Source organism: Ambystoma mexicanum, chromosome 6q (assembly GCF_040938575.1).
Source record: "Ambystoma mexicanum isolate Mex_15411 chromosome 6q, UKY_AmexF1_1, whole genome shotgun sequence".
Lineage (NCBI taxonomy): Eukaryota > Metazoa > Chordata > Amphibia > Caudata > Ambystomatidae > Ambystoma > Ambystoma mexicanum.
The window spans coordinates 908,458,463-908,746,820 of NC_090937.1; the positions used below are offsets into that span (position 1 = coordinate 908,458,463).

The 288,358-nt window shown below is 45.8% G+C and overlaps 1 protein-coding gene across 1 annotated transcript; it reads right to left on the reverse strand.

The window, feature by feature from the left end:
* Positions 1 to 80,537: 80,537 nt before the first annotated feature.
* SCRG1 (stimulator of chondrogenesis 1) lies at positions 80,538 to 198,439 on the reverse strand. Its single transcript, XM_069631421.1, has 2 exons — positions 198,313 to 198,439; positions 80,538 to 80,805 (listed from the first exon to the last, which is right to left on the reverse strand). The coding sequence occupies exon 2, from the start codon at positions 80,775 to 80,777 to the stop codon at positions 80,538 to 80,540; it is 240 nt and encodes a 79-aa protein (XP_069487522.1). The 5' UTR covers positions 80,778 to 80,805; positions 198,313 to 198,439.
* Positions 198,440 to 288,358: the final 89,919 nt, after the last annotated feature.

The following is a 288,358-nucleotide window of genomic DNA, read 5'->3' on the forward strand; positions in this document are numbered from 1 at the left end:
TCTGGAAACTGAAGCAGATTCACGATGAACGGACATGTGACCAAGACAGGTGCAAAGAATGACCAACGTCTGATGTCACCCAGATCCAAGGGTGCCATAACTTCTCCAGATAAGAGGCTTCAGTTTCGAGACCATGCCCAGCCAACTAATTGACACATAGCCCCAAGATACTGATTGATGGAGGGGAGGCAGGGTGAAACTTGGGACACCAGGCACCTGGGTGTTCATTCTGCATGCTGCTAATTAAAAGTGGACATTTATGTCTAGGGGTGTAACCTGCCTAATCACAATGGACCAAGTTATCTAGGTTCCTATATATCGTAGAACCAATGAGACGTCGTACTTGTAGTGACGTCTATCACATGTGATGTAGAGGGATGGGCGTAGACTCCCACCCGATAAGAATTATCCAATCCGCATGCTCTATTATCATATACAGATATAGCACTTAAGTTACCTTTCCTAACCAATTATATTGCATGTCGAGTTTTTTTAGAATTATACATCAATGATCACGTGTTTCATGCATAAAGGTTGCTGTTCAACTGAAGTCCGAGGAAGTCGGAGCGAGACGGGTGGGCACAACAATGCTGATTCCTAACTGCTTCCCTGTTTGATGTACTTGTCATTAAACAGACTTCCCTTTGAAAACTACTGAGTCCTCATTATTGAGTCGTATTGGAGTAAGTGAATCCTGCACCCCCATCCCTCACGTGGTGCAGCTATCTTGTCTTACAAGTACTAGCGGGTGAGAACCGACCTATGGGCCCGTTGGTGGTCATCTCACCCTCCTGTACACTTGATAGCAGAGGATGGTTTCGGCCATCGATTATGGATTATTGATTAGTATAGTTATAAGACACCTATAGACCGACTGCACGAAGTAACTCTAGGCCTTCGGCAATATCACGAGTCCTTTCACCATTCCGGCTGAGTAGGCTGATAAGCTTCCTGTGGACAATGATAGAGTAAGTCAATAAAAATCTGCAGTGGGTCTGAAGGAACCCGCCTTTCCAAGCATAACCCTTCTCATTCCCACGGGCAGCCAATCGGACGAAAAACCGCAAGAGGCTGAAGAGAAAGGGGCGGTGATTCCAAAGCTCCAGAGAGGAAAAAGATGCGATCGGTGAGTGAAACAACAAACTCGTTACTTTGGCAAATGTCTTGTAGGCATTAGAACAAGCAAGGGAAAGGTAACGGAGGGTGGCAGAGAAAAATAAAATAGTCAAAACTGGAGAAGACTATATATATATAGGGTTAATGACTCGAGTATAATAGAGAAAAACATAAGGTTACCGGGGCGGCACCTGAGAGAAAAACGTAAGGCTACCGGGGGGGGGGCACCCAAGAGAAAAACGTAAGGTTACCGGGGGGGGGGGCACCCAAGAGAAAAACGTAAGGTTACCGGGGGGGGGGCACCCGAGAGAAAAACGTAAGGTTAGCGGGGGGGGGGGGGGCACCCGAGAGAAAAACGTAAGGATACCGGGGGGCACCCGAGAGAAAAACGTAAGGATTCACCTTGTTCCTGCGCTTTTATACAGCGGTCAGAAGAAACGTGAACTCATAGCCCATATAATAAGGGACAATTAGACTACGATGACGTTTAAAGACGCATTAAAGGAGTTGGTTTAAACTCCATGATGGGGTATTGATTAGAAGGCAGGTATATGTATGACCAGCTGGTGTCAGACTAGTCCATGGCTGCACAACATACGGCTGCCAGTTGCGGCTCGCCATGCCGTCTTGTCCGGCCAGCGAGGCACAAAGACTTTCCTAATGGAGGGCGGCCCGCAAGCAGCATCGGCCACCCTCCATTAAGAAATTCTTTGTTGTCTTACGGGCCGGACAAAACACTGGCCCTCATTGGTTCAGTGCACACGAACCACGCAGCTCCTACGAGCCACGTAGTGCGTGTGTGCTGCACCAATGGAGTGCCAGCACTACGGCTGGCGTGGCCAGTAAGGCTTGATGCCGGAAGGCATTTCAGCCTTGCTTGCCATGCCAGCCGTAGTGCCAGAAGCCTCGCCAGCGTTCCAGCACGTCTGGGTAAGTACATGGTGGGGGGCACTGTATGTTTGTGTGTGTGTGTGTCTGTCTCGGGTCCGTCCTGACTGTGTTTTTTGTTTTTCTATGTATGTTGAGATGCGGAGGTGGGGGGGGTGTGTCAGGTGTGTATGGGTGTGTTTGTATTTGTATGTCTGCAGTGTATGTTGAGATGCGGGGGTGGGGGGTGTGTCGGGTCTGCTTGAATGTGTTTGTGTGCAAGTGCAGTTGTGTTGAGATGCGGAGGATGTGTGTGTGTCGGGTCTGCCTGAATGTGTTTGTGTGCAAGTTCAGTGTATGTTGAGATGCGGGGGTGGGGTGTGTGTCGGGTCTGCTTGAATGTGTTTGTGTGCAAGTGCAGTGTGTGTTGAGATGCAGAGGGGGTGTGGGGGTCTGGTCTGCCTGAATGTTTTTGTGTGCAAGTTCAATGTATGTTGAGATGCGAGGGTGGGGTGTGTGTCGGGTCTGCCTGAATGTGTTTGTGTGCAAGTTCAGTGTATGTTGCGATGCGGGGGTGGGGTGTGTGTCGGGGCTGCTTGAATGTGTTTGTCTGCAAGTGCAGTGTATGTTGAGATGCGGAGGGTGTGTGTGTGTCGGGTCTGCCTGAATGTGTTTGTGTGCAAGTTCAGTGTATGCTAAGATGCGGGGGTGGGGTGTGTGTAGGGTCTGCTTGAATGTGTTTGTGTGCAAGTGCAGTGTGTGTTGAGATGCGGAGGAGGTGTGGGGGTCGGGTCTGCCTGAATGTGTTTGTGTGCAAGTTCAGTGTATGTTGAGATGCGGGGGTGATGTGTGTGTTGGGTCTGCTTGAATGTGTTTGTATGCAAGTGCAGTGTGTGTTGGGATGCAGGGGTGGGGTGTGTGTCGGGTCTGCCTGAATGTGTTTGTGTGCAAGTTCAGTGTATGTTGAGATGCCGGGGTGGGGTGTGTGTCGGGTCTGCTTGAATGTGTTTGTGTGCAAGTGCAGTGTGTGTTGAGATGCGGAGGGGGTGTGTGTGTCGGGTCTGCCTGAATGTGTTTGTGTGCAAGTTCAGTGTATGTTGAGATGCGGGAGTGGGGTGTGTGTGGGTCTGCTTGAATGTGTTTGTGTGCAAGTGCAGTGTGTGTTGAGATGCGGAGGTGGTGTGGGGGTCGGGTCTGCCTGAATTTGTCTGCAAGTTCAGTGTATGTTGAGATGCAGGGGTGGGGTGTGTGTCGGGTCTGCTTGAATGTGTTGGTGTGCAAGTGCAGTGTGTGTTGAGATGCGGGGGTGGGGTGTGTGTCGGGTCTGCCTGAATGTGTTTCTGTGCAAGTGAAGTGTATGTTGAGATGCTGGGGGGGAGGTTGGAGGGGTCGGGTCTGCCTGAATGTTTGTTGTTGTTGTGTGCACGTTCAGTGTATGTTGAGATGTGGGGGTGGGGGGTCCGGGTCTGTATGCGTGCATGCTTGTGAGTTTGTTTGGTGAGTTGGGGGTGGGTTCGAGTCTGTATGGGTACATGGTGTATGCTTGTGGGTTTGTGTGCTGAGTTGGGGGTGGGGGGTTCGGGTCTGTATGGGTGCATGGTGTATGCTTGTGGGTTTGTGTGCTGAGTTGGGGGTGGAGGTTCAGGTCTGTATGGGTGCATGGTGTATGCTTGTGGGTTTGTGTGCTGAGTTGGGGTGGGGGGTTCGGGTCTGTATGGGTGCATGGTGTATGCTTGTGGGTTTGTGAGCTGAGTCGGGGGTGGGTTCTGTATGGGTGCATGGTGTATGCTTGTGATTTTGTGTGCTGAGTTGGGGGTGGGGGGTTCGGGTCTGTATGGGTGCATGGTGTATGCTTGTGGGTTTGTGTGCTGAGTTGGGGGTTCGGGTCTGTATGGGTGCATGGTGTATGCTTGTGGGTTTGTGTGCTGAGTTGGGGGTGGGGGGTTCGGGTCTGTATGGGTGCATGGTGTATGCTTGTGGGTTTGTGTGCTGAGTTGGGGGTGGGGGGTTCGGGTCTCTATGGTTGCATGGTGTATGCTTGTTAGTTTGTATGCAGGGGTGGGGGGGTTGGGGTCTGTATGAGTATGTATGCATGGTGCATGCTTGGTGGCATGGGGCATAGTGTTTGCTTGAGGGGTGGGTGTCTTGGGGCATAGTGTTTGCATGAGGGGTGGGTGTCTTGGGGCATAGTGTTTGCATGAGGAGTGGGTGTCTTGGGGCATAGTGTTTGCATGAGGGGTGGGTGTCATGGGGCATAGTGTTTGGTCAGGGAGTGGGGGCTATGGGGAATAGTGTTTGCATGAGGGGTGGGTGTCATGGGGCATAGTGTTTGCATGAGGGGTGGGGGCCATGGGGCATAGTGTTTGGTTGGGGAGTGGGGGCCATGGGGCATAGTGTTTGCTTGAGGGGTGGGAGCCTTGGGGCAAGGTGTTTTCATGAGGGGTGGGAGCCATGGGGCATAGTGTTTGCTTGAGGGGTGGGGGCTATGGGGCATAGTGTTTAATAAAAATTAGGGGTTGAAAAAGCCTCCCGCCACGCCACGCCTACCGCCCCACCCACATTTACTTTTCAGCCCACTATAGCCATCATGTAGGGTACTTTCGCCCCACTGTCAAAATCAGTTGTCCACCCCTGGTCTAGTCTGTCAAGTGTCTGTCATATGTGTTCTGTTGTATGCGGGATGTAAGAGAACTGTATCGTTGATTGTGTGAGATGAAATTTGATTTTACGCGATTCTGTGAAGAAGAGGGAATATCCAATGAATTGATGGTTTTGAGTTAATTGATAGTATAAATTTTGGCAGGAAAAGATTGGTTTGGAGCTTGCGTATCTGGTGCTCGCTCACACTAGTAGAAGGATAGCAAACTGTATAAATATTGTTGCTAACGGAATTGAAATGGAGGAGGTCACCCCACTTGCGCATCTATGCAAGCAACTACGTAAGCATGCACCTAAATTAAAAAAGTATAGCACAGAGTGGGTTAAGGGTACCGCCCACAAGATGTTTATGCCTTAGCCACAGAATGGGTCCCTATCAAAAGCCGTCTTACAACACATGACAACTTATCTACATGCCACATATACTGGCAAGAAACTAGAGAAACGTCTTGCTGTTCTAGAACTATGGAAGATGTTTGAGCAGACGAAGGAGGAAGAGCCTCCTGCAGATTGGATATTAAACATATGCACAGAGGGGGGTGACACGCCTACCGCGCCGCTGGCCGCGCCTGAGCCAGCCATCGAGGGAAGTAAGACAGAGGGGCTCTACCCGCTAAGAGAACTCAAGGCAGCCACAGAGTATAGCAACCCCGCATATGAGTCGCCTACGTACAGTAAAGACTTCAATAAAGGAAAATACCAGGAAATTAATCTTGCCTCCGCAGTCCTGAGGGACAAGGAGAGACGCAATGACGAAGGAAAGGAACGAAAGGGAAACAAAGGTAGAACTGATGAGATAACATTTGCAAAAGACGAATGGATGGCAGGGCAGATATTGCTAAAACTAGATGGACAAGGAAGTGATGATGAAAGGCAAAGAGAGAGGTCTGATGAGACGCCAAGGAGAGAGAGAGAGAAAAGGAAAAGGAAATAAGGGATGAAAGGGCAGGAAGGAAGGATAGGCTGAAGCAAGAACAACTATATCGCGAAGAGCAAGAGAAATAGCTTGATCGCAAACAGAAGGCAGCCTACGGCCAGTACAAACAGGATAAGCAAAGGTTGGAAGAAGAGCAAAGGGTACGAAAGAGGAGAGTGAAAAGAAGATGAGGAAATCAGAAGGGCAAAGGAACGTAGAAACGAAAGGATGAGGGAAGTAGACAAGGCTAGAGAAGAAGCGAGGAAGCGCAAGGGAATAGACGAGGAAGCAGAACGTAAGCGCAGACAGAGGGCACGAGATCTTGAATATTTGGAGCGGGAAGTTAAAAAACCCTATCCTGTTGTAGAATGGGAAGAAATAGAAGAATTCTTTCCTGCACATGATTCGGTACCAGGTACAAGTGGGACAAATATTGAGGATGACTTCGACACCAGAAGCATCGAGGAAACGATTGATAAGATATACGATGAGATGGGGCTAGAACAGGGATCCCATGGGGGAAGAGAAGACGAGCGCCTGGAGAGCACTCAACTACATGACACAGAGGATGTCACCCAAAGTAGTGAGAACAGGGGCCTGTCCCTAGACAGACTAGAGATTGGGTAGGACGAAGAAGATGCATGGAGTTGGGTAAACTGGGAGTATTCAGAATCTGACTCCGGTGGGGAAACGGAGTATGAGGCACACGAAGAAGGGAGACGGTGCGAAAAACGGCTCCCAGGGGATCGAGAGATACGATGGTCAGACGCTAGCGAGTCCGCAAGAAGGACACCGAAGTCTGCCGCGCAGTCCGGCCGACATGAAGGAACACCCCACGGTCAGAGGGGGGCGTCAGCACCTGCCTATGCAGATAGATTAAGGGCATTGCCAGGGAGACGGCAAGGCGGAAATGCCACCTCAGTGGTAGACAGGAGAGCAATGGAGAAAGAAAAGGAAGACTGTTCATTCCAATTCCCGCTGCCAGAAAAAGGGGGAGCAAGACCACAATATATTCCATGGCCACACATGGACCGAGAGAACCTAAAAAACAAGCTTCCAATGCTGACATCGGGAGCTGGGAAGTGGATACGTGAGTTAGAGAAAATGACGGGGGTGTCACCTTAGCTATAGGGGACATTAAGGGCCTCCTAATTGCCATACTTGGTGAAAGAGCAGACGATGTATGGAAACGGGCAGGTTACCCTAGGGCAACCCTAATTAACACCTCCCATGATGGAGTGGCATTTAATAATTGTAGAGCAGCAGTATGGAAAGGACTGCAAACGCTATATCCAGACACTTCTGATATGGGGGCTATAATGACTCGGAAAATGAAAGAGTCAGAGGATCCGTTGATTTATATCCAGAATTTTCAAGACGCGTGGGTGCTCGAAACGTATGAGTCTTGGGCGAAATCTATCCCTGTATTCTACCATATATTATGCCTGGGGTTGCCCGAGCCAGTGCAAAAACAACTTACGAAATTGGTAGGAATAGAAGCCAAACCGTGGGCTGAAATACAGTTGACAATTGCACATTACTGTAGATTGTTGCAAGAAAAGAATCAGAAAAAGGAGGCAACTCGTAAGGGTGAGGAGGCGAATCTGGTGCAAAAGAAACTCTCAAAGTATGCTCTCAAGGGAGCCATGCTGACAAGCCCAGCTGAACCACACGCACAGCAAGCCACTAACCCGTCGCTGAATAATCAGGGTAGCGCAGGATTTTACCCAAGGGGAAGGGGTTTTGGAGGAAGAGGATGGCAGAGTAATCGGGGTGGGTTTCGAGGCAACCAAGGAGGCTTTCAGAATAGTCAAGGTGGCTTTCAGAACACACAGATGGGCAGTCCAGCTACGCCAGATGGACAGATGGCCTGACCACGCCAGTGTGTTGGCTGTGTGGAATGACAGGACATGTGGCGCGCATGTGCGGAAGCCAAGGCATGTGGCAAAACGGCCAAGGGATGGGAACAGGCATGGTGAATCAGCCTGCTGTCCCACCCCAGGGCAGTGCCCAAAATCACACAGTGCAGCAGGAGGTGTCAGGCTCGCAGCAAGGTGCGCAGCAAGTGGTTCAACCCTCGCACATGGGGAACGTACCGCAAGGACAATCCCAGCAGCCACCACCGCAAATGTCGCAGGGCACAAGCTCCGGAGGGGGAGTCAACCCTGGAAATGGGGGAAATCAGCACATATATAGTGGGCCGAACATATATATGAAATAGGACAGCTCACGGGGGACTCTGATGTGCTCTATCCTATCAGTGACACCAGATCCTAATAGGGAACCTAGGGTAAATGTCATCATAGGGGGTAAAGAATATTCCTTCTTAGTTGACACGGATGCGACGCGCTTGTGCATACGAGAAGGCAAGTTTTCCTTGTCCGGCGAGGCCATAGATACTCCGAGTTTCACGGGAGCTCACAGTAGAGTTCCCTTTACAGACGCGCTCGCAATCTCTGTGGGAGAGCGCAAGATGAATGTACCCTTATTATATTCACTTCAGACCCCAGTAAACATCCTGGGTCGGGACTTAATGACTAAGCTGAATATGACAATCTCGTTTACCGAGAATGGTATAGTATGCTCCACTCCAGGAATGCATTATTCGAAGGTGTGCGAAATGATCAGAGCATACTCTGGACGTATAGCCATGAGAGCTATACCATTAGAGCCAGAAGTCTTCACATATGGCGTGCGGGTGCTCATGGCAGGATTGTCAGGCCTTGCTGATAGAACTATGAGGACACCTGATGAGTTCCTATTCAGACCAAGAATACCTACGCATGAAGAAGAGGGACAAGTATGTCCCTTAATGATACAATCTACCGCAGTGCGAGGGAAAGTGGCGTTGGTCGAAGGATATGACGACAAAGGCAGACAATGGTGTGCGATTATCGCCATCGAAGAAGGGTATCGAGTGACTGAAGTCACCGATGACGACCTGTTCGAAGAACACCCTGACCTAGAAGAGACAAGGGTGGAAGTGAGTCTCATATTTTGGGTCAAAATGATCAAACGGGAGGTGCCACAGAGAATGATGCTGGCACTAATACGTCCAGAATACTTCGAAGATGACATGGCCCAAGTGCCTGTCACAGTATGGACTACAGGGCCCTATGACGTAGGCCTCCTGAAGGGGGCGGGTGAAGTGAAGATTAAAATGAAACCAGGAGCAATTTTACCAAGAGCACGACAATATCCTATGTCCAGAGAGGCAGATGAAGGGATCGCGAAGACAATTTCCGCCATGATGGAGCAGGGCATCCTAGTGATGTCAGAATCACCTTGAAACACAATGATTTACCCTGTCAAGAAATCAAAAGGAGGGTCTTGGCGTTTAATCCAAGATTTAAGAGCATTAAACTATATAGTTGAAGCCGAGTTCCCTCTAGTCCCGAATCCATCCACAATTCTATGCAACATGCCCGCTGAGGCAAAATATTTCACGGTGTTTGACTTGAAAAATGCGTTTTTCTCTATCCCGTTGCACCGTGACTCACAAGACCTGACGTCATTCACTTTCAGGCAAATGTGGCTGAAAAGCACAAAGCTGTCACAGGGATACTGTGAGTCTCCATCCATTTTCAACAGAGTCCTGCAGATGGACCTAAGCAATATTGCAGTGTACAGTGTTGTTTTGCAGTATGTGGATGACATTCTGATCTGCAGCGTCACTGAGGAACAATGCAGGCCCGACTCTGTCCAGCTATTGACTATCCTGGCTGAGAAAGGATATAAAGTTGACAAGGAAAAGCTACAATACTGTCAGCGAGAGGTGCTGTACATAGGACAGATAATCTCACCCGAAGGGAAAAAGGTAACCCCAGAAAGGGCTGAAGCTATCATGAACACGGCTAAACCGCTCACGATAAAACAAATGCAAAGCTTCTTAGGCCTGTGCAATTATGTCAGAGCATGGGTCTTCGACTATAGCTCGTATACCAAGCCCTTGCTTCGGGCCCTAAAGAAGGCCCAGGCGACAAGGGAAAAAATCGAATGGACTGAGGCAATGGAAAAGGGGTTTGCAGAACTCAAGGGGGCGACCTGTATGGCCCCATTTCTCGGGATTCCTAATTATGCAGAGGAATTCTACCTGTTCTCACACACCGATGGCAATTTTATGACGGCAGTGCTTGCGCAGCGAACCTCCCTGGGGTACAAGCCCCTAGCATATTACAGCTAAAGTCTGGAACCGGTCATGAAGGGCCACTTCCCATGCAAACAAAATCTAGCTGCTGCCACGTTCGCCATTGAAAAGGTGTCATCCATTGTGATGGGGTGCTCCATGACACTGTATGTCGAGCACTCGTTGTTTGCCATACTAGAGAATCCAAAGGGCACGCTGACATCTCAGAGAGCATCAGCATATGAAGTGATTATTTCTAACCCATCGATCAAAATAGTGCGATGTAAAACTGTGAATCCAGCTACGTTCATGGCTGAGCCGGTCACAGAGGGAGAAACCCGTACATGACTGCGCGAATTATGAGGAATTCTATGATAAAATCCCCAGGGTAAAGGAAACCACCCTGGCAGGTGGTGAGATCGTGTTTATTGACGGCTCATCAAGAATCGACCAAGAAGATGGACAAAGATACACAGGCGTGGCCATGATAAAACACCTAGCGAATGGAGAGTTCCAGGTACTCGTCAGTGCACGAATACCATCTCACTATTCTGCGCAAGCTGCAGAACTATTGGCGCTGGTACTCGCCATTGAGAATCATGGAGACTAGGAAGTAACGGTGTACAGTGACTCTGCCTATGTGACATCTACCGTGCACGCAGGCTTAGCACACTGGAAAAGGAGGTGATACCTCCGAGCGGATGGCACGCCAGTGCAACATGCAGCCTTATTGGACAGGCTGATAAAAGCACTACAGCTCCCAGTGGGCATAGCGGTCGTGAAATGCGCAGCCCACACCAAAGGGACAGATTTCGTGTCACGTGGAAATCATGAAGCGGACACGGAAGCCAAGCGCATGGCATCCAAGAATGAAACAATCATGGAGGTGGAACGTACCCATGAGCGTATGATGGTAGCGCGAGCCACACCCGAAGCCTATAGCAACATGGGGCAGACTCAGCTAATGGAAATACAAGGGGAGGCACCTCAGGAGGAGAACAATTTGTGGAAGCATCAAGGGTGTTCCTTAAACCCCACTGACGGGTTGTGGAGGCAAAACAGCACTGGTAAACCAGTAATGCCTCGCGCCCTACTGAAAGTAGCATAACCTCGGCACTTGCAGACAAGATCCATGGTGAGGAAGAAGGACGCATGAGCAGCAAAACAATGACAAAAGAACTCTGTTTCAATTTCTGACTTTTTAAATAAGAACATTTCCCCAAACCAGAGAAAGATGATAACGACAAATAATACAGACACTCTGTGCACCACAGGTGCAGGATAAAGAAGAGAACTACATACACCAAGCCACACCAATGGTGACAAAAAGAACTTTTGAAATAACGTCATGCTCAAGTAATATAAAGAATCAAGACTCTGATAGACTGTAAGAAAAAAAAAGGAAAGACATTTCTTGAGAGCATAACAAAGCGTCCTGAAAGCAACCAGTGTCGAGACTTTGTTCACAGAACTTATGGTATCTCCCAGCAGAAACCTCAAGTGGGATGTGTTAACCTACTTTCAACTGGTGGTAATATCATACCCGTCACTCACAGGGAGAGAAACCAGTGTCACAGACTTTATTCAAGACACTGTGAACAAGAAAATAATCTGGCAACTACTGATTCTCATCGCGGAAGCCTTCGCCGAGCTGCCTGAGCACAGTGAAAGAGACACAAATGCTTCCACCGCCAGTAGACATTGACAAACTCACATTTACTTTGTTCTTTCAAATAATCGAAAAATGCCCAGGACTCATCGGGAGAACAACTGACACATGTACTTTCATCAGAGACCCAAGAAACCTAACTTAGTTGAACCAACTGTGCACTAAGCTAAATCACTTTGTGATAGTCCATGCACCAGGAAGGTGCAGAGACTGTGCGAATCAAAAGAAAAGCTCATGACAAGGACCCTGCCAAACAGGACAAATGTCCCTATCACTCGAGGACACCCGGCTGGCGCACAACATCCTGCTTAGAGTAGTCACAGACTATCCGGAAAGGGTAGGGAGGCCTGCAGATGTTGACGTTGTCACCTTCCTTAGAGATCCAGCCAACACCACACACATGGACACACTCCTCCACAGCATAATGCTCCAGGTGGAGCTATCTAACTTCCAGCGAGAATACCTTAGGAGGTTTCAGTGAGACTTTCCGCCGTGGGACAGATCGTGGAGACAGAGGGACAGTGTTTTATCTTTTCGTCGTGGAATAAATCGAGGACATAGATACAGTTCTTCAACTTTCCGCCGTGGGACAGATCGAGGAGAGCAGAGACAAGAACTACACCATCCTATTTTTCTGTTTAGCTTTTTCCTCTATTTTTCCTTATTTTTATTTTTTATTTTTTCATATTCATTTTTATTTTTACTTTTACTACGTTTTATTTTTGAGTGATTTGTTAGCAGATCTATCTTTTCATTCCTTCGCATTGAACAGATTCCACATGTCCTCAGGACCAAGGCAAATTCGAGGAATGCACTGGGTCTTTACCTGCAGTAAATATGCATTATGAATGTGATGTATCAAAGTTGCTAGTCTAACTCTTTTCCATAGTCTAGCACAGGAACTGTACTACATATCCAGAGATTACCGACAGCACCCGCAAGAGGGGGGACACACGAAAAACACTTGTCACTTTAGTAGTAATAAACACATGAGCTACGAGATCAGAGCAAAAAGAAGAAGAAATAACTGACTATGGACTTGTTTGAAATGGGGGCACAGAACAGTAACCTGGTTTTACCACCAGCACAGGGGCGCCCCCGCTTCCCTGGAAGGAAATGCTGCCAGATGTCCTACAAGTCTATTATGTGTATATGGGTAGTAATTATCATTGTCTTTCTATCGTTGACTATCAGAACTGCTTTCTTTATTGGTGTGCAAAGTGTCCCAATCTCAGTGCACCCACCAGATTATGAACATCTGGGGCCTACGAAAGCACCCAGACCATATATAGTCATCCCAGTCCCAAGAAAACCTGATGGTTAAGTTAACGAACTAAAATGAAATATAATTAGCAGTGATTCAGACACACTCGAGGTAACGAATGACGAGAAAAGCTGGAGACAGGGTCAGCACGGAATGAATGAAAACGGAGCATTGACCACTGCACGCACCCACATATAGAATGTACACAAACAGGGGCAAGTGTCTATGGCTACAGGGCATCCAATGAAGGCAGCAGAGAAGGGGAGACTGCCTGCCGAACAATCAGTTCCAGAAAATAGCAGAAGGGACCGAGGAGAACCAAGTGAGACACCAATGAAAGAGGGCATAGCAAAATTCCTCAAAAGGACTGAAGTAGCCACATAAGAACTCACAGAGAAAACACAAACACTGATAGACTATTTGTTCCCATTCATATTCAAAGCAAGGAAACTGCACGAGGAGCTGAAAAATAGAACTACAGAGACGAGAACAGTAAGCATGCCAGCTCAGACGCAAGGAACAAGCACCAGACATACGACACTGCCAAGCATTGGGGAGTTGGTGAGCCAACGGCGGCTAGAGAACATCGACGAAAAATTACAAAAGAAAAGGAACAGAAACGCAAAAACTTCTCCTACCACAGCGATACAGGTAATGAAACCCGCTCCGCTAACAAGCATGCCCAAGAATCCTCCAACAAGAAAGAGTCTATAGACGCATTTAGAGACGTGGTTATAGCTAACTACAAAAGGACATTGAGGATTAAGAGAAACCCACATGAAGAAAACAATGAACTCAATGATTACCTGGACAGCACAGCCAACCTCGGAAACAACATATGGTACCAGCACATGAAGGAAGTAGGACGAAGCCAGTCAGAAGGAGAATGCTTCGTCTGTGCACTCCTACCATATAGCATGGGAAAATCCAAGATCTTCGTGGCTGTAGAAATTGATGTACCCACAGCACACTGTATATCACATGTAGCAATGTGCAACACCAGAGGACAATTTATGGGAAGAGACGCCTCGTTGGTATGGGCCAACGAAAAGGATTACCCGGATGAAGATCGCTACGTCCAGCACATTAAGACAAGAAACAGGGTGCACACAAGAAATCACGTGATCAGATACGAGAATCCAGGAATCAAAGGATCAGGAACACGTTGGGTAATAAACCCAAGATTGATCGTTCAAGGAAAAGCTACAGAAGAGGCGCGGACCTAGAATAACAGAGGCCAAATGCAGATTTGCGGAACAGTGGTCTCCCCAGATGGATGGGAAGAAGGAGTAGTAATCTGCCGAGCTTGGATGGTCTTTGGAGCCTGCCGAGAAGCAATAGAGAATTCGCAGAGGTTGTGCAAACCTTTATGGCCAAAACTGGTAAAGCTGCTAACATGGGTCGAAGATAGAGGAGGACCCCTGCAGATAGTACGACTGGAAAGCCCAAAACTATGCTTCCGAAATAATGGCACAAGGAAGATTGGAGAGAATGTAAACTGCGAAAGAGTCTTTGAAGCCCCAGGAATGACATAATTACATTACTGGGCGTGTGGATCCAAGGCATACATAAGGCTGCCGAAAAACTGGGGAGACATATGCACACTGGTGAATGTCCACGTTCCCGCGCTAGTGATCTCTAAGAATGACTTGAAGTTGGACAGTTTCCCGAAAGCAGATGCTCATCTAAGAAGAAGGAGATCTGTGGAAATGGTATACAGAATGAAGAGAGAAAATTACTTTTCTACCAAATCAGAAGAGGCATTCCATGCAATACCATATGAACACAGGCTTTTCAGCCTCACCTCAACAGTATTCACCACGATGCTCTTGCCACACATCAAAATTGGAGTGAATGCTAAATGGTTGCAGATAACCAGATGGGAGTTAATGCAGACCATCAATACCACTATAAAAGGATTTAACACGATCAAAGAAGAGCTGAGAGCAATCAGACTGATGACCCTCCAGAACAGATATGTGCTTGACATGATCACAGCAATGGATGGAGGTGTTTGTGCAAAAATCGGAGAATCATGTTGCACAGTTGTACCATCACACGATGAAGAAAACGGAACCCTAACAGAGGCCATAAGTGTGTTGACAAACTTGAAAAACCAGATGATCGATGAAAGTGATTAAGTGGACGATGACAGCTGGTTTGGAGCCCTGTTCTCATGGGTCACACAATGGATGGCAGATATATTCAAGGTTCTGGGAGCTTTACTAGCAATGGTACTGCTAGGATTCTGTGTTATCAAGATAATCATTACACAGTGCCAGAAAACTGCAAAGAAAGCCATAGGGATGAAAATAATGGTTGATGTTGAACTAGGATGGAAACCCAGAGACCTGACTGATGAAGAAATAAGAGACTTTGTGAAGGCCAGCATATTTGCGCCAGAAGGAACGAAGTTCACATATCCTAAGAAACGGAGAAGGTATGAAGGAAAATGGATCTACTGCAGCCCAAATGGACAATGTCAGCTAAGGACCTGGAGCAAAGATGAGCATGTGAGAGCAGCAGGGAGTTTGCAAGGGGTGATAAAAATATGGACTCCAAAGATTCACACATTCACACCATCATGTACAAACCCTCAAGACGATGAACAGTGTACATCAGAAGATCCATACCTGTTGAAGCGCCCATAACCAGACAACACTGGGCAGCACGGTACCCTATCAGACAGCCGTACCAGCTGCTGATACGAAACGAAGAGTACCTACAGACGGTCCATGAAGAGACCCAAAGAGCCTTAATGGAAGGCCAGTGGAAATGACACAAGGGCCTGGACAGACTTGCGAATGAACCAAAATAGCCATCGAAGATAGCACACCAGTGCGAGTAGCTACGAAAATAAATGTAATGGACACAGAGAAGAGACAATGTTAAAACGTGAGGAAACGTTGCTACGAGACAAGATGGAAGGAACCGACCAGTTAAACGTGCGTAAATAGGCTTCGAACGCAAGAAGCTAAAGAAATCGATACTGCTTGCAATGCTTCGTAGAAGAATACAGCGGCAAGCGCCAACTATATCTACCTCAATAAGGCACGCTATACACGTGCGACTCCAATTTGTAAAGCAGAAATATACCCAGGCTGCCAGAGGCCTAACAGGCCAAGTTTCATAAACCCAGCCAGAGTCAAGAGAATGACTGGAATCGAAACTCAACAAATAGCGGCTCATGCCTAGGAAATGGAGGTCATCCAGAGAAAGAGAGGAGAGTGTCAGCTAACAAGACTCAAACTTCAGAACATACCAGCCTGCCCTGTGAAGGTCAAGATAAGGGAGGCCCATGCAGGTTGCGAGGCCGAAAACAGAATTAAATACACCAAAAGCTGGAAACTGAAGCAGATTCACGGTGAACGGACATGTGACCACGACAGGCGCAAAGAATTACCAACATCTGATGTCACCTGCCATAACTTCTCCAGATAAGAGGCTGCAGTTTCGAGACCATGCCCAGGCAACTAATTGACACATAGCCCCAAGATACTGATTGATGGAAGGGAGGCAGGGTGAAACTTGGGACACCAGGCACCTGGGTGTTCATTCTACATGCTGCTAATTAAAAGTGGAAATTTATGTCTAGGGGTGTAACCTGCCCAATCACAATGGACCGAGTTATCTAGGGTCCTATATATTATAGAACCAATGAGACGTTGTACTTGTATTGACGTCTATCACGTGTGATGTAGAGGGAGGGGCGTAGACGCCCACCCGATAAGAATTATCCAATCTGCATGCTCTATTATCATATACAGATATAGCACCTATACTTATGTTACCTTTCCTAACCAATTATCTTGCATGCCGAGTTTTTTGTAGAATTAGACGTCAATGATGACGTGTTTTATGCATAAAGGTTGCTGTTCAACTGAAGTTCGAGGAAGTCGGAGCGAGACGGGTGGTCGCAACAATGCTGATTCCTAACTGCTTCCCTGTTTGATGTACTTGTCATTAAACGAACTTCCCTTTGCCAAACTAGTCCTCATTATTGAGTCGTGTTGGAGTAAGTGAATCGTGCACCCCCATCCCTCACATGGTGCAGCTATCTTGTCTTACAAGTACTAGAGGGTGAGCACCGACCTATGGGCCCGTTGGTGGTCATCTCGCCCTCCTGTACAACAGTAGAGGCCAGTATTCTGCCAATTGTTCTAACCAACTGCTTTCCTCCTATGTCTATTGTTGGTTGCCTTTATTAAGTGATCTGTGTGACATTTAACCAGAGTATAGTTGATGCTCTTTAATGAGATCTGATAATAATTGTGGTACCACTTTAGAACTGTATATATTTGCCATTGTAGATTTTCTAAGCACAAAGTGAGTTATTGTGATAGTGTACATAACCTTGAATATTAATTATATAAAGACTGTGTTTTCAGTAATACAATGTGTGGACATTCCTTTGTGGGGGCTTGGGGACTACACTGTACTTAAGAACCAGCCTGCATCACCTCCTGAGAAGCTAGGCCTTGATTGCTCGACCACATACCAATAATAGAGAATCTTGGTTGGGGGCCTCTGTGCCTCTCCTGTACAATATAGAGAGCAGAAGTACAGACCCCCCTCCCGTCTTTACACTAACATTTTCACAATGCCACAGAAGTGGCAGTAGTTTTCTTGCAATGAAATTAGCCTGCGTTTCATTAACAGTGCTCTAGTAGCCCAAATATTAAAGCGCAATTGTAAAATTGCTGATCGATATTTTACTGAGGGTGCTCTATCAAGATAGTTTGGCAAGCATCGCATTTTCTTTGGGGGAAAGCACTGTGCATCCCCATCCACATAAGACAAGCATAATTCACATGTTTGGATCCAGTCAGTGGTATACATCTGGGCTTTTGCCTTGTCTGGGTTGTTGATTAGGGTGTCAATTGACACATCCGCATTGAACAAGACAGCATACACAGAATTAAGCCAGAGCAGAATAAATTTATGTCTGGTAGTGAACATGTATGCCGTTAGCTCTTTTAGGATGACATTATGTCAAGTAGATATTAGGCATTTCCTAAATAATGAACACAGACTCCAATTATACAAAGCTTGCAGTGAGACTAGACCCAGCTCATAGTGAATCCAGGAACCAGGAAGAGATAACGGTAAGACTAGAATCTTTTTCCAAAATGTACCTTTCCATTTGTCGAATGTAAAATTAGCATTTACAGGCAAGGTTTCCAGACCAGACAAATGACCTGGAACTGCTTTCTGGTTCCAGTAAGACCAGGCTGGTGTAATTGAAAATTTCCCGTATCTATGCATAATTATCCTGGCTTGCGATATGGCTGTGTCCAGTTTCTTCTCCACCTTGTCCAAATGTGCTTTTGGTTGAGTTGTCGATTCAAATAAGATACCCAAATATGTGTACTGTGAGACCATGGGTAACTTTGTCTGGTTTATGGACCACAAACGACCATTTCTTTTAGGCGAGTACAGAACTATTTGAGTTTTGTTGGTATTTTCCTTTAGTTCATTGGACACTATATAATTATTAAGTGTTGTTAGGAGGTTCTGCAGGCCGCTCTGGGTTTTTGAGATAAGTACCATGTTGTCTGCATACATCACACTATTAACTTGCTGGTTATTGATTTTAGGGGAATCGGAAATCACGTTTTGAAAAATTTGTTTCATGTCATGCATAAAGTAGTTGAAAATGGAGGATGCTAATATGCAACCTTGTTTTAACCCACAAGCTGTTGGTATGGGAGCTGATAGAACCCCGTCCAGAGACAGACGAACATGAATGGAGGTGTCAGAGTGGAAAGCGAGAATAATCTCAAATAGTGTTGACTGGCAGCAATCACGTATCAATTTATTAAATAGGAGCACTCGAGAGATGGAATCAAATGCAGAGTGCAAATCAATAAAAGCTAAAAATAATGCTTGGTTAGTATCTTGGCATTGTGCTTTAATGGCGTTTAGATTTCTTAAATTGATCTGTGTGCCCAACCCCGCAATAAACCCTGTTTGATGAGGATCTCGCAAGGTGTTAGCCAGTGTCCATTTATTAAAGTCATTTAGTATAATTTTCAAGAAGATCTTTCGAGGGGAATCTAAGAGAGCAATAGGGTGATAGTTCTGCACCATGTTTCTGTCCCCCTTCTTGAAAATTGGAATAATAACTGATGATTGCCACGATGTAGGAATGTAACGAGTAGTGAGGACTGCCTGGAAAATGTGATACAGAATGCGAGCCCATTCAACACAGCTTTAAACATGGCATTTGAGATGCTATCCGGGCCTGCTGCCCTTGAAGAGCTAGCTTTTTAAATCATTTCTTCAATGTCAGCTATGGTAAAGTTGAGGTGCCACCTATTGGCTTGCGTTTGTAGATATTTCATTTTGTCAAATTTAATATCGGCTCAAAGGTCGGAATAGTATGTAACCCATTGCTGTTCATTTACCACATTTAACTGTGCATCCACTTCTTTGTTACTCAAGTGATTTCCAAAAAGATGACACATTTGAGCAGAATTCTTGTCAATCATTGCCTTTGCCAGTACTTCACTAGCTCTTTGAAACAAGATCGATTTATGACTCTGTAACCAGTTTTTATATCGTGTTTTAGCAGATTTTAAAAGTAGCCAGCGATTACTACTATCTGATGCAAGAATTATACGTGTTGTTTGTCTAAATTCTGTATTTTTATCTCTAATAGCCTGATCATAATCATGACTATGCTTTATATATGTTTTGCTTGGGATGGAAATCGTGTGGGCAAATGGAGCAAGGATCTCTGTGTAATGTACACCAACGTTGATCATATCACACATTATTAAACGCTCAAACTCCAAAACTCTGGCATTAGACCATATCAATCTTGTCCTTGCGCTATTAACCCCAAAACCACTTTCCAGTGTTGTATATCTTGGTTTTGGTATCTTCCATGCAATCGAGAGGGCAAGCAGCCTATGGTCACTGCAAGGTTGGGCGGAGATGACTAGCTCTTGGGTCTGTCTAAACAGACTCTGATCAACATAAATATAATCGAAGGTACTCGCACTGTTATTGCGAAACCACGTTGTTTGTGCTGGAGTATCCCCCTTAACTGCACCATTGACCATTATAAAATTCCTTTCCGCCATGAAATTTTGCCAGCTATCAACTTCTTGAGATTTGCGCTTTGGGTTACAACAATCTAGATTCAGGTCTCCCATAATGATGGTGTGAGAAGTGGAGGCTGAGATATTGATCAACTCTAATAATCTAGTTAAGCCATTGTAAAAAGCTTCATCTGGCCAAGCAGTTGGATTTCTGTATATATCCAGGACAGCCAAAGACTGTGCTGCAATTGTAACTTTGACCAGTTGAAGATGAATATTTTCCGATGCCCAAGGTGTAATGGGTAAGCCCAATTTGCAGTTGGCAACAACAAGGAGTCTTGAGGAAGGTCTACCTCTACTGAGTAATGTGGGTAGGAGTACAACATCATATCCATCCAATATTGGAGGCGTAATTAACCATGTTTCTTGTAAGGCTAATATATGAAAGAGGGATGGCAAATTCTTAATGGAGACTTGCAGATGTGTGTGCCCTCTCGTGTTCCAACTAGCTATTTCTAGGGCATTTAGATTTTCTGTCGTTAGTGGTTAATTCCTCGAGCTAAATTGCAATCCTTGTGTTCTTGCATTAGCGATGTTAGGGGTCTGAAAGCTCTGATATATAATGGGTTTAGCAATTTGTTCCTTGTGCTGCTTAGGATTACATTTCGGATCCTGTGCCAGCAAGAAACCCATCTCGAACAATGACATTTTCGCCTGCCAAATTGTGTTTTCCACCACCCTGATGGAATCCATAATCTGACAATAGAGCTTGAAGAGTCAGAGATAAACTCAATCTGATCAATATCTCTTGAAGTAACAATCCTGTAGCTCAACGACATCTCTAAAATTGTTTAAAACACTACTTCTGTTAAGGTCGTATGTTGGATATGGCACTTCTCTGCATTTTAAAATAAAGAAAAGAGAGGGGTTTTTGACCCCTGCAATGAGGGTTGTGATGAGCTGAGAGGTCGTTCATTGGAAAAACTGTTCTTTCTTGTCTGACCTAGTTCAATGTGTTGAGATTTGTGAAGTCTTCCCGTAATCATTGAAGTCTAATGTGTTTGATATACAGATCTAGTGGATTTACCTTCAGCCTGAGTGTGGATGCTATCTGCCGTTTGAACCTGTGATGTCATACTCATATTTTGATCAATAGTGCGAGAAAGCCTTTCCAGCAGGTAAGCATCTACCGCCTGTTTCAATTGGGTTATAGCAACTTGGTTCGGTTCTTTTAGAGGCAAAGAAGACAAATGTTGTATAGGTTTGAAGGAAACAGTTTTTTCACAAGGGGCAGTATTTGCGGACGCATGGAGGTCAGAGTCCAACGGTAAGTATGCTAGAGTTTGATTTTGTGTTGGTGTATGGTGTATTGGTGGAATCATATCAAGAGAAGGCAATATATCTTTTGTGGGTAGGTTCACATCATCAGCTGTGCTGTTGCAGACTGGAACCTGATTACTTTCTTTTTGAGCCATGGGGACAGAACCTCCTATTGCTTTAAAGAAAGCATTAAGAGTGTTTTTTGACCCCTCTGCGGGCTAGCTGGTTCTTGGTTTTTTTCATAATTCACAGTTGTCTTTGAGGCTGTTGTTGAAAAGGTCTTTTGCCCCTAGTTCCCAGAACGTGCTAACAGTGGTAACAGGGGCATTAGTCTCGCCTTCTTCGACAAGTAAATCTTCAGAATTTTCTTTGGGAAGACTCGCCATCGGACCATGAGTGTTCAAATCACCCTCAATTGCACAAATAACATTAGGGAACTGTGGTAGTTGCATAGCTACTCCAGAGTTATCAGGACAAGAGAAATCAGTATCTTGGGGTCGAGCCAAGAGTATGCAGTGTGTTTGCTCAGACATGTTGCCACGAATAATAATCGAATCTTCCAAGTCATGGGGTTGACTGGAGGATAAGGAACAATCACCTTTGAAGACTGGGATTGATGTTGTGTCCACAGCACAAGCTCCTCCAATTGGAGAGCTTGTTTGCTCAGTTTATCATGCATCACTTCATACAATTTCTGTAGACCCAGATCCGAGGTATTAACAGCAGTAAGGGCCAGTTCTATCATATTAGAAGTTGTAGATGTTGGAACGCATAGGGATAACTTCAGAGCTCTAGGTGTAGGAAGAGCAAAAGACGCGATTGCAGAATCCAATGGTGTTGAGAAGGAATCGTGAGATGCTTCTTCAACTGGTATACAATGTCGTTCACTACGAATGGGTATGGGAGATTCGCACTGACTTGCATGTATTGATATGCTAGTGCTATCAACCGCCATAGGTGAAATTGGAGATGTGCTTGCTAGAATCTTATCACTGAATTTTCTTTTAACATTTCTCGCTTTTAAGGAGGCTAGAATAGGTTTATCTGAGATAATATGTTTAGTGTAAGAGCCCAATATGGGCACACTGGGGATCATCTGTGCCAGAGATACAGGTGGTGTGGAAAACACAGCAAGACTCCCACTTGAAACGTTGTGTGTTGGAGTACACAGATTTAGCTCAAAATTAGCTTTCTGAGATACCGCCACAGTGTGCAAATTAGAAGAAGGAGTGCCTGAAAACCTTGGTGACAAAGTAAACGGCGGGAGTTGAGAATTAAACATTTGGGGGATGGTGCATGTTGCAAGTAATGTCGCAATATTATCAGGCATTTTTGTTTTTAAGGAATAGGGAATGAATACCATGAGCAATAACTCAGGCAAGATCAACCAAAGCAGTATTCCAAACACAAAACGTTACCCTTGATCCTATGGACTGTTGAAGCAACAATGATAGCAAGATTGAAGATGCCCAGGCACCGCTCGCCGTGTTTTAGAAGCCTCCCTAAGGAGAGGCAGAGCCACAGCTGCTACATCACGGCAAAGCGGAACTTATCCACGAACTTGCTTGTGCGCCGTAATGGAAATCCCCCAGTTTCGTGCCCCCCTTGCTGTACCCTTGGTTCCAACTGCACGCTTTCAGTATCCGCTACTTGATTTAGCAAGTCCAGGGATGCAGGGTATCCCAATATTAGTGGAGGACAATGTTACTTCATCCGCCCCTGCTGGTGGCTCTCCCCTTAGTGCCCAGGGGAGGCGAACATATCAAAATCCACTCTTGTGAACATCTTCTTGGCCATTGATCCCACGCTCGTCCCTGGCCCCACTACTGACTATATTCCACCCACCCTTGGGTAATGCTCCATGGACTTGATGGACCCAATGGATATGGAGGCTCATGAAGCAACTGAAGGTAAGCCCTCTCCCAGCTCCACCTGCAGTGCCTGGAGTGAGACTTTGTTGGTAATGTTTTCAGGTACCAGTTCTTTCCTTTGCCTAACTCCACTTAGGGCCACTAGGCCTATAAATCAACCAAGTAATCAAGGTCCCAAATCATGCTTCGAAATACCTGCCAAGGAGACCCACGCAGTTCAGGGATGTACATGTAATCAAGGTCTAGTTGAGTTGGTAGCCATAAAAAACTGTTACCAATTCTGATAGAGACACAGGGGGTGCCCCTCATTGCTCCACCTGTCGCTACTAAACACGATAACCCATCTCTTGAACGCTCCCCCTGAGCGGGTTACATTTTCCCCAGTGTCCTTGAAACGGAATACTGCCTGCCACAACCCTGACTTGGTGAGATCTCCCCTGGGCGCAGTCCCTTGTAAGCCCAGTGGTCCCCATAATACGATGAATAATATGATGAAACCCCAGGACGAGCAGCCTCTGCAGCACAATAAAACCAGGGAGCTTAGCAAAACCCATACTTCCCACGGAAAGATTGTTACACCAGAAGACTGAGTTTCAAGCAAAATGGGAGCCCAAAGCTCCAAGGCATGGGAAACTGGAGCACGCAGATCCTGCTTTAGAGGGAGCAGGACCAAAAAGTATGATAAAGGGGGGTCAAATAGTGCCACATTATTTCTCCTTGGGGTACCCAAACTGTCTGTGAACAAGCGAGAACCAAGGGATGCCCTTATGAACAAATGCCTACATTGGCTGCATACTGTTGGAGGCTGTGCTTTTGTGTACAGGGAAGCTATGGTGGGCAGTCATAGAATGTCCAATGAGGGCGATACTCCCTATGACTCTGTTAAATTGGAATTCCCGGATCATAGAGTGGCCAGGGGAGGCCTGAGTGGGTTTGGGTCTGATGGGTGCTCGCCAAGTCCAGGATCTCAATCAGCTCGCATCTACACCCTAGATCTGTTGGCTATTTGGGAACTACTTCAATTAACCATTCTTTATCTGGTGCAAACCTCACTCCACTGGGGACAAGGCCAATCAGGAACCATCATGATTAGGCCGACGGAGCATGTGGCGTCCTGAACTGGGCTGAATTCTTTTGATATGATGTATTATGGAAATTATGCAAAAGTTTTCTTTTTGTTAGGATGTACTTTGATGGCCTGATGGCCGAATAAAGTTATGATGATGATGATGATGTTGTTACATCTTTCTGTGTGTGCTTTTCAACTGTGCCCAAAAGTGAGTACCACAAACAATCCAATAGACATTTCTATAATCACAATATATTAAGATTTATGGGTTCTCCTCAGGGTGCTGGGTGCTATTAAACTCTTTTGTAATGAACTCACTTGTGATCAAACATTCATCAGAACATAGGGGAAGGTTTCTTAAAGAATTAAACTGGTGAGAAACTCTAATAATATATGGACCCTTACTTCCTTGGCAAATTACAGTCGTGATTGGCTGCCGTGAATTGTAATAGACCAATTGTGCATGGGGCACAGTAGTGCAAGCATTACCATCCAGGTTTACAAAACCTGCCGTTTAAATGTGCACATTGCTGTTGGGCAGTTTGAACATGCTCCTGCAGTTTAGCCTCTTCTCCCTCACTCATGTGTGGGAGACACCCAGGCACACCCACAACATTGTTGAAATCAAGAGGAGTGCCTCGTCCCTTCTACACACAAGTCAAGTAGACCTTGCAGCACTTCTGTCCTTTGAGGATGGCTGGATTCAGAAGGATTTTGTCTTTTTCAGTTATTTCTTTTATATTTTGCAGCTCTGGCCGAGGGAGCACCAGCACAGCCAGTCAGGGGGCATTCACCCCCTTACTCCCTTCCCAGTCTGCCCCTAAGCGGCCCCCAATCCGAGCCCACTGGCATTCACTGTATTTTATTTAATTTTAAGAAAATCTGTCTAATGTGAGGAAACTTGTTTACAACATCCTAAATTCCTTCAAATGCATGCTCGAAATTATTTGACTGTTCATAACTTATAATGTATAAGGAAAAACAGATCTAATTATCATTTAGCGAAAACATGGTGATATCACACAATGGCTAGTTCATTTGAAAAAGCATTTTTTATTTTAGAAAAAAAAGAGACATCATTCTCGTAAAAACTGTTTTAAAAAGATACACAGGCTAAGAAAACCCTTAAACCAGGTTTTTTGGCAGGACGATTGCATACAGCACATAAATCTAAAGTGAAAACCAAACATAACACATTCAAAATTGAAACAAACAATGTTTAACATACAAACATTGATAAAACATTAATTTGTTGCATTTTATATGTGACCCAACATGTTTCTGTCTAGTGACTCATAAGTGTCTGACATTCAGCAGGGTTAGCTCTTCTCAATGTCAACAAAAGTCCCCTCTAGTCCTTGTAAGAGTGGATCTTGACTCGATCTTTAATGAAATCTATAAAAACGGTTACCAGACATTTGGTCGAAAAAAATTGGTCGACTGGACAAATGGTCGAGCCAATTTGATCGAAAACCAAATGGTCGAATTTTTTATTTTTTTTATTTTCACCCCTTTTTTTGGGGGGGGGAGTCCCCCCCAGCCCCCTTTTTTTTCTAAAAAACCCTTTTTTTAAAAAACGAAAATCCGAAAAATAAATATATAAATAAAAAAAAAATCGACCATTTGGTTTGACCAAATTGCGTCGACCAAATGTCTCTCGACCAGTTTTCAGTCGACCAAATGTCTGGACACCATAAAAACATATAGCCATATTAGAAATTGTGTGTACACCGATTTTTCAGAACTGATTCTACTAATGATGTAATACATCAACATTTCACAAAAGGGCATCCTTAATTAATAAAGCACCTCACATTTCGTTCCCTTCGGGAACATCATAGCACCATAAAGTCTGCTGAAAAAATACCTTGAATTCAACGTATTCCAAGGTTCCAATGTAAACATATACAACATCACAACCAGCCGTATTTCAGCCACCTTTTCATTATTCCCTCTGAATCGGTATTATGTAAACATACTGTGTAGGAAAAGAAACCAGACAGAACATACTGTATCGCAAACTTTTATTATCAAGATTGGAGACCACGTTTCTTAAAACACAACCCCTGGATAACACTGCACATACCTCAATATGAACATCTGACCAGGTATATTTAAAAAACCAGAAGATTCTTGGTATATGTCCCAAGTCTTTCCAATATTTGCCAAGGTGCCGTATTCTTTCTTTCTCTTTCCACGTTCAATCTATAAAACAGGTGAAAACACGCTATACTAGCACGAAATCCAAGTTCCCTCCAATGGCCACAACGATACACTCCTAAGTGACACACAAAACACCAAGGGATTCTCGTATGGCATTAGTGCAACGTAAGAAATACTCCCTGTATTATAGTCTTATTGCCACCACGTTGCGTTACAAGATACGTTTCCAAATCACATCTAGCACTAATGTGTTTAAACACATCCTACCACCAAAAGTGCCATGCTTAGCATTTGCGGGCTCTAAAAACCTCTATAGACTTACCGATGCAAAAAAGTAATTCTGTGTGCTTCCAAACAAGCCTGGTCCCCTAGTTCACACCACGCTGTGCAGCGCTCCGAGCGACTTTGTTCACAGTGAGGGAATACCAACTTACCCGGCATCGTATTGTTTACCCATAATGATGTTGAATCTGAATCAACACAGAAAAGGGACTGCCGACTTATTCCAAAAGCACAATTCATCATGGCCGAACCACACCAGTTCACCGCGCACCAGGTTCCTTACGTTCCCAGTGCTAAAAGAACTGACGTGTTTGTAAAGACAGAAAAGCGACTGCCAATAAGTCTAACAGATGAAGAGAGGTAAACAACAGACAAACGTCCGCCGAGGCGCTTGTAAAACTAGCCCCACACCCACATCAAGGAAAAACCTGGGCGTCACATGGCGCACAGAAACCACTTCACTAGTCAAAATGATGCGCACACAAAACACCAAATGCACCTCAATTGCACTGATAAACAGCAAAAATGCACAGGTCAAACCCACATACGTGGTATTACCTCCTCCAAAGACTCTCATAACTCCAACCCATAACCGATGCTGTCACAATGTATAAACAGAAGGCACTCATGATTTCCAAAGGGGGTACCTAGCCCTTCATAAAGGTTAAAATGGTGGAAATTAACCATACCAAGCTAATATCGAATACCTCATTGAATATCTGCACAATTCAAAGATGGAGAGAAAAGAAACAAATGTATTTCCCATATACAGTTACATTTTTATGACATAGGGAACAAACAGAAGGTAAGAGAGAAAAACACAAACATTGTGCAAAACAGCCAAATGTCCATTTTTGACTAGAATGATTTTGTAACATAGGAGCTGTATACTAGGTCAAACGGAAGGGGCAAAAGATGGAAAACAGATCCCCCAATGCTAGGTCCTTCTGACGTTATGCCACTCCCCATCTTCATTTAACCCGCGCATATAGCTACGGGTTTTGAAAATAAGTTTTTGTTCAAGGGTAACTAGTTTTTGGGCTGTAATTTCTTTGTTGGTCCCATTTACCCGTTTTAGAATCACCCATCTTGAATCTTCATGCGTATGGCCCTTTTCAATAAAGTGTTTTACCATAGGTGCCGGTAAAACCTTGGCCTTGATAAACCTTGGTATTATCCTTTTTAAACTCCATCATCTCCTTGAGCAGAGCGTCTAACTTATTTTTAAACACATCTAAGGATAACTCTTTTTTGAGATCATCTTGTATCTTGTTTAAATAGTGACCAATGGGATGAATTATCTCAATTGAAGAAAAGAGCCATAAGAACAGAATTACATGGCATTATTATGATGGAATATCTAAAAAATCAGGCGTTACCTCAGGGTTTGGTAGTCAAAAATGAACCCCGCCTATTTCTTGACAATAAGAATTTCAGAATAAAATGGCGCTATATCGTAAAGAAGTGCAGTCGTGATTGGTTAGTACTAATCATTGATACTGCACAAGAAATGTCCAAACAGATTGAGATTGATCTAAACAAGATACAAGACGATCTCAAAAACAAGTGATCCTTAGATGTGTTTAAACATAAGTTACACTCTGCTCAAGGAGATGATGGAGTTTAAAAAGGATAATACCCTTGAAAGGATAAAAAGGATGAAAAAGGACTTAGAGAATTTTAGTCATGAAAAGATTTTCCCATACACCGTGGAAAACCATACATTTTGTAATAATTACAATTCCAACAATAATCAAAGAAGAGTACGTTTCAGAGACACTTCTTACAGTTCAAGTGATGATGGGAGTGGTGCAAACAGAGGGAGAGGTTTCCGAGGACAGACTCGTCGGAGACAGGGCAGGCTTTTTTTAGATCAGGGCCCACGAAGAAACGATTGGAATCCCGATCAAGTAAACACTCAAAGCAAAACACAGAAACAATGGTAGTTAATCTATCCGACTACATCCTCAATGATTCAGAAGAGTGCACTTTAAACACAGGTTTGAATTATGTGATTACCAAATACCATGATCCCTTTGAATTTAGGATGGAATTTCAACAGTTTATGCGCAAGTTACATCTTGAAGAATTTTTTAAAGGTTAAGAATACTCAGACAGTATTAATTCTAGTGGTTTACGTAATCCTTCCACTTTTTGCGCTCCAGTGCACAGTTTCTCACATGAGTCTATTGCATTTGAAAAAAATATTCTCGAAGAAATTTCCAAATTGGAAAATATGGACAGAGGGGTTAACTCCAATTGTAGTAAAGAACAAAGATCCGTTATGCAAAATTTGGCTAATAATCATCAGATCAATATACGATAGGCTGATAAAGGAGGAGCTAGTGTTGTCCTAAGTAGGTCTGACTACATATGAGAGTGCAATAACTTGCTTCAAGATAGGAATAGCTACCGGGTCCTACAAAAAGATCCCACTGAGGAAATGGTTAAAACTATCAATGATAAGGTTTCTGCAGCTTTGGAAAATGATATGATTGGAAAACAGGAAGCGGAATATTTAAGAAGAAAGAATGGTAGAGTACCTGTCTTCTATATTCTGCTTAAAATTCATAAGGATCAAACCAAACCCCCAGGGTGCCCAATAGTTTCGGAAGTGAATTCCATTCTGGAGCCCCTATCTAAATGTGCAGATGTCTATTTGAGACCTTTTGCCGGGAGATGAAAAGTTATCTAAAAGATATGACCTGTGCCATTAACAAAATTGAAGGGGTGAGGTTTATACCAGGTGTTCATTTGTTAATCTGTTTGGACATCCAAACTTTATATACTGTCATCCCATGAAATGCTACCCTTGAGGTGGTAGAGGAAACACTTTTGGGCAGCAGAGACAACCATCCGGTGAGCAACAGTTTTATCTTGTGGTGTACCAGATATGCACTTACCATGAACTTTTTTCAGTTCGAAGGGACTTTTTATCAACAAGTGGTGGGTACGGCCATGGGGGCAGCTATGGCTCCCAATTTGGCAAAACTATACGTTGAAATGTTCGAAAACGTGACCATCTATGCGGACACCAACCCATATAAAAATAAACTGCGACAATGGTCGCGTTGCATTGATGATATTTTCCTCATTTGGGAAGGTGAAAGAGCAACGGCGGAAGATTTTGTGGTCTGGCTAAACCAACAAAATAGATTCTTGAAATTCATTCAAGAAATAAAAGATTTTGAAATAAATTTTCTTGAGATCACCGTTTTCCATCAAGCAAGAGTGTTGCGAGTTAAACCCTACAGCAAAGCTACAGATCGTAATTGGCTTCTTCATTTTTCAAGTCATCATGCTCAACACATTAGATGTAATTTACCTTTTGGTCATTTTTTGAGACTGAAACGCAATCGTAGTCTCAAAGAACACTATGTGAGAGTGCCAATATCCTCCATAACAAACTTGTGAAACGAGGGTATCCTGAAAGACTTGTTAAACAATCCGCAAAGAGGGCATACAATAATAATCGTGAAGCATTGTTGTAACAAACACTTAAGGAAAATAAAAGAGAAAGTCATTTGGTCTTTGTCAATAATTTCTCTGACCTTTCCTATAAGATCAAGAATGTGTTCCACAAAAACTGGAAGAAGGTGTACAGTAAAGAAAATTGCACTCCCCTTGTGGCTTTCAAGAGAAGTCAGAATTTGAGAAACATTCTCATTAAGAATGACATAAAAGAAAAAGCAACTTCCTGTAAAACAAACCACTCTATGGGGTCTGCCTTCAGTTGTGGGGAATTACCCATGCGGAAGCTGTATAATGTGTCAATTCACAATTGTCAAGGAGGTGGATGTAGACTTGGCAAACACATGGAGCATTACTGAATTTTCTAATTGCAACAGCATAAACGTGGTATATATGATAACATGTCCGTGCGGTTTGCATTACATAGGCAAGACAAACCGGAAATGTAAGACCTGCATGATTGAACATAGGAGCTGTGTCAAGTCCAAGGTTTTACAGGCACCTATAATAAAACACTTTATTGAAAAGGGCCATACGCATGAAGATTTAAGATGGGTGATTCTAAAACGGGTAAATGAGACCAACAAAGAAATTACAGACCAAAAACTAGTTACCCTGGAACATAAACTTATTTTCGAAACCCGTAGCTATATGCTCGGGTTAAATGAAGACGTGGAGTGGCATAACGTCAGAAGGATCTAGCTTTTGCCCCTCCCGTATGACCTAGTATACGGCTCCTATGTTACAAAATCATTCTAGTCAAAAATTGACATTTGGCTGTTTTGCACAATGGTTGTGTTTTTCTCTCTTACCTTCTGTTTGTTCCCTATGTCGGAAAGATTTAACTGTATATGGGAAGTGCATTTGTTTCTTTTCCCTTCATCTTTGAATTGGGCGGATATCCAATGAGTTATTCGATATTAGCTCGGTATGGTTAATTTCCACCATTTTAACCTTTATGAAGGGCTAGGTATCCACTATTGAATTCATGAGTGCCTTCTTTTTATACATTGTGACAGCATTGGTGATGGGCTGGAGTTATGAGAGTCTTTGGAGGAGGTAACACCACGTATGTGGGTTTGACCTGTGCATTTTTTCTGTTTACCAGTGCAATGGAGGTGCATTTGGTGTTTTGTGTGTGCATCTTTTCGACTAGTGAAGTGGTTTCTGTGCGCCATGTGACGCCCAGGTTTTTCCTTGATGTGGGTGTGGGGCTAGTTTTACATGCGCCTCGGCGGACGTTTGTCTGTTGTTTACCTCTCTTCATCTGTTAGACTTATTGGCAGTCCCTTTTCTGTGTTTACGAACACGTAGGTTCTGTTAGCACTGGGGGTGTAAGAAACCTGGTGCGCGGTGAACAGGTGTGGTTCGGCCATGATGAATTGTGCTTTTGGAATAAGTTGGCAGTCCTTTTTCTGTGTTGATTCAGATTCAACAGCATTATGGGTAAAAACAATACGATGCCGGGTAAGTTGGTATTGCCTCACTGTGAACAATGGCGCTCAGAGCGCTGCACAGCGTGGTGTGAACTAGGGGACCAGGCTTGTTTGGAAACACACGGAATTACTTTTTCTGCATCGGTAAGTCTATAGAGATTTTAAGAGCCCGCAAATGCTAAGCATGGCACTTTTGGTGGTAGGATGTGTTTCTACACATTAGTTCTAGATGTAATTTGGAAACTTATCTTGTAATGCAACATGGTGGCAATAAGACTATAATACAGAGGGTGTTTCTTACGTTGCACTAATGCCACACAAGAATCCCTTGGTGTTTTGTGTCACTTAGGAGTGTACGCTTGTGGGAACTTGGATTTCGTGCTAGTATAGCGTGTTTTCACCTGTTTTATAGATTGAATGTGGAAAGAGAAAGAAAGAATACGGCACCTTGGCAAATATTGGAAAGACTTGGGACATATGCCAAGAACCACCTGGTTTTTGAAATATACCTGTTCAGATATTCATATTGAGGTATGTGCAGTGTCATCCAAGGGTTGTGTTGTAAGAAACGTGGTCTCCAATCTTGGAAATAAAAGTGTGTGATACAGTATGTTCTGTCTGGTTTATTTTCCTACACAGTGTGTTTACCTAATACCCACTCAAAGGGAATAACGAAAAGGTGGCTGAAATACGGCTGGTTGTGATGTTGTATATGTTTACATTGGAACCTTGAAATACGTTGAATTCAAGGTATTTGTTCAGCAGACTTTATGGTGCTATGATGTTCCCGAAGGAACTAGATGTGAGGTGCTTTATTAACTAAGGATGACCTTTTGTGAAATGTTGATGTATTACATCATTAGTAGAATCATTTATGAAAAATCGGTGTACACACAATTCCTAATATGGCTATATGTTTTTATAGATTTCATTAAAGATTGAGTCAAGATCCACTCCTACCAGGACTAGAGGAGACGTTTGTTGTATAACATTGAGAAGAGGTACCCCTGATGAATGTCAGACACTTATGAGGCACTGGACAGAAATATGTTGGGTCACATATAAAATGCAACAAATGAATTTTGTATTATTTGTATGTTAATCATTGTTTTTTTCAATTTTGAATGTGTTATGTTTGTTTTTCACTTTACATTTATGTGCTGTACGTAATCGTCCTGTCAAAAAACCTGGTTTTAGGGTTTTCTTAGCCTGTGTATCTTTTAAACACAGTTTTTATGAGAATGATGTCTCTTTTTTCTAAAATACAAAAATGCTTTTTCTAATGAACTAGCCATTGTGTGATATCACAATGTTTTAGCTAAATGATAATTAGATCTGTTTTTCCTTATATATTATAAAATATTGTCGTGGTGTCCCCAGGCAGTGGGAAACAGTAGGTTCATGCAATAGACCTTTCTGTGGGGTCCTTTGTGATTTGTTTGCCTCATGTGTACTGCTACTGTTCATAACTTACCATACATGCCAAACCTCCCGATGTATGCCGGAGACCCCTGATTTTTTTTCTCCAAAAGGATGCTATTTTTTACTTTCGCCCCTCTTAAAATAATTCCAAACCCAATACAATTCAATGGGAAAATTCAGTTCTCCGGCTTTCTCTGACAAACCTCTCTCTTAGGTGCCTCAAAATGTTTGTATGTATGTATGTCTTACTTCCTTCTTAAATTAGGATCTGTGGGGCGTAGTTTTGGCTGCAAATCCCTTGACAAATGATAATATTCCACCAGTCCAAAAAAGGAGTGTAAGAGGTATTTATCATTAGCTTACTGGGCCAGCATAATGGCATCAACCAGGCAAGGTTATTTTGTAGTGGATGATGGCTCAAGTAATTATTAAAATCCACATCTGATTTGTAACACTCCAGTGTCAACTCTCTGAGCTCAGACTATCTGTGAGAGGCAATGCATATTCCAGGTACCTTCCTGTTGGCATTCCAGTGAATGGGGCAAAAGGCAGGATGTTGTTGACTCTCTGGGAAAAAAGGTAACTTCTCCCTTGCCAGGGATGGGACCTCTCAGCTGGAGATGTCCTGAGACACTGGCTTCAAAGGTACAGTTCCATAACAAAGACCTCTCTCACAACATAGGGGTTCACACCAAAGGCATTTGAAGTGCAGGGCTGGGGAAGTGAGTGAGTTTAGACAGACAGGCAGATCGGAGCACAAGGGAGAAAGGGTTGCTCCATCTTGACTTTCTGTTGGCTTCCAAGCACTTTGGATATGATGCAACATGACAGTTGTTATTTTACCAAGGATTAGACAACGTTAAGCATGATTGCTTTTAACCACTCCCACTTGACTTATTGCCTTTATAAGGAAGGCCTCCTTTCAAGACTTCAAGAAGAACACATTTGGACCTCTTTTAAAAGACTGCATCCTTCCAAAGTCCTCAGTGAGGTGGAGGAGTGCTCCAAGGCAGAGGCAAGCAATGCTCCTTATCCACTCCCATGGCACATTGGGGGTAAATTGCTGCTGGAGTAAGACCTGTCTCTCTGTCAGCTACACTGGTAACCATGATATCAGTGAAGGTGAAGGGCCACTACAGATGTTAGCCAGCACCCCCGGGTTGGGAGAATGAGAACACACACTCATCTTGTGCCTGAGCCCCTGGATTGGCCCTCACAGCAACTGAAGAAGCAAAGCGGCTAGTTTCCTGCACTCTACTGCGTAGAACAACCATCGACTATTGACTGTGTTCCAGTGGATACAAACCAATGGTACCCACAGTTCTGCCTTTGCCACTTTTCAAAACTCTTTGAATTGCTATTGCTGTTCCTCGAATCAGTTCGCCACTGCACCATTCCAGCCGAGCGCATCTATTGCCTCAGTTCGTACATGAAGCCTGCTGCTGCGGAAACATTTGAACAGCGACATCTTGAACCGCTCTTTGAGCCACTAGTATCTACATCGCCAACCTCTGCTCGAACACCGAATTGATCCTGGTGGCATTATTGACCCACATTGTTAAAACTCTGCATCAAACCACAGCAAGTTTTCATCTCAAACACGATTTGATGTCTGCGCCCTGTCTGGATCACTGCGACTCAGATCTTTCGAACCTGGTTCGATAGGCTGACACAATGAGAAGTAGCTGGTTTGACACTGTCAAACCACCAATAAATGATTTAAGGTACTGTTTGTTGAAAGGCCCCAAGGCCAAGGTCAATTTATTGGGACCCCAGAGACTGGCTAAGCCCCCTTTTACACCCTTTTTTCAAAATGCTTATCCTTTTTTTTTAACCAACATTTAAGTTATTTATTGCCTTTTCCTGCCTGCTAAGTATCAGAGTGCTTGCATCATTACATTCTGCATTTCACTGTCTTTCTTTACACATTTTTCTTTTCTGCCTTCACTGTGAATCATGCTTTGGAGGCCAATATTTCTGTACCTCATAGCGTAGTCAAAATGGCTTGTGAGCTATAGATTTCTACTGCTAGGTTATCTGCGCAGCCACCAAACTATTTTGGAAACACATTAATCCCCCTACTCTCCAAGGCGGAATCTAGGCACTTTTTCCTACCTGATTACATCAGTTCAAGTCGCGGTTTAACCATATAGGCAGATAATCAAAGCTATCTACGGCTTTCATTTTTTCACCGGCTAACACTAGTTCAACGTTTAATTGTCATTGGTGTAACAAAACATGCAGGTGGTCTTTCTTGACAGACAGTCCTTTAGCGGTGGAGTGGAGCTCTTACATAAAAAGATCTTGTTGTTTGGCAAACTGCTAGGTGTTTCAGATAGTGTTGTATGCAATGCCTGTATTGGTCCTGACTGTTGTTGGGGCGTCGGCTTCTAGTTGCATTACTTCCAAAGCTATGTCATTTATGTATATGGAAAAAAGTAAGGGTGTTAGCATGCAACATTGCTTTGACTACTGGGAATGAATGCGCTATTTCGTCCCCCGTGCCGAAATTAACAATGGCACAGTTAGCTGAGTAGAGAGGATCAAATGCTATTTTGAAAGCAGGGGGAACAGCCAGCTTTTTAAGTTGGTTCAATTGTTGCTGTTGGGGTACCGTGACAAATGTTGATTTAAGGTTAACGAAGGCCAAGTAAATCGTTTTTTAAATTTCTTTTATTCTGCATATTTTAATAGGATTAGATAGTTGGAACACCTTTTCCATGGCCGAAGCCTGCCTGTTGGAGTACGAGGATCTTGTTATCTGATATAAATGCCCAAGACTTGACATGAAGATTTCCCCATTTATTGCAAATAGGGCGTGTAGGATGGAGATAGGGCGGTGTGTAGGATGGAGATAGGGCGATAGTTGGACGCATTACTTCTAGAGCCATTCTTGAATATCATAACAATGATGGCTTCCCTACAGGTCAAGAGGAAATAAAAAATCCTGTTCATCTCGTTAAAGAGCAGAGTTAAAAAGAGCACACAGATTTCTGCTTGAATCTTGAAAAGTTCTATTTGCATATTGTACAGCCCTCAAGCTTTGTGTGACTTCTGAGAGCTAAGGGCCAGCTAAACATGTTTCGTAGTGAAGACCCTAGGGCTTCTACATCTCAGTGCAGAATGTCCTTGTTCTGCTGTATATAGAGCACCTGCAAATTCCTCCAAATTAACATTTGGAAAATGAGTGAACCAGCTATCTTCATCTATGCTCGTCGGGATACAATTCACCACATAGGCCTGGGAAGAGCCGCTGGGTACGATATCCCAGAATTCTTTCTGGTTGTTTGCATTTACTATGTTGCGTAACCGTGTCTACTTATGTGCATGCTCTTCCTTTTCTTTGGTGCTTTTTTTGGCTCCTGGCCACCTTCAATTCACCAGATGTCTGATCTCTTGGCTGCTTTATTAACTTTAACACAGCGGCTTTCTGATTCCAGCATTCTTCGTCAAACCAAGTTGTAACTTAGGTCAATCTTCTTTTGATTGCCTTATAGTTCCTTGTCACAAAGGGTACTGCTTTACTGGCAAGGAGAGCATATACATCGCTTGCTGAGGGGGCATGAAGCATATTCTGCATTCGTGGGCATATTCCTCCTATCAAGAGGTATTATTGCTTTGTGCAATGTTCGAATAACCTTTTCATGATTTTGCTTAGAGCATCTGACTTTTCCCCTGTTCAGATGCTTAGTAATAATAGCACTTTTGAAAGGGGGTTTATTTGTCATGGCATTTTGATTTATGCTGCCCATAGATGAAGACCGAGAGTCTTGATCACATTCGACTTATATGACCACTTCAAAATGCTCCCTCTCATACCAACAGGGAAGGCCAAACAGAATATAATCTATATGAGAGGTTCTATTTGCAGCTCTAAACCTAGGTCTAGCTGGGATGTCTCTGTCAATTCTTGTGGTACAGTCCCTGTAGTGATAAGCTGCTAGGCGCTTGCAGTAACCTGCATTTGCACTAACCCACTGAGCTATCTTGTGTGTATTAGAGCCTATTCGAAGCGTGGAGGAAAATGCTGACATCAACCAGGACTCTCAAACTGGGTGAGCCTGCATGCTTGCAAGGGGTTAATTGCAAAGGCCTTTTTTTGAAGACATAAAACATCGTGCTTTAGCAAGAGGCTCCATGCAGTTCGTGGGAGCCAGGCATTGCTTTGCCCGTCTTCGCTCTGCAAGTCAGGTGCACTGATAAGACAAGAATGCAAAGAAACAGTGCCCGAAGCCTGGGAGCCAAGACTGGCTGTTTCCAGTCTTGTAACTTTCCAAGCAAAAAACATGTTTACTGCCAGGAGGGAAGAGCCTAGAAGCTTCTCGAAGAGCTGACACGTCATGATGATTGACGTGCAGCTCCTAATAAGAGAACTATACTTGGACCAGGGAGGGGGGACTCATCCTGGACTGTTGGAAAGACGTGCGTATCAAGGACAGTGCCTGGACGACCAGCTGTGCGCTATCAGGGCCGAGGCTCCTAACATCACATCCCTGCTCTGGTGTAGGACTGTGGGGGCTTGGCCAGTCCTCCCCTCCTCTGCTGAGGAGTGCCGGGCACCAGATAGCGGCGAGGGTCCTGGATGTGATCAGATCGTATCTTCATCTACATTTCATTAGGAGCGTAAGACCAAATAATTGCATATTCATCTGTGATTGATAATTGGCATTATATAGCTTGCACTCTCTATTTCCACATTATTATAAATTGCTGCTTAGTTTTCATTAGTCATTGTAGATAATAAATGCAAGCATCATATTCTGTGTGATTGGCTTTTTTCCAGACTGAGTTCATCGTGCTTCTTAAACCTTATTTGTGTGGGAAGGTAATTAGGAGTGATTTACTTTGCACAAAGGGCTGGATCCCAGGGAGGTGCGGGTACTGTTTATCACTACATTTGGCGCTGTGAGTTTGGGTTTTCGAGCACGATGCCCTTCTGGAAAAGAAATACAAAAGATGAATGCAATGGGGAAGATAGTGCACTCTGTCACATTCCAGGATGGCCGGCATCAAATGCTTGGTCGGGTGTGGCAGATATTTTGCATCGGTACTCGGCACCGATGGCATGGGACATGCTTGAAAATGATGTTTCCCCGGCGGTAATTAGTAAGTGCTTGGAGAGTTTACCGCTTGAGAAATGCAGAAAGGAGCTCAAGGCAGCAGGAAATATAGGCTGGTTATTCCTGCAGGCGCTCAGAAAGGTGCATGAGAATGAATTGCTTAAAGATGCTAAAATTAGTAAATTAACAGACGAGATATCCCTGCTCCAAGAGCAACAAATTATTATGAGAGAGACCCTTGAATCGTCCGTTAAACGGGCTGATCAGATGGAGGACAGGTGTGCCTCTTTAGCTGTGCGTGTAGCCACGCACAAGCGCAGACAGCAGCGGGGCAATCCATCAAAGATAAGGATTCGCGCGCTAATTAGGAAAGATAACTGGGACCCAAATTTATGGTCGGGTGAAGTCAGTGATAGTGAAACTGAGCAAGCACATGACTGGAATGAGTCTGTTGAGATTAGACTTGCTGAATTAAATTGGTCTGATGGAGAAGAGCTGGAATGTGTTCCAGAGAAATGTGTTTATCCAGCACGGCCATTAATCACTAACAAATCAAAGGGCCAAGCTGGCGGTGCAAATATTCAAAATACAAGGATTGTCCGTGATTATACACAGACAGAGCTTTTAGAGATTGCTAAGTTATTTAGACAGAAGCTAGGTGAAGCACTTTTGACTTGGTTCCTTCGCATCTGGGACACGGGTGCCGATAGTATCTTCTTAACCCCAGAGGAACTGTTAAAGATGGGTTCACTCACTACTAATGTGATGTTGGGACAGATAGTGCGCGGTGCGCTCGGACAGCAAGGTTCTCATTCCTTGTTTAATTGGCTTCAGACTGCCCTAATGAATCTGTATGGGAGTCCAATGGATATGGAAGAGAGTTGGGGCTGTTGGCAGTCACTAACTGAAGCAACAAACCAGCTTAGAGAGATGGGTTTGCAGTGTGCACTGTACAGTGCAAATTTTGCAGGGCCTGACATGGAGTTGTTTACAGCTGGCATGCGCGCACGTTTGTTAAGAAATGCACCGAGTCACATGAAGGGCGCATTGCTTTCATTGCTGGGTCCAGCGCAGGGCAAAGCCATTGGTGAAGTGGCACTTCTGTTAGGGCAACTAGAAGGGCTGGATGTACGCAAAGCAGCACGTCTAGTGGCTGCAAACAATGATTCAGAAAAAAAGCGTGGTAAAAATGTAAAGTATAAAGAGAAAGCTGATACTGTTGAGATCACACGCAAACAAATGTGGGTGGACCTGCTAAAGGCAGGAATTCCAAGAGATGAGATAGATGGTAAACCCACATCTGAGCTGCTTGAGAAATGGAAAAAAATTAAAAGACAGGGACGGGAAAAAACTAAGCCCTCTGCACCCTCTGAAGAGGAGGTGTTAAAGCCCAAAGTGCGAGCAAAGGGTTACCCTGATTTGGCAAAGAACAAGTGGGAGGTCCCAGACCCCATTTTTGATTGAAGGGCTGGCTCTGTCTTTGAGGTACGGTTAATAAAGAGAACTAGCCCCAGAGACAGACGCCCTTTTGTGCCACTTACCTTGTACTTGGATGAGAAAGTAAAACATGTTTTGGCTCTATTAGACACAGGAGCTGAGGTAACCATTCTGAATGGCAATCCCAGTAAATTGTCTGGTCCCAGAGTTTTGGTCAATGGTTATGGGGGAGCAGAAACTGTTGCAAAAGCCTTTAATGTAAAAATGTCAATTGGTGAGGGATTGCCTTTCACAGCAAATGTTTTGATTGCAGATATACCAGAGTACATCCTTGGCATGGATGTGTTGTTGGGCAAAAGTGTGACTACAGATTTAGGCGAATTTGTTTTTGGCAATCGAAAAATCCATGTGAGAGTTGTTAACCCTGTTGTGGTTGGGCATGCCAAATGGTCCCCCTTGCATTTACCTCCTCCTGCTGACCCAGTGTGTGTGAAACAGTACCGGTTGCCAGGAGGACATAAAGAGATTGGTGAAACTATTGAGTCATTGGTGAAAGCTGGCATAATGAGGCCGGCAGTCAGTCCATTCAACTCGCCGATCTGGCCTGTCCGCCGCCCGGATGGGGCATGGCGTCTGACAATTGATTACCGCATTTTGAACAAGAAGGTGCCGCCCTTAGCTACGGCGGTGCCAGACATCATTACCCTGATTGAAAACCTTACGAGAGAAGTGGGTGAATGGCATGTGGTCCTTGACCTGGCCAATGCATTTTTCTCCATTGATATTGACACTGAATCACAAGACCAATTTGCTATCACTTGGGGAGACAGACAATTTACCTTTACTAAATTGCCCCAGGGGTATGTGCATAGTCCCACTCTGTGTCATGGATTGATTGCCAGAGACTTAAAGATGGTGCAATTGGATAATGTATTTATTGCTCATTACATTGATGACATCATGCTGACTAGTGTTGAGAAAGAACATGTAGAAAATGCTGCTGAAAAGTTGATCACACACATGCAAAATCGGGGGTGGGCCATAAATCCCAAAAAGGTACAGGGGCCTGCTCAAGAGGTGAAATTTCTAGGTGCAATCTGGTCTGGGTCAGTTAAGAAAATTCCCGACCCGGTAATTGATATGGTTCAGCAGATGGCTCCACCAGCAGATAAAAAAGAGGCACAAAGATTCATTGGGTTAATGGGGTTTTGGAGAAATCACATACCTCATTTAAGCCTGATACTGAAACCCATTTACAAAGTCACCAGAAAGAAACATGACTTTACATGGGGCCTAGAGCAACAGACTTCCTTCCAACAGGCTAAAGATGCATTGCAAAATTACATCACGCTGGGGCCCCTGACAAAAACTGATCCTTTTGAATTGGAAATTCTTGTCTACAATGACGTGGCTGTGTGGAGCTTGTGGCAAAAGCAAGGACATAAAAGAGTGCCACAGGGGTTCTGGTCAAGGAAACTCACAGATCCTATGACAAGATACACTCCTCTTGAGAAACAAGTTGCTGCAGTGTACTGGGCTCTAGTTGAAACTGAAAGAATCACAGGCGAGCAACCAGTGACAATTTGCACAGAAATTCCAATCATGGGCTGGGTGCGTGACACTGCTGCAAATGGGAAAAGTGGCAGAGCACAAGACGCCACTCATGTCAAATGGAAATGGTATTTACAGCAACGTGCGAAAGCTGGCCGCACAGGGGTTTCCAGACTGCAAGAACAAATGCTGGAGGCAGTAGATCTGGATGCGATGCCTGAACCAAACACCCATGTGGCGTTGCCAGAATCTCCCTTCAAAGTCGCACCAGCCTATGATACATTGACAGAAGAAGAACAAAAGTCTGCATGGTTCACGGACGGCACGGCAAAGTATGATAAAGGGCAAAGACACTGGCAAGCTGTCGCATTCCAGCCCCATCGAGAAACACTGCTAATGAGAGAAGGTGTGGGAGGATCAAGTCAGTATGCTGAACTGCAAGCAGTGGCCTCCGTGATTGAACAGGTGAAGGAAACAGAGACTGCATACATATACACAGACAGTTGGGCCACATATCAAGGCCTGACACATTGGGCACCGGCATGGAGAAGAGATGGTTGGCAAATCAAGAACACGCCGATCTGGGGAGGGCCAGACATCTGGGAAGAGATGTGGTGCAAAGGTGAGAGGTGCAAAATCTGCATTGGGCATGTCGATGCACACATGCCCCCTGACACCTCACTGGCTGCCCTGTTCAACAATGAAGTGGATCAAATGGCAAAGATTCGCCCAGTGACAACACCGCAAGAAGCTGAGGTGCTGCAAGGGATGGCGGATTGGGCACACCAAACCTCAGGGCATCTAGGGCAAACAGGAACTTATCAATGGGCAAAAAAGAGACAATTGCCCATTACCATGGATCAAGCCAGACAAGCTGCCTCCCAATGTTCCGTGTGCAGTGAAGTGAAGCACTACCCTCTGGAGAGGAAGCCACAAGGCCCTTTGAGAAGAGGTGAAAGAGCTGCTAGCGTATGGCAAGTTGACTACATTGGCCCTTTACCGCCCGAGAATGGAAAGCATTATGTGTTGACCATGGTAGACACATACTCTGGACTGTTATTAGCTTATCCAGCCGCCCATGCAGATCAAAGGGCTACCTTGCAAGGCATGGAATACCTCATCAGACACTATGGCATCCCGGATGAAATCCAATCAGACCAAGGCAGCCATTTTGCTGGACACAATGTGCAAGACTGGGCACTAGAGCAAGGCATAAAGTGGACACTGCACATCAGCCGATACCCAGAATCCTCTGCTCTGGTGGAACGTAGCAATGGGCTGCTCAAGCAACAAATAAAGAAGCTGACTAAGACTCACACTCTCAAGGGGTGGTCCAAACATCTGGCACATGCACTGTTTGAACTGAACAATCGTCCACTGGGAAATCGCCAGACACCCTTTGTGAGACTGACAAGTGAGAAAGTGGAATCTACAAAGACTCTTGTTGTGTGGAAAACTGACAAAGAAGCTAAGCTGCCTGTACAAGCCACTGCAGGCAGCATTGGACTTGATCTATCTACCTGTGAAGATGGTGTTATACCGGCGGGGCAAACCAAATCCATCTCGCTGGGTATTGGCATCAAATTGCCGGCTGGCACTTATGGACGCATTGCTGCACGATCCAGCCTGGCAAAACAAGGCATTGACATATTAGGAGGTGTGATTGATCCTGATTATAGAGGGACTGTTTCGGTACTTTTACATAATGCTGGTGCATCTGCAGTACCATTAACCAAATATGACCGAATTGCACAATTGATTTGTGAACAAGCAGTTGTCCCCCTAGTAGTAGAAAGCAAGCAATCTCCAGACACTACATTGAGGGGGGAAGGAGGCTTCGGTAGCACAGGAAAAAAGGTGTGGGTGCACCATCCTAACAAAAAGCCTGAGGCTGGGGAAGTGTTAAGTCAAGGTGTTGGAAGTACTTATGTTGTACTTTTGCATAATTCTGATGTGCCTGTTTATATTCCCGCTACTAGGCTCACACCACGAACGTAGAGCAGTATGAAGGGGATGGGACTTGCCTTGCTGTGGGTGCTCCTGGCCTGCCAAACCAACGCTTTCTCTGTAAAGAGTGGGTTATTGCAAGACACTACATGGACTCTGAGAATCGCATGCACTACACCTGATGCTCCAGTCCTGCGTGATAACTACAACCGCACCGTAACCTGTGAGAAAAGTGTTACAAATGAGTATCCACATGGAACTGCAAGAGTTCTAGATTGGCACATTGTTGGACACCTTTTATCACTAACTCATATGACTGGCGCCTACGAGATTTTAGGTCCAAAAGTTTCAGTGAATGGATCAAATAATTTGTTTGATGTTTCATGTTTCTTTTGTCCCAAGAACTGCAACGAGTGTACTCGCCAAGATTTTCTGGACTATAACTTAGCCACATGTTCTTCATATAATTGTACGTTGAAACAGCCTATACCAGATGGTAGTATGGTGTTTGTATCAAAAACCAATATTGTACTTGGTAGGCATCCCACTTGGAGGATGGTGTTTTTCAAATCTCACAAAGAGGAGTTGGTAAAACTGCTAGATTTTCCAATAGTAAGACAACATTTAAATTGCAGACATGTGATGCACGCTTCCATTATTTCAGAGGTACACTTAGACATAGACTTGTCACGGGGCAATGTCTCCTTAGTACTACCAAGCTGCTATAAATGGAGTCAATTTCTATGGCCCATCACCAAATTGCGCGTAGCTAGGGGTTTAGATTCCTTGATTGCGGGTGCAGCGGGAGTGGGAACGGGGGCTTTAAATGCTTTTGACATAGAAACTGTGCGCAACAAGTTAGCCACTATGGGTTCTGATGCCAGCGGCGCTATAAAACTTCTGGCTCAGTGGGGCCCATTGATAAGTCCTACCCTGCGCAACACTGCTACAAGTATTGGCAACCATTGGAAGTGGCAGAATTTCAGCTATGAAGACATTTTCTCTGCCATAGGACAGGTCAACAAAACTGCTAAAGACACACGATGTATTTTATGGCAAACTTTGCTAAATCAGCAGGTGTTAGCTTTCCGCTCCGAATGGGGGCGACTATCTTCAACCCACTGGCACACAGAGCTACAGTTACCAGCAGACATATGGATTAAGCCGCTTGCTTTTGATTGCATGAATAACACCTGCCATGCGTTAATGCAAGTGAGTAGGACCGCTTATGCTCTAGAAATATGGTGCCCTTTTATAGTACTGCCTATGAAAATCAATGGTTCCTGGTGGGTTCCGCAAATATGAGGGGAATGGTTAGACAGCCAAAACTACACCATCCACAGTCACACCTGCATGCCCTGGGATCAGGGGTGGGTGTGTCCCCTAACTGGGAGGGTTCCGGACCCATGTATACATCCCGTAGCAGGGGAGTGCACCTGGATGCAATACCACATAAATGGGACTGACATCTTTCAGATAGATCAGCATACAGCTTGCGTAGTTACTAATCATTCCTTGCTTATTAACAATTATAGGTTATTAGGGAATCCTCAAGTATTTTGTGTAGATCAAGTTGTGACTATCCTAGACATTGTTACTCATACCCTATATTCTCTAACCCAGTGGTCTCACACTACTCTGCATGCTGAGCTCACGCATTTGCTTAACTGGACTCTATCCTATGGAGTGATTACTGCCCGGCTTCAAGCTATTAGACAATTTGCTCAAACTGCTTGGAAAGATTTCCAGACGCTAGCTACCTCAGTTATTTCTGCAGAGTACAAGCTAATAATAGACAGAAACCAATTAATCAAAACTGCTGACCATCTGCAATCTGTTGCTACTCACCACTGGTGGGATATATTCACTGGATGGTCTCCCTCCTCCACTAAACTGCTTAATATAATACTGCACCCATTGCTGTGGTTGCTGATTTCCCTAATATTCATACTTATCGTCTTCATTGGACTCTTGCGCAGAATGTCTTTCCTTTATACTAGAATGTCTGCGCTAGAGAAACGCTTAATTGGCCTACAGCACACTGTGCATGCTTCCAGATCATGGAACTGAGTCAGCATTTTCAGGCCTCACTTCGAAAGGGGTGGAATGTAGTGATAAGCTGCTAGGCGCTTGCAGTAACCTGCATTTGCACTAACCCACTGAGCTATCTTGTGTGTATTAGAGCCTATTCGAAGCGTGGAGGAAAATGCTGACATCAACCAGGACTCTCAAACTGGGTGAGCCTGCATGCTTGCAAGGGGTTAATTGCAAAGGCCTTTTTTTGAAGACATAAAACATCGTGCTTTAGCAAGAGGCTCCATGCAGTTCGTGGGAGCCAGGCATTGCTTTGCCCGTCTTCGCTCTGCAAGTCAGGTGCACTGATAAGACAAGAATGCAAAGAAACAGTGCCCGAAGCCTGGGAGCCAAGACTGGCTGTTTCCAGTCTTGTAACTTTCCAAGCAAAAAACATGTTTACTGCCAGGAGGGAAGAGCCTAGAAGCTTCTCGAAGAGCTGACACGTCATGATGATTGACGTGCAGCTCCTAATAAGAGAACTATACTTGGACCAGGGAGGGGGGACTCATCCTGGACTGTTGGAAAGACGTGCGTATCAAGGACAGTGCCTGGACGACCAGCTGTGCGCTATCAGGGCCGAGGCTCCTAACATCACATCCCTGCTCTGGTGTAGGACTGTGGGGGCTTGGCCAGTCCTCCCCTCCTCTGCTGAGGAGTGCCGGGCACCAGATAGCGGCGAGGGTCCTGGATGTGATCAGATCGTATCTTCATCTACATTTCATTAGGAGCGTAAGACCAAATAATTGCATATTCATCTGTGATTGATAATTGGCATTATATAGCTTGCACTCTCTATTTCCACATTATTATAAATTGCTGCTTAGTTTTCATTAGTCATTGTAGATAATAAATGCAAGCATCATATTCTGTGTGATTGGCTTTTTTCCAGACTGAGTTCATCGTGCTTCTTAAACCTTATTTGTGTGGGAAGGTAATTAGGAGTGATTTACTTTGCACAAAGGGCTGGATCCCAGGGAGGTGCGGGTACTGTTTATCACTACAGTCCCAGAGACCAACTCTGTTAAAAAATTCTGCTAGGGCCATGGCAGACACATTCTGTTACTCTTGTTTATTGGACTGAAACAACGGGATTCCCTGCACATCATCTTCATCAATTTGCACATTAAGGTAATCCTCAACAACAATATGCTCCCGTCTTGAGTTATCACATTGATCCCTAAGATTGCCAAGTAAGGAAGCCAAAACTGAAACCGGTGATCCTTCACGTCTAACATACACATTTACCAAAAGAACCTCACACTGAATTGTCAAAGCAAATTTTCAAAACTAAAATATGAAGAGAGTCAACAGTTAATTCCCCTTAATACATTGATGGATTGGCCATTATCTATGTTATTAGTGCCCCAAAAAGTCTTCTTCATGGTCCCTTTAGTTGCAGGTTTGCTCTAGACAGGTTTCAAAATTGCTGGGAGCTTTTTAGCTCCTGCTTCTAGCCTAGTTAGCTTGACACCAACACCAAGATTCTTTTCGCTCCTCGGGCCAACTGGTGTCATAAAAACAGAGCTATGTGACATTAAGTTTGTGTACTTGGGAAAGCTTATAAAGAAGCTTCAGGACACTTCTAGAAAACGTTTTAAGGTCAATAGATCATACATAAATGACAAAAAGTTTACATTTGCATCTACTGGGACACTTAGATTTATGGCATGCCTTACACTAGCTCCTAGTACTCAAGAGGTAGTTCCTTCCTACTGGCTGATGCCCGATACCCAGGATCTGGTTTTAGCTCCTTCTCATCAAATCTCCGTTTTAACACTGTCTAGATGGTGTGCAATTTTATGGATTGGGTTAAGGGAGCAGGTCTCCTGAAAACAAATTATTTGTGCAGCACTAATAAATTTCTGCTGATTTCTGTCATCAACTTTGTTCGGAAGTCCATCAATGTCCCATATAATTGTTTACAGGGGAATTTCCTCATAGTAATTGTCCTTATAGCCGGGCAGCACACTGGGAGGCTTCATAGGGGAGGCTCAATGCGTCAGTGAAGTAGGAATAAGTCTGTTGCCATGTCTTTCAAACTTGACAGGGATTTTCTTTGACCGATACTGCCCCTCTGCTGATTCCTACCCTGGCCTGTGCTAGTTGAATGTACAGTTTTGGCCTCTGGTGCTTTCCTCATCTGGATATTTGAAGACATTAGCTGCACAGTTCTGTTTGCAATGCTTTCCAGTTGTTCAGCTAGCCATGGATGCTCCATCCTACATCTAATGTTATCAACCTCATGGCTACCTGGGTCACTTTGACGCTGAATATCCCTGAGATATTCCTTAATCATGCAGATGCAACATCTTCTATGTCAGATCCAGTAGATGTGCTTGTTGAGTAAGGATTTGTAATTTTCAAAAGCTCCTCTGTCTAATGTTTGGAACACTGCCATTAAAACAACTGATGGGTCAAGGGTAGGAAGGCTATCGATAGTCCTATTATCCATTGGCACCCTTGAATTGCTCTTTCCAATTCCGTATGAGCCACCTAATTATTTTGGCAGAGGGTGCTGGACAGCATATCTGACAATTGTGGTTAGACCTTCTGTGTTTTTCATGTGCCGTGCAGTCAGTGCCCATTTGTTGTTCTGGCATAGTCTTGGGAGTATTACCGTCCAGATGCACCACATTTTGATTTCTGTTTGTTGGTCTATTTTTCATATTAGGGGCTCTCTTACATTCTTTGTCAATAATTGTTGTCATAACCCTGCGAGACTAGTCTCTTTTTATAGTTTATTTATTTGGCATTTGTAAAGCGCGCCTAGCCCAGGGGCATCAAGGCGCTAGAGATTAAGAATATGGTTACAGTGAAGTGTTGGTACATCTTAGATGTTACTTGTTGCATGTTACAGATTGCAATTTCATTCATAAATCAGGTACGTACTTGCTACTTGTTACAGTTTGTATTTACATATTTACTTCATGGGACAGGTACAGGCAGGAAAACAGGCAGGATAGTAATGACAATTTGATTTTAGCATATGTCCTAGAAGAGGGCATAATCAGTATGTCGTCTATCGTCTGTCGCGGGTATGTCTTTGTTGTGAGTCTAGACTGAATAGTCTAGTTGTTTTTTTTTTAACCAACTTTATTTTCATTTTTAACTTAAGACAATGGTTAAGCTTTTGTTACAACATGTGTTAAGAACATTGTTATCAACATGTACCTTTTATTCAACACCCTTGAACTTTCTTGTAGGGTCTAGTATTGTCTTCATACTTTTCCCCACCCCTCCCCCCCCTCTACCCTCCCGCCTGCCCCCCTTTCGTTTTATTAATTGAACCAATCAAAACCGTGGTTGTGACCAGAACAATTCCAAGAGGCAACCCCTCACCATATCTTCTGCTGCCTTTATCTGATATGGATGTTTCTAAGAGCCCGGGGTTTAAAGTATTGATGCTCCCGCTCCCCCACATAGTCCTGGAGTGGGTCCCATATGGCCAAGAATTTCAGATATGACCCTGATTTTGTGGCACAGATGTTTTCCATTGCCATTGAATAGTCTAGTTGTAAGACTTTTTCGGAATGACCACAGGAATGGGTCATTTCTTAATTGTGGCTGTAGGGAATTCCATAGATTAGCTGCGACTGCGGGGAAGCTGGACCCTCCTGCTTTTACTCTCTTATATCTTGGGATGGTGATACGGTTGGAGTAGGAGGAGCAAGTAGGTCTGATGGATTGGGCTCTGGTGATTTGGTTACTGAGATATGTCAGAGCATTGTTGGCCAGGCATTTGTGGGTAAGAGTAAAACATTTTAATTTGATCCGGTCGTGGACGGGTACCCAGTGTATGAGTCATCAGTGAAGACATTTCATTATGTAAAATCACACATCCACTGCACATTTTGATGTTACTGGTTGGTGCTGCATATTTACTTGCAATGCCTTCCCCCAATTGGGATGACTGCATATTGGGTGATAAAGTGGGAGATGCTAGTCCAGATCTCTTTAAATTTCCAGTCATCTAAGAGGGCTAGGGGTGCATACCTATTGCCTTGTAGTTACCAATGTAATTGATATTACCGGCAATTCCATCAGGGTGGCTTCAGCTTTGCTGTTAGATGGTATAGTAGGAGTCGAATAGAAGTGAGTTTCAACTGTAGCCAGCAGATTCCTACTGGCTTCCTGATCTGGTCATCGTGGAAGTACCTCAGGAGGTGCTTCCATGGTGTCAGGTGGAGAATTTGCATATTTATATGATAAGGCTTTTCTTTCCATTTCAACCCTATGGTTTAATTGATGAATTAGATCGTTTTCACAAATTAGACAGTAGGGTCTCAATTTCATGAAATAAAGCATTTGCCTCACTTGGGGGAGAGGGTACTAATTGTGGCTGCTTTACTCCCTCTTTCTGCAGAAGAAAGCTGTGCCATCGCCTTTCTCTTAGTCATGTTGGAATACCGATGGTCAAACAAGTAACTCACTAAGTGAACACATTGCAGGGGGAGAAGGAGACCACCCGACTCTGGTGACCTCTGCCTATCCTCACAATGTAGCTTCATTAATGGCAGTAAAGAAGATACCAGGCAGTAAAAGGAACAATATAAAATAAAGCCACGGGGGGCAAACTAAGGTGATGGATGATGGTGAACAGTGGAGGTTCTCACTCTGCCGGTGTGTTGCAAAAGAGAGTATCCAGGAGCTCCAAGAAGTTGACCTAAGTCTGCAATATCAATCAGCCTTTCACCCTTATTGAGAATGTATCTCTACCTAACAGGATGGCTCCTGATGGTAAAATGGCAGTACAAACCATGGACAAAGTGTTTATGGCAGTTTTTTAAATATACCTACAGGAAGGGAGAACAGCATGTAACAATCAAAAAGGACATCCCGCAGTGCACACCACTGCTAGAAATCACCCATTGGCTTTAGGCTTTAGGATCCTTGGACTTTAGTTTTGGGCCTTAGAGTCTCGGCTATAGAATTCTAATAAGTTATTGTCTCACAGAGCTGCCTGGGTGCAGGACCCATCCCCAATAACTGGCTGTCAAGATTATGGAAGTGATTATGGCAATGCTAGGGAAATGCAGGGGAACCTGAGGAACTACGTGCTAATGAGTATTTGCGGCTCCTTGCTTTAGCACCCCCATTTCTGCACACGGGCATACCTACTGATGAAATGGCTCCTGAGCTAGCTGTAGTCCTGTCGCTCAGCTTCAGCCCCAGCCCTCAGATCAGTGTCCGGCTCCTAACAGTCAAAAGCAGTCACGTATGTCCGAAGCATCACAAGCCTCACTGCCCGGAAACTGCACCCACGTCTGTGACCTTCCCAAGTGCCCGCTGCAGCTCCTACTGCTCTTAAACCTTTATTCCTGATCCTTTGTTGTTGTGTATGCCTGATCTATGGATTTTATCTGAAAAAAGACTGAATTGAAATGTTCTTGTAGTTCACTCTAAGTTCCATGGTTCGGAAAACAAAGCAGAAAGCATGACTGTTTGTTGAGGACCAGTCAGAAATTCGGAACAGTGTCTCTGCAACCAAGATCAGGTAGTCTAGTAAATAGAAATGTATGAGACACAGTAGCGCACAGATCCACAAGCACACATGCTGATGTGCCATAATGGTAGGCCCTTCTTCTTAGATCATTAACAATAGATGCTATAAATGACTCTGTACTGTGCACGAATCTGAACCCTGACCGAATGGGGTCCAGGATATTAAAGGTCTCAATGTAATTATGAAGCTTCAGAGTTACTTCTCTTTCCAAACATTTAGCCATGCGAGGAAGATTACAAATGGGTCCTAGATTTGGAAAGTCAGTGGGATCTGCTGATGGCTTTTTCAGGAGGGCAGTAACTATTGGCAACTTTATACAGTTGTAACTTCAACCTAGATTCTGCTAAAATGTCATTAGAGAAGAGGTTTTTAAATAGTTTTGGGAGCAAGGATCTTTAGGGGAAACAGCAGTTTTGGTTGAGTGCACCAGCCTGAGATGGACAGCAAGGAAATATGCTTATAATTAATGAGGGTTCCTTTGTTGAGCAATTATTCAATTTGGTAATGAGGAGTTAGTTTGCGAATTGTCTGTCTTTGAATTGTCTCATGAAAATAAAAGAGCAATATCATCATAGAGTCATGGGCCTCATTACAAGTCTGGCGGTCTGGAAATAAGGGTGCCAGTAGCAACATACCAGCAATCTTTCTGGACAGCCAGATTACAAGAATGCCTGCAGGGGCCGTCTCTCCCGGCAGATCGGACCTGCCGGGGTCACCGGCCCCTGCAGGCATGGTTTTTACACAACCACTGGCACTGTTAGCAATGGTGCCGGTGCTGCCATGCCCCCATTCCCGTGGAGTCCTTTGGGACTCAGCGGGAATGGGGACTTACAGTTTCCAGCACCTGACATCCTAGGCCACCAGGACTTGTAATATCCCGGTGGCACCAGGATATCAGGCGCCAGACAGTGTTACGAGGTCAGCGGCAACCCGCCGGCAGAACTGACAGGCTTCCTCCGACCTTGTAATGAGGCCCAATTATGATGGAACAATCTCATTTTTTTCAAGTGTAGGGTCTAGGAGTTCCTAGATGCTACGGACCAATTCTTTCTGACAGAGACCAGCTTCTGATAATAACCTGATGGAAAAAAAAGCCAGATCCTAAATGCTGAGGGTTAGGAATCTTTCCTACTTACTGGGTATCACTGTATTGAATCCAAGATCAGATATACATGTGATTGATGTCTTGGAATAAAGTTTTGAATGTGTAATTGGTACTGGGCTGCTGAGAATACAGATAACTGAGTGTATTTGAAGAACAAATATACACGTGATTAACATTTTTGGAAATAAGCAGCACATCTATGAAGATGGGATGGCACTTCCTACATTATTAATTTTTAAACCTTTTTTGAAATGTTGTCTAGCACATGATTGTATGAATTTTAATGTTTGTATAATAAAGAGTGTATCAGTTTTAATTCATTTTAAGTAGATAATTTTTTTCAGGACTCCTTAAAAGTGTACGAGAAAGAACACCTTGAAATATTGGAATTTAATCAATTCTTCCTTTGTTTTATTGATTTAAAGACCGGCTTCGCCCAGTTGATTCTGATAGTAGGATTTCTCTGATTCAAATAGAGATTTCTTATAATGTTGGTTAAAAGCAAGAAGATTATTTTTTGAGTTTTTTTCTCTCTCTCACGTCTTACTTATCCAGCATGAACATGTTGAGTTTGCTGTCTTTTGAATTATTTCAAATGCATGTGAGGGTCTGTCCCCGTGCTGATCTAACCAATAATTTCTAGATATTTGATGTCCAGGTTAGAATCATTTTGTTGGTCAGTTAATGTCAGATTAAACATAGGGAGTGCTTCAAGAAACTAGGAAGGTTCTAAAGCCTTGCAGGCTCAACCGTTTTTATTCAGCTGTGGGAAAGGGAACTATTTGCTGAGTTGCCTTTAGAAATATAGAACACACCTGCTAAGTGGTCGGAGGAGATCAGAGGCATTTGGATAGATAAGTAAATGAATCATATGAACAGACTGCGGAATCCAGGGTATGCCTGGAATGATTTGCAGGGGCAGTAATTCACTGGTACAAATGCATGTCAGCCAGTCTTTGGATAGGAAATCATATTTTAAAAGGGGGCATAAACAGCATCAAAATAAATAGTGAACATAAAGGCTTACTTCTTAAATATGTCATATGAAATATGGGCTAGTGAGTGCATAGTTTCAAGCACACTTTAAAAATAATTTTAGGGTGCCCCAATTTAAATGATAATATAAATGGAATCTGAGGAATTATTATGGCCAGATAAATCGGTGCAGCTCGAAGTGAGCTGCCAGTTGCTGTAACCTTAAACAGTTGGCAACTCAAAACTAATGCTGAAATTCAGGAGCGATAAACCACGTAGACTGGTTTGGCCTCTGAGGCGGTAAAGCAGTCTTTCTGTCTTCCCCAAACAATTTGAGATTCTAGACATGCCTCCAATTTTAATGGGGCCATCTCCTGAATCGTAGGAGCCTCTGTGTATTAATGTAAACAAATCTGTGTTTTCCTGAATTAACGTTGTAACAACAAAGGTGTGTGGAAGCACAGGTGTTGGGTGAGGGCTATAAATCAGTAAATCATTAGCATAGAACACTCCCCACTACTGACCTCCCGGTGAACAAAATGGTACAATTGGGTCTACTGTTGGATCGCTTTGGGCTGTATGCTCCATTTGTAGAGCATACAACAGAGGAGACAAGGGGGACACTTGCTCATTCCCATTTATATCGTGACTTTTCCTGATGGACTTCCCATAGGCAGAATCTTTGCAGATGGATTGTGGTACAGGACCTGTATGGGGCACTGAGATTCTGCCGGCTGCTGGAATAACAAAACTGAACAAAGCCACCCAGGGGTACTCTCGTACTACACGAACAAGTGCTTTCTTCACTTCTGCATATGCCAGCAGAGACCTATTCTCAGGTGTCAATCGTGGAGCAAACTCCAAGAAGATGAGTTGACAGAAGCCTACCCGGAAAAAATCACTGTTGTTCAGCACGATCAATCTTGCTTATAAAAATAGCTAAACTTTGACAAGATTTTAGAATCCACATTAGGTAGAGAGTTGGGTTTACAGGTCCCACAGAACTTGAATGGCTTGTTTGTTTGAGGGAAAGCAGATGTATATTTGCAACCTCCCACAATGGAGCCATAGCAGCCATAATTCCAGGTTGTCCACGATTTAAACCACTCAGAAATGTCAGAGGGAGAAAAAAACAAAAGTAATTTGAACGAAAATGGCTTTTGGTTTTCTCTCCCCGGGGCATTTCTGGTAACCCGCACCCCTTACTTACCTTTTGGTGGCACACTTCGCTGTGTGTCGCCGACTCCTCCATTCCTCTGTGATGTTGGTTCCCTTCACTTACGTGCATGGGAAACGGTGTTGCAGGGTCCTTTTTTTAAAAACTTTATTTTGACTGAGCAGTGGGATACCCCCGCAACCCCTAATACCATTTTAACCAACAAGAGTGCGGGGGACAACTCCGATCCCCTTGTTCGCTACAATGGTTCCGAGTGGTAGATGTGTTCAAAATTTTAGGCTGTACGTATGTTTCGTACAACCGAAATTCTAACAAATCTACCATTCGTTTTTTTGTTTTTGTTTTTATATACAGATTCCATAATTACAATTTATAAAACTTTGAAGGAAGCTACCAGGCTAGAAAACCAACAATGTATTTGGTAAAACCGTTACAGCAGGCCATCTGTGCTTGCCAATTTAGAGCGCTGCATACTGTTTACATCATCATAATATAGAACGTTTATTTCGGAAGTAACTTCCATACAATTGTGCAAGTTACATTTAGATACAATGGGCCTCATTACAACTCAGGCGGTAAGGGGTTTACGGCGCCGTAAACGGCGCCGACCTTTACCGCCTGAGTACGAGGTCCCTTAGCGCCATGGCGGATTTAACACCTGCTTTTAGCAGGTGTTAAAATCCATGGCGCTAAGGGACCATGGAGTTAATTACGCCACCGTAATTTACGGTGGCGTAATTAACGCCTTCTCCACTCCCATTATGCCCTATGGGGCAAACATGGGAATGGGGAAGGGTAAATGGGGATTGGGGACTTACCGCCCCGACAAACTCGGAATGGGGCGGTAAGTCCGCCAACCACCATGGCGTAAACATAGTTTACGCCATGGTGGTAAAGTCACGGCCCAGGCGGTAACTTACCGCCTGGGTCGTAATGAGGCCCAATATCTAAAAAGACAAACATTAACTTTTACTTTAAACAATAAATACTAATCATCGTCCTCCATGCTAAATTGCAAATGTGCTAATAAGTTGATGTGAAAAAAAAGTGTCCTTGTGGTTTAATAGCACGCAGCAACAAACTCATAAAAAAGAAAAACATCACAAGCATTTAGCAATGCAATTCTTTTATACTTCAATGCTATCGTAAAACGCATAAAAGCGCCCAGCCTACCAATGACCTAGTAGCCAGTAACAAGCAATAACATGGCAGCATGTCAGTGATTGAAGCCAAACTACAGCAAAATAGGTAGCAAAGTTCTCCTCCTGATATATACATAGGCATGGCAAAAAAACAGGAAACAAAGTAAATCCTCAGACAGATCATTGCATAGTTGGCAAGACGATTTTGTTTGTCCTCTAGACCATATATGTGTCTTGGCCCGCACGGGTAACATATTGAATCTTTCCTTAGTAATTCATACTCGATTGAGTTTGAGGTTACTCCATTGTAAATATTCCTGCACATTTGTTGTTGTCAAAATGTTGTGTTGTTATTAGCTGGTTTCTGTAACTCCCTGGATTCTCTAGCCAGCAGAAGCTAATTAGCCAGATTATTTTTGATATAGCTTAATACGTGTTATCAATTGTTGGCCTACCTATAAAATATCTAACTTCATTAATCATCTCAAGGGACTGGTTAACAGTCTTCAGCCAGGGAATTGATATATTTCCTGGTCTTGACATAATATGATTGAGAATCTCATGGGTTACACTAGCCTTGGAATTCATTCATATTCTTAACCATAGGAAGACCAGTTCTAAAGTCAAATCACCTGCAAGATGGGGCCTTCCTAATTCAGTATGAACTGAATAGGTAGAGGCAGCTTGTGGTAAGTCTAACAGGTTTCTTAAGAACATATTTTCTTGACCCGGTATTGCGGAAACATTATTGATAGCCCTTATTTATACTCTAGAGCACCATATTTGACCATTGCTTTCACTTTGATGTCACTGTTTGTCACTTCCAGGATCTCCACTAAGGGAAAGTGTGCAACTAACAATGCACAATCGCCCTGTGGTAGTTGAGGCAATTTTAGAGAAGCAAAAATGTCATGTGCAAGTTCAAAGACCAGTCCAATTGTGGCATGGTACACATTTAAATAATATTGCTAAATATGTTCCCTTTCGTCCAAATAGATATATCGCCATACAGTATGGAACACATATCTACGTCTGAGACATTGATAGCAGTGATGTTTGATAAGGATATTCCCACACACACATTCTATTAATTGTATTTGTACTTATTTTTATTTGTACAGCGCTTCACCAAAGTACTTTGACATTTAAAAATACTGCTCTGCAGGAGTACAGGGATGAGTAGTGGCTAAACCGCCTACTCAGCCCCGCAAAACACCACTAAACCAGCAGTGATCCTACTCATAAAGGTAAAACAGACACAGCCCAATGGGTATTCCTCCTTCACCTTTTGTGGTAACATGGGCAGAGTGCATGCTCTACTCTCAGTAAGGGTGCGCTGCATACTGTTTACATCATCATTGTAGAGTACGTTTATTTCGGAAGTAACTTCCGTAAAACTGTACAGGTTACATTTAGATACAATATCTAAACAGAAATATTGGGCCTCATTATAACGTTGCCAGTATCCACCAGGTTACCAGCAAATGTTGCTACCGTTTCCGGTCCCTGGACGGGCAGCATTGCCACCAGATTTTGGGTGCCGGAGTGATGGTGTTAATCCCCAATCACGGAGTCCCATAGGACTCCATGAGGGGATTTTCCATCATTACAGGCACCGGCAATACCGGTGCCGGTAATTATGGCTTTTTTGCTGGTAGGGTGCCTGCCTTACCTCCAGCTCGCAGCTGGAGGTAACACGGGTCCCCGACTGGCAAACCTGTAGTCAGCCGGTCCGGTAACATGCCTGTATCCGTGAATACCGGCACTTTTATACCAGACCGGCCGACACAGAATGAGGCCCATTATCTTTTACTTCAATCAGTAACAACCCAGAACAATGACTCCAAAATAAAAGAATGTCCAATCAAGGTTCTATAAAAATATAGACTTCTAATTAAACAGTAAAAATGCAAATAACTAGAAAACACAACAGCAGTGCCACAGTTCAAAAGATATATCTTTCAAGAAAAAGAATTGAAAAGGGGGCTTATGGATCACCATGGCCCCAAAAGTGTACCAGGAGGACAGGAACCCTCAAATGTACATTGTTCTTGGGTTGGTGTAAAATCTGGCTTCTGTGCGCTTTCCTTGCAATGAACCGGCTCCGAGATGTGGCGAGTCTCGTTGATCCAGGCAGCACATTGCTTGGAGTCAGGCCCTGTGAAGTTCAATGCCACACTCAATGCATTGGGCACGAAGAGTCCAACAAGTTTGGATCAGCGATTCAAATTGATGGTTGAGTTGGGTTGAGGTAAGGACCTGTTGGTTTGATGCAGGACTTGAAGCGGCGAGGTGAAGGCATCTGCAACGGTGAACTGGTGTTCAAGCTGAGGTGGCAATGAGCACTGCTGGTTTAATGCGGCGTCAAACTGGTTCAAAGGTTGTGAGTAGTGGTTTTGAAGAAGCAGACGAGTGCCAAAAACAGAACCACGAGTCCTGGATCAGGTGGAAGGCGTTGAGCACGGTTGAATCAGTTTGAAGGTGTCTCAAAGTGGCAAAACAGATGTCCAGGCTGGGTTGGACTTCTGAGGGTGCTGCGAGTCCCACTTTAGGCCAAGATGTGTCCTTCTTGCTCTGCCTTCCTAGTCCAGGGAGTTTGGCAGGCACCTGCTGGGGTTCATTCCCCACCAGTGACGAGTCTAGTTCCAGTGCAGCTGGCAGAGTGGCAGGCCTTTGTCCGCAGCGGTTGACCCCCAATGTTTTCTGGGTATGGTTAGGGGACAGACCTCTGCTCTTCCTTGGATGCACGCATCTTCACCTCTATGGCAGAGGACTTTGGAATGGCCTGCACTTCTAACACGAATATACTCAAAAGAAGATATCGTCCTGGCTATTTTCACTGGGAGCTGAGCGGCCAGCCAGGCTAGCATGAATATACATTTCCCCCAATTTAGCTGCTCGAAGCTGAAACTTATATGATATGACATGGGTGTGACTTCAATACGTGTGTGCTCTTATCAGACACCATACCATAACCAGATATGGCTTATTATTTGAGTTTACCATGCCACCAGACCAATAAGGTGACAATTATTAGGTTTAAGTCTGGAGGTGCAGGATTTAAAATGTCACCTTTGGTTGCAGTGATTTTAAGTCACAGCTGTCAGGAATACACCTGTGACCTTTCAACCTGCCATGTGCCATTAAAGAACAGGTGCTGCAGTTGCCAGGTGTCTTGTACAGCATGAGCACATGTATGCACCGTGCTTTTGGTATGGGGCTTCATGAAAATGGGGTCTAATTAGCAGACTCCCCTTTCAGATACCGAATTACTCAAATCATTTTATATTAATAAAAGTCTAGCGGTCTCCCACCCCGGCAGATGGCACGCTGTCACAATTATTGGGAACATTTTTCAGAACATTTGAAAAATAATCAAAGTTGAGAAGAAGTTCTGAATGCATATTTCCTGCTCGCTTGTCCCGTAAAATAAGATTGGACAATTAGAAATATAGGCAGGATGATGTAATATGGCCCAATGATATGGAAGACGTGTATGCCACCCTCCTTCCAGGGGGCAGCAGACCCAAGGATATATGGGCTGATCTCCATGAAATATCTACAGACCCTAGCGAGTGAAGATGTGATTCAAATTCTGGACATGCTGAAACGGTGTACATATTTTTAAGTAATTTTACTGATGTTGTGTTCATCTTACAATTTGCTATTATGCAAAGTACACCATTATTGTATCAAACCTCTGAGAGTTCAAATGAATACAATAATAATTAATACAATAATTATTTAAAAAAGACTATAGGACGGGAGGGCCTAGTTCCGCCTATTTATGCTTTTATAATTTTCAATTAATAACTACTCTTAACATCTATTTTAGCCTTGTGAAAAATATTATGGGGAGATTCAAAAGTAGAAATGATCCCGGGCTGAAGTGCTTTCGGAAGTGTAGTAATGTCATCAGAGCGATAAGGGGAGCCAAACAGACAAAGTGGCCAAAAAAAGAAGGACAGATGCAAGGGAGATAATTAGTTAATAAGGGAAACAAGTAATAGCCAAGATAAGGGAAGAAATGCCTAACAGGATGGTGGTCAAACTGGGTTGTGATAGGGTGAATAAGGAAATGAGGCCAGAGGGCAAAGAATTAAAATGGAGTTGACGGGAAGGGGATCATCAACCACCGAAATAAGGAGAAAAGAAACAAATATCAATAGGCGTGGAAGAGAGGATTTGGTCCAGTTAAGTGCAAGAGTTGTGGAAAAGGGAGTACACTTCAATGAGTTAATACAAGGGATCCAAGATGGATGATGGCTAATTCTGCTGCCACCGTTAACACCACAAAAATGGAAGAGTCAAAAAGGTGACTTTGGGCCATTTGCAATAAGATTTGTTCACTTAGGGCATACTCAAGTTGGGAAAAACAGGCACTTTGCATATGAGCAGACCAACAAAAGTGAAATGATGTGCGCAGATACTTTTTGCATGTTAAGTTTCTGTCAGCATGCACAATCTCACTGTGAGGGAGGTGCCATGGGGAGTGACGGGTTCATTCTGAAGTGCAACAAAGGAATGTACTGCTAGAACACGGTTGTCCAACTCCAGCCGTCGAGGGCAGGAAACATGCCAGATTTTCTGGAAATCCTCATTAAAATTCATGAGATAAATGTGCTTGCAATGATTCCAATGCATGCAAATGTATCTCATGGAAATTAAAAAGGATATGCTAAAAATGTAAGGAGGCATATGCTGAAAATCCAACAGGTTTGCGGCCCTCGAGGCCTGGAGTTGGACACCCCTGTGCTAGATGCTCTTCCTCTGCATCTGCCTCTGACCAGCCATGTACTGGTCTATCACAGAGGAAAGTGCAGTGCACTCAGGGCTCTTTTAAAACCCCTCGGTGTATTGCTGTGCTGCTGTGCCTGAAAACGCCCATGCATAGGATATTTCCATTGCTTTCCTGCTTTTGCACCTATGAAAAAAGGGTGTAAATGCAAAATATGCCTTGCAAGTGACAGGCTATTTAAAGCGTGCCACTTGCAATGCGAACACAATTAAAAATACAACAGCTGTACATATCCCAATGAAGGGTATATGGAAGATGTGAACCACAGAGATTAGGCATGAGTAAGCGATTGGAGCATGAGTTTTAACGTGAGTCCGGAAGATATGGAAAGTGGAGGAGTAGCAAATAAGTAAAGGATGGGCGTTCCAGTGTTTAGGCGCACAAAGTTCGAAAGAACGAAAGCGAAAGAGGCGCAGGGTGGTTTAGGGACTGAAAGAAGAAAGAGGGACTGAGAGCTAATGGAACGAGCCAGGGTGAACAAGGAGACCAGAGAACAGAGGTAGGGGGAGCAAGAGCATGGGTGGTGATTTGTTTGCTGTGCTATATGCATGTGGGTACTGGTGGAAAAGGCATAATTAGATTTCGGCTGCACGCCCAACACTTACTTATGTAACGGTCTGGATGGAGAGGCGCTTGTGCTTGAAACCTGTCTCTCCTGTTGCATGCAGATTCCCACTGTGAATCAGGGTGCCTGCCTGTAGGCCAGTGGTATTCAAACATTTTTACAGTGAGGCCCCCTTGAGTAAAAATATTGGTTCTTTCTAAATCTTCCTGCTTCCACTCTCGGCCCTCTGAAACTCATCCAGAACAGGACTGCGAGACTCCCTCAGGGTCAGTCGCTTCTCCAAGCAACGAGTTGGGGGTAGATAGCTTTCCTCGGCTGGTGCTTCCCTCTGGAACAGTTTCCCTGCTTCTCTGAAACTTGAGGAGAACCATCTTTGGTTCCAGAAGCACCTCAAGACCTTCCTCTTTGCTTCTGCCTTTGCTCTTCCTCTCCCCTGCTGATCTGTCTGCTTTGGCACTGTGCACCTGGTTACCCTCTGATTTCCGGACTAGGTCCCTGTCCACCCAGCCACACACCCGCTTGCCTTGCTCTTGGGTCTGTATCTGTAACCCTACAGTCCCCTTTCTTGCACTTATAGGATACCCCTTTTCTGCACTTTAAACCTTGCACTTGCCACCCTGCTGGCTGCACTACCAGTTGTTGCTGTTTTTATCCCTTGCTCAGCACTTTCCACCTCTTCCCCTCTCCCCTGCACTTGCACATTCTCAATGTCACTGGGCCTAGTAAGATCATTGTTTTTGTCCTCCCTTGCTCCCCTCCCTTGCCTCGTTGTGCTCTGAAACACTTGTGTATGAGCGCAATGCAAATAAAATATCATCTGTCATATCATTTCTGCCCTTCCCCAGCAATAACTGCTTGTATTTTCTATTAAAGCATTCACCGTAATCCCTTTTTAAAGAGCTTTGTGCCCCAACTAGACATTTGTCGAGCCCCTCGGGGGAGGGGTGCCTCACACTTTGAGGACTGCGACTTGTTAGACCCTTCTGGTAGTAGGATGCAACAGTATTTAGCTCATTGCATCTGATCACCAGTAGGCTTTGCCAAACTGTACCATTGCAATGATAACAATGCAACTGTGTTGTTGTTATTCATGGGGGTCATTCAGGCCTTCATCAGATACAAAAAGTACAGATGATTGTCTTAGCAAGAATACAAGATTCAAGACGGTTCTGTTGCCAAACAGTCGGCAGTCATAATGAAGCAGGTACGGTGTGAGTCGCTTAAGAAGAAGTAGAAGGGACAGATAAGATTATCTAGAAGGCAGGACCCAGAAGAAAGCGAGGGCTGATGTAACGTACAACAAAGGGGAATGCAGCCAGTCATAGGGCCTCATTACGAGTCCAGCGGTAACCCTGCCGTTACTAGCAGCGGGTTGCCGCCGGACTCGTAACATTTTACTGGTCGCCTGACTTCCCGGTGCCACCGGGAGATTCCAAGTCCGGCAGCCTGGGAAGTCAGGCGCTGGTCAAATGTAAGTCCCCATTCCCATAGAGTCCAATTGTTAACGGTGCCGGTGCTTCCGGGACCGGTCTGCCTACCATACCCGCTGCGACCGGCAGGGTCAGACCTGTCGGGCACAGTGGCTCCGGCAGGCAGACTCAGAGTTTGCCGATCCGGAAAAAAGGGTGCCGGTGAGCTTACCGGCACCCTTGTGTCCGGACCGGCAAACTTACAATGAGGCCCATAGATTTTGAGAATACAGTTTAAAGTAGAATTGACTATGATGCTTCTAGAACTGTCAGCTTCAGGGATGGCTGCCTGAAGGCTGAGCTCCTGCACCTGGACTGAATCCTTACTCTACACTGTGATGGCTGAACCAACTTCACCTGATACAAAACAACCAGCAAAGAGACAGAAGGGGACTGGTGAGAAATCTTCAGATGAGAGAGTTGATAAAATTCTGGACATGCTCACAAAGCTGACTTTGGATGTAAATGAGATCAAGGATAAGATGTCCAGTGCGGAGGAGAGATACTTTGAACTCACTTCAAATTTTAACAGAGGGGAGTCTCATTTGACTGATGTGGATAGCACAGTGGAAAGGATGGGAAACCAAATCAAAGATTTACAATCAAAAAATGAGAGATTGTTTCTGAAGCTCTCTGAGCAGGAAAATTTTTCTAGGCGGAACAATGTGAGGGTGGCTGGCCTTCCTGAGGACTTGGAGAGGGGCAAACCCCTTGAATTTATTGAGAGAGTTTTGGTTTCTGTCCTCAAACTGGATCCCAAGATGCACCTAGAATTGGAGAGGGCCCACAGGAGTTTAGGACCTAAGCCAGCTCAAGGCCAGCGATCCAGACATTTTGTGGTTAAGTTCCTGCGCTTTCCAAACAAAGAAATGGTGTTGAGGAAAGCCCGTGAATTACGTGACCTGACTTGGAATGGCCACAGAGTGATGATATTTGGGGACCTCAGTCGGGATGTCTTGGATAAAAGGAGAGAATTCAATGCAGCCAAAGACCAAGCAAGACTGAAGAACCTCAAATACTACATGGTTTACCCTGCCATCTTCAGGGTAATCAAGGATGGCAGGTTATTCTCCTTCAATGATAGCAAGGGGGCTGAGGCTTTTTTGAGTGACCTGGAAGGGACTGAAAACAGGAATGATTCTGAGCAACCTATGGAGGCCATGGAGGCTACTGTGTCTGCTTCACAGAGAATAATGCCAGCCAAAAAGAAGATATAGACAAACTGGATGCTTAGAAAAGCAGTGGAGTTTTTATGTGTTAATGTTTAAACATTGGTTCATTTATTTTTTTTATTTTTATCCAATTGTCACCCACTTGCCATTATTTGGATGTAATGATCGTTAAATCAGTTGAAATGGATGTTTTCGTTTGAGAATGCAGTCACGGGCCATTAGAGGAAAGGCCATAGTACTGTTGACGCTCCCACGCGTCGTTCCATGTCACGGAGACGTGATTAATGCATGCCGGCGATTGTCATGGAGGATACGCGTGTGAATGGAGGACACTGTGCTAGGAGGGTAGGCTGGTGGTAGGTGTAACAGTTAGCACTAATGAGCTTTTAGTGCTCTGAATGTCCTCGTGCTCTGACTGGGCGGGACCGAGTTTCTTCCCTCTTCTTCCTCCCCTATCCTGCCTCCGGAGACGCCCGCCCGTACGCGGCTCTCTGGCTGCAACCGTGTCTCCCGCCTGCACGCATCTACGGTTTTGGGATTGCGTAACCGGCTTCCTTGATCCCTGCCTACAATTGTTCTGTCCTGACAGCTTGCTCTGCCCACTATGGTCTGCAGTCACTGCCCAGATGTTTGGCATTTGGAGCGGTCGTTGAAGCTTGCCTGGGATATCGCTCGAAAATCGCTTTTCTTCATTTTGTGGTTACTTTTGCCTAACAATAAGAAGCTAGGATCTGAGACCAAATTCAGTGCAAGCTGTTAAGTGGACTGTGGTGGCTGGGGCTGAGATTAACAGCACGCTCATGGAGACTTGCAGCATCTCCCCCTTTAACGCTGCATTAATTATAACATAAACAGTGACCATATCTGACTTTGATTGCTTTTATCTTGTATAATTACCTTTTGGGTCAGGTTTGAACATTGGAAACTTGGTGACTGCGGTCTTGAAGGATCATATTGGAGGGCAAGGAATGAGATGTGTTAAAAGCATGAACAGGGGAAGTGCAAACTTTGCTGGCGTACAGTATTGGCCTCAGTTACATGCGGGTGTTTTCTTCTGTGGCTGTGCACCTGCCTGGATCAAAAATTGGACATAGATATCATCCTGCCTTGTGTGGTTCATGCACGGTATCACTTCTCTTAGTGTACACAGTGCTGGAAATTCCATAACCGGCTGATTGTTCATATGTTCACAGCACGCGAAATGCATATCTGAAATGGAGTGTTTAAAACTGTTATGGCTTCGGGAGAACATGGTGGGTCATGGGAATCCCTTTATTCTGATGGCAGCTGGGTGGGTAATGGTATGGTAGATTAATTTGTTTCGGGTTCACTTCATGGTTGTGTGTTCATGGAACTGCATTTATGGTGGACACTGTAATATCGTATACCCTTCATGAGGTGTACTGGCCTGTGTACCGACTGGGGGTGGAGGAGGGTAACCATGGTTGTACATAGTTGTTAGGGAAGGTGGGGTGGGGGTTATGGGTGTCTTGTGACTTCAATGGTTTAGTTGACTCTCTGTGGACCATGCTATGTCTGGGCTGGGAATATTCTTCAGTTGTGGATTCTGAGATGACACTTGGTCTGACGTGGGTATTAAGCCTGACGGTATACAGTGTCTCTCACTGATTTGTACTAGTGGATGTCTGGCATCATAAGCGTGGTTATTTATCTATTGTCTATTATTTAATTTGGGTAGTTGGGTTAATGGGATTGCAAGGACGAATTCTATCTGTTCTATGCTATTGGGGTGGTTACTGGGCCACGCACTTTGGAATTGATGTAGCGGGTTTTGCTTGGGTTAGTACTTTTAATGGGATGTTGGTGGGTTACTATGATCTCCAAGCTATTCTGGGGCTCTTGTGGATAGTGTTAGGGGTGATAGGGGTGGAATATTTGGTATGAATGTCACTGTATATGCATTGGGTGTGGATTTTGGGGTGGTTTCCAGTTCGAGGCTTTGATGTTTTTTGTAAATAACTGCACTCAACATCACCTTACAGTTTTGCAGGGTGTGTCATTTGTTTTGCTATTGTGTGTTCATGGGTTTGCTATGTCTGTGTTTGTTTTGTATTGTTTTGTGTTGTTCTGTAGTGTTTGCATACTTCTGTTTGCTTGCTCCCCTTTAGTTTTCTGGTTTGGATCTGTCCTAGATCAATATGGTGGGTTTTGGTTTGAGTTCACATGTCGTTGGGTGATTTGAGAATATGTACCTGGAATGTTAAGGGCCTGAATATTCCGAGGAAGAGGAAGCAAGTGCTGAACAAACTGAGGAGGGAAAAGACGGATATTGCCCTCATCCAGGAAACTCATTTTTTGAATGAGTCAGTGCATTTACTCCGAAATAGATGGTTTACCAAGACCTTTTTTAACTGCTATGGTTCTAAATCAAGGGGGGGTGGGTGTACTGCTGCGCAAAGGCCTAATGTTTCAGGTGGAAAAAGTTGTGATGGATGATGAGGGGAGGATACTTCTTATTGATGTCACATATGAGGGTATGTTGGTCACAATTGGTTCTGTTTATGGTCCGTGTAGTAGTAGTGGCCCTTTTTTTAGGATACTGTCAACGCTATTGAGGGAGATGAGAGGGGAACATGTAATTTTAGGAGGTGATTTCAATAGTGTGATTGACGGAAAAATGGACCGTTCGGCGCAATGTAGATTTACTGCTGGGAACACTAGTAGATCCTTTAAAGAATTTGTGGATAATCAGGATTTAATTGACGCTTGGAGATTTTTTAACCCTGAAGTGAGAGAGTTCTCCTTTTACTCACCGGTACATGACTCTCATTCAAGGATTGATTATTTTCTTATTTCTGATCGGTTGGCTGAGGGTTTGCGAGAGGTATCTATAAAAGAGAGGAGTATTTCAGATCATTCACTAATTATGATGCAGTTGAGTATGGGACAGGAAAGGTCGGGGTTTACTAGGTGGAGACTTAAAACTCAAATTTTACAAGAACAGGGGCTTGCTGATTCTCTGGACAATTTCACGAGGAATTACTTTGATATTAATGTTGGGTCTGCATCTGATGTCATGGTCTGGGAAAGCTTTAAGGCGACTGTGAGGGGGGAACTGATGAATATTACATCCCGGGTGCGAAAAAAACCCTTGGCGGAGATTCAGAAGCTAGAAAGGAAACTGGAGAAAGTGCAGAAGGATTTTGAGGTGTCCAAGCGACTTGAAGATAAGTTGTTGGTTGGGCGGTTCAAGGACTTACTTAAACAAAAAATGGATGCCCAATATGAGAAGGGTATGTTTTTTATGAAGCAAAAGTTTTGGGAACAAGGTGACAAAAGTGGGAAACTGTTGGCGAATAGGTTACGGGGTCTATCGGATGCTTCTTTTATCCAAAAACTGGTCGATGACAATGGTGTTCATATTAGTAAGAAGGATGAGATATGTAGTGGTTTTCGGACGTTTTATGAAACTTTGTATTGCAAAGACCAGTTTCCGAGCCAGGTAGACATGGACTCCTTTTTTCATAAAATTATTATGCCAAATTTGAGTGCGGACCAAGCTGTGATGATGGATAGCCCTATTGAGGAAGAGGAAGTGTCAGTGGCTATTGGTCAGCTCAATAAGGGTAAATCACCGGGGATAGATGGTCTTCCGGTAGAGTTTTACCAGACACTGAGTGGGGTTCTTGTACCGTTCCTGTGCAATCTATATAATGGTTTTATGCGGGATGGTTTGCTTTGTCCCACTATGAAGGAAGCTTGTGTAATTGTTATCCCGAAGCCGGGGAAAGATGGTAAGAGATGCGAGAATTATAGGCCGATCTCGCTCCTGAATGTGGATCTAAACATTTTCAGCAGGATTCTGACTAATAGACTGAATATGTGCATAGGCAAACTGATCAGTGGATCACAGGTTGGTTTCATGAGAGGCCGATACGGTTATGACCATATTAGGACGTTGATAGATTTGATGGGTCTACCGAAGACAAAGACCAGGGACACCTTGTTGTTATTTATGGATGCGGAAAAGGCTTTTGACAGGGTCAATTGGTCCTTCCTTTACCACACCCTTAAGAGGATGGGATTTGGGGACGCGTTTATTAGGACCATCAGGGCATTGAATTCTAATATTAGATCGAAGGTGTGGGTCAATGGGGTTATGTCCTCCTCGTTCTTGTTATCTAGGGGAACTAGGCAGGGTTGTCCGTTGTCCCCGTATCTGTTCAATCTGGCCTTGGAACCTCTCATCCTATACTTAAAACAAGAGCAGGACCTTCGGGGGCTTAGATTTGGAGATAAGGAGATGAAAGTGCTATGCTACGCTGATGACATGACAGTTATATTGTCTAACCCGGCTGAGGGATGTGTACTACTTAAACAGATGTTTGATGAGGTGGGACGTTTATCGGGCCATAGAATCAATTGGGGGAAGACTGTAGCCTTTCCTTTGGATGTTAGTGTCCCGCGTGATGTCTTGGATTCTTGGGACTGTCGCTGGGAGGTTGGAACAATGAAATACTTGGGTATACATTTAGTTTGGGATTTGAAAAGGATGACTGCTTTCAACGTGTCAAGGATACTGGAGGTAATTAAAAGGGATATATTGAAATGGGGCCGACTGCAGTTGGGAATTTGGGCCAAGGTTAATGCTGTTTAAATGGTACTTTTGCCGAAGGTTCTTTACATCATACAGTCCATCCCCTTGAAGTTTACGAGAAAAGTTGTTGCTCCTGTTGATAAAGTCTTTCGGGATTTTCTTTGGGGAGAAGACAAGCAGCCTAAAATTCCTGAATTTATTTTGAATGGTCCAGTAAAAGATGGAGGATTTGGATTCCCGAATTTGATGAATTATTGCACAGGTTTTCTCTTGAAAAAATCGACACCATATTTTTCTGAGGTTCATGAATATGTTCCCAATTGGTATATAATTGAGAGTTACCAGTTTTCGCCTTATGCGCTGAGAGACCTCTATTCAATGTCTAAATTGCCTGCCTCAGTACAGAAGCTGCCCACAATGGGTGCGACTAGGGAAGCGGTGCTGCGCTTTCTGGACTTTGGAGGTGGGAATGATGGGTTGCACTATGATGCGTCTTTATGGCAAAATGCATGTTTGCAATTAGGGAATAGGCCCTTATGATGGAAGAGTTGGATAGGTAAGGGCATACTTAGGGTCCGTGATGTGTGGCATAATGGTGACATGATCTCCTTTGAACAGCTGAGAACATCCTTTGGTATTGGAGCTAGAGAAAGAAATCGTTATGAGGCCTTAAAGATGCTCTTGACTGAAAGGACAGGGATGTTAGATGGGGGCATGAATGAGAGACCTGCATTGTGTGAACTTATCCGTTCTGCATCGTATGGAGTTTCAACTTATCTGAAGTTGATGCCGGCGGATGAGGTTGATGTGAGAGCATGGGATAAGCTTCGTCAAACCTGGGCGGATGATCTTGAGGCGGATATCTCGGTTCGGGAATGGACGTATTTGCTTCATGTAGGAATGCAGGCAAAGATGGACTTGCAGCTGCGTTATATTAGGCAAAGGGTCCTCTTTAGACTATATTGGACTCCGTCCAAGATGGCCAGATTGGGTCTTTCGGACACTGATTCATGTTGGGGTTGTGGATGTGGTGTGGGCTCTTTGATACATATGTTGTGGACGTGCCCGAGAGTTTCCGACTTCTGGACTGGGGTATTGGATAGACTGGACCTTGTATTGGAAGAGAAACTTCCTCGCTCCTTCCTTTCAATCATTTTGTTATCCAACAGGGGTAGAGGAGACAGAGCTAGGGACTGTACGGAATGGATTAATAAAGGGTTGATTTTGGCAATGAAACAAATCCTACGGGTCTGGAAGTCAAGGAAGAAACCGGGTGTGGATAGGTGGTTATCAGATATGCAGGTCTTGTCGAACTTTGATAAAGTTATGCTCCTTGGGCAAGGTAGAGAAGGGCGTTATTCTCGACTTTGGGGACCCTTTAATGACCTATTTGGCTGAAGGTTGGGTTCCAAACCTGGATGGGTAATCCCTTACTTGGGTTGGGGATACTTTGATACTTCTGGTGATGGGGGGCTGTTTTGTTGTGTGTTTTTGTTTCTTGTTGTTTTGACTTATTGGTTGAGTGTCAGGGATTTTTGTTCAAATTGTATTTGTTTTTTACAAATATTATTGATGTCCATGTGTTCAGTATTATTTTGTTTATTTCTGAGGTTCTTTTAGACATTGCAATCTGAACACGATGCGATGTACTGGAGACTGTTTTTCTTTGTTGTTTGTTGTTAAAAATTTTAAATAAAGTGATTTTTAAAAAAAGAATTGACTATGATATGAAATGATAAGATGTGACATTTATAATGCGCCTATGCACAAGTGTTTCAAGGCGCGACAAGGCAAGGGAGGGGGAACAGAGGGAAGACAGAGACAACGATCCTACTAGGCCAGGTGTCATTCAGATCACGTGAGAGGCCAGATGATATATTAAAAAGGGATTATTATAATCAGACAATTAAGAAACCACGTCTGGTCATGACAAGTCCAGATAGAAATTGCCCTTGTCTTGTCACCCTTTGCGAGTAATAGCGGACAACTATTAAAAAAGGGGTGAGGCTCGGTGAGCCTACGTTGACTGCATTTTCTTGGAGCACCTTCTGATTCTGCCACAAGGGAACACTGAGTGCAAAGGGACTGACTGTGATGCGGCTCAAGAACACCTGGTAAGAATGGCCTTCAGTTGTAGAGCAGGCATCACAACCCACAAAAGTAGTCTGTGGATGGAAGCATTATTACTAAATTCCTGCAGAGGAAATCCACTGTCATAAGAGGAGAAGTATTAGGAGGGTAGTGATAGCATACAGGCTCAATAACAAAGGTCGGGAGGGCAACTCTAAAGAAAGGGTATGATTGGTAGCTACTCTTTGAAAACTAGAAAACTGTGGTGCTTGCCATAGCAGACCGAAGTAAGCAAATACTTGACAAGGAGCCTATTTCAGGCTGGCAGCAGAAAGAACACCAAGTGGTTGTAACAGACCTAAATGACAGTGTGAGGAGGATTGTGTTAATGAGCACAACTTTTACCATGGAAGGGGTTGAATACAACTTTCAGACTCCTGGACAATGGGTCATCCGCCCCTGCCATACTTAGGCAAATGGCCTGGGCCGAGAGATGTTTGAAGAAAATAAAATGTTTGCAGAGAAGGACCAAGATGTGGAGAGGTTTACTGCCAATGTTGATGGTTCCCTCAGAGCTGGGAGCCATTTTCCAGCCTTAGACAATGAGCCCACCTATGGGTGGTGGCCAGCAGTATCCTGGGCACAATTACATGGAGCCCCTAAGGAGGCAAAGCCACGAGGAACAGAGGGGAAGGGTCCATTGGGACCTGCTGAGTAGGCATTGTTCTTTTACTGACATTAGAGGAAGGAACTGCGAAGCCCTGTGATCGACCGGGTAGCACAGAGCACTACCATCCATCCACAGGAAGGAGGTGTCGCTGCAGAGAGTAAGAGAAGAGCTGGCAGCTCAGGGAGGCGACAGCCGCCCTGCTCAAATTCCTATGTGTGCAAATTGAGGAAAGTGACGCACATCTTTGAGATATGCATGCATGAGCGAAGGACCACAGCTGACAGCGAGGGGCCACGCGGGACAGTGGCAACAGTATCATCAAGACACACATAGGGAATGCTATCAGAAATAAGTTATCAGGGGCCAGGATCCCAACAGAGCAGCATGGAGAGGCCTAATCTGAATATACCGTGTAAAGTAATCTGCAGCATGGCAATGTGTCCAAAGGTGGAAATCTCACAGGTAGGTGCACTGCAACTTGTCTGCATGCTGCAAGCGAAGGTGGAAATCTCACAGGTAGGTGCACTGCAACTTGTCTGCATGCTGCAAGCGAAGGTGGAAATCTCACAGGTAGGTGCACTGCAACTTGTCTGCATGCTGCAAGCGAAGGTGGAAATCTCACAGGTAGGTGCACTGCAACTTGTCTGCATGCTGCAAGCGAAGGTGGAAATCTCACAGGTAGGTGCACGGAAACTGGTCTGCATGCTGCAAATGGATCCTGTGGACAGTGTGAAAGTGGGACTGGGGCGCTTCAGGGTTCTCTATTAGCTTGATTTTAGGGTATAGAATAGCCATGACAGACTGCAACTGCCTGTAGCATGTGCTGTGTTGCTCTCTCACTCACAAGGTCTCACATGTCATGTCATTCACATTTCCATCATGTACTATTAGTATCACAGTCCTCTCCAGCTTTCTGTGTTCTCTTCAAAGCTACCATGATTGAATTGATTACTAGGTGCACGGTCGACCATTAAGTGCATTTTAAATGAGGCAAATGCATAAAGATGTCCATCTGTGAACACACAACCTTGGAATACATTAGACTTTAGAACGGCAGAATAGATTACCAATTTGTGCTTTTGTCAAGTTAAATTACATTTTACAAGAAAATATGATTTCTAATGAGAGCAGTCTAGCCCACATAGATGAGGAACATCTGATGTATTGTATTGTATTCATCATTTATATAGCGCCCTTTCCCCATTTGTATCGCCTTAATGCGCTTTGTGGTTGGAACGCCCTTGATGACCGTAGTCAATGTGTGGGAGATTCTAAGAGTTAATTTAAAGATGCAGGTGTGCATTTTGCCAGGTTAGGATTTAGGTGGGCTGGCTAAACTCCAGTAAGTAGCTGATGATTGGCGCTTGGATGGAGAAGGAGGATCCGCCCAGTCTGGTGGAGTTGTAGTGTGGAACAACTAAGTGAGATGCTGTGCCTGATCTGAGTGTCTTTGAGGGGTGGTAGTGAATGATTGTGTTTTGGAGGAATTCCGGGCCGGTGTTGTGGATGGCACGATCAGTGATGCACATGACTTTAAAGATAGTGCATCGACCAACAGGGAGCCAATGGAGGACTCTTAGTGTAGGGATGTGTTTTCTCGGAGCAAGGCTAATGAGCAGGCGGGTCACAGCATTTTCAATTGTTTGCAGTTTCCTTAGCTGAAACGCTGATGGGGCCAGATAAAGGCAGTTTGCATAGTCTAGGCGGGAGAGGATGATCGAGATGATGGCAAAGAAACGGTTGGGATAGGTGAGGTACAGGAAGATATGCCTGAGGATGCATAGATGGAAGAAACAGGTTCTGGATATGAAGTTGATGGGCTGGGAGAATGATAAATCCATGCCCAGGGTGCATCCAAGGTTTTTCACTGACGTGGAGGTTGGCAGGGGGCAGGGGTCTAGGGACTGAGGCCAGGGAATAGGATGGGGAAGGAGTGGTGTTTTCCCGCAGACTAGGATTTCCGTTTTCCTTGGATTGAGGATGTGGGGGTTGGTCAACATCCAGTGGTCAATATCCGAGAGGCTTGATGACAGGACTGGAGGGTTGTAGACTGGCGATTTTTGTATTTTAAGGATGATCTGGGTGTCATCTGCATAGTTGTAGCAGGTGAGATGTGGGAGAGGATGAGTGTGGGGAGTGGGTTCAGATAGATGTTGAAGAGGAGGGGAGATAGGGATGCTCCTTGTAGGACCCCTTTTGGTACTGGTTGTTAAGTAGAGGTGAAAGGGTGGAGGAGGATGATTTGTGAGCGATTCGGGATGAAAGAGGAGATCCAAGTCAGGGCAGTGTCTTTGATTCCTAAAGAGTGTAGCCGGTCTAGGAGAATGGTGTGGTTGGTGGTATCAAAGGCGGCAGAGAGGTCAAGGAGAATGAGTACAGTGCACCCTTCTGCATCCGTTGTTCTTTTTAGCCTGTCCGAGACCGATACTAGGGAGGACTTAATTCCTCAGAGGGGTCTGAAGCGAGATTGGGAAGGGTCCAGGAGTTTCATGGCTTCAGTGAAATGGCTGAGCTGCTTGTATGCTGTGCGGTCCATGAGTTAGGCCATGAAGCAGTGTTGGAGATGAGCCGGTAGTTCTGGGGGAGGAGTGGGTCGAGCATAGGTTTTTTTTTTTTAGGAGGCCTTTGATGTAGGAGGTTTTCAAGGCTTACGGGAAGGTTCCCGATGTTAGGGAGTGGTTGAGGATTGAGCTTGCGATACTGCATGCACAGGTTGAGGCTAGGTTGTTTTTGAGGAGGGTGGACGAGCAGGGAACCTTGGGGGATCCTAATGGGCGGCTTTGTGCTAGTAGCGAGAGGAACTCCTGGTGTGAGATTGGAGAGAAAGAAGCAAATGTTTTTATCTGGAGGGGTTTTTGGCGAGGGGTGGGCTGTGAATGGGTAATGGTCGGGGGCATTGTTTCTAATTTAGAGATGATGACACGGAGTGTCTGTTGATAGCAACGTTGTGGAAGAGTTCAGATAAAGCATCACATAGGGATTGGGAGTTGGGTGGGGGGGCCGGGGGTAGTGCAGCCCAGAGAGTTGAATTCAGAAATAATTGTATGCAGTTCCTTGCTCGCGTTTCAAGAGTTTAAGATTCTGTTACCATAGAATGCTTACTTGGTTTTTATGATTTCCAGTCTGTATACCCTTGTTAGTCTTGCTATGGTGGTTTCGTTCTAGACAGTCGGGTTGGTTCTCCAGGTCCGGTCCAGACAGTGCTTAAAGTTATTTAACAATTTGAGGTTGGCTGTGTACCACCTGGGTGTGGAGTCTGATCTCTGAGGGGTCCATTTTGTTGGAGTGAGTGGTTTAATGGCGTTCGAGAGCAAAAGGTCAAAGAGTTTAATGGGTGGGGGGCCTTCATGGAGGAAGAGTTCTGGGAGTGAGGAGGGAGTTGGCTAGATCCGGGGTGATAACGACTTTATTCCAGAGTGGAGTGGGAGGTGAGAGGTTGGTGGTGGTCAGGCATGGCCTTGGGCACAAGCCGCTGTTGGGAGAGGTGTGGAGAAGATTGATGAGTGATCTGTCCATGTTAGTGGGCATGGAGGCAGTGTGGATGTGATGTTTGTGGTGCTAAAGACCGCATCGAGGGTGTGGCCTCCAGTGTGGGTGGGCGTGGTGATACGTTGTGACAGGTTGACGGCTTCTAGGTTGTCTGTGAAAGATCCAGCCATAGGGTTTGAAGGGGAGTCAAACCAAATGTTGAAATCACATAGGATGGTAATTGTTGGATGCAGGTTGAATATAAATGTCAGAGCATCGCAGATGGTGTCTGCAAAGTTTTTTTGTAGCCAGGGGGTCTGTAAATGAGTAGGAAGCTGTGCGAGGTGGAGGGTGAGAGTGGAGTATTACAAGAAGGGAGTCATAGTCTGTGCGAGGTGTCCTTAATAAGTAGTGGATATGGGTGTTTGTGTAGTATTGCAAGTCCCCCACCCTTTCTTGATCTGTTCCGAACAACAAGGTTGTAGGCGGGTGGGAAGGCCTCAAATGCAATGGGCCCATAATCGTCATCAAACCAGGTCTCTGTGATGAAAAGGATGTCTGGGTTTTCATCTGAAATAAGGTCAGAGGAGCTGAATTTGTTTTTAGAGAATGACCTGACTTTGATGAGGATGCAAGAGATTTGGTGGGGCTTGTTTGCAAGTGCTGGATGTTTTGGTTTGGGGATTGTAGGAGGAGAGGGAGTGGAGGCGGGAGGGGGTTCAGGGAGGGAGTGGCCGTGGGAGAACAATGGGGGGGATGGGTGTTGGTCATAGTGGATTGGAGGATAGGGGTGGATGGAGGAGGGCGTCGGGTTAGGGTGTGCAGCGGTGGAGGTGGTCTGGGGGGATAAGGGAGGTAGGCAATAGGGCTAAGACTTGGTTGGGTGCAGGTGGGGATACTTAGGTCCTATAGGAGGTAGCATGGATTGGGATCTGGTTAGGAGCATGGGTGATGCTAATAGGAGCCTGAGGTGGCCCTGGTCTGGGCCTTTCCTTAACTTTCAGGCGGTCCATGGGGTGTGGGTGAGAGTGGGGGAGGGGCGGTGGAGGTTGGGGTTTTGGCCACGGCTCCTCTTGCTGCACTAATAGAAGGGAAGTTTGAGTTGGGGGAGGGGTGCTATGTTGTTCGAGAGAAGTGTGGGGTGAGGGTGCAGGTGAGAAGGTAGCAGGGGGATGGAGTGGGGAGGTTGGCTTACCTTGGTCACTGGGTGTGTGGTATGCTCAGGTGGTCAATGTTTTCAACTCCTGCTCTCCATCGTGCCGCTCTCGCTTTTGCGGAGTGAGATCTATGTGGAGGATCTAGCAGAGGGGGAAAGCAGGGTTGAGCAAGGGTGGAGGAGGAGTGTATGCCTTGATGTTTTGGAGGGTGAAGGGGGCTGTGAGACGAGGTGGAGGGTTGGGAGGTTGGAGTGTGCGTTGGAGAAGGTTGGGTTAGGGTGTGGTGGGTCTCGTTAGGCATACTGGTGCCCCAGCGTGCAGCTCTGATTTGGGCAGTGTGTGGGATGGTGTCTATCCTGTGGGTAGGATGCATTCATTAACTGGGAGGTCACACGTATGGATGGTGCAATTGGGGTCAGGTGTGGGAATAGGGGTGGTGGGTCTGGCCAGTAGGTGTAGGAACACAAACACCTAGATTAGAGATAACTGGATGGAGGAGGTGTAGAGACAGGAACACCTAGATTTGGGACACTTGAATAGCGGGAAGCATGTCCACAACAGAAGATGTAGACTCACAAAGCCCTGCGACACCTGGATAGAGGGAGAAATGCGTAAAAGGGGGCACAACAGAAAATGCAATAACACTGAGACATGGTAGCGTGACTTTGCGGCCTGTCCCGAGGAGCAACTCCCCATCCTCACTCCTAGCATACCACAGGATCTCTGGTATCCTCTGCACCCTCTCCACCACTAGGTCACTCTACATTTCTCTTCACAGCCTTCACAAGGCACACTTGGTCACCATTTTCAAATCATGGCATTGCAAGCGCTACAAGAGTTTCTAAATGGAAAGGCACCTTGCTCATACCTCACTGGGGAAATAAGGATGTAATGTCAGAGACAATGCATTCCATTTGAAGATTTGGAGGGTTTAGTTTGGCAGCATCCTCAGAGAAGTATGTTACAGTTGGGGCTGGAGAGGGAGATTGCAGGGTGCATATCTACATGGGCACGTTCCTAAATAGACAGGTTTAAACAGATTTTCGGATAGTGAAGCGGTTAAAAAGGTAGTGGATCTGAAGTTGTGATTTCCAGAAAACCTTCTCTCATGATAACTGTACAGTTTGGAATGTAGGAACTTGGAGCTGATGCCCAAAAGTGCCTGGTGAAACAAAGGATAGGGTCTTGAACAGGGGTTGACTGGGAACCAAAAGAAGCCTGGAAATAATGTTCTAAGGGGCCCCATATTACACTTTTCAGCAAGCCAACCCTTTTCCTATGGGAAAATCTCTAAATACCACACAAAAGAGACCCAGGGTGCAGAGGCCTACCAGGAAATCTCCAGAGTTCCCTATAGACTAGTACTTCTGTGGTCTTGAAGAAGATGTGATGGTTGACTGATTGCCAGTGAACCACATTTTAATCCCAACAGATGTGATCCCAGGGGTCAGGATGAATAGAGAGTGTGGATGCAGTATTCTGGACCCACTGGATTTACCAAGCAGGTAAGTGTAGATAAAAGCTGTTTGCATAGTAATGGATGGAGATGATACATGTATTAGTGGCCTTAACTGAATAGGACACGCCTAAGAATGTGAAAATGCCTAAGAATGTGAAAATGCATCTCCAGGCAGGCTTCCAGATACCAAGGTCCAGTAGCCACAGCTGAGAGAGCCAGTTGCCAAAGATCATCATTTTATTCTTCTCTGTATTATCTTTGTCTGGAAATCATCAGCCAAATGTTAGCGTGAAATTCTGCAGGCGTGACTCAAGCGGGGAAGAGGGTGTAAGTAGAGCTTGAATAGACTAGCACAGAGAGGGAGGAGCCATAGGTAACACATGATGTGGATGGAAGATGAACAGATAAAAAAAATAGAACATGATATTAGTTGGATCTGGTCTGGTTGTACTTGGTAGATACAGTCTCTAGCTTGGTTGATAACGGTTGTATGATCTAATGTGGCAGAGGTGACTGTATATGTATGTTTATGGGTATTCCACCAATTCACTGGATCTCGGCCATTGCACATTTAGTTTCCATAAAACTGTTTGATGCTTTGAGACTTTTCAGCTCTTGGCTGAACCACTGGGGGTTCTGGGTTTTCTAAGCTGGAAGATGTACCAAGAACCAGTGTGTTAAAGGCATTATGGTCCAAGGAGGTAGTCAGGTTGATGGAGAGGAGAGGGCACACAGAGGATGTCAAGTGGATTGCATAATTGCATTGTATGCAACTGAATGTGCCTCAAGGCTTGTGAGTGGACAGAATGAAGGAGCACAGCATGGGGCCTGAGGTACCTCCTGATAGTGTATCTGCCCGCAGAGTGAGTTGTTGTCTCTAAATCATCTTCAGCCAGAGTGAGAGCGTGCAACCCTCTAATTTGCACAGCACCATCCCACCTGCTCTTTCTCCAGGGTTTGTGAAGTTAATTACTTATCCACCCCTGATTGTGAGCTCTCCCCATGCAAATTCTGGGGCAGGCAGGGAAGGAGTTGGACAGGAAATAGGCCCATGCACCAAAGAAAGTGGTACGTATTCGGGAAATGCAACTTTATGCATCCTGCTGTTTGGGAACTGCTTCTGGCAAACAGACCAAATAAAAGCACACTTAATCAGTACTGTTCCTCCTAACAACTACATATTCTTTATTTTATTGTTCAAAGTGTGGCCGTAGCTCGAGAGCAGTGGAGCTCTGTACAGAGTGTGGGTAGCCAGCATTTGGACTGGCATCTTTTAACAGTAGCGCAGCACTGTGAGTTGAAGTCTATACATTAGTATGTGCGTGCAGTGGAATTAGTCCTTGGTCAGGTGTTGAAAAATCCATGTTTTACCAGATTTGCGAAACTGGATAATTATGGGGGCATTCCGAACCGACACAGGGATCAAGTTCCATAGGGTGAGTGCGTGACAAGAGAAGGATTATTTGCGGGTCCTCTCCTTGCAAACGAGTTGTGATTCAAGCTGGTTGGTCAATTTGCTGCGCTAGGAGTCTGTATAACCAGATATGTGGAACTTAGCCGCAGGTACGCTGCTGTGCTACTCTTGACTGCTTTGTAGATGATACATGCAGTCTTGAACAGTATCCTGGCCTTGAGAGGAAACCAATGTAGTTTGTATAGGGCGGGAGTGATTTGGTAAAATTTACATTCACATGTTATAAGATGTGCTGCATCATGGTGTACTGCCTTTAGGGTGGCCAAGCAAGCAGCTGGGAACCTCATCAGGAGGTGCAAGACCACAAGGGCTTGCACTACGGTCGAGAAGTCCTGCAGCATGATGAAGGGTTTGATTTTGCAAAGGATAGAGCTTCAGACCAAGGCTGTTTGGGAGGGATATATGTGTTTCTGGAGGGCTTAGGCTGCTGCCAATGAGAGTGTTGTGAATCAAATCGTTTTAGGCGCATATCATTGGGCCATTATTGGACAAGTTGTTCTTTAGCGGGTGGACCGATGAGGAAGAATTCAGTCTGGTATCGGTTTAGTTTGAAGTAGGCAGTTGACATCCAGGACTGAATGATGGCGGTAATCGTGGGGACAAATTATGTCCTGCACCCCATTTACTCACATGCTCAACTGAGTACCATCCGCGTATTGGTGGATGGCTATATTGGGATCTTTGAGGAGAGTGCCCAGAGGCTCAATGTAAAGGTTAAAAAGGATTGGTGAGAGGATGGAGCCTTGGGAGACTCCACAGGAGACCTGGAGTCGGTTATAATGAAACGAGTTCATCTGGTCTTGAGGGTGTACAGGAAATTCCCTTCTGTGAGGGAGGCATTAATGGTGTGCAGGAGCGTATTGAGGGCCGGGCCCATCAGTTTGTTTAATGATGGAAGCCAGGATGGGATTGTCAGAGTAAGAAGTAGGTTTTAGGAGGCAATCTTTATTAGAAGATCTGAGGGGCGAAAGAGGAGAGAATTCAGTGCAGATTGGCAATGTTGGTGCAGGGGTCGGTAATGCTGTGGGAGGTTGACTCAATGATCTCTTGGATTTTGTCTATTTTCTCGATCAAATATTTGTTGATTCGGTCGCAATTTTCCTGAGTTGTTGGTACCTCAGGGTCGGTAGATGGTTTGGTACATATAATTTAAAGGTTATTCAGCAAGAGGATCCGGGGGTGTGGAGGTTGGGGCTCTTCCCTATACATTTTATGGAATCGAAAGTTGTGGAAATGTGGGCACTTTAAAGTACACTGAGTGAGCAACAATTCTCATGAATCGATCGGTTGCATAGGTTATTTGGGGATTATCCCCCCAAGTAAGTGTTTGGAAAGGTTGTGGTAAATTATGTGTTTTAAAGCACACTAGACGAGTGACATTGGTCAATCTAGGAGATAACATCATACAACTAAACAAGGGAAATTTTCAGACCCATATGTTTAAAGAATATATAAGAGGGGCGTTTTGAAGCAGTTTTAACCTATCGTTTCAATGGCAATTTGATGTGGTGCTAAAAGGGGCTTGAGCTGGATAACAAATTGTTCGCAATTGGTTCACATCAGAGGATTTGCTCACAGTAGGCCATAGAATTGGGGCTAGCCCATTCAGTGGCACTCCTCGAGTACCCCCTATTCACTGCAGATTCTCATCAGTTACTGTTTCCTTTATGAATAAGCAATAGCTCCCAGTCTCCAAATTGTTCCAATGCACATAATCACTGGTTCTTTTTAAGAAAATGATTTTAGAAAGGATTTATTTAATACAATTAGGTTTTCAACCTCTCTCTGCAATATTCTTTGATGGACTTTGTTCTGCTAGAAGGAGAATTTGCAGAACGTGTAGATACATGCTATGGAGGCCCGGGTGTGCTGCAGTAATTCCTTTTGGATGTAATGCCTAAATACATTTCAGTGCGTATTTTGGCTACACAGTTTGTACATAAACTGGGCCAGCAAACATAAACCATAGACACATGAACACGAGGCTATCCATCGATCCACTCCCCGGTACTCAAAAGTAAGCAACCCAGTATGAGGCATTAGTCCCCTCCTAGTGGACAGCTGTTACATCTCAGTGTAAGATTGCCCTGCATCTTATAGCCGGATGGAAGATGTATTGTTATCATGCCTTACCCTGCATCTGTGGCCGGTTGCTAACACCATCTTGGGGATGCAAAGAGCTTGATGCCCTCTAGTGTGTGCTCGATAGGGGAGCCCGGAGCTGTAAAACCCCCTTCCCCATCCTCCTGCTGGCCTACCATCCAAACAGACCTAGCTGGCATAAAAGGTTTAGTGCCTAATCTTTTAGGGTCCTGTGATGGTGCCACTGTGATGACAATGCGGCTGTGATATCAATGGGTCTCACGACTCATTGAGAGACACCACAAATGTGGTGGTAAGTGGGCAACAACATGCCCTTAAGCAAGCGGCATGCCACAGATACCTTCCTCCCTACTGCACTTTTCACTATATAGACTGTCCTTTTTCAAAGGTCTATAGGCCGCCAGAACCCAGGTCAGCATATACCGCTCTACACCCATGCCCAAAGTCCTTACTTCCCCACACACCCTCCAGACTGCCATACCAGGGAGGGATTGGCCAGCCGCACCAAAGTCTCCTGGATTGGTCCCTCGCTGGCTTAGGACTGCCTCTGTGCATGCATTACTACCCTCCTCCCTGCCGCCTTAAGGCGAGTGCTGCCTCACAAGGGACAAATCAGTAACATCAACCGTTATTAGCATAAGTTAAGTACCCCACTCGGGCCATTTCTGCGCCCTAGAAATCTCTCAAATCAAAATCAGATAACCGACGGCTGAGCCATTATAAAAAGGAAAACGACATAAAACAAAGAACCAGCGCCCCTGACAGGTTAACAAAAATGTGATAATTACCCTGTAGTTATTGATTTATGGGGAAATAATGGACATCCGCTATGTGCTCATTATTATTAATGAAATTAGGGTAATTCGACTGTAAATGGGGAAAACATTTCTGATAAACGAGAACTCTTACTTCGGACAGCAGAGCAATTCACTGAAATTGCAGTAGCACACCATCTCACATCCCTGCCCCTCCCAGAAGTGGTCCTGGAGGTTCCCGCTCATGGGCCTGAGGTCGTCCACCCCCTCCGGAATGTTGTGGCAGTTGCGGTCCTTGAGGATCTTCTTGTAGCAGGAGAGGCGGCCAGCGGGCGTGGCACTGGCCCCAAGCAGCACGCTGAGCAGCACGACGGCAAGTTGGAGTTTCATTTTCACAGACGAGGATTTCGTGTGGGCACTGAAGGAGGAAACAGACCGTGAGACAAGCTAGCACGCCCATGACACTCTATTGAGAACTGGCACGCACTTGAGGAGTTCTTTTGGAATTTGTACTGCCACATAATTATTTTTTACTGAATGTGCCAAAAGTAGATACTTTCCACTCTTTCGTTGCCATTTCTTACTCCCATTAGTAGGAGGATATCGGACACACTCAACTTTGTGTACTTTATATGGTGTTAAGGGTACTCCAATCTGATGGGACAATTACTAAACACTTGATTATGACAGTAGGCAAGCACCCACTCGATTCATTCACATTTTAATTTGTATATTTGCAACTTTGTTACAGGTAGCAGGCAAAATAATAAATGGGTTGAGAAAGCAGAGGAAGGGAATAGTAAGGTTAGAACCCAGCTAATAGGTAAAGAAAAGTCTCTTTCACATCCAACTCAACAAAGCAAAAGAAAGGTTCAGCATTTCAATAGTCTCAAATGTCCGGGCTCTTTCACAGCATTCCTTGGGGGTTTTCACTCACTCAAAGTTTGATATTCTTAAGTGTCCCCTCCAGTTATTTATAAACTGTCCAATAGCCAATGCAAGCTCCTCTGCAGTAAGATCCCTTTTCAGGCACCTTATGCTAACAATGTCAAGGTCTGGGTAACCATGGGAATGAGACTAGTGGTTACCAAGCTTAACCGCCAAGGTCACCTGCTGATCAATGGCTAGTTGGCGCGCTGCCTAGGCGAGATAGACCGCTTCCTGGTCTGACACCTTCGCCTCCAGCTGAAATCCCTTCCCCCTCCTCTGGTTCCCTCTCCCATCTCCTCCATGTCTCTTATCACTCTCTTACTTGTACCTCTTGTTGTTTCACCATGATGCCCTCTCTCCACCTCCACCTGTTCTTTCACTACCTCCTCCTGTTTTTTCACCTCCTCCTTTTGTTGTTTCACCATCTTCTCCTCTTGTTGTCTTCCCGCGTCCTCTTGTTCTCTTACCACTTCCTTTTTGTTTTCTCGTCGCCTCCTGTTTTCTCGCCCCCTCCTGTTCTCGCTACACCTCCTCCTGTTCTCTACATCTCCTCCTCTTCCCTTACTATCTCTCCCTGTTCCCACACCACTTTCTCCTGTTCTTTGACTACCCCTTCCTGATGCCTTTCCTACTCCACTCACTTTGTCTTCACCTCCATCTTCCTTTTTGATCCAAACCTCTTTCTTCTACTCTCCTATTCACCTCCTACTCTCTACCCTGAATCACTTTCTCTTCCACACTCCCAACAGCCTCCTTGCCTCCCCTCCAGCCTCTGCCAAACCAGCCTCTTGTCTGCTCCTATCACAACCAACATGCTCATTATCTGCACCTTTGCACTCTCAAGACTCCCACATCCTTCTGGTCCGCGCTGTGCTGTATATAAGGCTCTGGGCCCACCCCTGGCACTCACCCTCAATTCGCCCTCCATAGTTGAATGTGATCTTGAATGCTCCTCAGGGATTACTGTGTTTGGTTGAACACACTGTTTCCTTGCTGCCTCAGCTGCCCCAACACCTCCAGTCCTGGCTCTGCAGGCTGAGCCTTTGTGGAGGTCTGCTACCATCTTGAATTTACACGAGATGAAGGCAAGAGGGAGGGTTGCTGCTGATGCTGCTGCTCTCCCCTGAAGTCTTAGATAAGTGACAACTGTCGGTATGTTCTTGGGTCCACTGGGACTTCTTTCTGATCTTCCACACAGCTCTGCACACTGTGGAGCTGCAGTCCTGGGTCCACTGAAATTCGGCTGAGCGAATACCAGATGTAACTTGTCATGCCAAGGATATTGGCCTGAGTCTAGGGTTCGGAGATGGGAGATGGGATACCTAGCAAGAGCAGATTTCGGGGAACTAGCCTATCTGTAAGGCTAGTGACTTCGGATTGCAATTTGTGCAAAGTTCCTGTCATGCAGAGATGGAAAGGTGAGGTATAACAGGGGATCCCCACCATGCAGGTGTGTTTCTAGGGGCGGGAAAACTGGGGGATGGGCACAGTTGGGAATGAGCAGCACAGAAGGCTGCCTGCTAATTTCCCTCCTGGGAGTGCAGGAAGACATCAATTTTAAGACTGTTGAGCACTAAAGGCACAAAGGCAGGGGACAACAGCTGCCCATTCCATATCCATCTACCTTCCATAATGCAGCCATTAGCAAGCTGCTCAGAGATCTTTTAAAGCTCCCACATCCCAAATTACCATTTCTTTGTGAAATTGATCCTGCATAAACAGTGTGATATCTTTTGTAGCACGGGTATGCTTTAATGGAGGATTGGCCATTTATGGTGGACTGAAAGGGATTTTCTGTTGTTACTGGCTTTATTGTGGGTGTAGGAGTGGGAGACCAAAGTAAATGGCGAATGCAAGGTGTAATATGAGGAGGGGAGGAATTGGCATTCATTTATGGTCTTTTGGCAGGTGTGAGAAACCTGAGGGCGTCCTCACATTTCCTCCCCTTGGATCCTCTGCTAAGCTATCCAGGTAAGGATCTTCGTTCTTGCGTTCCAATCCTGAGGGTAGAGAAGTAGGGGAGGATCACCTGGGTGGAGGGTTCTTAGGGACTGGAAGGGATATACACCTAGATGAGACGCAACATTCTACCTTTTCCTTCCAGACAAAAACCCATATACCAGAGGTGATTATGGGATATTGTTTCTCATATTCCATTGACCCTGAGAAGGATGCAAGAAATTATCAACCCAGATGGACTGGAAAGAGGAGGAACAGGATTGAGGGTGGGATGCCTTCAAGTGAGATAGGGCGGTGTCCAGTCAACTGGTCGACAACAAACTGGTCGACTGCAATTTGGTCGACACCATTTGGTCGAATGCCAAATGGTCGAATTTTTTTTTTTTTATATATATATATGTGTTTTGTGGGTTTTCGTGTGGGGGAAAAAAAAAGAAGAAAAAGGGGGTTGGGGGGGGGGGGGGCCCAAAAAAAACCAAAAAATGGGTAAAAAAAAAAAAAAAAAAAATTCGACCATTTGGCATTCGACCGAATGTTTTCGACCATTTGACTGGTAACCAGATAGGGCATCCCCCATATTGCAATAACAACCCACTTAACCCTCCCCTGACCTTTATAAGTTATTATCGGTCAACTTCCCTTGTTTCCCCTCTTGGGACATTTAACAGTACTGTGATGAGGAAGAGACAGCTGAGAGTAAATAACACCATATACTCTCAAAACTCTAGTACTGAGAAGAGGAAGAAGTAACCAAGAGCAATGAACACCATACACTTCCACCACTTAGGTACGGGGATAAAGAAGATGTCTGCAAAGTATGAAGGTCAGGCATGTCCTCTTACTGAGAGTCGGGCAGAATTGAATAATGGAATACACCTGCAGCCCATTAAGGAACCACAGGTGTATAAAAGACAAGGCTGTGAAGCAGGGAGTGAGAGAGACCTGGGAAATTTGGTCCGAAATCATTATAATACCCAGGAAATCCAGAGGCAGCCGTGGTGGGACCCGAGGACAACACGGGATGCTGGCTGACATCCCCAGACCAAGGGAAGCCCCCTGTGTGCAGAGGGAATCCTCCCCTGCGAAGTGGGAGGAAAAGGAGCTGCGGTGAGGCACGAACCACGAGGACACTGCGCCAGGCCTAGCTGAGGCATTGAAGGTGCCTATGCAAGCAGAGCTCCTGTTCCCATGTGAGCGGGGCTCACGAAAAAAAACTGAAGCAGCCACCAGAAGGAAGGAAGCGAGCAGCAAGTACCGCTGGAGGAAGACGCCTACAACCGTTGAGTGCTGGGGAAGAGACCCAGCGTCCCGGGGAGCTCCGTGTGGGCTGTGAAAGTTGTGCACAGCGCCAAGGGAGTCAAAGCTTCCGATATCAATGGAAATATGAAATTAGATGAATGAATGAAAGAGGAGCAAAAACCTACAAGCTTGCTGATATTGAATACCAAACGGAATGAACGCACAACTGTGCTAATATTGAATAACAAACTGAATAAAAGCAGCAAAACTTGCTAATTTTCAATAACAAATTGAATTAAACTTTCAATTTGCTAATATTGAATAACAAATTGAATGAAAACAGCAAGACTGCTAACATTGAATAACAAGCTGAATGAAAACAGCAAGATTACTAATATTGAATAATGAACTGAATGCAAAAAGCAAACCTCCTAATGTTGAATCATACATTGAAATCAAGTGATAAACTAAATCAATGTAAAGGTTCTGACTGCAGAGTTGAAGTTAAGGCTGATAAACTGTTTCTTTTGGAAATGCCTTTGAAAGACCACTTGTTTGTTGAATACCAAGCTGCCAAAGGAGAACTAAATGTTCCTGGTTGCGTGACCTGGAATGGGTGGATTGCGTGGTCCGACAACTGCGCCAAGACCAGTGAACCCCTATATGCTGACAAGGAAATCTGCTATTGTGTCAAAAGGGAAACCACTATTGATGCTTGTAAGGCTTGCGGAAGAGAACCCAGAGCTGTGAAGATTTGATGGGACTTAGCTTAAAGGCAAAGCTTCAAGATACTTCCTTTTGCGCCATCTTTGATATTTGAACTTGAGGAAGGGAACCCTGAGACTTGCTTCAATCAAACTGTATTGACTTTGGGGGAGGGTATCCTGACATATAGTTCCAGAACTTTTTATAATACCTTAAATCCAAGAGAACGTAACTTGAACACTGTGGGTGAACCTGCTGATATTGAGGGAGGAGAAGCTGAAGAATAATCATGAGATGGAAATAACTCAGAACTTTACTTTTGGAACACTGTTTGACTTTTGGTTTATATCCCTACAGATTGGGCCTCATTCCGAGTTGGGCGCAAAGGGATTACCGGCACCGGTAAGGACACCAGTGCCGGTAATCCCTTTGTGCCCTGTTCCGAGGACCAAACGTACCTTACGGGTCCAGTTAGGGACCAGGGCGCTAAGAACGGCCTTGGCATACGCCGGGCCGTTATTTGCGCCCTTCCCATTCAGCCTTATGGGGGCTCGAATGGGGAATGGTTTGGTAAATGGGGACTTACCGGTCCCTCCAAGGTCTGAATGGACCGGTAAATCCCCATCTCACCAAACCGGAGTCGGTACCGGTATGGGAGGCAGTAATGGCACAAATGGCACCATGACTACCTCCATACTCGGAATGAGGCCCATTGGTTTTGATGTTAGTTGTGAGGGTGAGCATAGGTTTGGACACAGACAGGCATTTAATTTGAACTTTCAGACACAGACTATGCTTAGTTTATGTAAGTAGGGAAATCCCAACTTATCATAGGGCAGGTTAGGCTGTATACCATCCTGACATTTAAGTTAATAAAGGCATTTTTGTTACATTGAATCTGTTGTCTGTGTCTCCTTCCATGATGCTGACCTCACAGTGATCAGGCCCATTCTCTTATTTAAGGGATGTTTTAGGACAATCATATGAGTGACTCCATGTCATCTGAAAACCACTGGGGTTTCTTTGTCAAATCTCATTGTTTTTTGGTATGTTAATCCAGTTGAGACAAAAGATTACAACTCCCATAATGCATTCATCTGTTACACGAAAACCCAGGATTGGAAACAAGTTCTTAAGTGACATGGTGTCATCTTGCCAAACTATTGTCTTTATGGGGAGGCAAAACAGTTTGACTATGCAGGGAAAAAAGCAATATTGTTACCGATCATATTTGTTGAAGCCCTTTACGGTTTAGCAAAGGGTCCAGGGGTTCGTAAAATTGAAGTTGGATGACTCAGGGGATTGGCAGAGGATTATTTCCTTTGTTTGGTTTTGCTTCAGTGTTTCTGGTGATCTATTAAAAGGACTCAGACTTCATGGGTCATGGTACAGATTGGTTATTCAAAATAAAAGAAAAAAGCCTAACTGGTCCTATCGCTATGAGGGAGATACCCTTCCTTCTAAAACAAAAACTAAGAGTGCTTGTTGTTGTCCAAAATAAAGAGTCTTGAGTCCAAATTCCTACTCACTAACTGACTTTTCCACTTTAGAAAACCTAAATAAAAAGAGAAGGAGGCTTCCACAACAGCCTCGATGCCAGTAATATTGGTGATTTTTGCCAGTAAGGCGCCTGACGTAAATCAGGTGCCCCTCCGGCCAACATGCAGTTGGCCGGTGTGATAATGTGCTGGTAAACGTTATTACCAGAACGTTATTACAGCACCGTCCAACTTATAATGAGGCCCAGTGTCAGTCTCAAAGTTCAGTTCAAAAGTCTTTCCATGGTGCACAGTCCTTGTGTGTAGTTTGTTGATTTAAAATAAAATTATAAAACCCCTCTAGACGGTTCGCTCTTTCCCCCTCTCTGGGAAAAGACCAATTTTCTTTCTGTATTTAGTCCTGCTGTTTACCACTGGTTACATTCCTCAAGGATCTCTTCAGTTCTTTACCAGTAGTAAAAATCCTTCTAGAAATACTTTAGATATATTTTCCAGTATTTCACCTTTGTATCATTGGGACTCCCCAGTCCTGTGGCTTTTAGGTAAGATTATTCGTTTTCTATCTAATTATTCTTATACTTAGTTGGCTTCCCCAGTTTTGATATGAAACACATGTGTACCTTCCACTCTCTGGTTCACAGGACGGGTGTCCATAGGTCTAAGTAGCTCTGCCACTCTCGGACGTGTCTGCGTATCAGGGATTCTCCTCCCTCTGTAGAAGTCACACACAATGACTTCCACTCCCAAGGTCTCTCCCCATTCACAGTTCCTATTGGGTGTTTATACATCATCACAATCAAGAAAGGTGTGTCCCTCTTCCTTTACAGTGGCCTTCAGATGAAAGTCAGCATTGCCTGAAGCTGACAGGGTGGAAGGAGGAGTACTGGTCTTTGTTGTTGAAATGTGAGAACAAACCGTTTTTTCAAGACCCATATAGGTGGGCATGGCAGTCCTTTCAGGAGGCCCTCACCAGACTGGGAGTCCATGTCCCTCAGAGAGGAGTCACTCCCGTGGAGGTCCTGCTTACCCAGACCACTAGGGAGGGTCTTGCGGAGCGGGGTCCCCTCGCTTGCCTTACAGGGAGTGTCTCCCCTCTGGGAAAAAGGGACGAATTGTCTAGATTTGTCACACAAAGCAAACAGTTTTCACATGTGTAGTGAAAACCTTTCTTTCTTGCTACTGTAGGGATTGCCATCACATGCCCATGTACATTCACAATTTGCCTATTGTTAAAATTGCATGTCTAAGTTCCCATCATTTGACAGGTTTTGCCAGGATATGTTAACATAAAACCTATTATTGCTTTTGTCGTACTATCATCATTCTCATGTATTCACACAAATGCCATCAGACAACAGCAGCTATCACAATTAACTAGGCATTGCAATATCTTGGCATTGTACTTGCATCATTTACTTATAATTTGATTTCTATAGAGATTCATGTAGATAAACCACAGCTAAGCTCTGTATTAATGTGCATACTTATTACCTACCAATGGTACTGGATTCATCAACCTCAGAATGAATAAGGGTCTAGTCGGAGTCTATAGAGTTTCAAACTTGTCGCATCTCATTTTCCCATTCCAAAAACCAGCACATTTCACAATAGCTATCCATTGCACATGTGACTATTTGCCATAAGTTAACATTATAGGTCCAGCAACTCGCATCATTAGGCACTTATTGCCATCATATGCCTAAATATTCATGCCATTTTCTAGATATTGCAATCCTATACTCATGTACTCACAACGTATACAAGGTGTTCCCATTGATGCTCGTGCACACAGATCATTTGGCAGGTATTGTTATACTTTGTTTAGGTTCTCAGACCATATGGCAACATGACTGCGTCAGCTCATAGTCTACCTGCTTCTTTGGTCTTCGTGTATAGCGCTTTGAAGTTGCTTCAAGGAACCAAACTCTTTGTCACCTAATCCTACTTATTGTATCTGTTAACTGCCTTCTTTTTCACCACCGCCTCTTTCCATATATTCCACATCAATCTTCCATTCTTCGGGTGGAGCATTTGGAACGGTCTCTGAATTGTTGAAAAAATAGATTACTATAGACACTTTAGTGACAACAACATCCAGGAAAGTTTCCTTCATATTCAAGCATGGCGCTCGGCCAATGATCTCTGCCTTAATGACAGAAAGACAGAGCTCCTACTCATTGGGATGACTGCTCCTTGTTTCCCCCCTCTCTGTGGCCATACTCCTTGGGTCCCCTCCCCTCATCCACCTGTGAGGCAAAAAACCTTGGGATCATCTTTGACTCCTCTCTCTCTTTCTCTCCACACATCACAGACCTTGCCAAGAAGTCCAATTTTCAGCTCCACCTTCTCAGGGGCATTGTACCTTTCCTCACCTTCCCCCAGAAGCTCAAGGTCTCTAGAACACTGGTTCTCTCTAGGCTAGACTACTACAATAGCCTCTTCCCCAATCTGCCTCTTTCCTCCCTTTGCCCCCTCCAACTAATCCAGAATAGGACTGCGAGACTTATCCTTAGCCTCAAGCACAGGTACCACATCTCTCCAGCCCTAAAATCTCTCAAATGGCTCACGGGGAGCACAAGGATCAGATTCAAGACCCTCTGCACCGTCCACAAGGCTGTCTGGTGCCTGGGTCCTCTTTACATCCTGCTTTGCCTCCCTAAATATCCCTGGCCAGAGTCCTTCGGTCCACTTGCTCCAACTCTCTGCAGGTCAAATGTTTCTCCAAACAGAGAGTGGGCAGTAGATCTGTTTCCTCGGCTGGCTACTCCCTCTGGAATGGTTCCCTACCCCCTCTGACTTGAGCCGGATGTTCTAAAGTTCCAGGAACTTCTCAAGACTTTCCTTTTCTCCTCTTCCTTCCCTCTCCCCCTCCCGTGCTAACTCTCCCTCTGCCTTTGCGACTAGGGACTGGTCCCTTTAGAGTCATACAACGGCCATACTGTTAGGAAGAATTCTCAAAATGAGAATTCCTCTCTACCTTAGAGACCCCCAGCTCTTTTGCTTAACTTTGGGACTCTGTACTTTTTAATTCTGTTTGTTTTCTGTGTTTATTTCTTTTGATTGTGGAGTTTTAAACAACTCCATAGGCATTATCCTTTTTATTTGTGTCACACAGGACCCTCAGTGCAGTGACACAGGGATGTCTTCTAGACTTCCCAAAGGTTTAAAAACCTCCTCTGGGATAAACTACTGTTTCCCAAAGAATATAAAGTGAAATTGACTTTACTAGTCTTTCTAAATGTATAGACCCAGCACACACCATCTTACAATGGAGTGCTGGAGGGGTTACATAGTATCCCCTGTGTCTAACTACTCATGTAGCAGTCAAATGCTACCCTTTCCTATTGAAAAGGCTGGTGGCAGTGGTTTTACAATGAACTGCCATGATTTTCCCCGACCGTGAACACTGGTAGCTAAAAAACACGGCAGCCATGTTTTTCAAGATGGCGCCTTAAGCCCCTTTGTTTAAACAGGTCACGGTCTTCTTTTTTTGCCATTTCTTTTTGGAAAGGTCCTAGTGTTTGTCTCTGCGTGCCAAACCAGGTTTGGTCCCTTTGTCCGTATGCTATTGGCGGGCTTCAGGACTGAAGACCGCCTCTGGTGTCTGAGTGTCTGGGGTGGGCAGGAAGTGAGGGAGGTGCCCGAAACTCATTGTGCTTAGTATCCTAGGAGACCCAAATGCACTCTGGCGTGACTGGCTGGATGACTGTCCAGCAAGGGCAGCCACCCTGCTGGGTGAGTGACAGCTAGGCTGGAATGAAAGGGAGAGAACTGTTTAAAAGGCGAGTCTCTTTAGACTGGAAAGCAGAGTCGACCACTAGAACGAAAGAACCGAAGACGAGCTGGAAGAGGACGGCTGCTGCAACTCCTGGACGGTTGGTTTGCCCGGTGAAGCCCTGCTGCAGGTCCGAATTGCCAAGTTCATCTTGACAGAGAAGCCCCTTTAAGGATGACTTCTTCCTTTGAGTTGGTAGCACCAATCAACTCGTAAGCCACCTGGATACCATTCTCGAAGCTGGTTACGATTAAACAGGGGGAAGGACACCAGCCTGTGTGCTTGAAGAACAGCTACTCGAACTGAAGTGACTCCATTATGTTTGTGTTTTCCAACGATCCTGTGCAGTGCAGGAGTCCCCCAATGTCCTCCCTCTTGTCCCCATGACTGAGGCTCAGGAACAGTGAGATCTGCAGGAACTGCCAGGAACCAAAGACTTCAGCTGCATTTGTTTCTCCATACTAAGGTACTGTGCCAACCCAATTGAGAGAACGCCACTCTTGCGGTGAAAGTTCGTGAAACGTTCCACACTTGCAGGCTAATCAGCTTGTGACCCAACAAATTATTCTTTTTCGCCTAAACTACTATGAGAACTTTCGCAAAGACTTTACCATTTGATACCAGAACTGCTCTTTCCTATCCAGAACACTAGCCCATTGACTTTGGCATAGGCCTATTGACTTGAATTGAACTCTTCTGGTGAACTGAAACTATTTGCACTGTTTAATAAGTATATGTGATCTATTCTACACACCTTGTGCATTTTTGCTCCCTTCTAAGTAACTGAACTGCCATTTGGCTCCTATTCCAGGGGAGCTCAAACTGTCTAAAAATCTTAATGAAGTGTATTGGTTTATAATATTAAGTTGCCTCCTTCTAGTGACATGTTTTCTAAATGACTGTGTAATAAATTAATAAGTGTTTTACCAAGAAACCTTGAGTATAAGTGTCTATTTGAACCACTGTGATTGAAAGTCCTCTGTGAAGTTACTTGTACTGCTCACATTCCCTCTTGAGTTAAGCCTGGCTGCTCAGCTCGCTACCAAAAACTGTGTGGTACAGACTTATACCAAAAGTTGGTTTGGCTTACACCTGTAGTCCTAATTGCGTGTGGTGGTCCCTGAGGGTACTGCATGCAATTCTGCCTAACACAGACCAGCCCCCACCAGTCCCCCATGCATCCTTTGCCAGCACTTGCCCTCGGGCGCCCTTTCCCAGACTAGCTCAACTTGGCCCGCCCTGCCTACCGCACTCATCCGCCTTTCCCCCCTTTTTTCCCCTATTACTTTCCACCTTGGCCCACCCAGCACTTTCCTGCCCCTTTCCCTGTTCCCTCTACACCCCCTGCACTTATCACCTTCTCAAGCACTTGCACCGTAGGATTGTCACAAGACCAATATAACCGTTTTTGTTGTTCTACTTTCTTTCTTCCCCTGCCCCCCCCCCCCTCCCACCCCACAATCTTGTCTTGTGGCGCCTGTAACACTTGTGTATAGGTGCCATAGAAATGTCCAATAAATAAAATAAAATGTAGACAACAAATAAAAACATGAGGTAGAAAATGAATCCCTGTTCAAAATATTGTTGTACATGATGTCTACTCATTAATTTAAAGTACAAGTTAATAAAACAGTATTTAAATTGCAATGATTTAATGAGTTTGGAGAGGGAGTGCAGTGCAGGGTAGCAGTAGAGGAGCAATGTGGGGAGTGCATATTCTGGTATTTCGCTCTGGACGCATTATTGTCTAGAAAATGCCCTGCCAGCACGCTGCCCCCTGGGCTCTGCAACATGTAGCAGATGGTGGTACCCAGCCCCTGTGGTCACCCAATCTCTAAACCTTAGAGCCAAGCAGGGCACCTCATCAGAGTACTCATATCATATTCCAGGTACTGACATCAAATAACCAGGCATTCACATATTGCCGGTATTGTCATCATGTGACCATGGACTCACATGATATGGCAGATATTGCTATCAAATTCTAGGTACTAGCATCATAAAAGCCCGAGGAGGAGGAAGGTAAGGGGGAGCATAAAACTCCTGTGGTGTTCTCCTGCGCGTGTCACCATCAGAAGATACGTAGAGCAGTCCAAGGCTCCAACCTATCTCCCTCACTAGTCCTGCTATAAAGGCAGTGGGAGGTGGGTCGGTCAAGGGGGAGCACTCCTTTTTGCCTGCATTCGGAAAAGAGCCACTCTGGCCTACTGGCTCTGCGGCAAAGGCAGAGGAACTGTGAAGGCAACTGGGCCATGGAGAACGTAGTTCTGCAGCAGCGGGGAAGGGGACATTGCAGAGGGACGGCAGTGGAAAACTGCTCTTCTCGGTTATTGGGGGATAGGAGGTGGCCAGAAAAAACTGCGATTTATGATGATTCATGTCTCAGCTATCTCCAGGTTGGCTTAAGTTTTAGGGTGTATGAATCAGGTGCACATCTGAGATGCTCAAGAGCAGATCCTGATTTGGAACATTGCAAATCTTTGAGTCAAGGCGCCTGTTCAAGATATTCTCATCAAAAGGCTGGTAAATGTATGTGTGGAAAATTTGACTTAAAATGAAATATTTGGACATTAAGTCTTGGGGGAGCATGGTTGAAAGAAACAATTTCCTACCGGAAGGTGTCTTTGTACTTGCATTGAAATCCCTCTCAGAAACAGCAATATGAGGTCTCCTCCAACACATTCACAACCAGACAACATCTTAAACAAGACAGCTTTTAACATCCAAGCATTGGCAAAGTCAACTGTTTTGACTTTAGCAGTGGTTTATTGCATTTTACATGTATAGGAGTTAATGCAGGAAACGCATGGGCCGTACATGCTCAGTAATCACTTTTAAGGTCCCCAAAATGTCTCCAAGTAAGTGTTTGAAGACCCTGAACATTAGCAATTGACACTGTATACAAGAATTCTGTTCACAGTGGTGTACGGAGTCTTTTCTATTGTGCATTTTGCCTTGATCAATGCTTGTTTTTTATGTATGTCTAAAAATTTACTCAGAGTTGTGCAACTTTACTTTTAAAACGTATGCACACAGAATAACAAAATACTTGTACTCAGCATGTCAAGCAAATAAGCAAAAAAGAAAAGGGTAGGAGTGTTTCCTGTTCCCGGATTAAGGCTGCAAGTAGCAGAATTCAAAATAAGAACAGCCTACAGAACCTACTTCAGATTTTGCAATGATACATTCACAATTAAAGGCAACAAAAACTGTTTAGCATGGGCACCAGTTCAACACGGCCTACGAGAGCCTGGTAGGCCTGGGCCAGAGTCAGTCATATATGTAAGCGTGAGAGCTAGGGTGTGTGCAAGAGTGAGGGTTAGCGTATGAGTAAGAGTGAGATCTAGGGTTTAAGGAAGAGTGCTATGGTGTGATAGAGCGAGAAAGAGAGCGCTAAGGTGCAAGCAAGGTATATAGGGGGAGAGGTGGTACGAGCAAGAGAATTGGGGTGCAAACAAGAGATCGAGGGTTGAAGCAAGAGATCTATGGTTCAAGCAGTAGAGGTAGGGTGTGAGAGTGAGGGAGCCAAGCTGCGAGAGACAGGGTGTATGAAAAGTTGCAAGCGAGGATATGTGCGTGATTCAGAACAAGTGTGTGTGCAAGAGTGCATGGGTGCTGGGTGAGAGTGTGCATGCATGAGGACTCCTGGAAAGGGGAGAATAAGTCCATGTCAGTTGATGACATCCTGCTGATAAGGGTGAGAGAAAGGTAAGGAGGGCACAGGAGAGAGGGGACCGTGGGGAGAGAGGGCTGTGTGTTTGTTTTGGAGTAAGGGGTGCGCGTTTAGGAAAGAGTTTGTGTGGGAGTGAAAGAAAGTGTGTGATAGAGTGTGTGGTAGAGAGCGAGTGTATGTGGTAGAAATCAAGTGTGTGGTGAGAGAGAGACAGAGAGCGCACACATGGGTTATGTTCAATATAAAAGCAAAATTGGCTCCAACTGGAGAAAAATATATTCTTTTGTAAGTGTGGTGGCGTACAATGCTGCTATCTTTGTGTGTTCGCCTAGTTTCCCTTAGTGGCGGCTGGTTAAATATGGAGTGGGAGGCGGGGGGGGAGGGGCAGCTCAGAAGTTCCTCCCACCGAGAAATTATTTAAAACATTGGGTTAAAAACGTGGATTTTCAGCACACTTTCTGTAAAACAAATGGGTAAAAAGCGACAGTTTGTAGGGTAACATATGAAAACAAGCATTGGCAAAGCCAACAGTTTTGGTGTTTGCAGTTGTTTATTGCATTTTACATTTGTAGGTAAGAAGGCAGTTTGGGGACCAAAAACATTAGTATTAGACAAAGTGGAAAGATGCTTTTTCATATGGTGTTGAGAAGTCTTCTTACTTTGCGTATTACTAATGTTGCGAGTTAGAAAACACCAACTTGCAGACATGTTTATGGTGGGGCAGAGGGAGGAGGGGTAGGTTGGGGGTGAGGGAGGTGGGGTAGGGCGGGCAAGATTTGAAAGGGAGGTGGTATAGGGTGCGTGGGGGGAGAATGAGGTGGGGTAGGATGGTTGGGGAGAGGGAGGTGGGGTAGGGCTGGGGTAGGGTGGCTGGGGTGGGGGAGAGGGTGTAGGACGGCTGACGGGGAGACGGAAGTGGGGTAGGATGGCGGAAAGAGGAGTGGGAAAGAAAGGCATGTGGGTGGTCGGAGAGGGAGGTGGTGGCAAAGAGGGAGGTGGGGGAAGGGTGGGTGGGAGTGAGAGGGGCGTGGGGTGAGAGGGAGGTGTGGTCTGGATGGTGGGGGGAGAGGGTGGTGGTGTAGGGTGGGTGTGGTTAGAGGGGGTGGGATAGGGCGGGTGGTGGTAAGAGGGAGGTGGGTGGGGACAGAGGGAGGTGTGGTACGATGAGTAGGGAGAGAGGAGGTGGGGTATGGTGTGGGATATTTTAACCCAGCTAAATGTGCCCAACTGCCTCAATTTACAAATGGGGAAAGAAACAGCCAAAAATGGATGCTCTAACCACTGTGCGTGGAAAAATCTGCAAAAACTACGCATGTGTCACACTCATCAAAGGCTGCACCCCACTGCCACACAGTCAAAGTGGGGGTGCCAACATAATTCTCCCTGCAGGCGAATGCCATTGGGTGCTGTTACATTTAACATGAAGCAGGACCACAGAATTGGGCTAAAAACCGAAAATGCCTTTTAACATGCAGCTTTTGCAACATTCACAGTGCCGTTTTGGTGCTAGATCCATTCATTTTTCAGTGAATCATTGAAAGTAAAAGAAGTATAGATCATCCAGTGTGGCCAGAGAAGCCGGGCCTCATTGACTGACAGCAGCTAAGAAATGTATCGTATGAAAAACCAGCTCAATAACATTTGGTTCCATGTCCACGGGGGGAAAAATGTGGCTAAAAAGGGCAACATGTAACAAATTCAGCTGTGCTGAGAGAACTCCAAGCAAAGGCTGGATACGTACATCCAGATTGCAGACAAATCCCAGCACTCAAGGACAGAATATTGCTGAGTTAAATGAAAGAAAATTGGATGTAAAGGACTCAGTTTAAAGGTGTTTTTCCCTGAAGAAAGTGCACAATCGCCTACTTTAAAAGTATGTTTATGTGGAAAGGCTTAATTCTCTAAATGTCCAAATCCCTCATAAACTGTTTCCATTTTTATATGTTTTAAATGAAAGACCTTAAAGAGAATCTCAAAGTCAAAAACCCAGTTTGGAGTTAACTATTTAATTCTGAGTTGACAGTGCCCAGCCTGAGAAAGCTGACACTTCCAAGTGACAGTCCACTGCTAGCAGGAAGGCTAAATTGATGCTGGATGTTCTTGTATATTGACAACAATGAACTGATTAGACATTCTTCTGGGGCCCAGCCAAGGGCAACGGCTGACTGCATATTGATCCCCACAGGGGAGGGACAGGGAACGTCCTCCCTCTCAAGGGCAGAGGACTCCCCCCCTGATCAAAGGAATGTGACAGCTGTTGCCTGTTGAAAGGAAAGTTACAAAGAAAAAAACAACTGCTAAAAGACATTTGTTGTTGAAAATGCCTATTTGTGATTAAGCTTTGAAAACCTTTAACTTTACCCCATGAAGAAGGACAAATCTAAAAATTGGTAATAGTAAATCTAATTTTATGCTTTTTCTGTGAAGACGTGAGTGAACCCTGTACTACATAAGGGACCAAAGTTACACAAAAAGAATAATTGTGGCAAAACTGTCATGATCTCTGCTTCCAAAGGGTCAGGACTTACCCAACTCCCTTGGAAGCAGACCCATAACCCCGGTTCCGGTTGCCGGCCAGTCCCAATTGGGACCTTTTGGACCCTGTCCTGGCGCCAGTGGCACCAGGCTCATAAATATGCCCAGTCCCAGCGCTGGAAGCGCCGGGCTCATAATGCTTGGGTGGACTTACCTGCAGCAGACCATGCTGCTTACTTACCTGCCAGTTGAGCCCCTGATCCTCTTCTGTTTGGGACTACTTTTCCTGTTGGGTGGGGCAGGAGCCACTCCCTAGATTCAGAACACTGGAACTCTTTTGGAAAGCAGGAACTCTTTTCTTACCTAGGCGAGGCCGTGGAAGGAGACACCTAAGCACTACAGGAGGCTATTTAAACCACACCCGATGGATGAATCTTGCTTTGCGTTATTCTGCATTCTCTGCAGCAGAACGCTCACCGAGTCTTCTGATCCTGTGCCTAAGGGAACAAAGGCTTACCATCCTGGAATCCAGTCTTCAGCAGCCCCTATAAAGACAAAGAAGGAACAGGTTAGCACTACGGTCTTCAGTGGCAGCGCATCTCTTACCTGGTCCAGCGGCTGTCACCAACGCCTCGCGCTGCATTCCGGCATCTGAAAGACAAAGGCTTACCGACTCTTCGCACGCTCCGGAGGTCTTCGCGCTGCATTCCGGCATCTGAAAGACAAAAGCTTACCGGCTCTTCGCACGCTCCGGAGGCCTTCAACGCTGCATCCGGCATCTGAAAGACAAAAGAAGGTGCGTTTAGAGACATTGGGCAACTTTACTACTCACGTGCCATCACTCCTTCCCACGCCGAAATCAGCGGGTATCCCAGCACCCTTCAGCTTCTCTAAAGCTCTGAACTTGTACCTGCAAGGTAAAAGAGACAGTTAGTGCGCATCGTGAAGCAGGCAACAAGCGCTCACTTACGTGCTTCCAAGCGCTTCTATTCCTCACGCGGGTTCGATCCTCAACTCTCTTCAGCCCGCCATCCGCCATCGCCGGAACCCTGCAAAACAAGAGGTATCATTACAAAAGAACCTTACATAAGTCAAAAGCCATACTCACGTGCTCCTCGGCACCGCTCCACAGCAGCCACGCCTTACACACTTAAAGACTTTTAAGACATTTGAAGTGCCCAGAACTTACCGTTCGTGCAGTAAACGACGGACAGCAGTCCTCTGAGGTCAAGAGGCCTGCACCCTTATCCAGTGAAGAAACTGGTTACGGCACCCTGCCCCCGAGGCAGATTGAGAGCTCGGCGTTCAACTACCTAAGGTGAGATCGTTAACCTTTGGGGTCCTACAGGAGAAGAGAAAGGGAAGAGGAGAGAGGCACCCAATAACCCCAGTTCACTAATCCCATATTTTCTATCTGCAGACATCTTACTCTCCGAGTCAGACACACAGTGCACAGAGGTCCAGCCCGAGGAACCAACCGTGTGTTACACATCACCTTTGAAGACACGGCATTCACCCAGTCAAGACCGGCGCCTCTGCGGGAATCAGGTGAGCGTTACAGAACGCAAAGCCCACCGCAAAACTCCCACCCAGGCGCTATGGAAACCTCGGATACCGACCAGCTAGCCCAGTTACTTGGGGAACCCATGCAAATAGGGGGCCTGAAAGGACCACTAACCCAAAAGGAGCGGGAAAGGAGAAAACAGCTGCAATTATGCCTCTATTGCGGAAACTCGGGGCACTTTCTTCGAGACTGTCCGGTGAAACCAGCCAAGAAGGCAGTAGGAGCTGCAGTTACCAGGGTCGCAAACTCTGAGCAGGGAAACAACCTCGCCCGACAAGAATAGAGGTCCTCTTGCCGAGCGTTAAAACCAGTTCCGTGACCTCGCATTTCGTGATACCTATGGTCCTCATTAGCCCTGAACGTCCAGATCGATTACATGCGATTGAAGCTTACGTCGACAGCGGTGCCATCGGCATTTATGTGGATCATGAAATGGTATTGAGGATGAATCTGACTCTTTGTCCAAAGGCTGTAAAGGACGTCATTACTACGGTGGATGGTACGGAGATAGCTTCCGGACCAGTAACGCATACCACCCAAGAAGTGACGTTAGTAAGTCAAGATGGACACTATGAGAAGATCGTGTTCGATGTGATCAAGGCCCCTCAGTTCCAGATTATTCTAGGAATTCCTTGGTTAGAGAAGCACAATCCTCAGATCGATTGGCGAGCAAGAACGGTTCAGTTTCCAGAATGTGTCTCCATTTGTTACCCTCGACCTGATGTTGCACTGGCAGCAATTTCTTCGGAGGTTCCCCAGTTACCTCCCGAATACCTAGAATTCCAAGATGTCTTCCGGAAGGATAAAGCTAACTCTCTACCTCCTCAAAGGTCTTATGACTGTCAGATAGACCTGATACCTGGATCTACCCCTCCTTGTAGTAGAATTTATGCCCTCACCGAGCCTGAGAATCTTCACCTCCGACAATACCTGGATCAATACCTAGCGAATGGGTTTATCCGTCCTTCTAAGTCCCCTGCTTCCTCAGCTTTGTTCTTCGTTCCAAAAAAAGAAGGGGACCTTAGAACTTGTATAGGTTATCGCGCCCTGAACCAGATCACCATTAAGAATAGATATCCGTTACCTTTGATCCCTGAACTCCTGGACCAAGTCAGAAAAGCATGCATATATACAAAGCTGGATCTTAGAGGAGCCTACCACTTGGTACGAGTAAAAGAGGGCGATGAATGGAAGACGGCCTTCCGCACCAAGTATGGGCTATTTGAATATCAGGTCATGCCCTTCGGACTTTGCAATGCCCCGGCCGCCTTTCAATATTTTATGAACGACGTCCTCAGAGAGCTCATAGATGTGTGTGTCGTTGTCTATATTGACGACATCCTCGTTTATTCTTCATCGGAAACTGAACATCGGAAACACGTGAAAATGGTCCTCGAGAGGTTGCGTCAACACAAACTTTTCGCTAAGTTGGAAAAATGTGTTTTCAACGTAACTGAAGTTGAATTCTTGGGATTCATATTATCACCTAGCGGAGTGCGTATGGATTCAAAGAAGGTCGATGCAATTCTCAAGTGGCCTTCGCCATCCTCCCTAAAAGGTGTTCAAAGCATGTTAGGCTTCGCTAACTTTTACTGCAGGTTTATCCCCGAATTCTCTCGAATAGTCCAGCCCATCACCGCCCTGTTAAAGAAAAACAAACGTTTTGAATGGTCTACCGAGGCGGAACAAGCTTTCCAGAATTTGAAGACTAAATTTATCTCTGCACCGATCTTAAAACATCCTCGCCCAGAACTCCCCTACATTGTTGAAACTGATGCTTCGAGCCTTGCCATGGGAGCAGTTTTATCACAAAAGGACCCAGTAACCAATCAGTTGCATCCCGTGGCATTTTGGTCCCGCAAATTCTCATCTCCTGAAATCAATTACACTATTACTGATAAGGAACTTCTGGCTATCAAGTCCACCTTTAAGGCTTGGCGGCATTATCTTCTGGGGGCCCGACACACCGTTACTGTGATCACAGATCACTGTAACCTGCAATATTTGAAAACCGCGAAAGCTCAATCCTCTAGGCAACTCCGTTGAGCACTATTCTTTGCCGAGTTTGACTTCATAATTACCTACCGACCTGGTACGAAAAACGGTAAAGCTGACGCCCTTTCTCGGATGAGAGTGGAAGAACACTTGATCAATCCTAAACCTGTACCTATCATTCCCGAACAAAGAATTCTGGGTGTAATCGCCACACAATCCACTGAAGAAGTTAAGGATAAAGCCAGGCAACTGGTAACTCCAGCAGACATACAGAATTGGCATCTGCAGGGAAAGGACTTTACGGTGAAGGACAATCTATTGTATTTCCAAGGACGGTTATACCTGCCCAGCACAGATTTACAGAAAAAGGTAATCTCCTGTTATCACGATTCTTTAATGGAAGGACATCCCGGTATGGCCAAAACCTCGGAAAAGATCAAGCGCTACTTCTGGTGGCCGTATGGAAAAAAGATATCAGAGACTTTATAATGTCCTGTGGAGTATGCGCCCAAAACAAGAGTCAAAAGGAAAAACCAGCCGGCCTCTTACGCCCTATTGACATCCCACCTCGCCCTTGGCATACGCTTTCTATGGACTTCATCACCGATCTACCTCCATGCTCCGGATACAATACGATCTTAGTAATCGTGGACCTATTCTCCAAGATGGCGCACTTCATTCCACTCAAAGGCTTACCATCAGCAGCAACTCTGGCCCGAGAATTTCTCGAAAACATCGTCCGACTGCACGGTTTTCCTTCGGTTCTAATTTCGGATCGAGGAAGTCAATTTATTTCTCATTTTTGGCGAAGTTGCTGTCGGTCGGCTCAAATTGATGTGAGACTTTCGACCAGCCACCACCCCCAAACCGACGGACAAACCGAGAGGACCAATCAAACTCTGGAACAGTATTTACGCTGCATGCTGCAACAAACTGAAAAAACTTGGAAAGATATCCTTTGGATAGCCGATTATGCCTACAATAACTCTGTCCACTCGGGAACCGGGAAGACCCCGTTCTTTCTTTTATACGGTAGTCACCCTCGAACCTCGGATTTGATCCACTCCAAGATCTTGGAACACCAGCAGTAGACCACCTGCATTCTACAATCACCCAAGCCTTTAAGGAAGCCGTTTCTCACCTTCAAAGGGCTAAAGAACAATACAAGAAAGGAGCAGACCAACATCGGAAGGAAGCCCCCCAATATCAAGTAGGAGATCAAGTCTGGTTATCCACCAAATATCTACCTCTAAAAGGACCACGCACATTCAACCCAAGATACCTTGGTCCCTATTCAATCACTACCATAGTAAATCCGGTAGCGGTCAAGTTGGACTTGCCCCCTCACATGAAGATACACCCGGTCTTCCAAGTCTCTCTACTAAAACCCGTGCAACCTAAAACCCGACTAACTAAATCTCCAAAACCTATCCTAGTTGATGGAGAACTCGAGTTTGAAGTCAAAAGTATCCTGGATTCTAAGATCTCCAAATCTAAACTATTTTACCTGATTGACTGGAAAGGTTACGGCCCCCAAGAAAGGTCCTGGGAACCTGCAGAATATGTCCACGCGCCTCGTCTAATCAAAAGATTTCATCGAACATTTCCTAACAAGCCCAAACCCCCGGAGAAGCCCGGTTTGGGAGGGGCCTTGAGGGGGGGTGCTGTCATGATCTCTGCTTCCAAAGGGTCAGGAGGTACCCAACTCCCTTGGAAGCAGACCCATAACCCCGGTTCTGGGTGCCGGCCAGTCCCAATTGGGACCTTTTGGACCCTGTCCTGGCGCCAGTGGCACCAGGCTCATAAATATGCCCAGTCCCAGCGCTGAAAGCGCCGGGCTCATAATGCTTGGGTGGACTTACCTGCAGCAGACCATGCTGCTTACTTACCTGCCAGTTGAGCCCCTGATCCTCTTCTGTTTGGGACTACTTTTCCTGTTGGGTGGGGCAGGAGCCACTCCCTAGGTTCAGAACACTGGAACTCTTTTGGAAAGCAGGAACTCTTTTCTTACCTAGGCGAGGCCGTGGAAGGAGACACCTAAGCACTACAGGAGGCTATTTAAACCACACCCGATGGATGAATCTTGCTTTGCGTTATTCTGCATTCTCTGCAGCAGAACGCTCACCGTGTCTTCTGATCCTGTGCCTAAGGGAACAGAGGCTTACCATCCTGGAATCCAGTCTTCAGCAGCACCTATAAAGACAAAGAAAGAACAGGTTAGCACTACGGTCTTCAGTGGCAGCGCATCTCTTACCTGGTCCAGCGGCTGTCACCAACGCCTCGCGCTGCATTCCGGCATCTGAAAGACAAAGGCTTACCGACTCTTCGCACGCTCCGGAGGTCTTCGCGCTGCATTCCGGCATCTGAAAGACAAAAGCTTACCGGCTCTTCGCACGCTCCGGAGGACTTCAACGCTGCATCCGGCATCTGAAAGACAAAAGAAGGTGCGTTTAGAGACATTGGGCAACTTTACTACTCACGTGCCATCACTCCTTCCCACGCCGAAATCAGCGGGTATCCCAGCACCCTTCAGCTTCTCTAAAGCTCCGAACTTGTACCTGCAAGGTAAAAGAGACAGTTAGTGCGCATCGTGAAGCAGGCAACAAGCGCTCACTTACGTGCTTCCAAGCGCTTCTATTCCTCACGCGGGTTCGATCCTCAACTCTCTTCAGCCCGCCATCCGCCATCGCCAGAACCCTGCAAAACAAGAGGTATCATTACAAAAGAACTTTACATAAGTCAAAAGCCATACTCACGTGCTCCTTGGCACCGCTCCACAGCAGCCACGCCTTACGCACTTAAAGACTTTTAAGACATTTGAAGTGCCCAGAACTTACCGTTCGTGCAGTAAACGACGGACAGCAGTCCTCTGAGGTCAAGAGGCCTGCACCCTTATCCAGTGAAGAAACTGGTTACGGCACCCTGCCCCCGAGGCAGATGGAGAGCTCGGCGTTCACCTACCTAAGGTGAGATCGTTAACCTTTGGGGTCCTACAGGAGAAGAGAAAGGGAAGAGGAGAGAGGCACCCAATAACCCCAGTTCACTAATCCCATATTTTCTATCTACAGACATCTTACTCTCCGAGTCAGACACACAGTGCACAGAGGTCCAGCCCGAGGAACCAACCGTGTGTTACACATCACCTTTGAAGACACGGCATTCACACAGTCAAGACCGGCGCCTCTGCGGGAATCAGGTGAGCGTTACAAAAACTATTGATGCTGCAAATATCATATTGTATACCCATGTTCTAGGGGTAATTGTCCAGCTATGTACTGAATTAGGAATTGTTAGGCCAAACCGTTATGATTAAAATTGACAAAATTCCACAGAACGACAAAGACAGCTCTTACTGAGATGGGAGTTAATGTAAGGATAACCCACAAAATATGTAATATATGTGTCCGATTTTATTAGTGGCCAAAATTATAGAAATGTGCAATTGTGGGAAAGTTAAATTGTGGTTCAAATCAATGTGGGAGTTCCCAAATCACATCATAAAATTTGACAGCTCTTTCTGACTTCCCACCAGAAGAAGGCAAGTGCCTTTGACCACTCACAGCCGTGGGGGTGGGGTGTGGAATTCTGCCTCTACTATAAACTGAGTGATGTCACTTGGCATGATAAATATAGGAATTTCACCACACACAGACACACACTGATTCCTGACTACATCCTGATTTCCGCTCAGCGTCTTGCTGCTGACGTCTCCATCCTGTCCCAGAACTTTTCATCTTGTCCTGATCCAGAATACTTTGCAAACCAAGGCCCAGCAATTGCTGAACTCTTTTCAGCTAGGCCCAAAACTTGAACCATCCCAAACTTAAGGGAAATTAATTCTGATCCAGTCTGGCTCGCTACCATCCAGGCTTGCCTGCTGAAACTCGCTATTCCGCTAACCTACAGTGTCCAGTGACCAGAAGGGCCAATCCAAATCCAGTCTGAGGTGCCAGTCCAATTGACCAGAACCGCCCAGGTGACCATCCTTCCAGAAGTGCCCTGCTGCCTGTAAACCCGTGATGACCAGAACCCTGACGGTCCAATCTTAATTTACAGTGGACTGTAAGTATCAATAGGAATCATAGTAACCCATAGTATATTTGCCTTATCCTATCCCAATCTCAACCCATCCTCTCTTTACTTAAGAATTTATAATAGTGTCACATCAGTCTTGAAACCTTGCTTTGATTTCTTGTGCTAGTGATCATTTCTTGAAAATCCTTTTGTCTTGTGAAAATCCCAAACCCTTAAAAATCATCCCACGGGTAATCCGACTGAGTCCTCCAAGGCGGACACGGAGGTACTGGGGTTCGTTTCTGCAGACCTCTCTGGGGTTTACTGTGTTTCAAACTGGTAACCAGCCTGAATACCCTAGTTTAGAGCATAGTTGTCATTGTAAAAACTGATTTCTGTTTTCATTTTTGCATCTTTATTTTCAAAAACACATCTCATTCAAACTTGCATAACTTCTTCAATTTTATAGCTAGAGACCTAATTTCAACTCTCGGTTAAACCTAAGACCTGTAGCTACATCCACAACTAAACACTGCATTGCGGTACAGTATATTTGACCTATTGATTATGAAAAATCGCATAGTGAAAATTAGGTGCAAATTCGCCTTTTGCAAAAGTTTCACACGTGTCTTTTTCTCATTCAAAGTATTTCCACACTCCCATTCTGATTTAAAGTGTGTTCTGTTGCTCATCTTGTAGCTCATATTTGTTAGGACCTGTTCAGTGTGGCTCTCATCAGAATTTCTATCAATTTAAGGATTTTTGCACACTTTTCATTGTTTCACGAAGCCATTTTCAACTGTCGGTTTAAAAAGTGTAAATTTTCCAAAACGCTTTTCTCTCTTGTTTGGGGAGGGAAGATTATATTCAAAGACTGTATTCTGTTTTCATTCCTAAATACCTGCTGCTTATTTACATCTGTGTAAAATTGCTCAATTGTGAATTAAGAACTTTGCAGGAGGAAATCTTAACCTAATCACTATCTTTTCACAAACCAAAACTGTCTTTTCCCTGTGTTTTATCTTCTGTGCTGCTCCAAAGTGAATTCAATTGCCTTACTTATTTCTGATTTGTACTTGTCACCACATTGGCGATTGCTGCCCCATATATATTAAAACTTATATTTGATTTGAAATTGAAATAAATAAATAAATATTTACTTTTACCAACCAGCCTGATTCCTGGTCCACTGTGACCTGGGGGGTATTTTGAGACAGGTGCGATATGAGTAGTATATCACACAGAATATTGAACCTATAGACATAATAAATAAGTATCTCATCTGTGCATTACATGCTAGGCGAGACCTGGGTGTGTGCCTGATTGAAATCCTTAACAATGGTGGGCCAGAGTGAAATGGTGGAAGGTTGGTGGTTGTTCGGCGAATGAAGTGAGGGGTGGAAAGGTAGCTGGGGGAAGGGTGGAAGTTAGAGAGGGAGCTGGGGGTGGGTAGGTGGACTTGGTAGAGAGAGATGGGGGAAGATGGGTGGGTTGTGGTAGAGGGAGGTTGGGTATGGTGGGTAAGCTGAGGTAGAGGTGGTAGGGTTGGTAGGGGTAGAGGCCGGTGGGGCAGGGTTGGAGATATACAGAGGTGGGGTATGGTGGGAGGTAGAGGAGGTGGGTAGGGTGGGTGGTGTAGCGTGGGTCCGAGCTACCAGCATTGACTTTTTCTAATGCAGTACCTTTTCCTGACCACTAACTGGGTACACTCTCTCCGTTTTGGACAAATAAAGAAATCTCATTTTGTGAGAACCACCAAGCACTTCTAGGGTAATTCAACAGTGCCAAAACTCCTTACATCCCATCAAGTTGTGTTCTTCTGATAGATAAGAGGATAATGGAATCTTTAGATCTGGCCCTCATTGCTGGAGTGAAGAGGCTGTGGAACGGCAGCTTTAAGGTAGAAGAAAAGAGTAGAGTGAATTCTGTCGGATGTATAATGTATCAATATTATCCAATTAAAATTCTGCAAACTGAAAGATACTGAAATAGAGTTAGAGGCCCACTGTGTTGTTTCATACTTATTACTTGCCAACATTTCAAAGGCACCAACAAAGAACTGTTTGGAACACTAGAGGCCCAATCATTCCACGAAAAAGAATGAAAAAATACAACTCAGTTTTCCAATAAGCTTGATGGATTTCTGAACTTTGTTTATTGTTTGTTTTCATGTCACCATCATGCAGGCATGTGGCCACTTTAGAAAGTAAAGCGACCTTGGGAGCTCAAGCAGCATTCTCCCTTGTTTCTTATGCTTGCCACTGTTTTTTTCTCTATCGGTTTCATATTGTCAGGAAGTGATCACACCTTTGCCACTTTCTTGGTGCTCTCAAACTCCCCTGTCCGTGTGTGCGCATAGCTACTGACAATGTGGGCACTTATTTTATTGCATTGAAAATGCCCGTCTATGCGTGTTCTGTCTATGGCAGGCTGTTCTGTGTATGGGAGGCTCGCTAACACTGGTGCTGGAGGGGTGTGTGTGCTGGCGACCCATCGTGGCTGAGGGTCTTTTGAAACAAGCTAAGGTTGAACTGCTGGCCTACGCATTACATCCAACCATGCTGACCGTGCCGAACAGCAAAAAAAGCACAAAGCCTTTGTTGTTGGTGATCGGATGTATACTTCAAGTGCTGCTAGCAATGGTATGCACGATTTAGCAAATGAGAGATTTTGCAAATGACGAGGCTGCAGCGCACACACATGCCTGTCAGCCTGTTCACAGCACAATTATTATTATTATTATTATTATTATTATTATTATTATTATGGTATTTATTGAGCATGGACCTAGCTTCGAGAAGCAACGAGTGCTTAACAGAGGTATACACCAATACAGATACATAACGGAGAGCTTTTCAGTGGTAACAACAGAACAGATATACAGCGGGGGTAGGATCCAGAGGGGGACAGAGGAAGGAGGGGTACAGCTTTTGGCGAGGCATCTAGTGAGTCAGGTGAGGTGAGGGGTGACATGATGGCTAAGTGTTGAGGAGGAGTGATTCCTTGAAAAAGTGGGTCTTGAGTTATTTTCTGAATTGTAGGAGCATGGGGGGGGAGTATGATGCAACCGTTGAGGAGGTTCCATAGTCTGTGGGTGTAGGGAAAGAAGGCTTGTTTTCTGGTCCTTTTTGCAGTGGCAGATTTCAAGAATGCATGTGTCCTGGCTTCTGGTGGTCCGCTGTCCGCCAGAGTTTCTCTGTGAGCTAGATGGGTGACTTGAATGCGACTGCCTTATAGATGATGCAGCAGGACTTGAAGGTGATTTGGGCGTACAGTGGGAGCCAGTGAAGGACGATGAGGGCCGGGGTGATGTGGTCGTATCTGTGTAGACCTTTGATGAGGCATGCAGCCGCGTGTAGGACACTTCTCAGGAGCACAAGGGAGGATGACAGGGGGCCTTCGAGGAGTGCTTTGCTCCCATTCAGGTGGGATAGGACTAGTGCTTGAACGGTGAATCTAAAGCTGCCCGGAGGGAGGAAGGGCTTGACTTTTTGCAGGCGGGAGAGCTGGTACTAAGCTGTCTGAGTTTTCTCAGATCTGTGTCTTGAAGAAGAGGTGTTTGTCGATGTTGAACCCAAGGGACTTGGCGCAGGAGGTAAGCTCCGGTAGGAAGCCCTCAGAGTTCATGGTTGATAGCCAGGTCTCTATGTCTGGGTGTTCGGTGTTGGTGTGCATTAGGAATTCAGCCTTGGAGGGGTCGAGCCTAAAGTATGCACTGGACATCCAAGAGGCCGGGTTTGAGCCTATGGATGTCCTTGATGGAGTTGATCTTGAGATATAGCTGTGTGTCGTAGGCGTATTGGTGGATGTGGATGTTGTGTGTGGCTAGGAGGGCTTCCAGAGGCTCCATGTTTAGATCGAAGATCCCTGGCGAGAGGATGGAACCCTTTGGGACTACACAGGTGACGGGTAGTATTGGCGATCTATAGGAGTCCATTTAAAAAAACTGATTGCGGTTGGCGAGGTACAACTTGAATCCGCATAGGACAAGGTTGCTGATCCCATGCGCCGATCTAGGGTGTCTGTAAGCGCCTGGTGTTCTACTGTGTCGAAAGTGGCCGATAGGTCGAGTAGAATCAAGAGGCAGGGTTGGCTGTCATTAAAAATGTTGAGGGCGTTGTTTGACCACCTGCATGGTTGCTGTCTCTGGGCTGCATCTGGGTCTGAATATGGATTGGTAGGTTTGGAGGAGATTGTTGGTGTCAATGTGTTTGATATGATTTTTGGATTTTCGTTCATTTATAACGTGCACATAACAGAATAAATCGTATAGAGGCGCACATTTAACAATCATTCATGCGAGGGATAATCTAAATCCGAGAAGTGAGGCAGCCTAGAATGAAAAGAAAGCAACACCAACGGGCCTATCTTCAATGCCCTCCGAAATTGAGGCAGTGATTTAGGAGTCCTTATTCCCAATGGAAGGGAATTCCATAGTTTCGGATCGAAAACAGCAAATCTTCTGTCTCCCCTTGAGGTGTACACAGAACAGGGGATGACCAGAAGATGCTGATCGCTAGCTCGTAGGCATCTTGAAGACTGATACCGTTGAATTAGATCTCTTAGGTATGCTGGAGCAAGACCATTGATGCACTTAAAGATGAGACAAGCCACCTTGAATCTGATCCGGTCTTTTACTGCCAGCCAGTGTAAAGCATGCAGCGATGGTGAAACATGTGCAGTTCTGCCTAGGCCAAAGATAGTTCTTACTGCTGCATTCAGAGCTTTTTGAAGTCGTTGCATTTGTTTAAGCAGGATGCCGAGAAGCTGACGGTTACAGTAGTCCAAGTGTGCATTGGCTAAGGTGCCTACCACCACAGTATGATAGTATGATACTCCCTGGGGATTTAAGGTAACACCTGTCGAAGGAGTCTCAAAACATAGTGCACCGCCTGAACCTTTGCTCCAACTTGGCCTTCGCTGCCCAGATCATCCTGCCAAATGCAGCCTAAATTCTTGGCCTTAGAGACAAATTTCATATTCGTCCCCTGCAGCATTGGAGTGGGTAGTCTCTTGGCCGCAGTCTCGTGTTGCTGCAGTTGTGCAGCTACCGCTTTCTCGATGATCTTACCTAGGAAGGGAAGATGGGTGATGGGGCGATAGTTACCTAGGTTGTTGGGATTCAGTGTGGGTTTCTTTAGCAGAGGGATGATTTGTCCTGTTTCTAGGGTCGATGGGAAGGTGCCTTGAGTTAGGGAGCTGTTGATGATCTCCAGGTAGGGAAGGAAAGCTTCTGCGGGAAGGGTCTTGAGGATGGATGCTGGGAGGATGTCATCTGTATACAATGTGGCTTTGAGGGCAGCCAGGGTTTCTACAAGGTTCTCTGCCGAGAGTGTCTTGAATGTTGTCCAGTGTGTGGAGATTGTTTGCGAGGAGTGACGTGAGGTGGGTCTGTGCGTGCAGAGCTGGCATCTATGTGCTGGCGATTCTTGCTGATTTTGAAGATGTTGATGGCAGTGGATTTGTCAATGGAGTTTGGTATAGCAGGGTTGGGTAATGGGTTCCAGCACTGCTTGACTGCTTTGAAGAGGGCTCTGCTTTCGTTGTCGGCTTCTGCTATGGTATTCTGACAGTAAGAGGCCATGGCTGTGTTGATTAGTTGTCAGTTGGTTGCTCTGAGTTTCTTGAGGAGAGCCAGGCCAGATACAGTCCTGGAGCGGCGCCAGGTTTTCTCTTGTTTCCTGATGATTCTTTTGCTGAGGTTGAGTTCTTGCATGTACCAGGGTGCTAAGCGTTTCAGTTTGCAAGTGCGTTGTTTCATAGGCGTGTGTTGTTCGATGGAGACTGAGAGTGTGGCGTTGACTGCTTCCAGTAGAGAGTCACAGTTCTTCTCTGAGGGCTTCCACTGGGAAGTTCATGAAGAACCTGAAGGTTTGTCTGCTGGGTTTCTGCTGGGAGTGCTTGACTGGGGTGGTGTGCATGATGTTGAAAGGCACGGCTAGGTGATCAGACCAGTCAAGCAGGAGAGGAGAGCTGTAGTTTAGGGAAGACAGTGCAGTGATGATTAGGTCAAGGATGTTACCTTTCTCGTGTGTTGGGTCTTTTGTGTGCTGTGTGAGGCTGAGGGTTTCGAGAAGGCTGACGACAGCGTGTTGCCTGGGAGGTTGAAGTCGCCTAGGAAGATGTTGTTGGCGTTCGTGAGGGACATGGTGGTGACCAGATTGTTGAAGTCTCTGATGAAGGCAGTGTTGGATTTGGGTGGTCTGTAGATGAGATGGAAGGTGACTGTGTCTGCCGGGGAGAGCGGAAAGTGGCAGTAGAGGACTTCAAAGGAGCCAATGTTGTTGATGTCAAGTCTGGTGCAGGGCTACACAGTCTTGTGTATGACTGCATGGCCTCCGCCTGTCTTGTTCGGCCAGTCTCTGTGTTGGATGCTGTAGCCGTCGAGGACAAAGACATCTAGGATGTAGCTGGAGGTGAGTGCCAACCAGGTCTTGTGATGAAGATGGTGTCAAGGTCGTGTGTAGTGATGAGGTCAGCAATGTCTGCTGCATGGGTAATAGCTGAGCGGACACTGGCGAACATCAACTTCTGTGTTGTGGACGGTGAGGGGGTTTTGATGGGCTTGAGACTGATGTGGGTGAAGTTGCTGCATTGTACAGTCCATGCCTTAGAGGAGGGGCAATGCCGTTGATGTGGCCGCTGGCTGGTGGGGATGGCCTGTGGGGACAGATGGAGGAAACACATGTCGGAGAGTGCTTAACTGTTGTCTGAGCAGAGGTTCGGGCCCTGGGTACTGCCAGGCCGAACAGGTCCAAACAGGAATTGCCCTTTTCTTCGTCTGCCCTTCAATTCGGACACCCAGGCGAGAAACACCGTTGATTAAAGAGTTAAGAGCAGAAAAGAAGAGGCGTGGGCAGGGTTTAGGCCAAGTGACCTAGATCCACTTGCTCACCAACTGCAAAGGAAAGAGGCTGGAGGGCTGCTTAAGTAGGGAAAAATGGCATGAAAACAGGAAGGCGCCAACAGTTTAAGGTGATTGACAGGTGGGAGGTGCTGAGGCCAGGTCACCTAGATCCACTTGCACCTGCTCATCATCTGCAAAGGAAGGAGTGCTGCTTAAGTAGCTAAAAAGGGTTCCATGTGTTAATGTCCCTGCAAAAATGTCGCCATACAAAAATGTTGCTGTTTTTTGCGGCAACATTAACACATGGAACCTGCGGGGGACACACCCGCAACCCCTTCGCTCATTTACCTCATATTTTGTCCCCTTATATATTGTTGCCTATGCCGTTTCCCGGCAACTATATGTATGGCAACATTATATAAGGGGACAATATTACCTGATACCGGAAAAAGGGGCGGAAAACAGGAAGGTGCCAACAGTATAAGGTGATTGAGAGGAGGGTGGAGCTTAGGCCTAGATCCACTTGCACCTGCTCACCAAGAATTGCTTTCGCTGTACATTGTCAGGCTATATTTATTGTATTAAAATTAGACAAATGCGACACACTTCTTTCATCTAAATGTTTTAATCTGCTGGCTGTGTGCGGACTGCCAGCAGATGAAAACAATTCAATGAAGAAAGTATGTGGCACTTGTTTTGTTTTAATGCAATTTAATAATTGCGGTATAGCAGTGTCAATGGACAGTTAATCATTCATTTGCAACAATCAGTACTCACTTTCTTTATAGCCTCTATGAAGCTACTCTCCCATGTTCCAGCATGCAGAGTTTTTATGGACCCTGTAAATATCCCTGTTCAGCTCTAAGAGGAACTTTAGGGGAGTGGGCACCTTAGTCCATGTCAGAGATTGTGGAAAGGTCTACATGAGACCTGTTTATAAAAAGGCAGCAGATGCACTGGGCTTCTTTTGCAATCTACATTTCCTGAAACAACAGCCATGTGAAATACACACACATGGAAGCCTTAGGAAGGAGAGTTGGGGGTTCATGGTCAGGGAGTCTTTTGGTCCCTGTGCCCACAGTGCATAAGCATAGCTGCAGGTGGCCTTGTTTGCCCCACAGCCCTTACCAATTTTCTTGACAGATCGCTTCCTTTCTGTCTCCATGTAGCCTACACAGATACCTCATTTGGCAGGTCTACGCAGCAGCATGCAATTTATCAGGGAGGCTAAACATTTGGGTTTCATCATGGCTTTTTGTTTATGCGAGGCATACTGACAGAAGGGGGCGGGGGTGGACGTTTCCAGAGGACAATGCTTGTGAGCTCAAACCCACCATGTGAATGTGCTTGGTATCCATTGATTATCAGCTTTCTCCGCTAGGATCTTTTCTCGCAATGAAATGAATTGCTGGGTGGTGGCGAAACTCGGACATCTAGAAATGTGACTCACATGCTTGTGCTGTCCTCAATAAAAGTGCATGCTGGATTATAGCTCCCTCTTGATTTCCTGCTAGAGGGCCTGGAGGGGTAGGAGGCTGTAATGTTTCAGGCTGCGAGTAGATGAGGAAAGTTTAGAGGGGCGAGCAAGGTTTAGACAAACATTTTTAAGACTGTGCAATGCACAAGCAACTTTACCCACACAAAGCAACCAGCTGCTGAAAGATTTGGTGAAAACAAATGTCTGCCTTGTGGAAAAAAGCACATACTCTACACCCAATCACATCATACTGACATCACTAACATCCATCTAATCAGGTACTGCTTACATTACAACACACTTGACCAACATCCACAAATAAGTACATGTACAGAGCCATTTTACAACAAAACATTTTTATTGACAGTTGCAGCAAAGCAAAATAAGGCATAACAAGATCATATCAATGACATGTCCATAACTGTATTTTGTAATGTTTCCATCCCCAGCAATACCCGTGCTGCCCTCCCCTCCCCCACAGAACCCCCCACCTTTCCCTTTTCCTCCCCTCTCCCACCTCTCTCCCGGGTATCAGAGTTATGCGCTGTAAAGGTCCAATGTACAGCACATCATTGCAACGTGACCTTTTACAGCAGTGGAGGCTTGCCACTAACTGTTGGGCCATGGGTCAGCTCAATGATTCCTCCCACTTCTTCCAGGTTGCAGTGGGCATACCCTTCACCCACCTCCCCGGCAGATATATTGATGACATTATCATGATTTGGAACGGCACAGAAAAGGAATTGAAACAATACCATGAATTTTTGAACTCCAATAACTACAATTTGAAATTGACCATACAATACAGCCAAAGTAGTATCAACTTCCTGGATATGAACTTCTTCATTGAAAACACCAAAATCCATACAACTATCTTCATAAAGGAAACAGCAGTTAATAGCATTTTACATGATGCAAGCAATCATCCAAGCCACATAACTAAAAATATACCATATGGGGAAATGTTAAGGATTAAACGCAACTGTACAAAGACACAAGATTTTGAAAAACATGTAAGAGAAAGCATTAGAAAATTCCAAAATAGAGGTTACAACTATAAACATCTAATTAAGAAAACCAGAAACCCAACCTCAAAACAAGAACAGACCTTCTTAGAAACAATCCCAAGAAAACACAAACAGGAGAAACCATAAGATTCATCACAACATACAACAGCAAAAATAAAACTTTGAACAATATTCTTAAGAAGAATTGGAATATACTACAAACTGACAAAAACTTGGAAGAACTACTAGACCAGCAACCTAGTATTACCTATCGGAGGGCTAAACATTTTAAAAACATACTCAGTCCATATCACTTTGTTTCAGAGAAAACTTATATCACCCCATCACAACAAATGTGGTTAAGAAATCCAATGACAGGACATTACAAGTGTGGATCCTGCAACCAATGTCAATTTTCAGACAACAAGAAAACAGAAATCTCATTGCCCAATGGACAAACTAAGAAAATAAAACAGTTCATCAACTGTAACAGTAAATTGGTAGTATATGCAATACAATGCATCTGCACGAAATTGTATATTGGAAGCACTAAACGCATGCTCAGGACCAGAATCAGAGCACACATTAGGTCAAAAAGAAGTGAAATACCCGAAACACCTCTGGCATACCATTTTAAGCAATATCATTCATTAACTGGCATTGGAAAGCTCAAATATTTTGGCATTGAAAAAATTGCAATTCCACCCAGAGGTGGAAATGTTGAAAAAATGCTAAGGAAAAGAGAGGCATTTTGGATTTGTCATCTTGATGCATGCCCCACAGGACTCAACAAAGACCAGGAAATGCACCATTTCCTCTGAAGCAACATCAATGAATAAAGCATGCCATTGGGCTAACAAACAACACATATACAATTATATGACAACATTAGAAGTCTGGCAAGCAAAAAAGACGAAATGTAAGAAAAGTAAGAATCTACTCAATAACATAGAAATAATTGCCTGTAAAAAAGAAAATATAACAAATACAACATTCGCAACAAGGAAATGTTTTTTTCAAAATGCGAGGTACCAATGAAATGCAAAATAAGAAGGAAAACCACAAGTTCGAATTGAAATAAGGAAGCAATAACAAACATAGTTTCAAAACGTGTAAAATAAGAGAGAATAACATGCCCAAACCAAAATGGCGATCGTCACTAATAAACGTCACGTGATCGCAAACTTGACAGACACGTGATGCGAAACATCGGCATCAATATGTAACTAACACAGCCGCGAGAATCGAATCCGACAAACAGAAGAAACGAAGGCGGACCATCGCACACGGGGGAAGCATGGAGATCATACAAACAACGGTAAGGCAACAAGGATGTTAGAGATTCGGACATATTAGGACCGCATGATTGTGCTTTATGTGAAAGTAGATGTTAAATATCTCTACGAAGTCAGTTACTACTAAGGGTTAAAACATTATTATTTTCACATTTCCCATGTAGACGTTTCGTAAAGACATTGGAATCCAGCGAAGGAGCACATAAATGACGAACATAACATTTGATATTCCGAAAGAAATAAGAAGGTAATAATATGTTTGAATTTAAAAACGGATATACAATTGTTTAAAAGCTTAATACGTAAATAAGAAAATCGGAGAGACAAAAAGGCTTTTTTCAGAAAACAAGGCATTTTTTAGAAACAGTGTAAACCGAAAAGAATTATTGTCTCATATATATTGGATAATAACCATGTTTTCATGTTGGACTAAATGATCAGTATTAGTTTAAACAACAGAGCGACAGAAAGCAAATTAAACAGTGGCGCAGGTTTTTCTTTTACAGGCAATTTGAAACACAGATGCAATGGAACAGTTACATATTTCAGTGATTTCTGAACCATCAATACAAGGATAAAAAACCACAGCAAACAAATATCAAACCTAACAAGGAACAAGGAAAGGCAACTGAGTAAAGTAAACTCGAAGCAAAGCAATTGTGTAGAACAGATAAACATAAAGATCCTCCTGAAGAACCGTCAGATAAGTAGACGGGGAAACACGTGTCGAGGACACAATATAAATCAAAAGAGGACAAGTATTAAGAGGACATAAGAGGAACAAGCAAAAAGCAAGCAGATAAAGGACCTAAACAAAGTGTAAATAATGAGCACATCAACAGACTGTAAGATACTTATTACAGTGAAAAGAGAATACAATTCAAAAAGAGGACAAGTATAAAGAGGACACAAGAGGAACAAGCAAAAAGCAAGAGGATAAAGGACTTAAACAAAGAGAAAATAACGAACACACCAACAGACTGTAAGACATTTATTACAGTGATAAACTAAGTGCATAACTGCAAGACACTTATTGCAGTAATTAGTAACATGTATGCTTAATAGAAAGGCACCATTTCAATCAATACAGTATTGTTCTGTTGTTTTTTTCAATTTTTCAACCCTTGGACAGCCTGAGGGAAACTGCATTTTGAATTAGAGCTGCCAGTTAAACTACAAAAAGGAAGAATCTTTAACTAAACAACCTACACACATCAACAACATCGGGCGCCAGTAGCTGTTTTAAGGCTGATTTTCTACAAATTTAATTAGGAGTACCAGGCAGCAAAGGCAGACCATTTCTCACCTTAATATCACTAAATTTACTATCATGTTGAAGAATTTTGCAAATAGAGATAAGGAAGCGGAACGTCTTTTTTCAAGTCAGACTATTAAAGCGACAGCCAATGATGAGACTCATACCAAGTCACTCAGACAACTCTTCATTGAACAAGAACGATTACTAAAAAAAGAGATGTCAAGATGGTGGGACATTAAAACCTTAGAAAAATATTTAGAAGTAGGCAGAATTCCGAGAGGCCTTAGAATATGTATCTTCCCTTCATTTGAGGAAGACGACATAGACAGCCTAAAAGATTGGGAAGAACTCTTGACAAATACGTCCAAAGAAATGATACATAAACTAATAATAAATGCAAAGAAAACACATGAAAAATTATTGAAGGAAATCGAAACTATTAAAGGACAAATAGAAGCACTAAATATCCCAGAGAAAACTTTTAAGAACTATGAGATCCTGGATCAAATCATAGAACAACATATGGAAGCAACAAAACTTAAAAAGCAACGACAATTTATAAGAGATGAAATGGACTATAAATTCAAGAGAGTATACACCTTCCAGAAACCTATCACCAAACCAGTGCAAAAACCAATGCCTCACAAGTCTAGAAAACCAAGTATGTAACAAATACCGTCCTCGTCAGACACGGACTCAATAAGTGACAAAGATTTAGACCCAACACAAGCACCAGCAGAGGCAACAGGCACCCAAGATTCCAGTTTATCCACACCATCGACAACTTTTTTAGAAGAATACCAACAATACAAGAAGATGAGAAGTTACCTAAGTTGGGCCAAAATACCCAACAGACAACCAAATATCGGCGCAGGGGGTCAAGAGGACATAGATCATATGTACAGAAGAAGCGAAACACAGAACCCAGATGGAATGTTAACGAGATCAAAAAATCTAAAATTACAGAGGAAAACTTAACTGTGAATCTTACCAACACTGATCTTCCACCGGAATTGATTCAAGTATTAAACAAGGGTTTATCATTCGGCCCTTCCAGTAATTGGGATTGCTTCGATGTGAATAAAGATCTTTTCCTGTTTTGCAGAAAGCTCAAATTAAAATTGCACTTTCTCAACTGCATTAGTGAAAATCGGACGCCTTCTAATCAACCAGCATCTGAATTGTCAGTGGATCATGTTCTGAAAACTTTAGAACTTTTAAACTTACCGGAATCAGAAGATATACACACAGTAGAATCATTTTCAGAAGAACAAAACCTTATTTTAGGATTATCAGCCAGTACAAAATTAAAACCTCGATCCTCCTTCATTCCAATTTTACCAGAAGGCAACGTGGTAGACAGATTCTACAAAGCGGTACAAAAAGATCTCAGATTCATATATTTGAAAAACAGTCAACCAAGAATAAGACAAAACTTAACCTTGAAAGAAAAACAAGCTATCAACAACCTTAGAAACAATCCAGACATCACGGTCAAAAGGGCAGACAAGGGAGGCAACATAGTTCTCTTAAACACCATGGATTATATTACAATAGCTAACCAACATTTGGGTAATATCCAATGCTATACAAAATTAACCACAAATCCTATTCCAAAATTGAAAGAAGACTGGAAACTGATGAGCGAGCATTGGAATAACATGGGCTTACTCACTGATGAAGAATATCAATACATGAACTGTACCCATCCTATCATGCCAACTATCTACTTCACACCGAAGATACATAAAGAATTTCAAGGACTACCACAGTGCAGACCAATAATTAACAGCATAGGGTCCTTAACAGAAAGGATCTCAGAATATATATATCACCAATTGCAACCTCTGGCAGCAGGACACACATCCTATATAAAGGACACCAAACACGTAATCCAGCAATTAGAAAACATCAACTGGGAACCCAGCTTCTGGTTAGTTACCTTAGATGTATCGAGTCTTTATACTAGTATCTTACATGAAAAGGGCATAACAACCACAGAATATTTCTTAAAAACAAGATCAATATCATTTCTAGAACAAAATCGGATGCTATTAGAGATGCTTGACTTCACATTACGCAATAAAATATTTTCCTTCAACAAAGAAATATATAAACAAATTCAAGGAACAGCAATGGGGGCAAAATATGCCCCATTTTATGCCAACCTCTATATGGGACATTTTGAGACAGAACATTCTTGGACCCATCCTTTTTTCAACATAACTAACCAGGTGACATATTGGGGCAGATATATTGATGACATTATCATGATTTGGAACGGCACAGGAAATGAATTGAAACAATACCATGAATTTTTGAACTCCATTAACTACAATTTGAAATTGACCATACAATACAGCCAAAGTAGTATCAACTTCCTGGATATGAACCTCTTCATTGTAAACAACAAAATCCATACAACTCTCTTCATAAAGGAAACAGCAGTTAATAGCATTTTACATGCTGCAAGCAATCATCCAAGCCACATAACTAAAAATATACCATATGGGGAAATGTTAAGGATTAAACGAAACTGTACAAAGACACAAGATTTTGAAAAACATGTAAGAGAAAGCATTAGAAAATTCCAAAATAGAGGTTACAACTATAAACATCTAATTAAGAGTTACCAGAAAACCAACCTCAAAACAAGAACATACCTTCTTAGAAACAATCCCAAGAAAACACAAACAGGAGAAACCATAAGATTCATCACAACATACAACAGCAAAAATAAAACTTTGAACAATATTCTTAAGAAGAATTGGAACATACTACAAACCGACAAAAACTTGGAAGAACTACTAGACCAGCAACCTAGTATTACTTATCGGAGGGCTAAAAATTTTAAAAACATACTCAGTCCATCTCACTTTGTTTCAGAGAAAGCTTATATCACCCCATCACAACAAATGTGGTTAAGAAATCCAATGACAGCACATTAAAAGTGTGGATCCTGCAACCAATGCCAATTTTCAGACAACAAGAAAACAGAAATCCCATTGCCCAATGGACAAACTAAGAAAATAAAACAGTTCATTAACTGTAACAGTAAATTGGTAGTATATGCAATACAATGCATCTGCACGAAATTGTATATTGGAAGCACTAAACGCATGCTCAGGACCAGAATCAGAGAACACATTAGGTCAATAAGAAGTGAAATACCCGAAACACCTCTGGCATACCATTTTAAGCAATATCATTCATTAACTGACATTGGAAAGCTCAAATATTTTAGCATTGAAAAAATTGCAATTCCACCCAGAGGTGGAAATGTTGAAAAAATGCTAAGGAAAAGAGAGGCATTTTGGATTTGTCATCTTGATACATGCCACACAGGACTCAACAAAGACCAGGAAATGCACCATTTCCTCTGAAGCAACATCAATGAATAAAGCATGCCATTGGGCTAACTAACAACACATATACAAGTATATGGCAACATTAGAAGTCTGGCAAGCAAAAAAGACGAAATGTAAGAAAAGTAAGAATCTACTCAATAACATAGAAATAATTGCCTGTACAAAAGAAAATATAACAAATACAACATTCGCAACAAGGACATGTTTTTTTCAAAATGCGAGGTACCAATGAAATGCAAAATAAGAAGGAAAACCACAAGTTCGAATTGAAATAAGGAAGCAATAACAAACATAGTTTCAAAACGTGTAAGATAAGAGAGAATAACATGCCCAAACCAAAATGGCGATCGTCACTAATAAACGTCACGTGATCGCAAACTTGACAGACACGTGATGCGAAACATCGGCATCAATATGTAACTAACACAGGCGCGAGAATCGAATACGACAAACAGAAGAAACAAAGGCAGACCATCGCACACGGGGGAAGCACGGACATCATACAAACAACGGTAAGGCAACAAGGATGTTAGAGATTCGGACATATTAGGACCGCATGATTGTGCTTTATGTGAAAGTAGATGTTAAATATCTCTACGAAGTCAGTTACTACTAAGGGTTAAAACATTATTATTTTCACATTTCCCATGTAGACGTTTCGTAAAGACATTGGAATCCAGCGAAGGAGCACATAAATGACGAACATAACATTTGATATTCCGAAAGAAATAAGAAGGTAATAATACGTTTGAATTTAAAAACGGATATACAGTTGTTTAAAAGCTTAATACGTAAATAAGAAAATCGGAGAGACAAAAAGGCTTTTTTCAGAAAACAAGGCATTTTTTAGAAACAGTGTAAACCGAAAAGAATTATTGTCTCATATATATTGGATAATAACCATGTTTTCATGTTGGACTAAATGATCAGTATTAGTTTAAACAACAGAGCGACAGAAAGCAAATTAAACAGTGACGCAGGTTTTTCTTTTACAGGCAATTTGAAACACAGATGCAATAGAACAGTTACATATTTCAGTGATTTCTGAACCATCAATACAAGGATAAAAAACCACAGCAAACAAATATCAAACCTAACAAGGAACAAGGAAAGGCAACTGAGTAAAGTAAACTCGAAGCAAAGCAATTGTGTAGAACAGATAAACATAAAGATCCTCCTGAAGAACCGTCAGATAAGTAGACGGGGAAACACGTGTCGAGGACACAATATAAATCAAAAGAGGACAAGTATTAAGAGGACATAAGAGGAACAAGCAAAAAGCAAGCAGATAAAGGACCTAAACAAAGTGTAAATAATGAGCACATCAACAGACTGTAAGATATTTACTACAGTGAAAAGAGGACACAAATAATTCAAAAAGAGGACAAGTATAAAGAGGACACAAGAGGAACAAGCAAAAAGCAAGAGGATAAAGGACTTAAACAAAGAGAAAATAATGAACACACCAACAGACTGTAAGACATTTATTACAGTGATAAACTAAGTGCATAACTGCAAGACACTTATTGCAGTAATTAGTAACATGTATGCTTAATAAAAAGGCGCCTTTTCAATCAATACAGTATTGTTCTGTTGTTTTTTCCACCTCCCCGCTACCTTTCACCCTTTCTCATACAATTCCTGCTTTCTCTGGCCCATATTTCCTAAGGAAGGCAAACCATTCGATTGCATGTGATGATCACCGATCATATAATAACCCGGTCAGTTGCTCCATCACATATATATCAAGAGCTTTCAAGGCCCATTGATGCTCACTAAGGAGCTGCATTCTTTTCCATCCCGCTGCCTTGCATGCGCTTGCTGCCAATAAAAGAAAATGGGTCAGTAGCTTCCTCTACTGACCCTCAACCACCTCCACTCCAAACAGCACCAACATGGGGCAAGACACCTCTCCACTCCTTCCAAGGCCTTTATCCATCCCAGGATCTCTTTCCAGAAGCTCTGCACCTCCTTACACCCCCACCACATGTGCCAATAATCAGCACACTGGCCACAACCTCTCCTACAACTGGGATCTATTCCTGTAAACATCTTCGATAGCCGCACTTAGTCCCCATTGTCATCCATACAATAGTTTGATGCTGTACAGCTTATATTGGCACGCTATTGATGTTTTATGAGCAATCCTACATAACATTCTCCATTGCTCATCATCCAGCTCCACCCCCATATCTTTCTTCCACCTTCTCTTGTACATTTCTATGTCCCCATCCAGTGCGGCCAGCAAGGCCTGGTACAGTTTTGAAATCAGTCCCCTTATGGCCATGGTATTACTTTATACCTCTTAGGTTGCTCCCTCTACACAGCTTCCTTCCATCTCCCTGACATCAGCACTCCTTTAAAATGAAGATATTTAAACAATGACTGTGCCCCTATGCCCAAACTCTCCTCTAGGACCGTTATCCCCACAAACTCCTTTCCCTTCACTACCTGCCCCACTCTCTCCAGTCCCGCCTCAAACCAGTCCTGAAACCAGCTATGATCCGGTTTGTATTCTCATATCGGGGTTCCCATATGTGGCTCAGTGAGGACGGCCACATCGTGACTCCGTTCATCTCCCTTTTAGTTCTCCATAGTGCCCACACCAGGCCCATAATGTGATGCCAATGTATCTTCCGGGGAACCACCCTCAGCGGCACCCAAAGCCATTCTCCTTACGTGACTGGCCTCTACAAATAATTCTCAATGAGCACTCATTGCTTCTGTGCATCTGCTCTAAAATGGGGGTTGGGGGAACGCCCTAAACTGCACCACTCAATAATGTGTGCACATATTTGGCAACCCTACTCCTCCCCTCTCCTTTGGCTGTATCAGCACCATGTACGGCACCCTCTGTTTCTGTCCTTGCCATATGAATCTGTTTATCCGCTGCTTCAGTTCTGTGAAATGGGGCCTCGCAATGGGCAGCACCTGGTATAAATACAGTACTTTGGGGAGAAGTGTCATTTTAACTGCATTCAGTCTACCAAGCCAAGACAAGGTGAGCCTCGCCCACACCTCCATGTCCCAGAACAGTTTATGTAGCAGCGGGGGGTAGTTAACCATGTATAGGTCATCTAGGTTTCGAGGTATCGACATCCCCAGGTACTTTATGCTCTCTTTTTCGATTGTGATCCCAGGTCGTCCATATCATCACCCTGTGCCTCTTGGTTAAAGAGGAAAATTATTGACTTCCATATTAACCCGGAAGCCAGATACTTGTCCATAATCGCTCAGTACACGGAGGGCCCCTCTAACTGAGCCGGCTGCATCAAAGATTTGGAGTAGAGTATCATCAGCATTTAGACTGAGCTTATACTCCACGTCTCCCACTCTTATACCCGCTATCTGCTCTTCCTGTCTCATATTTATACTAAGCGGTTCTATAGATAATGCAAAAAATAGAGGGCACAGCAGGCAACCCTGCCTTGTACCCTTCCTTAGGCAAAAGGCGATAGACGTCTTCCCATTAACAACCACTAGCGCACTTGGCTCAGCATATATCACGTCAGTTGCTCGCCACATTCTGTGCCCCAGTCCCACCTTGTGTAGTACCACAAAGATGAACCTCCACTCAACTCGATCAAACGCCTTTTCTGTATCACTGACACATGCTCCATGAAGTCCAGAGTCTTCCATATCGCATCTGTGCCCTGCCTCTCAGCGGTAAACCCTGCCTGATCTGGATGGATTAGTCACGGCATTTTCCCCTCAAGGCGAGTAGCCAATATGCATGTGAATACCTTTTCATCCACATTTAGCAAAGATATGGGGCAATAGGAGGAGCACATTGTGGGGTCCCTCCCTTCCTTCGGTATCACTGTTATTAATGCATTACTAAACGATGCCGGGGTCTTTCCAGTCGCCAGTATATTGTTATATAGTTTAGTCATATGTCCCAGGAGGACACCCGAGACGTGCTTGTAAAAGCCTGTCATATACCAATCTTCTCCCGGGGCGTTCCCATTTGGGAGCTGCTTAATTTCAGCAATTACCTTCTCCCCTTTTATCGGGCCCTCTACGGACTCAATGTCCAGGTCAGCGAGCCCCACCATATCCAAACCCTCAAAGGATTCCTCCAGCTGCATTCCTGCCTCTTAGCTCTCAGTATCATATAAGCCTTAATAATACTGCTGAAAGCCCTCAGCAACCTCTGCTGGCATATCCCGGGTGGAACCCCCAGAGTCCTTCAACCCTGTGACCCATCTCTCAGCCCTCTGCGCCCTGAGACTCATGGCCAGCAACGCATCCACCTTGTCCCCCTTCTCATCAAATGTTTGCTTAAGGTACTTCAATTTGGACACAGTGTCCTCCAACCGTAGCGCCTTCAGATCTGCCTCCTCTTTCATGTTGCCTCTAACATCTCTTCATCGTATTCCCCTTCTCTGTGCACCTGTGATTCACTATCTGCAATACTCTTTCTAAGCACCTCCTCCTGCAACCTCTGCTCTCTTTTTCTCTGTGCTTCTTCCCTCATTAGGAGCCCCCTCCATGTGGCCTTGCCCGCGTCCCAAATCACATTTATGCCCATCCTGGCTCTGTCATTTATCTTGAAATATTCAGTGAGCACATGGCTTGGTGCCAGTATACATTGATAATCAAGATGTTTGTGGCCAGGATTCCAGCGGTGGCGTCAGGAACTGATCGTACTTTGCGAGCTGCCAAAAAGGCCACATTGCAACCATCAAGGGAGGGGAGGGGGCACCTCAGCCAAGTCTCCTGAAGAGTTATGATGGTATGGTTCCAAAACCTACTGCAAAGATGGATGATATTAAATACATGTTTGTGCCAGCGCAAGTTTAATGAAACCAATGAGAGACAGACCAAGCCACTAGGACCGGAGCTCAAGGACTGCTGCAATGCAAAGAAGTCTAATTCATAGGTGTGCCCAGCAGCCAGGAACAGTCTCGACTTTCTTCTGATGCCATAATTATTTTATTTATTTATTTTTATTTTAATGTGATTTAGTCAGAGAAAACTCAAACTTTACACATATTATAAAATATAAATTATATATAGAATAACTCACACAATTATGCAATGTATATATAGCAGTAATTCCATAATTACAATTTCAATAAGTCAATAAATCACTTTAAGAAAACATACAGCTTAAAATGAGGAGTAATAGAGCCAACAAACAAAACAAGATGTCCGAACTCTACTAGCTTATCACTTACTTACTCATCCTACCTCCGATCATAATTCCCATCACCTCTCAAGCTTTATCACTCAATCGACTCTCATCTTCGATTCTATTCAGGTTCAGCTCCTGCTCGCCAATATCTCTCTTAACCAATTCAATCTTGGTTTCAGCCTTAAGCCATACATTATAAAGGGCAATTAGTAGACACATATTCCCTGAGTTAATACAATAGCACCAGAAGGATAGCTCTTTCAGAGAATCCAGATTATACACATATTTACCCAGCAACAAATGGATCATATTGTTCATTTCATGACAATCAGTTAATAGATGTCTGGCTGTTTCTAGTTTGTCCATTTGTTTGCAAAGCCGGCAAATACGATCTTGGATAGGCATCTTAGATCTACTCCCAAGATTCATCATGGTTGGTAATTGTTCCATTCTCAGTAGGATGATAAATCTTCTAAGTTTTTTAGCTGGGCAGAGGTTCAAATAGTTCTGTGGCTGCATAAAGGTATACATTCTGTTTTGGACAAAGTGATAATTTTTCAATGTACTTAAGTGAGCAAAATTCTCGAGCCAGTCCCACAAGTCAACTTTCTTATTCAATGCATTAATAGCAGATTTTGTGATGCTAGTTCCTGTATGATTCCAACCTATGTCCGCTAGATATTTCATCATGGGTACATATAATCTATCCCTAATGTATTTTTTATTTAATTCCTGGTGCACAGCAGATAAAAGGGTATTGGAGGTAGTATTCATCATTTTTAAAAAGAACACCGCCCTCTTTTTTAACACCACAGCTTTTAGGGAGGTGAGTCCTAGTTCCAGTCTTATAATGGCCATAGGCACTCCAGGGGGCAGCCCCAAGATCCTTCTCCAAAATTTGCCTTCAATGATTTGTAGCCAGTTTAAATCAGAAGTTAACAACACCTCCAGGCCATAGGTAATCGTAGGGATAAATACTTGGATGTACAGTTGACGTGTTGCCCATACCGTAAATCCACCCTGTTTACGAGTGAAATTGGCCATTAAAGCTGTAATTTGGGCTGCTCTGATGGTACGTATTTGTCTACAAGATTTGTAATCCCCGTGGGGTTCGAATTCTACCCCTAAATAGCGATAAGACGGTGTATAGAGAATGGTAGTGTTACCCACCACCAGGTTAACCCGGGATACTTTTTTATGAGTGTATCTTAACACTTTCGTTTTCTCTAAATTAATGGTCAAGCCATTATTACTGACATATTCCCAAAAGGCTATGGCCGACCTTCGTAATCCACTTATGGTATTATCTAATATTACCAGGTCGTCTGCATAAGCAAGGACCACACAAGGGGATTCTCCTACTTTAGGGGGACAATTATCCACAGCAGCTAAGACTATTGGAATATCATGAACATACAAGTTATATACTAACGGGGCTGTAACACACCCCTGCTTCACCCCTCTGTTCTGCAAGACACTACTGGTCAAATGTCCTTCCTGATCTAATTTAAGACGGACTGAGGTGTTTAAAACGAGAAGTCTAAGGTAGTATAGTAGCCTTTCAGGGCAACCGATACTTTCAAGTTTTACCCATAACCGTTCTCTAGGAATGGTGTCAAATGCCGCCTTAAAATCGATATATAATGCATACATAGGCGGCTGCCCCTTAATGCTTGCTCTAGTACGCAAAATGTCTTTAATTATCAAATTGTGGATCGTGGAATATCCCCTTCGAAATCCGCTCTGGAATTTGCGCAGGATGTTAGCTTCATCAGCCCAATTCTGGATTTCGCTCAACAGTAAAGAGGCAAACAGTTTTCCAGTAATATCTAGCATTGATAATAACCTGTAGTTATGAGGATCAAGCCGATTTCCTTTTTTAAAAATGGGAATTAGGATCGCTGTTTGCCAGGTATTAGGTATTTCTCCTACTGCCATGATCTTCTTAAACAAGATAGTAAGAAAACTGGCCCAAAAATCTGGATAGTTCTTAATAACGGCGTTAGACAATCCGTTAGGGCCAGGGGCTCTTGAATCTTTAAAATCTTTAATTTTATTATATATCACCTCGTATGATACCTCAAACGGCTGCTCATATGGAATTTGTCTTTTCGGCCTGACTTTAGCTACTTGACTTTTCAGATTACGAGTTTCAAGGAATTCTACCCATGCTGCCCCATTTATGGGATTGACCAATTGACCTTTATTCTTACCCTTAGCCTCGCTTAGCAGCGCCCAAATGCTACGCGAGTGTCTAGACCCAATTGTCTGCACCAATCGTTGGTTCAAACGTGTACTCTCGGTCTTTTTGATGTTCTTAATAGTTATCCTGTATCTATTTTTTATTTTCCTAGTCAGTTCACTATATTGAAGCATGGGTAGTTTCATGATCTTAATTCTTCGTAACTCGGCTCTGAGATCCCTTTTAGCATTTCTTATTTCTTTATTAAAGGATCTCATATTGCCTTCTGTTCTTAACATTGTCCCTACGGAATTGGAAGCATGTTTACCGGAGAAGGCCAAGATCCAGTCTTCTATTGCATTAATGTTCATAGCCTCAAAATACAAAGGGTTCAAATTGTCAAGCTGGATCAGTGACTCCGTTGCTGATCTTATGTTTTTATCAGACCAGCTTATACGTGTACCAACGTTATTAACTTTAATATTACCCATATAAGACTGAGGAGTAGGGTCCCAAGCAATTTTAAGTGCGCACCTTAAAATTGCATGGTCACTCCAGCTGTTATTGATAACTTCCATGTCCATCATCTGAGGTAATAATATTGGACTCATAAAAATTTAATCCAGCATACTCGAAGCGCTACCATTGGACCAAGTGAGCTTGGCTGGGGAGTCACTAATTTTGCGACCATTAATCATTTCTAATTCCCAACAGTCAAACAGACTAATCCACCCATGTTTCTCCCCACTTTTCTTCACATGTGTCATAGTACATTGTTCCTTTAATTTAGGATATTGCATGTTACCTCCTTTACCCTTCATATGACAGTTAAAGTCCCCCAATACGATTACTGCTGCATTTCCTGAGTATATCATCCAGTCTGTCATAAGCTCTTGTAGCGCCTCTTGAATTTGCTCATAAAATGTATCGCCCGGGGGGTCGTAGAGGCTTAAGAGAAGCAATCTTTCCAGGCTGCTCTCTCTTCCCAACTCCACCTCTACCGCAATAAGGTAATCATCAAAGAGTCCATACCACCGTTTGGAGACTAATGCATTTGTCACCCCTATGATTAATCCACCATACGGGCGACCTCTTGTGCCCCTTTTTGCAAATGCTTGGTGAACAACAAAGCCGTCTAGTAATAAGGGATCAACTGCCCATGTCTCCTGTAAACAAAAACAACTATGTTTTGAAAAGAGAGCTGTAGATCCCTCAGCTCTAAGTAGGTGTGTGAAACCACGGCAGTTCCAAGACAAGACAGTAAAATCTCAGTGGTTCTTTAAAATCCCCGGCAAAGATTCCAGCACCCACTTTAGCACTAGTTGCGCATCAGCAAGCTCAAGTTTTTTCCCTTCCAAATTCTTGACATTGACTGTTTCACTTTCTGGGGTGATCAGTTGCTCTTGTACAACGTTAGGGTCTCTCTCATTCAAATCCACATCAATTTCAATGTCTACTGTTCTCAGATCTTCTTTATATTTTCGAATAATCTTTGCTGTAGCTAGGAATTTGCAGTGTAATGCAGAAACATTGGGATTAGGGCCGTTCAAAGGCTCGACAAACAAGAAGTCTTCAGATGTTAATACACGTAGTTGAGGGACGCAATTGAGCCTGGTTAATAACTCTGATCGTGTTAGCCATTTATTTTTGCCACTTTGATATAGATTTTTTATCAGGCAAACCCTATTTTCCGAGAGGTCTTCCTGATCTTTGATCATATTAGTCGGCGTTCTCATAGCTTTCTCTTCTTCCAGATGTTTCATAGATTGTTCAGGCGGCTCTATTTCAATTTTGTCTTCTTCTTGGTCATCAAGCACCAAAGCTTCATCTTCTTCAACTACTGTTTTAGTTACTTCTTGATCCTTACGAAGCCAGCTTGTAAACTGGCCCTCCGCAGGTGGATTCTTTTTCCTAGCTTTACTCGCTCTTTTCCTTGCTTTTTTAGAGAGGGATTCGAAGGCAGGTGATCCTTCTAAACAGCCCGGTTGAGGCTTCAATTTGGCAAGTTTTTGAGCCTTCCTTGCCAATCTCCGCTGCTTACGCGAGAAGAAGACATGCGTGCTATGTACATATTGGGTGTCCATCTCTTTGTCTGATTGTTCCTCTGACTCTACAGAGGTTGTTGTCTCCGTTTCCTTCCCCAATAGTACTTCTTGTTCTTTAACTATCTGTATAACTTCCTCGTGTGTGGCTTCAGTCTCTTCTATTTCTTTTTCATTAAGTTCATGTCCCGCAGTCAAAGTTACGGTGTTGGCTAGAATGCGTCCAGACATTTGTAAGAGAATCTTAAGTGCAAATTGTAATGCCACTACTGAAGACTGGAGCTCGGCAATCTCGTTTGTCATATTTATTTGACAACTCAGCTCTTCTATTTCTTTTTCAGGTGCGTCCTCCATGGAGGTCATTACCAGATTCGGGGAGGCAGATAGCCTCCCTGTACTCTCTGTCAGTATAGGTAAACCAGGTGACGCACACATTACACTTCCACTTGCTGACTGATGCAGCCCTCCATTTTCTGCTGTTAATCGGGTTTGCGATGCCATCTCCTTTTGTATACTCAAACACAGCTCCAATAGTGAGTTATTGTCAATATTCTCATAATTAGAGGAGCTCATTAGTGCACTACTTCTAATTTCGTGCACCTCTTCTTCCTCAGTAATTGTTAAATTGATATCGGCTGGAGGGTGTGGAGGAAAAAAGCCAGTTATTGTACCTTGGCCTGCGACCATGTTGCCCCTCTTTTTCTTTTTAGACTTGTTGTTTTTCGTCATAGGTAATTCTTCCTCACTCTCCTTATTTGGTTTTGCTATTAAATTACGAAGGTGGTATCGATTCTTTTCAGATCCTCGGCCTGCTGGCATTAAAATTCCAGTCAATACCAACCACAACAGCGGGGGAAAGGGGACTACTTAAGATGTTATTATCCAATGCTACTAGCTGTAGCAGTCAATGAGTCTTAAATTACTATGTTGGACTGGTTAGCCTCCCAAAAACAGAGTATAGCGTAGCACCCAGCACCCTCAGCTATTATTTTCCATATAAATGAGAGAGCGTTGTATCATGAAACATATGGGATCAAAGGTATACCGCCCACAGTCTCCCAAATGTTTTTCCCCCGCTCCACTAAGTGTTATCAAAAATGAAGTGGGTAAAAGTAAGGTGAGAGAGGGGGGACGAGAGGCAGACAGCTAGTTCACAACTAGCACTGGGTGATTATCAGGCACCTTGTCCTTGACGTTGCTCCCAGACTCCCTCTACTCCCTCCACTCCTCCTCTGCTATCAGCAGTCAAGGCCTGTGAGCCACCCTCACTGGCGGCCACCCGGAGTCCCCGAATCCCAAGGCTCAAGGCTGCGTCACAGGGAGGGGTTACAGCAGGCAGCAGGGTGCAGCAGGGGGGACACCAAAGTATCCCGGAGAACCACAGGACATCAACTGCAAGGGCACCGGGCTCAGGGCTCACCGTCGTCCAACCCAGCTACTGGGCTCCAAGCCCAGCCCAGCCCAGCCCAGCCCAGCTTACCACTGTCCACCACAGTTGCGCTCCTCCTTTGTACTCCGCTCCGCTCTGCTTTAAGATGTAGAGCCGATGTTGAGCCGCGTGACGCTGCTTGGTGCTGCCGAGCACTTTCTCCCCAAGGTGGGTGCGCCTGCCACAAATGGGGTCCACAGGAATCCACAGGGTTCACGCCGCTCGCCGAACGCAGCACGCAGCTCGCCGTCTGCAGCTTCCTCCGTCGCTGCCAATCTCCGCCTCTTCGAAAAAGGGATCCACAGGTCGTCAAGCCGCACCAGCTTCCGTAGTATGGAGCACGTGAAGCCTCAACGCTGGCCGCTTCCGACAACCGGTTGTGTAATTATTTTAATGACAGAACTTGCTCTTTCACAGAGCTATCCCCCCCCCTAGATACGGAAGTCTTTGCACTTAGCCGGTGGCTTGTTTCTACTAAGGCGCTCTCCCCTGGTGACATCTTGTCAGTGAAGGGGACTAGGTCAAAGCCCGGCATACTAAGAGTGTCTCATTCCTTTAGAAGAGTGTCATACACAATTCTTGATTACACATAAACCACAGCCCGATCCGCTATATGGTGTTCTATAAAACAAATCCTTTCCAAATCCTTAGAATTAACATTAGACAGGGCAGGGATCTCTCTTAGTAATGAAAGTATATTAGTGCGATTCAGCGCCATCGGTTGAGTGTCAGGTATTACACTTCCAATTAAGATTATAAGGTGAATTACTAGTGGGGAACGTGCCCGGCGCGTGGGCTGATTCTGAATGTTGGATGTAGTAAAACCACTCAGACCTGTTGGTTACCGATCCAGCCCTCCACCCGGCAACACGTTTTTACTTAGAAAAGGATCAAAGGTCCCAAGCTCTGAAGGGTAAGTCACCCAAATTGTGCCTAGATGAGTTCCTTTGAGTTGCTGCTTGTTTAAGGACCTGATAATGTGGCCCCTGAGGACCAGAAATACTGAATGTAGAAGGCACAGATTGTCCTTGGTTGGTCAAGTGAACGTGAGCATCAAGTAAAGCCCCACTTGGGATATACTCTCCTTTGAGGGTGGGAAGAGGCTGGAGGCCTCCACGTCCTGGGTAGGCTCCCTAGAGTTCACTACTGCCATAACTGAGGAAATTGTTGGAATATGATCAGCAGGAATAAGTAGTCTGATATTTGCCTCTTTTTCCTCCACTGGACTGGGAAGGTTTGTCACTTGGAGGAGCACTTGCTCTAGTCCTTGGAGCAGGTACTGTGTGTGGAGAGTTAGAGAGTACCACCTTCACTGCCGGCTGAGAAAAAAGAGAGCATTGAAAATTGTGCGCAGCCTGCTTTTTTGACAGTTTTTGGGTACAGTTTTTAGATTTCTTCCCCTGCACGCACCTCCTTTCCTTCTATGTGTAGGCAGTTTCAGAGATACCTGCATGCACCTCCCCCCTCATGGCAGGTATTAAGACTTCCTCCATTGAGTCATCCTCCACAGAGATGACTTCTACTATGGGCATCAGGCCCAGACTACATGCAGATTGAACGTCTACTTGGGCCGCAGGAAAACATATCGGTGGGGGATTACTTGCACGGGTGGAAGAAAGACTAAGCAGTGCCTGAAAAACCTGTACTGCAAAAGGTGTGGGCTCCTCAAGAATTTGTGTAGCTTTCACTATATATCTATGTGTTCAATGTTGGACCTAAGTGTTCGCCTGATCGCGAGGCGCCATACCCTTTATGTTGCAAGGACCGAGTGGATGGGCCGCAATCATCTCTCTCTTGTCAAACTCTGTTTGATTTTCTTGCGAGCAAAAAGAAATTCTTTAGCTGCAACATGCATATGTACGTGTTCAAATTTAAATAATAGTGACTCGAAGAGGACTGTGTTTGTTTTGGTTTCTCTTTGTAGGCCTTCGTATGATAAGGGCAATATACAGAGAACTTGGTTATTTTCAGCAAACAGCCCCTCTGGATCTTCCCAAGGTATCTCCTCCATTCTGCGCATAACTGCGGAGAGATGTCTTGGGGTAAAAGGGTCGACGAGGGGGCTGGCGAAGGTGAAAAAAAGTCTGATCCAGAATGGTGAAGCCCATTTTGTTATGTTATGTTACCGCAACTTGGAAAGCGCACGGTCACCAGAAGGTATCATGGCGCTAGAGGGGAGAGTGAGAGCAGGGCCCCGGAAAGTCAGAATAAGGGTTCCATGTGTTAAAATTGCAGCAATAATGGCTATTTACACAAAAAATCGCGGCAAAAAGGCTGTGGTTTTGCCGCCGCAATCCATGTAAAGGATGCGGGGGGACCCCCGCAACCGCCAGGCACATTATACCGTTTGAGGGGAGCGGGGGACACCCCCGCAGCCCCCACTCCCCTTAAGTGGTATAACAGGGTACACCTTTACCAGGTCAAACCACAGCATTTTTGCCACGATTTTTTGCACAGGCTACATTTTTGCTGCGATTTTATTACTGCATACCAGAATAAGTAGGTTTTCACCAGCATTCTAAATGCTAAATAGTCTGAGGTATTCTTAATGGCGCCTGGAAGGTCATTCCACAACGCTGCTGCCGCTACAGAGAAAGCCAGACCGCCAACCCGATACTGTTTGTATCTAGGCACAACCAGAAGTTCGGCAGTAGCTGATCGGAGGTCATGAGTGGGAAGATAGGGGGCGAAGTTGGCTTGAAGATATTCCGCTCCCTGATTATGGAGGGTGCGATGAACTATACATAGAGCCTTGAACTCGATCCTCTGAGCCACTGGGAGCCAGTGGAGTGTTCGAAGTACAGGAGAAATATGGGCTCCAAAGGGCGTACTAGTGGCCACCCTTGCGGGCAGATTTTGCAGCCGCTGCAACCGTTAGATCACGCCCTTCAGTTGGGCCAGGTACAGAGAGTTACAATAATCTAGCCTTGATAGGACCATAGCTGCTACGACTGGAGGGCGGAGCAGGGCAGGAATCAAAGGCAGTACTTCCCTAAGAATTTTCAGCTGGAAGTGATCAGCTTGGCAGACAGCAGTGACTTGTTGATCCATGGAGAGAGATGCAGATAGAACAACACCCAAGTTTTTCGCTTTCTTTACTGGGACAGGCAGAGATCCCAGGGAAGAGAGCCAGAACGAGGACACCCAGAGTGTAGGATCAGGAGGATAGCCCACCATCATCAACTCAGTTTTATCCCTGTTTAATTTGAGCCAATTGTGGTTCATCCAGTCCCCGACGGCTGTCAGGCACTCCCGCAGGCACAATGATACCTCAGTCTGACCCAGATCTAATCGGATCAGAATCTGGGTGTCGTCTGCGTACGAGTAGCATCTGATGCCAAAAGGAGCGGATCAAACACACAAGGGCCCAAATATAGATATTAAACAAAATAGGGGACAGGGAGGTTTCTTCATTGAATTTCATAGGTTTTTATTAGTGCATGCTATTTTCCTACAACTTACTAATATCATACTTACCCAATATAGCAATGTTTGTGTCCAATTTACAAAGTGTCACCTTAAAACTCTGCCATTTCCCACCTTCTGGAATAATTTTTAACACTTCCATACACTTTTTGCAACTATTTCAACTAGTTTTGCATCCGTAGACGTCTACGAACATCTGACTTCATAGCGGACCTTCCGGACAGTGCCACATGACCATACGCTGGCGCGCGGCATGATGACGTGGCCAAGAACCCATCTGTACTTCACGATAAAATCTCTGCTTCGCGGACAGTTCAGAACTGCATTTTTCTACTGATCTAGGATCTTTCAACTTCAAAATTTCCCTTGCACCACTCCAACAGCTATTCCTACACATTACCCATTAACAATCTAGTACACAGTACATATTTTTAGCAAAACTGCTATTTATCTTAAAATGGCAACAGCTAATATCATCCCTCCTCCCCAAGAGCCACCACCACTGCTGTAATCAAGGAGCATGAGAAACACTGCACCCTACCTTAGAAATAACATGTGCAACATTTTCCCTTGTCCACCTACCCCTCCATACTAGTGTTTGGTTCCTCTTCCCTCATTTCCCTCCCCACCTTTCGTTCTCAGCTCTCCTGCCAAAACAAATACATCCAAAAACAACAAAAGACATATTCCTTTAGGAACCACCTTTCACAGTTAAAAAATAGAACTAAACGAAAATGCATAGACTCCATCTACTTTATATTTCTCAGTAAAGTACATAGACTCAATAAGATTTTCCAGCATTTCCATTTGCATTTTGTGTTATGCTAATGGGAATATTGTGGCGTTCATCCTCCGTTCCAGGGACTGGAAAGTTGGATACCGGCCCAGCAGCCCAAGTGAAGCGAGGGTGGATAATGAGGTCTCTGGACTATTATCCCCCCCCATTCCAGCCCCTGAAATGGGGGATGAAGGCAATTAGCACCCTAGGTTCCCAAAGCGGGAACCCGGGGTGCTAAAAAAGAGGATTTTTCTGCCTACACCGGGACGCCTGCAGCATCCCGGTGTAGGAAGAAAAATCTTTTTCGAAGATGGCCACCATGGAATGGGAAGGTGAGGGTTCCATACAGGGCCCCTCTTCACTTTCCATGGCAGCCTGCAGAAGGCAAAAAGAGAACCCTATGACCATATTACCACAATCACATTTTTCTTGCCTTTCGGATCTATCGTAATTTTGAATAACTTTACCACAAAGCCAGTCCCAGGTGGACATGGCCACTTTAATCCTATTTTTTGTCCCTTGTGGTCATGGCCAGTAGCCAGATTGTCCGGATCATGACCTTATTCCATGACCCGGACAATCTGGCCACTGCCAATGGCCACAGGCTACCCCTCAGTCACTAAAGGAATACCGCTATTTTTTGTAGCTACATTATGACACTTGTCAAATAATAAAACACTGGCACATTTGCAAAACCATGCTTGTAGGTCCTTGCCAATGCTCCTTACGCAAGTTTGCTGGAAATCCACCCATGTTTTATTTTTTCAAAAGTGTCAAATGTATGCACATACAATCGTCATATAACCTGGTCCCCACTTGACAAAATCCATTCAGACTTTAGAAAAACATCTATATCTAGATCTATAATCCTTTTGCAAACCTTTGTGTAGATTTGTCAAATGACACCACATTTATAAGCCTTTACAATATTTTGGGACCCCCCCTCTAATTTTGCTTCCTCTTGACAGAATCCCACCAAACTTTGCAAAAACATGTATATCTAGATCTATTATAAATTTGCCAAATGAAGTGTAGATTCGTCAAATGGCACCTCATTTATAAGCCTTTACATTATTTTGGGACCCCCTTCTAATTTTGCCCCTCTTCACAAAATACCACCAAACTTCGCAAAAACATTCATATCTAAATATATTATCAGTTTCCAAAATTAAGTCTAGATTCGTCAAATGGTACCTCATTTATAATCTTTACATTATTTTGGGACCCCCTCTAATTTTGCCCCTCATGACAGAATCCCACCAAACTTTGCATACTCACTCAGAATCAGGTCAGGAATATACATACAAAATTTCATGCAGTTCTATTACGTGGTGCCACAGTTATAAGCCATTCAAGAACTGCATTTCACCAATCCTGTTATGCTGAGGTGCCCGCAAACTTTTCAGGACTGTTCGCAAACATCAGAACTGTTTGTGGACTTTAGCGGCAAAAAATGCCTGTTTTTTTTCTTCTTGCAGCCATATCCCATCCCATCCTAATCACCCCTAACCTCCCCAGAGATTATTTGATATGTTTGATAAGTGCAATGTTGTGTTTTTTAACATGTTTTGACCACAATGTTCGCGGGCACCGGCAGATGTCCGCAAATCCAAGATGGCGGGTGTTTCCAAAAATCTGACGCACTTCACGCTCTTCATCATCCAATCAGCGAACATGTTGCATGTCCGCGGACATGACGCAAGCCGATTAACCAATCGGTGTCCTGTCCGTGGAGCGAACAGGGAAGTGTGTCCATGGAGCACACATAGATATCACTAATTTTTTGTGACCTACTTTTTGGTCATTTTAAAAAAAAAACTACTGGATGGATTTTCACCAAATTTACGCAAGTTTGCCGGAAATCCATTCATGTTTTATTTTTTCAAAAGTGTCAAATGTATCCATATACAATCGTCATATAACCTAGCCTCCACTTGACAAAATCCATTCAGACTTTACGAAAACATCTATATCTAGTTCTATGATCTTTTTTGCAAACCTTTGTGTAGATTTGTCAAATGACCCCACATTTATAAGCCTTTACCTTATTTTGGGACCCCTGCTCTAATTTTGCTCCCTCTTGACAGAATCCCACAAAACTTTGCAAAAACGTGTATATCTAGATCTATTATCAGTTTGCCAAATGAAGTGTAGATTCGTCAAATGGCACCTCATTTATAAGCCTTTACATTATTTTGGGACCCTCCCTCTAATTTTGCCCCCACTTCACAAAAACCCACCAAACTTAGCAAAAACATTCATATCTAAATATATTATCAGTTTTCCAAATTAATTGTAGATTCGTCAAATGGCACCTCATTTATGAGCCTTTACATTATTTTGGGACCCCCATCTAACATCCGAACTGTTCGCGGACTTTCAAGGCAAAAAATGCCTGTTTTTTTTATTCTTGCAGCCATATCCATCCCATCCTAATCACCCTCACCTCCCCAGAGATTATTTGATAAGTTTGATAAGTGCAATGTTGTGTTTTTTAACATGTTTTGACCGCAATGTTCGCGGGCACCGGCAGATGTCCGCGAATGCAAGATGGCGGGTGTTTCCAAAAATCTGATGCACTTCACACTCTTCACCATCTAATCAGCGAACACGTTGCATGTCCGCGGACATGACGCTAGCCGATTAACCAATCGGTGTCCTGTCCATGGAGCGAACAGGGAAGTGTGTCCGCCGAGTGGACATAGATATCACAAATTTTTTGTGACCTACTTTTTGTTCATTTTAAAAAAAACTACTGGATGGATTTTCACCAAATTTACAAAAGCACACTTTTGGACCAAGCCGCTGCTCCTACTGCAGATTTGGTGAAATGACACTTGTCAAATAATAAAACACTGGAACATTTGCAAAACCATGCTTGTAGGTCCTTGCCAATGCTCCTTACGCAAGTTTGCTGGAAATCCATTCATGTTTTATTTTTTCAAAAGTGTCAAATGTATCCATATACAATCGTCATACAACCTAGCCTCCACTTGACAAAATCCATTCAGACTTTACGAAAACATCTATATCTAGTTCTATGATCTTTTTGCAAACCTTTGTGTAGATTTGTGAAATGACCCCACATTTATAAGCCTTTACCTTATTTTGGGACCCCTGCTCTAATTTTGCTCCCTCTTGACAGAATCCCACAAAACTTTGCAAAAACATGTATATCTAGATCTATTATCAGTTTGCCAAATGAAGTGTATATTTGTCAAATGGCACCTCATTTATAAGCCTTTACATTATTTTGGGACCCCCCTCTAATTGTGCCCCCTCATGACAGAATCCCACCAAACTTTGCATACTCACTCAGAATCAGGTCAGGAATATGCATGCAACATTTCATGCAGTTCTATTAAGTGGCGCCAAAGTTATATGCCATTCAAGAACTGCATTTCACCAACCCTGTAATGCTTCGGTGCCCGCAAACTTTTGAGGACTGTTCGCGAACATCCAAACTGTTTGCGGACTTCCGGGCAAAAAACACCTGTTTTTTTGCTTCTTGCGGCCATATCCCATCCCATCCTCATCACCCCTCACCTCCCTAGAGATTATTTGATAAGTTTGACAAGTGCAATGTTGTGTTTTTTAATATGTTTTTACCGCAATGTTCACGGACACCGGCAGATGTCCGCGAATCCAAGATGGCAGGCGTTTCCAAAAATCTGACACACTTTACGCTCTTCACCATCCAATCAGCGAACACGTTGTATGTCCGCTGACATGACGCAAGCTGATTAACCAATCGGTGTCCTGTCCACGGAGTGAACACGGAGGTTTGTCCGCAGAGCGGACATAGATATCAATAATTTTTTGTGAGCTACTTTTTGGGCATTTTTTTAAAAACTACGGGATGGATTTTCACCAAATTTACAAAAGCACGCTTTCGGGACTAAGCCGCTGCTCCTGCCGTAAATTTGGTGAAAATCCGTCCAGCGGTTTGGGCTGTAGGCGTGAGCAAAGATTTTTCCCCATTCAGTCTATGGGAAAAAAATACATTTTGGGACCCCCCTATAACTTTGTCCCCCCTGGACCAAACCTCACCAAACTTTGCAAAGGAATTCAGAGTGGGCCATATGCTTTTTTCTGTAATGTTTGGTGAGGATTCGTTCAGGGGGAGCGAAGTTATAAGCTGCACAAAAAGTGCTCTTCCTATGGGATTAGCAACTTAACCATAACTACACAGCCACTACTGTGGCTGTGTAATATATTTTAATTTTTTATTTTTTTAGGGGTAGCAAGGGAGGTCACAGGGGTAGCAAGGGATACCCCTAAATGACATCCCTGATGGATGAACAGGCCTTTTTTTAAAAAACATCTTTTTATTAATTTACAACATGCTACACGCTTCCCTCTCTCCTCCCTCTCCATTCCTTTTCCCAGGACTCTGCCGCTTCCTTTTCTTGCTTGCTTACTCCTCCGGAGTTCCGCTAGTTCAGATCCAAAAGTTGCAATCGTTGCGGGCAACATGGAGCCCTGAACTCACCTTATAGGAAGGCCAATGTCTCGCCCCAATCCGTTGCAAATTTCCCCAAATTATTGTTCATTGCATACGTGGGCCACTCTAGTACCACTAGTTCCTACACCTTCCGCAGCCATTCTCGTTCTGTTGGAATTGTCGGTCCCTTCCATTTTTGTGCTAAGAGAGTCATTGCAGCTACTGTGAATATTGCTCTTACCTTTTCCTGACCTCCACTTTCTCCCCCCCACCCCCTGTATCTTGCAGACCTAACAGAGCCAGCTTAGGGTCTTTGCCAGTCCCCTCTCCAAATGCTTGCACCTGCTCCTGCAGCACCTCCCCCTAGAAGGGTTTAATCCTAGGGCATTCTCACTAAATGTTTGCTGCCGACCCCTCCTCCCCACATCCGCTCCAGCATTCCTTGGGTACGCCCATGTAAATAGCATGCAGGCGTTCAGGGGTGTAATGCCACCCGTATAGGTACTTATACCAGGCTTCTTGAAGTTGTGCTGCCCTACCCACTTTTGGTATTCTTCTCCAGAGCCTTTCCCATTCCTCCCTCCTAGTTTCTCTCCCCAACATTCGATCCCAACGGGCCAGGTACAGCCAGCTTTGTCTAGGTGAGGCATTTTATAACAGCTTGTAAAGGTCTGAGATGAGACCTTTTGTTCCATCCTTCCTCAGTAGGAACCTTTCAAATGGAGTGACTGGGCATGTCGCTGCTGTCCTAATTTCCCTACTCATCACCCAATGCCGGATTTTAAAGTATCTATGTATGTCCCTCCCCTTCCCCTATTCCAAAGTCTTGTTTGCACTCTAGAAAGGTCCTCACTCTCCTGAAACATATCCCTAATTATCCTGCAACCCGCTTTCCTCCACAAATCAAAGGCCCCTCTTTCTACCCCCTGGGTGAAGTCCTTATTATTAAATATCAAGGTAAATGGGGTGGAGAATGTCGTGATCCCCAGTTTCTTTACCACTTTGTCCCAGATATCTGCGCGCCCCTTTGTTATGGCACTCATGTATAGATGTTTCAGTCTAAGGTGGCGTGGGAGCCATAGGACCTCCCCCAAGTCGTGTTGAGCTACTGCTCTGTCCATCTGCAACCACTGTTTCCCTTTCATCCCTGAGAACCATTCCCATATCACATGCAGTTGTGCTGCCTCGTGATAAAGTTGGAAGTTGGGGAGAGATACACCACCTTCCCTCTTTGGAGCTGCCAACAAGCGACGGACAATGCGTGGTCTCTTCCCCTCCGAGACAAATTCTCTCATTATTATCCCTAGTTCCCTGAAGAAGCTCGGGGGCATTGCCAGTGGAATTGCTTGAAATAGATAGAGGAGTCACGGTAATGTGACCATTTTAACCGCGGCCACCCTCCCCAGCCATTATACTTGGAGATTCCTCCACTTCTGGAGGTCCTTCCTTATTGCTTTTAAAATGGGTGGGTAGTTAGTCGCGTACCACCCTGCCAGGGTCGAAGTTATTTTGGCCCCTAGGTACTTAATCCCCCCGGGGCTCCACTTGAATGGGGACCCTGTTTTTAAGCTAAGCTCAGCAATTCAGATTTTTTCAGAATAATCCATGAACCTGAAACCTCCCCAAATCTTCCCAACAATTCCCTGCAAGCCCCTATTGATTCATTAGGTCTGGTAAGTGAAAGGAGCATTTTGTCGATGAATGCCGTAACTTTATGATGTGTGCCCCAGAAGGGAATGCCCCGAACTTCCTCAGACTCGCGTATTGCCTGTACCAGAGAATCTCGGTAGATGGTGTATAACAGAGGGGAGATTGGGCATCCCTGCTTGGCCCCTCTTCCCAGCCGTATTGTGTGTGACATAGAGCTGTTCACCGACAAGCCTGTTGACAGGTTTTTGTAGTTAGCTTGAACCATGTTAAGGAAGTCCCCCAATCCCATTTTCTCCATAACTCTGAAAAAAAACGGCCACTCCACCTGGTCAAATGCCTTCATCCGCATCTAACGCAAATAGGACCGCCGGAGTGGCCGTTTTATGTACTTTTTCCACCAGGTGTACTCTTCTAATATTGTCTGGCGTCTGTCTGCCAAGGAAAACCCTGCCTGATCTTTTTTTTTTATTCTTGTAAAGCGCTGCACACTAACAGGCTTCACAGCGCTACACAAAAACAAGATGTACAAACAACATAGACATAATACATAAAAGCAATACATAGGGATCACCCAAATACAGCAGGAAATTCTAAATCAAAAACATATATAAATAATTAGGTGTCAAACTATAAGTCTTAAATTTGAGGATCCTATTGGCAAATATTTACAGATACTTAAGAACCCCTGCAGATAACTGGTTCCACACCCAACCAAAATACAGTCCCTATTCTTCAGAGTACATATACTGTCAATTTTTACTATACGGAAAAACTTCTGATCAGAGCTTCTAACTATGCCAGGACCTGTTTTTTTGGAGAAGCCATGCCAATACTTTATTTTTTAACGCATCCCGTGGTTCTCGCTCACAGGGTTCATCAACATTAGTAATTATAAAATTCCTGTGGTCAGCGACCAGGTCTCTGATTGGGTCATCCTTAGGCATGGACATATAGGACTTTCTTGAGCATAAACTCTGAAGATTAGCATGTTTGGGAACCGTACCCATGCCAGGAGTGGCATTGTGCCAATCCTGCACAATGCCACTGTTCTGATGGAAGCAGGAGGTACGATGTAAGTAGCCTGTGAAGACGTCGATCTGGTGGTAGCTGACACAGTAGGGATGGACATTGCTGCTGTTGTTGCAATATAGTTCGGGCATAGGGACAGATCCAAAGTGACTTGAACCTGATTATCTGAGCGTTCGACCGGCAAGTCAGTTTTGCAAAAACTGTCCACTTTATTAGAGACCTCATGTGCTCCTGAAAGTACATGTGAATCAAAAAGTCAGCGTTTTGCAGGTTTAGACAAATGTTGACTCTTCACAAGTTCCTGAACCTGTTCCAACCCTATCATAAATTTGCAGGGATTAGCACACTTATTAAATTCAAAAATGTTTTTTACCTGAAAGAGCTTCCATATCTCAGGTGTAAGAGTTTGCTCACAATACAAACCGGCAGATGGAGCATGGTCACGATTGATGGAGGAACTGAATTTTTCTGGAGACTATATTCCCTTAGCAAGGGAACTGTCAGGGGCACTACCCAAATCAAAAGGAAACACCGAGTGAAAAGCAACAGAAGCCACCTCAACAGATGAAACTATGGCATGTGCAGGGGCGTTGATGATGTCAAGAGGCAGATCAGTGAGTTTAGCATAGAGTCTTTGGGCCTAATTAACAGAAGTTTTTTGCAATGGCAAAACCTCATTGGAAAACGCTCTGTGAATCAGGGCCTTTGTCTCCTACGCTAGAAGCCTTGACTTCAGAGATGTGCTTTTTACAGGGCACTGGAGACATATCTGCAGCCTTTAAGGACACACCCCCCTGTTTTAACGACATCAAAGCGTGTACACCTGGGGTCCCGAGATTCAAGGACTTGTGTGGAGAGGGCTGTGACATTATGTAGATCAAATATGCAGAGGCAGGAAGCCACTCATTGGTCTGAAAGAATAAAACACACCACACATGTGTAGGTTAGATGTATGCAGCAACGACAAAATACCTGACAGACTTACCACCCCGCAACAGTCCACTGAAGAGGGCATAGAGGAACCAGAGGGCTCACTCGAGCGCCTCCAGGCACAGTGATGAGGAAAGAGGCAGCCTGTCACCTAGAACCTGAGAGGCCAGGAGAGCCTATTTCCCTGCTCGCCCACTCGCCCGCTCACCCAAGCGGCAAAAACGCTACCACAGCCGCAGCCGCAGGGGAGCTGAAGATCAACCCACAGCAACAGGTCTGGACGCCTGGAGAGTTAGAGGAAAGGACCCACTAAGGGGCCAGAGAGACGTGAAGCCATGCTGCTACGTGGAGCATCGCAGCCGCTTCCGACATCCATCATAGTCCCAGTTACAGCTCTACAGTTAACTGGGTAGTGGATGTTGGTGGATTTGCAATGGGAGATAGCCTTCCAGCCGCTTCGCCAGTATCTAATTGTACATTTCTGCATCAATATATATGAGTATGATAGTCCTGTACGAGGTACATTCCACGGGGTCCTTATCAGGTTTGGGTATGAGAGTTATTTTAGCCTCTTCCATTGATGGTGCGAAGTGGCCCGTCCCCTTAAACATGTTAAAGAGTTGTGTTAGGTGTGCGGTTAGAATCTGGGCATATGTTTTGTAGAACACGGCTGAACAGCCGTCTGGGCCCGGGGCTTTGTTTTGGGGCAGCTTCACAATAGTGCTCTTCACCTCCTCCTCTGTTATTGCCCGCCCCAACTGCTCCTGCCCATCTGGGGGTAACTTGGGGAGTTGTATTCCCCCCAAAAAGTCTGTTTGCAACTGAGTCGGTGGGTTTTGGGATGTGTATAAAGTCCTCTAATATCTGCCCAAACAGGCTTGGATTTCTTCAGGTCAGGTGTGTCGGTTTCCCCTCTCATCGTTTATGGCTATAATTGTGCTCTGCCCCCTTGCTTCCCTCAGTAGTCGTGCCAGAGGTACGTCCGCTTTGTTCGCTTTGGTGTATTATTTCTGCCTCACAAAGAGCATTGCGCCTTCTGCCGTTTTAGTTCTCAGTATCCCCAACTACCGTACTGCACATCTGTATGCCTTAAGCATTTTCCTTGGGGGGTGTCCACCGCCTTTTGGCATGCTTCCTTGACTTCTTTCTTTAACTGAGTCTCTAGGGCCCACATCTGCTTGTCCCTTCATGCCTTCTGTTCTATGAATTCCCTCCTCATAGTGGCTTTGAACGCGTCCCACTGTGTACCTATTTCCTCCCGGATCATTTGGTCCCTCAGTAAATCCGCAGGGATCTTCCATTTCCAGACCCCCGCCCTTCACCCCTGGAGGCCCATTTTCATTTGCACCACCTTATGGTCCGCTATCCCCAGGGGACCTGCCTCCACCTCTTCCACTCTTCCTACCAGGCTTGCTGATACCCATATGTAATCCTTGAGTACCATGAACCCCCGATAGGTACATGTGTCCCTCTTTCGGCCCCTGCAATGCCCTCCAAACGTCCCTCATGCCCGCGCCCTCAAATCTCTCCCTCAGTTGGGGCAACGCTACTGCTCCCCCGCGCCACTCTGAGCTGTCCTGTCTCTGCGCCTATTCCAGGCCATGTTCAGGTCCCCCATTAGGATTATGTGTCCCTTTGCGAAGCCCTGCACCGTCTCCAGGAGGCCCCTTGAGAATTGTTCTTGGCCCGTGTTCGGCGCATATACTGATGCTATGGTATGGTGGAGGCTGTTCCCATATATTCTCCTCTAACCACTACATATCTCCCACTTTTGTCCCTGAGTGTGTCCGAAATTCTGAAGTCCATGCTGTTCTTAAAGGCCAGTGCTAACCCACTCACATTTGTAGGGCCTGACGCTAGGACCATCTGGGAGAAAGCCGTGAGTTTGAGATGCTCCTGGTCCTTTTTCATAAGTTGAGTTTCCTGTAGGGCCAGCAAATCAGGTCCTGTTGCCTTTGTACATTTTTCTAATTTGTTTGTTTGAGGGAGGTATTAAGCCCTCTGATGTTATGTGTCATCCATTTGAATCTGCTGATTCACACACTTTGCCCTTCTTCCCTATCCCATGCTTCTTTTCTCTTAACCTATTGTGTTCCTGCATTCCTTCTTCCCTATTCCCTGCCCCTTGCCTGCTCCTCCTCCATGTCCGCTTCCTCTGGATGGCTTCCTCTCCCTCCTGCTGTTCCCACTGCCTCCCCCTACGCCCCCGCCTCTTGCCTAATTCTCCCTTCCCTGCTGTACCCCCTCTGCCTCACCCTCTTCCCCAGGTGCACCCGCCCTTGCTGGATCCAACATGTTTCAACTCCCTGTCCCTTTGCCCCAATTACCCTATTCATTCACCATCCCCATTTTGTTCATGTTACGGCCATTGCTTGACCTGTATCATCCCTCGTCACCCCTGCTTTCTCTGCCGTCTCCTCGCCTTTTGGTTGTGGCCCTCAAAGCGTTACCTTTCTTCTGCACCTTTCCCCTGCTGTTGACCACTCCCATGGTCTGGGCCTTGTTCTAATCTCCAGTGTGGTCGGTCTATCGCTTTCCTGCTCATTGCCCAAGTCCAGATGCATTATGTATGCTGCTTCCTGAGGGTAGGTCCCCCATTTTTGGGCTCTTTCCCACTCGATCATCAAACCAAATGGGAAGGTCCACTTGTAGCTGATGGTTTTCCTGGTAAATTTCTTCACAATTGGTATCATATGCCTCCTTTTGAGTAGCGTACTATTCGCCAAGTCCTGATATAATGATATCTGCTATCCCTTGTACAACACTGGTTCCTGTTGTCTAGCCACCCTGAGGACTGTTTCTTTTAGGCCGTATCTTGCAAACGCTGCTAGGACATCCCAGGGTCTGGCATTGGGCCCATTGTTCTTATGGCCCACTCTGTGGATCCGGTCCATTTCGATAGCCTCTGGACCTATTCCTCCCAGGAGCTCTGCAAAGATCTTCTGCGTTTCCCCCTTCAGTCCCCTGTCCAGTACCGATTCCGGCAACAGTTTTATTCTGATTTTGACTCTGCATGACCTATTCTCTAGATCCTCCAGCTGTATCTCCAAATTCTGTGTTGCCACATTTAAGCGTTCTGTGGCCTGGCTGTTTGTCGTAGTTTCTTTATCCACCTCGTGCAGGCCTCTTTCCAGCAGGTCCACTTGTTCCCCTAGTTGGTCCATCACATGCCTAATTTGTCCTAAGGCCGAATTTAGGTCGGCCCTCATTAAGTGAAACTGATCTTGCAAGGTCTTGGCTAGTATCACCTGCAGGGATTGCATTTCTCCTTGGAAGTCCTGTTTCGTCATCTGTGCCATGTTGTCTTCTACTTCGGGATCCTTCTGTTCTTTCATACAGTGTTTGCTGCCCTTACTCAGCCCCCCAGCCTCTAACGTAGGCCATATTGTGGCGAGGGTGGCCAGAGTATCACCTGTGGATGGACCTGCTTTTGCTGTTCTGCACTTTGCATTGGAAGTCATTTATAGCTGTTGACTCTCCCCCCTCCTATTTGCGCTTCCTTGTAGGCTCTAAGGCCTTTAGTTCCCTCCTCCTGGCCGGGGGCCTTCTGCTTCCCTTGTGTTGTGGCTTCTGTGCCCTTCCTTTTGATGACCAACCTCTCGTTGCCAACCTTAGCTCGCCCAACAATCACTGGGTTTCCTCTGGCTTCCCACGGTTCACTGGGTCTTCCCTGAGTCCTTCTTGTCGTATCCTACACACACAGGAACCGGGGATCAGTCTTCCCTATGTTACTGGAGTTCTAACTCCTACTGTAGTCGTATTCCCTTAGCCTTTTTCTGATTGGGTAGCTGTGTGGGCATTGGGGGTTTCTTCCCCCCTTTCTGTGGCCTTCCCCCTGTGGCCCTGGGGAGCTCACACTCTTCACTCCCTCCCCTACGCATTTAGGAGTCACCACCAGGGCCTGCTGGGTCCATGTCTATAATTTCAGGGTCTGTTCAGCTCCTATTGCCTTGCCTGTCTCTCCTGCGGGTGTGTGCCTTCCTCCTGGGCGCACTGTTAGAGTCCACTCACTCCCTACAAGGGTTTCCGATGCGTTCTGTATTCGTAGGCCCCGGTCGTCGGGTGGACCCCCAACCGGCACACTGTTGGACGTTCGGGACTACGCTTTCTCCTGCTAGTCTCCCGTTTCTGCTTGCCCTCTCCTCTGCCACGCTGGGCTGCTCCTTACTTGTATGGGCTGATTCCGGGCGCTTGTCATCTCTTCCGGGCCCACTGGTACACCGACTTCTCCAACGAGAGTTCCTGCTATGGTTTGTCCCGCTGCTTCCCTGTTCCTCTTCCGTGCAGCTTCGTGAAGCGATCCTCCTCCTCTCTTCTCAGGGTAGGCTGGGTGCGGTTCCCTGTTTGCCGGTCTTCTAGTGTGGGCTCCTCTCTTCCGGCTCACGCCCGGTGCGCCCTGCTCACTTTCCGGACCACATTGTCCGTGTGTCTCCTTGTCGTCCCTCACGGCCTGCTGCGCCAGTTTTATTCTCTTCTCGCAACCTTCCAGAGCTTCCCGCTGCCTCTCCGATCTCCGGGGCACGATCCCTCTGTCAGGGGTAGCCTTGCTCCCTTCAACAGGGTGCCCCTCTAAGCCTCTCCGCAGCCACGCTGGAGTCGGTGGGGACACTCCTCCTTCCCCTCTGCCTGCCACTCGTGGCTTGCCCCGCAGCCTCGCAACTTTCAGGAGCTTTCCACTGCCTCTCCGCTTTCCGGGGCACCGTCCCTCTGTCCGGGGTTGCTCCTTCTCACCTCGCTGTGCCTCCAGCCTGTGGGCGTGGTGGAACCGCCAAAGAAAATGTGCTGGGGCCCGGGGGCAGCCATCAACACGTTTACCTTGTGTCGGTGGCCATCTTGGAAACAACAGGCCGTTTTAAACCCACGTCTGGAGATAGACTGCCTGTATGTTCTCTTCTTCTTGCAGGTAGGGTTAAATTCTTAATGCCCCCTTTTAAAGCCACCATATTGCAGCTTGGAAGCCCCCTTCACAACTCTTTCGGCAGCTCCTTACCTTCATCTTGTGATGCTGCTGCTGCTTCAGAGAGACTTACAGGAGGACTGCCTTGTTATTCCCCATTTTCATCTCATCTGTTTCCTTTTGACTTCTTCCAGGTTAATTTGAGAATATAGGCAACTTCCATAGGTTACCCATTCACCTGGGTGTCCTCAGCAAAGGGTGGACAGAGCTAAGACCTGATTTCCTGCAAAAATATGGTTTCTGTGCAAAGTCGAATCTGGGTACAATGGCCAGGCCACTTTGCCATTCCCTTCATGCTCATTCTTCCACACTACATCCCCCCACCTACCACAAATCCACCTCTGCCTGCTAAACACACAAATTAAACACATCACAAGCATTGCTCTCACACCACACATACCATTTTCCACCAAACCCCCATACCCACCCCACCTCGCTTCTCAGCAGTTACAACATCACAATCACCCAATGACTCTACCAAATAGCCCCCTCAATAAACAGAAATCCCACAACGAATACCACCAGCCACAATTCAATGACTCCCCCCTCACCATAAAACAGGTTGCCAGACACCTATAAAAAAACCTGGAAAAAGGACACATGCCCCTCCATCAGAACCCCCCCAACCCCAGGACTACCGCTCCAAATACAAGATGACTATACACAGACCCAAAGCTACCCACTATCACTAAACTGCCCCAATCCCACACAGACTTTTCAACATGATCAAGTCACTCCCCAAACCACCTACCACCCTTACCCCCCCTCATTTGCCTCAGCATGCAACTCCCTCATGGACTACATCAACTATGCACAACATCAAACACATCCTCCCCTCCACAGTTCCTCTTCTACTCCCCCTTCCAATCCCATTGACACATCGGACAGATATCAACCCATCAGCCAAGACACCCTCAGAGCTAAAACGAAACCACCAAGCTTTCTATATGACACATACCTAGCTCAGTATGCATCTAACTGCATCACCAAACTGGCTACACACTAGGTCTACATCCTTAACTCATGCCTCTCACACGGAACCATCCCCTCTGCACTCATAACAGGTAAATTCTCTCCCTCCTCAAGAAACCATCCCTCAACCTCACTCTTAGTAACCTTTAGTACCATCGCAAACCTGCCATACCTTGCCAGAATCATTTAATGTTGTCATGAACCAAAACATCAACAAAAACTACACACACCACCGACACTGCCACACTTCACATCCTGAACAACCTCCACAACATCACTTACAATGGGCACACAGCCCTTCTAGTCTTCCTTGACCTCTCTGTAGCTTTGACAGCATCAACCACATCATCTTCCTAAACATCCTATCCCACAGGAGGGAACTCTCAGAAGACACTGTTCGACTATTTTACTTCCTTATTCAGTGACAGGACACACTTTATCTCCATGCTCCCCTAATGCTAAAACCCCACCCTGGTCAAATACAGGGTCCCGCAAGGATCATCCTTTTCTGACCTCCACTTTAACCTATATGCAGACTCTTAGCAACCACATCATCCACGTTCACCAATATGCAGATGCCAAAAATATGCTCCATACCTTCAGACACCTTCTCTCCACCATCACCACCAGGATGGCAACCCACTTTTTCAAACTCAACCTTTCCAAAACGGAATGCATCCTCATCTTCTCCCCTCACCACAAACCCAACCTCACCACCTGGATCAAAGAACTCACCACGCACAGCCCACACAAATCCCTCTACACACCAGTCAGGCCGCTAGGCTTCACCATAAACCCCCACCTATCTATCACACACCACATAGCCACTGTCAACCAAACAAGCAACCTACATCTACACCTCATACGCAAGATATGGCAAATCTTTCCCATTGACAAGTTATGTACCGCAGTCCAGGCATTAGTAACCTCTAAGCTGGACTAGGGAAGTACTATCCTCACTGGACTCAACAAAACCATAATTGCTGCCCTGCCAGCCATGGAGAACTAAGCAGCATGACATATCCAACACATCACCCCAGCTCTATCTCAGCTCTACTGGCTGCAACTACCCCAGAGAATCGCTTTCACAGGACTCTGTGTTTACAAGCCCATCCACCGCACAACCCCATCATACCTTCACACCAAACTGAAACCCTTCAACTACACAAACACCAGACAAGCCCCAACCAACAGATTCTATGCATTCTATTCTGAAAACTAACCTGCACACAAAAATAAGCCTTCACTGAGTGGGAACTCAGACGCTGTAACAACCTCCCACCCTACATCACGTTCAGAAAAAGATACAATACCTACCTCTTTCGTTGCACCTAACTAGCCAGACCATCTCCCCAATTATCCCTTGTCCATCATAATCTTCCTATCCTGTTCTGAAAACATTGTAATTTCTTTTTCACCACCTCCCTTTCAAACTTTGTAAGGTGCTGCAAGCCCCTGTGCATAGGGCCAGAGTTGTATAAAACTTTAAATTAAGTATGTTTGAAGTGTTACAATAAGAAAGGCTGAAGGCCAGCGGTACAACGAGACTAACAGTTCGGGTGAAGGCGAGGCGTCTAAAGCTTTAAATGGTGGGGGAGGAGGTACCATCAAAGACTTTGGGTGGGCGGGGCACACTATTTGCATGTAGCCCTTTCGTATTCTCACCAAAGGAATGGTGAAAAATCTACAACATTCTGCCAGTGTCATTGCCCAAAAGCATGGTAGGAGTGAACAAAATACACATTTTTATTAGTAGCTGTCCGTATAGTAATGCTGTATTTGTGATGCGTGATTGGCTTTGCCAGTAGTTAGATCAAGGCACATGTCCAGCTGTATTGTTCCATATCTATGTAGGCCTGAGTGGCACTATGGTTGGAGTGTGAGGTGTCAGCGGGCAGTTCGAAGGGGGGCCCTGGACAACTGACTAAAAATGGTGGGCCCTGAATGTATGCCCTGGTACAGGGTAACCTGGCAGAGCATGGCGTAGACTAAAATCATATAAAGTAGCAAAACAAGCCATACAAGCTGGAGAAAGAAGGTTGTGTATGGATTTGAAGAAATAAATGCACACAATTTGATGTTTCTAATTCCAAAAAAGTTGTTCAAAGAAGTAATTGGTCGGGCTGCTGGGCAAGATATAAAAACAATAATCACCTCTAAATCATTATGCCTCCAACCCTAACTAATAAACTAAGGAAAGCCCAGATTGGGAAAAAAAGCTTCGGCCATGCATCAAAAGAAAACTAAGAAACGCCCTTCCCTAAACCAATTATTAAAGATTGATTCACCTTTAAATTACTATAATACCTTTTTACATTTTGCACATCCCTTGATTTGAAATACATATGTATTATTAAACTAGAGGTGAATCCATCCATCCAACCCTAAACAATAATGCATCTCGACGCACAAGTGCAGCGATGAAACAACACATACTCACACAATTGAACCTGCCCCCCACGAAGACACATCTCATTACATTTCCCAAAAAACACACACACCATAAATACACCAACACAAATCTTCACACACTCATTAAACACTATTTTGCCAGACACCACAGACATCCACACAATTTCCATTCTCAACTTGTAGTACACATTAACCATGACTCACAAAATACCTAACATGTGCACACCATGTTTTTAGGCAGTTGACCACATACCTTCTGAGCTGTTATTGGTATGCACATTTAAGATTTAGCTTTCAGAAACTGCAGAAAATACTAACGTATAGGGTTTTCTGCCAACAAAACAAACAACATAGTAAAGCAATATGGCAACATATAAATCCTCAAAGAAACATTTTAAGCCAGGAAGCTTGTAGCTTTATTTTCCACACCTCGAATGGAAGCCTTCAAGTTCCATAATGCACAGTAATGTGAGCTTGAAAAACCTCCTCCACTCTGTTTTCAGCACTAAAAGACACGCAATAACAAATTGTGCGAACAGATAACCTGCCTACAATAAAGGTTTGTCACAGGCTTCCGACTTGCTGTTGTTCGTGATGTTAAGAACATTTGACTATCCACATTTGACTATCCACAAACCCTTTTTCATGTCAAATGAGCAGAAAAGAGGTTTCCTTTTGACTCACTTTAATTGTCATGGAATCTGGCGAATTCTGTGTGCTTTCTCTTGTAAAGGTCCCATCACAGTTCATTCACACATAAGCAAAGATGCTGCTGTTAGAGTGCTATGTTAATTTTCAAGCCCTTTTTTAAGGCGCTGGCTACAGCGCCATCAACGGGATCCTGTCCTCCTCAAGAAAGAGCTGGAGGTGAGCGAGATACCCTGTACAATGGTGCTTAACTTTGGGGAAAGAGGGGGGGGGGGTTTAAAGCCCTAGATGCCTTGAATTCTTACGCGCCCTCACCCCTCTGGCCCACCTCTTGGAAGGAGTGGTGGCTTTGCTTACCGAAATCAGGCCCTCAGACAGTGGAATAGTACAAACTGTGGGGGTCCCCCAGTGAGCCATGCAGAGGGGGCCCCCCAAGCTCGGCAACAAAGCATGGGTCACCCCACAATCCCAGCCTGCATGGATCACCACGCATGCGCGATACGCACAATGATCATGCTGCTGCAGGGGTACGTTGGGCACTCAGTGGTCCAAGTGTATGAAAGGAAGTAGTGGAACTATGCTCCATGCTGGCCTGCACCCACTCAGCACAAACCCCACCACAACGACCCCTTCCACACACAATACAAACCCGCAAACGCATACACCTGGTGTTTAAGGGAACGTTCAGTGTAGTGCACTGAAAGTGCAATTTTCAACTACTTCCTACACTTTTATTTTAAAACGAAACCATTCCAGAACAGTTTCTTTTTAAAATAAAAGTATAGGAGCTGTAAAACTTAATTTTAAAAAGTAATGGAGCGCTGCTCCCAACCGCCCCTGCTCACTTCGACCACTGTGTGCACTGCACTAGGAGAAAGATACAAATCTGTGTATTAATCAAATCTTACAACCTTCACCTAGTGTAGAAACATAGGTTTGTGCTTGGCTCCGGGCACCCAACTTTACCAGCCAACTCGGTGCGTGGCTAGTAATATTATGCAAAATAATGACACAATAAGTAAACATGTTCATGCTACCTCTGCCAGTATCCCCATATACAAACATGCTCTTGTTGGCTTTGCCGTGAATGTCAGTAAAAATGTCCTGCCACAGGAAGGAAGCATGTTATTGCTGGCTACACCAATGCCTGCCCAACTCCCGCACCACCATGTAAGGATATTCTTCAAGTGGAATTCCCCCACACCCCAATGCCAGTAAAACATGCAATGGTACTGTAAGGAAACATTTCGCTATATGCCATAAACTCCCCACCCCAAACACCCCTCATGTAATAACATTCACCAAGTTGACTTTGCCTAAAAATGCCAGTAAACATGCTCCAAGCCCCTTGTATGGGCCCCAAGCTTACATGTACACATTCATACCCATTCACCCACAAGTCACTCAATCACCCAGTGGCGGCTGGTGAATTATTTTATTGAAAGGGCATCAACATTTCCCACAAATACCACCGTGACCAGAGTGACCAAGCGTGGCGAGGATCCCATATCATCCAAGGAGGCTGGGGCGGTGGGGGTTCAGGTGTCCCCCCCTGTCCCTCTCACCGCCCCCAAAGATAAATGTTTGAATAATGGTTTAAAATGGTACATTATACAGCACACTTTCTGACAGAAATTGGGTAAAAAGCCAGAGTTTGCAATTGTTTTTTCAAGGTAACTCCAAACCCACCTTCCCCACAGGTACCCTCTCCCTAGCACCCACCTTGCCCAACCCCCAAAATCAGCTCCTCGGCCCAGAAATACCTGCACGTGCCTTTTCCTGATCCAAGGACTTACGTATGAGGCACCTTGCCTCATATGTAAGTACTAAGATGAGGAAGAATAGGACTAAGAGTAATGAAGATTACTAGCAACTAAGCCAGCTATTACCTCCACATCCCTCTTTCTCATCCCAGGACTTGTGTATGAGGCAAGATGCCTCATACCCAAGTACTGGGACAAGGAAGAGGAGGGCTAGAAGTAATGAAGATTACAGTTAAGTAATCCAGGCATTAAACACAAACCCACACTCATACCTATCACTCCCTCATTTACATGTGCACTCATTCTCCATCCACTCACACACACCCAGCCCCACACATACATCACGCATACACATACATTACATAGTATACATATACATACACCCTTAAATGCACGCACCCGCACATAAAAAAAATACATTTGCTTACCTTTTTAGAATTCTTTGCTCCGGGAGACTCCTCTGCAGGTCTGGTAGGCCTCCATCTCCCTGCTCCACGCAGCAGGTACGCTAGTTCCCGTCATGCGTAGAGAAGATGAGCCAGAGGCATCCATGTTCTGTAGGAGGAGCCCCTCGGAATTCAAAAATAAATAGTTTTCTTTTGAAGTCAATCTGACTTCTGAAAAAAATATTTACATTACAGAAACAAACCCTAATGAAATTAATGTCTATCTGAAGTCATAATAACTTCAAAAATAAACTATTTATTTTTTAAATCCGAGGGGGGCCCTTGCAGAACATGTGATGATGGGGCCCCCAGCACTGTGGGGGCCCTCACTACACCAGTGATTGAAAGGTACAAGCCCAGTGGCATAGCACACAATGGGGGGTCCCCATATGAGCCATGCAGAGAGCCCCCCCCAAGCTCAGCAACAAAGCATGGGTCACCCCCCAATCCCAGCCTGCCTGGACCACCACGAATGCGCAATACGCACGATGATCATGCTGATGCAGGGGTATGGCATGCACTGCACTAGGAGAAAGATACAAATCAGTGTTTTAATCAAATCTTAAATCTTTCACCTAGGGCCTCATTACGACTGAGGCAAAACGGGTTAACGGGCTCCGCTAAAGGAGGCGGACCCGTTAAACCCGTTCTGCCTCATTACAAGCTCCCCTCGCGGGACCCGGTAAGTAACGCCTGGTCAAACCAGGCGTCCTTACCGGGTCCCGCGAGGGGAAGAGGGAGCCAACAACGGGCCGCGTGTAATCGGCCCGATGTTTGCACCCTCTCCCATTCCCATTGAGACCTATGGGGGCTCAGATGGGAATGGGGAAGGTCCGGGCCCGGGTTCCTGGAGGGAGGAATTACCCATTCTGGGGACCCGGACCCGATTTCGGCGGCAGCCATGTCGCCAATAGCGGCATGGCTACCGCCGAAGTTGTAATGAGGCCCCTAGTGTAGAAACAAGGGGGTTGTGCTTGGCTGCGGGGACCCAAATCTACCAGCTAACTCTGCGAGTGGCCAGTAATATTACGCAAAATAATTACACAATTAGTAAACGTGTTCATGCTGCCTCTGCCTCAATCCCCATAAATCACTCACTCACCCAGTGTCGGCTGGTGAATTTTTAATTGAAGGGGCATAAACATATCCCACAAATATACCACAATGAGCAAAGCGACAAAGCATAGCAAGAAGCCCATACCATCCAAGGGGTGGGGGGTTTGGGCGCCCCCTCGGACCCTCTAGCCCCCCCAAAGATAAATGTTTGAAGAATGGTTTAAAATGGTTCATTATACAGCACACTTTCTGAGAGAAATTGGGTAAAAAGCCAGAAGGTTGGCAATTGTCTTTGCAGGGTAACACCTAACCGAAAATCCAATGTGCAAGTCACCACAATATCTAGACTGGTTGCACCAAAAGGCCTTTCTAAGCAAAGAAGTAACACTCTTTTCATACTTAGTTTATCATACATGCCCAGAAAGATTTATGATGCCAAAGTAAGAAAAGACGAGACTGGCTGCACCCAAATGCCAGTCTAGCCACTAATAACACATATTATGCCTGCGTTATCATGGATGCCCATTACCAATTAGCGCACCAACCACAGCACCACTCTCCCCACAGGTCCCATCTCCCTACCACCCACCTTTCCCAATCCCCCCAAAATCAGCTCTTTGGCCCAGGACTACCTCCATGTGCCCCTTCCTCATGCTTACCTATGAGGCACATTTTGGTTGATTTCAGCCGTGAAAGGCCTTCATTTTACTGCAGCTTAAACCCAGTTCAGCATTCCAATATGATAGAAACCAATTCATATTTTGAAAGACAATTTGACAAGCATTACTTTAGTTTAAAGGGAAAAATATTCATGCATTTGTTTCTTTCACAGTAAAAATGCTTCATTTTGCTGCAAAGGCTTGAAACACAATCTCGACATTTTCATTAAGTATTCTGATCTCTGCTGTTTCTGAGAATGTTACTTCTGCTCTCAAATAATTTGGCAAACTTTGCCAAATGTCTTTCCCTTATGCCAGGCAGTTGGCATTCTTAAATGTCTTGACGATTTGAGGCTCAATTTCACTCCTTTTCACTTTGATTTCCTAGCCTCATTTTCCACATTATTTTTCAGGGCAGGCCTTTTTACTCAGGGCATGTCCTCTGCTGTCTCTGGCCTTTTACTCATGGCATCTGGGGCTATTTCACCCCACTGAATGTGATAAGAATATCAATCCAAACAACAATAGTGCTAACACACCAAAATAAAGCAAATGTCCAATCAAAGCTTTAGAAACACATTCTATAAAAATAGATATACTTTAATTAAATAATCGAAAATGCTAAATAACTAACTAGTACATAGATAACACAAGCAAAACCACACACCTGTAAGAGAACACAGAAAACGCAGAACTCAAAGAGAATAACACTTTGGGTACTTGACCAGGGGCCATCAGGCAATCATGCAAGCAATTGCAGCAATGTCAATTTAAAGGATATATATTCAAGAAAAGGTTAAAAAAATGATTGAAAGCCACTATGGTTCCAGAAAGTGGACCAGCGGTACAGGGCCTCTTCATAGTACCCTGTTCCTGTCTTTGGGGGATCAATAGCATTGAGCCGCCAGGCTTCTAGCAGCTTCCTGTGTTTGTGATACAGCGTCGGGTTGGTGAGCTGGTCAACTGGGTCCAACATGCAGTGCAGTCCAAGCAGCATAGGCACGTGTCATTAAGCTTGGGACAAGCAGGTGATGTCCAAGTAGTTCAAAGCGGGAATCAAGGCCCAGAGCTTTTCCTTGTGTTCTGGCTTGCTAGGAGGCCCAACCCTGGGTCTCCTGGGACAAGATGCGTCCTTGGGTTGCACTCCCACCCCAGGAACTCGCATTGCACATACAGGGGATCCTTTACCTCCAAGCAGGGTCCCAGAGTCATTGTAGCATGCAGTGAGGCCTTGGTCCAATAGCTGTCACTCCCGCTGCACTCTGGGGATATTTAGGAAACAGCACTCTCTCCTCTGCCTTGGATACCTTCTGTCTTCACCTCTATGGTAGAGGACTTTGGAATGGACTGGTCCAAAAGTGTATCCTTCTCAAGATGGTCCAAAGAAGAATCAAGAAATTAATGGGCAACCCCCTTCCTTATAAAGGTAAAAGGCCCCAGGGGATTGGGCAGAAGCACGCTTGTTATGAGGAGGTCCAATCCATGTTGCTGTAACAAGTGGCCCTTGCCTTCTTGCATCATGGCCAGATTGCCTTTCATATCTTGTCTGTCTTGCTCTAAATGGAATGTTGTGTGTGTGACTGAGAGTTTAATGCTGTGGACTGTTGACGTTAGTGTCCTGTCATAGTGCTGTAAGTCTGTCAGTTAGGGCAGTTACATCTGAATAGTGTGGGTGTGGGATTCTGGCTTCTGAACTACTTACTTTTTTCTGTTCCTACAAACCTGCAATCCTAGTGTGGAATGAAGTCTACATTTACCTACAAGCATGTTTCACAGTCTTTCCTACCTCTCAGACTTCAATATAACAGCCTTGTTCCATAGGAAATAGAAGGGGCAGGAAGGATAGAGAGACCCACAAAAAAACAAGCTTCTTCTCTCAAGTCCAGTTACCTCTCTGGATGCTCTACCTCTACCCCCTTCCCATGCCTGCAGCTTCAAATGCACTTTTGTGTGTATTGTATTGTATTGTAGCAGTCATTTATATAGCACCTTTTCCCATTAATATGGTCTCAATTTGCTTGTGGTGGGAACGCCCTTGGGGACTGCAGTCCAGAGTATGGGAAATTCTCATAGAGGGTAAGAATGTGTGTGTGCATTTGGCTGAGATAAAGACTTAGGTGGGCTGGCTGGGATCCAGTAAGCAACCCATGAGATCATTCATGCATGTGGGAGGGTGCGGAGGGTGGCCAGGAGACTGTGTGAGTGCAAGAGACTCTTTATGTGCCCAGCTGATCCAAATGTTATCGTAGGTCGTCACTGTATTCTGATCCACCTAGTGTGAAACCGGTCTTTTTTATGTGAGTGCCACTTTAACAGTAAGGTTCCCATGAGATCACCTGCTGAGAGCTCCTTGGCTTGAGGGATGGCATTACCTTCCTCCCGGGGGTTAAAAGGAGAGCAGCATTTCTGGCTATTGTCTCACTTGTAGTAGGCCAAGCTGCCATGAATACACATTGCCCTCACATAGCTGATCTTGGCTTGCAGGGTTGACACTTGTAGAATATAAAATTGGTGTGGCTTTAATAAGTGTGTGTTCTTATCAGTCACTGTACCATAACCAGGTATAGCTTATTCTTAGAGTTTACCCTACCACCAGATGGATAAGGGCAGCAAATATTATATTTTGGATCAGAGGTGCAGTAGTTAAATAAAGTCCCTGTCTGCAGCAACTTTGGTTGGTAGACCTGAAAGGACTGCACGTTTGGCCTTTGAACCTGCCCTTTGCCACTGTAGAGCAAATTCTGCAGTTGTCAGGAGAGTGGTGCAGCAAGGGCACATCTATGTATTATGATTTTGGCATGGAGCTTTATGAAAGCGGTCTGATATGTAGACTTCCCTTTGAGAAACTGAAGGACCTGCATCGTTTTATTTATTAAAAATAAAAAATGCTCTGGCTATTTTCCCCTCACCAGATGTCAATCCGTCACAATGAGCACTTTTTAAAAGCTTATTTACACATTAGTTGCACATCATTTGCACTTGTTAGTCGAGTCATGGGAAATTGATTAATCTGATAGGGAGCCTTGAACACACTAAACTTTTTAACTTAAAGAGTAAGGATTTGTTTTAACCAGGTGGGCATAGATGTAGTCCAAGCACAGACCAGCTGTGAGCCGCTTTAGTATGAAGATCAGGTAAGCTTTATTTACATATATACGGTTCAGCAGTTCAAGTTACTCTTTAGGTATATACAGGGGAAGAGACCAGCCACTGGCCATCCTCTAGCACTCTAGCTCAGTGCTCAACTGACACACACATAACTCTCAACAGCAAACACTCGTCAACATTCTCATGAGCTGTCTATCACTCAAAGCACTGGCATTCCATCAGCATTCATAGATGGCCAGCAGGACATGATATTTGTACATAGCAGCAGTGATTTTGTAGGGTCACGAGAGGCCACTTTTGTGTATCTGAAAACATACAGAACCAGGACCTTGCAACCAACCCCAGACATAAACTGCACTACCTGAAAGAGATGAAGTATCTCAGCAAAATAATGTCAACCAACCAGGGCATGGCATAATTCCATCTATGGCAATGTATCACCTGCTCCACAAATGTCAGTGCACAGCTCTCGGCATAAAAACATGCAAATACTAATTACCTGGCCCGTAGACATACCAGGCACAAGACTGTTGCCGATGTAACATGTTTTAAACTTGTATATTATTACCAGAAAAAGCACATTCATGAAAACAAATACATTTCATGCACTGGTGTCAGATTAAAATAATACACAGAGAACTAGCGCGAGAGAAAAGGGTTGCGAGAACTAACCCTTCACGTTTTAAAATGATTTAGGGAATTAAGCATTGTGGGGTTTTTAGGTTTCTGCATGCTGCACATAGCTTTGGTCTGCTGCTCGTGGTCACATATTTCTTTGTGCTTAGTGTTAAAAGCAGGAGCCTTGCAAACAGGGCGTTTATTGAAAGAGACCTTTTTTGCAGAAATCAAAATATGTGGACGTTTCACAAGACTTCCAAACGGCTAAAACCTCATTCGAATAGGTCTGGATGAATATTCATCTGGCTGCCCTGCTGTGTATGTGAACAACTGTCGCAAATTAAAGACAAATGAATGCAGGGAAACAGGAAAAGCGCCCATTGTATCACCCGTGCAACCCTGGACATAAACAACGGACTCGAACCTGCAGAAAACGGAGCTGAGGCTTCTGGCCGGGTACCGATTCAGTTGGAAGCTTACATTTAGATGCATACGTGACAAACGAGAATTGGCGGAGTCACGAAAAGAACGACTACCTTGGGGAACTTCCGACTTCAAAACAATTTCGCACATTAGTTTGTTGATCTCTATGCTTGCTTTTTACTGGAGGGAATTGAATTGGTGCACAAACGAAAAGTTCAGTTGTGTGCGATGCGTTGATTTTAAAATGTCTGATTCGAGTCTTTTACAACAGTTATTGATCCATTTGTCAAGAACTTGCGAATGCCAGTTCTTTCATTCGCAAGTTTATCATCGGCATTCTGCTAAAAGGACACGAGGTGGCGATGTCGGCTTATTAGTCGGGGCTCGACACAAGGCATCATTTGTGTAAAATACTTTTGTAATAATTAAAGGGATGGTCTAGTAAAAATGTTTATTTAAAAAATAGATAGGCCACATAAAAAAAATATACTAGCATCCTCCGTTTTAAAACTTCCTATGTAAAATTTTGAGCTATTCAAGCTCAAAATTCGAAAAAGTAAGCACAGGGGCACCGCCATTTTGTGAAATGGAGGCCCTCCTGTGCTGGCTTTTGCTTTTGCGGCACTAATGCAGGAAAGCCAGCCAGCTGTAGTAAACAAAGTCTACCGCTGGGTGGCTTTCCCTTCATTAGAGCCGGGACTCGGAGGACGCGGACCGGAGACCAGAGCAGGAAAGCTGCAGCTGAATCTCGGTAAGTGCTATTTATTTTTTTTACAAAAAATAAGCACTAGCTGCGTTTTTTTTTCTAAGTTTTCCGGGCTGGAGGAGCCCGGAAAACTTATAAATAAAACCGCAGCTTTAAAAACGTTGTATTTATGTTTGCGGTCGCTTTTGAAGCGACCGCAAACATAAATACAACGTTATTGTGTTGGGAAACGCTGCGGTTTTAAAACCGCAGCGTTTTCCAACACAACCGCGTTGTGTCTGCCTGAATCTGCTTTACCATTTGGGGCTCTCGGGCTCCCCACGGGGAGACCAAGAGCCCCAAATGGGAAAGCAGATTTAGGCAGACAACGCAGCAATTAGCATTTACCATTTGGGGCTCTCGGGCTCCCCACGGGGAGCCCGAGAGCCCCAAATGGGAAATCAGCTGCAGGTAGAAACACTACGCGGCATGTAAACATAACCGCGTGTGTTTCTGCCTGCTGTGGCTTTCACTTTGGGTCTCCGGTGCTGAGCACCGGAGACCCAAAATGATAGCCACAGCAGGCAGAAACACACGCAGTTGTGTTGGAAAACGCTGCGGTTTTAAAACCGCAGCGTTTTCCAACACAATAACGTTGTATTTATGTTTGCGGTCGCTTCAAAAGCGACCGCAAACATAAATACGTTTTTAAAGCTGCGGTTTTATTTCTAAGTTTTCCGGGCTCCTCCAGCCTGGAAAACTTAGAAAAAAAACCGCAGCTAGTGCTTATTTTTTGTAAAAAAAATAAATAGCACTTACCGAGATTCAGCTGCAGCTTTCCTGCTCTGGTCTCCGGTCCGCGTCCTCTGAGTCCCGGCACTAATGAAGGGAAAGCCACCCAGCGGTAGACTTTGTTTACTACAGCTGGCTGGCTTTTCCTTCATTAGTGCCGCAAAAGCAAAAGCCAGCACAGGAGGGCCTCCATTTCACAAAATGGCGGCGCCCCTGTGCTTGCTTTTTCGAGTTTTGAGCTTGAATAGCTCAAAATCTTACATAGGAAGTTTTAAATCGGAGGATGCTAGTATATTTTTTTTATGTGGCCTATCTATTTTTTAAATAAAACTTTTTACTAGACCATCCCTTTAACGTAATAGTGTTTACGGCCTCGTAACACGCTGTTATTTTTCGGCTGCTTCAGCACGCGGTTGGATGGCTGGATTCTTTCAGTTTCACGTTAGTGCAAGCAGAATGGCAACAGAATCAAGGATTTAAAGCCACTGTCAAAATGTTGCGATTTTATGTACTGGATCTAGGAACTTAAGCTCTGTTGATGCTCAGTACTTAACTAACTGCCTCATTATGAGTTAGCCGGTCTGAAAATAAAGTGCTGGTAATGTATACTGGCACCTTTCCGGACTGGCCAATTTCAAGTCGGCCGGTAGGGGCTCTGATCTTCCAGCAGGCATGACCTGCCGGTAGATCAGGCCCCTACTGGAAGATAAATGCCTGAATCACCGGCACCGGTACTAACAGTCCCAGTGATTTGGTCACCCCCGTCCAATGGGACTCCATGAAGTGGGGCTTCTCCACCGCCCGTAATATCCTGGCAATACCGGATATCGTGCGGTGGAGACCGTACGGTATTAGTTCCCAGGTATCCTGCCGGAATTACTGGCGGGATTCCGGGGTACTCATAATGAGCCCATAAATGCCCAAATGCAGACATCTGAGCAGTCAAAACAGAGGTCCTCTGGTGGGATTGGTCGGTTTCATTTGGAACGCTATCGCCCTACTTGCCACTACTTTGCATGTTTATGGAAAACAATTGTTTCAAAAGTTTCATAAACCCCAGGATTTCAAGAACTGTCTGGCCCCTACACCATCCACTAGCAGGTATAGACCAGGCCGCGTGGATCTCTCCAGGATTCTGAGGCGCAGGCAAAGGGCCCCCGTAAGCAAAACATATAAAATCGCAGCGAGTTGCACGATGCAGAAGTGGGGCAGTTTGTGGGCGGGAGGTACTTGTGGCAGTGTTGCGTGACACACTTTATTTATTTATTTATATACAGGAGGAACAATGCTCTTTTGATAACAAAAGAATTCACAATAGATAAATCAGATTTGACTAATTACAATGGGGTGACTTTGAGGGACATTCTGACCAGGTTGTGGAGGGGAAGTGAATGGAACAGTCACTGCGACAATACATATGTGGACATACATAGATTAAGGACAACGAATATTTGACTTTTTTTTTAACTATGTTTATTTTTGAAACAGAGCAGAGTGATTACATTTCAAATAACATTATCACATGGCATACAGCTTCCTTAATTCCCCCGTCCCGCCACCCTTCTTCCTGCCCCGACGCTCCCACCCCCGCTTGGGTTTCAGGATCTTGACGCTTCCATTCCTGTATTAGTTTCTTCTTCTGCTCAGGAGGTTTCCGTCCCCTCCAGGAATTTTCTGGCATTACGGGGCATGTAGGTTAAGGCCGGGAACTTTCTGTCATTCTCTGTTTGTAATGCAAGAGGACGATGAGTGGGTTCGGGACCATATGTTAACTCAATTTTGGTCTGTTAATGGGTGCCCTAGGTCTGCCTCCCACTGGGCTGTAGCGCGGTCTTGGAGATAAGGAAGTCTCCCATGAAGCATTTGTATAGGGCCGAGATCCTTCCCCGGGCTGGTAGTTCTTGCAGAGTTAGTTCAAGAGAGGAGGGGGTGTGCGTTGCAGCTTGCCGGGTTTGCAGGTGGGTACACCAGTGACGAAGCTGAATATAAGAGAATCTGCCCGATTCTTCAAGCTGAAAAGTTTCTTTGCATTGTTCAAATGTTCGGGGGTGACCTACCACAAAAAGTTGGCATAGTGATTCTAGGCCTCCACTGATCCAATTCTTGAAGTTATGAGGGTTGGTTCTGGGGGCGAAGGAGGGGTTCATGAAGACCGAGGAGAAGGGGCCTTAGCCTTTCAGAATCTTTTTGCGTCGTCATGCCCAGTCCCATGCCTTCAGAGTGTGTTTTGTGGACATTAGCAGCCCGCACCAACTCTGCTGGAGTTGAGCTGGAATATGTGGGAGAAAGCGTAAGGGGAGGGGAAGCCAAGATTGTTCTATCTCCACCCATCTGGGGTGCCCCGAGGTCATCAGCCAGGCGGGGTGTGGGATAGATGAGCCGCTATTTGGTAATTCTGTAGGTCGGGACCTCCGAGTCCTCCCAGCCGTGCGTTCCCCAGCATTGTTCTCAGGGGGATCCTGGCTCTTTTGCCTTTCCATATAAATTGAAGCAGTTTCTTCTGAAGCCCCTGAAGGGTGACTGGCGGAATCGTTACGGGAGGGGCGGAACAGGCGTACAGGAATCTGGGGAGAGATTCATTTTGCTCGCTGTGATGTGCCCCATCAGGGAGATTTCTTGCGATGCCCACCTCTTCAAGTCTCTTTCTAGCTCGCGGAAAAGTGGGGGAAAATGTGCCTGCTATACTGTCTTGGGGTCTGCAGGGTTGTGGACTCCCAGCTAGAGAATCAACTTCTCCTTCTATTTTACGGGACATAGCAAGGCTAGGGCCTCTCGGTCGCCAGGTGACAGACCGATCCCCAAACCAAAACCACCGATTTGTTATAGTTAATGGAGAAGCCCATGACTTTCCCATCTATTTCTGCAAGGGCATGACGCACAGAAGAGGTGGTTTCCGAAAGGGTGAGCAGGACATCGTCTGCATAAAGGGCTATTTTATGTTGGGTAGGGCCAATCTGAGGGCCTTTGATATTAGGATTGGCTCTGATTCTCTGGGCAAAAGGCTCCATAGTTAAGGCAAAAAGCAATGTGGACAGCGGGCACCCCTACCTAGACCCACAGATTAGTGGGATCGGGTTGGAAAGGGCGCCGTTGACTCTAAGAAGAGTTTTTCGGAGATTGATAGTTCACCAGGACCATCTTCTGGAACATGGGCCCGATGCGGAAGGCTTCAAGAGTTTTACCCATAAAGGCCCAATTTACCCTATCGAACACCTTGGTGGCGTCGAGGGCCACCAGTACTAGTTTTTGCGAGTTCCGGTCTGTGAGATCGATCAGGTCTAGGGCTCTGCGGACACTGTCTCCCGTGGATCTGTTACTGATAAAGCCTAATTTGTCCAGGTGGATTATCTCGGGTAGAATGGGTGAGAGGTGGTTGGCCAGGATTTTGGAATAGATGTTGGCATCAATGTTCAGCAAGGCGATAGGTCTGTACGAAGCTGGGTCTTTGGGGTCTTTTCCCGGCTTGGGTAGCAGGATCGTGATGGATTTCGACATGGAGGGGGTGACAGTACCCGAGACCCTAAATGAGTTAAAATGAGCCACCATGGGAGACACCAATTGTGGCTGGAAGATTTTGTAGAATCTTGTAGAGAGCCCCGGGGCCCGCGATTTGAGAGACTCAATGACAACTTCAATTTCCTCACTTGTGATAGGCGTGTCCAGGTTTTCTCAAGCTGCGGCCTTCAGGTGGGGCAGAGCTGCCGTCTGTAGATATTTTCTTTGTGCACTTCTGTCTCTGGGGGGTGTGGTCATCACCTGAGCCAGGTGATCCGCAGCCAGTTGCTGTTTCTCCCACTCTGCGTATTGAACAATGCCTTGGCCATCCCGTAGCCCGATAATTGTGTTGTTGTGCCGCACTTTGACTAGTTTGCTCACTAATTGTTTGTTTGCTTGGTTATTTTTAGCATAGTAAAATTGTTTAGTTTGGGCCAGGAGATGAGCTGTATGTACAGCGTAGTGAGCCTCAATTTTATTGCGGGCGATATGGATTGGCCGCTGTGTCTTTGGGGACCAGCCCTTCAGCTTATGCATTCTTTCGGCTTCTTGAAGTTCCTTTTCAAGGGATAGACGGGTTTGTTGCCTTGATCTGTGGTATGCTGCTCTCTGGGCGAACAGTTCCCCCCAGACCACCGCCTTCATGGCATCCCAGGTGTTCGTTGGGGAGGTATCCTCATTCCGATTTTCTTTGAAAGAATTTAGCATAGTGGTGGTGATTGAGCCTCTCAGGGGCATGTCATTGAGGATCGGGTCAAATAGAGCCCAGTGGCGCGTTGGAGGTGGCGTGGCTTGGTAGGCTTGGAGTTCTAGGGTGAACATTTCACATTTTAAAGTGCAGGTAGGCGGTACGGCCAGCTGTGCTCAGGATGTGACCATGATGGGTGAAGTGCTAGAGTGTAGTCAGAGGAAGTGCAGGATAGAGGTAGATTAGAGGGGAGGTAAACATGTTAGCTAGCAGGCAGATAAGAGGTAGGTTAAGAGGGTAACTCGGAGGTAAGGAAGTAGGCTTTTCTTTTAGTTTTTAACAAATCTGTGTGGATGGTTTCTTGGATGTCCGGGGGAAGAAATTTCATGCAAGTGGAACAAGAAGAGAGAAGGAGCAGAAGCGAAGCGAAGCACAGGGGGTGGGGGGCCACAAGGGTATTCGAGGATGCAGAGCGGAGATTATGAGAAGGCTTGTAGAGTTAGATAGAGGAGGATAGATATGGTGATGCCTTAGCGTGGATAGATTTGTGAACCAGAAGAAATTTCAATCTGGCCCTGTTTTGCATCGTTAGCCATCCAGCCTGGTGATGGTACGAGGAAATAGATGTAAAGTGAGGGTGTTCAAAGATAGTTCTGGTAGCAAAGTTAATGATCTTGTCGAGAGGATAGAAATCATAGTTAGGGAGACCAAAGAGGATGCTGGCACAGTAGTCCAGTTTAGATAAGACAAGAAGGGTTAGGAGATAATTGGCAGTGTTGAAAGGAAGGAGGTGCCTGATTTTCCTAATATCTAGGACTTTAAGGTGAGTTGCTGTTTCAGTTTTGGAGATGAAAGTATAGAAGGGATGAGAAGGGTCATAGATGACTCATAGGTTTATAGCTGAAGAAGAGTAAAGGAGAGTGTGATGTGGGAACTGGATAGCAAGAGGAAGAGACGAGAGAGAGCTTTTTGCAGGGAAGAAGAACACCGCTGTTTTGGTTGAGTTTTACATTAGAGAATGCAAAGCCATCTAATATTTAATGGCAGAGAGACAGTTGGAAATGTTGTTAGAGAGATCAGAGAAGAGTTCAGGAAAATAGAAGGTGATCTGGGTGTCATCCGTGAAGAGTTGGTATGAGAACCCAAAGGAGGACATTAGTGCCCCAAGAGCAGAGGTGTTGAGTGTAAAGAGGAGCAGACCCAAGACAGAGCCTTGTGGAAACAGTTAAAGGATTGAGTTGAGAGATGTTGTTGCTCCAGGAGACAGAACTGGCAAGGTGCCAGGTAGGATTCAATCCAGGCAAAGGTCTGATCGCGAATCCCAAGAAGAGTATTAAGGAGATCAGAGTGATCAACAGTGTCAAAGGCAGCAGAAAGGTCAAGGAGAATTAGCATAGAGGATAGGTTGGAATGCTTAGCAGAGGTGATAAAGTTGGACACATTCATGAGAGCAGTTTCCATGGAGTCACAGGAGCGGACACCTGCTTGTAGGGGGTCTCGAAGGTTGTGGATGTCTAAGCAACTGGTAAGACGTTTGAACAAAATGTTTAACAAAATCTTTTGGCTACACCAATTGAGTTTTGGGGACCGGGCCCCTTGGCTTTAAACCAGTCTTCTCAACAAGTCTTGCTAAAAGAAGAGTAATATGTATTTTCGGGGAACTCATGTAGAAACTAATTGAGAAAAGGGTCTATCATACCCTTTGATTTTGTTGAAATGCAGGATTTCAAGCAGCGTGATTGGTGGCTGTCTTCAGTGGGTTTGGGCCAATTAACTATGTAAATTAGGGTCATTGAAACATATTGGGCCTTATTCTGAGGTGGGCGCAAAGGGATACTGGGCACCGTTAAGGACATCGGTGCCGGTAATCCCTTTGCGCCTTATTCTGAGGTCCCTTAGCGGGTCCCGCATTGGGTGCCTGGTTTTACCAGGCCTCCTTAGCTGGAGTCGCTAAGGGACCAGAGAGCTAATAACGGTACCGCAAATTGCGGGAATGGATTTTTCAATGGGGACTTACCGGTCCCTCCAAGGTCTGAATGGACCGGTAAGTCCCCATTGAACTAGGTTGGACCCGGACACGGTATGGGAGGTAGTCATGGCGCAAATAGCGCCATGACTACTTCCATACTCGGAATGAGGCCCATTGTATTTGATAAGTTTCATAAAATACTCCTCAAAAGTCTTTCCATCCTCGCAGGGTTCGACATCATGGCTCTAAAATGGGTGGGTGCCTCCTATCTCAGGAGCAGACACCAGCTCCATCAAATGGACATAAACAGATCACAACGCTGCCCCAAAAATGGTGCAATATTTAAAGATTCATCATCTTGTCAGTGATTTTAATTTCATTTCTCCAAGAGCAATTGGAGGAATTACTCACTGAAATCCACATCAAGATCCATCAATATGCACATGACATATAGCTCTACCTGGTCAATGGTATCAAAAATATCTATAGACCCAGACACTGCGTCTTCCTTTACTAGTCCTAGACGTTGAGCACCTACCTGAAGCTGAGTGCCAAAAACAGATATTTTAATTCTGGGAAATCCAGCCACACAAGCACTACTCCACAAATAGCTTATATATCTCCCATTATTCCAGTCTTACCAAGTGCCCTAGAGGTCACTGTTATACCTGTCATCTTTACTTGATATGCGCCCTTAGTCATAAGATTTTAACGAAATTGGCCACGTCTGCCATTCAGATGCAGAAGACACCTAAATCTATATTTGGGTGTCATCTGGGGGAGAAGAGAGATTAGTTATGGTGTATTGTGTGCGCGGCATTAAGATTCAGATACAAAAGCGGTCCCTCCAACTCCGTGTTGGAAGAATTTTGACATTCTGATGGATGAGGTTAGTTAAGTTCATTGTTTTAAAAGGCACAAAATACCATAATATTTGTTTCAAATTCCCATATCTCACAAAACAGATCAGTTTGGCGGTGTATAAATACAGGCAGTAATTCCATTGCCACCAATTGTACTGCACTGCCAATATATTTAGTTTTGTGTTAAAGTGATAATTCCTCCCCATCCCCCATGAAGTCCTTTGAACTCCTTGAATGAGGACTAAGCACATCATGTCGCCATTCATAATCTGCCAGTAATAATCTGGACTGAGTAGTGCTATTGGCAATCGAGATTACCACCAAACTACTAATTCGACCCATAGAGCCACCTGATGAAATACAAGCAAAGGCATTAATAAAATGCGTGGTCAGCAAAAGAGCTCAGGCAGTAGGAAAAATTGAACAGGTCAAAAGAAAGGGAACAAGCCTTCTTTCAAATAGTGAATGCATTGCAAGATCCTGGAGGTGAAGCCAGACGCAGCTTACTGTGCCAGATGTGGTATCGACGTTAGAGTGACTGCCACATGATGCTGGTGGCATTATGTTTTGGGATATAGAGAGCCAACCTAGTTTTTGTCTCCAAATCGAGATGTGGTCACAGCTCCTGAGGCCACGGACCAGAGGAATGGCCCATCTGCAATTAGTGATGTCGTTTATTTGAGATACCCGTGTAAATATTGTTGTAGAAGGACATTTGTGTGAGTGCTAGAGCCTGAACAAGGATGGCACATTTTCAGGGCTAAATAGTGGGCACAATGTGGCCAAAAAGCTGCGGTGGATGAACAATAGCCCTGAACTGAGGACTGAAGTATTTGGGTCAGACGGACAGGGCACCCACATTTCAAACCTCCTCCACTGGCCGCAGGGGAGACCCTACAACATCAACGGACCAGGATAAAATAAGTGAAATCCTGGGCCCTAGGCCACAACTCATAGTGAACACTTAAAGCAAGTCTGCATTTAGGAAAAACCATGTGTTCCTAAATCAAGAAACAATGTGAAGCAACAAGTCTTCCATCCGTGTGCATTCCCTGGTAGAGCATGATCACAATTAAGAAGCAATGGGGTGTCATCAGCATACAACTGAAACCCAAGCTTGGTCGATAGCTGGACTTGGAGAAGCATATTGGTGCTGAGGAGCGATGATGAGAGAGCAGAGCCCTCTGGGGTGCTGCATGCCACAGGAATCGCCACTGACCAATGCTCTTCCAACCTCTCTTGATGAAACCAATTTGTCACGGAAGACTCAACGCATCATAAAGCGTCAGTAAATCCAAAATAACAGTCCAGCTGATTGAAGAAAATTGCATGATCAGTGGTATCAACTTCAGCAATTAGAGCGTGCAGGGTCTGCCAGCTTGAACAACTTTTCACAAATATCCAGGGTGGCTGTTTTGATACCTCTGCTGGGACAGAAGCCAGAGTGGAGATTGTGATGGGGATGTTATACTTCTATTATATCTATGATATCTTGTGTTTGACGGGGCCGATCCTCTGCAGAATGTGTTGCCCTAAGATGACTGGGCAGTAGTTCTGCAATTTGAATGGATCTCTCGCAATGTTTTTTTTATCAAAGCATTAATGAATCTCTTTTACAAAATTACAATAGAACGTTTTGCACTTCAAAAATTGGGGCAGAGCCTTCTCAATGGGAGAAAAGCAAGCCTACAATGGGTGTCTGTGCCTTCTAGAAGAGTCCACTGGGATTCCAGTGGGACTTTGGCATGTGCAGTGATGGTGCCCCACCTTCCACCCCTCTTTCAGACACCTGTTCTGTGACAGTTTGAATCCCCCGGTGGTTGGCGAGCATACAAGGTTAGGGGAGCGGGGTCAGTGGTGGAAAGGCCCCTGAAAGGGAACACATACAGAGGCAGGACTGGAGACAATATAGGAGGGCTACCTTTGGCATGGTCGAAAAATAGCACACGTTATTGGAGTATCGCAATAGTTAGTACATCTCGGGAGGATAGCTCAGCGGCAACATGCTCGCTTTGGAAGCGAGATGACACAGAGCCACACAGGTTCGATCCCCGGGTCCGCGCTTAGAAACCTCTGGGTATTAAGCATATTATAAATAACCTATCATATCATATCATACATTGGGTGTAAAGTTCCTGGGGGGATGTTTGCCAAACTGTCTATGCATTAAATTAATTTCATGCAACCAGCCTCACTGGTGGGACCACCTGGCCAGGTCACATCGAGTGGAGACACAGGTACACAGATTAATATGTTACAGATGGCAGTGTAGAACACAGATATAGGCACACATTATATTACATAAGTGGGCACAAATAGGGCACATTTTAGGATGGACAGTTGCCATTGAGGGGGGCCAAGAAAGCGAAGGTGGCAGGACATAAACAGGATCGCGGTTAGGCTGCCACAAAATGAAGTACGAGCAAACTTGTGGATTACCACATTATGTTAACGCTAAACGCAAAACACAGATATATGCACACCGGCCTTGAATATTTTAAGTGCTTTTTGTCCTATTGGGAAATAATGTTGTTGTTAAGCTGTGGCAGATAGAGCTGTGCTAGCGGGAAACATGGCCATTTCCTCTCAGCCGCGCCTGCTGATGCCCAGTGAACATCAAAAAAGTGGTCGGGGGGTTATCATCCTCTGTCACTACTGTGCACCGGGCAGCTCCAGATGGAGGATAAAACATGTATGAGTTGCCCGTAGCTCTGGAAATAATTATACTCATTTGCCATACATGTAGAAAGTGAACCCATGCAAGCCACTACACATCACTGGAACACTGCTTATGCATACTGATGAAGTTTAAAGGCATAGACAATGGGGGTGATATCAATAACAGCAGAGTGGGGGATGAGCTTTGCCGAAGGGGTCACGATTGATAGCACCATTGTGTTATATTATGCACCATTTCAATTATGCCGTGCATGGAAAGGGCACTGGCTCCGAGCTTGCAGCGTCGTGCTGCTGTTTACCAGACCTCGCTGTTGGCAAAGAGAAGCCTTCCATTTTCCATTTCAGGAACATGAAATTGGGTGGGGCGGCACCCACAGCCATACAGAACACATGAATGCCTGCACGTGCGAGTGCAAATTGGAGTACTGTATGGACAGGTAATGTATGCTCGCTAAGTGCCGATGCTGCCGCAGAGTAATTGATAGATGGCTTTTTAAAGCACAGAACGGGAATGGATACGAGTGGCACCCAGGAGAATATTCCACTATATTGCAATCAGCGCAGGTAATGCGTAGCTGGCTTAATCAGAGTAATCAGCGATAAAGAGGGAAGCCTTTATTATTCAATCCGTACTGAGGAAGACAAAAATAAGTAAAATGGTTTTCATTAGAGTTACATATATTATCTTAAAACATCCAATGGGTTTCAATTACAACCCGGTTTTCATGAAACGATAAATGGGTTTATATTCTTCTGCGCCCTTCAGCTGCAGACACGTGTACACATTACGCTTTGATTGTGACGTCACAATGCCTGATGCTCTGAGCTAGCAAAGAGAAGAATTCTGGCTGTCACTGCAAATTCCTTTCTTCTACAAATCACATTCTGTAACACTTTACAGCCAACCACTGATAAGGAACTGTTTATAGTAGTGTGTCTATTTTTGTTTTGCGCACAAGTGGAGTTTAATGCATTAGAGCAATAATCTGTATTATTTGAAAGCACAAAAACGAAAATGGTTTTAGATGCATTTTTATTAAACTCATTATAAGTAATTCCACCTCCTGCAGTCCCTGGAACTGACATTAACTATTTCTAAGCATGTCCTGCACTGAAGTCCTGTTAGAACAAGCATTGGCAAAGCCAACAGTTTTGGCTTGTTATGCATATCTTGACACATTTCCAGTAGTAACCTACTATTCGGTACCTATTCGGCATCGACCGAATACTTAGGTCCACTATTTGGTATTTGGCCGAATAACAGAACCCTCCTTTCATCTATACCTTCTTTCTTTTGGCACCCAGCTGTGCCACCAACCGTCTGTTACTAGCTCTGAGTCTGCTGGCCTGCAGGTCTTCACTCTCGAAGCGACCAGGGCCTGCCCATGACCAAATCTTTCCCACGCCGGCCGGCCGCCTGAAGATGCCAGTTCAGGCTGCGGTGCAGTGGTGCACACTGTGGGGCGGCCAGGCATGGAGGATAGTACAGGGGCAACGCACTGGTCTTGGAAACAAGACCACACAGAGCAAAAAAGGTTCAAATCCTGGATCCGCGCTTATAAACCAAACTTATGTATGGTATTAGGCACGTTATAAAAACATAATGAATTAAATAAATAAATCATTCATGAGGCGGGGTGGTAGGGTCAATAGTGGGCTGGGCATGAATTGTGACAGTTGGGGGGTACTCGACGGCGGGTTGCCTTTGGCGGTTGGACCCTGGCTGGGCCTGGGGAGGACTAATGGCTTAGTCTAACGCACTCGATTAACACGATGCCAGCAGCCCTGCATTTGTCTGTCAGTCAGCCGTATGTGCATAGGCCTGCAGCTCCAGTAGAAACAGACCGAAGGTCACGGTGCCGGTCCTCCTCAACCCTTGACTTACTTGAGGCACAGGCTTCCACTCGCCACAGGGCTCAGCTGCTTCACACACACCACGCGTGCTGCTGCTGCCGAGCGATAAGACAAAATGGAGGACAGAGCCCAAGCTAGTACACAGCCTGGACCCATTCCCTTGCTTCGGCCACACCCCAAGCACAAGGGTTGCAAGGTCTTGGTGGGGGTCGTAAATTAAAAGCAACCCCAAAATGATATCCATGGGAGGTGCCTTTGCGGTCGGACCCAGGCTCGGGCAGGGGAGGACTAATGGCTTAGCCTAACGCGCGACTAACACGATGCCAGCAGCCCTGCACATGTCTGCCACCCAGCCGTAAGTGCATAGGCCTGCACCTGCAGCACAAACAGACTGACGGTTCTGGTGCTGGTCCTCCTCAACCCTCCTCAACCCTCGACGTACCTGAGGCACAGACTTCCACTCGCCACAGGGCTGAGCTGCTCGACAAACTCCACACGTTCTGCTGCTGCCAAGTCATAAGACAAAATGGAGGACGCACCCCAAGCTAGTATACGGCCTGGGCACATTCACCCGCATTGGCCATGCCCCCAGCACAGGGGTTGCAAGGGATTAGAGGGGGTCATAAATTAATAGCGACCCCAAAATGACGTCCATTGGAGGGAGGGATGCTCCAGGAATTACTGGTGGCCACAGCAGTCAAAAGCTGCTTTGATAGCTTTCCTCCTGGTTAAAGACAGAGAGGGACCGTTACAGGGGCCATGATTAACACCAGGCTGGACTACTGCCATGCCCTGTACACTGCTCTTTCAGTTCATCAGTTAAAATGTCTTAAAGGATTAGAGAAGCTAGGTGGCAGGAGGCCCCACGAGAAAGTATCATGTGACTGTCGCATAAACAACCCATCATAGGTTCCCTGCAGTCAATCACATCAGGTTGCTTTCCTCGGTTATAAAAACTGGAATCAAGGATCTCAAATGTCGTCAAGAGGACTTTCTGTGAAATAGCCTCAGCAGAAAGGTGTGCTCGGCTGTGTAATGACTTTTCCGTAGTCCCTTTTTAGAGTAAACTTCCAAGGAAGGAGACCCTTCACTATAAAGTGAGCTCAGACTTGGAACTTTGAACCCCTGCAATGTCAGACATTTTTATCACGCAGGCATCTTTTCACAAATTCGAGTATGTTGTAAAATGCCTAGCAGCGATTCAATTTGTTTAGTGTGCAAGTTAAGAGTATGTGGCAGAGGGCATCTGAGTGTGTGCATTATAGCGTTCCCTTCTATGCACGTGATTCAGACGATAGGAGGTTTATTTCTTTGTATTTTAAACGGTCATCCTCTTTCACCAAGAGAATGCGCTTGAAAATGCAAGCATTCTCCTGTGCCTGTTTTAAACCAGCGTGGAGGGAGGCACGATGCATAAAGGTTAATTGTGGACTCTTTTGTGCATTCTTTTTAACATATATAGCAGCTTTCGGAACCCTTTCTCTCCTCTTTGCATTTCCAACCTTCAAATCGGGATTTACTTACCTTTTTGTGAAAAATGTACCATGGGAGGCCCTTTAAAGGACGGCCATTCGAAATGCTCTCCCAGCGCCTACCTGATTGATGTGATCCTTTAAATTCGTTGCTAATATTAACGTAGCCAAGAGGGCCAGGCAGTGCATGAGTTTCACTTGCACGATACTTTAAGAACGTGCCCATTTGTGTCCTATCACTTCCGCACACACTCCCTCACGCATGCACTTGGCAAGACTCTCAGGAGCTGATTCTGTGGCTGGCACTGACAAACACCATTTCAAGATGTCCAGGTACCGCCCCAATTCTGATGTGGCCCTGAACGTCCTCATTTTTTAACGGCATGCATTGAGCAGCAAATGTATCCAGAATTTAGTGCATCAGCAGCATTTTGGAATTTACCAGCATTTTGTAAATGCTTCCAATGCTGGCCTCTTGCAAAATCGAAAATATTCCTGCCACATTTTGGGGGCAGCGGGGTGGGGTGGGTGGGCGGAGGGGCTGGTAGCTAGGTTGGTGAAAAGGGGCCTGGGATGATCTGTCATACCGAGGAACTTTCAGGAGCACTGTACATGGCAGAATGATTTGCTACTGTCAGCAGGGACAGAAGTGTTACAGATTCTCACTTGGGTTGCTGTCCCAAAAGGAGGCCTGCAAGACCCATGTCCCTGCATCCAGTAGATGTCACCTAAGAGGCATGGCCCATAGAAAACCATTAAGGCATCTAATTTGGATGCCTCCTTCATTCCTTATTTTGGGCTGTACACTAGGTGGGACTCATGGAGACAAGTGTTAGTCAGCTTCCCTCACTGTTTCCTGCATCCTGTTTCCGCGTGAACCAATGGAGGAAAGAGTGTAGATGGTGGGAAAGGTGCAATTTAAGCTTTCACCGAAGGCTAGTGTAAAGAAAAACTGTGCTCATGCATGTTGTGTGAATGTGTGAATGTGAGTGCTGTGTGAATGTGTGGATGTGTGAAAGTGAGTGCACGTGCAGACAGGCACTCTGTGAATGACATCATCAGGCAAAAATTCTTGTCACACCAACCAGCATTAGACCCTTAGAGAGTCTATTCGCTTTGACAAATTGACTAAGGTGGTGAACTTATACCCCCTAGTTGAATCATCTTTGGACATTGGAAGTAGGCTTCATATAGACCCTAAAACCCACTGCCATAGAGGGGAAACTGAGGTTCTATGTAAGATTTCCGAATATTGATGGTCCCACACAAAAAAGTGTTTATTTCCAGACGATTTTGGTGTGGCCCTCAATATTCTGAAATGTCACCACCCCCGACCGCTTTACCCCCCTAAACCCATCCTTTACTCTTGAATTCAGGGGGTTTCAATCCCCAAACTCCCCTTTGCTCCCCACCCCTGCCGTTTACATCACTACCTGCCCCCCCCCCACTCCCGTCACACACACAGAAGCACCAACAGAAAAACACACACACACCACTTACCTGCTGCGTCCATGGCTGCCGTCAAGCCTGGACGTGCCAGTCAGACCCTGTGTGTGCTCGTGTGCAGCAGTGGTGGGACAGTTAGCTTTAAAAAAGACTGCGCTGAACGGTCTCTGGGCAGTCTTTGTAAAGCAATATTTTTTAAACGCGGAACTATAAAAAAGGCATTTTCACCCCAGGCCGAAAATTAAGACTCAGCTGTGTTGTCTCCTCAACTATGCTAGAGGACCTTTTGGGGTGAGGCCTGTTTGAAAAAGGCCCGTCTGCTACCTGAGAAGGGTAACCAGGATCCTGCTCACTAGAGGAGACAGCTTCTCCGAGTTCTCCCTGGAAACCTTCCTGGAATGGATGGGTAGAAGAAGGCTTAATTTTATCAGTAGAGAGGCTGGACTTGGTCCCACAGCGACCAAGAAGCTATGGAACAGCCCTGGAATCTGTTTCCCGCCTCGTTCAGCTCTCAGAGCTGACAACCGTGTCTGAGTCATTTCAAGCTGCTGTAGGACCCCCAAAACGTCCTTTGTCACTCTATGTGCTGCAAACCACAATAACAGCTCTTGCATCTGTCTCGATGCGAACTCACCCCTACTGGAATCAATCGTCTCACCAGTCTCGAACGCAGACTCAAATTATTGGAAGCCATTGTTTCGACCGGTCTCAATGCTGACTAGACCCAGTGGAAGCAATAATTTAGTCCCTCTCGACCCACTGGGAAGCCGGACTCATGCTGCAGAAAAGCGCTTATAAACCTGTCTTGACACTGTTGAGAGCCAGGACAAAGCCTACAAGGTATGTGTAGGGGTTCTGTCCTTCTGGCTTGATTTAAAGGGCCTTAGGGATATTTAAATACCCACTCCTTACATTTTTTAAGACAATACATTGAACTTAATTTGCGGCAAAAACAATTTGCATTGCTACCACTGTCTTCAGACCAAGAGTTCACCTTTCATTCCAAAAACTGCATATTCGGTGTCTTTCTCTACAGCGATGGGTTATTAATGTTTTTGTTAGTGTGTTTGCATTGCTAATTTAATTCAAGTCTTATGGAACCTTAAATGGCAATTTCCTTTATTTGATATCACATTAACATTGCTGCTTTGTATGCTTCTTTGCAAGCTCACAACCTATGGAAGAGTATAGCCTGCCCTCGGCACACATTACCATGGCGGGCTAAGGTGTACCACTCATGTTTTGGCCGGTTCACCTTCATGATTGAGATCATGGCTGGTCTAGAAATATTGTGGGGCTGAGTACGTTTTTTAAACCAATACTCATTCCTGTACTCCTACAGAGCCAAACCTATTGTGTCAGGTGCAAGTGTGTTTTATTTTTGAAAATGGCCAGTTGCATGCATGTTCGTTCAAACAGGCTCAGGTCACTCATATCTCAAACATGGCTCTTTGTGAGAACCACGTCTAGTAGTTACAACCTCATTTAGGAGGAATGTTCACCTGGAGTAAGTTGTACATGAACGTGATGATCTTTGTGAATCAGGCTCCACATCTCCAGAAGTACGAGGTCGACATAAAATGTCACCTCCTACCAATTTGTTTTGAGAGACAGCAGCTTGCTGCAGGCCCAACAGTGCTTGAGGTGATGGCAATTAGAGGCCTGAAGTATAACTCTTGCTAGGATGTGATTCTGTTTTTATTATCTTCTGCATCCCCACCCACCCAGATTATCCATCTGAGCACCCCTTGCAATGCTTTATTGACACCCATCAGAACAGGGTTAAGGCTCTAGAAAGGTCTATAATAAATAAATAAATGTTGTTGTGAAGGGCAGCTACTTTTTAGTTGAGGGACTGCACTGCCATGTGAGGATGCAGGTCATTTACTTTAAGCTCTTGCCTTGACAGAGGTCAATGTGACATGTTATGATATGATATGGCATTTATAATGCGACTATACACAAGTGTTTCAAGGCGCCACGAGGCAAGTGGGGGGAACAGAGGGAAGACAGAGACAACGATCTTACTAGGCCAGGTGACATTGAGATCGCGCAAGTGCAGGGGAGGGTGGGCGGGGAAAAGTGCGAGGGGGAGGGGTGCAGTGCATAGGATAAACAGTAAAATAAATAAAAAATAAATAAATCAAAACAATAAATACAATAAATAAGAAGTGCGACCAGCTGGAGGCGGGTGCAAGGGTAAGTGCAGACATCAGGTGTCAAGTGCTGGTAGGGGGCTGTAGGGATACAGAAACAGCCCAAGAGTGCAAAGGTTACCAAGTGACCTCTCAAGAGAGATTGACTTGCTCTGCCTAAACTGTTTTCACAAGAGTGGGGTCGCCCAGGCTGTTGAGAATGTGTAGGACTCCATCTACAGCTATACAAGGTCTCCCATGTGACCGAAGCACTGGCTTGCGGGTAGCAGTGGGTGTCAGACGCCAGGGGCAGCAATACTAAGCAGAAGTAAAGTGAAGGTTCTGCAACCATCCGCCTCTCCCAAGAGCAATGGCAACGCTTTATATAAAGGCAATCACCTAGGAAAAGACGGCTCCAGCACACAAGCGATGTTTCTCCCTTAGCGGGATCCAACTTCCACGAAGGACCAAAATAGCAACCACCAGGGGTGTTGCTGGGTCTGGAAAAGATCCGGGGCTACGCTAATGTTGGAACTGTCGGGACTGGGGGCTAGCTAGCCTTTTGGTTGTAGCTCCTGAGATTCTATCTGGGGCTACAGCCAAAATACCAGGGGCTATACCCGCTTTAGCTCCCCCTAGCAACGCCTCTGGCAACCAGTAGCGTCTCTTTCATTTTAAGAGAAGTAGCCAAAGAAAATTAGTGTTTCCATCACTGGGCAGGCAGGACCAAGAAAGGAGCAGATTCTTTGGATCCACTCAAGGCCGAGCCACAGGGCAGCCCTAGTGATGATAGGCATAATAATGCCAGCTGCATTCTGATTGGTGTAAATGCTCAGCCGATAAATTGTTGGCTGCAGCTTCAGTGCAGCCACCCATCATTTAACTTGCTGGATTGTAAGTGTACTTCTGTTTTAGTCTTCTATCTTCTCATGCTGCTTGCATGCGAAACATCTCACTTAAGAATAGTATGATTTCTTGGTGGATGTCACATGGTAAAATGATCCCCCAAACTCTTGAGAACTTGAGCTCTTAGGAATTGTGAGGTAAGTGAAAGGCTAGGGGTGGCAGGCATGAGAGAGAAATTAGATGCATGCAATAGAGACAGTGTCATTCCGGTTGGTTTGGGTTCTTTAGGTGTAGACCCCTGGGTGCCAGATGTTCAGGAGTCTCTAATTTTAATATATGTTTATTGCTATAAGTTCACACCACAGGTAGTGAGCGCTAGTAGCACAGCCTTGCTCAGGTGGCTGCCACATAGCGGTCGCTAAAGTGTCCTACTTCTAAGCACTGAGTTACATTTCAGTGTTTTGGGTAGATTTCCTCTTTGAAAGCCTATGTGGATACAGTCCCCGGTAGAGCCCCATGCATCTCGGACACCCTCTTTAGTAGTTTCAAGTTCTTAACCCATCCCGTCCCTGTGTCTGTTGTCCCCTGTAGCCAACCCGCCATGTATTCCTCAGGGACTCTCAAGTCTCTCTGTTAGTTTCTTTGGCGCTGTGACAAACTCACATTAGAATGGCCCATTGAATGGACCCACGATTCTTTGGAGCGTAACAGTGTAACCCTGGATTTGGTATACAGGGAATCTCTCAGAGTCTTCTCACACTCTCTATTGTCCATGCAGAGATTACAAGAGTCCTTCCCCACTACCTAAAGGACCCCATCAAAATCTGCCCCATTGCTTGCAAAGAAACAACCCTTCCCAAATGCAGTGGCCAAGGAATACCCAGGCAGGAGGTCGGGATGTCAAACATGCAGTCAAAGACCCTGAAACATTTGATTTCATATTGCCAGACAACCACATCCAAAGAGGGAAATTCAGGACTGCGTCACCCATAATACTTGTTCTCTCAGAGCAAAAACCCAGAGCAGAGCCAAGATTTTCCAAACAGGAGTGGAAGTGGGAAAAGGCCCAGAGGAAGTCCAAAACATTGAGGGAAGCATTTCCCTACAGGCAATATCTAAAAGAGGACTCAAACACCACTACCTGATATCATAACTGCACGTGCAGCGAACGGTAAAGGCTCTTCCATATTCTCGGCTATAACAGGGTAATGGGAAAACAGCAGGGATTGCCTCTCAAAAACAGAAAAAGAAAAATGACCAGGGATTTAAATGTCCCCATGCTTAAATCCTTTTAACTGCTGAGGTGGCGTTTCCCATGCATATATAATGGTGCATGGAGGCATCCAAATCCGTACACATTGTGCAGGTGGAACAGAAGGTCAGGAAACAGTCACGAACACTTTGCCTGGCATTAAAACCTTCACATGCAGACACCTGTCCTCCTCTGGAGTTAAGGAGGGGGGCTTACCACCAATAAAGGAAGGAGGTAGGCACAGGGGCCCAGGACCAGTTAGTGCCATTGAAAACCAAGAAAGAACAGGCCAGCCAACCAAAGTGCTGGATACCCCACACACCCTGTTACCCACAGAAGAACAGAGGCTCTGTTTCAAGGTCAGGGTCAAGGGAAGTTGGTGTGCAGACGTGGCTTACAGATCGGAGCCAGAGAATGATGTCACAAGGGAAATCTTGGTGCTGATTAAGGGAACCCTCAAGGAGGAGGAAAGAACTGCTGTAGGCAGGAGAGAGAAGAACGAGTAAGGTGGAGAAGGATCAGAGAGAAGAAAAGCAGACAAGGCAGAGAGAGGGGGTGTTTTAGTCGGTACTGAGGAGAAGAAAGGAAAAGGAAAGGCGACACCAGAGGAGGCTGACAGAGGAAGGAGGGGGCGCAGAGGTCCTGACCAGAGAACACGCAACAGCGAAGCCAAGAGAGCTGAAAGCTAAAGAGAATGCTGTTTCTGAGGCAGATGGTAAAACCAGTTGATCTTGGCTCAGACAGTGGTAGGGCCAAAGCATAAATATGTGTGTTTGTGAAAGAGAGAGAGAGAGAGGGAGAGGGAGAGAGCGAGATAGACAGACATACCAACATAGGGAGAGGTAGAGACAGTGAGAGATGGAGAGATAGAGCTAGATTAGAGATAGATTTAGGGACTTTGTCGGAGACATAGCCTTGTGAGGCTACCAGGCTTAACAGGGACACTAAATAACACTAGTTCATTGATTATGAACAGGAGTCAGGAGGCCCGGGAAACCTTCTCGAAAACACAAGCCAGGAGGATTCACTCAAGCCAGGAGGCCTCCTGGAGAATCTGATCCAGGAGGGGTGACCCAATTCTGGATGTCTCAACAAGAACCCAAAACCGGAGTCCTCACCTGGCAGCCAAGGCAGGTCCTGACACAGGATGGACTTGACTCGGGGATGGGTGTCCTATAGTACTGCATTGCCCTTAGCAAGTAGCTAGAATGACAACAGCCTGAAAATCAACCTAGAACAGACTGTGAAGAAATTGACTCACATTGGCAAGATGGCGGCCACTGCCCAGGAGGGACTTCATCCATCACTAGCTGCCAGGAGGGGTGCCTGATACCCCACCACTTTGAGAACTTTCAATGACTTCATTTCTCTGATACTCATAGGAGCTCAAACTGAAACCGAACGGTGACACAGTAGAAATTCTTTGACACTCATGACCAGGATCCTATCAGGAGCTCAGCACCATACTTTATGACAATTCTTTGAATTAGTTTGAATTAGTTTGAGTACCCCTGAACCCTTGATTTTCATTGAGTTTTCCTTATTCCAATCCTTCCTATGTTTTGTACCAAATACAAGTTTTTGTTGAATCTTTAAATGAGTATTCTGTTGTTCCCTCTGTTTGTTTCTGGGAGTCTTGACAAATTGTGTATCTTCTCTTTAATTGATGACATCAAACCTTAGGTTTAATTTCAATCCTTTATACGTTGCATTTCCTCGTGTATGACCTTTTTCCGTCTCTGGGCTATTGCCGGCCTGCGGTGCGGTGGCGACTTCAGAACTGAAGTGCAGATCCATATTTCTAGATAAGCGTGGGGCATCAGGTTGGGTGGCTGTATCCTAGCATATATTATCAGAGGACCAGAAAGCCTAATGGCGGAAGGAATCGTCACCATGATGGATGTTGCTATATTTCAATGTATTCTTATTTATTCTGAGGATTGAGTTAGACAAGCTTGAGAAGCACAATTTTTGATCGGCTTTGGTGGGGAACATGGGCTTCGGTGCTCATTTACTTTTGACAATACTTCCTGAAAATTCTCGTTTTTCTGTTATTCAATTAGGATTTACAATTCTTTCTGTGCAAGCACTTTCATTGCACCATTCCTTTGTCCTGAGGTTCTATGATGGTTTCTTTTGGCTTCATGCCTTCTCGTTCCATCAGCCTTCTTGGCATCTCTGCTGGGTCCATAACCTCCTTACTGTTGTTTGCCATTTGCTGCCGTTCTCTCCAAGAAGCGCGTCCATGGACCCTTTTTGTGAGCCCCTTCTCTTGCCGATTATGCTTCTACTCTCACTGAGCAGGTTTTGGAACCGGAGATTGCTTTTCTTTCAAGGGCATATGTAAAGGCCAGTTAAATACTCAGATATCTCCCACCTGAGTTTTCTCACATCCCTTATCTACTGTGGAATGATAGATCAGTATTCAGTAGATCTCATACTATCTTATTGTCCTGAAGAATATAGACTTTGCTGGATGCTGCATGGTACAGGTTGAAGCTGGCTGCAGGCTTCAGTATTATTGGATATTTATTGAGCGCAGACCTAGTTCGGCAGGCAATAGAGCACTTTACAAGTCATAAGTGGAAGTAGACCATGAGGGAAGCGGTTTGGAAGGGATCAAAACACGTGACTGAGGAGTTAACAAAAGGGAAGGGGATGAGGGAAATTTGGCAGCAAAGGATGTACAAGCAACCATTGAAGGAAACAGGGGATTACATTACACTAGGTGTTAAGGAGAAGCCATTGCTTGAAGAGGAGGGTCTTAAGCTCCTTCCTGAAATGTATTAGCTAGGAGGTAAATCTGGTGTTTATGGGGAGGAGGTTCCAGAGTCTGGGTGCATAGACAGAGAAAGCTGTTTTTTGGGTTCTTTCCTTCTTGCACTGGAGGAGTTAAAGTCTGAGCAGGTTATTGCTTCTAGTGGATCATTTGCCTACAGAGATGTTAAGCTTTACAGCGAGGTAGCTTGGGGACTTGAGCGTGATGGACTTGTAGATGATGTTGCAGGATTTAAAGGTGGTACGTGCTTGCAGGAGGAGCTGATTCCATTTGATGACGGCATTGTGGTCAAATTTGCATATACCTTTGATGAGTCGTGCTGCAGCATGTCGGACAGGGATGCCATGGTGGTTGCCGGAAGGCTTTTCTTCCATTGTCATTCAGGCAGGAGAGGACCAAAGCTTGGACAACAGATCTGAAGTTGTTTTCTGGGATGAAATGCTTGATTTGTCATAGGAAGGAAAGTTAGTGTAAAGTTGTTTGTGCCTTTCTTGCTAAGTGCTCCTTGAAGGAGAGGTGTCCCCTAATGTAGAACCAAAGGGTCTTGGCAAAGGGTGGTCATCATCGGTGTAAAGCCCTTGAAGTTCATAGCGGAGAGCCAGGTCTGGATGTAAGGGGGTTCCTTTTTTTGTAAATCAGTAGGCATTCGGTCTTAGAGGGGTTGAGTTTCAGGTGAATACTTGACATAAAGGACTGGATCAATGCATGCCATCAGCCTGTGGATGTCTTTGATGGAGGGTATCTTAAGGTAGAGCTGCATGCTATCTCTGCATTCGTGGACTTGGATGCTGTGTAGAGTGAGGAGGGCTACGGGCACCCCCATCTAAAGCTTGAAGATCAAGCGGAGAGAATGGATCCTTGCAGGACTCCATATGTGATGGGTAGTGGGTGATCTGGAGGAATCCATTTGGACGAATTGGTGGTAGTTAGCAAAGTAGAATTTGAACCAGCTAAGAACAGTCTTGTGGATTCCCATGCAACGATGTAGAATGTCAGTGAGTGTCTGGCGGTCTACTGTGTCGAACGTGGCTGAGAGGTTGTGGTAAACCAGGAGGCAAGGAAGGATTATGCATTTTAAGGGCATCATCAATCACCTTGATGGAAGCCATTTCCAGGCCAGGTTGCATCTGGGTCTGAAGCCAGATTGGTAGGACTGAAGGAGGTTGTTGGTGTCAATATGTTGGAGGAGTAGTGTGGCTACTGCATTCTTAAGGATCTTACCTAGGAAGGGAACATGGGTGATGAAGAAGTAGTTGTTGGCGTCCAGTGTTGGTTTCTTGAGAAGTAGGCCGATTTGTTTGGTCCTGAGGGTTGAAGGGAATGTGCCTTAAATTAGGGAGTGCTTGATGATTGCTAGGTATGGTATGGAGGAGTGCTCGTATTCGTATGTGACTGGAGTGACTGGAGTACGGAGGCAGGGAGGAGGTCGTCCATTTATGATGTGGCCTTGAGGGATGCGAGGGTGGAAAGGTTGTGGTCCAAGGTAGTGGTCGTTTTTCAGAATGGGATATGTGGTGTGTTGTCAGTTGTGCCATTGGTGTCTATATGCTGGCAGCTCATATTTATCTTGTTGAGAAAGCAAGAGTTGATGGCAGTGGGTTTTTCGGTGGAGTGAGGTATGGGTGGATCGTGGAGAGGGTTGATGCAATGCTTGATGGTTTTAAAGAGTGCTCCGTTTTCATTGTTGGCCTTGGCTATGGTTCTCTGGTGGTAGTTGGCCTTCGCACTGGTGATCAGTTGTCTACATGTAGCACAGAGTTCCTTGACCAGGGCATGGTCGGATACACCACAGGATTGTCACCAAGTCTTTTCTTATTTTCTGATGGCATTTTTTTTTAGATTGAGTTATTGAGTCTACCAGGGTGGGGAAGGTTCAGGCATGAGGGTGTGTTGTTTTACTAGGGCATGGTGGTTGATGTTGGTTGCAAGGATGGTGTTGAGTTCCTGAAGAAGCGAGTTATGTTCCTGGTTCATCTGAGGTAGATCGACCCATTTGAGGTGGAGGTTGACAAGATCTTCAGTGAGAGCTCCAGTGGAAAGTTCTTGAATCGTCTTAAATATTTTTTGCTGGGTTTCTGATGGGTTTGCTTGACTGTGGTGCTGTGACTAACGTCAAAGGGGATTTCCAGATTGTCCAACTAGACTAGTGGATTGGTAAGCTGTGACAGATGGTGGGCAGAGATGTGATATGGAGGTTGAGGATATTACCTTTCCTTGTGCGTTGGGTCTTTAGTGTGGTATGTCAGGTTGAAAGTGCCGACAAGGCACTGGAGATCTTCTTTCATTGACTTGGATTCTGGTTTTCAAAAATAGTAAGAATCCTTTTCCTGATTACAGGTGGTTTTTATCACGATCAATTTCCCTGTGGATGCCCTAAGCTTTCCCTGCTACATTTGAAAGCTAACCCTTGATAGCAGTGATGTACCATTATCTAAAAGGGATAGAATTCGAAACACCAATCTACAGCTAGTTATGGCTGAGTTTGTGCTCAAAATGTTAGTTAAAAATAATCTACTTCAGCCTGACAAATTGCTGAAGTGAATAAACAATCTTTTAAATGTGATGCATTCAAGTGGGATTATCAAAAAGTATTTTTAATCTACCCTCAACTGAACATATATACGAATACAAATGTAGTTCATCAAATAGGGCTGGTCCATCAAATAAAGGCTATCCCTAAGTTCAGGTTGGCTGGTTTCTGCCAAATTGAGAATCGGGATTTGTGAGGACCTTCAACATCTGTCAATATACTTCAATATACTTCTTCATAGAACAAGGGTCATGGTGCAGATTATTTATTCCTGCTTATTTTCAATTTTGTAGACACAATTTCTTTCTATAACTGTTCATAAATTCCAAACAACTGCAAGAAGCTGCACATTTTAGCTAAGAAGGGGGTAACTTAACTGGCAAGTAAAATCGATCATTCAGTTACCTCAATCAAGAAGAGTGTGCTTGATTCAAAATTATTTTACAATTTTCATCCAAGGCGAAGAACGGAAATAAAAGAGAGTACTATATAATATAAGAACTATACCCAAGATATTATTTACTTAGTAACCTATCTCCATGGTCTATGCCTCATTACCTTATAATAGTGGGTTATGCTGTCCCCAGATACATCAACATTTCTGTCCCACATGGAATCTAATGGGTCTGTCATTTTGTATTCATTTATAGTCTCGGTATCACCACGTAACAGCGTAGCAACATGGTCACGCCATTTACACCTTGCATGTGCCTCCATTTTGGTTTTTAGTATATTGCCCTAGGTCAAAGCACAATGTGACCACTAACATGTGTGGTGTGAGAAAGGGCCAACAATCCACATATGGCCTGTGCATTTTTATTGTAAATAAAGACTTGTTGGTAAAAAAAACTGTTAATGGTATTTAAGTAGAAAAGCCTTGGGCATACTTCATTTAGCCAAAACGATCTATTTGATTAATGACCAAAATTAACCAATTCTTCCCACAGCAATAGCGCAAACATATGCGGTTACATCATAAAAATATGACCAATATATCTATTATATTTAGTACATTATTTCCTATCCATTGCAGTCCTCGTTAGATATCATGAAGATGGATATCTCAGTGTCTCCAGTAGCAGACAAATCCACTATTAGATTGCAATGAAGGGTAGACCATAGACAATAGTAGCTAAGCAATTAATACCATGAGTATAGTATTGGTATTTCATTTATTTTGCATTGTATTAACATTTATAGAACGCCATCGCCAAGGCACTTTACATTGCAACAAGAATGGTAAAAATGATGGAAAGAGTAAGTTGAAGAGGAAGAAAATAGAAGTAAAAGATGAGTTTAAAGGTGAGAACAAAAGATGTGTAGAGAGGGGGAAGCACGGATAACAGGAGGAAGGGCAATCCAGAATTTCAGGGCCAAGAGGGAAAATGAGCGGAAACGTGAGGAAGTGCATGGAAGTTTAGGAGTAGAAACAAGATGAATATGCTGAGAGCGGAGACCACGTGCAGGGGTGTAAGGTAAGATAAGAGAAGAGAGATAGGAGAGCAAAACCTTTGTAACACTTAGAAACAATAGAAAGGAAGTGGAAATGGAGGTGAGAATCGGAAGGGAGAAGAGACATTTTGAGAAGAGAGTTTTTAAGAAAAGAGCGAATGAGAAAGTTAAAAGAGTAGACACATGGCAGAACTGAAAATAGAGTGGAGGGGGACTAGGTGGGATGAAGAAAGACCAACCATAAAGGGCAAACAGAAATCTAGTTGTGGAAAAATAGAAGAGAAGATGATAAGTTTTAAAGCCTACAAAGAAAGAAAATGCTGAATTATACATAAATTAAAAAGATGGAAACGACAGGTCCTGGCAGTAGAGGCGATGTGATGAGGAAAGTTAAGCCGAGAGTCAAAGATCACACACCCATGTTACGAGCTGTAGGGGATAAAGGGATAAAGGATGGATGAAAATAATATAGGGAACAGGGACTTGGGGAGACAGGGCGGAAAGAATGAATTTCGGTTTTTGAGGGGTTAAGAGAAAGGTAATGAGAGGACATACACAATTGGATCATGAGAGAAAAGAAGTGAAACGGGTGTGGAGGGAGTCAGAAAAGGAGGAAAGGGATAGAAAGATCTGCGAATCATCACCATATAAATGCCAGGAAAGATTTAAGGAGTCAATTAATTAGACAAGAGGGATAGTGTAAATGGAGAATAAGGGGACCCGGGAAAGACACATGAGGGATGCCATAAAGTAAAGGAAGATGGAAGAGCTGTTACCTGAACAAGAGACAGTATAAGTCTGGGAAGAAAGGTAAGAGTGAAACCAGTAAAGGATTGATCCAGAAAAACCGAGAGAGGAAAGAGCAGAGAGAAGTGAAGGATTATCCAATGTATCGAAAGCCGCTGAGGGGTGCAGAAGGATCAGGATAGAGGACAGTTTACTGTGATGGGAAGACAGAAGAGAATTAGACACTTGAAGAAGAGCAGTCTCAGTGGAATGTACAGGCTGGAAACCAGATTGAGTAGAGTGGAGGAGCGAATGTTGTTGAAGATGAGAGAAGACTTAGGTATAGACGGTACGTTTCAGAAGTTTAGAAAGGAATGGCAAAAGGGATATAGGATAGACGTTCAATGGGAGGGATGGGTCCAAAGACAGCTTTTTAAGTATAGGAATAATAGAGGCATGTTTGAATGGTAAAGGAAAAACGGAAGTGAGAAAGGAGGTGTTAATGATGGTAGTAAGATGTGGTGTGAGTAATGGCTAGGTCTGAGGAACAAGGGAAGCACGGACTGGATCAAGAGGGGAGGCAGCAGGATGAGCCAGAGAGAGGAAAATAGAAGTGTCAGAGTCAGTCAGAGGAGATTAAGGACATAAAAGAGGGAGTAGAAACAGACTGATGATCAAAGGGAGAGGCTGCAGGTGTTTGGAGGGCAGACTGAGAAAGGAAGCGTGAAACATGGAGACATTTGATGTAAAACATTCTGCAAAGCCGGAGGCAGGAAGTATAGAGGAATTAGAAGGGCCAGTAGAGGGGGAGAAAGTATTTTGTTGATGAGTTCACAGAGACATCGAGGGTGGTGAGAAAGGGAAGTGGCGAGAGCGGAAAAGTAGAGTTTTGTGCAGCCAGTAAAGAGGCGTCATGGGATGAGTGGATGGCAGACAGAAGGTGAAGATGATCGGGAGAGTGACTTTTTTTTCAGCAGTGCTCTGCTTTCCGGAGGGTAGCGCAAGGTAGCTAAGGGTGATAAAAAAGCAAAGGTGCTTATAGTGATCCCTTTTATTTCAATTTTTCGCCTCAGATGAATCGAGCACCCTCATGTTGATTAAGGTGAGGGAATTATCAATTTTACATAATAGTTAATTTACCACAGTAGTGAGTTACAAAGTGTAACTTCTTTTAGTGGTTTGGCAAATATGAACAATTACATTGTATGTTTTTTCTGGTTTCCACTTACGAAAACTGTACATAATAGTTGAAAATAAGCAGATATTAATAATCTGCACCATGGCCCTTGTTCTATGAAGAGGTATTGATGGATGTTGAAGGTTCTGAGGAATGCAACTCAATGTTGAATGTTACAGAAACCTGTTGACCAGATCCTACGGATATCCTTTATTTGTTTGAGATGCCCTATTTGAATAACTACATTTTAATTTACACAGTATTCATATTCAGATGATAGTAGAGCAACATAATTGTTGGTAATCCCTTCTTGAATGTATCACTCTTCAAAGATTGTTTATCCACCTTAGCAATAGGCCAGGATGAAGTAGATTATTTTCACTAACATGGCCATGAAAAACGAATAGCTGTAGATTTGTGTTTAGGATTTCTTCTATCCCTTTTAGATAGGCGGTGCATCACTGCTACCTCAGGTTAGCTTCCTCGTGTAGCAGGGAAAGCTTTGTGCTTTTATATGGAGACAGATAGTGACAAAAAGCACCGGTAATAATTAAAGGACTCTTTTTTGGTTGTGATATAATACTAGGGAAGAATTATTGACTTGAATCAGCTCTCTAGTGTTTCAGTTTGTTGCTGGTTTGATAGGGATGGTGAAGTCACTGCGGAAGACGTGTTGTTGACATGTGTGAGAGACATGACGGTTACCAAGACCTTGAAGTCTCTGATGAAGTAAATGTTGGGTTTGGGTGGTCTGTAGATGAGGTAGATGGTGACTGTGTCCATTGTTGGGAGCGGGAAGTGGCAGGAGAGGTTTTTGAAAGAGCCGATGGTGGCGACCTCCAGTCGGTTGCATTGCCAAGATGCATTGTGAAAGATGGCGAGGGCTCCGTCTATCTTGTTTAGACAGTATCTTTGTAGAATTCTAAAGCCATTGGGGATGAGGATGTCTAGGATGTGGGTGGAAGTGGATGTCATTCAGGTCTCAGTAATGTGGATGGTGTCCAATTCATGTGTGATCATGAGGTCGGTGATGCCTGTGTCATGGCTGATTGTTAAACAGATGTTGGCGAGCATCCGCTTTTGGGTGGTGGTGGACAATCAAGTGCTGATGGGGTCTTTGGCGACACAGGTGAGGTTGATGCAATGCCTTGTCCATGATGTTGCTGGTGAGTGGCATGGTTGGCGATGAGTGAGGATGGGTGGGATGGGCTGCTGGGAGAGAGAAGTGAAACACATTTCCGTGGGAGCTTATCTGATGTTTGAGGAGCAGGGGTTCTGATCTGGGGCTCTCCCGGTCAGAACCGATCCAAAAAGCAATTGCACTTTTTAAGTCTGCCCATCGGACCCCATAGCAAGAAATGCCTTTTAATCGAAGAGTTAAGAAGGGAAAGAGCAGGGCTAAGCAAAAGGGTGAGGCAGAAGTTACATGACCTGGATCCACATGCACTAGCTGACCAACTACAAACGAAGAAGCTGCTAGACTGCTTATTCAGGGAAAAAGAGCAGAAAAATATGAAGGAACCAACAAATTTAACAGTGATTGACAGTTGGGTGGACCACTGGTCAAATAACCTAGATCCATTTGCAGCAGATTACCAACTTGATATAAGTCGTTGGTGAGAGAAAATGCTTCTCATTTGAACCTCAGTAGCCCAAATGGTTCTAGGAGAACAGGTGAATACATCCAAAAGCTTTTCATACTATTCACTGAGGCTACTATCTGCCAGGTGCCCCATTCCTGACAGCAAGACTACTCAATATGTACCCAGGCAGAACAGCTGATCATCCACAGGATAGATGTTACTTGTTCCTTGCATTTGCCAGGACAGATCGGGAGGTTGGACATTTTCTGTTGTGGCAGCTATAATGCTGGATTCCTGGCCAATTTTCATAGGTGCTAAAGGGAACCATGTGACAAAATCACTCTTGCCCTTCAGGGGTAGATGGGTGAGTAGTGGCTAAAGCACTTACTCTGTCCTCAAGCTGCTACAAAACAAGAGCGATTACAATCAAAAAAGTAAAACAGGCACAGTCACGCGATATACCCCCTTCACCTTTTGTGGTGACATGGGCCGAGGGAAGGCTATACTCTGAATAGGGTTGTGAATGTGATACAGTAGAGACTCAAACAGTAATACATAACACTCCAAAAAAAGGAATGTCCAATCAAGGTTCTAGCAAAACAAAAGAGGTGATGGCTGGAAGGTTTAGATTAAATCTTAATCTCTGGCATTGCTTTGGGCAACCCTCCAGACCATCGTTCTTCGCCTACCAAGCCATTACAAAAGGGGAAAAAACATATGCAAACCAGGCTTGGTCCCACTCACAAAAGGGTGGTCCAGCCCGAACTGCTAGCTCATATCCCTTGTACACGAGACCACAAGCATCCCCAGACAGGTTTCAGCCTTGTTGGGCATCCTCAGTGAGGAGTAGCTACGGTCTCTAGGCCCAGCAGGCACGAGACTCACGTCTGGGCATACCCGTCCGACTCGGGGTGACAATAGCAAAACAAAAGAGGTGATGGCTTGAAGGTTTAGAATACATCTTATTCTCGTGCACAAGGGATATGAGCTAGCAGTTCAGACTGGACTGCCCTTTTTGGGGTGGGACCATGCCTGATTTGTATATGGTCTTTCCCTTTCTGTAATGGTTTGGCAGGCGAAGAACAATGGTCTGGAGGGTTGCCCAGAGCAATACCAGTGGTTAAGATCATTCTAAACCTTCCAGCCATTACCTCTTTGTTTTTTCTTTGTCACCCTGAGTGGGACGAGTATGCCCAGACGTGGGTCCCATGTCTGCTGGGCCCAGAGACCCAAGCTACTCCTTACTGATGAGGCCCAAAAATTCCAAAACGTGTTTGGGGATGCTTGCGGTCTCGTGCAGAGGGGATGTGACCTAGCAGTTCGGACTGGCCTGCCCTTTTTGGGGTGGGACCAAGCCTGATTTGCATATGGTCTTTCCCCTTCTGTAATGGCTTGGCAGGCAAAGAATGATGGTCTGGAGGGTTGCCGAGAGCAATGCCAATGGTTAAGATTAATTCTTAACCTTCTAGCCATCACTTCTTTGTTTTTGCTTTGTCACCCTGAGTGGGACAGTTATGCCCAGACGTGGGTCCCGTGCATGCTGGGCCTAGAGACCCAAGATACTCCTCACTGATGAGGCCCAACAAGGCCGAAACATGTTTGTGAATGCTTGTGGTCTCGTGCAGAAGGGATGTGACCTAGCAGTTTGGGCTGGACAGCCCTTTTTGGGGTGGGATCAAGCCTGATTTGAATATGGTCTTTTCCCTTCTGTAATGGCTTGGCAGGTGAAGAAAGATGGTCTGGAGGGTTGACCAGAGTAATGCCAGTTGTTAAGTTTCATTCTAAACCTTACAGCCCTCACTTCTTTGTTTTTGCTTTGTCACCCCGAGTGGGGCGGGTATGCCCAGACGTGGGTCATGTGCCTGTTAGGCCTAGAGACCCAAGCTACTCCTCACTGATGACACCCAACAAGGCTGAAGCATGTTTGGGGATGCTTGTGGTCTCGTGCAGAAGGGATGTGACCTAGCAGTTTGGGCTGGACTGCCCCTTTTGAGGTGGGACCAAGCCTGATTTGCATATGGACTTTCCCCTTCTGAAATGGCTTTGCAGGCAAAGAACGATGGTCTGGGGGGTTTCGCAAAGCAATGCCAGTGGTTAAGATTCATTCTAAACCTTCCAGCCATCACCTCTGTTTTTGCTTTGTCACCCCGAGTGGGACAGGTATGCCCAGACGTGGGTCCCGTGCCTGCTGGGCCTAGAGACCCAAGCTACAACAAGTCTGAAACATGTTTGAGGATGATTGTGGTCTCGTGCAGAAGGGATGTGAACTAGCAGTTCAAGTTCGGTCTGGACTGCCCCTTTGGGGTGGGACCAAGCCTGATTTCCATATGGTCTTTCCCCTTCTGTAATGGATTGTCAGGCAAAAACCGATGATCTGGCGGTTGCCCAGAGCAATGCCAGTGGTTAAGATTCATTCTAAACCTTCCAGCCATCACCTCTTTGTTTTTGCTGCAATCAAGGTTCTATACAAATATATATACTTTAATCAAACACACCAACTGTAAAAATACCTAGATATAAAACCACTACACAAAACCCACCCCTGAGGAAAGAACACTGAATATGCAAAGGATAGAAAGATATGATCACTGCAACTTTTAAATGCTGAATCTGAAAATGTCTACTTTGCTTTCTTTTTCGCACAATTATACTCAGGGGGAGATCACCCGCAGCCCCTCCTTACTTCCCCTACATTATATATTACCCTAACTCACACCCCAAAAACTCAATTTTTTCAGATTTGGCATGTACGGGGTTGCAGTGCTTGTATGATCCCCGTATGATACAGGGCTGTAAGGCAATAATAACCACAATGTTTGCAAAAAGGATATGTTCTGGTGCAAAAAGGATTATGTGTGACCTAACCAGTCTCTAGGGCCCAAAAGGTGGAGCAAGAGAGCAATTAGCAGTCAATAATCCCTCTCTGTGGTTCTTGATTGTTTGTTGGTGTTGAACCAGGCTTCTCCTATTGTTCATGAAGTTCAAATCAGGCTTGAGTGTGTTGGTTGTGTTGTTGCAGTTGGGGAGCAGGTATCGAGCCAGGGTTGAGTTGAAGTTCATTACGGTTCGAAGAAGTGCAGATTGTGAGGGCCAGCAGGTTCGGTTTGAGGGCAAAGATGCTGGTGACTAGATATGCAGATCAAGACGGCCTGTCTGATGCCGTGCTGAGGGTCACGGTTCGATGAAGACCCAGTTCGCTTCCACTGGTGATGAAGATCATCAGAGAAGATGCTGGCGGTTCGACGCTCAGCAAAGTGTGAATTGTAGGGACCACCAGGGTCGATTTCGACAGCAAAGATGTTGGTGACTTGATGCACAGTTTGAATAGGTGGCTCGGGGGCAGCGTTCGAAGGTCGCTATTCAAAGGATTCCCCAAGGTATGGTCAACTGTCGATGAAGTTAGTCAATGAAGATGCTGGTGGTTCAAAAGACAGTTGGAAGTGTCGGGTGCAACAACGAGCTTCAAGTTTGAGCCATGGCAATGACACACTCATGCTGCATGGTACAAGACATACTGGTTTGTGTGTGCAGAAAAGGTGCTCAGAGATCAGTCAAGTGCCAAAGGCAGCTCCAGTTGGTTCTGTTGGTTTGAACAGGGATAGAACATCTCGAATCATGGCATGGGTTGACAGCGAAAACACAGACATCCTGGCTATCTTGACTCTCAGGTTGCTGTGTGTCCCAATCCAGTGACTTAAGGGCAAGGTTAGTCCTTGTTCTCATGATCCCACCATGGAGGATGGCACACACTTCCTGGGGTCCTTCAACATGGTGAATTCCTGGGCAACAGTGTGGCTGGAAGAGATGCAGGTCTGGCTCTAGCAGCAGGTCACCACCAATGTGCCCTGTGGAATGATTGGGGAGCAGATCTTTCCCCTGCCTTGGACACTCAGTCTTCTCCTCCAACAGAGGTCTTTAGAGAGTCAACTCTCCCAACAGAAGAGACAGCTTCTTTTAAAGGCAAATGTCCACAAGTTATTGGACTAAAGGAAACCTGCATTAAGAAGTCCAATCCCGGTTCTTGAGACAAGTCGTCTTTGCATTCTGACATCACACACAAAGTGCTTTGGGCTAAAGGAAGTGGAGGGAACAGGAAGGAATAGAGAATATAGAAAGATACAAGATGGTGGAATATTCCTTTAGCTGATCCGTGGTTTTCAGTCTACACTAACTACACTCCCTTCCCTTGTCAATAGCATAAAAGGCCCTTTTGGTATACAGCACCATGGTGTGTGGCTAGTTCTTGTGTGAAGAGTGTGTCCTTTGATTACTGTTTCCAGCGCAGCTTTCCGTGGAGTGGCTGTATCACTGGAGAGGGTATTACCTGCTCTCACAAAGGATCAAAGAGAGGCAACCAAAGGGCTGCAGTCTTGGATACACCAGAGACAACCTTACTGGGGACAATAAACATAACCCTTCTGCGGCTGAGCTGGGCTCACTGGGATGACACATGTGATATCAAATGGATGTGTCTTTATGATAGATGCTAGCCATCATGCCGCAAACTCATATATGGCTTATTTTTACAGTTTAATATGCAACCAGGATAGCAACTCTCATAGTAATGCGATTTGGGAACAAGGTACACATCTTAAGTGTAGCCCTTGTGCTGCAATTACTTAGCTGTTACTGCAGCTGTCAGATGGGCACCAGTGTCCCTGGGACCTGCCCTGTGCCACTAAAGAGCATGCATTGCAGATCAGGATACTGATTCAGCAGGGCACAGGTGTACACTATGCTTTTGTCATGGGCCTTATGAAAGGGAGATCTAATTAGCATATTTCGCTTTGTGAGATGGAATTACACTTTTATTCATTAAAAAAAATCTAAAACAGCCAGGGCTTCTACATCCTCACCAGATGGCAATCCATCACAAGTCACCTCTACTTTTTTGTGCAGAGGACTGGGAAGCTGGCTTTCCCCACATGGTTAATCACCCAATATAGTCTAATCTAGGTCAGCTATGGAATACAATTGATGTATCTATTAGGGCTTTAGCACCAAAATGCTTTAATTGGTGGCAGTGCAGTGCTGGAAAAAAAACACAAAGTCACACCTTGTGTAAGAGACAGTTTGCATCTATTACGTGTAGCTGAACTTGAAGAAACGTGCATGTGCAAGCACGTAGATAGTGCGGCATAGGGCACACTAATGCATTGCTAATGCATGTACAACTGATGAAGTAGATTACGTCGCCTGCCTGAATTGGACAGATGGCCTAGCCATTTTGCATGTATTTGCTGGCCAGCATAAAGTCCACCTTGGCGCACTCTTATCAGTTTTACTTTTCAGAAGAATCTTTGTAGAAGCCAGAGCTTTGAGAACTTGTTTTAAAGTGAGCTTCAATCCTTTAATGAATTTGCTTTGGATCTCAATGGCCGTTGTGGCTCTGAGTGAGAAGGAACACGGCCTGATACCTCTTGCAGGCATACATGTCCTCCCTCCTTCCTTTATTTACCTGGAGTAACCTCAACTGAATTTGCATTTGTTGTGCAAGCCACGACTTAGGGCGCTGCAGCTCTGCATCTGTGTTGTTGCACCGCCCTCACCACCTGCTAACACAGGCAGTCGGGTACCGCTCGCCCCCCATCTGGTAAGCTACATACCATCCCGTTGGAGCCCAGCTTGCCTAAATAAATGAGGCCAGACCAACTTCTCATATGGCATAACAAGGCCGCAGTTTTATTATGACACATTTCACACTATCACTGCAAACCAGACAATAGCATCTTCAATACATTATTACAATCCCAGACGATCGGCAGCACCTCTCTGTTTACTCATTTCTTTGCACCCTCCTTTCGAACCACGGCAGGTGGAGCGGGCATCCAAATAGGCCGCTTCCCCTTCGCGGGCTCTAGTTATAGGGCCCATGTTTATGTCCCCAGTTCCTATTTCCTGCCTGCGCCTCGCTTATGAGGCAGCAGGCGGGGCACGGACGGGGGTAGCTCCGCCCACTCTGCCCTGTTATGCTTTGGCGCTGCTAGCCCCTATGGGGCTGCGCCATGGGCTTCTCTTCCAATGAAAGAATATGTCTTCATTCAAGATTTACAGACATGCCTTCATTTACTGGCATCACTTCTGCACTCAATTCTCCATTTTAGTTTTTTCATCTGCGATTGGGAGGCTGTGCTTCTACTTACCAGGCGGCGCTTTTTGCCATATGACTCTCCTGCCACAACCCATCTCTTCCACTTTAGCATAAGGTTAACAATCTATCTGTAGCCGTATTAACTCTATTATCTCCGCGTCTTCCTGGCAGGCGTCCTGCTGTGGAGTGAATGCACGCTCTGTAGCTCTTCTGAGGAACATCTGGCTCCAGACCGAGAGAAGTATACAAAAAAGCATGGAATCCAAGCTGCCAGCTCTTTACCTTGTGGCTTCGCTGGATCTGCGGTGAGGCCGAGTGTCACTCCGAGCCAAAATTCACTGCCAGGCCTTTATGAACTGTTCCCAGCTCCTTGGCATCTGCCGGGCTGTTCGGCGCCACATGTATTTGGGAATGGCTGAACCCAAGGGGCTATTTAAAAAAAAAAAAATCCTGCACGAAAAGCCAAGACAAACAAGGCTGGGCTAGAAAAATCTGCCGTGTAATTCTCAATAGTATCAGAGGGTGTCAGGCTGGTAAAATAATTCAGCTAATGAGGTGGGAAAGATGGGGTACACACTAGGTGAGTACCAAAGCGCCAAGAGACCGTGAAAATGCGCTATATAAAACATACACACGCCACCCGGAAGGAAGAGGCATAACTAGTTGGACTTTCTGAGGCTGACGAGCGACTGCAAGTAGGGGAGAAGAAAGGAAATGTTACCGGTGGCATTTTCGCACCCCAGAACCCACGGCCATCCTCACAGATGTATTAAAACAAAATGACAAAAGCAGACACAGCGAATGCTTCCTGCTCTGGTCTACTGGCACATGGGATAGTTAATTTATATGGGGTAAATCTGAACTTATTGTATTCGTTTTTTATATATTGCCCCTATGTTTTACCTTTCCCCAGCTTGTTTGGTTGGATTTCGAAGGGCCGTGGAGCGTGCGGTGATTCCTCCCCAGCATAAACGCCTCGCGCTAGTGCGTGATTTACTGGTCTGGTACAGTGACTTTACCTTGCCAACATGTCGTTTTTTGTGCGTGTCCCTCTTTCCGCGCCATTTTCCATATTTTCCGATGTCCCATTCTGTTATGTCCATCAATTGAAACAGTCGAAAGGCAGGAAAACCACCACACAATCAGTGACCGTGAGCGAATGGGACATTCTCTGGTGAGCTGCCCGTTGTCGAGTTACAAATGGCTTCTCCTGTAGTGAATGGAGTTTAGCGATTTTAAGATATTGAACTATGTATGTGGAGGGGCCAAAACGCACCTGAAGCGCCAAAGACACAAGTCACCGGTTCCTCGTTGCAGCCGGAATCAATTGGACTTTTCTTCACAGCAGTTCGGTAGATGCTCAAATTTCCACAAGGCAACTGGATTTAGTAGAACCCATGTGTAACTGGTGTGGCTCCCCACGGCTATGCAAGCCACCAAGCTACACGGCTAGCCCACCACTAACACGGACAAAAGTGCACATCTCCAATCCAGCCTATTTTAGAATTTCCCATTAGGCTATGAGAGCACATTTAGACGAAATTAGTGTTAGGTGCCTTGTCCACATCCCCGTGGCTGCAATACTTTGAAATGCAGCGCCGAGGGGCGTTCCAGCCTCTCACAGCGCGTTAGGCAGCTCTTTGTCTGTTGGACAAATGAATTGTCTCTTTCTAAGACACACCAGTAGCACCGCTTCCCCTTTCAAGAATCTCGTTTACATTCACAATTTGTTCCCTAGACAAGTGTTATTGCAAAGGAAAGAGCGGTGCCCCTGTTCTCCCCACTCATTCGACGCCGCTGTCAAGTAGCCACGCCTGCACTCACAGGTTACTGTCATACTAACAATGGCACCCGGAACGCCATAATTGTTGCACACCAGACTGATGAGGGAGCAGCCTGAGGAAAAGGCTACGTGATCCTCAAAGCCAGCACAGCCAAACATGCAATAGCAGAACAAAGGTATCATCCTTCCTTAACTAAGTATGCTTACACCTGGCTGACACTGTTGTTGCTCTTACTGACATTACACACTCTAAAGAACGCGCAGAGTTGCCCCTTGATGAGGCAGCGCCTCCCCTGGGTACATATATCCTAGAAAGCACGCGCCTACTTGCTGAAACTCTCCTGCCGCCACCGAGACACCCACCAAACCTTTGCCTGACCATAGAGTCTGCAATGCATACCAGCGAGGAGAAGCGTGTTAGAGGAGCCCACAGCCATACCTCTCTCTTCTTTGCCTCTCTTCTTTCCAGTCCTCGAGATCTATGTGGCAGTGTGCGGGGTTCACGCGGAGACTTCGAGTAAACCAGAAAAAAAAGAAAAGAGGCAAGGGGGCGGTGCCAGGAGAGCTTGACAGGAGGGGGGGGGGGGGTACAAACGCCTCTTTGTCACCAGTCTTGAACCGACAGCATCCCCCTCGCAGCCAAAACGCGGGCCAGAGGCGCCCAGGAATAACTACCTCCTTCAGCCGCGTCCAGCCCCCGAGAAATCAATGAACAGCTCCTTTCCAGCGGTGGCAACAACCCATCCATACAGAAGCCGGCAGAGAGGAGGGGGCCTCGCCGCGGGGAACAGTAGATTCCTTCTCAGCCGCAAGGCCAAAGAAGTGAAACAGGCAGCGTCGTCTTCCCTCTCTTGCTGGGGGAGCGTGATTGGGAAGGCAGGGGGTGGTTGCCAAGTCCTGTCTTTGGGGGATATCTCACAGAATGGAGCACAGTTATCAGAAATCCATCCAGAAAAGCAGCAGAATTTATTCTGCCTCTGGGGTTTAAGCACAACTCGCTTTTTTTTAAACTCACTGCCTCTCCACATTTGTGCCCAGAGGAGGTTTATTAAAGCCTCGTGTGTTTTTGCCCCTTTCCATAGCCTCACGCGTTCACGGGCCAATGTGCTACGTGTCAGTTGATCTGATAATTTGTTTCGTAATCCTTTACAGTGTTACAGGAAATTGTAATGGGGATTTAATATAAGATGGAAAGGGGGCGCAGGGGTAAGGGGAGTCACACTGAACATAGACCTTGTTTAGACATGTGTATTGGCGCTGTGTAGTGGTTATTGAAGGATTACAGTGAGGAGGCGTCTCTGTCCAATCCATAAGACACACTTTACCTCCTCAGGCAAGACCTCATTCCTAACCTCATTTTGATTGGTGCAGTTGTGTTGAATGCTTAAATATCATTGGTGTACAGCGTATTCAGCGTTCCATGCTTCACCGCTAGGTGTAGGAATCCTGCATTTGGTGAGGAAACCACACCTGGCAGGAAATACTCCATGCAGTGAGGCATGGGAATTCAATTTCTATTGAAAGCTGAGGATGATGCCAATGGATTGTATCCATTTTTCCTGCACCATGGGAATTCCATTTCTATTGAAAGCTGAGGATGATGCCAATGGATTGTATCAATTTCTCCTGCACCGGTCATATTGTGAAGGGTTGCTATCTGCCAAGGACAGGGAAGCCATGTTTTTTGTTTGTTTTCATAAATAATAAAATGATGCGGTTAATCCACCTCAAAAAGTGTGGCCTGCTAATGAAATCCGCCTTTCATCAAACTCCATGCCAGAAGCATAGTGTAGACCTCTGCATCAGTATCCTGTTTTGCAGCACCTGCTCTCCAGTGGCACAAAGCAGGTTCAGAGGTCACAGGTGCCCTGAGTGACAGCTGTTGTGACAGCATATTCACCACAGTGCAGAGGCTGCATTTAAATCTGCACCCTTGTTCCAAAACCACACACGTATGATAAACTATCAACCTGGAAGTAGATGATCTGGAAATATAAGTCATACCTAGGTTTTGCTACGGTGGCTGATGGTTCACATAATTATTAAATGCTACATCTGATTTGTAACATACTGGTGTGGATTCCTGACACCGGACAGGACAGGAGGCATGCCTCTGTTGACTCTCTGGGAAGTAAGGTAACTCTGCCCTTGCCAAGGCTGGCATTTTACTGCTGGAGAGGCCCTGATAGCCTGGCTTCAAAGATATAATTCCATAACAAAAACCTACCACACAATAAGGGGCTACACACCAAAGGGCATTTGAAGGGCAGAGCTAGAGAAGGGGGTAGGTTTAGCCAGACAGGAAGAGTAGATCACAAGGGAAACATTATTCCTTCATCTTGATTTACTGTGGGCTTCTCTTTCCTGCCTGCCCCCCATACTTTTTGCACAGCAAAACATTTTGGGTATGATGCAAAAAAGGCACAAGTAACTTGTTATCTAAACAAGGATTGGACACCTTAAAGCAGGTTTGCGTTTAACCAATGTCCTGTGCCTTGTTGCCTTTTTAAGGAAGTTGTCCAGTTTGAACCTTCAAGACTTCAAGAAAAATTAATTTGGTCCTCTTTTGGGAGAGTTGATCTTTCCAAAGTTCTCAGTCAGTGAGGTGAAACAGGAGTGCTCCAAAGCAGATGCAAGCTCTGCTCCCTACATATCCCCAGGGCACATTGGTTGTGAACGGCTTCTGAAGCCATACCTCTCTGCCAGATACACTGGTGTAGACGGGGGCCCAAACATGAACCTCATGCACCGCACGACTCTCAACACGAGGGCAAAGAAACAACAGATGTGCCTCACTATTAGGCCTATAACTGCGATCATCGATGTATCACAGATGTGAGAAGCATTACTCTCTTAGCCATTCAAACTTTACCCAATCGATGATTTGGACGACATGGAAATTACATCAATTGAGCGCGGGATTGACTCACGACACATAGGGCAAGTTGACAAAGCCATGAACCAAAGACGGAGGCTTTTCCAAATGTGTGCAGCAACAAATGACCACTTGTTTGCAGACAGCTTACAAGGGCAATAAACTAAGCAAAACATTGGTAAAATTAGATTTATGGAAAATGTTTCAGGACGAGGAAGGGGACTCGGTTTGGCGGCATTGGATGCAGGGATACACTTGATGGCGCAAAGCAAGCGAGTAAAGTAGCGCAAGACAGTAGCAGTGAACGTAAGGAGCGCAGAAAGATGAAAGCAAAGCTAACTTAGAATGATTTGGGGAAAACAGTGCTTAGTGAAGGCCAAGAATTGGTAGTACCGAATGAATGGATAGGAGGACAGATATTGCTCAAACTGGACAGAAAGACAGCAAGCAAGACAGGGCACATGGGGAAGGCATTACCGAGCAGCAACGACATAGAGGAAGAAGCTAAAGAATTGGCAGAGATAATACAGGAAGTGATAGAAGGGAAAGGGAAGAAAAGGAGATAAGTGAAAGATTGCAAAAAGAAAGGGAGTGAAACAGAAGCACGTGAGACAGAGGAAAGGGAGAAAAGAAAACAAAGAGAGCTAGAAGACATATTAAGGAGGAAAGCAGAAGAAGAGCGGGAAAGGCAATTGCAAATAAAGAAGGAGAAAAGGAGGATAGTAGTTGAGCGGCTCGTTAAAGAACCCCGACGCACGGAAAGAGAGGAGCACAGAAGCGAACAAGACAGACGAGAGCAGAGAAAGACGCTCTTTCAAAGCGGTAGAGATTAAGATGGACTTCCCACATTTAAATGATGAGGATGGAGATGGTATCTGAAAAAGGATAGGGGAACTCTATAGGAGTAGGAGAAGCAGCACAGCTACCCCACGGACAGACAGGAGTGTTGGGGAACCCTCAGTGAGGGGGAGTGCAGAGTTACAGTCCGAACAAAGGGAAAGCAGCGGGAAGACACATTAAGAAGCCTTAGCTTCGATGAAGACAGAGGAGGGGACAGTGACAGTAGTGTTGGGTCCATGGGGTCAGACGAGGATTCACAGGGGAGTGAGGATGATGAGGAGAGAAGACACTCTTGCTGCTACAGGGAAGCAAGCCCAGACAGAGACATAGGGCCTCATTACAAGCTTGCCGGACCGGAAACAATGGTACTGGTAAGCTTGCCGGTACTGTTGTTTCCGGACGGGCAAACTACGAGTTCTGCGGGCGAGTGCCCTCCCGCCTGCCAGGTTTGACCTGGCAGGCAGAACGGTACCTGCTGGCAGACCTTGATAGTAGCACTGGCACCATTTGAATGGTGCTGGTGCTACTGCCCTCCCCATTCCCATTGAGTCCTATTGGACTCAAATGGGAATGGGGAGTAATTTTACCGGCGCCCGGCAATGGGCAATTACCGGGTCCACTGGGGCTGTAATGCCCAGGTAATTGCCCATTGCCGGATGCCGGAAAAAAATGACTACGGCGGCAGCCATGCCGTTTTTACCGGCACAGCTACCACCGAACTCATAATGAGGCCCATAATATGGAGAGGTGAAGAAAATATGGGTAGAGCAGAGGAGGACATTGAAAGGTAACTCTTGCGTCCCGTGTGTGTGTCGCGGAGCGTGCACGATATCACTATGTATGCTCAGAGGCTCAGGGCCCTGCCATGACAGAAAAGGACAATGATGGCAAGGGCGTTCACCACTACTAAAGACATGGGGAGACAGAATGGAGGGATGACACTGACACAGTTCCCATTATTGGAAAAGGGTCAGGGGCGACCTCAGTATATTCCCTGTCAGCAAATGGACAAAGAAAATGTAAGATGCAAAACAGGGGGGTTCTGGGAGTCCCTCTACTAGCATGAACACAACCCGTTGACCTGTTCTTGGGCCTATCACCCCCAGGAGAGTCTCAACCAAGTCTTTAGCTCACTGTCCCTTTCACAGAGGAGAAATGTCCATCTGTATATCAGTCTTTGTCCTGCTCAAGGGCAGTTCAGCACCGAAATGCTAGGCAATTCTCCTCTGAACAAGAGTACCGACATCAACCCCAGACACATGTTTCGGCCTAGTCGGGCCTCATCAGTGAGGTGGAGCTGTGCCTCTCTAAGAACAGTGAGCAAGGGGGTCCATGTCTGGATTACCCTGGTAATTTAGGGTGAGACCCAAAGTTACTTAATATGCAAAACAGGGAGGTTCTGGGAGTCCCCATACCGGCACAAACATAACCCATTGACCTGTTCTTGGGTGGATGTCCCCGGGAAAGTCTCAACCAAGTCTTAGCTCACTGGCCCTTTCAAAGAGGCCACATTTCCATCTGCATATCAATATTTGTCCTGCCCAAGTGCAGTCCAGCACCGAAATGCTAGTTAATTTTCCCCTGAACAAGAGTACCAACAGCAACCCCAGACGTGTTTCAGCCCATTTGGGCCTCATCAGTGAGGTGGAGCTGTGCCTCTCTAAGAACATTGAACAAGGGGCCCACGTCTGGATTACTCTGGTAACTTAGGGTGAGACCCAAAGTTACTTAATATGCAAAACAGGAGGGGGTTCTGGGAGTCCCACCGGCACAAACTCAACCCATTGACCTGTTCTTGGGTGGATGGCCCCTGGGAGAGGCTCAACCAAGTCTTTAGCTCACTGTACCTTTCACAGATGAGAAATTTCAATCTGCGTAAGGGCAGTCCAGCACCAAAATATTAGGCATTTATCCTCTGAACAAGAGTACCAACAGCAACCCGAGACACTTGTTTCAGCTTCGTCGGACCACATCAGTGAGGTGGAGCTGTGCCTCTCTAAGAACAATGAGCAAGGGGTCCATGTCTGGATTATCCTGGTAACTTAGGGTGAGACCCAAAGTTATTTAATATGCAAAACAGGGGGGTTTCTGGGAGTCCCCCTCTGAGAACAAACATGACCCATTGACCTGTTCTTGGGTGGATGGCCCCCGGGAAAGTCTCAACCAAGTCTTTAGCTCACGGGGCTTCATTACAACTCAGGCGTTAAGGGTTAACGCCGTTGTTAACCCTTAACGCCCGATTCCGATTTTAACGGCTGCTTTTAGCAGCCGTTAAAATCCATGGCGCTAAACCGCCTTGGTGCTAATTACGCCACCGTAATTAACGGTGGCGTAATTAGCGCCTTCCCCACTCCCATTATGCCCTATGGGGCAAAAATGGGAATGGGGAAGGGTAAAATGGGAAATGGGGATTTACCGCCCCACTCACCTTGGAATGGGGTGGTAAATCCGCCATCCACCATGGTGTAAACATAGTTTACACCATGGTGGTAAAGTTGGCGTACTTACCGCCTGGGTCGTAATGACCCCCACTGTCCCTTTCACAGAGGAGAAAATTCCATCTGCATAACAGTCTTTGCCCTGCCTACGGGCAGTCCAGGTCCGAATTGCTAGGCAGTTCTCCTCTGAACAAGAGTACCAACAGAAACCATAACAGTGTCGGTATACTTGCTGACAGTCTTGGCAGAAAAGGGTTACAAGGTGGACAAGGCAAAACTACAATATTGCCAAAGGGAAGTGCTACATAAAGTGCAGTTGATTTCACAAGAAGGGCAAAACGTGACTCCAGAAAGGGCTGTGGCAATCCGTAGAATGCAGATGCCAAAGACAGTGAGAGAAATGCAGTAGTTTTTGGGGCTTTGCAATTATTGCAGAACCTGGGTATTTGACATTGTAAGGAAGCCATGTATCAAAGCAAGAACACACAAGTGATCACAGTTCAAGGGTGTTTATGAAACTGCAAAAATTGGTGAGATAAACGCCTAATCTAAACCTAAATCTAAGATGGGAGCAAGCTACGACCATCAAACAATAATAATACAGGTCTAGTCAAATAAAAGGGCCTATACTAAGAAAAGCCCATTGCCAGTCCTTACCTCTAAATATAAAATAGTGTGGGATAATGTTCAGAAAGAAAGAAAGAAGTTCTCAAAAGGATAAGTCAGGATGTTATAGCCTGGGTCTCCCTCCCCCACGTTTAAAGCACGGGACAAGGCGGGGCTCTCGAGCACAGCACACTTTTTGGCCTTCTCTGGCCCGAGTTTACAGTTCCTATTTCAATATCAGGACCTTCTGGGCCCTAGTCTCTTCATGCAAAGTCTCTTGCTTCAGAGGGCCTGATGTATCACTAACAACCAACAAACAGTTATTTCTATAGACCTTCAGGTGGGGCGACTCTTCTTCAGCCGAGGATCCACCTCAGCCGGGCTCGGATCCCTTTTACAATGTCAGACTCCCTCAATCAGGCTCATACCAATGTCACACTGTGGACGTCCCTCAGTTGGGTTCACATTCGTTACCACAATGCAGTTCACTTTAGCTTTTCAATTCACAACGTGTTTCGACTGTACAAGGGGTTCGACTCAACCCTTGCATGACCACTTTGACAAATGTCCCGGGCCTCCCCTAAGCCTCTTGGTTCTTGTAGTATTCAGGAATCTTAATGACTTTTGAAACCATTGGGCAGCTTATTCTTTCCACTTTATGGTTTCGCAAAGCACTTGCCAATTAACACCTCGCTGGTTTCATACAATAATATGGCGTTCCCCTCTTCCGGGCACAAACACCATTTCGGGTGTACTTTCACAGTTCATCCCATTCTCCTTGCTTAGGAGCGGGGCCTCTGTTAGAGTGTTTTGAATGAGGGCCCACGTGGCGCCGGACCACTTTAATCCTGATACCTCGTTAGTACACAAAAGACTTTTGGGGTCACCATGAGTTGGGCGGTAACCCTTAAATCCGGCGAAAACGGTATTAGTGCCGGCAATACTGCTCCGCCGGATCACGACAGTAAAACCTGCCGGCGCTATTACAGCCGGTGGAAATAACAGGCGGCTGTGATATCGTCGGCCGTGATAGTGCCGGCAACATAACACGCTATTAGAGACCTATCACAATTACATCGTTGGCGCACATTATGCTGGAAAATCAGCGCTAATACTGCTGAAAATACCCCCGGCCAAATGCTAGAGGTAAAAGAACACATGAGACAGCAATAAGGGCCCAAATGGAAACAATGCACAAAAGACCCACCCAAGGCCCACACACCCTCCCCAACACCATTTAGCCATTAAGAGCAGTGAGGAGACAGCAATAAGGGCCCAGGTGGAAACAATGCTCAAAAGACCCACCCATGCATCACACACCCTTCCCAACACCATGTTTGAATTTGGAGCCGGCAGCCTTGCTGTAGACATGTACATGCTGCTCCTGGTGCTACAGAGGCCTGAAAACCAGCCCATGGCCCAGGGAGCACAGGGGGGTTGGGAGGTGGGGAGGAGGAGGAGGAGGAGAAGGAGACCAGCACCAGCAAGGCGGCCAGCCATCCCCAGGGTCAGGCCAACACCCTGGGCCCTGACTGATGGGCAGTTGGTGTCTGAGAACAGGCTGAACAGGGCAACCATAACCCAGCTGCTGGACACAATCCATGGTGACCTAGCCAGCCGGATATCCACCAGTACTGCTGTGCCCCCACTTGTGAAGTTGCATGGTATGGCCCAGTCCACCTTCAGTGCCGCGCTGGGACAGGTGCTGGATGCACTGCTGCTCCATGTCAATGAGCACATTGCATTGCCAGCCACACAGGCCCAGGTCAACCAAGTCAAGGCACAGTTCCATGCCATTGCCCAACTCCCGAACGTCATTGTAGCCATAGACTGCACACATGTTGCCCTTGTAGCACCCCAGGACCATGAGGCAGCCTACAGGAACCGGAAGCGTTTCCATTCACTCAACGTGCAGATGACCGTAGCCCTGACCTGACTTTCAGCCACTGTTGCACCCGCTACCCAGGTTCTACCCACGACGCAATGGTGCTGCTCAACAGTACCCTGCCAGCCTACATGGAGAGGCACCAAGACCAACGCACATGGATGTTGGGTGAGTAGAATTCCTGCATGAAATGCATGCCAATCTTTGCATGCCACCAGGAGACACAGCCACCACTAGCACAGCACCATTTCCATGCATGTGTGTCACACAAGGACCCCTGCACAAGTTCCCCACAGTGGAACACACTGAAGGTGAATGCCACACACATGTGAATGCACAATGACATATGGAAACACAACAACCACAATGCATCTTGTCTGTGTTGCAGTGCTGCTAGTCACCCTGACACCCAAGTACGATCTCATCCTGTGCACCACACAGGAGTGCCAAGTGAGTCTAATGGAAAACACATCCACAAAACCACTGTAGATGGGCAGGTGAAGTCACAACCATGAACATCCTTGAGATACTGACCCCTGAATGGCCATTGACATGCCTGGCCAAATGTTGATTCATCTGCAAATTAGCCGACGCGACACCAGCCATAGTGACAGCCACAACCAATCACCTAACAATATAGTACGTGAACAGGCAGATATGACGGCACCCGCATCCTGAGAGGTATGCGCGGGGTGGTAGGGGAGCTGCCGGTGGACATGGCGGCATGTTTGGTGGGGCTGCCACGGTTGGAGGGGCTGCCTTCAGTGGAGCCATAAGAAGGGGTGCCAACATCAGGCAATGGTGTGCGTGCATGACTTAAACGTGCAGGTACATGGGGAGAGTGTATTTCCACTGGCACCTGCTCGGGGGTCCCTTGGGGTGTGCCCATCTCCTGAGTGACACTCTGGCTGGGTGAGAACACCACTGCACCATGTTGTTCCTCAATGGATGTGTGGCCCTCATCCTTGTTTGTCCAACTGGTGGCCACCTCCACATCCTGCAAACCCCTGGTGGCTTCCAGTGTTTGAGGCGGTGACACCCTGCTGGCTTGTGGACGTAGAGCCGGTCTGACTGGGCTGCGGTGGGGTGACCTGGGATGTGTCCAGCGTCTTGACTTATCCGGACGGTCCCTTGGGCGGTGGTGGTGCTGGTCGATGCGCGTCTGGGCATGCGGCTGGATGTGCCTGCTTTTTCAGCATCAACATTGCCCTGCAATGATCGCTGTATGCCTGTAGGGTACATACCTTGTGGTATGAGGTGAGGGCAACTTACATTTGTATCATGCATTTCATGCTTTAGAGAGGGTTAGGGCACATTTTACATATTTGTTGTTCACTATGCTGTTATTGCTGTAACTTGCTACAGGGGAGGGACACTGCTCAGACATGTTGGTGTGTCATCTTCAGATGTCTGTTGTGAATGCTCAGCTCTCATGGCGCTGTACATGAGGGGGGGTTGTTACGGACGCACCCATCACGTTGCTGTGGCCTGGCCATGGATCTGTTTCCCTTGGGGCTAACATTGATACATTGGTGGTACTTCAGGCTACTCATGATACCTGGGGGCACTACGGTACGTGGTACAAGGGAGCACTCATGGGTGGCTGCGGTGCATCACACATATTGCAAACACATACATTCACACTGGGTATGGAGGGGTGGGCCTGACTACATACTACATTTTTAAAGGAGGGGGTTCTCACCTGCAGACTCCTGGGTACCAGTGCCAGCTTCCGCTCCGCCGACTCCCTCAATTGTACCCATGTCTATTAGTGTGGTCATCTTCTCCTCTCATGGAGTGAGCTCCGATGGTGGTGGTGCTGGCCCTCCTCCAGTCCCCATGCTCTCGCTCTTGTGCTGAGCAAGTAGCCTATGGACACGGACCCTAAAGTCGTACACCCGCTTCCGGGAGTCCTCCCCGTCCCTGGGCACATAGCCCACCACTGACACCTTCTGGCTCACTTTTGAAGCAAGAACAACAACTGCGGATAACATGGTCCAGAGGCAGAGAGTTAGGGAAGGACAATACACACACCTGGTCTAGGGACACTATCTTTTCCTTACAATAGGTATTCATCGACAAAGCAAAGACTGGCCAAGCCATATGGTTTTCAATAGATGCAACTCATTCCAAGAATGTTTCATCCAGTTTGTGATGCGGTCAGTAACTGAATGAATGATTCCTCCACACCTGTTTTACTATGCTTTCCTGCTTTATGTAGCTCGGACACACCCACAATTGACCCGTGGAAATCCATCTATCATTACTCTGCTTGTTGATTTGAGAATCGGTATAGTGTAGGAGCGATTGTTCTTCGCAGCACTCGCCCAATGCTATAGGCATAGAGCTTAATTTAACATACACTAGCATGATAATAACGCATTCCTCATGCTTTTCTGGTAAATTGCACAAACCCATGGGCCAACACAAAGAAACACTCAAGAATAACAACATGGGAAATATAATTTGTAATATTGTGATAATGTTTTGTGCCTTCTGCTGTCCCTACCTCTTCAAACTCCTTGTTCTATGAAGATTGTTGTTTTCCCAAGCGCAAGCTTTGACACTCACTAATGTAACCCGATCCATCCTGTTACGGAAGCCATATCTGGGCAGGCAATAAGCCTGCTAAGGAAGTAAAAAGAGTTAGGCGCAGTGCAGGAGTAGATTTTAACTCCTTAAGTGCCAGGCTATTATGCAAGTCTATGCAAGAAGGACGGGCATACTCATCCTAGGCACTTAAGGGGTTAACCAGGTAAATTCCTGTATAGCTGATTCTGCCCATATATCAAACAACGTGTCGTATAGCCACATGGCCAAAGTGGGAAAACAAACAACAAAAGAGAGATGTTATGTCTGCTCTCACATCCCCTATGCCATGAGTGCATCTAGAACGTTTGTGGCAACTGAAATTCCAGCAGAAAGAGCATAATGCCTCATGCATTTATCGCTCTGCATCACAAGAGGACAATTTCAAGGGAAGTGTGCCGCACTAAGATGAATGCCCAATAAGACTTTCCCATATGAAAATGACTACATAAAGACTCAGGAAATGTTGCATGATTACTGGAATACAGATAAAAGTATAAAGTACATCACAGAGGGGACGCGTAAGAGGAAATAACAGAAAGTGACACAGAATGAGTTACATTGTCCCAAGACAGGACCCAGGGAAATAGGAGGAATGCCAGGATTCTGAGAAAGACCGCAGATGCTGGTGTATGGACAAGTATACACAACAGACGGATGGAAAAAAGCAGTGGTTGGGAACAAAACACATGCCCTCCTAACGTTTCCATTGGAAGTAGTACAGCAGGAAAATGACAAGTGCCTTAAGGAATGGGAAGCGAGTGCCAAACTGCTCACATGGGTAGAAAACAAATCCAGGCCCATGCCCATCATATTGATATTGATATTTTATTTCTATCGCGTTCATACACAAGTGTTTCAGAGCGCGACAAGGCAAGGGAGGGGAACAGGGCAGAACAAAACAGCGATCTTACTAGGCCCAGTGACATTGAGAACATGCAAGTGCATGGGAGAGGCGGAGGGGAAAAGTGCATGGAAGGGGGGAGAAGTGGAAAGTGCGAAGCAGAGGAGAAACAGATAAATAACAATAAATAAATAATAAAGGCAACAAACAGTGGTAGTGTAGCCAGCAATTTGCAAGTGCTAGGTTTGGGGCATCAGACAGGGTAGGTCTGATAAGTGCAGGAAGAAAAAGGGGGGGCTGTATGGGTACATATACAGACCCCAGTGCAAGGGGTGGCCCGGAGACAGTGCGGGAGGGTGGCAGGGTGAGCAGGTACCTGGGCCCGGAGGACAGAGGGTGGCCAGGTGCACGGTGCCAAGAGAGAACAGATCAGCAGGAGAGAGGGGGAGTGAAGGCAGAAGAAAAGAGGAATGTCTTGAGGTGCTTCCGGGGATGGTTCTCCTCAAGTTTTAGAGTGGCAGGGAGGCTGTTCCAGAGGGAGGCCCCAGCCGAAGACAGAGATCTACCCCCAGCTTGTTTCTTTGAAAAACGACTCAAGGGAGCAGCTTTAGTTTTCCAGAATTATGGAAAAGTAGAGGTTGGGGAAAATAAAGGATGTAAGCAGATTTTGAAGATACCAGGCATGAAGTTCGGAACAGCAGTGCTCATAGACCACTATTTGACCTGCGGGTCGAAGGTATAACTGGAGCTGCCACCGCACTGGGGAGGAATATGTTCACTTGTACATCTGAACAACCTAGCATTGGTAGTGCCTAGGAAATACAAACAAATAGAAGGGTTCCCTAAAATGAATACGAGCAAAAGAAAGAAGAGATCTGTAGATCTGTAGGGTTGGCTAGAGCAAAAAGGGGGAATTATGCCTCATTGGGTATAAAGAATCCATTGGATGCAGTTCCACCAGAGCACAGGCTGTTTAGCAGAACTGAGATGTTGTTTGTATCTATCGTTCCAGCAGTAAAAGCAAGCACAAATGCCAAATGGCTCCATATTACGCATTGGGAGCTGATGCAGACAATACACTCAACCGTAAAGGGGTTCAACGCCATCAAGGAAGAGCATAGAGCAGATGGGCTAATGCCTCTCCATAATAGATGCGTTCTAGATCTCCTCAAAGTTACGGAAGGCAGCGTTTGAGCCAAGATTGGGTCTTCTTGCTGTACATTAGTTCCTGCCAATGACAAAGACAACGAGATGCTGACAGAGGCCATCACCCGGCTCTCTAGACTGCACACGAAGATGGAGGCAGAAACAAAAAATGTAGTAAAGGACGAAGGTTGGCTTTTTTTCATATTCTCATGGTTACCAACATGGATGGCCAACGGACTGAAAGTACTGGCAGCAGGTTTGATATTAGTGTTACTGACATTTTGTGTCATCAGGATAATCATCACGAGGTATATGAAGACACTAAAAGACTTTAGGAATGAGAGTCCTGATAGACAAATAGACTGAAGAAGATGAGGTAACAAAGACACAAAATGCACTGAAATCACAACTGACACAGTGCCCTCTGTCCCGACAGGAACAGTGTTCCAGTACGCAAACAATACCTGTGATTATTAGGGAAAATGGGTCTGGTGCAACCCTGACGGGAACTGCAGCTACTTGACATGGAGCCTGGATGACCATACAAAATGCTATGTACATCCTGGAGAGATAACAAATGTTTGTCTCCCGAAATTGCAGATAAACCAAGAGAGTCATGTAGGCAGTGTAGTCGACCAGATGGGGGATTGTAGACGGGGGGCCAAACATGACCCTCATGCCCCCCCACGACTCTCAATGCAAAGGCAGAGAAACAAAAGACGTGCCTCACTCTTAGGCCCATCACTGTAATCCTTGATTCCTTGATGTATTGCAGGTGTGAGAAATGTTACTCTCTCAGACAGCTCTTCGGACCATACCCAATCGATGATTTGGACAACATGCAAATGACATCAACCCAGCAAGTTGACTAACTGCAAAACCAGATATTAATTACATCATCACTGACATCATGATGTAGCTGTACTTATACATGAAGTACATACCCATCCATTCATGAAGTTACACAAACATTCTCTAGTTTATTGCATATGATAATGGTATGATATGATATGGCATTTGTAACATGCCTATACACAAGTGTTGCAAGGCGCGACGAGACGAGGAAGGGGAACAGAGGGAGGACCGAGACAGCGATCCTTCTAGGCCAAGTGACATTGAGATCGAACAAGTACACGGGAGAGGGGAGGGGAAAAGTACCAGGGGAAAGGGGAGGGGGAAATGCTGTATATGGGTTCAAAATAATAACAAGAATTGTGGCCAGCAGGGTTGCAGGTGCAAGGGTAAGTGCAGACAGCAGGTGTCCAAAAGTGCAGGTAGGAGGACTTTAGGGTTACAGATACAGACCCACGTGCAAGGGTTGCTGGGAGGCAGTGCGGGTGTTGTGGGATGTTTTTACCCATGCATCCAAGCCCTACAATAAAACTGTGCAGTACTGGTATGGAAAACATCATGATGGCCAGAACTCCCCAGAGAGTGCACAGGGAAAACATGAAGAATAGGCTGCCACCCATTTTTGCCTATGTTGTGAGCACAGGAGGGCACTGCCTAACCACCATTGGGCTACACATACAGTAGCCTGAAACCATTGGGAATGGCAATGCTGATTGCCAAAAGCAACCCAGAACTGTGGAGAATTCATCTTCTTAATCCCAAAAATGGTTGCATTACCAGTACTCACCACTATCAGAAAGCCGGCGTTTTAAAACCACCAGACTTTTGTGTAAAACTGAACAAATGAAACAAAACCAGACCAAGGAAAGACTTGCTAAGAGGTGGATACAATGTAAAACTATATTCTGAAATGACTTGAAGGGAGTAATTATTTAATGTATAGGTACAAATTGTCAGTTTGATTTGAATGTAGAAAACTGGGAACAAAAAGTGACATTTAGCTGAAACCTGGCTTAATGAAACTGGATTCTGCCTGACAACTACCCCCGACAGGAGTTGAAACCTGCTCAGCCACTCCCCTTGCCAAAAGGAGTTGTCACCTCTCTGATTAGATTAGGGGTAGAGCAGCTGGGGACTACAGGGAGTTGAACAAATGCCTGTCCTGGACTCAGGCAAATGTTATATTGGGGGGCCGTAAAATGGCTTCCTCTTAGGGGAAACTGGGAGGGGCAGTGCCTCTGCTATCAGCTGAGCTTGGGGGAAGTGGATAAACCAGTTATTCCACCCTGTGATGTGGGAAGCCACACCCCTTTTTGACCAGGGCATAATTTTAAAAAGATAGATAACTCATAGTGCAGACTTGTCAGAATTATATAAGTAATACCATTATTTTTGTGATTTTTCTGTGAACATTTTGAGAGGCGTTAGGACCCTGTGGTGTATTCTGGGGGGTTGCTAGCGGAAAATAGGGTCTCACTCCAAATGTCTGCATGTTAAAAATCTGACACTTCATCAATTAATGTCCATACTCCTTGCGCACATGTGTGTAATTTTGGGTAAATGTCCGATATTACAAAACCAGTTAAAAAGCGCAAAATGTTGTCATTTTCGAATGCAAGCCCCCAGGAAGATCAGAGGCGGACAAGCCTGGACCATAAGGAATATATAATGTGCACATGTAATTTCAACAAATTGTATATCTGGGAAGGATGTATTTGAATCAAATATAGATTTGTGGGCAAACTGACAAGGGGAGGTTCCTCTGACCTTAAAGCCTACAGCATCACTCTGACTCACATTTCCTTCCCCCAATCAAGGGAGAGGGGAGAATTGGGCCAATGACAAGTGAGAGGGGCAGGTTTAGTTATGACCAACGCACACACCCACTTTCCAAAACACATAAAAAGAGACTGCTGGGACAAGTAGAGAGATTCAATTCCATTTGTTGCAGAGCATGCTGACCGACGACTTCACATCTAGAGATCCAGACTTCAAATCCATCAATCGCCAAAGACCAGAACTTTACTTCAGAACTTAAAGCAAGGGCCTAAACCCACAAACTGAGAACTCTCCTCAGCAGGCCTCAGCAACCTTAAAATCATTTGCAAACTATTCCAAAGCCGGGCGAGCTGTTTGAATTCTTTTGCCAAGAACAATTGCCAGAGACCAGACCAGAGATCCAGAGTGACCCAGACCGCTGTGAGCAGAACCAGAGAGCTGACCCAGATCACTGTGAAGTGCAGAGACCAGAACCAGAGTCCAGTCCAAAACCTGACCAGATCCGTGTCGAGGCCCATTCCTGCACAAAATATATTGTGAGTACCTAGCAGAACTGTGCAGAACCAATCTCTTAGTTAAAATAATCTAATCCAAACTATTTTAACCTAAGTAGAACTGCCTCCTAGAAATCGTGTCATCTGTCATTTTTAAAGCTGCACAACTTTCACCTGTCAATTCTGCAGCTGCAAGCTGTCACCTGTCATTTTGAGTTTTACTTTAAATCCGAAAAACAACCTTTACAAAATCGTTCATATCTCTGGAACCGTTTGTCCTAGGAACTTGGTTTAACTTTCCTCTGAAAGCTTAGAATCTTATACTTTTGCCGTAATTACGATCACGCACTCGTGGATTTTGCTGCGATTTGCGATTTGGCCTGTTTTCTTTACCTGTAAAAAGATAGAAGCTTTTTGCTTTCCTTTGCTAAAAATTTGTTTGCCTCTTAATAACCATCCCTGAATCATTGCTAAAGTGAGCCTGAGCTCATCCTAAGTATCTCTCACTCACCCTGAACCTCCTAAAGGGAATTAAAAGCATTTTCAGCATATTTCTCACTTCATTGCCACCACATTCAAAGCACTTGGGCCTGTGTTTTAAAGCTCATACCTGTTTTCTCTAAGCTTGATGGGGTGGGAACTGAATTTCGTATTGTATTTGATTGCATTCCTGAGAACTGTGTGCACCTCTTTCCATCTCCTTCCATTTCTTACATTGCATAGGGGAGTGGGGTGAATTGCCAGAGAAAAAGTGATTATCTTATCTTTTGCTAAAATCATAGCAAGTATTCCTGTACTGCATTTTATTCCTCATTGCTTTTCCCTCGACACCATAAAAGTATTTTTGCTACTTTATTCATCCTATACTAACTCCTCATTGATTGTAAAGAAGTGTGCTAGTGCCAGATTACCCATTGTTGATTAACATCATATGTCTAAGTGTACTATCAGATGTTAATTTATTATAAAAGTGGGATATAGATATATATTGTTTAATTTTTCAAATAAACCTTTTAATTTGCAAAACAAATCTACTTCTTGGCTCAGTGGGGTCAGGGGGATTCTAAGAGGGGGGTGTTATATAGGGGTAGTCATCCAGAACTCATGAACTGGACATAAAGATATATCAATAAGGGTTTCCATTCAGTATCCCAGACTAAGCATTGACTTAGCTGTAGTGTTGATTGAATATCGCTTACAAAGTGGGGGCTCGAGCCGGGATCTTCTGGGTTAGATTTACCATTTGTGCAGATTAATACAGTGTGCCAACTGACCAGATACACATATCCGGTTAGATCACCACACTGTTTTACACTGTGAAAGCACCCCTCAAAGGAACGCTCTAAGGAAACGGTCTGTTTTGCAAAAAAAAAAAAAAAAACTTCTGTAAGTCAGGAAGGAACTCAAATTCCAGAATGACGACCTTGGTAGATATGAAAATAGCCAAAGAGCACTTCTTACATAAGCTATTTGTGAGAGGTGAGTGGACTCATCAGGACCAAACGGTCTGGTTGCAGGCAATCGCACAACAGGTCACTGAAACAGGGTCAGATATATGGAGAGATCAGGGTCCCCTACATGTGGCCCTGAGTGAACTATATATGGCCCCTAAAGCCAAAGATGAACATAATAAGATTGCCAAGAGAGCGACATATTTGTATCTATATATGGGAGCCCTGCAGGACAAATGTGCTGAAGGCCAAGATCTGGCAAATAGGCAACAGATGGCGTTAGAGAAGGCCCAATCTGATCTGGACTCTTCTGAGCAGAGGCTGCTCAGGAGCCAGGAGTCAGAAAAGGACAGCAGACAGTACATCACTAAAATAAAGGAGGATATGGATGTGCTGCAACAGGAAAAGGCGGACCAGGATACCAGATTTCTGGCCTTGCAGAAGGAGTACCAAGAAGGTTTGGACTCCCTACTGCAGAGCCAGAAAAAGCTGGAGCAACAGTTAGACTTCAATAGGGCATGTGCTGAGCAGGTAGTCACCCTGCAAAGCCACCTAGATAGGGAGAAGGCAGAGAGCAATAAACTGATTTTGAAAGACCTGGATACCCAGGCAGAGTTTGACCAGGAGCGCCAGAAAGCTGGTGCCTTCCAAAGGCAAAGGGACGACCTGGCGGCACAGATGCAGGCTCTTAGTCAGGAAAGGGATACCTTAGGCCAGGAAGTCTGCCACTTAAAAAGGAAAATGGAAGAAAATCACCTGGCCCTCCAGGTACTGGGTGACGTCCAAAAAGAACACCAGAACTTGTTAGAGCACACCAGGAGGGTGGAGGATGCTCTGGCAAGAAAGGAGCAGGCCAATAGGGACACAGCTCAGGAGGTAACCCTCCTGCAGCAAAGACTGGCCCAGTACTCCAGGACCAATCAGGAGGCCCAGAGAGAGAATGAGGCTCTCTGCCAGCACAATGATAGGCTCCAGCAACAGGTAGCCATGCAGGAGAGACTGATAGAGTCTAGTAAGGCCTTAACTGAGGAACTGAAAGCGCAGGCTCTTGCATTGCAACAGGAAGCAGGGGCGGATAGAGATGAGGTTCGCTGGGAAAGAGAAACTCCTGAGCATAACCTCAGGAGCCCTAGTACCAGAGGCCTTCATCTCTCCCAGTCCCTGGACTCTGCCATCCCCATGTCCCCTCGCGCACATGAGCCCAGGGCCACGGGGATGGCAGATTACTATCCAGCTAGAAGTATGGGGCTCATAGGCCAGTACCTCCCAGGAATGGATGGGCGGGCATCCGGGTATGGGCACCCAAGCACAGTGCAATTTAGTGGGGAACCCCAAGAGAGTAGGCCCATTAAGGGCATCCTGAAAACCTCTGCCCAGTTAGGTCAGTGGGGGGGGGGGGGTGCCCATCAAATCCTGGCAGCAAGGAGGGGTCTGAGGACTCCTCTGAGCATTACAGGACACAGGAGACCAGGTCCCCACATTCTGCCAGCCATTCCCAGGCTCGCAGAATCCGGGAAAACCTGGAAGATCAGACGGGCACCTCTGGGAGCAGCGCTTCTGAGTCGGGGGATGAATGGACCAGGGTTACCCAAACCAAAAAGGCCAATAAGGCAAAAAGGGCCTTGCTTAAGGACCCATTGAAACAAATAAAGGCAATAAGGAGTGTCATCATGCCTTATCATAAGAACGCCAAGTATTCTGTTTGGGAACACTTGGAGCTCTATGAGCAAATGATGGAGACTTTCCATTTGAAGGACAGCCAAAGCTGTATTCAATATGTAAAGTGGACCTTCTCACCAGAATACTCCAGTTTCTTTGCGGGGCTGGAGGATCAAAACCATTCAAGGTGGTCCACATACAGGGCGGCCATCTTGAAACATTTTTCTGTGCACAGAAATCCTCAAGAGGCTCGCAAGGCAGCCTACAATTTGCAATGTGGGGAGGATCAGGCCCCACAAGAGTTTGTGCAAGAATTAAAGCGTGCTTTTGCGCAGACCACCAGAAGGGTGCGCACGGATAGCAGAGAATGTATCAATACGTTTTTCCATGCCTTACCCAAATACATAATGACCCAGCTCGTGAGAGATTTTAGTGAGAAAAGATCTTTAGACTGGGTCATTGAACAGGCTACCCAGATCTATGAGGTGCAGAAGCCCATCGAAAATAAAAATAACGCGCCGAAAACCCCCAAAACCAACAGCACCCCTGCTGCTGCCAAGGTGGCAGAGGTAAAGGTTGCCCCCGTTTTAGATTTGGAGATGGGGGGGCCTAAAAACCTGCCTGCACCAAATAATTCACAGCCCAGAAGGCCCTCGGGCCAGTCACAGACAGGGAGTCGAGGCAGTAGTCCCACAAATGGGGTCCCCCGCTCCCCTGACTATGTAAGTCCCCGCTACAAGGGAAACCTACCAATCCTGAGTTATGTGTGAACTCCTCCAGCCCAAGGGGGGGGATCCAGCCAAGCACCTAACCCAGGGAACTTCCCTCCCAACTTCCCACAGGAGGGCAGAAATTCTCCAAATCCTGGACAGAACTTTTTCCCCAGGTATCCACCCAATTTCCAGCCCCAAAATCATCCATCCTTCTTTCCCCACTTCCCTAGCCCAGACAACCTAATCCAGGAGAGGGGAGGCCAAGGGTGGAGGGGTACCCGAATCTTCCCAACCCAGGGTATTACCAGAGAAGGGATAGCTACCCTTCCCGGGATCAGCCCAGGGGAGAAAATAGAGCCCCCTATGAGCCTGAGCGGGTTTCCCAGTTAGGGCGCCAGGTCCAAAATATGGCACCGGATCTGGGTCACATACTGAGGGCTCAACAGAACCCTCAGATGAGCATGCCACAGCAGAATGCCCCAAACCCTGGACCTGGTGCTCCAGAACAATGACGGGGGCAGCACCCCGATAACCCACCGGTTCCCAGGGAGGAGGCACAAGGGGGAGGGGGGTGTAAAGCCTTGGAGGAAGCTTCCTTCCCAACTTGTAAACAGCCCCTGGAAAACCAGGAACCGGAAACAAAATCTCCTGCCCCTGAAAGCCTGCCTCCCAAGGAGCAGAGGGGGGGTAGGAGAAACAAAGGACCGAAACAGACCCACTTTGTGGAGGAGGTACAGGTCTTCCAATTTGAGAGAGAGGGATCCTCAGAAGATCCTGGGAAAAGGATCTTCTCCTTCAGAGATGGGGGAACTCCTCCCAAGGAAAAATGGGTCCCAAGGGATTCCAATCCAGACTGTGGAGATGTGGAGACTGAGCTACCGCCACCCATCATCTCATCCCAGAACCGACAATACCAAAATCCCAAGGGTCAAACCCACCCTGATGACTGCCTCCAAAAAGGGCGGGGCGGCCCAGAACCGGAACCAGGGGAACCCACAATGGCTCTGATCTCCAGTTGCCAACTTTTTCTTTCAGATTCCCAAGGCTCTCCACAGAATTCTGCCCAAATCTCTTCGCTAGCAATGTCCAAAACCAGAAAGTTAGCCCACCAGTTGTCCAAAAATTTGCATTATCTGTGCCCCCTTGAGGAGAAGGAGGGAAAATATTATTTAAAGGTACAGGTACAGGGGTAGGGTACAATTTCGGCACTGGTGGACACTGGATCCCAAGCTACCCTTCTGTCCAAAAGGGCCTTTGATGAACTAAATGCAGGAAGGGGGGAGAATTACCGTATTCCTCTCACCTCTCTCCCTGGACAACTGCAGAACTTTGACGGGAAGGAAATTCCTGTCGAGGGGACTGCAGATTTGGACATCGAAATTGGGCGACACAAGGTGAAACACCCGGTCATAGTAGTGACTCCAGAGGGCACCCCTTGTTTACTAGGGAATGACCTCCTGAGAAGGTTGTCACCCCTAATAGATTGCGTAAACAAGGTCCTCTGGACCCAGACTAGCCGACCAATAAAATTAAAACAGAGTGTCAACCATGTTAGCTTAAACGGCACCTGCCACATGGTTAAACAAAAATCTGACCAAGTAGAATTTCACTTCCAGAACAACCAAACTCCAGACGTGACAGTAATAGCAGTAGGACAACAGACTGGTGATGGGGGGTCCTCTCTATTTCTGAAAATCAACCTTCCTTCCAGTTTAAGGTGGTATTCCACACTGGAAGGAAACACCCTGAAATTCTTTACTAATCCACAATCAGAAACTCCCACTCCTATAGTCCAGAAAGATGTGAAATCAGCTCAGAGCCTGGCTGATATTCAGCAAATTGGAGAGAAGTTGTTCATCCCTGTTCAGTTAAATGATGGGAAGGACTCTGTTCTCGCTCGAGTGTGTGTGAACAACGGTAAGAGCTTCATCAGCGAAGCCATGTTCCGCCAACTCCCAAAAGATCCAGCCATTCCCACATTCAAACTGATAGACAAATGGGAAATGGACCTGGAAGCACCTAATTCCAAACATCTCCTGCCAAGCAGGTGTATGCTCAAAATCTCCATTGGCAACAAGAGCATAGTCCATAATTGTTGGGTCGTGCGAGACGTCACTGCCGCCTTTTACTTAGGCGGTGACATTCTCAATCGCTTTGCCATTAGTTTGGACCTAATAAACTTCAAAGCTTGGTCCCGATTAGCGGATAATCCCATGGGCTTTGATGATCCAGAAAAAGCATTTAGGTCAGCTCAATTGCTACCTTATGCAGTTGAAATTCAGCTCAAAGAGGAAGTCACCATCCCAGAAAGGACCCGACAATTCTCCCTGGAAGTGAAAGTTAAAAGAGGACACAAATTGCAAAACCCTGATGCTTATATCCATCTAAATGCTTCTCTCCTACAGCAAGGGTTAGGGGTAAACCCAACACCATTAGTCAACATAGGACATGACACCATTCCAATAGAGGTGGATAACAGCGACTTAAAGAGTATTACTCTAGCCGCAGGCACCATTATTGGAATGGCGATTGATGACCGACATTTCCCCATTGATTTAGGAAATGAACTGTTAGGACCAATCCCCAAGGACTGTTTTGACAGTGACAGTGAGGACAATACAACACCAGACAGGATTTTCACCCGGCATGGGGGGAACTTCCTGGTGTACACTTCTTGCCCTTATGGTAAGGAAGATGTGACTTGTGACTTCAAGAGGGATGAGGTGATTTTCCAGGTCCATGAGGGCTGCCTTTCCCACCTGAAGCCTCCAGTCCAAATCAGCACCCTGACCAGGGACTTCTCCACCCAGCTGGAGGAGGCCGCTGAGATAGCCAAACCAGAAGTCTTTCCAGGCTTCAGGCAGATGGTGGAAGAGAGAGTCAACCTAGCTGATGCCTGTGTGACTCTGGAACAGAAGCAAAAGTTGAAACAAGTTTTCTTGGATTTCCAAGATCTCTTTGCGGTAGACTCATATGACTGTGGTCGCACCGACATCCACACCACAACAATTCCCACGGACCCTGGAATTACTCCAGTGTTTGAGAAGCAATATCGCTTGCCTCTCGCATCCATGGAGTCCCTTACTGAAATAATTAGGAACCTAGAGTCCCGGGGAATAATCCGTCCAGTCCACAGCACTTTCAATAATCCGGTGCTGGGAATATTGAAGCCAAACGGCCAGTGGAGACTCTGCGCCGACCTTAGGGAGCTCAACAAACGGGTCCATACTTCCCGATGGCCTCTGCCCTACATTGACCAAGGGCTGGCCCAGATTCAGGGGTCACAGGTATTCACAGCAATAGACCTGACCAATGGATACTGGACCGTGCCTGTCAGTAGGGAGGACCAATACAAACTGGCTTTTACCTTTGGGGGCCAGCAGTACACATGGACCCGGACTCCCTTCGGATACCTCAACTCCGGCAATGAATTCAACATTTTTCTACATAAGGCCATGCCCGACCTGGGTGCGAGGGGTAACCTGGCTTATGTAGATGATGTCCTCATCAAAAGTTCATCTGTGGAGGAACACATAGCAGAGATCCGTTATGTTCTGACACAGTTGAGGGCCGCCGGAGCAAAACTTTCCTTTCAGAAAGCACAGTGGTGTAGAACCCGTGTTAATTTCTTGGGTCATGAGATTACTCCTCAGGGTCTCTGTCCCCAAGAAAAGAAAGTGGAAGCAATCCAGAAATTGAAAGACCCCACAACTCTGCGGGAACTAAGGAGCCTCCTTGGACTGACTAATTACAGCAGAAAGTTCATTGAAGGCTACGCAGAGATCTCTAGACCCCTGATTCATCTCTTGAAGGGGGGGGGTCAAGTGGGAATGGGGTCTAGAACAATCCGAGGCGGTAAGACAACTCAAAAGAAGCCTCTCACAAGCGCCTTGCCTAGCTTACCCTGTCAGAAACAAGGAGTTCTTCTTGGAGACGGGGTTCTCTAATACGTGCTTGACGGCAGTATTATACCAAAAGCATGACAAGGTCAATAAAGTAATCTCCTATGCAAGCAAAACTTTATCCTCTGTGGAGGAAAAATTCAACGATTGTGAGAAGGCACTCCTGGCAACGGTGTGGGCATTGAAGAATTACCACCCGTTTATCCAGGGGGAACACATCATAGTGGAGACTCCACACCAGCCTCTGCAATATCTCCAAAGTGACAGAATCCGGGCCGGAAATGTGAGTAATTCCTGAATTACTTCCTGGATTCTGTCAATGCAAGGCTTTCCTGTAGAGGTCAGATATGGCCAAAACAAGAAGAGTCCCCTCGCGCAAGGTCTGGCTGACTTGCATGATTGTGCCAGAGAAAACTGTCTCGAGGACGAAAGTCTAAAAATCAAGGACAACATGGAGGCATACCTTAATTCCCCACACAAAGTCTTTGAAGAAGACAAGTGTGAGGGAATGCCCACTGTCTATGTGGATGGATGCTCGTACCATGTTGACGACAACGGGGAGAAAGAACTGGTGGCCGGCGTAGGGAATGCATGGGTGAATGAGTCACCAGAACCCTCCGCTGGATACAAAATTGGTCCCCGAAGTAGTCAGGTTGCAGAATTGATGGCTGTGCATCAGGCCATCCTCACTGCTGTCCAGCATCAACTCCACGAACTGGTCATAATCACAGATTCGGATTATGTACGGAACGGGGTTCGTGGAGCACTTGGTCAACTGGAAAACTAGAGGCATGTTATGCGCTAATAACAAACCCCTGAAACACGGGAAGTTAATCCAAAACATTGATGATCTGGTCACCTCGAATGGGATGACCATCTACTGGAAGAAGATCAAGGGTCATTCCAAAGTAGAGGGACCAGACAAAACTGGAAATGACTTAGCTGATCAGCTGGCCAAAACCGGGGCCATCCAAGGGGATCTAATCAAAATAGAGTCCCTGTTGGGGGAAATCCAGGTCACCGCTATCACTAGGTCCCAGACAAATGCTCACAATGATCTTTCAACTGCACAGTGGAGTAAGGAGACCCCTGATGCTGATTTAATAACAGCTCAGAAGGGGGATCCAATTATTGGTAAGTTTTACCAACACCTTGAGGACCCTGAGAACTTTCCCCTGACGGATACCAATTACATTGGGAAAGAGGACCTAAGAGTGTTGATGAAATGTCCAAAAATGTTCCGAATCCAAGACGGTTTGTTGGTAAGGAAATCCCAAGCTGGCCATGATCAGTGGGTGGTTCCTACCTCATTCCGAAGCCTGATGTTAAGTCACGCCCATGATGCGGCCACCGCCGGTCATAGGGGGTTTCACACAACGCTGGAAATCTTAAGAGAGGTTGCATACTGGCCACACATGGGGCAGGACCTCGACCAATACTTGAAGGGGTGTCTTGTGTGTGCACAATTTCAGCCATCATATCTCACACAACGTGCGCCTCTCCAAAAGAGGGGGATGACACTGCCATGGTCAGATTTGCAAATCGACTTTGTAGGCCCTGTGATTCGCTCGTCTAGAGGAAACAAGTACATGTTGACCGTTACATGCTTGTTTACCAAGTGGGTGGAATGTCTCCAAGCCCCAAACTGCAAGGCAGAAACAGCAGCTGCCCTGATGATTAACCACATCTTTTCCCGTTTTGGTCTACCTCAAAGGATTGAGTCAGACGGGGGTAGCCACTTCACCAGTGAAGTAATGACAAAGATGTGGGAGATACTGGGGGTTAAAAGGAAGCTACACATTGCTTACAGGCCAGCTTCTTCTGGAGCAGTGGAGAGATATAACCGAACCATCGTGAGCATCTTAAAAAAGTTTGTGGCAGATTCTGGGCCAAGTTGGGATATCCGATTACCTCTGGTCCTAATGGCCATCAGATCTACCCCTTCATCTGCAACCAAAATGTCACCATTTGAGTTGATGACTGGACGCAAGATGGTGCTTCCCCAGCATTTGCTCTACAGAACCCAAGAGCAAACGTTGATAAATGCCTCCACAACTCATGAGTATGTGGAGAATTTAAGGAAACACCTTCCGCATGCTTTTGCCTATGCTCAGCGGAATCTAGAAAGATCAGCCGAGAGCATGAAGACCCACTATGATTTAAAAACTACCTGAAAGGAATATAAGGTGGGTGATCGGGTCTATCTATACAATTTCCAAAGGAACCAGATTAATTCAGTTCCAACCCTAAAATATCCCACATATAGTCTCTAAAAATATTATACTCTTGTAAGCCACTGTCTTTGAATGATAACTTGTATCTCAAAAGTAAAATGTTAGGTATGGTAAAGTATAAAATGTATATGTCAGCCACACCATTAGTAGTGATGGAAAAATGTCTACGAATAGGTATTGCCGCTTTTCCTTTGTCGTCCTAGGAGAAAGAAAACCTGGAGACTGGCCAAGGAGGACGACCGGGGACCGGGAGCAGAGACCCGAGGGGCCCAGGGTACCGCCCAATCCTCCCATCAGGACCAGCAAGGAGAACTGATTGATCGACTGGAGGGAGGAAAATATGCTGAACTGTGCCATCCATGCAATTGGAAGAAGAGGAGGTGAACATCCCAGATCTTGCGAGTTCCATCAGCGAAAGGACAGAATGGCCATAGCAAGAGGGGGGGCTTGTGGGATGTTTTTACCCATGCATCCAAGCCCTACAATAAAACTGTGCAGTACTGGTATGGAAAACATCATGATGGCCAGAACTCCCCAGAGAGTGCACAGGGAAAACATGAAGAATAGGCTGCCACCCATTTTTGCCTATGTTGTGAGCGCAGGAGGGCACTGCCTAACCACCATTGGGCTACACAAACAGTAGCCTGAAACCATTGGGAATGGCAATGCTGATTGCCAAAAGCAACCCAGAACTGTGGGGAATTCATCTTCTTAATCCCAAAAATGGTTGCATTACCAGTACTCACCACTATCAGAAAGCCGGCGTTTTAAAACCACCAGACTTTTGTGTAAAACTGAACAAATGAAACAAAACCAGACCAAGGAAAGACTTGCTAAGAGGTGGATACAATGTAAAACTATATTCTGAAATGACTTGAAGGGAGTAATTATTTAATGTATAGGTACAAATTGTCAGTTTGATTTGAATGTAGAAAACTGGGAACAAAAAGTGACATTTAGCTGAAACCTGGCTTAATGAAACTGGATTCTGCCTGACAACTACCCCCGACAGGAGTTGAAACCTGCTCAGCCACTCCCCTTGCCAAAAGGAGTTGTCACCTCTCTGATTAGATTAGGGGTGGAGCAGCTGGGGACTACAGGGAGTTGAACAAAGTCCTGTTCTGGACTCAGGCAAATGTTATATTGGGGGGCCGTAAAGTGGCTTCCTCTTAGGGGAAACTGGGAGGGGCAGTGCCTCTGCTAGCAGCTGAGCTTGGGGGAAGTGGATAAACCAGTTATTCCACCCTGTGATGTGGGAAGCCACACCCCTTTTTGACCAGGGCATAATTTTAAAAAGATAGATAACTCATAGTGCGGACTTGTCAGAATTATATAAGTAATATCATTATTTTTGTGATTTTTCTGTGAACATTTTGAGAGGCGTTAGGACCCTGTGGTGTATTCTGGGGGGTTGCTAGCGGAAAATAGGGTCTCACTCCAAATGTCTGCATGTTAAAAATCTGACACTTCATCAATTAATGTCCATACTCCTTGCGCACATGTGTGTAATTTTGGGTAAATGTCCGATATTGCAAAACCAGTTAAAAAGCGCAAAATGTTGTCATTTTTGAATGCAAGCCCCCAGGAAGATCAGAGGCGGACAAGCATGGACCATAAGGAATATATAATGTGCACATGTAATTTCAACAAATTGTATATCTGGGAAGGATGTATTTGAATCAAATATAGATTTGTGGGCAAACTGACAAGGGGAGGTTCCTCTGACCATAAAGCCTACAGCATCACTCTGACTCACATTTCCTTCCCCCAATCAAGGGAGAGGGGAGAATTGGGCCAATGACAAGTGAGAGGGGCAGGTTTAGTTATGACCAACGCACACACCCACTTTCCAAAACACATAAAAAGAGACTGCTGGGACAAGTAGAGAGATTCAATTCCATTTGTTGCGGAGCATGCTGACCGACGACTTCACATCCAGAGATCCAGACTTCAAATCCATCAATCTCCAAAGACCAGAACTTTACTTCAGAACTTAAAGCAAGGGCCTAAACCCACAAACTGAGAACTCTTCTCAGCAGGCCTCAGTAACCTCAAAATCATTTGCGAACTATTCCACAGCCGGGCGAGCTGTTTGAATTCTTTTGCCAAGAACAATTGCCAGAGACCAGACCAGAGATCCAGAGTGACCCAGACCGCTGTGAGCAGAACCAGAGAGCTGACCCAGATCACTGTGAAGTGCCGAGACCAGAACCGGAGTCCAGTCCAAAACCTGACCAGATTCGTGTCGAGGCCCATTCCTGCAGAAAATATATTGTGAGTACCTAGCAGAACTGTGCAGAACCAATCTCTTAGTTAAAATAATCTAATCTAAACTATTTTAACCTAAGTAGAACTGCCTCCTAGAAATCGTGTCATCTGTCATTTTTAAAGCTGCACAACTGTCACCTGTCAATTCTGCAGCTGCAAGCTGTCACCTGTCATTTTGAGTTTTACTTTAAATCCGAAAAACGACCATTACAAAATCATTCATATCTCTGGAACCGTTTGTCCTAGGAACTTGGTTTAACTTTCTGAAAGCTTAGAATCTTATACTTTTGCCGTAATCACGATTCACGCACTCGTGAATTTTGCCGCGATTTGCGATTTGGCCTGTTTTCTTTACCTGTAAAAAGATAGAAGCTTTTTGCTTTCCTTTGCTACAAATTTGTTTGCCTCTTAATAACCATCCCTGAATCATTGCTAAAGTGAGCCTGAGCTCATCCTAAGTATCTCTCACTCACCCTGAACCTCCTAAAGGGAATTAAAAGCATTTTCAGCATATTTCTCACTTCATTGCCACCACATTCAAAGCACTTGGGCCTGTGTTTTAAAGCTCATACCTGTTTTCTCTAAGCTTGCTGGGGTGGGAACTGAATTTCGTATTGTATTTGATTGCATTCCTGAGAACTGTGTGCACCTCTTTCCATCTCCTTCCGTTTCTTACATTGCATAGGGGAGTGGGGTGAATTGCCAGAGAAAAAGTGATTATCTTATCTTTTGCTAAAATCATAGCAAGTATTCCTGTACTGCATTTTATTCCTCATTGCTTTTCCCTCGAAACCATAAAAGTATTTTTGCTACTTTATTCATCCTATACTAACTCCTCATTGATTGTAAAGAAGTGTGCTAGTGCCAGATTACCCATTGTTGATCAACATCATATGTCTAAGTGTACTATCAGATGTTAATTTATTATAAAAGTGGGATATATATATATATATTGTTTAATTTTTCAAATAAACCTTTTAATTTGCAAAACAAACCTACTTCTTGGCTCAGTGGGGTCAGGGGGATTCTAAGAGGGGGGTGTTATATAGGGGTAGTCATCCAGAACTCATGAACTGGACATAAAGATATATCAATAAGGGTTTCCATTCAGTATCCCAGACTAAGCATTGACTTAGCTGTAGTGTTGATTGAATATCGCTTACAAAGTGGGGGCTCGAGTCGGGATCTTCTGGGTTAGATTTACCATTTGTGCAGATTAATACAGTGTGCCAACTGACCAGATACACATATCCGGTTAGATCACCACACTGTTTTACACTGTGAAAGCACCCCTCAAAGGAACGCTCTAAGGAAACGGTCTGTTTTGCAAAATAAAATACAAACTTCTGTAAGTCAGGAAGGAACTCAAATTCCAGAATGACGACCTTGGTAGATATGAAAATAGCCAAAGAGCACTTCTTACATAAGCTATTTGTGAGAGGTGAGTGGACTCATCAGGACCAAACGGTCTGGTTGCAGGCAATCGCGCAACAGGTCACTGAAACAGGGTCAGATATATGGAGAGATCAGGGTCCCCTACATGTGACCCTGAGTGAACTATATATGGCCCCTAAAGCCAAAGATGAACATAATAAGATTGCCAAGAGAGCGACATATTTGTATCTATATATGGGAGCCCTGCAGGACAAATGTGCTGAAGGCCAAGATCTGGCAAATAGGCAACAGATGGCGTTAGAGAAGGCCCAATCTGATCTGGACTCTTCTGAGCAGAGGCTGCTCAGGAGCCAAGAGTCAGAAAAGGACAGCAGACAGTACATCACTAAAATAAAGGAGGATATGGATGTGCTGCAACAGGAAAAGGCGGACCAGGATACCAGATTTCTGGCCTTGCAGAAGGAGTACCAAGAAGGTTTGGACTCCCTACTGCAGAGCCAGAAAAAGCTGGAGCAACAGTTAGACTTCAATAGGGCATGTGCTGAGCAGGTAGTCACCCTGCAAAGCCACCTAGATAGGGAGAAGGCAGAGAGCAATAAACTGATTTTGAAAGAGCTGGATACCCAGGCAGAGTTTGACCAGGAGCGCCAGAAAGCTGGTGCCTTCCAAAGGCAAAGGGACGACCTGGCGGCACAGATGCAGGCTCTTAGTCAGGAAAGGGATACCTTAGGCCAGGAAGTCTGCCACTTAAAAAGGAAAATGGAAGAAAATCACCTGGCCCTCCAGGGACTGGGTGACGTCCAAAAAGAACACCAGAACTTGTTAGAGCACACCAGGAGGGTGGAGGATGCTCTGGCAAGAAAGGAGCAGGCCAATAGGGACACAGCTCAGGAGGTAACCCTCTTTCAGCAAAGACTGGCCCAGTACTCCAGGACCAATCAGGAGGCCCAGAGAGAGAATGAGGCTCTCTGCCAGCACAATGATAGGCTCCAGCAACAGGTAGCCATGCAGGAGAGACTGATAGAGTCTAGTAAGGCCTTAACTGAGGAACTGAAAGCGCAGGCTCTTGCATTGCAACAGGAAGCAGGGGCGGATAGAGATGAGGTACGCTGGGAAAGAGAAACTCCTGAGCATAACCTCAGGAGCCCTAGTACCAGAGGCCTTCATCTCTCCCAGTCCCTGGACTCTGCCATCCCCATGTCCCCTCGCGCACATGAGCCCAGGGCCACGGGGATGGCAGATTACTATCCAGCTAGAAGTATGGGGCTCATAGGCCAGTACCTCCCAGGAATGGATGGGCGGGCATCCGGGTATGGGCACCCAAGCACAGTGCAATTTAGTGGGGAACCCCAGGAGAGTAGGCCCATTAAGGGCATCCTGAAAACCTCTGCCCAGTTAGGTCAGTGGGGGGGTGCCCATCAAATCCTGGCAGCAAGGAGGGGTCTGAAGACTCCTCTGAGCATTACAGGACACAGGAGACCAGGTCCCCACATTCTGCCAACCATTCCCAGGCTCGCAGAATCCGGGAAAACCTGGAAGATCAGACGGGCACCTCTGGGAGCAGCGCTTCTGAGTCGGAGGATGAATGGACCAGGGTTACCCAAACCAAAAAGGACAATAAGGCAAAAAGGGCCTTGCTTAAGGACCCATTGAAACAAATAAAGGCAATAAGGAGTGTCATCATGCCTTATCATAAGAACGCCAAGTATTCTGTTTGGGAACACTTGGAGCTCTATGAGCAAATGATGGAGACTTTCCATTTGAAGGACAGCCAAAGCTGTATTCAATATGTAAAGTGGACCTTCTCACCAGAATACTCCAGTTTCTTTGCGGGGCTGGAGGATCAAAACCATTCAAGGTGGTCCACATACAGGGCGGCCATCTTGAAACATTTTTCTGTGCACAGAAATCCTCAAGAGGCTCGCAAGGCAGCCTACAATTTGCAATGTGGGGAGGATCAGGCCCCACAAGAGTTTGTGCAAGAATTAAAGGGTGCTTTTGCGCAGACCACCAGAAGGGTGCGCACGGATAGCAGAGAATGTATCAATACATTTTTCCATGCCTTACCCAAATACATAATGACCCAGCTCGTGAGAGATTTTAGTGAGAAAAGATCTTTAGACTGGGTCATTGAACAGGCTACCCAGATCTATGAGGTGCAGAAGCCCATCGAAAATAAAAATAACGCGCCGAAAAACCCCAAAACCAACAGCACCCCTGCTGCTGCCAAGGTGGCAGAGGTAAAGGTTGCCCCCATTTTAGATTTGGAGATGGGGGGGCCTAAAAACCTGCCTGCACCAAATAATTCACAGCCCAGAAGGCCCTCGGGCCAGTCACAGACAGGGAGTCGAGGCGGTAGTCCCACAAATGGGGTCCCCCGCTCCCCTGACTATGTAAGTCCCCGCTACAAGGGAAACCTACCAATCCTGAGTTATGTGTGGACTCCTCCAGCCCAAGGGGGGGGATCCAGCCAAGCACCTAACCCAGGGAACTTCCCTCCCAACTTCCCACAGGAGGGCAGAAATTCTCCAAATCCTGGACAGAACTTTTTACCCAGGTATCCACCCAATTTCCAGCCCCAAAATCATCCATCCTTCTTTCCCCACTTCCCTAGCCCAGACAACCTAATCCGGGAGAGCGGAGGCCAAGGGTGGAGGGGTACCCGAATCTTCCCAACCCAGGGTATTACCAGAGAAGGGATAGCTACCCTTCCCGGGATCAGCCCAGGGGAGAAAATAGAGCCCCGTATGAGCCTGAGCGGGTTTCCCAGTTAGGGCGCCAGGTCCAAAATATGGCACCGGATCTGGGTCACATACTGAGGGCTCAACAGAACCCTCAGATGAGCATGCCACAGCAGAATGCCCCAAACTCTGGACCTGGTGCTCCAGAACAATGACGGGGGCAGCACCCGATAACCCACCGGTTCCCAGGGAGGAGGCACAAGGGGGAGGGGGGTGTAAAGCCTTGGAGGAAGCTTCCTTCCCAACTTGTAAACAGCCCCTGGAAAACCAGGAACCGGAAACAAAATCTCCTGCCCCTGAAAGCCTGCCTCCCAAGGAGCAGAGGGGGGGTAGGAGAAACAAAGGACCGAAACAGACCCACTTTGTGGAGGAGGTACAGGTCTTCCAATTTGAGGGAGAGGGATCCTCAGAAGATCCTGGGAAAAGGATCTTCTCCTTCAGAGATGGGGGAACTCCTCCCAAGGAAAAATGGGTCCCAAGGGATTCCAATCCAGACTGTGGAGATGTGGAGACTGAGCTACCGCCACCCATCATCTCATCCCAGAACCGACAATACCAAAATCCCAAGGGTCAAACCCACCCTGATGACTGCCTCCAAAAAGGGTGGCCCAGAACCGGAACCAGGGGAACCCACAATGGCTCTGATCTCCAGTTGCCAACTTTTTCTTTCAGATTCCCAAGGCTCTCCACAGAATTCTGCCCAAATCTCTTCGCTAGCAATGTCCAAAACCAGAAAGTTAGCCCACCAGTTGTCCAAAAATGTGCATTATCTGTGCCCCCTTGAGGAGAAGGAGGGAAGATATTATTTACCGGTACAAGTACAGGGGCAGGGTACAATTTCGGCACTGGTGGACACTGGATCCCAAGCTACCCTTCTGTCCAAAAGGGCCTTTGATGAACTAAATGCAGGAAGGGGGGAGAATTACCGTATTCCTCTCACCTCACTCCCTGAACAACTGCAGAACTTTGACAGGAAGGAAATTCCTGTCGAGGGGACTGCAGATTTGGACATCGAAATTGGGCGACACAAGGTGAAACACCCGGTCATAGTAGTGACTCCAGAGGGCACCCCTTGTTTACTAGGGAATGACCTCCTGAGAAGGTTGTCACCCCTAATAGATTGCGTAAACAAGGTCCTCTGGACCCAGACTAGCCGACCAATAAAATTAAAACAGAGTGTCAACCATGTTAGCTTAAACGGCACCTGCCACATGGTTAAACACAAATCTGACCAAGTAGAATTTCACTTCCAGAACAACCAAACTCCAGACGTGACAGTAATAGCAGTAGGACAACAGAATGGTGATGGGGGGTCCTCTCTATTTCTGAAAATCAACCTTCCTTCCAGTTTAAGGTGGTATTCCACACTGGAAGGAAACACCCTGAAATTCTTTACTAATCCACAATCAGAAACTCCCACTCCTATAGTCCAGAAAGATGTGAAATCAGCTCAGAGCCTGGCTGATATTCAGCAAATTGGAGAGAAGTTGTTCATCCCTGTTCAGTTAAATGATGGGAAGGACTCTGTTCTCGCTCGAGTGTGTGTGAACAACGGTAAGAGCTTCATCAGCGAAGCCATGTTCCGCCAACTCCCAAAAGATCCAGCCATTCCCACATTCAAACTGATAGACAAATGGGAAATGGACCTGGAAGCACCTAATTCCAAACATCTCCTGCCAAGCAGGTGTATGCTCAAAATCTCCATTGGCAACAAGAGCATAGTCCATAATTGTTGGGTCGTGCGAGACGTCACTGCCGCCTTTTACTTAGGCGGTGACATTCTCAATCGCTTTGCCATTAGTTTGGACCTAATAAACTTCAAAGCTTGGTCCCGATTAGCGGATAATCCCATGGGCTTTGATGATTCAGAAAAAGCATTTAGGTCAGCTCAATTGCTACCTTATGCAGTTGAAATTCAGATTAAAGAGGAAGTCACCATCCCAGAAAGGACCCGACAATTCTCCCTGGAAGTGAAAGTTAAAAGATGACAAAAATCGAAAAACCCTGATGCTTACATTCATCTAAATGCTTCTCTCCAACAGCAAGGGTTAGGGGTGAACTCAACACCATTAGTCAACATAGAACATGACACCATTCCAATAGAGGTGGATAACAGCGACTTAAAGAGTATTACTCTAGTCGCAGGCACCATTATTGGAATGGCGGTTGATGACCGACATTTCTCCATTGATTTAGGAAATGAACTGTTAGGACCAATCCCCATGGACTGTTTTGACAGTGACAGTGATGACAATACAACACCAGACAGGATTTTCACCCGGCATGGGGGGAACTTCCTGGTGTACACTTCTTGCCCTTATGGTAAGGAAGATGTGACTTGTGACTTCAGGAGGGATGAGGTGATTTTCCAGGTCCATGAGGGCTGCCTTTCCCACCTGAAGCCTCCAGTCCAAATCAGCACTCTGACCAGGGACTTCTCCACCCAGCTGGAGGAGGCCGCTGAGATAGCCAAACCAGAAGTCTTCCCAGGCTTCAGGCAGATGGTGGAAGAGAGAGTCAACCTAGCTGATGCCTGCGTGACTCTGGAACAGAAGCAAAAGTTGAAACAAGTTTTCTTGGATTTCCAAGATCTCTTTGCGGTAGACTCATATGACTGTGGTCGCACCGACATCCACACAACAACAATTCCCACGGATCCTGGCATGACTCCAGTGTTTGTGAAGCAATATCGCTTGCCTCTCGCATCCATGGAGTCCCTTACTGAAATAATTAAGAACCTTGAGTCCCGGGGAATAATCCGTCCAGTACACAGCACCTTCAATAATCCGGTGCTGGGAATATTGAAGCCAAACGGCCAGTGGAGACTCTGTGCCGACCTTGGGGAGCTCAACAAACGGGTCCATACCTCCCGATGGCCTCTACCCTACATTGACCAAGGGCTGTCCCAGATTCAGGGGTCACAGGTATTCACTGCCATAGACCTGACCAATGGATACTGGACCGTGCCTGTCAGTAGGGAGGACCAATACAAACTGGCTTTTACCTTTGGGGCCAGCAGTACACATGAACTCAGACTCCCTTCGGATACCTTAACTCCTGCAATGAATTCAACATTTTCCTACATAAGGCCATGCCCGACCTGGGTGCGAGGGGTAACCTGGCTTATGTAGATGATGTCCTCATCAAAAGTTCATCTGTGGAAGAACACATAGCGGAGATCCGTTATGTTCTGACACAGTTAAGGGCCGCCGGAGCAAAACCTTCCTTTCAGAAAGCACAGTGGTGTAGAACCCGTGTTAATTTCTTGGGGCATGAGATTACTCCTCAGGGTCTCTGTCCCCAGGAAAAGAAAGTGGAAGCACTCCAGGAACTGAAGGATCCCACAACTCTGCGGGAACTAAGGAGCCTCCTTGGACTAACTAATTACAGCAGAAAGTTCATTGAGGGCTACGCAGAGATCACCAGACCCCTGATTCATCTCTTGAAGGGGGGGGTCAAGTGGGAATGGGGTCCAGAACAATCCGAGGCAGTAAGACAACTCAAGAGAAGCCTCTCACAAGCGCCTTGCCTAGCGTACCCTGTCAGAAACAAGGAGTTCTTCCTGGAGACAGGGTTTTCTAATACGTGCTTGACGGCAGTATTATACCAAAAGCATGACAAGGTCAATAAAGTAATCTCCTATGCGAGCAAAACTTTATCCTCTGTGGAGGAAAAATTAAACGATTGTGCGAAGGCACTCCTGGCAACGGTGTGGGCATTGAAGAATTACCACCCGTTTATCCAGGGGGAACACATCATAGTGGAGACTCCACACCAGCCTCTGCAATATCTCCAAAGTGACAGAATCCGGGCCGGAAATGTGAGTAATTCCCGAATTACTTACTGGATTCTGTCAATGGAAGGCTTTCCTCTAGAGGTCACATATGGCCAAAACAAGAAGAGTCCCCTCGCGCAAGGTCTAGCTGACTTGCATGATTGTGCCAGAGAAAACTGTCTCGAGGACGAAAGTCTAAAAATCAAGGTCAACATGGAGGCATACCTCAATTCCCCACACAAAGACTTTGAAGAAGACAAGTGTGAGGGAATGCCCACTGTCTATGTGGATGGATGCTCTTACCATGTTGACAATAACGGGGAGAAAGAACTGGTGGCCGGCGTAGGGAATGCATGGGTGAAGGAGTTTCCAGAACACTCCGCTGGATACAAAATTGGTCCCCGAAGTAGTCAGGTTGCAGAATTGATGGCTGTGCATCAGGCCATCCTCACTGCTGTCCAGCATCAACTCCACGAACTGGTCATAATCACAGATTCGGATTATGTACGGAACGGGTTCGTGGAGCACCTGGTTAACTGGAAAACCAGAGGCATGTTATGTGCTAATAACAAACCCCTGAAACATGGGAAGTTAATCCAAAATATTGATGATCTGGTCACATCGAATCGAATGACCATCTACTGGAAAAAGATCAAGGGTCATTCCAAAGTAGAGGGACCAGACAAAACTGGAAATGACTTAGCTGATCAGCTGGCCAAAACCAGGGCCATCCAAGGGGATCTAATCGAAATAGAGTCCCTGTTGGGGGAAATCCAGGTCACTGCTATCACTAGGTCCCAGACAAATGCTCACAATGATCTTTCAACTGCACAATGGAGTAAGGAGACCCCTGATGATGATTTGATTACAGCTCAGAAGGGGGATCCAATAATTGGTAAGTTTTACCAACACATTGAGGACCCTGAGAACTTTCCCCTGACGGATACCGATTACATTGGGAAGGAGGACCTTAGAGTGTTGATGAAATGTCCAAAGATGTTCCGAATCCAAGACGGTTTGTTGGTAAGGAAATCCCAAGCTGGCCATGATCAGTGGGTGGTTCCTACCTCATTCCGAAGCCTGATGTTAAGTCACGCCCATGATGCGGCCACCACCGGTCATAGGGGGTTTCACACAACACTGGAAATCTTAAGAGAGGTTGCATACTGGCCACACATGGGGCAAGACCTCGACCAATACTTGAATGGGTGTCTTGTGTGTGCACAATTTCAGCCATCATCCCTCACACACCGTGCGCCTCTCCAAAAGAGGGGGATGACACTGCCATGGTCAGATTTGCAAATCGACTTTGTAGGCCCTTTAATTCAATCGTCTAGAGGAAACAAGTACATGTTGACCATTACATGCTTGTTTACCAAGTGGGTGGAATTTCTCACAGCCCAAAATTGCAAGGCAGAAACTGCAGCTGCCCTGATGATCAATCACATCTTTTCCCGTTTTGGTCTACCTCAAAGGATTGAGTCAGACAGAGGTAGCCACTTCACCAGTGAAGTAATGACAAAGATGTGGGAGATACTGGGGGTCAAAAGAAAGCTACATATTGCTTACCGGCCAGCTTCTTCTGGGGCAGTAGAGAGATACAACCGAACCATTGTGAGCATATTAAAAAAGTTTGTGGCAGATTCTGGGCCAAGTTGGGATATCCGATTACCTCTGGTCCTAATGGCCATCAGATCTACCCTGTCATCTGCAACTAAAATGTCACCATTTGAGTGGATGACTGGACGCAAGATGGTGCTTCCCCAGCATTTGCTCTACAGGACCCAAGAGCAGACACTGATAAATGCCTCTACAACTCATGAGTATGTGGAGAATTTAAGGAAACACCTTCAGCATGCTTTTGCCTATGCTCAGCGGAATCTAGAAAGATCAGCTGATAGCATGAAAACCCACTACGACCTGAAGACCACCAGGAAGGAATATACTGTGGGGGACCGGGTCTATCTATACAATTTCCAAAGGAACCAGGCCAAACAGCGAAAATGTTTGCCTACATGGAAGGGACCGTTTGAAATTATAGACAAGATCTCCCCTGTAGCGTATAAGATCTGCATCCCCAAAGGTAGTCTGGCGGAAGGGGAAGACAAGTGGGTACATTTAAATCAGCTAAAGTTTTGCCATCCCAGGCACACTCTGCAGCAACTGGAGGAGTCCTCTTCAATACCAGAGGGGACCGCTCCAGATTCATTCAGTTCCAATCCTAAAATATTCCACATATAGGGCCTCATTACACGGAAAGCGGTAATGGTTAACGGCCACCGTTAATGGTAACGGTGACCGTTAACCATTACCGCCTTACTACGAGGTCCCTTAGCGGGTTGGTGCTTTAACGCCTGCTTTTTGCAGGCGTTAAAAACCAACCCGCTAAGGGACCTCGGAGCTTATTACGGCACCGCAAAATTGCGGTGCCGTAATTAGCGCCTTCCCCATTCCCATAGAGCCCTATGGGGCAGAAATGGGAATGGGGAAGGGCAATGGCGGAAGGGGGATTTACCGCCCCACCAACCTTGCAATGGGGCGGTAAATCCCCTTTCCGCCAAGGCGGTGCCGGTAATTTACCGGCATGGTCCCGGGTGCTAATAGCACCCTAGATCACCGCCTTCCGTGTAATGAGGCCCATAGTCTCTAAAATATTATGACGCTTGCAAGCCACTGTCTCTGAATTATATCTTGTTTTTCAAAATTGGAATGCTATGTCTATTAAAGTATAAAATGTATATGTCGCCCCCCTATATCAATAGTGGGGGAGAAATGTCTATGAATAGGTATTGCCGCTTTCCTTTGTCGTCCTAGGAGAAAGAAAACCTGGAAACTGGCCAAGGAGGACGCCCAGGGACCGGGAGCAAAGATCCGAGGGGCCCGGGGTACCGCCCAATATTCCCATCAGGACCGGCGAGGAAGACCGATCGATCCAACTGGGTGGAGGAAAAGATGCTGAACTGTGCCATCTACAGAATTGGAAGAAGATAATGTGAACATACCAGCGCAAGGGCTCAAAACCTCATTTGCACCCGACTTCCCCTCGACTTGAATCAAAGCGTAGTTGGGCGGGGGGGTTTGTGAGGGGTTTTGACCCATGCTGAATCAATAGACTGGGTAGATGTGGGGATGAGCTGCCGGCCAGCATCATTCCATCCCAGAGTCCAGGAGAACTGCACAGTTGGCACACAACCACTCCAAAGATACAACCTTCTTGTGGGGGGTTCCACTTCACCACTCTACTGTAAGGATGTCATCAAAACAATGTTAAGCAAGGGTCCTATTCTATCAAGCAAAAGACCACTCTATTGAAATGCAGTAATTCAAGACAGATCCCAAAAATGGATGCAGTACTGACAAATTCCACAAGGCGGCGCTAGCGGTCTAAACTCTGACAGGAGAACTGACTGACAAAGGGACCTGAGTCAACTGGACTTCAAAGCCTGTTGGTTAATTAAAAAAATCTTAGCCACCTGCTGTTCCCAGAGGCCAAGAGGCTGAGAACTCTTAACACCTCAGAGACTCACAACAGGAGGCAGGATATCACATGGCCCTTCTGAGTGAGAGGGACAGGGTTTCCCCTTCAGCCTGGAGGAGAGAGACAATAGCCCCTTTCAGTTGAATGTAGTATGTTAATTTTGAGTGTTTCCTGTCAACAGCCCTCTGCCAGCAAGGAGAGACATGTGATCACTGACCCACCCAGACTTCTGGAGGCGGACCCAAACACTTTGGGGAGTTGAATTGCCACAAATATATATTTTATAGAAACATTGATAACTTATTGTAACCAAATGACAGGAATGTACAACGTTGAGAGTCTTAGTATGAAAAATGCCCTCACGATTTGAGTCCAAACTCCAATTTCTACGGTGTTCTAGGACCAAACCCCGCTATTTATTGATATTGCAGACACCGGGTTTATGCTAGAAATCTAGTAAATAGCTGGAATGTGTGGAGAAGGAGGGTGTACCTTTGTATAATTTTTGATGAAAAAACAATGTTGCAAAACCCACTAAAATCGAAAATAAGTTGCCATTTTTGAATGCAAGCTCCTAAAAACGCCAGAGTCAGAACAGAGACTACCGGAAGCAATGTGTAATATGTACATGTAATGTCAACCACTTGTGTACCTGGGAAATATGTATTTGGATCAGAAATAGATTTGTGTGCACATTGACCAGGTGAGGATCCTCTGACCCATAACCAGACCTCATCATGATGACAATCCATTTCCTTCCCCCAATCATGGGAGAGGGGAGAATTGGGCCAATGACAAGTAGAGAGGGGCAGGCTCAGTTATGCCACGCACACACCCACTTCCAAAACACATAAAAAGAGACTGCTGGGACAGGTAGAGACATTCATTTTCCATTTCTGCGGAGCATTTTGACGGCCGATATCCCATCCAGACAGAGACCAGAACCAGGGACCCATAGACTACAGAACTTTGAACCTAGAAGGCCCACTGAAAGCAAAAGTATTCTCAGCAGGCCTTCAGAATCCAGCAAACCTAACCAAACTATTCAACAGCCGGGCGAGCTGTTTGAATTCTTTGCCAAGAACTTTTGCCAGAACCGGTAGCAGTATCCAGGAGCCGTGCTGTGTCCAGAGAAAGCAGAACCCGATCCAGAGAACTTTGGCGAGTACCAGAGACCAGACCAGAGATCCAGAGAACCACAGGCCACTGTATCCAGAGAGCTGACGCAGATCGCTGTGAAGTGCCGAGACCCGAACCGGAGTCCAGTCCAAAACCTGACCAGATCCGTGGCGAGGCCCATTCCTGTCCAAAATATATTGTGAGTACCGCCAGAACTGTGCAAAACCCAATCTATTAGTTTAAAATAATCTAATTCAAACTATTTTAACTTAATTAGAACTGCCTCCTAGAAAGCTGTCATCTGTCATTCTAAAGCTGCACAACTGTCACCTGTCATTTTAAAGCTGAAAGCTGTCAACTGTCATTTTGAAACTGTGATTCATTTCTGAAAAATGAGCTTCACAAAATCGTCTGTATCTCCGGAACCGTTGGTCCTAGTAACGAGGTTTAACTTTCATTTTAAAGCTGTGATTCTAGGCTTTCGAACCTAGAACCGACTTCCTACTCCCTATACTTTTTCCGCAATCACGATTTACGCACTCGCGAAATTTACTGCGATTTGCGATTTGGCTCAATTTCTCCACTTGTCAAAATAGCAGCTCCATTCTTTCCTTTGTTAAAATCCGTTTGCAACCTGGTAATAACTCATAGAGCATTGCTAAAGTGAGCCTGAACTAATACCAACAAGCATCTCTCACTCACCCTGAATCTCTAGAGGGAATTAAAATCAGTTAGCACATTTTCCCATCCATTGCCATCACATTTAAAAGCATTTTGGGCCTGTGTTTCAAACTTCTACCTGTTTCCTCTAAGCTTGCTGGGGGGGAACTGAATTTCGTATTGTATTTTATTGCATTCCTGAGAACTGTGTGCTCCTCTTTCCATCTCCTTCCATTTCTTACATTGCATAGGGGGGAGGTGAATTGCCAGAGAAAAAGTGATTATCTTATCTTTTGCTAAAATCATTTCAAGTATTTCTGTACTGCATTTTATTCCTCATTGCTTTTCCCTTGAAACCATAAAAGTATTTTTGCTACCTTATCCATCCTATACTAACTCCTCATTGATTGTAAAGAAGTGTGCTAGTGCCAGATTACCCATTGTTGATCAACATTATATCCATAAGTGTGATATCAATTATTAATTTATTATAAAAGTGTGATATATATCTTGTTAATTTTTCAAATAAACCTTTTAATTTGCAAAACAAACCTATTTCTTGGCTCAGTGGGGTCAGGGGGATGCTAAAAGGGGGGTGTTATACAAGGGTTGTCATCCAGAGTACTGAACTGGACATAAAAATACATCAATAAGGGTTTTCCTCAGCATCCCAGACTAGGCATTGATGTAGCGTCAAATGGTCACCCACAGATTTTGACATATTTAAGCAATCCTTTTATGCTGCTATTGATCTTTTTATTTCCATAATCTGCATGGAGGACCCACCTGTGGACAATATCAGGAATAGCTACAGTGAACTGGTGCTTACTGCACCCCCCCTTCCTCATCAAGCCAGCAAGGAGGGTACAGCAAGCTGCTCTAATTATCAAGAGCTGGTTTGATGGGGAAGGCAGAACCGCCAAGGACAATCTGTTGGCGTATTTGAAAAAAGCGGACCCAATCGATACGCAGCAATTAAGATCGCTAAGGGCAGCTTGCAAACTCATCCCCCAGGATAAGAAGTCTGCATTTGCCACCAACATGTGGGATGACCTGCAGCTCACCTGTAAATCAGTCAGCTTCTGGAAGTGGATAGTGGGGAAGCATTTGAATGCCCCAGAACCCAAACAATGCCAGATCCCCTCTGACTGTTGGCACAAGCACTTTAGCAATATCTATACGAGCGAACAAGGTGAAGCCGGAATGGTCAAGCCCACTAGCAACTACTCGCTTGGAGGGACAGCAGAAGACACAATTCTGGTTAAGGAGATGGAGGAGGTCAAAGAGGCACTAGGAGCTGGAAAGTCCCTGGTGTCCAACAAAATATCAATTCGCCTTTTTAAAGACTCTATGTGTATCTGGGCACCCACTCTGTGCCGTGTATTGAACTCTTCTGCATCCACTGGCACGGCCAAGGCATCTAGGGCGTCTGAAACATCCAAGGAAACTACAGATCTATATCACTACTGAATGCTGTATACTTGGCCTTCGGCAGCTAAGAGCAGTCAAGAGTCGTGCCATTAACCATCTACAGGCAGGTTCCAGCTGGGTATTGGTGCTGTGGACCAGGGATTTAGGCTGGGATTGGTTCTGGACAAATATATAGAGCTCAGCTGGGTCCAGGTCTATGCAATCTTTGTTGACCTGTCCACGGCTTTTGACAGCGTCCCATGAGAACTCCTGTGCGAGGTGTTACAAAAGATGGGCATCCTGGGTACTTCTTGCCAACATCCAATCCCTTTACGCTGGAAATAAGGCATCAGTAAGATGGGGACTGGGCGGGAGCTAACCAAATTCTTGGCAGTTGAGAGGGGGTATGGCAGGGCTGTGCACTGGTCGCCTGCTCCTCTGCCTATACATTAACAAACTATGTGAAGAATTACTGGCATCCTCTCTCGACCCCCCAAGTTAGGTCCTGACAGGTTCCCCGCCCTATTCTTCACAGATGGCGCTGTGATCCTGTCTACATCTCCCATGGGCTTAACACAACCTAGACATCTTCATCAGGAAATGTCAAGATTTACACCTAGTGCTAAATACCGATAAAATGAAATCGATGTTGTTCAGGCACAAGTCACTCAAGAGAACCACTATGAGAGTCAAGATCGAAGGTAACGTGCTGGAACAGGTGTCCACATATGACTACTTGGGCAACCTCCTCTTGTGTAAGCAACAGCTAAAATCAACAGTAGCCATTGATAAATATTGCGTCATCTCCTGCTGTCCACAAGCCCCACGTTGTTATGTGGGCGGGGCCTAATCGAGGCCACGCACGCGAAAGCGCGAGGGACAGGACGTTGGGGTTAGGGAGGGGTGAAGGGAGTTTCTGGCAGTTGCCGCTCTGTTGAAATAAAGAGAAGTTGCACGGCATAGCGGCTCCGCGTCTTATGTGGCATGCGTCCTGCCCGCGCCCAGTTTACGATCACACAATGGCGACGAGGGGTGCCCAACCCGCCCATGCCTAAGGTAGAGGCCTGCCGTCGGGCAGTGAAGCGCGCCTTCCTTCAGCGGACGCCGGAACGTTCCACGGCACGCGTAGACTACGCGCGTATACGGCAACACACGCTGCAACAGCGGAACACGAAAGTTCCAAGGACTCGTCCAGCCCCACAACGGTGCGCAGTGGAGGCCGGGTCATCACACAGCACACGTGGAAGAAGCGCATACACGTGCTGCAACGGTGGAACGCATACGTTCCAAGGACCAACTGCAGACGGGCCGACATCACCCCGGGGGGGGGCCTCAATAACAGCACGAATTACCCGCGAATATACACGGAGGCTCAACTAACTGCTGGTGCACACGTGCTGCTCACTGCGTCACTACGGCAGCCTCCACACCAGATCGCCTGAGGGCATACACCCCATGAAGAGCCCAATAAGCACCAGGGGCAGAAAGGACACACCAAGAGGAAAACAACCTGACATATTTCTGCAGAAGATCACCGGCTCACAGTAAGATCTTTTTATTTCCATAATCTGCATGGAGGACCCACCTGTGGACAATATCAGGAATAGCTACAGTGAACTGGTGCTTACTGCACCCCCCCTTCCTCATCAAGCCAGCAAGGAGGGTACAGCAAGCTGCTCTAATTATCAAGAGCTGGTTTGATGGGGAAGGCAGAACCGCCAAGGACAATCTGTTGGCGTATTTGAAAAAAGCGGACCCAATCGATACGCAGCAATTAAGATCGCTAAGGGCAGCTTGCAAACTCATCCCCCAGGATAAGAAGTCTGCATTTGCCACCAACATGTGGGATGACCTGCAGCTCACCTGTAAATCAGTCAGCTTCTGGAAGTGGATAGTGGGGAAGCATTTGAATGCCCCAGAACCCAAACAATGCCAGATCCCCTCTGACTGTTGGCACAAGCACTTTAGCAATATCTATACGAGCGAACAAGGTGAAGCCGGAATGGTCAAGCCCACTAGCAACTACTCGCTTGGAGGGACAGCAGAAGACACAATTCTGGTTAAGGAGATGGAGGAGGTCAAAGAGGCACTAGGAGCTGGAAAGTCCCTGGTGTCCAACAAAATATCAATTCGCCTTTTTAAAGACTCTATGTGTATCTGGGCACCCACTCTGTGCCGTGTATTGAACTCTTCTGCATCCACTGGCACGGCCAAGGCATCTAGGGCGTCTGAAACATCCAAGGAAACTACAGATCTATATCACTACTGAATGCTGTATACTTGGCCTTCGGCAGCTAAGAGCAGTCAAGAGTCGTGCCATTAACCATCTACAGGCAGGTTCCAGCTGGGTATTGGTGCTGTGGACCAGGGATTTAGGCTGGGATTGGTTCTGGACAAATATATAGAGCTCAGCTGGGTCCAGGTCTATGCAATCTTTGTTGACCTGTCCACGGCTTTTGACAGCGTCCCATGAGAACTCCTGTGCGAGGTGTTACAAAAGATGGGCATCCTGGGTACTTCTTGCCAACATCCAATCCCTTTACGCTGGAAATAAGGCATCAGTAAGATGGGGACTGGGCGGGAGCTAACCAAATTCTTGGCAGTTGAGAGGGGGTATGGCAGGGCTGTGCACTGGTCGCCTGCTCCTCTGCCTATACATTAACAAACTATGTGAAGAATTACTGGCATCCTCTCTCGACCCCCCAAGTTAGGTCCTGACAGGTTCCCCGCCCTATTCTTCACAGATGGCGCTGTGATCCTGTCTACATCTCCCATGGGCTTAACACAACCTAGACATCTTCATCAGGAAATGTCAAGATTTACACCTAGTGCTAAATACCGATAAAATGAAATCGATGTTGTTCAGGCACAAGTCACTCAAGAGAACCACTATGAGAGTCAAGATCGAAGGTAACGTGCTGGAACAGGTGTCCACATATGACTACTTGGGCAACCTCCTCTTGTGTAAGCAACAGCTAAAATCAACAGTAGCCATTGATAAATATTGCGTCATCTCCTGCTGTCCACAAGCCCCACGTTGTTATGTGGGCGGGGCCTAATCGAGGCCACGCACGCGAAAGCGCGAGGGACAGGACGTTGGGGTTAGGGAGGGGTGAAGGGAGTTTCTGGCAGTTGCCGCTCTGTTGAAATAAAGAGAAGTTGCACGGCATAGCGGCTCCGCGTCTTATGTGGCATGCGTCCTGCCCGCGCCCAGTTTACGATCACACAATGGCGACGAGGGGTGCCCAACCCGCCCATGCCTAAGGTAGAGGCCTGCCGTCGGGCAGTGAAGCGCGCCTTCCTTCAGCGGACGCCGGAACGTTCCACGGCACGCGTAGACTACGCGCGTATACGGCAACACACGCTGCAACAGCGGAACACGAAAGTTCCAAGGACTCGTCCAGCCCCACAACGGTGCGCAGTGGAGGCCGGGTCATCACACAGCACACGTGGAAGAAGCGCATACACGTGCTGCAACGGTGGAACGCATACGTTCCAAGGACCAACTGCAGACGGGCCGACATCACCCCGGGGGGGGGCCTCAATAACAGCACGAATTACCCGCGAATATACACGGAGGCTCAACTAACTGCTGGTGCACACGTGCTGCTCACTGCGTCACTACGGCAGCCTCCACACCAGATCGCCTGAGGGCATACACCCCATGAAGAGCCCAATAAGCACCAGGGGCAGAAAGGACACACCAAGAGGAAAACAACCTGACATATTTCTGCAGAAGATCACCGGCTCACAGTAAGAAACTTTGGCAAGCACAATACGCACCCTTAACAATGTCTTACACGGCGCAAGCCACCGCTTCATCGTCAGGCAGCACGGACAACGCCCAAGGAGATGGACAACCAGCACAAGCGGCAGGCGGCACAACGCAGGTCATGCACATGCCAAGCCCGTTCGAGGTAAGAGACACTTCGAACCTAGGACCCCGGTGGACCACATGGCTGCGAGACTTCAAATTTTACGCAGGGGCCATCGGTTTGAAAGATGACGAGAGGCTCAAAAACACACTGTTCATGGCAGTAGGGCCAGCGGTAAGAGACATCGCCGGCGAATTGCTGAACGTTGAAACAGTAACATACGGAGAACTCCACGACAAACTCTCCCAATACTTCGCTCCTCACACCAATATCGACTATCAAGAAAAAGGAAAATCCATAGACAATTATGTCATGCGCCTCCGCATTAAACTGAAACATTGTGAATTTCACAAATACTCTAACGAGGAAGCACTGAGATCGCAAGTCATTGCAGGGTGCCTCTCGCAACCGTTCCGCAAACAACTCCTTCAGAAACAAAGATCCTTGGAAGAAATATTGGCACTCGCTCGCATGGAAGCAGCGGTAGAGTCGCAACTGGACAATCTGGGCAAAGTCACTATCCAATAGCCCACCAGTAATCCTGACATCATAAACAAGCTGTACAAAATCCCGAACCAAGGAAGAAGGCGGCCAGAAGCCACATGCTACTGATGCGGGTATGAATATCCGCACACGGGTGATTGCCCAGCCATGGGGCAACAGTGCGCCTCGTGCGGGGGCATGGACCATTATCGAGCAATGTGCAAAAATGCACCCACCATGAACAGACAACGCACCCAGGACAGACGAAGAACAGCACGTCACAGCCCGCCCAACAGGAGAAGGGAGGATGAACAAGCCCCTCCCCGAAGAGAGGACAAAGACCGCGCGGGTCCACCTCCCTGTGACGACAGGCGATCACGGGAAGGGACCAGACGCTCTCAAAGGAGACGCTTCGTTCGATACGTGGAGGTACGTTCCCCCACCAGTAGTGAGACACCATCCTCGGAAGATGACCAGAGGAAGAAGGGGTATGTCTGGGCACTCAACAACAACACGGCCACCCAAAACAGCCCGATCCTTACGCTGCACGTCAATAATACCCCACTCCAGTTCCTCATCGACACGGGATCCACAGTGAATATTAGAAGCGAACAAGCGTATGAGGCGCTCATCCCGCCACCGAAGGTCGAGAAGACCACTGTCAACATCTATCCATATGGAGCGACAACCCCACTACCATGCAAAGGCATGATCACGGCCTGGTGCACACACAAGGAACATGCAGCAAAAATTCCCTTACACATCCTCAAAACGGAAGCCAACAGCGGGTGTATCCTTAGTTTTCGCACGACAGTAGACATGGGAATAGTCCATATCCTATACCAGCTGATGGCCCATAAGTACTTCGCCAAGCCTGCAAACATTGAGCAAACATTCCCCAATCTATTCAGAGGACTTGGCAAACTAAAAAACAGGAAGGTGCACCTGCACATCAACCCACAAGTCAAGCCAGTGGCCCAACACTATCAAAGACAAGTGGAAGTGGAATTGGACAAACTCATCAAAATGAATGTGATCGAGCCCGTTTCAAGTCCGACGCCCTGGGTATCACCCATCGTCCCCGTCCCAAAAAAATCCCCGGATGGATCCATACACTTGTGTGTCCACATGCGCAGAGCCAATGTAGCCATTGAACGGGAAAGACATCAGTCACCCCGAATAAGGGAAATGATCCATCTTTTACACGGGGCGAAAGTCTTCTCGAAACTGGATTTAACAAAAGGATACCACCAGATTGAAATTCCCCCAGAATCCAGGTACATCACCACATTTGTGACCCACCTCGGCCTATTCCAGTATAAACGACTTTGTTTCGGCATCTCATCGGCAGCCGAGATATTCCAGGAGGAGATACACAGAGTGATGAGACACGTCCCCAACTGCCTGAACTATTCAGATGACGTACTCGTCTACGGCACGACACAGGAGGAACACGACAGAGCACTACACAGAATGTGTCAGGCCCTAGAAGAAGCAGGACTCACACTAAACAAAGCAAAGTGTGAATTCTCCAAAGGAGCACTGAGATTCTTCGGTCACATCTTTTCTGAAAAAGGGATGCGACCAGACCCGGACAAAGTCAAAGCACTAAATGCAGCTCCACCCCCACAAAACATGTCTGACCTACGCTCATTCTTGGGTTTAGCCAGTTATTGTTCCAGGTATATAAAGGACTACGCCACCGTAAGCAATCCGCTACGTCTCCTTACCCGCAAAAACATGCCCTTCATGTGGTCCACGGAGTGTCAGGCGGCATTCGAAGACATCAGGAATGCCATCTCACACGCAGAAGACATGGCGTATTTTGACGGCCAGAGGGCCACGGAAATAATGGTTGACGCCAGCCCAGTTGCTTTAGGCACCATACTCACCCAGAAAGACCTTACTGACCCATCCAACGTCTACGTAGTGGCCTATGCCAGCCGGAGAACAGGCGTACTCCCAGGCAGAGAAGGAGAGCTTGGCAGTAGTATGGGCATGTGAATACTTCCACTTGTTCCTGTTTGGCAAGGAATTCACCATAGTAACGGACCATCAAGCACTACTGACCATCTACGGCGATCCAAGAGCAGGAATGCCCCCGAGGATAGCCAGATGGGGTCTGCGACTACAGGACTACAAATTCACGGTGGTACACCGCCTGGGTAAGGACGAAAACCCCGCGGATTACCTATCCAGGCACCCCACGGGGCCAGCAGAAACACAAGCCTCCATAGCGGATGCGTGCATAAACTATGTAATACATCACTTGCAACCATTGCCGGTGGGGTGGCCGGAATTAGCCACACACTCGGAACAGGACTCAACTCTCCGAATCGTAAGGCACTGCCTACAAACCAACAGAAAAACCCTCATGAGACAGCAAGCCAGGGCCGAAGCCGAAACAGTACGCGAGGACGTCAAATAGCTGGATCAGGTGCACGATGAACTAACGGTGGTCGAGGACCACATAGTGCTCAAGGGATGTAAGGTAGTGATCCCGAGAGAACTCTGGGAAAGGACAGTGCATTTGGCACACGAGGGCCACAGGGGAGTGGTAGCTACCAAGCGCCTCCTCCGACAAAAAGTCTGGTTCCCTCAACTCGAAAAGCTGGTAGACAACATTGTGGGGGAATGCCACATCTGCGCACAGGTAGCGCCACCTCCACACCCCAACCCACTGCAAATGTCTCCGCTGCCCAAGCAGGTGTGGCAGGAGCTAGCGGTGGATCTATTTGGACCACTTAGAGATGGTACCCACGTGGTGGTTCTCATAGACAAACACTCCCGTTTTCCCAGATGCACAGATAGTACAGAGCAGCACAACGGCCAGCGTCATACCGGCCCTGGACCGAATGTTGTCGGCATATGGGATCCCCAAGATCATAAAGTCGGACAATGGCCCCACATTTGCAAGTCACGATTTTCAAAACTTTGCCAGATACATGGGGGTTCCAACACCGCAAGATCACCCCGAGATGGCCGCAGGCAAACGGCATGGTCGAACAATTCATGGCAGAACTCTCCAGATAGCGAACATCCAGAACAAATCGTTCTAACAGACCCTCAACCAATTACTGAGAGAATACCGGCACACACCCCACAGCACGACAGGGATATGCTCTGCGGACCTAATGTTTCGAAGACCAATCAAGACGAGACTACCCGAAGATCCAAGGACACCGCAAATGACAACGCTGGAACAAGAAGCTAAAGAGAACGACGACACAGCCAAGGCAAAGATGAAAGAGACTGCAGACCACAAGAGAAGAGCTCGGGAAATGCCAGTGCAGGTGGGAGATGAAGTGTGGCTTCGAGAACAGAAAACGAGGAAAGAAGATGCCACCTTCACACCTACCCCGCTCATTGTGACACACAAGAAAGGTACAATGATTACCGCACTAGGAAATGACTGCTCTTCCGTGACCCGAAACACATCGTACTTTAAATGTGTGGCACCCAACCCATCGATGGCGGGGGAACTGAACAGTGGAACGCAGGAAGAAAGAATGCAGGACGAACCGTACCAAGGTGATAGAGAGTCCGAAGGAGAGCGGGACACCGCACAGTCAGTGAAGGAATGGACAACCCCTAGAAGCTCAAGGCACCCGCAGAGGAGCCGCATGAAGCCACTGCGCCTCATAGAAGAAATGGGGTAAGAACGCTGGTGCTAAAAAGGGGGGAGATGTCCGCAAGCCCCACGTTGTTATGTGGGCGGGGCCTAATCGAGGCCACGTGCGAGGAAGCGCGAGGGACAGGATGTTGGGTTAGGGAGGGGCCAAGGGAGTTTCCGGCAGTTGCCACTCTGTTGAAATAAAGAGAAGTTGCACGGCATAGCGGCTCCGCGTCTTATGTTCATTGACCCTGCGCGCGCCCAGCGTACGATCGCACAGCTGCTAGTCCATCTTTAGTTTTAGAACCCATAAAACAACTTCCTGCAAAATTTTTATTCAAGTGCTATACTAGTTCATGGTTCAACAAATCTGAATTTCAAAGCCCCAAGTCACACGATAAAGCAACATGGTAAAATATAGTAGACGTGTTAACAGGAGCACACTTTCAAAAAGCAAGTATGCATCACTTCATCAGACGAAAGAAAGGGTCAAAGCAAGTCCTACTGTCGAGTGCAGTGACATATAGGTTAAGCACACATCTCAGCGACAGTCACTTAATCTGCTGTGCTACACATTAATTGCCCTTCACCACCTTCCATTGCTGTGGTTCACATGTACATATTAGACCACCTTGATTTGGCAGTCAGCCTCTACCAAACACAACAAAGATCTGTGGTTGTCGTCTTGTTGGTAATTGTGGTATTTCAGTCTGCCATTGGACAACAAGGAACTGAAGATGCCAAGGGGCCTTCGCTTTGGGAGCCCAATGAAAGCGAAGGCCAATGGGCCTTCGCTTTCATTGGGCGCCCAAGTTGCACTTTCTTGTAAAGTTGGCTGCCTACTTCAGTCCATGGTGGATCAGACTGGCAGGCATCAGGTGATGTAGAGGTAGTAAAGGTGAACTATCATATTTATTTGGGTTTACAAGGAAGGTGGCATCTGTGTGATTGGGGTTATGAACTGAGTGTATTTGTGACTGTGCTATATGTGGAAGGATGTATCTGCTTGCTCATGCGACTTTGTATAAGTTGTTGATTTGTATGTGTGTCTTTTGTTGTTTACAAAACAGTATTCTGGACAACAAAACTATCACAAGCTCGCTTTGTTGTCTACTAATAATGCATTAACGAATATTACATCTTTCTTGTGTGTTTGCAAACTGTGCTTGAAAGTCAGTACCAGAAACAACCCAACGGCCATTTCTTTTACCACCATACAGTAACATCCATTGGTTCTACTCGGGGTGCTACTAAACTCTGTTTGTAATAAACATACCAGTGTTCAAGAAATTCCCCACAACATAGGGAAACATTCTTACAAGGTGAAACCTAACACAAACTCTCAGAAGATATGGACACTTTCAAGGAATAGCTGCTGAGGATCCAAAAAGACCATTGGTGTATGCGCCGCAGTGGTGTCAACATTACCATCCAGGATCTCAGAGTGTCTCCTTCAAATCAGTACATTGCCTGTGGGTGGCTTGGAGACAAACCTGCTGCCTAGGCTCTTATCGGTCTCCTGCACGGTGGAGGCCCATATGTGGGGGCCACCCAGGCCCATTTGCAACATTTTTGAAATCAGCACGTGTAACCCACCCCATCAACACAGAGGCTGAGCAGGGTTTTCAGCACTTTGTTCCCCTCAGGCAGGCTGTTTTGTGAAGGGGTTTTCCTGTTTTTATTTGAGCCTGGGCAAAAGCCCTCCCAGTCTGGGAACTGTTGCCATCTTGCCCCCTTCCCCCCTTGCCCCCTTCCAAGATACCCATGGTTACAGGTACTGGGCCTGCGCATGCACCAGTTGTAAAGCCGATCTGAGGCTACACTGATGGCCAACCCATAATCATAAGTTTGTGTGAAAAGGTATCTATATCTCTCGATGCTTTCGGGTTCCTGCATGCCATTGGGCTGCTGCCACGTCTGGCACCAGCAGTGGCAACAGAAAAAGTAGGTAAGTGTAAGATTATGTCGAACATTTTAGTATGAAATCTAAATTGTAGTGAGGCATTTACACTTTTGGGAAAGGTCCCCTCCAGCAATTTTAATATTTTCAATCATGTAGCAGTAAAGTGTAAAACACAGGCAAGATTACATTTACACCTTACTTTTCCATTGCATGATTCTAAACCGAGACACCATTTAGCGATCACCAGGGGTCACAACTGCAACCCCTGAGGTGTCCCTTACTACCGCTAAAAAACGTTTAAAAAAACTTTTTTTTTAATGCAAGCTCCTGGGCCGTGGCCAGCGCCATGCGGCTCTTTGCTTCAGGAGTGGCTGGCTTTATTGTTCGGGTCTCTTAAACAAAAAAAAAGAACAGGGGTTCCACAAGTCTTACACTTTCAGCAGGGACCCTAAATAAGAAAGAATAGGAATACCAAATAATGTGTCTTTCTGGAATTCTATACAATAATTGCTAGACTCATTAAAGGTTTATTTCAGGCAAACTTCATGGGGATAATCACTGTTTTAGTCTGTTCTTGAGCACCAAGTCAGCCTTTCCTCCTTCTCAGGTCGATAAATGAGTACCAACAAAGGTTGGGTGATATTGTATGTATATTTTTTCTGTATAACGCACTTAAAGGGATGGTCTAGTAAAAATGTTTATTGTCCCAACGGGTCGGCAATGTTTTTTTAAGCCTAAGTGGCTCGATTTTAGAAAACTTTCCTATGGACCTTACCCGAGTTTTCGTCCATTAAACGCACGCGAAAACAAGCACCAGGGAGCCGCCATTTTCTGATAATCCTATCTTTTCCCCGATCGCCCTGGCGGACCTGCTTTTGCGGCACTAAATCAATTCCCCCGCCCCTGAGCCTGTCATCGGCAGACTCGTACCGCCCATTTCCCAACGCCAAAGCACGTCTCTCGCTGTGCTTCAGATAATGACGTGTCGCCATGGAAATGGCTGGACGCCTCTCTCCTCAATAAGTATAAACAGACCGTTTCACAACACACAGCAGCCGATTTTCGATTCCATTCCTCTCTCTGTGTTACTTTGAGTATTCTGTGACTCGTTTCAGTGCTCTGGTCAGCTACCTTCGCCGCTTGTAGCCCGTGTGAACAGATACCAGTACCACCGCTATAAATTATTTTAGTTTGTTCAACACACAATGGCTACAATAATGCCCTACATGTACGAGCCCGAGTATACCGAGGAGGAACTACTGGAAAGGGAAGCACGTGAAAACGATGGGGATTCGGACGGCAGTTGGCAGGACGAATCAACAGATGAAGAGCCTGGGCCTAGTCGAATGGACGGCGTCTCCACCTGGTGCACATGCAATCGGTGCGAGCTAATGCCAACCGAGGAGGAGAACTGCTGCTGCTGAGAAAACTCGGGATGCCTGGCCTACATTTCGGAAGGCGAGCCACGACCGCAATGCATCACCGAGCTGCCAGACTTCAGGGCAGCCTGCCTCACACGGGCCGTGTTGAGAATAATGATGGTGCTTATGCACGAACTTCGAGCAACTGTTCGTCCTCGTAATCCGAGTAACGAGTAAGTATACTCTGCTTGTCATGCCACTCCTACTTCATGTTCTTCTACTATATCCAAAATTACATCTACATATCATTGTAACGCATGTAATTCATTCAATAGTGTGCATTGTCTAGATAGCATTTGTCCGTGCAGAATGCCATTAGTTACAAGAATTGTCATTGACAACAAACGATTATTAAACTTATCTTGGTCATTTAAAAACAGTTTGTTTCATTCCTTTTCACAGGTGGTACAGGCTGGTGGCCTATCGTTCCTTTACATGGTGGCTTCACGGGAGGCTTGGACACCGCGTTCGAAGAGTGATACCCGCCTGTGCCGTTCGTGCCATTAGAGAAACGTTCCCGAGTGACAGCGGTCAGTACAGGGGATTTTCTCTCGCTGTGCTGCAACCTGACCTGTATAATCTTTAAAGTCTTCTATTTTTGTGTCATGAAAATAAGATACAAAATAAAACACCAGATATATTTTAACAACGTTTGTCTCGATTTTTTAAATGAATCAAGTGTGTCTCCATTCAAGGATGGACGTCAGACACCTGTGCAGGGTGGTCACTATTTATCTAAGCTAACATAACATATTCTCGATAATGCATGCACTAAATAACACTTGTTCAAAGTCTTTCAGTAGGTTATGTCTCTATAAAAGTCACACATATATCTATACTAACAATAACCATTGGATTATACAGGACCTAGGATCTTGGCCACTATAATACACCGGTTGAAGTGTGGGTCTGTGCTCACAAGAATCTCCGGTATGTGGCATTTGTTATTGATAAGCAACGATATACTATCATTGATATAAAGGCGATATACTGTATATTGATATAAAGGCGGTTCACACCCGGGGATGAGCGCTGGCACGGGGGGCTGTCCGGGGCGCGAAAGGCCAAGGTGCCAAACTGCATGTACACTTCAAAAGGTGTCCCACGCCAAGGGGCCATCGGTCACATGGCCTCCTCAGACCCCGTGTCTCCAGCCAGGCCTCCCCTTGAAGCAGGCCGCCCCCCTGCAATCCACATAAGTGTGTCTCCATTCAGCAGTCTTCCTGTGCCTTATCTGCACGCCCCAGGCCCATCCATCCCACCCACCCTCTATCAAAGGCGGTTTGCGCCAGTGGATGCGCGCTGTCAGGGGCGCGAAAGGCCAAGGTGCCAAACTACATGTACACTTCAAAAGGTATCCCACGCCAAGGGGCCATCGGTCACATGGCCTCCTCAGACCCCGTGTCTCCAGCCAGGCCTCCCCTTGAAGCAGGCCGCCCCCCTGCAATCCACATAAGTGTGTCTCCATTCAGCAGTCTTCCTGTGCCTTATCTGCACGCCCCAGGCCCATCCATCCCACCCACCCTCTATCAAAGGCGGTTCGCGCCAGTGGATGCGCGCTGTCAGGGGCGCGAAAGGCCAAGGTGCCAAACTACATGTACACTTCAAAAGGTATCCCACGCCAAGGGGCCATCGGTCACATGGCCTCCTCAGACCCCGTGTCTCCAGCCAGGCCTCCCCTTGAAGCAGGCCGCCCCCCTGCAATCCACATAAGTGTGTCTCCATTCAGCAGTCTTCCTGTGCCTTATCTGCACGCCCCGGGCCCATCCATCCCACCCACCCTCTATCAAAGGCGGTTCGCGCCAGTGGATGCGCGCTGTCAGTGTGCGAAAGTCCAAGGTGCCAAACTGCATGTACACTTCAAAAGGTGTCCCACGCCAAGGGGCCATCGGTCACATGGCCTCCTCAGACCCCGTGTCTCCAGGCAGGCCTCCCCTAAGGCAGGCCGCCCCCCTAATACCACGACATACATACGTCATTCATTCACAAACACACCCCAGTTTCTAATACTTTAAAAACCACTCGATATGTCTCATGAGAACATCTTTGTGCTTTGCAAGTCAACTCTTGAACGTACTACCTGGGAACCACTGAGATCTATGCTAATCTGCTTGTCGTCGTGCTATCCGTGAACTCTGTGACCGACCGCTTCGAGCATACCCATCAGTGCGCTACCTGTGGCCATCCACCTATTCTCCCGCAACATACTGCTCTGCTTGCTGAACCCAACTGTTTGTTGGTCAAGGTAAGGCCTTCCAGTAGAGTACAAAATGGTGCTATCTTCATTGGTCTCATTGGTATTGACTTCAGTTTCCATTGCTATGCTATCAATAGATCTATTTATTTTCATCTGTGACTATTGTGATTGAATTGCATCCTTCGGGGGTCCAGTCAATAATGTTAGCATGGTTCCTTCTCGTGCAAGACAGAACATCCAAGGGACGAGTCACATGTTCAGATTTCAGTCACATCAATTATACATTTCTGCAACTTATGCAAATACTAAGCAGCACATAATGAACTGGTATAGTTCCTGCGACCAAAACAAACCTTGCATTGATCATTGTATGATTCATTTACTTTTGTATCAAATCTTTACTCTTGAAGATTCTATATTAATGTTGATATTTACTTTTCAGATTCATCAACAATGCCTGCCTGTTCGATTAGCGGTTGCCCTTCGAAGACCCATGCGAAATCTGAAGGAACTACAATGCATGTATTCCCGAAAACTGTTGATCGAATAAGAGAATGGGTCAGACATTGCGGATATCCACTGGATGAGCTGAAGAGTAGAGTCCAACAAGTCTTAGAGGACAAGAGGGGTGATCGATACCGCATCTGCAGCCGGCACTTTTCCTTGGACATGTACACAACTTCTTGGGTAACAAAGAAGAATAAACGGCGCACGACACGGAAATTGCGCGAAAACGCTATTCCCACTCTATTTGTCCACATTCCACCACCGGTGAGTCAAGTGTCCGGATTTAGCTTTAGGCCTTGCGGTAATGTGTAGCCGAATGGATTAATAGATATTGTAGGTGTTCTATCCCTTGTAATAATTTCGATATTGATATGAGTGTATACTTTTTTGAATAATGACATTTATCAATATATTCTTTTTCCATTTCATAACCCACAAACGCAATGTATATATATATATGGGGACAGGGAACTGTGCTGTATTGAGCATTTTTCAAGTATTCTATTGGCTTACATGGCTATTTTTAATATTGGCATTTCATTATCAATCATTAATTGACCTTTACAACTTCTTGACTATCCCTTGAATCTGAAGCAAGAACATTCTACATCCTTGACGTGGTCGCAGTTATCAACCAGGTAATCTTACTAGGCTAATCCGCTACAGACCTGTTTTATGCATGCCTAGTAATAGTTTTATTCTATCGTGTAATTATTTTACAGAATGTTTGGTTACTGCTTTCCAATTAATAAACACCTTAGTTATCGTCCACTGGTGTTTGTTTTCAGTTATAATTAGTGTTATCCATACTAATGCAAGTACTGTCTTTCAGGGAGATGCTGAAGCGTCCGCCACATCTACAACGTTTCTACATGTTCCTCACCAGCAGGAGGTATGGATACTGACAGCTCCATCGAGCGTCATCATCAGAGCTGGAATTCTTGTCGTTTGATTGTTCTACACAATGTTTCATTCGTGGTTAGCCATTGATATGTACCTGTGCTGTTGACCCCAGGTGTATTTTATGTTTTCGCAATTGTAATCCTCACTAATGCAAGTACTATGTTTCAGGCAGTTGATGGAGCGTGAACCCCTGCACTTGATGCAGAGCCTGACATTCAAGTATACGAATCGGCGCAACAGCTTTCGGAAGTGCGCACTACATTTGCAACATCCATAGATATTCTTCAGCAGCACGAGGTATGGATAATGACAGCTCCATCAGGCGTGATCGTATAATGTGATTCGATTTGCTATACTTTCTTCCCTATTAACGCAAGTGCTGTGTAACGCTCACCTGATTCTCGCAGAGGCGCCGGTCTTGACTGGGCGACTACCGTATCTTCAAAGGTGATGTGTAGCACCCGGTTGGCTCTTTGGGCTGGACCTCTGTGCACTGTATGCCTGACGTGTAGAGTAAGATGTCTGCAGATAGAAAATATGGGGTTAATGAACTGGGGTTATTGGGGTGTCCCAATCTCTTTCCTCTTCTCCTCTCCTGTAGACCCCCAAAGGTTAACGCTCTCACCTTAGGTAAGTGAAAGCCGAGCTCTCCATCTGCCTCGGGGCAGGGTGCTGTAACCAGTTTCTTCACTGGATAGGTAGCGCAGGCCTCTTGACTTCAGAGGACTGCTGTCCGTCGTTTACTGCACGAACGGTAAGTTTCGAGTCATTCAAATGTCTTTAAAGTCTTTAGTAATGATGTCTCTTGTTTTACAGGGTTCCGGCGATGGCGGATGACGGGCTGAAGTGAGTTGAAGATGGAGCCCGTGTGATGAATAGAAGCGCCTGGAAGCACGTAAGTAAGCGCTTGTTGCCTGCTTCACTATGCGCTCTAACTGTCTTTTTATTTTGCAGGTACGAGTTCGGAGCGGCTGCAGGGTGCCGGAATACCCACTGGATTAGATGTGGAAAGGAGTAATGGCACGTGAGTATTAAAGTTCCCCAATGTCTTTAAACGCACCTTGTTTTGTCTTTCAGATGCGGGATGCAGCGCCGAAGGCCTCCGGAGCGTACGAAGAGTAGGTAAGCCTTTGCCTTTCAGATGCCGGAATGCTAACCTGTTCTTTCTTGTCTTTATAGGTGTTGCTGAAGACTGGATTCAGGATGGTAAGCCTTTGCCTTTCAGCTGCCGGAATGCTAACCTGTTCTTTCTTGTCTTTATAGGTGTTGCTGAAGACTGGATTCAGGATGGTAAGCCTTTTTCCTTAGGCCCAGGACCGGATGCAGAAGACACGATGAGCGTTCTGCTGCAGAGGTTGCAGAATAACGCAAAGCAAGATTCATCCACCGGGTGTGGTTTAAATAGCCTCCTGTAGTGCTTAGGTGTCTCCTTCCACAGCCACGCCTGAGTAAGAAAAGAGTTCCTGGTAAGAAAAGAGTTCCTGCCTTCCAGAAGAGTTCCAGTGTTCTGAATCTAGGGAGTGGCTCCAGCCCCACCCAACAGGAAAAGTAGTTCCAAACAGAAGAGGATCAGAGGCTCAACTGGCAGGCAAGTAAGCAGCATGGTCTGCTGAAGGTAAGTCCACCCAAGCATTATGAGCCTGGCGCTTCCAGCGCTGGGACTGGGCATATTTATGAGCCTGGTGCCACTGGCGCCAGGACTGGGTCCAAAAGGTCCCAATTGGGACTGGTTGGCACTCGGAACCTGGGTTATGGATCTGCTTCCAAGGGAGTTGGGAAAACCCTGACCTTTTGGAAGCAGAGATCATGACAGTACCCCCCCTCAAGGCCCCTCCCAAACCGGGCTTCTCCGGGGGTTTTGGCTTGTCAGGAAATGTTCGGTGAAATCTTTTGATTAGGCGAGGAGCGTGGACATATTCAGCAGGTTCCCAGGATCTCTCTTGGGGGCCGTAGCCTTTCCAGTCAATTAGGTAGAATAGTTTAGATTTGGAGATCTTGGAGTCCAGAATGCTTTTGACTTCAAACTCGAGTTCTCCATTCACTAGGATAGGTTTTGGAGATTTGGTTAGTCGGGTTTGAGGTTGCACGGGTTTTAATAGAGAGACGTGGAAGACCGGATGTATCTTCATGTGCGGGGGCAAGTCCAACTTGACCGCTACTGGGTTTACTATGGTAGTGATGGAATAGGGACCAAGGTATCTTGGGTTGAATGTGCGTGGCCCTTTTAGAGATAGATATTTGGTGGATAACCAGACTTGATCCCCTACTTGATAGTGAGGGGCTTCCTTCCGATGTTGATCTGCTCCTTTCTTGTATTGTTCTTTAGCCCTTTGAAGGTGAGAAACAGCTTCCTTAAAGGCTTGGGTGATTGTAGAATGCAGGTAGTCTACTGCTGGTGTTTCAAGATCTTGGAGGGGATCCAACTCCGAGGTTCGAGGGTGACTGCCGTACAAAAGAAAAAATGGGGTTTTCCCAGTTCCCGAATGGACAGAGTTATTATAGGCATATTCGGCTATCCAAAGGATGTCTTTCCAAGTTTTTTCAGTTTGTTGCAGCATGCAGCGTAAATACTGTTCCAGAGTTTGATTGGTCCTCTCGGTTTGTCCATCGGTCTGAGGGTGGTGACTGGTCGATAATCTCACATCAATTTGAGCCGACCGACAGCAACTTCGCCAAAAATGAGAAATAAATTGACTACCTCGATCCGAAATTAGAACCGAAGGAAAACCGTGCAGTCGGACGATGTTTTCGAGAAATTCTCGGGCCAGAGTTGCTGCTGTTGGCAAGCCTTTGAGCGGAATGAAATGCGCCATCTTGGAGAATAAGTCCACGATTACTAGAATCGTATTGTATCCGGAGCATGGAGGTAGATCGGTGATGAAGTCCATAGAAAGCGTATGCCAAGGGCGAGGTGGGATGTCAATAGGGCGTAAGAGGCCTGCTGGTCTTTCCTTTTGACTCTTGTTTTGGGCGCATACTCCACAGGACATTATAAAGTCTCTGATATCTTTTTTCCAAGACGGCCACCAGAAGTAGCGCTTGATCTTTTCTGAGGTCTTGGCTATACCGGGATGACCTTCCATTAAAGAGTCGTGATAACAAGATATTACTTTTTTCTGTAAATCTGTGCTGGGTAGGTATAATCGTTCTTGGAAATACAATAAGTTGTCCTTTACTGCAAAGTCCTTTCCCTGCAGATGCCAATTCTGTATGTCTGCTGGAGTTACAAGTTGCCTGGCTTTATCCTTAACTTCCTCTATGGATTCTGTGGCGATTACACCCAGAATTCTTTGTTCGGGAATGATTGGTACAGGTTTAGGGTTGACCAAGTGTTCTTCCACTCCCATCCGAGAAAGGGCATCGGCTTTACCGTTCTTTGTACCAGGTCGATAGGTAATTATGAAGTCAAACTCGGCAAAGAATAATGCCCAACGGAGTTGTCTAAAGGATTGGGCTTTTGCGGTCTTCAAATATTGCAGGTTTCGGTGATCCGTAATCACAGTAACGGTGTGTCGGGCCCCCAGCAGATAATGCCGCCAAGCCTTAAAGGCAGACTTGATAGCCAGAAGTTCCTTGTCAGTAATCGTGTAATTGATTTCAGGAGGCGAGAATTTGCGGGACCAAAATGCCACGGGATGCAACTGATTGGTTACCGGGTCCTTTTGTGATAGAACTGCCCCCATGGTAAGGCTTGAAGCATCAGTTTCCATGATGTAGGGGAGTTCGGGGCGAGGGTGTTTTAAGATTGGTGCAGAGATAAATTTAGTCTTCAAATCCTGGAAAGCTTGTTCCGCCTCGGTAGACCATTCAAAACGTTTGTTTTTCTTTAACAAGGCAGTGATGGGCTGGACTATTCGAGAGAATTCGGGGATAAACCTGCGGTAAAAGTTAGCGAAGCCTAACATGCTTTGCACACCTTTTACGGAGGATGGTGATGGCCATTTGAGAACTGCATCGACCTTCTTTGAATCCATACGCACTCCGCCAGGTGATAATATGAATCCCAAGAATTCAACTTCAGTCACATTGAAAACACATTTTTCCAACTTAGCGAAAAGTTTGTGTTGTCGCAATCTTTCGAGGACCATTTTCACGTGTTTCCGATGTTCAGATTCCGATGAAGAATAAACGAGGATGTCGTCAATGTAAACAACAACACATACATCTATGAGCTCTCTGAGGACATCGTTCATAAAATATTGAAAGGCGGCCGGGGCATTGCAAAGTCCGAAGGGCATGACCTGATATTCAAATAGCCCATACTTGGTGCGGAAGGCCGTCTTCCATTCATCGCCCTCTTTTACTCGTACCAAGTGGTAAGCTCCTCTAAGATCCAGCTTTGTATATATGCATGCTTTTCTGACTTGGTCCAGGAGTTCAGGGATCAAAGGTAACGGATATCTATTCTTAACGGTGATCTGGTTCAGGGAGCGATAATCGATACAAGTTCTAAGGTCTCCTTCCTTTTTTGGAACGAAGAACAAAGCTGAAGAAGCAGGGGACTTGGAAGGACGAATAAACCCATTTGCCAGGTATTGATCCAGGTATTGTCGAAGGTGAAGGTTCTCAGGCTCGGTGAGGGCATAAATTCTACTACAAGGAGGAGTAGATCCAGGTATCAGGTCTATCTGGCAGTCATAAGACCTATGAGGAGGTAGAGAGTTAGCCTGATCCTTCTGGAAAACATCTTGGTATTCTAGGTATTCGGGAGGTAACTGGGGAGTCTCTGAAGAAATTGCGGCCAGTGCAACACCAGGTGGAGGGTGACAAGTAGAGACACATTCTGGAAACTGGACCGTTCTTGCTCGCCAATCGATCAGAGGATTGTGTTTCTCTAACCAAGGTATTCCTAGAATAATCTGAAACTGAGGGGCCTTGATCACATCGAACACGATCTTCTCATGGTGTCCATCTTGACTTACTAGCGTCACCTCTTGAGTGGTATGCGTTACTGGCCCGGAGGCTATCTCCGTACCATCCACCGTAGTAATGACGTCCTTTACAGCCTTGGGACAAAGAGTTAGATTCATCCTCAAAACCATTTCATGATCCACATAATTGCCGATGGCACCGCTGTCGACGTAAGCTTCAATTGCATGTAATCGATCCGGATTATCAGGGCTAATGAGGACCATAGGTATCACGAAATGCGAGGTCACGGAACTGGTTTTCACGCTCGGCAAGAGGACCTCTATTCTTGTCGGGCGAGGTCGTTTCCCTGCTCAGAGTTTGTAACTTTGGTAACTGCAGCTCCTACTGCCTTCTTGGCAGGTTTCACCGGACAGTCTCGAAGAAAGTGCCCTGAGTGTCCGCAATATAGGCATAATTGCAACTGTTTCCTCCTTTCCCGCTCCCTTTGTGTTAGAGGACCTTTCAGACCCCCTATTTGCATGGGTTCCCCGGAGTCTACTCCTTTGGAAGGAGTTGGCGGTTTGGAAAATACTCGAGCATCAAACTTGGAACGATCGGCCTTCCTGTTCTGCAGCCTGTGATCTATTTGAACGACCAAGTCTATATAATCCGAACAGTCTTGTGGGGGATTCACTACTTGGGCTAAAACGTCTTTGAGCTCTCCACGTAGACCTCTATAAAACAGCGTAATCCTTTTGTCCTCAGGCCATTGAGTTTCCACTATTAGTCTATTGAAAGATGCAATATAAGCCAAAAGGTCTTGATTACCCTGTCGCAACGAAAGAAGCTCATTGTCCAAGGCCTGCCCCTGTGAATGTCTTGCGAACAGTTTTTCCATACTAAGCTGAAAGGCTTGAAAATCATGGAGAACCGGATCATCTTGATTAACTAGAGGGATCGACCAGTCTGCCGCATTGCCACTAAGATACGAAAGTACAAAAGCTACTTTTGCTTGATCAGTTGGAAAGGCTGCTGGCCGGCATAAGAAGTGCAACCGGCACTGATTGATAAATACTGCAAACCTCTTTGGGTCACCAGAAAATCGTTCGGGCGGAGCCAGAGGTACATTCCCAGGTAGGTTGATCTGCACTGGATTCATAGAGGATGTTGAAGGAAGATTTGCCCCTGATGCGGGTAACGGGGTCTGTCCGGCTTGTGACTGTAGCACTTGTCTAGCAAGATTGTCTGTTCTCTCCTTGGAAATAATTAGTTCCCTTCTTAGAGCATTCGTTTCCTGACGAGCTGCATGCACTTCTGCCCTTAGTTCCCCAAGTAACCGGGCTAGGGGGTCAGTATCCGAGGTTTCCATAGCGCCTGGGCGAGAGTTTTGCGGTAGGCTTTGCGTTCTGTAACGCTCACCTGATTCTCGCAGAGGCGCCGGTCTTGACTGGGCGACTACCGTATCTTCAAAGGTGATGTGTAGCACCCGGTTGGCTCTTTGGGCTGGACCTCTGTGCACTGTATTCCTGACGTGTAGAGTAAGATGTCTGCAGATAGAAAATATGGGGTTAATGAACTGGGGTTATTGGGGTGTCCCAATCTCTTTCCTCTTCTCCTCTCCTGTAGACCCCCAAAGGTTAACGCTCTCACCTTAGGTAAGTGAAAGCCGAGCTCTCCATCTGCCTCGGGGCAGGGTGCTGTAACCAGTTTCTTCACTGGATAGGTAGCGCAGGCCTCTTGACTTCAGAGGACTGCTGTCCGTCGTTTACTGCACGAACGGTAAGTTTCGAGTCATTCAAATGTCTTTAAAGTCTTTAGTAATGATGTCTCTTGTTTTGCAGGGTTCCGGCGATGGCGGATGACGGGCTGAAGTGAGTTGAAGATGGAGCCTGTGTGATGAATAGAAGCGCCTGGAAGCACGTAAGTAAGCGCTTGTTGCCTGCTTCACTATGCGCTCTAACTGTCTTTTTATTTTGCAGGTACGAGTTCGGAGCGGCTGCAGGGTGCCGGAATACCCACTGGATTTGATGTGGAAAGGAGTAATGGCACGTGAGTATTAAAGTTCCCCAATGTCTTTAAACGCACCTTGTTTTGTCTTTCAGATGCGGGATGCAGCGCCGAAGGCCTCCGGAGCGTACGAAGAGTAGGTAAGCCTTTGCCTTTCAGATGCCGGAATGCTAACCTGTTCTTTCTTGTCTTTATAGGTGTTGCTGAAGACTGGATTCAGGATGGTAAGCCTTTGCCTTTCAGCTGCCGGAATGCTAACCTGTTCTTTCTTGTCTTTATAGGTGTTGCTGAAGACTGGATTCAGGATGGTAAGCCTTTTTCCTTAGGCCCAGGACCGGATGCAGAAGACACGATGAGCGTTCTGCTGCAGAGGTTGCAGAATAACGCAAAGCAAGATTCATCCACCGGGTGTGGTTTAAATAGCCTCCTGTAGTGCTTAGGTGTCTCCTTCCACAGCCACGCCTAAGTAAGAAAAGAGTTCCTGGTTAGAAAAGAGTTCCTGCCTTCCAGAAGAGTTCCAGTGTTCTGAATCTAGGGAGTGGCTCCAGCCCCACCCAACAGGAAAAGTAGTTCCAAACAGAAGAGGATCAGAGGCTCAACTGGCAGGCAAGTAAGCAGCATGGTCTGCTGGAGGTAAGTCCACCCAAGCATTATGAGCCTGGCGCTTCCAGCGCTGGGACTGGGCATATTTATGAGCCTGGTGCCACTGGCGCCAGGACTGGGTCCAAAAGGTCCCAATTGGGACTGGTTGGCACTCGGAACCTGGGTTATGGATCTGCTTCCAAGGGAGTTGGGAAAACCCTGACCTTTTGGAAGCAGAGATCATGACATGCTGTGTTTCAGGGAGACGACGGAGCTTCCACAACAATCAAAACATCTCATTTAGATGATGCAGATGTAAAGGAATCGTTGAAATAAGTCGATGAAATGTGATCATATTTGGATTTTCCTTGATTCTTTTGGACAATGCATCTTTCGCGGTTATCTCCTTATATGTACCTGTTCGTTCGAACACAAGTGTGTGTTATGTTTCCAATATTGAAAACCATACTAATCCCAGTGCTGTGTTTCAGGGAGAGGACGGAGCTTCCACCACAATCACAACATCTCATTTAGATGATGCAGATGTAAAGGAATCGTTGAAATAAGTCGATGAAATGTGATCATATTTGGATTTTCCTTGATTCTTTTGGACAATGCATCATTTGTGGTTATCTCTTTATATGTACCTGTGCCGTCGACCCCAAGTGTGTGTTGTGTTTCCAATATTGAAAAGCATACTAATGCAAGTACTGTGTTTCAGGGGATGCGGATGCCTCCTCTCCAATACAACCATTCATGGCAGTCCATGCAGAGCCAGAGGTATGGATACTGACAGTTCCATCGAAATAGATCATCACTGGTCGAATACTTGTCCTTTGATTGTTGCACACAATGTTTAAATCGTATTTGGCTATTAAGATGTACCTGTGTGTTCGTCCTCACGTGTGTTTTATGCTAACAATATTTTGATACATAGTAATGAAAGTACTATGTTTCAGGGAGACGATGGAGCCTCATTCCGTGCTGTCTATGCGGATACAGAAAATATAGTCCTTGCAGCGCAAGAGGAAGGGAGGACATGCGGAAACAAATCAGAGCTACAGCGTGCAGATGTTGAAGGTCGAGTCAAAAAAGTTGCAAAGAAAAAAACCCAAAAAAAGGTTAGTTACAAACAGTTAATAACTTAAAACATTTTTTGTGGTGGGGACTATTTTATGTTTTTTTCCAGTCAATTCTACTGCACTCCATCTTGTGTTTAAACTGAACATCCCTTTTCCAATTTCTCCTCCAGTTACCCGTGGGCATCAGAACTATACACACACAGACAGTGAAGCGAATGAGAGATGTGGCTTGCCAGACCATGTACACTATGGAGGAACTATTAATTGAGGCGAGGCGTGTTCAGGCCCGAGATGTTCATGTCCAATGGCCAGAACATGAATTAACTGTATTTGGAGACTACAGCAAAGTTGCATTGGACCACAGCTACAGTGCGACCGGACCACCACAAGAAGATGTTATTGAATGTATTGAAGATAGCTCTGAAGTAGTTGCAGATCAATTTACACAATCTACACCCGCCAAAAATTTGCCACCAAAAAACATGTCGACATTGTTGTGTTCTCCCATCAATGTTGAAGTAGCAGATGTTGAAATGAGAGAGGATGAACCAGCCGCAGCATCCATAGACGCTTCAGAACTTGATAGCAGCGATATTACTTTCCAATGTGTTGAAATCTCCACAACGTCACAGGCCGAAACAACGTTGACGCAGGATGACAGTCTAATGAAAGAGAGCAAATACATTGTATTCGACAGTTGTTTGATGGAAATTATAAGTATGCTGAAATGTGTGCATTCCATTAGAGGGAAAGTATGTGGGAAGCCATTGATTAATGTGACTCGTCAAATAAAAGGCAGTAACGTCAAAATAAATGCCGCCTGTAGATTAAATCATAGGTTCTCATGGTCTGCACAACCAATGCTGGGGAAAATGCCAGCAGGCAATCTACTGTGTGCAGCTGCATCACTTTTTAGTGGCTCCAGTTTTAGAAAGTTAGAGGCTTTCTTTCAGTTTGTGGGACTCCATTTCATTTCTAAAGCGCTGTACTACACATACCAACGTGATTATCTGTTTCCGGCCATTAGTGATGCTTGGAAAATTGAACAATTGTCTCTAGCAAGTACATTCGAAGGCAAACGATTCAGGCTAGCCGGCGATGGACAGTGCGATAGCCCTGGATTTTCTGCCAAGTACTGCACCTACCACTTTCAGGACATGGATAGTAAGAAAATTGTGAGTTTGGTGGTCGTGCAGGTAACACAATGTACATCGTCAGTGGCCATGGAGAAACTAGGATTTATAAAATCAGTGGAATATCTACAATCGAGTGGGATGCACATCGACCTCATAGCCACGGATAGACACGTTTCAATTGCCAAGACAATGAGAGAGCAGTTCCCACATATTAAACATCAATTTGACGTATGGCATCTTGCTAAATCTATCAATAAGAAAATCTCGGCTGCAGGAAAAAAAAAAGGTTTTGAAAGTATTTTGCAGTGGTCACATTCTATCACCAACCATCTTTGGTGGAGCTCAAAAACTTGTGAGGGGTCAGTGGAAATACTACTTGAAAAATGGCGGTCACTGATGCACCACTGTACCAACGTTCACCGCTGGACAGCAAATGAACATTTCCACCAATGTGAACATGGCCCTTTGTCCCCAGAGGAGGCACGGAAGAAGAAGTGGTTGATTCCATCTTCACCGACACACAAAGCCATTGAGAAGATTGTTTTCGACAAAACTCTATCAAGAGATTTGAGAGGACTGACAGAATTCTGTCACACAGGAGATTTGGAGGTGTTCCACAATATGTGCCTAAAGTACAGGCCAAAGCGTTTGCATTTTAGCTTTCGGGGCATGAAACATCGCACTCTACTAGCGGTCTTGGCCCATAACAGCAATGTCGGACGTGAACAATCTAGGACTAGGGGCAAAGTAAGGATGCCTCGCTACACTAAGGTGTTTTCAAAACGAAGTAAGCAATGGGTGATCAAACCAGTCTATGATGAAATGCAGTTCGACTTTGTGAAAGGCCTTGTTGTTGCTGTGTTAGAGAAGCACAGATATGGAATTTTGGACGTTTCTGTACAGAGCAGTGATCCATTGCCACCAAACATTGCGACTGTGCCATGCCCACCCGATGCACAGCTGATTGCGAAGTACAAATCCCGGTTTAAATAATTGCAATACGATTGTCTTTTTGTAAATAAATGTTATTGTACAGTGTACCTGTAAACCTCACCCCTAACTTCACCATCATGGGTGGCGAACAAGCTGGGTGTCATCTTTGAATTCTCTCTATTCACCTCACATATGTGTATGTATATATTTTTCTCATGTCTCATCTCATGTAAATGCTGCGCACTGTTAACGGAGGGGAGGCTTGCGTATTGCAAATAATAAAACAAACAATAAATCTCACTTTTAACTCAACTCCTGTGGTACTTTATACTTTCCCTGACCTTCCGCCAATAATTAAATGTCTCAATTTGGGCTGCAAAGCTCGCAGACAACGGCGACAAAATTGGGGCACTTAGAACGCGCCAGCCAAGCGGGCCGTGGCATTTGGGAGATAAGCCAGTTCCCATTTGCACATTGAGGCGCACTACATAGACGGATTCTAAACTTCAAGTTCTCATAGATGCCTATACTACGTGATGTTGCAAATAAAGAATGCGAAGGACAGCGCCCAGATGAGGCCCACAAGTCGCACTGGAAGTATAAGGGTCTATTGTTTTTTGACCTTGAGACAGTAACCATGCCGAAAGAACTACATTTGAAGGGAGTGCGCAATAATGTAAGAGACGATAAGGCAGAAAATTCAGAAACTAGAGTTTCTGTTTAGTTCAGTATACGAAAAATCGTTGTCAAGAGCACGGTCCGTTTTACAGACTACATTACGAAGAGACACAATGGAAATTTCAAATATAATGTAAGTAAATCTTTACACGCTTTTATACCGGAATGAAGATTTAATGAATGGATGCATGAATAAATGAATGAATGAAGAGCTAGGAAACGCAAGTAACACGTGTTCGTAGTGGGCACATGGGCATGCAGGTCCACTGGTCTCACCGATCTCGGTCCTTGGCCCAGCCACTTTTTCCTGCACTGCCTACCTGCACTACGGGACTGTCTCTGTATCCTTCAGCCCCTTCTCCCGGCATTTACCTTGCACTTGCCACCAGCTGGCCCTATTATTTAATTTGTATTCAACTAACCATGTACAGCCCTTCCCCATGCGCGATCAGAAAGACACCTGGCCTAGTAGGAACGTTGTCTGTCTGCCCTTGTTCCCCACCTGCCTCGTCACGCCTAGAAACACGAGTATAGGCGCGTTACAAATGGCATATCATATATCATATCATTCCTCACGCATGTAGACTAACTGTCGTTTATCATTGTGTGTTTGCCTCGATTTATCTCGTTACTTTTCGCATTGATTTTATAGACAAACATACTCCATTGAACTATCCTTGCAAGCAAATAGTTTCTGATCGGCCGTAATAAATAAAATGAGTAATATTAATGAAGTTCGGCTAGCGAGACTAATTATCATTTTTTTGTTTTCATAACAGGTATTTTATCCCTTTCTGCCACTGCCATCTGTTTGAGACACCGGCGGATGGATTCTTCAGCAGACACCTGCAGCTTCGTGTCAACAACTGGAGCACGATCACCATATTATGGGACGATCGCCAAGGGCCCACATGCCCTTACGCTGTACTAGTGGCTAGATGCAACATAACAACCTTTAGGCTGGACTAGTGCCTATTTGATGGAACAGCCTTGCGGTTCACCGCGCTTCCAAAGTGATTCTTTTTACGAAAATGAACACCCTGTGTACCATAAAGGAACACCGCGTGACTCAAGATGAAACGGGACAGTTATTTATTGCGGATACAGATAAAAGAAAATAAATGCCTTCCGGAGTTTATATGGCAATTGCTAAATATTCTCTAAACATTTAATGTCAAATAAATGTACTTTACCAAATGTACCGTGTTGCTGTTTCATTGTAAAGTACAGTTTCATATTCCGAATTGTGGCGCGCTGTGTTGTGAGTTGATCTGTGTTGGTTTCCGGGTTCTGTGTGGAGTCGCGCAGAAGGCGACTGGGCGCGTTTGCCTACGCAGCACAGTAACGTCACGGAGAGAGGCGGGGAATATGTATGTTTTGATAATGTCAGGCTCGGGGGCGGGGAATTGATTTAGTGCCGCAAAAGCAGGTCAGCCAGGGCGATGCGGCAAGTGATAGGATTATCAGAAAATGGTGGCTCCCTGGTGCTTGTTTTCGCGTGCGTTTAATGGACGAAAACTCGGGTAAGGTCCATAGGAAAGTTTTCTAAAATCGAGCCACTTAGGCTTAAAAAAACATTGCCGACCCGTTGGGACAATACATTTTTTTACAAGACCATGCCTTTAAGCATAAGTGCTATATAATAACACATCATTATCATTTGCCCATGGACGTCTGTTTGCATTCACAGTATTTTGCTAATATTGGCCTATATACACTGATCTTAATGATACATATAGTGATCCATTCTTGTATGAAATCTATATCACATTAAAGTGATATCGTAACTATATTTTTCGTAGTGTACTTATGAACAATACTATGTGATGCCACTTCCTGTTTTGTCAACGGGTGAAAGGTCGTGTTCCATTGCTTCCCGTGATATCACTTCTGGGTGGGGTCAAAGGACATCACTTCCTGTGATGTTATCAGAGGTCGAGGGTCGTGAGATGTCACTTCCACTATCACTGGCTTTTTGGCGAAATTACATCCCTTATTCTAAAAGTGAACAATGCCACCCAAAACGAATAATTGTGGGAGCCATTTACAATGGATCCCTATAACACTCACTTGTTTTTACCAAGCGCGCACGCCGGTAGGAATCCTTCGCTTTACTGCCCGCATGAATATCACATGCTGGCAGAAATGCACGCCGATTTGTCAAACAGAGCAGGAAATCTGCTCAGTCCACTATATTCTGCAACTCCGCTTAACAAATGAATTCAAATCCTGTGGATCGGAATATTTGGTAAAATTGGTAAAAGTGAACTGACGCTTTTACCTGAACTTTGTTTGATCAGTGGGACTTAGAAAATGATTTCTTTGTGTTTCAGGGTGTGAGTGTGTGCATTTGTGTTTCAGTTTATTTGTGCATGTGTCTTGATGGAAGATATCTTTTGGGTGCAATATGAAGTGGCACAAAGCAATCGTTTTGGAGGAAAGTGAAGAGCTATGGGATATCTTCTTGAGGCAATGTGATGGGGCTAATATTCTGATGGCAGTGTGAGGGATCCTTTCTGGGTGCTAGGTAAAAGGCACTTTGGGCCTCATTCCAGGTCTGGCGGTCCAGAAATAAGGGTGCCGGTAGCAGTGTACCAGCACCCTTTCTGGACCGCCAGACTACAAGTATGCCAGCAGGGGCCGCTGCTCCCGGCAGGTCTGGTCTGTCAGGGACACCGGCCCCTGCAGTCATGGGGGGTCATTCCGACCCTGGTGGTAGGGGGTTAACGGCACCGGTAAGGATGCCAGCGCCGTTAACCCCCTTCCGCCCCATTACGGGGTCCCTTAGCGGGTCCCACCAGGACCGGTTGGTTTTACCAGCCGGCTTTGCGGGACCGTAAAGGGACCATGGAGCTAATAACGGGCCCACCATTTGCAGGCCCGTTATTAGCTCCTTCCCCATTCCCATTGAGCCCTATGGGGGCTCAAATGGGAATGGGGAATGGTTTTCTGAATGGGGACTTACCGGGTCCTCTGAGGTTGGAATCCCCATTCAGAGACCCCGGACCCAGGTTTGGAGGCAGCCATGGTGCTAATAGCACCATGGCTGCCTCCAAACTCGGAATGACCTTCCTGGTATTCACGGAAACAGCAGCACCATTAGCAACAGTGCCGGTGCTTCTGTGTTCCCCTTCCCGTGAAGTCCTACGGGGCTCCACAGGGATGGGGACTAACACTTTCCTGCGGCTGACATCCCAGGCTTGCGAGACTCCTTGACCCGGTGGCACCGGGATATCAGGTGGCAGAATGGTGCTACGTGTTCGGCGGCAACCCACTGAACTCGTAATGAGGCCCATCTTTCTTAACAGAAGAAAAGCAAGGATAGAACAGTTGATACTGCCATGACACAGCACCATAGATTACTCAGACATCCTTTGGAAGTAACCTGACCGGTGGCGCTATGTAGTGTTATTAATGTTTGTGCAGAAAAAATGAGTTGACTGTCATGAGCAGCCTACCCCAAAACTGAAATTGGGGGAAGACTGTCTAAAATAATGTATAGAGACATTTTCGGAAATTTTGTTTGTTGCTACCAGTAATAGTGGTTTTCAAAGTAACCGATTCACATAACGAAACTGGAATTGTGGCGTGATACAAGTATTTATACAAATTCCCATATTTCAGATGCAAGGCCCACACCACATTGAGCTGTGACCTGGGTTTAAACTCTCAGACTGCTGGTTGAAAGGAATGCGTCTGTTCCCTTGGTTAATTCTTAAAGGGGCTGTGTTTTGTTCTTGATGGTGGAGTTATAGTTTTTACTAAATTCATAAAAGCGCTACTTTCCAAAATAATTCATCAGCACGTCACACACATTCCATCGACGTTTTATATTTTATGTCATCTCATATCCTTTCATCTCCGAGATATGATTTAAAACAACAAGAAAAAGACAGTGAAACAGGCCGACCCCCCACATCGTCCAAGGCATCCCATGGCAAGGCTACAGCACTGGGACGTGGCTAAACCTAGCCGCCACAATATATAGACAGCACGCACTTGATTAAACATTCCATAATCATTTCTCTATAAATATAAGATTGTTACCTACAACCATCAGCTTACCTTATCCTTCGCCTATTCAAGGGGCTCTCTGGGAATTTATGCACCAGCCCCGGCGCTATGCTAGCCATCAGCGACCTCCTGCATACAACGATTAGCTGCGTTAATCTCATACACCTGTGCACCTCACCTGGCGCGTGCCTGTGCTGCTCTATTTTTTTTTTTAATAACATTACAACTTGTATTCATTTTCTTTGAAAGCGATGTCAGAAGAGCCCTGGTAAGAAACATCTACACAGACCACATACACTAATCTAATGTGTCCACATGGAAGCATTTTTGGGCCTACAACAAACTCATCTACTCCCTCTCAGACCCGCAATACCATTTATGGGTCTAAGATCCCAATTTAAAGATGAACCTTCCTTTCAAAACCAGCCCTCCTTGCTATTGAACCTTTCAACTTCCAGGTAGGCCAGCATGGAGGCCCACCAAGAGTTAACCCTCACATGATATTCCACCCTCCAGAGCCCCTACATAAAAGAAGCAACATTCTGTGGACCTTCCTGTTCACTGGCAGCCGTCGGTTTCAAGTGACCGAATCACAAGTATCCTTAACGAGAGGTAAAAGCATATAAAATACACACATTGGGCCTCATTACACAGATGGCGCTAAGGGATTACCGGCACCGGTAAGGGCACCGGTGCCGGTAATCCCTTAGCGCCATACTACGAGGTCCCTCAGCGGGTCCTGTCCTTAACGTGTGGCCAGACCACACGTTAAGGAAGGGACCCGCTGAGGGACTTCAGGGCAAATAACGGTACCGCTAATAGCGGTACCGTTATTTGCTCCTTCCCCATTCCCATTGAGCCCTATGGGGGCTCAAATGGGAATGGGGGAGGGCCTTGGTGAATGGGTAATTACCGCCCCGACAACCTTGGAATGGGGCAGTAATTCCCCCATTCACCAAGGCGGACTCGGTAAAATAGCGCCATGGTTACCACCGTCCGTGTAATGAGGCCCATTATTTCCAACTGACACACATTTATGTCCAATTCATATCTCTACTTCTCTGAGTCATCTATTTTTGATGCAGAGATGGGAGGTGAGGTTAGTACTGAAAAGTGAGAGGCATTGTTAAAGCCACATTTGAATATGTTCGCCCTCTCTATTTTTATTTCAGACTTGTCTTGTCTGAAAGAAAAATAGAGAGAGCGAACATATCGAAATGTGGCTTTAACAATGCCCCTCACTTTTCAGTACTAACCTCGCCTCCCTTCTCTGCATGAAAAATAGATGACTCAGAGAAGTAGAGATATGAATTCGACATACATTTGCGTCAGTTGGAAATAATGCGTGTATTTTATATGCTTTTACCTTGGTTTTGTTGAAGTATTGTGTATATTAACTAAAATATAAAAAGGTTTTTTCCAGTGCATCTTGTACCTCTGTCTAAATGATAGAAGACAGTTCTCTAGACCTTTTGTATGTGGATACGTGCAATCTGAGTGTGTGAAAAGTGGGTAGCTGTAGGGTGGAATCTGTTTCTTTGAATGTATCTGTTGGTCCTCATCCACATGGCACCCTAAAAAAGAAAACCTCTCTTGCTCGCTTGTAGTATATCTCCTTAATGAGAGGACCTGGACTCCGCCATAAACTAACATAAATTTAGGAAATATAGTAAACCAACACATCAACATAAACCATAACTCATTAAACCTATCGAACATAACTTTCTGGACATTAGCCTTCTTTATGGTACTTTTTAGCAGACTATGCACAAAACTAGGACTATTGTATGACATAAGGGGACCCTAATACATCTTCCCAAATGGCCATACCACTGCTCCAGGACAAGCTGTGTCTTACACCGCCATCTCACTCTTAATGGAGCTGCCGAAAGTTCCCCCATGCTATAATTAATTAATCCTCCTTATCCCTTGCCCTGTGTATTAATCTTTCAAAAGAGGCGACTTCCACCATCTTCTCTTCCCACATGGTGGCCGAAGGGCATGGCACAGACCTCCATAACCTTAGAATGACCTGCTTTGCTACCAGCAAGGCTGTGTTGAGCCACCATTGCCTATCCTAGAGATGTCTGGTAGCCCAGGCATGTTATGCAGCACACAGAGCTTTGGGCCTTTCTGGACAGATATTCCTTGTGTCTTTTGTACTCTTTCTTAAATGTCCTCTCAGTACATTTTCAGCCTGGGGCAGGCTCTCAAGATATGGGCAATGACCCCTGAAGCTACTTGGCACCTCCAACACTTTGAATTTTGTAAGAGTCATTTTGTATAGGACTCAATGGGAATTGGGATATACGAATGCTGCCGCCACTTGACTTACCGGACCGCTGGGGCTGTAATGCCCCCGTTATTCTGGCAAGTCAGGTGGCGGTAAATCATCACAAGGTTTCACCGGCACAGCTATCACCGGACTCATAATGAGGCCCACTTGAATTTGGAGACACTATGGGATCATGTAATCTGTTTGTTCAGATGTGGGAATCTAGGAGCGGACTAGCTACAGAGAACAATATAGATGGGACTTGTCATTTTTGCTTGTATTTAGGGTGATGGATAGGGAAGCATCAGAGCATCAAGAGTAATTATCAGTACTCTAGATACTACAATGTGTAGATCTCACATGCCACTTCAGTGACACAGAACTTGTGTAATTTACATGGGAAATGGGGCAGAGAAAAAACCAAAGTATTTGATCATAATGGGCCTCATTACGCGGTAGGAGGGAGCCATGGTGCTATTAGCACCATGGCACCCCTTACCGCATTCCGGGTCCGGGTTCCCGAAATAGGGACTTACCGGGTCATTCCAACCTTGGAGGACCCGGTAAGTCCCCATTCTGGGAACCATTCCCCATTCCCATTCGAGCCCCCATAGGGCTCAATGGGAATGGGGATGGAGCTAATAACGGTACCGCAATTTGCGGTACCGTTATTAGCTCGGTAGTCCATTAACGGGTCCCATCCATAACGCCTGGTAAAACCATGCGTTAAGGAAGGGACCCACTAAGGGACCTCGGAATAGGGTGGTAAGGGATTACGAGCACCGGTGACCTTACCAGTGCCGGTAATCCCTTACCACCTACCTCGCAATGAGGCCCAATGACTGCCTTCATGTTAATAATGGGATTCACAAATACGTTAATAACTCAGGATATGGAGGTTGTAGAAATATATCAAATATATTGGTTCAACAAGAGTGATGAGTTGAACCTCAAAATATAACACTAATCAAAATTCGAACAGAATTGCTGCAATACAAGGATCACATGTTGTAACTGTGGCATTTTTCAAGTTACAGAGTAATCCTACTAATTTCCCTAAAATGAGGCATGCTTCATCAGATAATTTAAAAATCCGTGAGGCAATTAGAACGTAGATTTATAGAAACCAGAATTATTTAGTTCCAATATATATACAAATGGCATCACAGCAGAGGGTGTGGTGGAACCTTAGCCTTTGACAAACCCTTTGGACACCCCGTGAAAGACGGAGTTTTATGAGAGAGAGAGTTTGTTTTCTAGGAGTGACATCATTATAATAAGCTACTAATCCGACCGATTCTTCAAAGAGAGCTGAGATAGGCATAGAACAACACAGATTATTTTAGGGAGAATCAACAAAAAATCGGGACAATTGAATTGATTATAGACAGCCTTGCTGTGTGACACATCATATTGGATTGAATCTAAGGCCTTATCCATTGGGACTGATTGTAGAAAGGATCCCAGAGCAGGGCACAGTCCCCAGACTGAGAGGGACTTAGGAGCATTATCCTGGGTGAGTTGCCCAATGAGAGAGATAACTACATGGTGCCAACTGTTGGTCCCCACCTGCCTGCCTGAATTTGGGAGTGACAGAACCGAGTCAGTATATATGATCTAATGAATAGTACTTATTTTCTAGAGAATTTAAATTAATCCGATATCCCTTTTATATTTAAAAATGTATATGTGGAACCTTTACTGCATTTATACATTAGGAACTGGAATGTAGCACAAAGTGTATGTGTCATTGTGAATCCAAATGATATTGAAACCTCTGGTGTAAGCCTTCTTGTGGGTCCTTTTCCTTTGCATTCTTTGGTACCCTCAGAACTATGGGTCCCACATACTGTAATTGGAAATGAAAGATCTGAGGCCTTGTGAATGCCATACTCAATAAAAGTACATTAAGTGTCCTTTCCTGAACCAAGTGACATGGGAGGTTGATGTCGCTACGGTTCTCATAATTGTACCATGGCATGATCCTAATTTTAGTATGGAAGGAAAATAGGCATTGATGTAAATCTATTTACCCACACTCACAAAATTGGTAGAGCAGGGATTTGAGCACATTTCTCTTTCATCCTCAGTCCCCAGTTTAATTCCACAGCATGGTGTTTGTGCTTATATATATGTCTTCCAAAAGCTAGATTAGCTCTCTATGTTCAGTAAAGTTAAGTTGTATAGCACATACATCGCGTGAGAAAACAATCAGATATTGTAAACAAATCTTTATAGAAGCATGTTCTGTAAAACTGGAAGGCTAGGAGCATGACATATAATAATACATCTATGCATTGGGATTATACAACCCTGTGGATGGCATTTACAGATGTGTTGATGTAGATGTGTTAATATAAATGGCCCAACTGAATTAATCATTTTGGTGGACACATCACATGATCACGTACTAGCCCCACCTCTTATATAAGATCTATGTAAACTAATCTATATTTACTTTTTACTGTGTAACATCTGCAATTTAGTAACGTCATGATGTATTCAGGTGATAGGTGTGCACTAACCTATAACAGTTGAATTAGGAGTGGGGTAACTGCCTTTCATGCTCTTTTGTCCACATGCCAACTGAATTAATACATATATCTATCTTTTCAGTAGCTGACAAACCATATCAGGAAGGTTTTGCTGTCATCTACATTTCCACCGAGGTATAAAACTAAGTTAGCAAAATAGGGCATTCACATGAGTCCTGTTGATCCAAACTGAAGTAACAAGGTTACGTTGTTGACAATCAAAAAAACACATCACTGATAGAAAGTGTGACATTGTTTTACCTTATTCATTTTTGCAACACTCTTGGTGTAGTGAAAAGTCTAATGACTGTACCTTTGGGTGTTTTATTTGTTACATACAATTAGCACCAAGGGTGGAACATTGGAATCCTGGGAGCCAATCAGGATCTAGGACTCACAGGCAATATGAGATGGTGTAGCCATGGATCATGACAGCTCTAGGATTCCATATAGCCCCAGTGTCAGGCCCAGTCCCCACTGTCTCACCACTAAGTCATCTCTACCCCCAAACAGTCTCCTGCAGGTTTTTATCTTCATCTTCGTTATTTCCCTCAACTTTGGTCTCGTTTCCCACCTTTGTGCCCGACTCTGCTCGTTCTCACAGTGTCTCTTCATTCCATTGAAAGTAAAAAGAGATTAGTGCTGGCAGGCTGTCAAGCTTCTATTGCTTAGTGGCAATTCAGGAATCGTGTTCCTTTTTCATTTTCCATTCCCCACAGGCATGCTAGTAGCACCCAGCCTCACAGCCAGGTACAAATAGCAATATTACCTGCAGCTGCAGGACAATACAGATTATTCTTTGCCTGTATCCCTCCTTAGGGACCCAGGCATAGCTGTATTGCCCGCAGTTGTGCCAGGAGCAATAACGCTCTTCACTCTATCCATAACCTACCTACCCACACAGGAGGTAACTCAGCCACTAATGCTACTGTCACACCAGCCATATCTGATCACTCAATTATTTCCACCACCTTCTCTTTTCCACCCTCTGACCTTTCCTCACCACTTGCTTCACCTATTACTAATTAATACTCGTCAAGGGCTCAATCACAATGAAACAAGCATTCTGATTGGCCCTCGCTGGGGCACTACCCGGCCGGGAATACCTCGGACGGGATTCCACAGCCATTGTTCCTGGCGGGGGACGTGGCATCCCCTCAGCCAATGAGAAGGCTCGACGTGGGGAAATCCCTGCTCCAAGCCTCCACACGGCAGAGAATGTGGCTACGCCCACCACCGGGGACTCAGGTATGTGTTTTTTTCCCTTTCCTCCTACCTCCCCGCCCTCCCCACCACCTTCGTTAAAGCCCTCACTTCGCTCGGGCCTATTACTATGGGCTCCGGGGCATTGCCTGACTCAGTAATGCCCCCGCCGCTCGGGGCATATTGCTTAAATATAAACCTTCTGCCATTCCCATTTTCTCGCCGACCTACAGTTCTCTCCTCCTTCACACCTGATGCTTCTTCCACCAATACTGCCTTCTCCAGCTTCTAATTCCTACTGTTTGACTCATTCTCCTCTCACATCCCACTGCTTACTTTCACCCCTAAGTCTCAGCATCCTCAGCAATGGGTCACCCCATTCATACTCTCTCTGCACAGACATGCGTCAGCTGCTGCACACACGGAGGGGTACCCACTTGCATGAGGACCTGCAACTCTACCTCTCTGCCCTGAACACTCTCAGGTCCACTCTTCATAGAGCGAAAAGGGAATTCTACCTAACCCTCATCCACTCTCACTCCAACCATCCTTGCCGGGTACAGTCTATGACTATCAACTCCACTCTCACAGCTTATGACCTAGATGAATGCTTTGCTGCAAAAATTAGAGACTCTCTCCGGACCTTCTCCACGTTCCCTCCTCCTACATTAGCAGTAACAACCAAAAGACACCTTGACCTGGTCATGACACTCAAGATCTTTGGATGCCAGCACACCACCAGAAGTCACAACATCGCCAGACTGGAAATAAAGATTTGCAAGAGCGAAAAAAAGGAAACAGGCCTTTTCCTTCTGTCCAGAATGTCTCCAGAATACGTTACCAATGAGATAAGCCTGGCCCACTCCATCCTACACTGCAGGAAGTATTTGAAGGCCCTACCCTTCAAAGAAAACCAAACCTCACCAACTGCTGGTTGCTCCACTCAGCCCTACTTCTCCCCCACTGGAGCTCCCCTCACCTCTGCTCCCTACTCTTCTGCTACCCCTGTACCTTATTTGACACCCCCTGTGTGCATCCACTACATACAGCACACTGTTGCTTATCAGCTAGGTGCCTGCTTTATAAATCCCATACATACATACAAACACTGAAGTGCCTAGCGCTGCTATACGTGTTTTTTTCAGTCCTAAATTTCCACTGCAACACTTTAGGTTTATGTGCATGTTTAATTGTTGGGCAAAAGTGACTATTTTGTGTGTTGACGTCACATTCGTATTTCCTAGGTCCACTTGTAAAGATGGTTAATGGTTTGCAGCACTGCATACGTACAGACCAGGTATATTCTTTACCTCTGAAGACTGCTGCTAGATGGAAATGTTTTGGAGTGATGTATGCTTGCACTAGTGGCCAGCCCTGAGCACACCCACCAACAATAATAAATGTGAAGCCTGAAAGTGATGAAATGCGATTTTGCCTCAGTCTTGACTGCAGAGCCAAAATCAACAGGATCCCAGGCATGGCAGTGTGCTCTGCGTGAGGCGCCTGGCAGGGAAGTAGGGAGCGGAAAACGCAAGAAAACGTCCTGCTGCAACCTTTACTGACACTGGGAAGAAAGGCAGGCAGTTTCCTCACCTTTTGATCCGACAGGCCCTGATGTCAAGGAGGATAGGGTGCTCCTTTAGCCTCAAACCATCATTAAAACCTGTATTGGGGGAACACTTCACAGGTAGCCATGGCAGCAGAGCATTTCTCACCAGCTTCCCCAAGTACTTTACCTCTGTGGCAGCAGTAGACTGGGAACCAAACGTGCCACAGGGAATGCTTTTCCTTGCTCCTTGATAGGGATCAAAAGAACATTCATAAGAAGTGAAAGATAATAAAAACTGGCATAAAATATTTCTTCAGAGTGGGAAATAGAGTGTAAGCTATATAGCATTCTGTTCTTCAAAGGGATGAATGGAATCAGGGGCAATAAGACACAGTTCGGGTTTCTGAGAGAGCGGGTAAGAGGGGCACAACACCAGGCTACCCACACAAAAGAGGCCCAGGCACGGTGTAGAGGCCCACCGGGAAATTTGCAGTTTCCTGTAGGCCACCCGTCACTCCGCAGTACAAAAGCACACCGGAATTACTGCATTAATTCCGATTTTCCTATGATCTACTGCACTGTGAGTAGTCAGCTACTGTTGCACGTTCACTCCATCTGATACCATCCCACGAAACGAGCACCTGCGCTAGGTTTGCGCTATCTTCCCTGTTGCATGTCACCCCCTCCTGGGAGCTTGGAAGCTCCCAGGATGTGTGTAATGGTCACATGGTGGTTACCATGTGACCAAGTAAATTAAAGGGACGAGCCATTTCCGGCTCGTCAGTCTAACAAAGAACCGACTCCTGTGTCGTGGTTGATGAGCACCATGCTGGTGCAGCGCAGGATGCCAAGGGCCTGCCACGTGGTCCGGCATCAGGACGGCGCCCCTGCTGGGCAACACCGTCCCCACTGAATGCTTTTGCCGATCACGGTAACTGGGATGACCCCGGCCTGAGTGCCCCCAGAGCTGGGGCTGACATGAACCAAGGTATGTGGCTCCGGTACCCCGGAGACCACAGGGTGCCCCTGCGGTCCACCTTTCTTCAGCATATCGATCCGGTGATCCGGATGTTGTAGGGTGCCCCCTATGGTCCGCCCGCCCTGCATGATTGCAGAGCGGGTGTTGGGTCTGGTGATCCAGGCCCACCCAACAATGGGGATGTGGATGTCCGGACCCCGTGTGTGTGCCGGCTACTGGAGGCCCGTCGTTGTGGTCCTGGGAGAGCTGGTGTGGCAGTGGCCCAGGGCCCTGTATTTGTTGCACAGGCTGCCTGGTGACCGCATGGCAGTGGCAGCGGTGGCCGCGCCGAAGAAAGCAGCAGACGCGGCAGCGAGGTAAGTGGGCGGAGTCATCGTGTCCTCTGTGTCCCTGGAGAAGTGGCAACCAAGTAAAGACGTGGAGCGGGAGCGTCGAAGGTCACTGGTGTCCCGCTGCGAGTTTCCGACGTGGGGAAATATACTGGCGGGTCGTTGTGCGCCAGCCTCCACAGAAAAGAGATCACCTTTTGTCCTGAGGTTCCCGACATCGAGGGGTGGGCCCATAAACACGGGCCGCGGCGGTGAGAGCGGGGTGCTGAGGCCAGCAGGCCCTCGCCCGATCTGAGGAACGCACCACCCACAGTGAGCAAAGAAAATTGCTCTGGACCGGAGCATTCAAAATGAAAAAAAAGAGCAAAATGGAATGAAAACCCGCAGAAGCCCATCAAGAACCTGGGCCTGCTGCGGCGGCGGTGGTGGTGAGAGGAAAAAAAAACATGGACAATGTGGCCCGCACCAGCCTGGGGGCATGGCCTATTACCGGCCCGTGGCATGCCAAAAAAGAGCACAGCCAACAGGACAATGAAGACCGCACTAGCCCAAAAAGAGGGGGCGTGGCCTACTACCTCACACGCCAGCAGCAGCGAAAAGAATTAGCTACTGTCAGGCTATGGTCCCTGAGATGTGCGAGCCATCCAGTGTCCCCTTGAGAAAAGGGAACATCAGGGCCAATCAACCCCGCCCTGTGTTGTCCACATCATTCAAGGCCCACCTGCAAGTTATCCACCCTCCCTGAAGAAAGGCAAGGGATTTGGCATCCAATATTCAAGTGTGGGCAGGGGACGTACCACCTCTTCCCCCCCTTGCCATTGACTCTGCTCTATGAGGTTAGCGGCTCCACTACGAGTACTCGTGCTCCCTCATGGCCAAACCCAGCAGGGATGTCCAGTTTTCAAACAAAGATGGGGGCAGGGGAAAGAATGGACACTGTTACATCTGCATTGCGGGCACAATGGAAGGTGATGCTGAGTGCAGGCCCCAGGTAGGGGCAACATCATACCGAGCCACAGTGCAGTGGTCGCCAAGAGGAAGAAGGAGGGGACTAGGGGAACCGACTCCTGCTTGCTCAGCAGTCCAGTACAGATCTTATTATAAGTGCTCATTAAGGGAACTCTGAGCTCCAAGGTTGTTGCGTTCCACAGGAAACAGAACAGCCCACTGTGAGCCATGCGGTGAGTGGACAACTCGCCCCTCAAGGAGTTATTGGAGACCTCATTTTATTAAATGATCATTCAAGAAAGGTCACACTCCTGGGTGGAAGCTTATGGTTCTTAGTGCAAGGCTATTTGGGCTGCATGAAGAATCCTCTGCTGCAGAACTGTATACTTCCCCAGATCCTTAGTAGCTGTTACGCTCACATGATATCCCCGGGGGCGTCTGGAAGGCTCTGAGATCTGGAACCCTGGATGCGTAGTTGCCCAGTGCTGAATAATGAATCTTAGTTATTTGTAGGGTGAGCTATCCGTCCTGCGTTTCTTGAGCAGGGGCGCTTGATGTTTGTTGGCGAGCTGCCCGAGTTGCTTCACTGGTGCAGTTTGCCTTCCTTGGCCCAGGCCTGCTGTGACCCCGAATCTGCTGGTAGGCAGGTAGGTTTGTTAATTTTAAGGCTTTGTTCTGTTTATGGTGGGAATTCGTTAATGTCTTTATCTCCTTCTTTTCAGGTGCGAAGGCCTTGAGGCTGGCGTGCCGGATGGAGAGGCACGTTTTCTAGGTAAGAGAAAGCACAAAGCGCAGCGCCTTTATTGTCTTTTAAAGCTAACCTGTGTTTTCTTCTTCTTCTCCTCACAGGCCGCAGTGGTGCTGCGAGTGGATAAGAGCATGATGAAAAACAGGCCCCCGGAATCCGTTATGGTAAGTACAGCGCTGTGCGGCTGTTCAATATTGAAAGCGAACCTGAATATGTCTATTTTCCTTTGCAGATGTTGCTGTGGTGCTCCGGATGGAAGCGCGGTGTAGCGCGATGGAATTCAGGTAAGACTGATGGAATTCGATGTTTTGGAAGCGCGCGTTCTAATATTGTTTTCCCTTTCTCGTTATTGCAGGTCTAAATTTTCGAACATCAGCTGTGATAGCGGTTCGCCGGAAGTCCTTAAGCTTGTACTCACACAGGTGGGTGATGTTTCTTTTTCTCTCGGTTTCCACAGATTGCAGCCCAGTTGAGATGCTGAGTGCTGGATGGTGTATTCTCAAGTAAAACAGAATAATCTTGTTCTTGTACTTGCAGGATTACAGGAAGATGCTGAAGACCAGGAGCTGGACACGGTGAGCGTCTCGCTGCGGGTTGCAGAATAACTCGAAGCGTGTTCTGCAGTCAGGGTGTGGTTTATATAAGCCGCCGATATTTACTAGTATTTACTGGCCCTTACGCTTCCTAACCATATCCTTACTTCATTATTTAACTACAGCGTTGCAACTGGGGATCGTACCTGCGAGTCTCCGATCATAGCCATATCTAACCTGACAACGCGGACGCTTTACTTGTTTAACATTACGGGTATGTTTTCATGTGGTTTAATGAAAGTGCCGACATCGCGCACAAGTATGTTATAACTATTAATATACCGCTCAAGACCCTGATTACTAACCACCACAAAAGTGGATCTTACTCCTGTCTACACCACCCGTAACCGAGCTCGCTACGATGACCACTCTGTCGCTTTCACCACTCTACACTGCATGTCACCATCACGGTGTTACCCGGTATTTGACCTCCGGTATGTTTTTCTTGCACAGATTAATAATAGGATACTCTATACCCTCGTACCTTTAATACTTCACTCTTAATCAGACTTATTTAAAGTCTACTTTACAAAGAGGTCCTCTAAGTGAATTATGTGACTCCTGTCCAAACACGGATTACCGCACTTTTCCCTCCTCAGGAATGATACTATCCTATGGGTTTTATACCACGCTACTTACGATCACAGAACCCTCACTTACCACAAGGACACACATTGTTTTCTCGCCTATAGCTCTCACTAGAGATAGGTCTATACTTTCTTATTGTGTTTAGTGAACACGTATATATAGCTCTGACCTATAAGCAAACCAAGTTGCTTATTCCATATTATATGTTGTGTAGGATTGAAACCTCCTCCTACTCCTACTTACCTCTTGAAGTAAAGTGCCCCCAAAAGCACCAATTCAGGTAATTATTCCCTGGTATTTGGTACTCCAGTTCATCTATATGAACTCCTCAAAGCACTAAAGCTAACCTACAGCTTATCCTTTGTTCTATGTGTTTTTAACCCTACAGGTGCTATGAGACAGACGTTTATCCAACCCCTGATCCAATAGGAATTAGGTTTTCTTGTACTAACCAACTCCTCCTGATGAGTGTTCTATACTTATGCTGAAAGAACAGAAACATGTCGAGACAGTTCTCTGGACTTAAAACAGAGATATACATTTTTGATACACCAATCCTAATTGAATCTGGTACATCACTATTTTTTTCATTTGTACCAATTATATGTATATGTTTTGTGAAGTTGTTTTAGCTTGCACTGATAGCCTGTTACGTATTCCTTGTTTTATATTAGATGTTAAGTACTGTATTGTGTACCATTGAATTTAATTATATGTTTTAACTTTCTGGATTTATTATTAAAAATGATGTTAACCTTTTTAATAGTAACCGGTCCCCCATTCCTAGTTCAAGTTCTACTCTAGCACCTATACCAGCTTTGTCTTCCATTTTTTACATTAACTACTATCCACCCGGATATAGACAAAGCAGACACTGTTATTCCTCTAAAATCCGTGTTCTACCGGGATTCCTCCCTTTATAAGAAAGTGATTTATATAGCCCAGGTAAAGTAGTACCAGGGAAAGTAGTTCCAGGCCTGCCACATCCAAAACACTAGACCACATGGCTTGGTTCTTAGAACTACACTGTGTGGGTGCTTCCATGTTGGATTTAAAGGCCCATGTGCATAAATGGGACCTAGTTTGAACAGCCCTTCCTCCCTACATATGAGCCTGGTGCCAAAGGTGCCAGGACTTGCTCCAGGAGCCTTTTTGCAGTGGTTTTAAGGCCCTCAGGGTTCCGGTGGGAGCCTGCTTGTGGCACAACCTATGCCCCCTCACAATGGTCATGACAGTAGCTTAATTTCTTGATGTGGTTATCATGTTGGCCCTTGACAGTAGGATAGAATCCAGGGATGTACCAATGCAAAGTGCTTTGCATATCTTTACCTAAAATAAAACATGGGGTAATTGAGCTGTGAGTGGCCAATTTTGAGGAACCCACTGTAACAGATTGCCAAATTAAATTATTTTTGCAGTTAATTCCATCTCTGAAAACGAAATCTGCTGATGAGATCCCTCTTTCATAAGCTCCATGCCTAAAGCATAGTATGTACCCGTGTACTGAAGCATCAGTATCCCGATTTGCAGTGCCTGACCTACCAGTGGCACATAGCAGATTCAGAGGTCACAGGTGCCCATTTGACAACTGCAGTGACAGCAAATGTTCTGCAGTGCTGGAGCTGCATTTAAGATATGCACCCATGTTCCAAAACCCTATCATTATAAATCTTCCTCTGGTGGCAGAATAATCTTTAGATATAGGCCATTCCTGAGTTTGGGTATGGTTGATGGTATTCTCATAATTATTATTGCCACATCTAATTTGGTGTCACACATGTGCCAGCTATTGTGAGCCAGCTTAGTTTTGGAAGGTGATGTGTATTCTAGCCAGATGGGATGAGCCGACCAAATGACAAGACAGGAACAGAATAGCCATGCCTTTTCTTTGATCTCTTTTTGAGGGCAGGTAACACCCTCAGGCATTCTGTGCCCAAGCATCAAAGGAGGACACCCACTCATATGGAGTAGCCACACACAAGGGTGCTGCATTTATAAAGGCCTTTGTTCGTAGTGAGGAGGGAATGGGCTGGGGCTGGAGAAGACAGGAGGGCGCTGTACAATGCAGAAAGATTTCCACCATCGTGTTTATCTATGATGATATGACATGATATGATAAGGCATTTGTAACGCGCCTATACACAAGTGTTTCAAGGCGCGACGAGGCAGGGGGGGAACAAGGGGAGACAGACAACGATCTTACTAGGCCAGGTGTCATTCAGATCGCGCAAGTGCAAGGGTAGAGGGGAAGGGAAAAGTGCATGGGGGAAAGGGAGAGGGGAAAGTGCAGTACAGGGTTATTAGCATACAGCATACAGGATAAATAACAAGGGCCAGCTGGTGGCAAGTGCGAGGTAAGTGCAGACAAGTGCTGGGAAGGGGGCTGTCTGGATACAGACACAGTCCTGTAGTGCAGGGGTTGCCGTGGAGGCAGTGCAGGGGAGAGTGGCTGGGCCGAGAACGGTGAATGGCCTAGTTGCAGATTCAGTGCAGTTTCAGTAGTATTAGCAGGGGAGAGGGGGAGAGAAAGCGGAGGCAAAGAGGAAGGTTTTGAGGTGCTTCCGGAACCGGAGGTGGTTCTCCTCAAGTTTCAGGGAGGTAGGAAGGCTGTTCCAGAGGGAGGCCCCTGCAGTGGAAAGAGATCTGCCCCCAACTCGTTGTTTGGAGAAGCGGCTGACCCTGAGGGAGTTGGAGGCGGATGAGCGAAGAGCTCGAGAAGGAAGATATTTAGGAAGAGAGAGTTGAGGGTATTTTGGCCCAAGGCCCCAGACGGCCTTGTGGACAATGCAGAGGGTTTTGAACTTGATCCTCGCAGTCACTGGGAGCCAGTGTAGTGATTTCAGTCCTGGAGAGATACGGTCCCTGGGCTTGAGGCCAAGGACAAGTCTTGCAGTCCTGTTCTGGATGAGTTGCAAAGGGGTTGAGAGTAGAGGCGGGCAGATTAAGATAGAGGCTGTTACAGTAGTCCAGCTTAGAGAGAACCAGGGCTCTAGAGACAGTGAGCTTCTGGGGGAAGGAGAGGAAAGGAAGGATACCTCTGAGGAGGTGTAGCTGGTAGTGTGACTTCTTAGATACGTCGGATATGTGAGGAGAGAAGGAGAGTGTGGAGTCGAAGATGACCCCAAGGTTTTTTGCCTTGCAGGTAGGAGCAGGAAGAGGGCCCAGAGAGGCCGGCTAGAGAGCAGCAGGGAAGGAGGGAGTGGGAGTGCCGATGAGTAGAATCTCAGTCTTACTGGCATTAAGGCAGAGGTCGTTGGCGGCACACCATTCCTGGATAGCAGAAAGACAGTCAGAGATGAGGGAAGGTGAAGAGGAGGCCGAGGGTAGCCTGAAAATGAGTTGGGTATCGTCCGCATAGCACTGAAAGTAGGGGCAGAGAGCGGCCATGTGGTGGGCGAGAAGTGCCAGATACTGGTTGAACAGCCAGGGAGAGAAGTTAGATCCCTGGGGGACACCACAGGTAGAGAAGAAGATGTCAGAGAGGAAAGACCCCAGTTGGACCTGGGAGGGTCGATCTGAGAGGAAAGCGGTTAGCCACGTCAGAGCCTGACCAGTGATACCGAGGTTATCACGGAGACGGTTGAGCAGGATGGTATGGTTGACAGTATCAAAGGCAGAAGAGAGATCAAGCAAAATGAGAACACATGGAATGTTAGAGTCAAGGTTCGAGAGCAGGTCCTCACGGATGTTCAGGAGAGCAGTTTCCGTGCTTCTGGCAGCTCTGAAGCCAGATTGATGGTCATGAAGACTACCAACACATTCAGCATGGAGATTAAGCTGGGAGATGGCCAGTTTCTCCAGGAGCTTGCCCAGGAAAGGAGTGATAGAGATTGGGCGATAGTTAGCTGGGCAGGAAGGGTCGGAAGAGGGTTTCTTAAGAAGGGGGTGCACAAGGGAGTGCTTGAGAGGGGATGGGAAGACTCCAGAGGCGAAGGAGTGATTGTAGAAGTCAGCAAGGGCAGGAGCCAAGGAGTCAATGTGGTCCTTGATAGTTTTGGAGGAACAGGGGTGGACCTGTTTTGACGAGACTTTCATAGATCGGACTTGTCTTGAAACCTCGTCAGCAGAAAAAAGGGGAAAGGAAGAGAAGGAGAGAGGAGGGGTGGCTGCAGAAGAGCCAGATGAAGGGCAGGGAATAGAGGGGGGGAGGTTATAGGAGGAGAGTGAGGACAGGATGTCCTGAGTTTTTGAAATGAAGTGAGAGGCCAGTGCCGTGCAGAGGGCCTGGGAGGGGACAGGAGAGGTAGAGACTGCAGCAGGGTTGGCCAGCTCCTTGCAGATTTTAAAGAGTTCGGCCGAATTGTTAGATGCCGCAGAGATGCGGGCTTGGATAAGGGCTCTCTTCTTGGTGAGAACGGAGAGCCGGTATTGCCTTTGGAGCAGGCGACAGGCCAGTTTGTCAGAGGATGAACATGAAGCACGCCATTTCCTCTCTGCCACCCTGCACTTGCGTTTAAGGGTGACGAGATCCGAGTCATACCAGGAGTTACATTTGGCTTTGGGCTTCAGGCGGATTCTCATGACAGGGGCAAGGATATCAAGAGTATCAGATATAGCAGAGTGGAGAGTGGAGAGGGCTGTGTCAGGGTGGGAGTCAGCCGAAGGGGGAGCAGGGGGCAAGAAGGTGGCAGCGAAAGACTCAACTGACACGCGCTTCATGGGTCGGATGACCGAGAAGGAAGGTGGCAGTGATGGGGGTGGCTTTGCCTGTGGGGTTGGGAGGGTGAGGTGGGAGGAGAGGAGAAAGTGATCACTCCAGGAGAGAGGAGTGGAGAGAGGGACAGAGAGGGGAAGGTCAGAGGAGATCAGGGCATCAAGAGTGTGCCCTGCAGAATGAGTCGGCCCAGACGGGAGAATAGAGAGTGAGAGAGAGTCGCAGAGGTTGCAAAAGAGTCCAGAGGGGGGACAGGAGGCATCCAGGTGGATGTTGAAGTCTCCAAGAAAGAGGAGTTGAGTGGTTGAGGACAGGAGTGAGGAGGAGAGGTCCGTCCACTCGGAGAGGAAGGAGGAAATTTGACCAGGTGGCCGATAGATAGTAGCCACGGTAAGGGAATGGCTAGGAGAGAGAGAGAGTCGGCAGACAAGACATTCAAAAGAGGAGTAGGTCTGCATGGGAGTAACAGTGGCAGGAATACACTCAGGGAAGATAAGGGCCACACCTCCCCCCGCACGGTTGGGCCTGGGCACAGAGAGGATCTTGTAACCGTCGGGTAGGAGTGTGTCAAAGCTGGTGACAGAGCTGGCCGTGAACCATGTCTCAGTGAGACTGAGTACGTCAAGGTCAAGTTCCTCAAGAAGGCGGCAGATATCAGAGGAATGTTTGACGGCAGAGCGAGAGTTAAGAGTGGCAATGTTGAGAAGTTTGCCATCTTTGAAGGACTTCCGGGGAGGGGTACAGATC

Coding starts and splice junctions, on each gene's coding strand:
- SCRG1 (XM_069631421.1), bottom strand. CDS start 80,777: ATGAAACTCCAACTTGCCGTCGTGCTGCTCAGCGTGCTGCTTGGGGCC.